The 260,138-nt window shown below is 45.2% G+C and overlaps 8 protein-coding genes across 11 annotated transcripts; 5 read left to right on the forward strand and 3 right to left on the reverse strand.

Annotated features, from left to right (window-relative positions):
- Nucleotides 1-40,852: 40,852 nt before the first annotated feature.
- gjb9b (gap junction protein beta 9b) lies at nt 40,853-48,790 on the forward strand. 3 transcript variants are annotated; one of them, XM_036516247.1, is made up of 3 exons: nt 40,853-40,945; nt 44,938-44,950; nt 46,652-48,790. In XM_036516247.1, exon 3 carries the CDS (start codon nt 46,721-46,723, stop codon nt 47,519-47,521), a length of 801 nt encoding a protein of 266 aa, XP_036372140.1. In that variant the 5' UTR covers nt 40,853-40,945; nt 44,938-44,950; nt 46,652-46,720; the 3' UTR covers nt 47,522-48,790. The 3 variants fall into 3 exon arrangements, with proteins under 3 accessions (XP_036372140.1, XP_036372139.1, XP_036372141.1); XM_036516246.1 differs by lacking the exon at nt 44,938-44,950; XM_036516248.1 differs by lacking the exons at nt 40,853-40,945; nt 44,938-44,950 and adding an exon at nt 42,618-42,712.
- A 1,164-nt stretch (nt 48,791-49,954) lies between these two features.
- LOC118768912 (peflin-like) lies at nt 49,955-55,795 on the forward strand. Its single transcript, XM_036515882.1, has 5 exons — nt 49,955-50,131; nt 50,894-51,161; nt 53,392-53,547; nt 53,906-54,049; nt 55,393-55,795. The coding sequence occupies exons 1-5, from the start codon at nt 50,111-50,113 to the stop codon at nt 55,620-55,622; spliced, it is 819 nt and encodes a 272-aa protein (XP_036371775.1). The 5' UTR covers nt 49,955-50,110; the 3' UTR covers nt 55,623-55,795.
- A 1,310-nt stretch (nt 55,796-57,105) lies between these two features.
- smim12 (small integral membrane protein 12) lies at nt 57,106-59,427 on the forward strand. Of its 2 annotated transcripts, none has more exons than XM_036515843.1 (2): nt 57,106-57,152; nt 58,066-59,427. In XM_036515843.1, exon 2 carries the CDS (start codon nt 58,096-58,098, stop codon nt 58,369-58,371), a length of 276 nt encoding a protein of 91 aa, XP_036371736.1. In that variant the 5' UTR covers nt 57,106-57,152; nt 58,066-58,095; the 3' UTR covers nt 58,372-59,427. The 2 variants fall into 2 exon arrangements, with proteins under 2 accessions (XP_036371736.1, XP_036371735.1); XM_036515842.1 differs by lacking the exon at nt 57,106-57,152 and adding an exon at nt 57,159-57,243.
- An 8,930-nt stretch (nt 59,428-68,357) lies between these two features.
- Nucleotides 68,358-72,224, reverse strand: gja4 (gap junction protein alpha 4). The gene is made up of 2 exons (XM_036555489.1): nt 72,041-72,224; nt 68,358-70,015 (listed from the first exon to the last, which is right to left on the reverse strand). The coding sequence occupies exon 2, from the start codon at nt 70,004-70,006 to the stop codon at nt 68,885-68,887; it is 1,122 nt and encodes a 373-aa protein (XP_036411382.1). The 5' UTR covers nt 70,007-70,015; nt 72,041-72,224; the 3' UTR covers nt 68,358-68,884.
- Nucleotides 72,225-84,608: 12,384 nt separating this feature from the next.
- dlgap3 (discs, large (Drosophila) homolog-associated protein 3) lies at nt 84,609-216,930 on the forward strand. Its single transcript, XM_036555488.1, has 12 exons — nt 84,609-84,741; nt 158,826-158,936; nt 200,540-201,636; nt 207,025-207,245; nt 207,746-207,848; nt 207,999-208,215; nt 211,374-211,885; nt 212,068-212,162; nt 213,172-213,635; nt 214,330-214,421; nt 215,936-216,082; nt 216,617-216,930. The coding sequence occupies exons 3-12, from the start codon at nt 200,611-200,613 to the stop codon at nt 216,914-216,916; spliced, it is 3,177 nt and encodes a 1,058-aa protein (XP_036411381.1). The 5' UTR covers nt 84,609-84,741; nt 158,826-158,936; nt 200,540-200,610; the 3' UTR covers nt 216,917-216,930.
- A 7,720-nt stretch (nt 216,931-224,650) lies between these two features.
- Nucleotides 224,651-230,926, reverse strand: LOC118768955 (tissue alpha-L-fucosidase-like). The gene is made up of 8 exons (XM_036515945.1): nt 230,491-230,926; nt 230,227-230,361; nt 229,583-229,720; nt 228,529-228,634; nt 226,709-226,909; nt 225,953-226,143; nt 225,270-225,369; nt 224,651-224,980 (listed from the first exon to the last, which is right to left on the reverse strand). Exons 1-8 carry the CDS (start codon nt 230,916-230,918, stop codon nt 224,849-224,851), a joined length of 1,431 nt encoding a protein of 476 aa, XP_036371838.1. The 5' UTR covers nt 230,919-230,926; the 3' UTR covers nt 224,651-224,848.
- A 2,339-nt stretch (nt 230,927-233,265) lies between these two features.
- On the reverse strand, nt 233,266-239,443 carry zbtb8b (zinc finger and BTB domain containing 8B). Its single transcript, XM_036516032.1, has 4 exons — nt 239,366-239,443; nt 236,811-237,864; nt 234,873-235,051; nt 233,266-233,622 (listed from the first exon to the last, which is right to left on the reverse strand). The coding sequence occupies exons 2-4, from the start codon at nt 237,862-237,864 to the stop codon at nt 233,317-233,319; spliced, it is 1,539 nt and encodes a 512-aa protein (XP_036371925.1). The 5' UTR covers nt 239,366-239,443; the 3' UTR covers nt 233,266-233,316.
- A 12,096-nt stretch (nt 239,444-251,539) lies between these two features.
- On the forward strand, nt 251,540-257,773 carry heyl (hes related family bHLH transcription factor with YRPW motif like). The gene is made up of 5 exons (XM_036555029.1): nt 251,540-251,815; nt 254,022-254,088; nt 255,214-255,297; nt 256,422-256,503; nt 257,133-257,773. The coding sequence occupies exons 1-5, from the start codon at nt 251,736-251,738 to the stop codon at nt 257,771-257,773; spliced, it is 954 nt and encodes a 317-aa protein (XP_036410922.1). The 5' UTR covers nt 251,540-251,735.
- Nucleotides 257,774-260,138: the final 2,365 nt, after the last annotated feature.

The following is a 260,138-nucleotide window of genomic DNA, read 5'->3' on the forward strand; positions in this document are numbered from 1 at the left end:
AAAAATTCAACGTGAGTGATGCTTTCAGAAATGGACCTGTAATGAGCCCTGACATGTCACACTTTCTGTGAGAACTTTGGAAGAGTCTTCGCTAAGGATCACATGCACAGTTGTTATTCTCAAAGGTGTTCTGTGGACGTGGCTTTACGGACAGAAAGTGAGACGGAGGTGTCTTTGGTTACTTGACCTACACATAACAAAGCAATGCACTGTAATTACGTTCCTCACACATGTTGTCATTAGAAGTGTCTTCAGAAGTTGGAATTAATGACATCATGCTACGCCCATACTTTGATCTGACGTCTCCCAACAAGCCCTGCCAAATGTGGTTGGCTTGATGTGCTTTGCTTATTAATGTAGGCATAGGTGGAGTTTATGCAGGGCACTGTGCCCTGAGAGCAAGGCAGCCATGTGTGGGGAAAAAACTGTTATATCAATGCAAGTGCATCTTTCATAATTTGACTATTGTTCTTTCACTAGATCGCATTCTAAGGCTGGTAAAGATAGCGAAGTCTGTCTCTATACCCCGTAACTAGGCTGTGTGTTAGCTCACAAGCTATTAAGTCACGAAAGAGTTGCCTTTTCAACGGCAAGCAAGAATGGATGAATGAACTTTCTTTAAGAAAGGCGCTGATAAACTGTGAAAATGTGTTCAATCCAGCATCAACAGCAGCAAAGGCCAAAGATTTCAATATTTTGTCACTACAGCAAAAAAAAAAACAAGACAGCACCACCTATCTCCACTACCTCCACTATCTGCCATTTGAAGAGAAATAGGGATTATTTTGCCAAAGTATGTAACTCTGTCAAACTTTAGGATTACCTTTTCATGGCCAAGGTGAGAGGAGGGATTCTGAAAAGAGAGGGAAATTCCTTGAAATTTGTGCTTTCTTCTCCTAGTATGACAAAGAATTTGAAAGAGCACGAGCCAGCTATTTTAATTGCTCCAGCCTTGAGTTTCAGAATGAGAATGTGCAGGTTTATGCAGATATGGTCAGCAAAGAAATTGCACAAGCTGTCGATACGAGGTTGTTTTTTCTGCAGTAATGGCTGAAGATGCAAATTCTTCTTCAACAGAGCAGCTCTCACTGTCTATTGGATACACAGAAAACATGCACACCAAGGAAGGTCTGTTGTGCTTTGCGGACTGTTCATCTTATTGAAATGCTGAGGGCCTTTACACTGAGATAAAGAAAGCCTTGCAGTCAAATGGCTTAGAGAACGTGCCGATAGCCACCCGGTCGTATGATGAGGCAACAGTGGTGTCTGGGAGGGGAACTGGGGTTCAGCAATGCATGAAAGAGGATCAGCCTTGCGCTTTACATGTACACTGCATGCTTCATAGCCTGGATTTGATTCCTGTTGAGTCCTGCAAAGGAAACCAAAGTACAAAATCTTTTCTTTACAGCGTTGACAAGCTCTGCTCCATTTTTCCCAGAGCTGGACAATCACCAGGCATCTATAAACATGCAGATATTACTAGGTCTCAAACAGAGAGAGAGATCACATAGCCGAGTGATATACAGCTGGACCTGCTGCTAGAATGAATCACTCACCAACAGTACAGTGTCTCCATTACCTGAATGAACAAGGCGAAAAATGAACTCTGGAGGCTAGTGGCCTATACTTAAAAAGATTTTAAGGGTGGAATTCATTGTCTGTTTGATTATGTTTGAGAAGATCTTGAGAGTAATTCATGAGGGTGACAAAAGGGCTTCAAAGCATCAACACCATTCTAGCAAAGACAGCCAGTATCATTAATAACATCAAAGCTCGCTTTCACAGCCACAGAGAGGATGGCTGAAATTCAGCACGGGAGGATGTCACAGAGTTCTGCCAACAGAATGGCACTGCAGTGTCAGAGGGGGAGACTGAAGGGTTATCTTCCAAAAGCAGAGCAAAAGTAGCAACTCCTTCAAACTTCATTGTCTCAACAACATTCAGGCAGAGAGGACACAGAAGAGGCGATGTTGAAATGACTGTTCCAAATAAACTACAAAATGCTCTGTACCACCTGCAGTTGTTCATTGCTACCATAGACACTATCTTTCATCCCTCCTATATGTAATTATATATGAAAGTGTACTTCACGGTTTTATGTAATTAGACATGTGGAGGTTTACTTCAGGGCTTGTATAAGCATTGTAGTTTGAATAGACCTTAGGCTGTGCATATTGCATTGGATTGGAACTGATGTTAAATGCCAATAAGGTAATGTAATGTAAATTTCCAGGGAATTGGAGAGACAGTTCTCTGAGGAATCTGTCAATCACAGATGCCTGTGATGCTGTCCTTAAATGTGATAAGCATGGAATTTGTCCACTGTTGACTAAATATGTGAAGGAGAGGACCATTGATAGGTGCAGAAATGGACATATTTGGTGTGGCGTGGGGTATCTGGATGTATCAGTGGATCCTCTTCGCAAGAGCCAGTTACCAGCACTCTATCTGAGCTATTATTAATGTGTTCAGTTGTTGTTCACTTTACCAGTTGGGAAGGCCACATGGGGGTGGAATTTTTCCACAATGAGGACAATAGGGAACTAATTGCACACCACAATGTCAGAGCAAAGAATTTCAGTTGACAGTAAAGTTGGCACCGGAGGACAATGTGGAAGAGACAAAGAGTAGGAAGGAGAGATGCTTGAAGCTACATTAACAAGGTAAACACCTTTTATGGCTGTTTTTTTTCTTTCCTGCTGAACTACATTAGCTAGCTAGCCTGAAGGTTTCCTGTATGTTAACAAGCACTGGAATTTGGAGCCTTACATATGATTGCCTCATCTCCCCACATCCCTCAAAACCAAAACGCTAAACTCCACCTGTAAGTGTAGGTCAGATCTCACCTTGAAACATCTCAACCGATCCAACATGTTCAATGAGCATTGGACAGGCTTTGCTGTAGTTGGGCACTGACTTGGAAATCAATCTATTTCAACAAACTAGCAATGTGTCTATGCTTCCTTACCATTGCCATGGCAGCATAACATTACTGTTGCTGAATATGATAACTTCTATCATCTGAATACTGCCAGAATAAATCTCTGCTCACATACCATTTTTTCCATGAAAGCATATCCCATTTTTTTTCAGGTGGTGACTGGACAGAAGTATATCACAAAACCAAATGTCCACTCCCAAAAAAGGGGCATTTAGGATCCAAGATGGATCTTAGAACAATGTGCAGACAGACATTTGCTTCTTTCTTTCCTATAAAATGAATTACTTGTTGAAGTTACTCCGCTAAAAGATTTATTAAGCTTTCCAAAGGTACATTTGAGTGCACAAAGGTTTGCTGTAGTCTTAACGTATTAGTTAACCAGTCTACTCACTCACCTGTAGCTAAAAGTACACAGTGTTAGCATTTGTCATTCGCCAAATGAAATCTCTGTAGTTGGTATTCCACCTTTGTATCAGGGGAGCAGCCAGCTCCAATAGTCAGTGGAATTGCTTGGGGGCGAAGCAGGCAGAGTTTGCAAAACATTCTACTTGTAATTCTCAGCAGAGGTTTGGGATAAGCTCTCGGGCTCCAATGCTACAATAACCTCTGTGGGCTCAAATCCGTCATAGCGCTTTAAAATAAAAGACACAATAGAGTCATCTCTAATCTGCGGCACATGTCGGGGCGTCAGCCATCATTGCCTTCGTTGTTTGTTTGGAAACTCTCCGAGATGCCTGATGTGAGCTCGTTACAAGACGTGGACTCCAGAAACGGAAAACCCTTTCTGCTGCCCCTGTGCTGCATTGCAGTGTTACTTTATCAGATGTTCAGCCAGGGAGCTTTATCGGGTCGCTGTGTTCCCGAGCGATCGTTCGCACCCTCTGTTTCAGATCGACTGACTGCCGAGGTCTGAACGGTGTAAAGTGGCCTTAAAACAGTGCTGTGGCACAGATGTTCAGAGGTTCAGTTGTACTTTTGTTTTGTTTTAAACTGACACATGGAAGCCTTCAAAGTGAACAGCGTACCCCTATGTTCTCATTCCCTCTTCTGAGTGTCAATAAAGGGAATAGAGACCAGGCTAAACAGCGGATCAGTTTTAGAGATTTCGAGTTATCAGTGACACGGTTTCTCAGGGGCTAAGGTTATTGGAACAGGATGGACAGAATGTGGACCGATATACGAGATTAAATAAAATTTCTCTCCTGCCCAAACTTTACTCAAGTGCTACTGCAAATAAATTGATGTTTACACTTTGGGCTTCCACTTGGTGGGACGGATTCCCTCACTACTAAACCTGGGATACTAGCAGTTTATCGAAAGCATTGCTTTGCTGTTCACCGCTATGTTCCACCCCCAGGGGCATGGGGGCCGTTTCTACATTCCACACAGGAAACTCATACACAGACAAATAAAAGCCAGTCAAACGATACACAATGCAAAAGTAATGCAAATGACCAGAACAGAGATTAATGCAAGCTACAATCATGAAAAGCAGAGTAGAAATGTTTGTTTGCAACTCTCTCACAGTTTCTTCAGTTGTGTCCTCTCCAGTAATTGAATGGTTTTAAAGCAAGTGCATATCCTTCTCTTCATTCAGGTTTCTCTTGCAGTCTCTCTCTCTCTCTCTCTCTCTCTCTCTCTCTCTCTCTCTCTCTCTGTCTCTGTCTTTCTCCCTCTCTCTCTCTCTCTCTCACACACACACACACACACACACACACACAGGGAAAAGTCATGTATTACAGAAATTATGGAAATAATAAATGTGCTGAGCTAGGCAAAGGAAGGCTTTGATAATACCCTTTTCACACTAAATCAATGAAAAATAAAGAGATCCAGGGTACTGTAGCTGTAGGGAATGATATGTACAGTATGTTGGATCTAAAATCCCAATCTCTTATAGTTGGGAAGACCTTTATGTAGATATTATGTACACTGCAGCATCATTAACTGTGCAGTATTAGACACACAGGAATTCAAATTAGTGGTGTAATAACTGTACAGTGATACAACATAGCAGCAGTAATGGATTTTCTAATGTCAACAGCGGGAGAGAGTGGCACTAAAACACACCTCCTGGATCGATCAATGACGGTCTTTCTGTTTTTTGCACTCCTTTGGTGCAGTGAAGTGGGGGTTTGGACTGAAATATTGTGGCACTGCTGAGAAATTTCCTTTCACATCCAAATGAATGAACTATGAGTGCCTCAAAGAATAACTAATAGATGGGAGAGGAACGCAAGCAGTGGCAGCATTAAAAAAATGAATAAAAAATTAATTGTAAATTGTTAAAAACAAACATGGCTAGGTAGAGCAGTTTTTACTTGCTCCTTACATCACATTAGCAAATGTGACCCAGACAGTCAGTGGGTCAGTTCGTTTTGAATCCATCTTGTTATGTGTCCGCAGTAGGAATCATTTAATCAAATACACTTTAGCTTGATAGAAATTCGCTACATCTTTGTCTTGTCGATTATTTTCACAAGATATAGCAAGTATCCTACTTTGTTTGTAGATCCCTTTTACAAGACATCAGCAATTATGTTGTAGTACAATCCCATTACAAACACCCATCTCACAGCACACAGAGTACAAGCAAAGTTTGACCTTTTTCCCAGGGGTAGTAAGGGTGGGACTAGCCAAGCGGTGTCACAGTGACCATCAGTAATGACCAGACAGGAGTCTGTAGATGAGGTACTGGTGACCGTGGCACTGTGTGACGGATTGACACGAGCTCAGATGTGGTCTGTCGTTTTTCTTACATAACATTGCTCATGTGTCCTTACCATAGGCACTGCTGTACCTTTGGCTTTGTAAGCCTCTCTGGGTAAGAGCGTCCTGTACAAGATGTCGGTACAAGATGTGCTTGTCAACATCATAAATGTGCAAAGCAGAGCACAGTACTGAATGTTCAGATTTGAATTTACTAACCCCGGCAAGCTGAAGGAAATTATTTCTGAACGGTGCAGCAGGTCATCGTGATCACCTTAAACCGTCCTAAAAAACTCAAGCGGGAATGAATCGGTGACCTGACATGTCTGAAGACTGAGTGTAACCATGCCGTGACCCCGTGGAACCCTCAGTTGCTCGTTCAGATTTCTGTTCAGGATGGACTGGGGCAGATATGACTAATGGGATGGGGTGGTGTGGGTTGGTGGGGGGGGGTTCGGAGCCGCGCTCCCATGGCAAATGCACCGTCCGTTAGACAGAGCCATGGGGACAGCGGCTGCCTTTCCGCAGACTATTAACCTGCTCATTGGTCCAGCGAGCAGAAGCGTCAAGGTGAGGCAGGAGTCGGAGGTCCCTGGAGCCAGCATCACCCCTCTGGGGAGTCGGGGGGGGGGGGGGGGTGGTTTCACGCGAGAGAGCCAGGCAGCGGAAGTTTTCGGCCGGCCATCAGCAGCTGTCAGAGCCGTCCCCGCTGCGTGATGCATGGGCTCCCTCGCCAGAGACTCTCCAAATCTGACCACAGCGAGGAGTAATAACCCACATATGAATTCCAAGGCCTTTTTCCATTCTCTCCCCTCTCTCTCTCTTTCCCTTTTCAAAAATAAATAAACAGGGAAGATGGAGAAAATGCACCGGAGGTCTCCGCATCTGTTGTACCTCAGGCCTCGCCCATGCGAGGGGCACACAGATCCCCTCTCTGCTTCTGTGGACACCGAATGCAAGTTCCAACCCCACCCCAACCATGTGTCTTCCCCTTTATCTTTCTGCCTCATTAGAATAGGAGTGCTTGATGATTCCCTTGTGTTTTTACCAAATTAACTCTCTTACAATCCTTGTTTCCTTGGTTATCTGAATGAGGGGAAAAAATGAAGTGTGTGAAATTCAATCTAACAGAAATTATTACATATTACATTATTGTCATTTAGCAGACACTCTTATCCAGAGTGACTTGCAAAGGTTACAGTTTTACATATTATCCACTTATACAGCTGGATATTTACTGAGGTAGTTTTTGGGTTAGGTACCTTGCCCAAGGGTACAACAGCAGTGTCCCAGCGGCTTACAAGCCCTACTGATTGCCACTACGCCACACTGTTGCAGCGGACAGCAGTGAAATCAGGATGATTCACATTCATATATGTGTTTAGGGTGCAGATGGTCACACCATTATATAAGTTTTTTACAGTTTTTCGACTGTATTTTCCCTTTCAATGTACTGGCACCACTATTCATCTTGGATGACATTAAACAAAGAGCATAGAATCATATCACCGACTATGATCTCTGATGTTCACCCCTGCCTTATTTGTCTCCGAGATCTAAGCAAAGATCTAACAAATCCTCCCTTAACGGTGTTGCAGCAAGACGCTGACATCTTTGGTGTCTTCGCTATATGTGGGAGGGGGGGGGGGTGGCTAGTTTTACGAGCAGTTTTACACACAACGCATTCTCTGTCCCTGCCACGGTGTCACTCTGTGTGACTTTGACGAACTCTGATGATTAAAAGGCCCCCGGCAAATGCAAAAAAAAAAAAAAAGAGGAGTCTGTGCTGCCAGGGAGGCTCGCTCGGGCCCACTTACAAATGTACAGGATCAAGGGTTATTAATATAGGTGATTTTAACGTGTCCCGGGGCAAGGGAGATATGATGGAGATGGGAGTCGGAGGAGTCGTACATCTTACATACATTAGTGGCTGGGAGGCCGCATCTCCCACGGAGAGACAAGGCCCCTTCAGAGCATCCATCACCAGGTCGCTGTCCGCAGATGGGATTTTGATGGATCTGCGCTCCTCTGCCCGTGTTTGGAACAAGGAGGCACTTTTGGGGTTGACGGATGTCCCGAGCATAATAGCGTTCGGGTTGCGATGACGCCCCTGGGGGAAAAAGGGGGAAGTTCCGAGGCATCAATTAAACGTCACCTGGCTATCAGGACCCAAGGTGGTTCGCCCCGTCGAGACACGGCAGGCAGAGAGTCACCTTTGGGAAAGCGGGGCGAGACACGAAACGAAAGCTGGTCCTCTACCTCAGCCTGTTCCTGGAGCAAGGTGCAAGGAGCTGTTCTCCAAATCCAACAATACCATCCATTTGGACAATTTCCAATTTCCAAATAGATGACTATTCCGCATAGATCGACTGATATCCTTTTGCTCAGGATCCGAGGATGTGAGTCATTTTGAACATACACTTGACACACATACTTTCACGATTCCCGGGGGATCCTTAGGGAGAAAAGGAAAGCCAGCATATTCAACATCTTTACCACTAAGGCTCAAAACCTACCTGCACTCCCACAGCGTTTTGTCCCTCAAATCTTCAGCATGGAGCTGTATTCAGGTTTAAAGTTGATCTCTCTCTCTCTCTCTCCAGCACACCGAACGCAGGCTTCAAAGGCTTCGCTCCCTCTGTCTAACAGATATATCCTGTTTTATGCTGGGCACGGGGAGCCCTGCTGTACGCCCGGGATCAGCCGCCCGGATACAGCACGCTCGATTTGTACCTCACGCGCATTACAGCTCTTTCCATGTCGGCCTCCCAGGGATTTCGCAGCCTGAGCTGACGCGGCTCACTCTGGACACAGCTGAACCGCTCAGGAACTGAATTTGGCAGCGAGAGGAGAGAACGTTGTCAACAAACAAGGTTGCAGAGAGTCCATCCCCAGCCGTACAAGCCTGCCTGCAGGCATAGCCATTATAAACGTGCCCCCTTGATTCTCAAAAAAAAAAAAAAATCACGGCTGGTGCTTCCAGTCATCACATTACATTTGCTTACCAGACACTCTTATTCAGAGTGACTTATAAATAGCTTCCAGTTTTTTTTTTTTTTTTTCCCAAGCGTTATCCATTTATGAAGCTGAATATTCACAGAGGCAATTCAGGTTAAGCACCTTGCCCAAGGGGCCAACAGCAGCAGCCCATATGGGAACTGAACCAGCAACCTCTGGGTTACCAGCTCTGATCATTACTGCTGTGGCTCACTGCTGCCCTGAACAGACATGTGATAATATCGGGTATTGTCTGACACATTTAGCAATTTTTAAGCTGTATCTAGTCATTGACTAGATACAGTAATTATGTCATGTTGTAGCAGAAACAGCAGAAAGGACTGTAAAAATTGAAGGCTGAATTTGTCCACCATGGCCCTAAATAGCCAAGAAGAACTGAATGGCGTTCACTCACACTTTGCTGTTGAGCTAACAAAGAGTACTGAAGCCAGTTGCTGAGCTGGCATTATGACAGCTATAACTTTGGAGTAAATGAGTTGCAGGTCAGATGTCAAATGATACTTCAACAAACCTCTTCCCTCTGTTTTCTTGTGTATTTATGGCTTTCATTCTCTTAAGACTTTTTTTTATTATTTTTTCCCTTTTGAGGTCATGTTTGTTTGATTAATTTTTTCTGCCCCTTTCAGAGATTAATATGTGATACCAAGGTCACCAGAACAATTGCAGAAATTTGTACAGCACAGGACAATTGGTACAGCAGAACAAGCTATTCCTGACCTTCAGCATCAACAATTCTATTGGTCCTGGTAATCATATGACTTGTGCTACAGTCCCAATGAAGGAACTTCATTTTGAAGAGCCCATTCATTTTGGACAAATTTATTTTCTATTCTTTTACTAAATAAAAGATTGCATTCAGCAGTTAAAATGACTTTTTGAGATGATTTTTAATTTTCTCCTGTTTCTTTTTGAATGCTTAATTGAAATCACATTTGGGATGTAGCTGTCCAGAATTTTCTAGAATTTCTTTTTAAGTTATTGCCCTTGTGCAAGCATCACACAAATACTTAGAAATAATATTACGTGTTGTAAGATCACACTGTAATTCATTCTCTTTTGCAAAAATGCAATTAGATAAAATGTTTATGAATAAAGTGATTTCACAGTATCGAGTATGAATGCAGTTTTAGATATGTTGTCAGCAAATGCATACAAAATATCTTAATAAAATCTTGGCAACCAATATAATATGGCTAAATCAACCTCAAAGGGCATATCTCTGATGAGTATTTTAAAACATGTCTCTGTTATACTGCTGTGGGTTGATCAGCAGCAGGGATCATGAAACACATATTAGCCCTTAATCTGTCAACTGAGAAAAAGGATCATACAATTTTTGAGTTTAACCATAAATGTGCAATTCCACTTATATACATACAGCCTCTTTTTGCATCAGAGTTGAGTAAGAATAAAATCTGAGTTGTTGCAGTTCAACTCTTGGCCTAAGATTTCCCCATATTATCAATAAATATTCTGAATAATATATCACCATGTTCCTAAAACTGAGCACAGGTGGGCATGAAATATGGGTACAAGTTGTCAGATCTAGTCCGCAGAGAAATTTATTTTGCTTGCCCTCAAGATCAAGAGAGATTGTCATGTACTTTATGTAGTCAATGAAGCATATAGGGGACAATACCTATTCAGTCATGAAGTCTTTGGAAGCTACTAATTATCTCTCCTGAATGCATTGCATGTCTTTTCCAGGAGAAGTGCCTGAATCTCAGACCCAGACTTCACTGTGCTATCGCTTTGTATAAACTGACAGCGCACATATCATCGTTGTGAATTGGGTTTGGAAAGTGTGCAAGAGTGACTCATATGATAAACATGTGTTTATATAGCCAGCAATAAATGTATGCCATTTATCTATCCATCAAGTCATTTTATTTCTTTATTTATTTAGTTTTGCTGTTGTCACTTAACATTATATGAAATTGAACAAGAAAAATCCTTGAAGGTTTTGTGGGGAAAATGTGCTTAGTTCAAGGTAAATTACACACCACAGAATTTATGGTTACAATGTCTGATTATGTGAAAGTAAATCATCTATACATATTGCACAGTAACACTGCTGCATGTCTCTTGGAAACTGTAAAAAAATTTCTAGGAAAGTATTTGAAAGAGAGCCAATTATTTGTGTCTGGGATGACTAATGGAGTTTATTTGTTAGAATACTTTTTTCAGCCTACAAATGTATAGCTACCACAGCTAACATTCAGCTGTACCATTATTTCCCATTCTTTTGTGACCCCTAAAGAAACATGTAGCTGTTAATGGGGTGTTGCCATTAGCAACAAAAGATTTTTCTTTTTTTTTTTTTGCCCTTTCTACCAAGCAGGCTGAGACTGAAGAATGTAACGTCAAATGACTTGGAAGACTGAATTACTGAGTTGCTGTGTTCTTCTTCTTTTCTTTCTTTACATTACATCACATGCATTTTTACATTTAACATTTTTCTTTATTTCGGTTAAAGTGTATGGAAATAAAATCTGCCTCCTTCTCCTCATTATTGCCTTTTCTTTCTTAAAATCTTAAATGTAAGCACATTTATACATATTCCATCGTGGGAATATGCACAAACTGACATCTCAGAGACCAGATAAAAGAGAAGGGAATATATAAAGTGCATGAGCAAACAGCTTTTCTTTTGAGGGAATGTTTATGATGTTATTCCTGGTGTCCCCCCAGATGCCAGTAAAAATATCCTGCCTGTTAATGAGCTGACCACTCCTTTGCTTTTATTTTAGCCAATCAGCCAGTCAAAAAGATGCTCCAAAAATAATGTGCTGATGAGCACTTCTGTGAAGGGGAGCCTTCACTATCTCTAGAGACTAAATGTTAATTGTCAATCATTGTCAGTTGTGTTCACCTGTTGTGAATGAGATGTGACGTATGAGGACCAGCCTATTGGCTAACAAGCAACACCTTATTAACTGGAGGTAGATTAAATACAGGTTTGGCTAAAGAGCAGGAAGAAAGGTTCATTTTGTCCCTGCTTTTGGTTGGTGTAGGCTGGTTTCTTTGTCTTTGTTGTGTGGTTTTAAAAATACATTTTAACCTTAACCTTTTGTTCTTTTTGGCTCATTTATGGGAGAAGTGTCAGCCTGCTCTACAATTACATCACAAAATCCTGATTGCCATCCAGTGTTCACAACACAGGACATTTGTGGATTTTATGACATGTTGCCCCCCAGAGCCAGCAGCGGGAAATGCACGTTTCTGTCTCATAATCCGCCCCCCCCCGATGGTCCTATTTTGTGCTCCGTCGCCTTGCGCAGTGTTCACAAACAAATCTTGGGTTCTTTTCAGTTCATCACAAATGGAAGACGCCGAGAGCCACAGAGCTCCCCGGCAGTAATAGCCATGGGAAAGCAATGACGCCTCACTTCAGAAATCTTTTGTTGATAAGCGAACTTTACATTCCATGTAACGCTGCAACTTAATGTGCCTCTGGTTGAATTTACAAAGCATGAATTCTAAAAGTCCCTCATCCTCAAGCTCCTTCCAAGCAGAGTCAGAATTATTATATCTAAGTAGGGGTAGGGATTGTTCTGTACAAAGACTAATCTATGTACTGCCTGAAGATACGGAAGAAAATATCTTTTGGATATGGAGCTACATGTTTGGAGCTACAGAAAGCTGCTTAGACAGATGTGAAATCAACCCCAGGTCACAAAATGCAAAGTGATAAAGGTCATGGAAATATCGTAGAAATAATGATCATAGAGCTAATGATCTGGTTCACAGAATGATCAATCCACTCCATACAATGGCATGTTCAGTCATTGTATTTAAAACCTGAATACTGTAAAATCAATGCAACAATCAACCCAAACAATCAACAAGTTGCACACTGACAGGACAAATTATCAGCAACCTTTACACTATTAATCAATTAACTCAGTCATTAGCACATTAATGATAATTTTTAGAAAATGGACCACTAAGAAAAATGACACAAAAACACAACGCACACTCATATAAGTACATTAAGCCTTTTTGTAACGAGTAACGTTTCTGTGCCAAAAAAGCAGAAAATGTGAACGTGAAAGAAATTAAACACAAATTAATTCCCACTTTCAACAGGTGTTTCCATGGTGACCCAAACACCGACGTTCTGCTCCGCACAGTTTGGCCCAACACGACGAAAACAACTCACAAGATAATCTACGTTTATACATCATGCCATGCTGTTATGACAGTTCTGTTTCAGTATGGAGATTACAGCGTTGCACCAGGAGGGGTCAGGATTAGCGGACGCAGCTGCGTTTCATCATCAAAGGCCAAAGACAGCCCTTTTTTACATCCCCCCCGCCTTTTGTGTTAGATTCACCTCCAGCTGTACACAACGTCAGCACTCCACGAGGGCGTACCACAGTAGTTAAACACTGTATTGACAGAGATAGGGGAGGACAGAAAACTCCACCATGAGGCAGAGCCGGGTGTCTGAGCTTTCGCTTTCTTACAGTGAATGAGGCGCGACAGTGGGTATGTACGTGCTTCAGACTGGGAGGAAAAACAATTGTGCAAAAAGTCTTTTTTTTTCCAGTAATTTTAGACATTTTAAAACTTTATGCATTCTGCTCCTTAAAACACACCAAAGTAGTAGAAACAGAACTCGAACTCGTATAAAACGGAAGATCTGTTGGTCGTAAAAAAAAAAAAAAAGCTCTACACTTTCAACCTCCCCCTTTTGTAACTCTAATCACGTATAGACTGGAATTAAATCGAATGTTCCCGCTTAATTTCTAATTACTAATCTTTGTATTATTAGATTTAATTAGGATAAAAGTTTTTTATCTAACCTGGCCATGGTGCAAATATAGATTTTTCTTTTTTTTTTCAGGACTGTTGGTTCCATGAAAAGGAGCATTTCTTTCTTCATTTCAACTTATCCAGCATGCGATCTGCTTTGAGGATCTGAGCCAGTTGTTTAAACGAACTTTTAGTCTTTCTACCTAGATGACAGCTTCTGGCAACGTAAAGAAAAGCCATTATTCCAGACATAAAATCATGATAAATTACTAAATGAAGGACACCTTGACTAGCATCAGTTGACACTGATAAGTAAATGAGAACCACATAACCACAATATACCAAATACTGTTCAGAGATATTCAGAAATCCAGAAATCCATATTCAGAAATGTTAGAATGTTAAAATGGCTAGGACAAAATCACAGTGAACTTTCTGCGCTCACTGAGAACAAGGCTGTGATAACACAGTGACCCTCTTACAAATTCTACAACACTAATAACCACAGAACTTTCTTACCCAAAAGGGGCAAATATTACACACAACAAACTGACTTCCATCTCCAAGGAGATGGGTATTGGTAAATATGTACTGTTCACACCAGGCTTTCTAGAGGGAAATGAGGAAGACATAAATTAGCTATCAGCCTGCATGTGTACCCTGTGGTAGATGCAGTGTCATAGGTGTGCTTAGGTGACGGATTTATTTGATGTTGCTGCTTGAATCTACATTTGTAAAAGAGTGGATGCGCATGCATATGTATTATGCATTGAACAATACCAGCTGCATTCATGAGAATTTTTTTTTCCTCAATTGTCTATATGTGGTTTCTTCAGTCAAGCTTGGGAGGAATTTGTTTTGGATTGTACCCAGAGGTGGAATGAAAGAATTCACAGGTTCAAAGACATTTTTAAAATAAAGAACTGATGTAAAACCTGTCAATTTACTGCTATTGGAATTGCTTTGAGGCTCAGGGATGGGTATCGGGAAAGGAATTTTGATTTTGATGCTCATAAAACAAAGCATGTCTGTGTCATGTCACTTAGTACATGCACATATACTAACACACATGAATACAGTCCACATCAGTCAGTGTGAATTATTCATTTACTGCCTATGAAGACGTTATGTTGTGCTTGTGATGGTTCATGTGGTTTTTATATTATAAATGTTATTAATTTAACAGTTAACAGTTATTGTGTCTCTGGCATGATATTCTTATAGTGAGCAATCATGAAAGTTCTCTAAATGTGGAGTACATCAGAACATCATTGAGAAACAGGGCTTGATTACTACAAGGGATGACTGAATGGTATTCACTAGAGAGATTATTGGAAAAATAGGAGAAGGCCAATTTTTCCACATGTCAATGATTCTAGAAGAGTATATTTTCAGGAGAGACACGAAAGGGACCGAATCTGGCTTAGAACTGTTTGTGGGTCCAAACGACATTGAAATAATCACATGGGGAGTCAAGTGGGGGAATTAGTTGAGACTTTAAAACTGTCACGTTTGGGCTCCTATGCTAGTTGGCCAGAATTGCAGGCCGTGTTAAATAATTTATTGACTGCAATGACTCAGCGCTCATTGCTAATGGGAGTGACATGGGAGAAAACAAACTGTGTATCTCTGTGGATTACAATAAGAGCACTGCGGCACTTTGAAGCGAAATAGCAGGGCAGACCACCCCTCCTCAAGGCACGATCGCTCCAAAAAGTATCTCCCGGAGACATGTTGTCAGCTTTTAGTATCGGTAAAGTAGGGGTTCTTGCACTAGATTTTCTAACCTCTTTATGTTCCAGCAGGCATGAATTGAAGTCCCTTTGGAACTCATTTGGAAAGTTGGAGATTGTTTTTAGGTACTACTCAACAGAAGAAGGGTGTGAGGCAACAACGTCTTACTCTCAAGACGTTGATGAATGGAGAGTGGTTTTGCATATCTTCAGACTCGACATTGGTGTGTGTTTGACTGAAAATTGCAGTCTCAGTAAGGACAGGGTGAAACAGGGGAATGCGCAGGTTACCTTTACGAAGCTTCACCTGAATTTGTTAGGCAGGTAAGAAAGGGAACAAAGAACAATGGTAGACAAAAAAGAAGTACATTGCCGAAATGGATGTTGATCCAATCCTTTGTTGCCTTTTCCACAAAGGCTTAACTGCGCCTTTTCAACTCTCTGGTGTGATGAATGAAGCTAAGCAAGATTGGTCTGGGTTAGTACTTAAATGGGAGCCCATATTGTTGAAGGTAGCATTGGTGGGCCAGTAGGGGACAGTTTTTCCTCTGTATTTGATAGGAAACCAATGCCCCAGTGCAACGACAGACACACTGCCTTTGGATGAGGCATTACAATAAGATCCTGATTCTCTGTGGTCATTAAAAATCCCATGGCACTAATCACAGAGTAGGGGGTTCCCCAGTGTGCTGGCTAAATTCCCAATCAGTCTCTTTCAATCTGGTCATTTAATAATCCCCTGGGCTAATTTCCTCCCTGAGGTCATCAGTGCAAAAGGGCATTGGTTTCAGTTGAACCAGGTGCAGCAGTGTAGTATAGTGGTAAAGTTCAGGGATTATAACCAAAAGGTTGCTGGTTTAATTCCCTCTTGGGGAACTGCTGTTGTACCCTTTAGCAAGATACTTAACCCACAATTGCCACAGTAAATATCTGGCTTTATAAGTGGGTAACATGTAAAAATTGTAACATAAGTAAGTGGTTCTGGAGAAGCTCCTAAATGCCAGTAATGTAACCTAGTAGTAAAAGTGTAAATAAATTCATTTTAAAATCACATTCAGGGTTTCTGTTTGTGAATTTGTCAGGTATGTGATCTTAGGAAATGCAATAAAATTTGTTAAATGTTTTAAGCCGAACTCAACCTTGGATCATTTGTAAGGGGTATTTATTCCCTGCGAAATAATTATATTTCATTTTTGAAGTTTCGCTGCGGCACTGAACCTGCCGACCACAAACCACAAGGCGCCAGCGGTTACCAAACTGGTAGGAACGTACAATGCAGCTTTCAGGGCATTGCAGAGGAGACGTACCTTACCTTACCTTACCTGCCATCAGAGGGATGTTTTTTTTCTTTATATGGAACTGGACCGAAAGCCCTGACACTGATACTTCCCTAATATTCGGCATCAGTTCATCACTGATTAAATGCACTTCTCTGCATTGGTTCCGCTAGGTAGATTCTCACCCAGTGCGAGAGATAATTTCACACTCCTTGCTCTGATAACGTTAGTCTGGGCTGCCGGTGGACGGGCGTGGGTCGGCCCCATCTCTCCCGACCGGTTTAGCAGTCTCCGCTGTGTCCTCAAATTCTCTGCCCTGGTTCCGAATTATAGATTGGTAGAGCCGATTAAATCAAAATGTTACATCACCCGCTAATTAAAAATGGCAGACCCCGGGCAAACAGCGCTGTCAGTCTGTGTTAGAATCAACATCTCCCTAAAGTGAGTTTTTAGTGTTGATTTTTGTTGTCTGTTTGTTTGTTTTTTCTTACCGGTTTCATCTGCTTTTTACCATTTTTATCACTTTTATCTCATTCCTCAGTTTCAATTTCGGCTGTAGAGACCCATTCTGTTTTGGTTCTGAGAAAGAGTATTGGAGAGAAAGAAAAATCAGAGGCATACTTATATCATAATCATTTCATTTTTATACCCTTAAAAAGTAAAAAAAAAAAAATCAATTTGAATTGATTGTTTAGCCCTTCTTCTCCTCTTTGCTTCTCATAAAATCTTTTCCACTGCTTCCAGGCAAGAAGTTCTTCTCTTTGATTGATGTGCTGCAAACTAACATGTAGAATAGAAACAAACAGAAAAAAATGTTGAACATAATGAATGGGCTTCAGAGAAGCTGGGCAACACTGGGCTAAAATACAGATAATGATCTGTAGAAAAATTGCTATTCTATGAGTTATGGATCAATATGCATGGAGGCCCATAAACTGTGCTGGGAGAACATCTGGAGCTTTTAAAGAAGCGGTCTGCACATCATTCACATATCATTCATTGCTTCTCAGACAAGGTGTTTGATGTTTTTACCTCTAAAGTGAAAGATTTTTTACTGCCATATATATACAGTGTAGTACAGACTAGACAGTGTTTTCTTAACAAATAATGCATTTCCTGTTATTGATTTTTGGTATTTTAAGGTGGGTTAACAGGATTTATACAGTGCATTAGTAGTTTTTTTTTTTTAAAGAAAGTGGGGTAAGTGCAATTTTCCGAAGTTGTAAACTACCTGAAAATTTTCCTTGCTGGCGTCCAAGAACTTTGGTAATGAGCTTGCAAATGCGGAGTCCGTTTAATTTCCTTGTGAATCCTACCCCGCTGCTGACAGTGAAAAAGATTCAGATCGATACAGCTTACAGTATATTATATTGCTTTTGTTGTTCCTTCATTAAACTCACTCTGCATTATGTGAGCAGAGAATAAATATGTGGCCAATAAATCCAGGTAATCTTCAGAACAACACATTAAACATTTTAGTATCCATCCTTTGCGTTCTGAAGAAAATACAAGTCATCTTTAGCCTTTAAAATGGTTAATTAAATGTCCCTTTTCCCCTCATAAATGTGATTCAGCAGTATGTAGGAATCTGTAATAGTCACTCCCAAATGGCTCAGTCAGCAAAGGCATTGATATTGAGTACAGCCTGGGGCCTATGGCCTGGGTTCGAAACTGGCTGTGTCATCTGCTGACAATGAGTGGGAGTCTGTGATGGTAGATGGGCATGGGCAGGTTGGTCAGGGTTTTCTGTAATTGTAAGTTTTGTTCCTGTTATTACAGCAGCCTACACAAAGGTCTGATTAAGTGCAGAATGTGTTCAGATCTCTCGTACAAACAATTCCTGCCAGAGAGTACAACTAGCCAGACTACAGTAATTGCAAAAGAAATACAATGCAGAAGTCCAAATTCATTTTCATCTCAGATGATATCTGGTACCATAGTATGTTAAAGAAAACATTGTTCTGTTCTTGTACTTCACTTTTGCAGAATCCTATCCCAGGGCATTTCCTCAAAAGTCTCCAATCATCACAGAGTACGACCAAACTGAGTAAAGTTTAATTCCTCTCTCCCATGTGGTCCCAGTACATGTGTACTTTCACAGTGCTTGAACAATATCCCTAACCCAAAGGCAGTTTCACTTGCCCCCTAAGAACTATGCTGTGGACAAGGCACAATTACACAGCAGTGACTGTCCTTATTATTCAAACTCAGTAAGGCATTGGTGTGAAGTCTGGCATACAGGTAACATGTATTCCTCTCTTTTCCTTAGCTAAAATATATCATACAGGAGTGAAATGTATGCATAGCATTACCTGATTCACATTATTTGTTAGCTTCACAAACTCCATTATCCAGGGAAACGTTCTTCATTTATTTATTTATTTATTTATTTTTTACGTATTATCCATTTATACAGCTTACCGAAGATAAGCTGATACTTAAGATACTTACCGAAGCAACTTAGGGTTTTACAGTACAATGGCTATGGCCCACATGGAAATCAAATCTGAAACATTACTGCCACCAATTTATTGGGTACTTTCACTGCTTTATATAATACCCTCCCACCTCTGAATCTTTAATCAGTTTAATCTAGAAATAAGTTTAGAAGGAATGGGAGGCATCACCACATGGGTGAACCATACATATCGATAATGCATTCATTTTAATGTATATGCATATACATGCATGCATATACATTCAGTCTGTATTAGGCACACCAAGCTTGTGATTTACAAAATAAACATTTGAACCAAACACCCTGTATTTGTACATGGCTACCTTGCAGTCAGAATGTCCCACACAACTAACATATACCTCAGATATATCTATTGTATCATTGAAAAGTGGTGGCACCACAAGCAGCAGACAGCCTCCTTGATGGATGAAAACTAAACATTTTCCAAAAATGTTTCAGTTTCAGTTTGGATTATTGCTTAATGTCGTACATTACAAACACACAGCTGCACGCATACACTCTCACACACACACATACACACGCACACACACATACACACACACACATACACACACACACACACAGCTCTCCAATTCATGTTTACACGGCGCTCTTTCCCCAAAGGGAGTCTGGTCCCTTTGAGAGTTGCGATGAAATCAGATTATATACGAGGGGAGGGGGAATGAAAGCCCGCAAAAGAGGAAGCGATAAAGCTTGTAAGAGGGAAGAAAAGAAATATCAATTTTCCTCGGCCGTTTATTAGGCGGAAAATTGTCGCTAGATGTTGCTCACCACACTTTGGACTCACGGCAATTTCGCGAAGCCGCACACTCCCCTCCGCCCTTCACTGCCACGGCAACGGCTGCCACAGTGAGGCTGTTCCTGCAGATAGTGCCGCCTTTAGGCCCAGTGCAGTGGATTATGGTCTTGGGAATAGCAGATCTAGTTAAGATAATTCTCTTGGCTTGAGATCTGAACGGGACAGAGTGCTGTGAAAATATTTCTTTTTCTTCTATTACAGCAAGGAACCTAAAAAAAGGGGTGTTCAGAGAGATAGGTATTAGATTGGAATAGAACATAAAGGCTTCATTATTGAACAAAGGCCTACCAGGCTAAAAAATATTAAAGTGATTATTATAGGACAATGTTTGCATTATACTGGGTATGGGCTTGACAGATGGTGATTTGCACTTTTAAAACTTGTTGCAAGCATAATACGGTCATTATTTTAATAACTATGTGTTGGAATCATAGCGTGTCTTTTTTATTGTCTTTATCCATTTATTATTATTTTTTGGCTTAACCTATCCAAACTAAAAGTTGTCTTTTCTAAACTTTTGACGGTTAAGGTTTGTACCTCTGATCCCCTTGTCCTAAGGTCTGACCTGCATCCTACCTTAACACTGATGCTTACCTTTGCTAAAACTTTGAAAGTGACATTTGGATGTGCTGGAGTTCGCAAAACTGAATACCTGCCTGGCTGGCTCTCCTCCACTGTTCCAGCAATGCCCCTTTATCCCTGTCCCTTCAGAGAGATCCCTTGACTTTTCCTCATACTGGTGCAGTGGGCACCTCTGAGAAAACAGCAGTGTCAGACCCTGTGGTCCAATCATAAGAGTCACAGCCACACTCTCACCAGCTACTCCTTTCTTCACATGTTTGTAACAAGCTACAATTTTCTAAGAACCCACTTCCATACTCTCAACCACAACACCTCAAAAAGAAGAGCTAAACACTGTTCAGATTGCTTCCAACAGCCTCTTGCTGCTCTTTTTTTAAAAACCTCATCCTATTTCCACTTGTGGCGTCATCACAGGTCATCACAGGCACTCTATCTTTTGGTGAGTGAGGGAAACTACCATTCAAAGGGCTGGCCCCGCCATCTGCAGCAAAAAATAAAGCATGCTAAAAACAGCTATGTCTCAGTCGTGCTTGGCAGCACGTGTTGCTTGGGGAACAGTACAGAACAAGGGTGAAGGGCAGGAGGATTTCAGATATGGGAGCAGGCTGTTTTTTTGGCAAGAAAAGGAAAATGACTGGATGGACTGCCTTTCAGTCTCACAAAGACACATGCCATAGCTTAGTATTCTGAAAGAACAGGTGTTACAGAGAGAGTAAGAAAGCAAAACTTGAAAGCATATCTTTGGCAATGCGCTTGTGATCCAACAAAGACACAGTTGTTCCCTAACTCTCTGTGATTAGCGACAATAGAGAGAACATTTGATTTTTGTCAAATGCTCAAGCTCATTAATCTGCCCGATTCCGTCCTTCGAAAATCGAATAAAAGCTTATCCTTGTTATATTAAAATGCCACCATTGGATCAGTGTGTTACCGTGCTGATGGAAAAAAAGGACTGAAAAGCATATAGCCAGCCAAGGTTTAAAAATAAATGTAGGACTTTTTCAGCAATCAAATGTTCTTTTAAATGAATGTTAATCTAACACAAAAGGAAAAAAAAAACTTCTGACATTTATTATGTGCAAGGAAGTGTATTAGTGAGATGCTGAGTTTTCATTCAAACACCGGTAAGTTGGGGACTGGGGAAAAAAGAGGGTTATTTATCTTTTGTCATGCTTACTCATAGGCCACAGTCACCAGTTATTGCAGACACGGTTTTTAAGCCGCGGTCTTTAAGTTCGCCGTCTCCATTATACGTGTGTGCACCTTTGATAGTGTGTCATGTTGTCTTCCTCCCTGCTTGACTGGCGGACTCGGAATGTTCTCCCTCCGGCGCGGCGGGCCTTTAATAAGAACGCGTTCTATCAATGCTTTTAATGTGAAAACCCAATGAAGTCATTTCACGCTGGATTGAGCAACCTCGGTTCGTTACAGCGGGGGCCCCTCCGCGGTTCGCGGAGGCCTGGCCGCACCCGCTTCCACTGATTATGCTAAACGTCCAATCAGCGGAGGCTTAAAACACAGACAGGCCTCTTTCGGTGCAGGCGTGGGCAACGCCAAACTGAAGAGGGGGTGGGGGGGGGGGGTGGTATCATAAGCTGTGTGCGGACAGATTCCCTCTACATCATGAGGGAGAGACCCACCCTCCCCCCAACAAAAACAGCTCAGCATCTGCATTTGATTGGTCACTAGTGGAGTGATGTCAAAAGAGCTGGTCAACAGGACAGGGCACTGATTATAACACAGAGATATGGTGTTAGAGGAGCTGATTCAATAGTGGGGTTAGATGGCAAACACTGTTTTAATGAGAGATGCACAAAGCTGTTTCCTGAGACATCCCAGAGGCCGGTTTATTATCAGCCAAATGATGGGGGAACTGTAATTAGCCTTGGGAGATTTGAGCACTTATTTTTAGTCACGCATCATGCTCAGATTTGCTGGACAAAAATAAGTGCATCTTACCTAAACAAATCTGGTGAGATATTTTGCTGGGCCAATCCTTAAACTCGAAGTTACACAACTTGTTAATTGATCATTCTCTTGCAGCACAACATTTTCTGTTTGTTCTGCAGGCTGATTGGTGCTTTCAAAGTGTGTCCTTTTCTGGAAAATTACTGTCAATGAAAGCGGAGCTCCTAATTACGGCTCTTCGGGTTAAGTGTATTATTTACAAAATGAAAAGCAAACAAGACCAGCAGAAATTTTCACTGCCATCGAATTTAATGAAATGTTGTCATTTGAATTTTTTTTTCCACAATGGCTAACCCATCTCTCAACTTCACAGAAAAATGACACTGGTGATTTAACCATGTCATGTTTTAGTTTCCCTGTGCAAATTAACAAATTACTGCGTGTCTTAACTGAAAGCATGTTGGTTTGATTTGAGGAAGCAAAGCTGGACAGGACAGCAGTGACATCAGCCAGAGCAGCAGAGCCCAGTGTGGAGCACAGCGGCTCAGATTGGGAACGTTCCTCCCGTGCACCGAGGCATGTGGTCAGCTGATGAGCTAAGATGTTTGTCCGTGTGACTCCCAAAAACTTCACTCCCAAACTTCATGGAATACATGTGTACAGGAGGAGCCCTGGCGTGTGGTATCACCTGCAGTGCGAAGTAGATTTATGTACTTTACAGCAACATGTGTGTGTTTGTGTGTGTGTGTGCATCTGTAGCTCTCTTTTTCTCTCTCACACACACAAACACATACAAACACATACATACATACACACACATACACACACACACACACACACACACACATACACAAATTCACTGTCTCAATGCCTTTCTGTCTGTCTCATTACTCCCACACAGACTTTAGTTTGTTGAAAAGTTTTCCTGTCAAGTGTCGCTTCACATGCATCCCAGTGCCCTCAATGCCAATCAACAGATTGCATCTGGGATATGGCCACTGCTTCCCAGGATAGCCACCAGATGGCCTCATAACTTCCTCTGTTCTATGTCTCATTTAGTTAATTTCTTCCAACTATATTAATTAGTTAATTAGTTTCATCAAAGCCCTGCCCTTTGAACATGTATTTGCTTAGTCTTGACTCGCCTTGCTTAGCATGTGTGAACTCTCGTACCAAGCCTGTTTTGTTTCTCTGGAGTCCCCAGTAAAGGAAACTTGAACCAAACCTCTTGTGTCCTGAATCACCTCTGCACTTGGATTGGCCCTGCTCCCTGTCGCAGACTGTCTCCGCCGGCCTCAAGGAACGTGTGCGAGCTCCTCTCCACAGCTTCGCCTTGCACCACGACTCACGCGACCCGCGTTGAGGGGGGCCCTGCTGAGCGACAGCACGGCCTGCCTTCCATGCTCACCCGCACCCGTTGCCCGGCCGCGTGTCCGCAGTGCCCCCCTACAGAGAGGTGGCGGGCAGCACCCCCCCCCCCCGCCGGCGTCTGTGCCCATGTGAGGCTGACGCGAGTCACTCTGAGACAGCAGGCACTGTGTAAACAACGCAGGGCTACCACGTGCATTGTTCCATTATTGTCACTTTTAGCAGGCGCTAAGAGTGACCTACATAGGTTACTTACATAGGTTCTCCATGTTATCCATTTACACAGCTGGATATTTACAATTCTGGGTTAAGTGCCTCGCCCGAGGGTACAGCAGCAGTGCCCCAGCGGGGAATCGAACCAGCAACCTTTCAGTTATGACACCGCTGCCCCGCACGTGCACGCACCAATCCCACAGCATGCTACGCTGAGCTAAAAAAAAAAATGTTGCTACTTCCAACTGATCACAGAGCAGCCCGACGAGGTCAGATCCAAACGCCAAATGCACACTTTGCCGCCACAGACATTCTCAGAAAAGCAGTTAGGCTGCCGCCTCCAAATGTCCCTGCCGTATGTATTTACTTAGAGCCACTTACCGCTAGCTGCGCTGCACTGTCCTCTCTGCTGCTGTCCCTGCTGCAATGCCCATTACTCGTCATGTGGCAGTATCTACATTTAGAATTGTGTTTTTTAAACGCTTTCTTTAGAGTGGGGCTCCTGACCTCCACAGTGACGGAGAAGAAGGCGGGGGGTGGGGGGGGGGGGGGGGGGGGGCGCTATTGAGGGTGAGAGATCTGAAGGAGCAGGAGATCAGATGGTCGATATATCCTGGCAACAACAGCAGATGGAGACGGAGGAGGAGGTATAGAGTGTTGAACAGGGCGGGCGGCATGGTGAGGGAGTGGGGGTGGGGGGAAGGGGGGGGGGGGAAGCTGGGGGTTGGGTGTTCATGTAATTGCTGTTCTTCATCGGTGGGGATAAAATTTTAGAAGGAATTAGTCAACACAAGCTTTGACATCAAGCTCCCAGGGAGGGCACGGATCGAGATTTGTCATGAAAGGAACGCGCGGCGTGAACAGCTGAGATTGAATTCATCTCGGCTAATTAAGTCCCACGTTCGCTGATGAGTCACCGGCAGGGAGAAAACAAATGGGTACATTTCACAACAAATAAACACTGCTTTGTTAACAGAAACGCGGGCTGAGAACTGTACTTCGCCGTGAGTAATACAAACTACAGAAGCCACTGGCATCGGCGAGACTGACCCGTTGGATGTTTGTTAGGCCTCTCTAATCTTGTTTTCCCGGAACGCAAAATAATAATCCTGATGTATTTTTCCAAGTTAGTAGCGCACTCACCTCCACGACTTGTGCACTCTCTCTGGAGTCTTGAGGGACATTAGACACACACATTTAACATAATTGCAGTTCAGTGTTTTTAAATCTGGGTCCTCGAGGAGCAGAGGTCCTGATCATTATTCCACCAGAACCTTGCAAATCAGACCGTTTTATTAATTGGACCAGGTTCCCCTGGGGGAGGTATCCTGACCTGGAGCTCCTCTGGTCCCTGTGAGTGAAAGCGTGAGGCAGAGGTTATAGTGAATGGTTATTATTTGGAATAATGGGAGAATAGGCCATGACATTAAGTGCACTTATGGACATGCCATAAACAGCTGCCATGTAGAGGAGACATTCTGTGGCTTATGTCTTTGTGGAGAATCCACAGAGCCAAGGGAGGATCAGACTGCTGCTGGTCATAAATGATACTGATCTTTAGTGCTTAACAAACATACAAAACTTTGCTGACCCAGTGTGTTGGATGTATAGTCTCAGACTACATACAGACTACAGAACTCTTAACATGAAAGATTACATAAAACAAAGTGTACTTTACAGCAGTGCATCTTGATTAGTGTGATTTGAGGTAATAAAGTACACTTGATTTAAAAAGGTCAAGTTTCCTTCAACACCATATTGAATGATTGATTTGGTATTTGTGCAAGCCTTACCTGTGTTATTTCACACGTAGTTCACTTATGAACATCTGCGGAATGAATGGGTACATTCAAGCATGCGTTATCTGCTTCGGCAACACGTATGACCCGTGTGACACGTGTTTGCCAAAGGAATCTCCAAATAAAGAAATCATTATCCGTGTGAGTTGGAGGTGAAGATTCCAACAAGAGAAGTAAAATGATGTCTGGTCACTTTTCATAAAAGCATTTGTCTCTGTACGAACCATGCTTTTTTCATGAAAAGATGAGTCATTAACTGATTGTATAATATTTGACTGTAATGCCCTCAGTGTGTGTTGCATAGAGTAATCCAAGAAACGTGCAGTAAGCAGTGGAATATGTCTTAAACATTCATTTAGTGCAAGGTAACTCTAAGCTTACTGTTCATTGGCCCATGCCTGTCTTCAGTGTAGAAGTGCATCGCAAACCCCTTGCAGACACAAGCACAAAGTGGGACAGCTGTCTACTCTTTGTCTATTTAGCATTTTCGGGGCCCCGCCCAGTAGGCATGTCTGTGTCTGTCGCCCTGATGAGGGACCGCGCTGGCGCACGGACGATTAAAGATGGCATGCTCACGTCACTCATTCCGAATTCCGAATCCCGAGCTGCCAGCTCCACTCCCCCGGGACGTGACACAGGCCTCCGGTCAGCTGACCTCCTGCCATTCCCAGGCACAGAGCGCTTGTCTTTCTCAGGCCTCTGAGCCCCACAGCCCGGTTTCAGCTCGAGCGTCAGCTGAAGGCAGCCCGAGAGCTTCGCGCCATTTATTAATAAGTGCCTCAATATGAATCCGCAGAATGTGATTTCTTCAGTTTCTCGGTCTCGCAAATAAATGTAAAAGTAACGCTGATGAGACCTGATAAGAGGCTTTGTATTCAGGGATGCTTACATGCAGAGTAAGTCTGGAAGCCAAGTTACAGTTTTCACTTGACAGGCCTAGTTCACAATTTTGCAGAAAGTGTTTCGAGTACTATTATTATTGAAGAATGGTTCTGTGGTTCTACAGCTCAAACTGTTACGATGCTGTATGTCAATGAGTCAAGCTCTTGTCATGACTCACTCACGTCTGTGTGTGCATGCATACATATGTACGTGTGAGTGTGTGCATATGTGCTGTTTCTGTGTGTGCGCATGTGTGCTTGTGTGAATATGTTGTGTGTGTGTGTGTGTGTGCATGCGCATATGCATTATACCCTATGTGTTTATGTGTTTGTCCTGTGTGCGTGTGTGTGCATATGAGTGTGTGTGTGTGTTTGTCTGTATGTGTGTTTGCGTGTGCTTATGTGCATATGTGCTGTGTTAGTGTATTAGTGTGTGTGTGCATGTGCATATGTATCTGTGTTTGTCGCGTGTGTTTCTGTATGCATGTGCATGTGTGTCAGTGTGTGCATGTGTGCATATGTGCTGTATGTGTCCTTGTGCATGTGCGTGCATGCATGCATTCACTTGCGCATTTGTGTGCATGCGAGTGTGCAGCTCTCCCTCTCTGTCGGTGTGCAGGGCAGTGCTGGCTGGCTTTTAGCTTTCTTTGCAGCTGTGTTGACTGGAGAGCAATCTGGCCCCCAGCATCCCCAGAGGAGCCCTGTCTCTTTGAGAAGACCCCCCTAAGATGCCCTGACAACTTGCTGCGTGCTCAATATTAAAACAGGAAAGCGATACCTCTGCCTCCCTTCTTCACACAGAACTCTCAGCAAAAACTGTCTTTTTTTTGGGTAGTCCATTTCCAGGGGCTCATAAATGTTTCACGCTGTTTAACGATACACACCCCCGTCCCAGATTCTGCCACCCCCTCCCAAAATCCCCCTTATCCCCGAATCATTAAAGATCTGCAGATTTTTTTTTTTTTAATCCAAGAATGCAGGGGATGATTAAAAACGTTTATAGCATAATGAAAACCTTTTTTCATGCCAGTTAATTAAGAGGGCTTTTCTTAACAGAGTAAATGATTAATTTGCTTCTGGAGAGGCAATGGTGGTAATTAAAACAATGACACTTTTTCCCCCTCTCTTGTTGTAAGGATTTTTTTTCCGCATATTGCTTGAGGGATGACAGGGAGGGTGGGGTAGGTGGAGAGGGAAGGTGGGGGGGGTTTGACTCTGTATTGCATCCCTTTGATCACAACATCCCTTTTATTAAAACTGGCTAAAAAGAGTCTTTAGAGAGAGGAAGAACATTTCTTCTTGAAGGGCTTCATTCTTGCAGTGCAGGTCAAAGCAATTTGTGATCTCAATTGGCTGCGTTTCTCTCGGCTGCCCCACCAATGAGAGGGAGATCTGGCACGCAGTGCCCACCCCTTCCTGAGACCCCGCCCACACTCAATGAGCCACAATCCACTCATCTTCCCAGGTTCATTCTCTGTCACCAGTAAAGAAGGGTGCAGGTCTGTCACAGACGGTCAAAGTGATGTCTTACTCTGGAACTTGTGTTCATTTACATTTACGTTTACATTTATTCATTTTGCAGACGCTTTTATCCAAAGCGACTTACAAGTGAGGCAGAGCACAACACAAGCAAAAAACCACATAAGGAGTCAACAGTATTAGAAGCGTTGCATGACCAAGTTTCAACAGTTGGCCAGACAAGGTACAAGCTACCTAGCTAGCTGTGTTCATGCCACTTGTGGCCCAGTGACATGCTACGTTGTAGTTTCTTGTCAGGAGAAAGAAAATTTGCCACCCCAGTCTTCCCTCAGTGATGCTCTTGCCATCTTGTTGTGACCTCAGAGGTTGCTGAGGTCTCTCTGCGCAGTGGTTAAATCCTGCAAACATCACTGGGTATTAGACACAATTAACAAGACTTTAAGGTGTGGTGAGCAGCAATAATTAAGATCAAACACAGACACACACACACACACACACACACACACACAGAGAAAGTCCCAATAAAACATTGCCCTTGTACACCTACATGCTCTGCAGAGCTTAGCAAAGCTGACTGCTGACTGTTCTGCAGTTTCGATTTTTTGCCAGCAGATGTGAAATTAGGGGGAACTCAGAGGGAAAAAATGGCGGCACAGCTTAACAGCTCTGACCGTATTTATCCATGGCTAAAACAAGATGTAAAAGATGTGTGGACAGGCCTCCAGCGAGGCACACAAACTAAGCAGGTCTGACAGAGATTTAACAAAATAATTCACATATTCAACGTTCATGACTATAAAAATTGTGTGTGAATTCTAATGAATATTTCATCTTAATCAGATAGATTATAAAGGCCTTAGAGTGCTGAGGAAACAGAACTCTGGGGACGAAATCCTGGGACTTTATGGCACTCTATGAAGACTGCATCCTTTTGTTTTTGCTTGTTGGGTGAAGAAAACATTCAACGTCAAACTACCATTTGATCTGTAGGGTCTTTAAAGCCTTGATATACGTCGTTATTTAGAGAGGGAAATCAAATGGCTGGAATGGTAACTTTTTTCTCAAAAGACCTCTTCATCTGACCTCTGTTCAGGTGATGCAGGGCAACTGAACACAGAGAAAGGGCCCTACTTCTTTGAAGAGGTAAATTACATCTCGGTTTCGCACATAAACACGGGCAGAATAGTTGAGCAGTATACTTTTGTAAGAGATATAATCACCATGTTGACAAAGTGATGCAGTCTCCTTTTTCCATCCTCCTTATTTTCTCTCCGTTCTTTTTATTCCTCTAACCTGCCAGTACGTGGGAGTTAGTCATCTGAATTTCTCTAACAGCCAAAGAAGCAGTATGGCATTTTCTCTCAAAAGATGAAAACATGGCTTTGCTGCAGGTTTGGATATAATCTAATATTTCATGCAGGTCAGCAATTATGTTTCTTTTTTTAAAAGGAGAAAAATGCACGAATTAGGTTGAGTCACATTCCCTTGCTCATGGTTTGAATATCTCTGTCGCAAATGTCAGAAACAAACGCACACACATATACACACATACACGTGCACACACACATACACACATACACGTGCACACACACACACACACAGGCAGTTGAAAATGAGAGCAGCGTGGAGGATGTGTCCACAGGCTCAATTTAGGACACAGTGTCAAGCCACTGCTCACAGACCTCCACTAGACACTTTCTCCTTGCTGTAGATTTGGGTGACAGAAAGCAGGAAAGACAGAGCTATAGGGAATAAAGACAGAGACAGAGAAAAAGAAAAGGAAGGAGGAAGAGAGATGGCTAGAGGGAGAGGGAGGGTGAGACAAAGAGGGACAAAGAAAGATGGAAAGGGAGACAGAGAAAGGGATACGGAGGGCGAGACAGAGAGAAAGATGGAAATGGAAACAGGGAGAGGGAGCAGGAAGGAGAGACAGAGAGAGAGACGGTTTCTTTCTGAAGGCCCTCATCCCTCATCCTCCTGACAACAGCCTGGGGGTGGCCTGGGAAGATCGTGGAGCTCGTGCTCCAACGAGTTACCTATTGGCTCTGAGAGAGAAAGACAAAAAGAGGGACAGAGAGATTCGCCGGCTGCAGTAACCCTCTGCAGGCACACAGAGCAGCTTTGCATTCTACACTGCGTCTAGTGTTGTTTCAAACACGGAACAAACCTCATTTCACACTCAGAAACAATCTGGGAAAAGGTCAGGAACTTTTTCTCCTCAACAGCCCTCTGAGACAAATGTAGAAAAAAAAAAAAAAGCATGTGAACGCAAGCGACACCACTGCTCTGAGCCGTGGCATAAGCTCCCGAGCGCGGAGGTCAGAGAAAACAACAGCGGCGGGAGAGCGCGGTAACGCACAGAGACAGACGTTGTCTTGTTTGCTAGCTCGCTGCATTCTCATGGCAAACTTTCCCTTTTTTTTTTTTTACTCCCCTCTGCCCACGTGGGTGCTTTTGACATCACACCCCCTCTGAGAGTTGATGCAACGAAGGGGTTTCGGTATCGCCACCGTGATCTCGCCGCCGAGTGTCTGACTCACATGTTCCGGGGGTGAACTTTGCCCACCGGTGCTGGCGCTCCCATCACGAATAATTGCGTCCGCTTTGTCGTCGGAACTTTACATAAAGGTTCTGACTTCCTCTGCCCTCGGGGAAGCTTTGGAACATGCAGATAAGAAAGGGGGGGGGGAGAGACAGTTACAAGAAAAGCTGCTCAGCCTGGTGCTCTCTACCCACTAGCGTTCCTCCTGTCTCCCCACTCAGAAATAATCAGGGATTAGAGCGAACGCAAGACATCGCAAACTTCTGGCACTCACCCCCCAGGGGGACGGACTGAATCCTTCCCCGAAGCCCAGTTCTGTGTTCTGTATCGAAATGCGCTCGGAACAAGGCGATAGCACTTTCTCAGGAAAAGAAAAAAAAACACACACGCACACACACACACACACAAACGATCTTGATCTCTCCAACAGCAGTAATTAGGCCAATTAATTTAAGAGATGTAACACGTTAACAAACATTTGGTGGAGTTCACAAAGAATAATCGCCCGCTAATTGCGAGTCTTTAATGAGAAACTGGAGATAAAGGCTATTCGGGGCCCTCCGACGAAGACTTTCAAATAAGGGCTTATTGTCTTACATTTAAAGAAAGGGAGAAAAACTGCTCTTATTGATAGAAGGGTTTTATTCAGACAGAACATTGACTTGATATTTCAGTTAGTGGAGTTAATCATTCTCATTACAAAAGGAAGAAATATTTATCTTTGAAATAAGCTTATCTAATCTTTTGAATTCACACTTAACTGGATCTGGAAATATACCTTCAAAGCCGTACTTAACTGTACCATTCTCCTTCCAGACAATTTAAGCTAAGCAAGGCTTAGATAGTGTTTGGATGGAAGATATTCTGGGACAGTCACTGGGACACTACTGATGAAAGTCGTGTGGGGTGGCCCCTGGGGGGCAGTGTTCATTTCCCTGAGCCATCAGAAAAGTATTTTTGCACTACAGTGACTACTTTACACTATCTGTGTTTTCAAAGGAGGAACCTGATTTGTTATCATGCTTACAGATGTACAAATTTCAGTCTAGCTGTCTTATCATCCACAATTTTAACAAGCTGGCCTCTCCACCTCAACCGATGTGCTTCAAGCTGTCTGATGCAAAATGGCTGCTGGGCTTCACCCAGGTGCGAGCTACACATTTGCACTGGCTCAGGTGAGTATTCGCACTCTGTAAAGTGGTTTCAACCTTGAATGGAATGGAAGGTGCTATATGAATCCAACCCCTTATCGTTACCATAATTAAATGGTGGCTCTGTATAATCTTCAAATAAAGCTCAAATAGGAGAGCGGACATCTGGACGACAAATGCAGGGCTGGCAGGTTTGAAAACAACAAAATCCTTCCAGCAGGGGCTCGGAGTGTCCAAAAGCACCATGCAGCTGGTCCCCCCGGTGATTCAGTGGTTCTGAAGTGCTTCTTCTCAGCAGTATATATCCCCACACCCCTGTCACACTGATAATGACAACAATGGTGACCAACCATAGCTGTAATGATCAGTTATTTACTGGAAGGCACACTAAAGAATCTTCGCTCTTCCGTGTCAGTTGATGAATTTGAAATGTTGAATTTCAAATGTTCTTTCTCTCTAACAGCCTCTGCTTACCTGAGTAAAACAGCACCAATTGGTTATATCAACCAATCGTTATAACACTGTATGCAGAATGGATACAAAAGTGACCCAGAAGATAATGATCCCAATGATAGCTATTGTTATCATTCAAAAGCATTTTTACAGTTATCACTATAGTGCAACCAACTAATGTCCTTTAAAATGTAGACATTTTTCCTTTAAAATTCTAAATTGAAATGATAGTTACCACAACTATACTTTACATGGCTTAGACTTTAACCTGGGCAACTTTGCATTCAACAAACAACTGGTGGTGGAGGAATGGGTGCTCTAAAAAAGTTTAAAATGTGTTCTAAGAGAAAGGCAGCATGTATATTTCATTAGTTCACAATACCAGACAATGTGTTCAGTCATGGCTTGAAACTTAAAAGAAGCTAAGTCGGCCCTTTGTTGATACATGCACGGTCCTGGATTTCCACTGAAGCCAAGGCCCTAATCGCCACTATGCACGCTGACCCCTTTGATCCCATTCCCTCTCCTACACGGAGCTGTGGGGAGGCAGTCCGGGGGGAGGCAGAACATGGCTCCTGGAGGGGGGTCTGTGCTGCTTTCTGGGATCCATGGGGCTCTGGGACTTCACCGCTGTGCTTTAATTCCCACCGCCCCACAGTCGCAACCCCGCTCCTCTCCCACCCTCCCGGGGCCTAATTCCGCAGCCCCACAGGCCGAGAATAACATGCCATGTTCACTTTATCCGGCTGACAGCGGAAGAGCCCGGCCTTATAGGCACAGTATTTGCTCCTGTCTCGGCTAATTCATCCCCATTGCTCACGCTTTCACCCGCGGTTCCCTCCACATAAAACCCAGGCGTTGCCTTAGCCTTATTCCGTAGGCTAGCACCAGGGCTGTTCAAATGATGAAGAAAACACTGTGTTTTTTTAGTTCTTATGGTTATTTTTGTTGTTTTAGCCCCTATTCACTAGCCTCGATTTAAATGTTTCTGAGCACTGAAGAGGACAGCTTTTTTCTTGCGGCTACAGCACCCCTAGTGGTTCACAGATGTTACTGCAGCAGAGGACAGCCGCAACTGCGAATCTTACGTTTTACAGACCTCAGACTCAACACGCAACACAAGGGAGAGGCTAAAAAGTAAACGGGCGGCTCAGAAAACAAATTAATGACGTTTTCTTTTTCTTTTTTTTTTCCTTGAGCTGTTTTACAAACCTTTGATTTGAGTTGAAATCCCCCTTCCTGGCTTGTCCATACAGGCCTCCGAGCAGCCAGAAAGGCCCTTTATTAGATCCTGGCAGCGCAGGTGGGATCGATACGGCCTCGGCCGGCGACTAAGAGACAGTTCCTGGATCGCAGCCTGCCCTGATCCTTATTCCTATTGATCTTCATTACCTCCGCAGCGGCGAGAGACTGTGCAGCCTCACCCCGGCTGACCAGGACTGTGCCAGACACACACCTACGGGTGTGGACTAATCGCGTCTCTCACGCCGAGTAATCACAGTTCCGATTCACAGCCATCGCCACTGCGTTCTTTCTCTGGCTGGCAGGTGCTCTTATTAAGGAGATGGCCTACCTTTTTGTATGCTGTCAGTTTACCCGGATATTTACCGAAGCAGGCTAAGTGTTAAGTGCCTGTGTCGCACTCAGGAATAAAACCCCCAGCCTTTCGGTCACAGCAACAATTCCTTAACCAGGGTGATTTGGAGTGCCTATAATTATCCAGACAATCAAATACTAGAGGGTTTCAGATGGGCAGTTCAGTTAATTAACCTTGCCTAAGGGTACAATATCTGTTTCTTTTTTTCCCCAAACATAGCCCTCAGGCCCTGTCCACTGATATACAGTAGTAAACAGATACATGGTAATGCACACAGAATGGTAATGGCTCTGAGAGAGTCAGAGGTGTGCAGATCTGAATCCTGCTGCCCTAGCTTTCGAAAGGTGTGTGTCAACATGCGACATAACCTGACTTCTAGTGTTCTGTAGTTTGAGACGTTGATTAGTCCCAATGACATAAAGTTTATTAAAACTAAACCAATAATTTTGGTATAAGAAATAAAGCCTACTACTAATAACAATCCTTCAGAACCTGTATACAGTGCTTTTTTGGTCATTGCTTTATTAAAAAGCCGATATGAATGAAGTTTATTGAATGTCAAATCTCTGGAGCACCACCCCTCTTCAGTGAATAAGGCTAATTCAATATGCTTCCTGTCCTATCAAGTCTGCTTAAAAACAGATGACATCAAAGTCGTGCCGGAAAACACAGAATGATTGGAATTCAATTGCCGCTCCCCTGTCATTGATTACAGCAGGGTGAAAAGGGGCGGGGGGGCTTCTTCTCATGCTGACTCAACATGTGTGTGTGTGTGTGTGTATGTAATTATCTCTCAAAGGCTCATCAAGAATTTTCTAGAGTGTGTGTTTATTCCCTCTCTGACCTAGAGAGGATCAGCAGTGGACCCTGAAGGAATTAACACAGGAAGGAGTCTGAGTTTGCGTGACGCAGTTGGGATGTGAATATGCCCTCCCTGCACCAGATCAATACAAACGGGCCTATCAGCCTGTCTACATGCATGCTGTTATCCCATTACCCCATGCTGTGTCCTGAGATCTAATCGGACAGGGGTATGAACACCATGACTCACTGCAGGATGGCCCGCAGATGGAGATATCGTCTTTTGGATGGGACAGGCTGGAGAAACCTCAGTGAGACTTTGTGCCCCTTACACACAGCTGAATCCCTAACATAGTGAATGCAAGGCTGTCACTAGGTGGTTTCAGGTGCATGTCCTAATACTGTTGTACCCTTGAACACGGAAATGACCCAGGCACTGCCAGAGCATCAAGCTGTATAGATCGGTAAGGTGTAAAATGTAAGCCACTTCAGGATAAGGATAAGGGTCACACCTCGTGTCGATGGTACTGCCATTCACAGCCCCCACCTCTAATCTGCATCAGTCTGAGTGCCATGGCTGTCAGCCGCCGGATCTCCCACCACCATCGCCCCGGCGACGGGGCGAACCTGTGACATCAGACACGCTGAGGGGACTCTAATCATCCGACATCGTTAAGGCGCCGTCACTCTGATCAGCGCTGTAATCGGGGGGTTGGGGGTGTATGTGGGGGGGTCTCATCTTGGAAATGACAGGGCGCTTCGGCAGAATAGGGTGAGTATGGGAGATCAGCATCAGCGGAGATGGCTGCGTCTGAATGCCCCCCCGCACTTCGCCGGCGTTCCCCCCTGCGAATCACCAGGACTCGCGCTCCGTTAGCGGCGTGCCCTGCCCTTTATTGTGCAGCCACAAACACGGCGCACCGGGGGGGCCTCGGCCTGGTGAAGCAGTGAGAACCTAATTACGAATCCTTATTTGTTTGCTTTCATTCACAGACACTCTTTCACATCTTATCCATTCTTCCAGCTGGATATTTACTGAGGCAATGCCGTATGCTCGCTGATAAAAAAAAAAGCGTTATTGTATATTATTATTTATGTGCTTTTATTAGCAGCTGCCTTTATGAAAGGTGTCTTTTCATACTTACTGTTTCAGGTATTTTCCATTTGTACACACGGATGTTTACTGATGCAGTTTAGGGGTACGAGGCGACCGACCAGGCGAACAGCCCCCGCAACCTTTCCTTAACCGCACCATATAGTCTGAAAAATGAGTAATATAACACAGTTAATTTTATTTAAAAGGCATTAAATCATCTAAGGTGAATTTGAATATGAATTTGATTTTTAACAATTAGCACCCCTCTGGCTACATAGTTCTGCAGCCGCTACCCCAATCTCTATATTTATTTATTTTTACTTTGAGTGGCATTGCACATTCTACAGAATCTTATAATTTATCATCATTTTGGAGGCTTCCGATGTATCTGTAGTTTCCCAAGCCTGCAGACTCCCCTGTGACTCTCTGCTAGCCAGACTGAGTGAGGGTCACAACGACCAAAACTCCTGTCAGGCAAACGTAAGATGCCACAGTTTCCCACAATGCCATAGTGTCATAATACTCCCGTGTCGCAACATGAGTACAGCACCGGGAATTGAGCTGACGGGGACAACCTCGGCTCAGAAGCACGGACATCTGCGGAGACACATCCACAAGGTAAGCAGGGAGACGCTGCGGCCATGTCTGTCCCCCGCACAGGCACACCTACCCTTCTCCTCCAGCCGGCAGCCGTGACACTCTGACTCTGTACAAGCAGTGCCAGCACACCCAGCGCTACTGAGGAGGTCATACTTTCATTTTCATGGGAGCAGTGGTAATTTAAACAAAGGAAAATAGTCCCGAAACATTAAGTCCCACGTCAATAAAGCACTGTGGCTGCAGGCAACACGCTTCGACCCCAACCTGCCCCACACTGAAGGCCAGCACAGGGATGTAAGGAAAATGCCACAGATCAAACTGATTGTACTTGAATTGGATGGTGGTCGTGCTTGAACAGCACTAAGTAATAATTAATGCCCTTGTGCTGCCTTTATAATCCGAAGGCGGGCACAGCATTGGACCTGGGAAGGGTCCTTTGGCTTCTCCGTGGCACAAAGGACAGTGAATCGCACGTAGTAGGTGGAGGCATTTTTTTCGGGGACCTGCCGAGACCAAGCACTGATCTCGGAGCTACCCGCCGCTAATTTGCATTCTGCTCATCTTTAAAACCTTGCAGACGCCCCCAGGTACGTGGTTGATTCATCTTTCTGACACGTTCGCACCCCCACGGCGCAGGTGCAGTCTGCCAACACACCCCGGCCCCAGTGGCCGGCCGCGTTTTTCGGGGGGGGGGACCGTGGCCGCCGACGGAAAGGGGGGAGGAGGAGCGCGATGAAGCGGCCATTGTGCCGGAGCACTCAGCGGCCCACGTCTAAAAAAACATTTCAACAAAGACTTCAACTCCATTAGGTTCATGAGATCCCATTTTTCTTCTTCTGGGGATAAAATTAGATTTCCTTTCAACCGGCGGCTGCCACGGGAGTCACAGGGAGGCTAGTTTGTGGAGCGTCAGCACCCTCTAGTGGTCACTCAGTGGCATTGTGCTGGTTGTCTGGTCAGATTTCTATTTCTTTCCTCCTCTCTGCCACTCCCTGTCCACAGCACAGTTTCTCATCATAATGAAATATCTGCAGGTATTTCAAATAATGATATGGCCGTCGCAATCTTGATTTTAGCTATCCCTTTTGTTCGAGTGAAGAGGAGAGCATGGACACAGTGAGGAGAGATCATCATTATCTACAGTCAGAGCTCCCACTGCACAGTCTGGGTTTAGATGCTTATCCTTGCGTTTGATTCCTACATTAGGCATCTATGTCTGTAATACTCACACCATTAAAGAGCTCCTACAAATCGGATCTGAGAGGAGGACATTTCGGCACCTCCTTCGTAGCAGGTAGGCTGAGCGCACCAGCAGCTGAGGGGAGTCACGATGTTGTGGCGGCTGGCCTGACACTCTCATCAAGGGGAGTTCACACACCCCCTCCCCTCTCTCCCTCCGCACCCTCTCTCTGTCTCCCCTCGCCTCATCTCATCTCTGTGACCTGAGTCTTAATGCCTGGGGCGAGGGAGCTCTGGATACCGTGTCGGTTGAACGGGGGGGGTGGGGTTGGGGGTGCACTGTGGACTCTAAGACCCACAAGACATGGAGCGATGCTGTCTATTCTAGGTCAGGGGAGAATGAAAAACGTACCACAGCCGAGCAACATCGCAGCAATAGAGACGCGTCAGAACAACATCAGAGCAACTTCGGAGGCGCGTGAGGGAACCATCTGAGGCGAAGTGTGCCTGGGACGCATATTAGAGCTGGTTATGCAAATACCGGAGACCCTGGAGCCGCTGCCTACGCAAAGGGAACCCGCCGAGCCACTGCGCGCACACACAAGCGCACCGCACACGAATCCAGGCACAGCCGGCAGCACACTTGAAAGTCACAGACACTCAAACACACACTCTGCCTCCCGTACGCACACAATAACAACAGATACAAAAAGTGTAGCTGTGGCATGATTTAACAGTCAAAATTCATTTACCATGCAGGAAGCAGAAGGGACGTTCCCACCCTGTACATCTCTGTCTCCCTCATACTTCTGTCTCCCTCCCTCACAGACATACCTAGCCCATTGTTTTATTTTGCCCACTCTTTTGTTGCAACATCAGTCCCCAGGCTGCCTGACTGCGTGTTATACAACACAATGCCCCAGGCAGGTAAGTTTAGCGTCATTCTATGAGAGTGTTCAGCAGCACACACACATGCACGCACATAGGTATACACACTTGCACACACAGAGAAAAAAAACACAAACTATCAGATGCGCGCACACACACACACACACACACACACACACACACACACACACACACACACTCATGCACACAGAGACATACACATACCATACACAAGCAGACACAGAGACGTACATGCTGACACACACACAGAAACATGCAACCAGGCATACACACAAGCACACAGACGTACACAGACACAGAAACACAGGCATACAGGCACACACACACACAAGCACACACAGAAACATACACGTACTGTGCACAAGCAGACACGCACACAGACACACACACACACACGCACACACAATCCCAGAGCAGCAGCAGGGCAGACAGACCAATAGGACAGCACAGTGTCTGCCTGCACCCTGAAGCCCTGCTGTGTCTGTGCTGAATCCCGCACACCATCCCAGCACCCTTCACACTGTGCGGTGGGCGTGGAGACCAGGAGTGTGCAGTGAGATGCACACAGCTTCCCCGGGCTGTGGGAACCTCCACCTTTTACAGGAATGTGTCTAGACTATGCTATATGCCTTACCTCCTCGGATCAGCCTATGCACAGAGCTTTGACACACACTGACATGTATCCAAACAGGTTTCTGCTGCTATCTTTATATCTTTATTCCTATGCCCTTTATAAGGGGAATATGCCACATATCAAATACAGCACCTCAACATTGTTCATAACAGTGTGCTCATTTCATATGTGTACGTTTTTTTATCAGAAAACTGTATGACTATGAATTTGATGAATTTAATGAATGGAAAAACATACCAAAATAATTTTGATTACAAAATGAGGGAGACAAGACAGAAAACAAGAGGAAAAGGCAAAGAAGAAGACGAAGAATGGTTATCATTTAATTATTTATGCAAAACAGGCATTGGTCTACAGTGTTTTCAATCCCTCTTCCTGGGGGTGTACAAAATTTAAATTAAATCAAATTAAATTAAATTGAATGCAGAGATGTCAAATAAAGATTAAAATTCCATTTACAGCTCAATCAATCTTAATTAACTGAGAGCTCAGCTGGAAGGAGAACCAGTATACATGGTGTGGAAATGGGGATGGGAAAAAAAACTGCTCTACAGGTGTCTGGGCTTTTGGTAAGCCAGAAAGAGAGTGGAGCCTTTAATTAGTGCCTGCACCATTCATTTCCTCTCTGAGTCTTTCATACTGTCATTCTGTCTGTCCCTCGGCTGATTCAGTCTCTCCAGGTCACTGGACTGGAGCTCAAAGCTTGGAACTGCCTGTCGAGCAAAAATGACAATGAATTATAGGGGAGATTTTTTTTGGGGGGGGGGGGGTTTGTAGTTTTTAGTCTAGTATCTAAATGAGGGCACTTGCCAGGATGACTGGGTTATTAATCTGTGATTGATTAGCAGGGTTGACTTGTCCCAGCCTGGCCTTATTAAATGGAGTTTCATGAGCTGGACTGTGACAAGTACTGAAGGGGTCAGGTCCACACACCCAGAGGGCAGTGTGTTTGAATCCTCAAAGAGTACACTGCTTTTGTGCTATGAGGAAGTCACTTATCCACATTTATGTAACCAGGCTTTACCTTTGGGTGTATAGGGAGTGTGAAAGAGGTCACAGTGGCTTTGGAGAGGAGGTGCCAATTCAGGCAATAAAGGGCTCACTGATACACACACATAAACAAGGAAAACCCTCTGTCTGCTTTTACTTTACCTTCATTCAAATTCTACACATTTTTGCATATTTACTTAATGTGTTTCTTTGCCAGCACACCACCCCTGACAACTGAAAGCTCTGTTGTTGCATCATTTTCCCAACAAATAAAAATGAAATCTAATTATTTATTTACCACATGATTCAAAACAGGAATAAGACAAGTTCTGATTCTGATTTTAGGAAAAATTATGCAAACCTCTTTATTTGGTCCTGTTGCGGATCAAACTAGATGTATCATATACAGACGACAACAAACATGTGATATCTCTTTTAATCCCATTTTTAATGTGGCCCCATATCTGGGTATTGACATTGTCTTTTACCATAATATGTACTTGGTAACAGCTATGCAAGTAAATATTGTTGCTTCAGTCCATAAACAGCACATTAGTAAAAAGCACGCTTAGAGTGAAGGTTTGGAGTAGGGTTCAGGGTTGAGTTTACAACAAAAAGAGCGACCGCAACCTAAAGGGCTGGATGAAGAGATGATAAGAGGAGTCTTGCCTCTCACCCCTGGGGGTGTGTGTCAGTTCCCTGCAGGGGCGATGGATGGAGGAAGGAGCATAGGCAGCTTCTTGTCTGTTTGCAGCCGTAGCCAAGGAAGGAAATTCCCCTGATCGCCGTGAAAATGCGGCAGCGCACCCTGACAGCCAGCCAGTAGGCGGAAGCTAAGCCCCGCCCCTCCTCTCACCTGTGACTGCTGCCGTGGTAATTGTTCCGTACTCTCCTGAACCCCACCCCTCTGCCCAAAAGAGGAAGCCTCCCATCAAGACATTCCAGATCGTCAACAAACACGAGAGGTGTTGCCTGGGAGCACTACTGACATGTTTGTTTGACCTTGAATATCTTCTTTCAGTTTTGTAATCTTCAAAAAATCCATTCAGGTAAGACAAATTTCTGCCCTTTTCAGATAACACGAAGCACAATATGTGTCTGTAAATGTGTTTATGTGTGTTTATTAAAATAGCGTTTCGTTCAACAGTTTTGTTTTGTCAAATGGTTGTGAGGAATGAGGTGTGCCTTAATCTCAAAGAACAACACAGCACAGTGCAAACACTGATTCAACTGTAAAAATATTCAAGAAGTGCTACAACAAGGAACCGTGAACAAAAACCAAGATGTTGTTTAGCCCTAGAATTTCTAAATCTGAACAAACTCATTCATCCATTACGGCTATTAAATATGAAAGACGATGTTGGATATGCTTACACATATTTAGTAGTTATGAGTGTTATCGCTGCTGTTAACACCATTGTGCAGGTATAACGAGCAGGTGTGGTATGAAAGCAAGGCTTGTTGTGCTTTGGAGGAGAATTTTGAGTGTACTAAAAGAAATGAAACTGCTCTTGATATTTCCCTTGATGAATAATCTCAGAGTAAGGAAAACTGACACTGTTAAAAGATGGTGGAACTATGGAATGCAGGAGGAAAGCTTCATCTGTAGGCTGCTCCTACAGTCTGTGATTGTTGCCTAAAGACGCACAGTCACGCACTAATACATAAAATATAACGCATCCATTAAAAGTTATAGCATTTTAGTTAAATAATGCTTCTGAAGTGATTTCAGGGACCAATATGTTCATGAGGCCCAATTTTGGTGCCGCAAAGCATGCAGCATAGCTGGCAAATGCTGTCTGAACAGTCGTTTCTGTTCACGTGACATCAGAGCAAAATGAAAAGTTCATAAAATTTCACAAAAGCTAAGGTACGTGACTAGACAAAATACAGTGGCCACTATGGCCCTTTTCTCAGTCACCAGAGAGCTGGTGTAGAGCCTGGTGTAATATACCCAGAGCAAGAGAATGATGTTAGACCAGAAGAGGTGCAAGGAAAGCTTTCTGTTTTGCTAATGGAAAACAATGTTTTATTAACAATACTAATGACTCCAATGGTAGAATATGTTATTCAAAAAAGGTGGAGTTAAAAAAAAAATAATAATACAAAAAATTTTACAAAATAAATGCAATTATTAATCAGATATTATGAAACCAAAAAAATAGGTGAGATTAACTGTCTTGTGTGCCTGGTAACATTATCTAAATAATTTCACTTTCTGTATGATCCACAGCACTCAATCTAGCAAATAGTGTCTATTGTTCCAGGAATCCAGTTTTCCAGTCTATTGTTCCAGTATATCGATAGTCAAACACAAGATGAGTATGATTCAGGCAGGCCCACCCTCCCACCACACTGAGAGACATCACAACAGAGAAAGAAAGAGAAAGAAAAACACTAAGAGAGAAACTCTGCCTATCTGCATGCAATACAAAAGTAAAACCCTGATGTGTTTTACAATAAAGGACAGCAGAATTTATACTACTATACTTTATACTATACTATACTTTATGTACTTTATGTATTAGCTTCCGACTGAATTCCTCTTCAGAGGAACAATGTCAGAAACTTCCCTTTCAAGGATTGTGGTGGCCCAATGTCCCCCTACCTGTTGCTGTAAAGATGGAAGTTGCCTTGACCTTTTATAGTATGTCACTAATTATTTTCAGTAACACATGTCATTGGTTGTCAATATGTCCTGATTGGTTGTCAGTTCTGCTCTGTGTGAGGTCACATGGACTCGTCCACATGCAGATACATTGGCCAACAATGCCATTTATGCCAACCGTCGGGGGGTCCATTCAATCAAAGTCCAGGTAGTTTGCAGTATCGACTGGTAACTATGCTGAATCAGTTCATTACTCCATCATCACCTCATCATTCACAATAGAGGTCATCGAATAGCTGTTTGTCAGACTCATCTTATTGATTGAACATTTGCAACGTTGAAAATGCATTATTGTCCCCTGATATTCTAACAACAGTTTTTCTCGTTCTTGCTAACATGCAGCATACATTACTGCATTCCTAAACTACTAACAGCTAACCAAAATAACAAAACCTTAACTTTATTAGAACTTTTTATTTTTATAGCAAAATAATTAAGGTTCTGAGAAACATACCTGTAAAAAAAAGCATAAAACAAGTCTGGAGTAGATTCTCATTCAAAAGAAACTTTAAAAGAAACTTTGTTGCTTTAAAGTCAACATGTCAATAGCATGATTGGCCAGCACACCTTCCCAGCTGACTTTGCTGTCTGCACTGCATTCTCAACAACACAATAGCACTGGCTTCACTTCCTTTAAAGCTGACTTTGACTTCTGCTTTAACATTAGAGAACCGTTTTGCCCCTGTCAATATCAAACCACTGATCTGTGCCTCAGTAAGTCATTGAAATTGAAAAAAGCACCCCTTTGTTTACAATATACTTGCAGTATTCTGACAGTCTCCACCTGTTTAATGTATAAACTTTCAAATTTCCTGTTGAAATTTTGATTTTTTTGTGAGAATATTATATACTGATCACTTGCTTTAGCCCACATCTACAGGGTGACAGTACAGCAAATGCCATTGTGCGTGATGTTCATGTAATTTTTCTATGTGTGGGTTGCTCTCATCTTTTCAGACTTTTCAGAAAAGCCTGACTTTTTTATCTTCTGCAGACTTTTCAAAGATGGCCTTACCAAATTAATTAGAACTGTTTTCATAGGTACCATTATATAATAAATACCATTCCTGGAATGTAGGTTCTTGGCCTGAACCTCCCTAAAACTCCCTCCTCATTCCTCTGTGTAGACTGACCTTCCCTCTGTCACCTTGCTTTGTGTTGGCTCCGAGACGGTTTCATTGGATTTTAGCCCCATTGTTCTTTCAGTCCTGGTTAATCTATAAATTACTGGATCCATTCCTTCTCCAATGCGCTGATACAATTCCCAAATCTGTCTCCTGCCTGAAAACATTGAACATGGACTGATGAGCCGTAAAAGAAGCATGTCTGCTAACACAGACTAGCCAGCCACATCAATAAGACACTTAACTAGTAATGTGCCTTTTTTGTGAACTTTTTAATCACAAACCTGATAGACTGTTTGGTTTTTTGTATTTCATATTATTTAGGTGACAATTTAAGTGTTGCTAAGTGCATAGAATTAGGTATAATCTTCACAGCTGTGAAAAAAAATTAGCATTAAATCTAAAATTAAGTCATTGGAATTTTTCATCAATCAAGTTTTGCTATTTTCCATTGCAAAGAGATGGTTCCTTTCATCCCGCATCTTGCATTAATCTAATCTGATTATGTTCTTCCTGCTCTCTAAAACTATCATCCTCACTTATATGAAGACTGCAATTGTATGGCGAAATAGAGATCAGCTAAAGGGAACAAGGAAGCAAAAGCTTCTCTTTACATACAAAAAGGGGGGAAAGAGGAAGGTAGAAGCAGACAACCGCGAATAGATAAATGCAGCTTTGAGAGCCTTGACCCAATGAGGGTAGACCGGGCTGAAAATAGATGAAATTGAAAAACAAAGGGAACTTCCACCCAGATTCCCAGAGCACACAGGTCAATGCAAGAATGTTTCTGTGAGGCTTTAGACTACCATTTCCAAAAGCGTCGACAGCAACTGTGGTTTGTCGGCTACGTTCTGTGCATCCATAATTACCTTTGTTGGCATCCCCACAGACAGCATTCTCTAAATGTTTCAAACTATATTTTCCTGAGTCACCTCGAGTGTCACACGGTACAGTAGAAGCCATACATTCTATATCTGAACTATATGAAATAGAGGAGATGAGAACTAGTCAGACCCACCATTTACTGTATGTGTGTATGTTTCCAATAAGACATACCTGGACACAGTTCTGGAAATCCAGCATTTAAAAGAGGAGTTTACAGTCAAATTATATCAGTACATGAAGGATCCTTGGGAACATCTATGTAGTTTTACTTTATCAGTTGAACTTTGTAATTTTATATTGGAAAAGTTCTTTGTTTAATTTAAGGAGCAGACAGTATTTAATTACAATTTTTTCTCTTTTCCAGATGAGGAACTTAGGTGAGGCCACCCCGGCTTACTAGCTCATCTTAAATATTAGTACAGTACTGCTCCACTGGGATCTCATAACACAAGAACGAAGTCTTTTATTTGATTCTAATAATGGTTCCCCTTGCATGCTAAATACATTGTTCAAATGTTTTTAGACAGTATGGCTCTTTAACTCAGTATTATTTCCAAAAGTTCCCTATAATGATCTGAATATCCTAAACACCATTAAAAGGAACTACATTAATGCACAAATAACTAATTTTTTGATAATGAATAACATACTTCTTGACAATACCATGTAAGAACAGGCTTTTGGGGAAAACAGATCAGGCAATAGTGAGGAAATCATCTCACACATTGATTTAATAATCGGAACATACAGTACTGCTGGAGAATGAAGGCAGTCTGCAGTGGATTCGTCATATCAAGAAGTTTAATGATGGAGAAAGTATGCAATAGTCTGCTCACTGCGTTCTGTCAGGGTCCCATTGTTCCCATTTTAGCTCAGTCTTTCCCATTGGTCCAATGCAGCTCCCACTCACTTTAACACACTGATTCTCAATCCTGCTCCTGGGGCCCCCCTGCTCTGCACGTTTTCCATCTTTCCCTGCTCTACCTACCTGATTGAACTCATCAGTGGCACTTTTGATTGGCTGAGCACACCCGATTTAATCAAGAGCATGTTAGTCATTTCAATCAGGTGTGTTTGGAGCAAAGATAGATCAAAGATATGCAGGACAGGGGGGCTCCAGGAGTAGGATTGAGAAACACTGCTACCTTTGTACATATACATATGCACATATACCTTTGTAAGCCTCCAGATAACTGTCAGTCTCTGTTCTGGGCAGGTTGTTGGCTGTCCTTCTATATTTGTACCACCATATCTAACCACACCAGGAATGGGCTTGTAACCAAAAGGTTGCTGGATCAATACAATTGCCTCAGCGCATATCCGGCTGAACAGATGGATACTTTGTAAAAACTGTAACCTATGCAAATGGTACTGGATAGGAGCATCTGCAAAATAATAGTTATAATCCCGCCCTTATTCTGAGATGGCAATCATCTCAAAACATAGCTAAGGGTTTATCCTCATGCTTCCTCCTTCTATAAACCTCTTAGGTCATCATATAAGGAAGCCAAACGGTTTTGCTAGCACCTTACCTCAGGGTTCCATGACTTGGAAGAGGAGAAATAATACCAAAGTCAGCTGGGGAAATAATTTTGAAAACTGACCAGGGATCAGTGTGATTAACTACACTTAGCTGTCTGAGAATGGGGAGGAATAAAGCAGAAATACAACAGCATCTAAGTTACACCCTTACAGTCATTACGACCCAAGAATGGACACAGAGTGATGTGACTAAATTGTGGACATTATATTTTCCTGTAGCAGATGCTCTTATCCAGAGCAACTTATATTAGGTCACAATTTTTATATGTTATCCATTTCTACAGTTATATATTTACTGAGGCAATTCTGGGTTAAGCATCTTGCATACGGGTACAACACCAGCGCCCCAGCAGGGAACTGAACGAGCAACTTCTCGGTTACAAGCCCTGCACCTTACCTCTGTGCTACACTGCCACTGCTGCTGACGGATCTGTTTCAGTTAGCACGTTAAAGGAATGAGTAATATTTTGTGACGAATCAATGAAATCCCACAAGTGGCGTATAAATGGCATTAACACAGTTGTTTCTAATTTCAGGTGCCACTAGCTACCTCTCCTTGACCTCTCAGTGACCCCCCGAGTGGCCCCTCCCCCCGTCCTGCAGAGATGAACTGGTCGGCGTTGGAGGTTCTCATCAGCGGAGTGAATAAGTACTCCACCGTGTTCGGCCGGGTGTGGCTGTCCATGGTGTTCGTGTTCCGCGTGCTGGTGTTCGTTGTGGCGGCGCAGCGCGTGTGGGGGGACGAGAGCAAGGACTTCGACTGCAACACCCGGCAGCCCGGCTGCACCAACGTCTGCTACGACAGCGTCTTCCCCATCTCCCACATCCGCCTGTGGGCCCTGCAGCTCATCTTCGTCACCTGCCCCTCGCTCATGGTGGTGGCGCACGTCAAGTACCACGAGGAGAAGGACAAGAAGTACTCCGCCACCCACCAGGGCCACCACCTGTACGCCAACCCAGGGAAGAAGCGCGGGGGCCTGTGGTGGACCTACCTGCTCAGCCTGGTGTTCAAGGCGGGCATCGACTCGGCCTTCCTCTACATCCTCCACCACATCTACGAGGGCTACGACATGCCCCGCCTCATCAAGTGCTCCCTGGAGCCGTGCCCCAACACCGTGGACTGCTACATCTCCCGCCCCACCGAGAAGAGGATCTTCACCCTCTTCATGGTGGTCTCCTCGGCCATCTGCGTTTTCATGTGCATCTGCGAGATGATCTACCTGGTGGGCAAGCGCTGCCAGAAGGCTCTGAGAGCCCGCCTGCAGAATGAGCTGAAATCACACGGCGAGAATCACGACAGACCGCCCCGGTCCGAGTGCATAAGGATGGATCCCACGGCTACGCCCCTCGTCCAGAATAGCACCAATATGAAGGCCGAGGAGGCGGGCACAAGCAAGATGAGCTGAATCAAGCGCCATGTGCTGCATTTGCTTTAAGACTGCTTCAGGACCTACACAGGGCAAGCGTAAAGAATGTCAGGTGTTTCCTGAGAGACAATGAGATGAGCTGGGACTCATAGCTTTACAGAGGTCACCTTTTTAGTTGTGTGTAAATTATGATGGTTTCCGCTAACTCAGTGCAGTGGACTCTCCCAATTTGTAAGGTCCACTTTGGAACACCTCAGCGCATGGCAGAATATTGGTAAAACAATTTAATCTTATAAATCTATCTTATCAATGTCATTGTTACTAATCAGCACTGAGACGAACACTTGAAAAAACACTACATGGTTTTTTTCTTCTGTGGTTCTTTTTTTCCTAGTGAAAGGTAAATGCTGCCCTCCAGTGTTTAAACAAAGTAAAACAAGTGGGATGGCAGGTGTCCCATCCACTAAGTTACGGGTTGGCGGGGTATACCCATACCTGCACACCATCGGAACCTGGCCTCTTTCTGGGTTTCCTACAGAATAAATTAGAAATAACCGAGAGGTCTGACTCATGACATGTAGTTGGCATCTAACTTCATTTCAACATACAGAATTTGAATAGAATCTCATACAGGCACAGAAAACAGCCAACTTGGACCCTTTTCACTTTCTTCCTTTTCTTTGTTTTTTTTCCATTTTATTTTACTTACCAAATTACATAATAATAATGCTTTGGGCTCTAATACTTGTCTGTCCACCATCTTTATTATGCATTCAGTCTTGGTGGCTGGCTATCTAATAATCTATTTTTTTCTCCTCACACACATAATTTGGAATAATATGGACACTGAATCCAAAAACAGAACACTGTTTTTTTTTTTTCAGAACATGGTGCAAGCAATACATTCTATTATTATTTAATGAGGATGGTCATTTATGTAACTTTTCTGAATTTGGAATGAAGAAAGCTTTTTGCCACAGCATTTGATGCAATCCCTAGAGGTGTTATAAAAGCTGTTTTAAAAATTAAATGGAGAGATTTGCCACACCACAAATTAGAATCTATCATCTACAATTTTACTGGAGGGTGTAAACATATTGGATAAAAATGTAGAAATAGCTATATTAGGAATCTTTGTATGGGAGTAACTATCCCACCCTCTGCTTTGTATTATGTGTCAAAATGTAGGAACACAAATTGGAAAGAAGTTTGGAAAATAACAAACAAGTATCATCTAACTAGTCAGACATATGTGAAATCACCTATAAAATTAAGAAAATTTATCATAAACACCATACAATTTGCAAAATCTACCCTGTTGTATATTCTAACTGGAAATTCAAGACAAATGTACTTTTGTTCACTAGAGAATGAAACAGTAACTAATTGGTTTTATCCATGGATTCAAATTAGACTATTTCAGAATGACGTTAAGCATTTCCTTTTTAAAAATTATGCATCCAAATCTGTATTTCAGGCACTCAGTTGTGGAAAGCAATGTGATGTGGTACATAGGATTAATTTATTAATAAAGTATGGATATCATATTCATAAGATGAGATGAGTAAACAGTTGTGTGGTGGCTATTTAAAATGGAAGATGGAGATCACCTGATTCATAAAGATAAGAAAGCAAAACACTCTTGTTTGTCTTTTGTACGAATGAAACGAAGGTGACATTTTATTGTATTTTTGTATTTTCATTCTTGTTTAAATGTTGTTTCTTTTCTAAAAAATCTAAACAATACAACGATACAAAAATGACTAGTGCATCAACGTCACGGTTTGTAAAAATACATGTGTAAAACACATTTTCATAACTTCATCGCATCATAATTTCACCAACGGCAGCTTACCTGCATTACGATGTATGGTCACCATAGGTGATAAGTTAGCTACCTAGCTATGCTCATCAGGTGGCTCTGTCACTGCCCAATCTGCCAATCGACAAATGTAGACCTAAATACAGTACAAAATTGCTTTTATACGATTGGGAATGGAGCTATCTGGCAGGTTAGCTAGAAAGATGACGTAAACTGCCGAGGATGTAACGTGGCACAGTCGGTGAACTGGCATGTAACAGGTTGCAGTCGGTGAACTGGCATGTAACGAGCGATGAAGGTTATGTTTGCCAGCTAACAAGTTATTGATTGAGAGACACACTTTGCTAATGATTTAAGATGATATTCAAAATATTGCACTTATCTGATATCTAACTGATGCATGGACGACGTTGATACCCAACGTTAAAATGATCTCTACAAGTATGGGGACAGTCGATTCAAAGTATCATTTTCGTGTTGTGATGTTACAGTGGGTATACTCGTTTAGTTTTAGTAATTTTTTTTTCTATTTCCAGTAAACGGACGTTGTGAGTGGTCAGGCGGCGTCACGTTATTGTGGGATTTTAACGTCAGACAGCCTAGCAATCCCGCTGAGCTCATTTCACGCAACGTGACGTACGGGCGGTGTGGCGACGCTGTGACAGTGTAGCTGGCCACCGACCTACATCACGCTATTTTACAAGAGCAATTTTGTCAGCACACAATCCGTTTAGAAGAGGCGGGTCTACATAGACGATTAACCATCTTCAGTGTCAGTAAAGTCAGATAACGGATGTGTTCCTGAAATGAGCTTTCACTACGGACAGGTACTTACGTTACACGCGTATATCAGCGTCCTCCTGAAATAATGTATTTTCTAGCGAGAGCTAAGGAACAAGTGTTTTGTTTTCGTGCCTGGTAGCTGACAAGTGTTTTTATGCGGCCTTCGGTACGTTTGGTATATTTTGCTGGTGAATCATTTGCTCCAGTACGCAGTTAGCTTTATTACCCATTGTCATGCTGACGCTGTTAGCAGGTAACGTGCTGTGAATGGGATTGCATGCGTGGAGAAGTGCTCTTTGGACTCAGGTTGTGCGCAGCTAGCTGGACTAGCTAACTAGCTTGTTTGGATGTTACTACAGTTGCACCAAAATCCTTTATTCTTTTCATTTTAAAAATATGTTATTATAATAACAGTCTAGGATCTGAAACATTGAAACATTACGTGAAACATTAGCTCACTGGTTAGCAGGTGCCATAGAGCTAAGTTATAGCAATCAATGCAATCAAGTCGACTAGTAGCGTTATGGGAATTTGCTGTTTGGCTCATCTTATTCCGATTTCAAGCTCTTATGTTTAAGGGCAGCGATCAGTTAGCAAAATGTGTATTGTAGAGGCACTCAAACTGGTATGCGCGTAAGAATAAAAATGTAGCTGACGGTAGTTACAGTTTATATGAGTGATGGTAACGTAAACTAAGAGAGTCCGCCTGCGATATAACTCTACAGTAGATTAATATTGTGGTTTCAATGGCGCATGCTTTCAGTTATAATAATATCTCAGTAACCTAGCAAACTGTCGTCGTACAGGGTTATCCAGGAGGGGGTCAGTCTCCACCCTTTGGTGCAGGATTACCCCCTGGTGGTCCCGCCTATCAGGGAGGTCACTATGGTGGAACAGCCGTGCCCTCAGCTCCGCCGGGGCCGTATGACAGCTCCACGGCCCCTGACTATGCTCCATACGGGGGTACCCCACCACAACCCGGGGGACAGTATGCAGGGGGGCAGCCACCTGGTAATCCCTACGCTGGGTACGGTCAGTCCCAGGGTGGACCATATGGGGAGCAGACTCCAGCAGGTGAGATATCAAATATGGATACGTGGCTGTTTGTCTGTGTGTCTGTTTATAGTGTGACATAACTCATAAATGTGTATAGGGGTCCCATAGAATGTCCCATGTGGCCTGGACATGATTTTGGCATTCACATGGAATGACACTGAGGCACTGATCCACCATGTCCCTTTTCTAGCACCACATTACATCTCAGCAGAACTGTTTCCTGTATATTAAATATATAAATATAAATTTCCCTCATCCATTTCTCTTGCTTAAGCCAATTATTTCAGGTAGCATATTTGATCTAAGTCAGAGCAGTAAACTACAGGCAGTGGTCTATAATAGTTTCTAAAAAGGCACATATATAAATATGCTTACAGTGTATAAATATGAAAAGTGTTTGAGTGTTTGCCTTTATGAAGCCAGGGTGGGCTGGCTTGATATTCAGTCTATCAATTACTGTGTGTTCCCCACAGTTAGTCAATTACTGTCTGTTGCTGAAACCTGTCGAGAAACAGTGTAACTTACTCCAGGGCCACACACTTCAGTGTTGTGAGGTCTCTCTCATCTATCACTCTCATTTTCCCTACACTTCTTAAATAACTGTATAATGTAGAACAGGCATAGCAGTGTGCTGGCAGCTCCATCTCTTGGCTGTCACAGTAATGTTTCTTGGTCCAGCTGAGCTGTCTGGTGGACATGGCAGAGCTAGCTGAGTGATGATGACTTAACCGTGGTGCTCAGGCAGACAGCAGGGCTGGCGTTTTACAGCCAGCGGTGTGCTGGGAGGGAGCCTTCCATTAAACGCGGCAGGTGTGAGTTATGAGGGAACGGCAGACGAGGTCCTCGGCCCCCCTCTCGCTGGGAACGTGTCACCCGCTCTCGAAGGGTGATTGATGGAGTGAGTCATGTCCAGGAGTTTGGCAGGTGCGGGTTGAACAGATCGGCGCCCGCAGTGGAGCGAGACGATTGGAGCGAGGGCCGCGATATTGCGGAGTGAAAGTGTGTGCGTGCGCACGCGAGTGTGTGTGTGCGTGCGTGCATGCTTGTGTGTGTCTGTCCCCACTCTGATACTGTCCCCCAGGGGGACTGAGTCACAGGGACCGCTTCTTAAACAGAGTAGTTCTCACAGCCCCAGGGACACAGATCCATCTGGGTTCAGCACACAGTGACACTGTGGCCACTGTTCCTCCAGATGGCTCCAGTCAGGATGTCTGCCTGCCAGAATCTCAATCTGACAGGAACACGCTGCCGGTCTAAATCGCAGTAATGGTGTTGTTTATCCCATAAGTGGTACAGTATTTTTACGTGTAAGAAAATGAATACAAATTTACCCTCACGGTTATCCTCCAGACAGTATGAGTATCTAATTGGGCCTTGACAGTTCGAAATTGATTTGATGTTTATTTAGCAAAAAAATGCCTAACAGTCAGCTACATCAAAAAGAACTCTAGGGAAAAGTGTTGAGATGGATTAACTGTATTGTGCCAAGTACACAACCACATGCGTACCTTTACTAGCTTAGAGGGCCAAACAAACACTTTTTATGGATATTATGTTATTATTGGACAAGGCTTTGCGGCCTTGCAGCTATCTGAGAATGGGCTGCAGTAGAGTTTAAAACTGTACTCTTTCAGAGAACTGTAGGACTGCTTTCCCAGAATTCCTGAGAATAGTGCTGTAGTAGAATTGTGCCAATAAAGGTCATGCTGTGTAAATGGCTTCTGGCCTTTTGTAGTCACAGTTACATTTTCCTTTTTAAAAACACCTGCTATGCAGTTTGAATAGAGTGAACTTTATTTGTCTCTTGAGGGGGAAAGAGGTTGCCGCATGAAGCATGTATGGAACTATTGTGACGTGAGAAATACTCGTCTGAATCCAATTTAGCATGCTTGGTGTGATGAATGACGTGCTGTAGTTATTGTGAACAGCATTGTGCTGCAGAGAGGGTATAGTGCACTGGGTATAATGGAGTGTATTTTTCTGTGCATGTATTTTTAGTAGGTCAAAGGCCATAGCAAATGTTGCCACAGCTTTCTTTGTCAAATTGTTAATTTTGTTGCCACAAGTCCTTGTTAGTCTCCTTCCCCAACATGCTAGTGTAGAATAATAACACTGTACTGATACAGCATGCAAACAACTTTGTTTCAGACAGGTTTCTGTTTACTAAGAAGCATTGTAACCAATCGTAGAAAAGGTGTCCACTATGAAACAGATAAAGTGAACTCCAACTACCGCCTTCATCTCCCAGGTAACATCCCACCAGGTGTGAACCCAGAGGCATACCAGTGGTTCCAGTCAGTGGACAATGACCATAGTGGCTTCATCACCCTGAAGGAGCTGAAACAGGCTCTGGTGAACTCCAACTGGTCTGCCTTCAGCGACGAGACCTGTCTCATGATGATCAGTGAGTACTGCCTGGCTGCCTTGCTGGTACAGGCTGCAGTGTGGCATGGTGGTTGTTGGTTCAAATCCCAAGTTGCAGTCTTGAGACAAACCTTTTGAGAATCGCCCCGTTTGAGAACCCCAGCTCTGTTACTAAATCCTACATAGGTTCATCTTCTGTACAGTAAATAATCAAATGGTGAAACCATTGAAACTTGCCTGTACTGAGATGGCCAAGTTCACAAGGCCTGAGGGAATGCCTGTTTCATATTTCACATTTTTGCACAAGTGAGTTTATAGGTTGTTCCTCTACTCACTGTATCACGGGAAGGATGTGGGGAGGTCAGTGTGAACATTGTTTTTCCCCCTATCTCACGCAGACATGTTTGACAACACCAGATCGGGCCGGATGGACGTCTTCGGCTTCTCTGCGCTGTGGGTCTTCATGCAGCAGTGGAGGTCCCTGTTCCAGCAGTTCGACCGCGACGGCTCCGGGTGCATCAGCGGCAGTGAGCTGCACCAGGGTGAGAGGAGGCGGGGGAGAGAAGGAACTGCTGACTGCACCACAGCTCTCTACTCAGCACTGCACCCTGAATGCCTGCATGTTAGAGGTTTATCTACTAGATTTGCAATATACTGTGTAATTATAATACAGCATACAGTGTTATTACTGTTACATATTTATTATGCGGTTATTCATTTTATATATCTAAATGAAGAACCAGGGTGGCAGTGTAGTATAGTGATAAGGAGGCCGGTCATAAATGAAAGGTCAATGGTTCAGTTCCCTGCTGCTGTACCCTTGGGCAAGGTACTCCCACAGCTGCCTCAGTAAATATTCAGCTGTATACATAGATAACATGTGAATACCGTAACCTATGTAAGTCAGTCTGGATAAGAGCATCTGCTAAATGACAATAGTGTAATGTAAATGAAGTTTTAATTAATTAGAACTTGGCTGGGAAAAAGTCTGTATATTTAAAAATTCAATCACAAGAAAACAGAAGGTGTTTAATGGGGAGTATTTTTGCATAGAATAACCAGCTAGATGATTTCCACGGAGAAATCTCAGAGCGCTGCAGAGATTTCAGATGATCCTGGGAGAGTGGAGAAAGGGAGTGAAACGAGGTGTGTGTGTGGCCTCTTTTCAGCCCTTTCTCCCAGGCATACACCTGTTTATTACATACAAATCTCCAGATGCAGCAGTTTTCACTCCCTCACAAAACGCCTCCGCCCCTGTTGTGTGTCTAAATAGGTTTGCTAGCTCATTTAGGTGCGTGTGTCCCTGCTGTTTTTTTAATAGGGGATTGTGGTAGTTTTGTGCTTTATGGGCATGTGTGTCCACCGCTGCCTGGGGGGTTTAAACCAGCATACTAAACATTGTTTAGAACAAGAGATACTTAGCCCACTGCCAAAAATATCCTGACGGGGGGAGGCTAATGCACGCCTCATTAGGCCTCTCGTGCTGACGTCAGCATCCTGCCAGTCCAGCCCCGTTGCCGTGCCATGTGGAATGCAGTCTTGATTAAGCTGGGGGCTCATTTGTTTGTTCTCCTCTCTCCCCCTAACTGAGCCTAAGCGATGTTAGAATTGTGGCGGCAGTGTAGCACAGTGGTTAAGGACCAGGACTCGTAACCGAAAGGTTTGCCAGTTCAATTCCCCACGGGGGCACTGCTGTTGAACACCTTGGGCAAGGTACTTAACTCACAAAGGCCTCAGTAAATATTCAGCTGTATAAATGGATGACATTGTAAAAACATGTAACTCTGTCACTCTGGATAAGCGCGTCTGCTAAATGCCAGTAATGTAATGTGAAAAATGTAATGCTCCTGTTGTTGTCCGCCGCTGTGCATTTTTGCCCTTCTAGCCCTGTCCCAGATGGGCTACAACCTGAGCCCCGAGTTGACGCAGGGCCTGGCGGCGCGGTACTCCCAGCGGGGGACCCAGGGATCCATGCAGCTGGACCGCTTCATCCAGGTGTGCACGCAGCTGCAGAGCATGACCCAGGCCTTCCGCGAGAAGGACGCCGCCATGACGGGAAACGCGCGCATGAGCTACGAGGACTTCCTGACTGGCGCCATCGTGCGGCTCGTGTGACGGCGGGCGGCCCGGGCGAGCTCCATGGCTTCATCCCACCCCCCCTTTCTCCTCACCTTTAAAAAAAAAAAAAAAAGCACTTTAATTGCACCTAACAGGATGTGCTCCGATGTACTAATATATCATTGAAACTGACTGTCTGATAAAAAGGGCTTGAACTGATAATGCCTTGAACTGGCATGAAGTCAGCAGTGCATGATGGATCTTGAAATGTGCCATAACTAACAAAATGTTATTTATTTGCTTAGTGTGATGCGTGCACTCAGAGTGATGTGCAGTGCTGTTTTATATATTGTTCATCTCTATTGGCTGGAGCAATAGATGTAACGTGCCTTGCTAAAGACTATTAACTGTAGTATTCCTCCCAGCACTCAAACTAGGATACTTGAGCACGTAACCCTTACGGCTGCCCCATGCAGTCCTGTTAAACAGTACATTCACTCCCATTTTTGCAAACCTTATTTCAGATTGTTTAAAACAAGCAGCATGCGTATGGTCAGCATATGTGTGATTGCTCATGGAAGTCGGTGCATTGTTGCACTTCATTGCAGATCCCTGTATAGTTCCTCTTGCTTTCAGCATAAATTCTAAGAAAGAAGAAATTGTAAAAATCGACTGAGATGCACTTTGAATGAACTGTATTAGCAGAGGGCAGTAAAACGCTTTTAGTATCTAGAATAATGGAGGGGCACTTGTAGTAAAAAAAAAAACAGAAAAATAATAAAGACAGGGACCAAGGTTATTCCAGGTGATGTTAACATCCAAGACTGCTGGTAACTTTATTCTTATTTTCTCTCATGGGAGCAAGTTAAACAGAACCTAACTAGGGCATTGTGTACATTGTTTGTCTTCAGAATTAATTTCATTTTTTAATTAATTTATTTAATTGTTTTATTCTGTAGCGCATCATTTGTCGTGTACACAAAATTGTTGTGTGGCATTAAAACCAAAACGATCAACAACCATCAGTAGTCTGTGATCTTTCACCTCTTCTTCGCCATACTTTTTAAAGGTTCACTTTTTCCTGTCTCGTGGTTACATTTTAGTAGCTATGCTCTAACTTCATGCTTGATGGCCGAATTCATTTCGCACACCAATTCTGGTATATTCATTTTATATTAAATTGTTTACAATTTTTACATTTTACTTCGTGATATATCCATATTATCAACGGCAGTGCCGCGGGGCGGAATCAAGCCTCCAGCGCCTCGGTTACAAGGGTAAATGCTCAATCATTGCGTCACACCGTGGTCTGACGTCCCGTTTTGTATTTCATTTTCAAGGGCGCCATGGAAAATGCGGCTTAGGCAATCTTGCCAGTTTATCCAGCGAGTGTCGCCTTTGGCTTGGTCGCCGACGTTTGCGTAGGACGTCTGCGCTTTTGGCAAAGTTACATGACGCATGAGCGGGTTAGCCAATGAGAAGTCCGATTGTTCATATACTTCCCGTTGCTAAACCAATCCTTTTGCTATAGAGGCGGATCATCGTGATAAGGAAGTCCGCTGTTTGAGTGCACGTCGTAAGATAGAGGTGAGTTAACCAACTTAGCTAGTGAAATAGTTATGTTGACGTACTTTGACTGGGTGGTGTTTAAATAAAAGTGATCGACAGATTGTCTGCTGTAAGTCATGTTTAATCGTTACTCGAGAAATATATGTATTAGAGGGTTAACGTGAAAACGGGCTTGTACTGGCCCTCCATTCGTCGCTAATTTAGGTTGACTGAAACCTCATGCTGCCCATGGTACAACGAAGGTTACTTGTTAGCTCCTTGATTGGTGTTAGCTAGATAGCTGGGTGTTCACTATTGAGAATGACGCAGACTGATCAAAAATTTAAATGTAGTTAGGAAGCTAGCCCATTTTCTACAGTTTCATTCCAGTGCTGGTGTAATACGTTACTCTACTAGATTCTGGTTATGTAGCTAAATTAACCGGGTTGCTAACTTACATGTTCCATTCAGTTAGTTAGCTATCCGTTAGTTCCGCGTTTACGCTATTTATTTCATTGTGTCTCTGATAGCGCCAAGTCACGGTTGCACCGAAACGGTGCTGAGAATCGGGCCCGTTTGGGGTATCCGTCGTGAATTACCAACTACTCTGAACTCATACAAACGTTTACCTTGCAACTTCGAAAAATGTGTAATGTGGCGCACTGCGGATGACGCAACGTAGGGTCAAGTTAGAACGAAAAGATGAAACGTTTTACTTCGCGACAGCATTCCTAAGGAACAGCATTTGTTGAGTTTGTGTGGGGTGATAACTTAGTACTTATTACACAGATCGATAGTTTTCTGATTGTAGTTACATTGACTAGCTGTGTAGCTAGCACAACAGCCTGGCTTGAGTAGCATGTAACTAGTTTTTTGTTTTCCGGACTTATCTGTCCAGAAACAGACATTATTGGTGTGCTCATACACTGTGTATGTGTGTTTTGATTTCAAGCGGTCACCTCCCCACCACAACTGAGCAGCCATGTGGCCTGTGGTATGGACTGCCATGCGGACCTACGCCCCCTACGTTACCTTCCCAGTGGCCTTTGTGGTGGGGGCGGTGGGCTACCACCTGGAGTGGTTCATCAGGGGCACGCCAGCCCCTCCCCAGGAGGAGAAAGGCATCCTGGAACTCAGGGAGGACAGGAAGCTGGAGGAGCTGGTGGGGCGTGACAGCACGCAGGTCACCAGCCTGAAGGATCGGCTGGAGTTCACCCCCAAGGCGGCGCTAGAGAGGAACCGGCCAGTGAAAAGCTAGAGGACTGAGGCCCCCCCACCGAGTCGAACATAAGAGTGCCTTGGGTCAAACCAAGAAGTCAATGCACCACCATCCCTCCCCTCGAAATACTCACTGGCCATGCATACACAAGGCACGATCACTGAGCCACCTCAGTTCTGTCACACTGTACCTTTCGGGAAGCCAGTTGCTGATGGGAGTAACAGCTCTGTGGAACTTGTGTTCTGATAACTGAAATACGGGTTTCAGTAAAGTTTTATTTTCCAGCTGCTTTCACAAAGATTGAACATTGATGATTCACATGTCAAAAATGCATCCTTGAAATGTCGATGTTCGGGAGACACCCTCTGAGCCGCATGGTTTTATTTGCTCCTTTTCACCCACACTGATCTGGTGAAGATTGTGCAAGGGTTTGACAAGCTTTTCCTCTGCATGTCTCAAGTGAAGAAATATTCTTCTGTCTAACGAGACTAAAGATGGGATGAAGACCCCCTTTTAAAGACAGAACTTCAACAAAGGAGAGTTGTCTGTGGTTGCCAGATATTGGTGCTATGACTTGAAAGAAGGCCTGTAGCCTGTGCGCATGTGTGGTATATACATATAGTGTGTGTATCTATATATGTATACATGTATATAGGCCTGAATGGAATGGAAATGGAAACGTTAACAGCCTTTCAGCCTAAAGAAGAAAGTCAAGTGTTTGCACCTGTCTTGTCATTGTGTGTTATTGCGCACCTGTGTTTCTGTTCCTATCTAGATTGGTGGTATTTTGAAGAAAGGAAAGTGCATTTATGCAGACCAGCTCTTCATGACCACAGTGTATTTATTTAACTGATTTGCTTTCATTTTAAGAAAGTCCATTAAATACACTGGCATGGCATCTGTTCGATTCCAAAGTATGAGAATGTTATCGTTACTGGTAAGCGTTTAATGTCTTCAATCGTGTTCATGGTACTGATTCTCATGAGTCACAAGTTGTGCTTTTCAAAGCTGAATCAGGACTACACCTATGAAATGTGATAATAAAAACGCTATCCATTTTTAGAACCACAGACCCTCTGGACAAGTGTCTTTTCTATCACATGTCAAGTCCTGCAGTGGACTTGGCGTCGCTCGGGACAGCTGGGTTAATCAGACAGCCACCCTGAGTGTGTGCGTCATGAGTCCTGTTTTTGAATGCAAGGGGGGCATCGCAGCCAGCAGGGCCTTGATACGCCACGCCAGGCACAATGAACAGGAAGCACTGAAGAGCTGAGAGCCATTCTGATGAGAGACTGCGCAGAGGAAAGGTGGGGGGTGGGGGGGCATTAGTCTAGGATGAGAGGAAAATTCCCTCCATGGGAAAAACAAAAATCAGTCATGTTTGCCATGTGGCTGGTACATTCTTCATTTGCCCGGAAATCTGTTGTGTCACAGCCATTTTTTTTTACATAGTTTGCCCATTTTGGTCTGTTATTTTCCGGTTTGCCTCGAAATGGGCTGAAGAAATCCACCGCTTTGAAAGCCTGTAAATTTCCACTTTGAGAAAACGAAAGGAAATCAGCACTTACCTGCAAACATCATAACTCAATATGGACTGTTTGATGTGTTCCAATTATACTGCATCCATTTTAAAGATTCCAATACACATCCCTGTGGCTTTACAGATCCCCTTTCTGTCAAATTTTCTATGTCAACATTCTCTGCTTTATTACATATGCCATATACTCCTGTTAGCATCTCACATTATCAAGTCAAAATTTATATGACGGACAATTGAAAATCAACATGAACTATTTGAACAAAAACGCATGTTTCTAGGAGTGCAGCTTGCCAATATTCACTGTCGTATGACTGATTCCACTGCAGCGTTTTCTCCAAGCTATGACTGCTAGCGACGTTTCTGTGAGGCTGTCAACCTTCAGCTGCATTTCACATGTTCTTTACCTTGTGGGCAGAAGTAGATGTTAAAGGTCAGGGATGCTTGACTCCCTGGATAGCAGGCTGATGCTGATTGGTAGCTGTCTCATCCCACCTCTGGCGCCTCTCTCAGGAAGTGCTTATGCTGGTAGGCAGTAGACAAATATGGAGCCTGGAGGACTACTTTAAAAAGCACTGGAAAAAAGGCATTGTGGCTCAACTAAGGGAAGTTTTCCATAATTGATTTCTACCTGCCTATGTGCTGTTGCAGAATCTGAACAGCTTTAATGGTCTCAGACTTCACCTGACAGCATTCACCTGACAGCTTCTCAGTAATACAGAATATCTCTGCAATGGTTTTTGATTGAGCACTTTGAATGATTAATAACAGAAAGAAAGAAAAACATTCTGAAAGGTTGAATGAACAGACCTTAATGGGGCTAACCCATTATAACCCTGCCAAAATAAGCTTTGATCAAGAAAACATTTGAGTGTTCAAGATTTATGTTAGCCTAGTGCTCGAGTGCTGTGTTGTCTGTCTCCATTAGAACTATTTGCAGAGATGTCTATCAGAACCACAGGAAATTACAGCCTTTGACTGTTCCGATTCTGAGCTTGCAAATCATTTCAGGCTGCACAGAATATCAAGGGTAAAAGAGTCTGTAATGGCTCTGCTGTGCACTGTTCTTGGACCCCTTAGCAGTGTAGTCTCCCAGTCTTCTCAATCTCAGACATCCAGGACTAGTTGGTGCAGTTAGACCACTAATGAGAAATATTCCTTATTTTCAAGACAGGTCCTATTGCCATCACCACATCTAATCAGTGCTTCTCATTGAAAGATTGATCTAAGTGCAGTGCCAAACTCAGGCTGTAGTCCAGTTTGTTTTCTAGCTCTCATATACGGTAAAGAGCCTTATACCTGCCATCATTTACAGGTGATTAAATGCCTCTAGGATAAGCGCAGGTTGAGTCCAAACTGACCTTAACCGTAACCCACAGACCAAGGGAAAGGCCGTTATCCATTCCTGCAAGGTAACCAGCAGGTCAAGGTTAGTGAGTGTGTGAGAGAGAGTGTGTGCATGTGTGTGTGTGAGGGTGTGAGGGTGTGTGAGAGAGAGTGTGCATGCGTGTGTGTGTGTGTGAGGGTGTGTGTGTGTGAGAGAGAGTGTGCATGTGTGTGTGTGAGGGTGTGAGGGTGTGTGAGAGAGAGTGTGTGCATGTGTGTGTGTGAGGGTGTGAGGGTGTGTGAGAGAGAGTGTGTGCATGTGTGTGTGTGAGGGTGTGAGGGTGTGTGAGAGAGAGTGTGCATGCGTGTGTGTGTGTGTGAGGGTGTGTGTGTGTGAGAGACGGCCTTGCGGGCAGACGAGCCCATTGTTCCCCGGCAGAGGGCTGCAACTCGCTCCTCCGGTCAGGATGTGAACAGAGCCGGCGCACAATAAACGCATGATTATCAATTCCCACAACTCAGATCATCCCGCAGCAGCGGGAGAGCAGAACAATGGAGCTGTTCCCAAAACGCTCTAGTTTCACACGGTCCACGGCCCCCGGAGCCCACGGCCTGAGAGGGCTCTGCTGTCAGCTATTGATGGAGGGCTGTACTTTGCGTGCTGTACCAGGGGAAAGGTCCCCATCCTTTCACTTTTGGGCGACACTCACTCTCCCACGCTCGAGCATGAACGTAAACACACTCAGAATCTTTACTCAAGGTTTTTAGCACTTTTTTGAATTGATCTATAGGAACAAGAAAAAAGTCATAAGGTCATAAGAACACAAGAATATTCATGATAAGAACATATGAAAATAAATGCCTCCGTACATGAAATGAGAAATTTGTCTTATCCACCCTCTTAGTATTCACCAAGGGCTTCTTAATATCCATCCGTTGTTCTGCTAAAAGAGCTATGCTTGAAATGGCATCTGTTGTCCACTTTTTAAGTTTACCCTTTTAAAATGTAAAGGCAAATCGCTCAGTAAAATCCCCAGAATATTATTTTCCCAAGGCTAGATATGAAGTAGCTTAAGTCTCTCTTCATAACTCAATGCTTTATACCCAGAACTGGTTTTGGTGCCATTCTTTGTACGTTATATAAACGTTTCCATGTCCCTCTCATTGTGTTGTGCCCAGAACTAGTCACAGATCTCTAAATGTGGTATTGTATAACATAATATCACCCCTCTCCCCCATGCACTCTATACTTTTGCTATATATCCTGGCATCCAATTTACCTTATTTACTGTTTTGACACGATATCTACTGTAGATCCAGGTATGTAGATTCAGACTTGGGTCAAAGTCTTTGGGTGACTCAGTACTAAGTCTGCTAAATGAATAAATGTAAATGTAAATGTAAGTAAAGAAGTCTTCTTTATGTATTTCGCACACTGTAATTTTTTCATCAGCTTAAATTGTCACTGCCCACCTGTAGCATAGAACTTTTGCTAATATTAATTTTCATCTGTCTCACTGTCTTAGATAGTTTCAAGGTGGGCACAGTAAGATAGTTTCAACATAAGCACATAAAACGAAACTGGACAAAATGAGGGTCTGTTTCAATGAGCAGAAGCAGTGACTAACATGGCATTGTCTTCAGTTCTCAGAAGGCTTCCTCTCTCTCTCCGGTTCAATGGGTGTATTGTTATGACAAGGAGGGTAAACCTCAGCTGTTACTCACAATGATGTTGAAATGGTCGAGACTTTTTTTACTCTGAGTCAATTACCACCAGAACAAAGTGGAGCGGAGAAGTAGGGGGAAAGGGGGTCACTTCCTCTTCTCCGGAGTTCGCAATGCAGAGTATCCCTCCAGTTGCCTCCGTTATCAAACCCTCTCTGCGGTGACCATGACCACGGGGTAGGGTGCTCTTGGGAATTGTCCGCACATCCAAAACCATATAACAATGCCCACCACCAGTCTATTGTTCTGGGGAACAATCCCCACTGGGTTAGCCCAAGGAACAACAATGGAGGAAGAGGGAAGCAGATACAGACACACTTCCTCCCTGCTGTCTGACTTCAGGACACATCAAAACAGTCCTTGCGCAGATATCTCTGAATAAATACGTGGGCAGAGGTGCACACTGCTGATGTTCCCATACACCGTAACCATATAGAAAGAAACAACAGCACGCTCCCAGTCTGAAATATCGGGCATCGATGCTTCACAGATGCAACACTGATTTACTGTTCTTCGTTTGACCTGCATGGCTCATCCTATTGACTGACTCCTTTCTATGAGCCAAAAAACAACCCCAGGGCCACCCAGTCAAATGAGTGCTATTTATCCAGAGGCAAATACCAAGAGTAAACTACTCCACATTATAGTCATTTAGCAGACAGTCTTATGCAGAGTGGTATACATAGGTTATAGTATTACATGTTATCCATTTACACAGCTGGATATTTAATGAGGCAATTTTTGGGGTAGGCACCTTTCCCAAGGGTACAACAGCAGCGCCCCAGCAGGGCTTTGAACCAGCAACTTTCAGGCATAAGCCCTGTTCCTTCACCACTATGCTACACTGCCACCCCCCTATGCTGTACTTTATACCAAGTGAGGTATTTATACCCACAGTCTCACTGCTAGCAAGGAAGCAAAAATTCAAACAATGAATCTATTGATTGTTCTGCTCTCTTTAAATGTCAGTGTTTATTGTTGGAAATTGCTCCCAATTTCAGATCATTTGAAAAATATAAAATGTCTTCTGTGTCTTTTTCTTTTATTAAGTTTATCTTAAAATGATAACAGTGGACTTTGGTGGTCAATGGTTAGCAGGAGTCAGGGAAACTTTGAGCTGAATCACAAGAGCTGAAACTTTTACTCTTGTCAGCACAAAATGTTCTCACATCCTAACATTATATAATATCTGAAGCTAAACCACAACTGAATCTATGTTTTCAGCTTGGAAACTAAATTCTTAATGGTTATTTATCACATGGGGGATTATTTTGTTGAGTGCAATACCCTGGTTCAGTTAATTGATCTTTCTTAGATACAACACTCCAGGAATCAGTACCCTAACTCCTCTTACTCCAAGTTGCCATAGTAACCAAGCAAATAATTTACAAAAAGGTTGCCGCTAGTTGCCATACGGACTTTTTTTGAGTGGTATTAAACATACGCATAAAGCCAGTAATAGTAACAGCTAATGAGGTCTTATACCGAGCGTTCCATATTCTCCTCTCAAAACCAGAAGTTACACAGAAGAATTTAGGAAACATTGGATAGGTTTGCTTTGGAATTACGCTTGTCCACTATGTATAAGGTGTATAATGTCATCTGTCTAACCTGGCTTTGTTTTGATATCAATAATTTTAATGACAAATTTTTTACTAGCTTAAAGGGAATAAGTATTCACATGTATGCATGCAAGTGATCTGTCATTTTTGTTTGCTGAATGCATTTTTTATGGAGATAAGATTTACGCAATGCAGGTCATTGAGAGAAAGGGCTGCAGCGTGTCTCAGTCCCAGTGTGTGGGATTTTGCCTACGAACAAGCATGCATACGGGCGGCAATGTAGCATAGCGATAAGGAACAGGGCTTGTAACTGAAAGGTTGCTGGTTTGATTCCCCGCTGGGGCACTGCTGTTGTACCCTTGGACAAGGTACACATAAATTGATAACATGTTAAAAAATATATCCTGTGTAAGTCACTCTAGGTAAGAGCACCTGCTAAATGACAACGACATAATATAATGTATGTTTATGTGTGCATGAGAATTTCTGTTTGTGTGACAAGGCACAGTCTCCAAAGAAGACTTTCTTTCCATTTCAGAGCACAGTGAATGGATCAGCTTTAGTAAAAAAAAAAAAAGAGCCCTGAAAACAACAAAATAAGGGATGTGAACAATGCCAGGGAATGCACCAGTGCTTCAGACCCAGGGAGAGGAAATGGAACTAAAATAGCAGCTCGTTACAGTGTTTTTAGCCCGATTTGCTCGTTGTCGCAGGGTCGGACGCCTGTTTCGATGGCCCCAGATTGGGAAACGGTTTTCATCAGTTCAGCTGGCAGGAAGTGCTGGAGCGCTCCGTGCTCTGCAGCTTGGCAAACGCGCTCAGATCACGGCCGTTAGAGCTCTGACTGCGCTAAGGCTGGCACTCGCGCACGGACTTCAGGGGACCGGGGGCGATGCACAGCGCAGACCTGCCAGCCGTCAAGAGGACGACGCACAAGGTACAGGCCCCGGTGGCTGTTATTGTTTCGAAAAGGGGGTGCTGAGGAGGGTGCAGAGCCGCTCTGAACGTTGTCCTGCCTGTTGTCTCCTGTTTTGGGTTCTGTTGTTGATAGTGGGTTCGCAGGGGTGGAGGGAGGAGGAAGTCGGAGCCGCGGTCACGGCAACAATGTCAGGATGCAGGAAGTCGGGCACCGTCCGTCGGCGGAGTTTGTCTAGATCGAGCCACAGAGCAGTTTGTCTGAAGTCAGAGTCAGTGTCTGCCTTGGAGCAAGGCTTCAGGTCAAAGTGGGATGGGGTGAATGTTGATGTCTTTCTGTCTTTCAATGCCACTGTTATTTACTCCCTCGTGGCCTAATATCTCTGTGACAAAGCAGCCTCTGCCTAAGGCCTAAGGCTAAAATGAGTTAGCAGGTGCGTGCAAGGTGGAGGTGTGTGTGGAAGAGATAGCTCCATCAGGCCAACTCTTTCAAATGCTGATTTTTGCACTGATGGTAGACTTTGATTCACAGTTGTGATAAGGCCAGTTTTGTCCCCAAACAAGCCCTTGCTACGTTGCTCCCTGCGAGCGAGACCAGGCCAGATTGTCCCGATGCAAAGACTGCGGCTGTCTGTCTGAGAGAAACCAGGGAAGCTCGTTTGGCAGGGCCGTGTCTCTTTGGCGCTCTCTGGACCGGGCTGATAGCGCCCGCTCCAGCATCGCTGACGCCACCTGACCTGCTCCTCAGTTGGCACACAGGAAGCGGAAGAGTGGCCTCTCACCAGCTGTTCGGTGACCCCCCTGCCACCTTCCCAACCCTGTGCTGCACCCAGATTACGACCACAACAGAATCCATGCCAACATCAGCAGAGCGCACAGGCAGAGTGCAAAAGAGGCCAATTCAGCCCGGCAGGTTCGTAATAACAGAGACCATAAATCCGTCAAGGGAAAGCCCACCTCGAAAAACATCAACCACTCTTAATAAAATAGTTTCCATTAGAGCGCCCTTCTCTGTTGATGAAAGCGCTGCCAAAGACATTTCTGTTCTTTTTTCCCTGCTTGTCTTTTGTTTTCTCTCAGACCCAGAGGTCACAAAATACATTTCATACAAAGCTGTCCCACCGAGCAAATAGCCCCTTCAACGCATTTCCTTCCACAGATAACTGCTTATCATTGGAGGGACAGTCCTGTAAATTGCTGGAAATGATTCTGCAAGAATCTGCAATACAACAGAGGCGCGGAAGGCAAATCTGAGCAATAAACTCTATTTTTTTTTTTTTAAACTCACTGAGAGTGTGTAGCACTAAATTTTGCCCATTGCTTTGGACAATAAAACCAGCAGTGTCAAACAGTAACCACCCACCAGAGAAATGCCACAGTTCTCCACCTTTTATTAATTTTTCACAGCAGCAACTGTTCAAATGCAGCTTCATGTCTCAAGTCACTTTGTTTTCTAGATCGTGGCCACAGATTTTCCCTCCAGATGCAAATATGGCTGCTCTTCCCCAGTAGAGTCTAAGATTGAACCCCATCTCCATAAACAGGCTTTCTTTAGCACAGTTATTCTGCTAATGCAAATTAGCTTCTCAATAATGAAACTGTTCATGACAGGCATTTGATTATAGTGTGAAAATAATGACAGTGTTCAAGAATGAATTGTTCTACTGTTCCAAAATAACACAAAAAAGCCAGGATGGAAGATTAGCTTCTCTTTATCCCCAAGCGGTTGGTTAAAACTTGGTTTATAAATATAAATGAAATGGCAAAGTGAAAAAATATGTCATCATTTCCCTGCAGACTGAATTTAAATACTAATTTAAGACCCAGGTAGAAGGAAAGTTTCTCAACAGCAAATACATATGCAAATTTAATTTCCCCCTAATTTGTCATTAACTTAAAAAAACAACTTTAAATAATGTTTTTTAAATAATCTTTCTTCATTCCTGATACAACATTACAAGTTTGGTGGTTAGTGAAATCAACAAAAAATGTGTATGAAAAAGTAACACTTCCAAAGACACAGTAGTACAGCGAGCAAGAGAGGTTAGTGTATTCATGGCCATGAAGTGCAATGCTGGTGCATGCACAAATCCACAATTTTTGCACATTTTTGTGTTTTGCACAACAACCACATTTTCACGGGAGATTGGAATAACAGCAATATGTTTCCCATACAGCATATTGAAAACTGCAAAATGAAATGAAATTCAAACACAAGAATTTTCCCCTCGGTTGGGAAATGCGCCCCATTTGAAACTGAAACAGCTGCTGCACACGATCCAATGTTTCTGGGTTCTAAGACGCAACTGTGTACGTTCCGTCCTTGTATCCCCAGGGTTCTGATGCTGGGGATCCTTGCCTGTTTGAAACTACAGGATATCCCTCTTCCATTTTTAGCCCCTTTGTGTCCTTGTAACCAGCTGTGTCACTCTGGACCTCTTCTGTTAAACTTGTGTCCCCATTGACCTCTTTTGTATTCTGCTGACGAGGTTACAGTTTCCCTTTTAATTAACTAATTTATTTATTTATTTTGCCATTTAAGACAATGAGCAACACAAACCCCTTGTCGCCTACAGCAGAAATGTAGGTTCAGCATTTGAAACATTTGTTTTGATACAAAATAATATTAGTGTTATGACGATATTAATAAATAAATAAAACGAGACAAAGTATTTTACAGTCATAATACAATCATTATTATTAAAATATTGTTAAAATGTTTAAATTAGTGATGGGACAGCTACAGTAAGTGTCATCCATTTATCTTTCTAACTTTCACAAAATATGGTGAGTACTGCTGTTGTTGTACCATAGCAACTCCATGGTGGTTTGGAACCAGAATGTTGTAGGTTTCAGTCCCTCAGCAGCACATTATTGCTGTGCCTTTGTGCAAGACACTGAACCTGACCTGCATCAGTACACACCCAGCTGTACACATGGATAAAGCTGTGTACGTCAGGCTGGATAAGGGGTGTATGCTGGGCAAAGGAATAACATTATGGAAAGATTCAAATCTCTGCCCAGTTTTTCCCTACATAAATCACATTTAATCTTTGCTTTATGTGCTATGTTTGTAAGGTCCAAAAAAGAGCTGTTTTTAGAAGTATATTTCCATCCAGTGTTTTTTTTTCCATGATGCACTCCTTAACCCTAGTGGCAAGCAGTACCAAGCAGAAGTGCTCCATAGCTTGGCGTGGCTCCACCCTATGTGTAATTATTGGTTCAAGTCGGTTCGTCGCCAAAAATATGCACAGGGTTTGGCCGCTGAGACCATAGAGACTTTAGACTATTCACACGAAAAATGCTCCTAATAGTCCTCCAGCCAAAAAAGGAGAGGGCCTCACTGTTTCCACAATCCCCTAAGGCATGAAAAGTGCATGTTCCCTCATGTTTACGGTCAAGCCCCTGCTCCTCACATGAGGATTCTGCTCGGTACTCTTTTTCCAGTGTACACAGTTTATTTATGGCAGAAGCCCTCTGTGGACCTTCATACATACTGCTTATGCTTCAAGTCCCTGTCCCTGTCCCTTCTCTTGGACTTCCTGCTCTGTCCGCTGTGAGAGGAGTCTTTAGAGGACGGTCTATGTGACGTGGGCTTCATGGCTCTCATACAGGTGGAATAGCTGGGGAGTGGCTGTGAGAGTGAGCCCATGGCGGCAGACCCTCCGTCAGGGACGGCCCAGTTTAACCCGCTCTCCGGCGCCGGTCGGGAAAAGCCAGCGTCATCCATGGGGAGGTACAAGTGTCCCCTCTCGTGGTAGGATAGGGCGGGCTCCTCGGGGACGACCAGCCTGGACGGCATCGTGTCTATCTGCACGGTCACAGGGGTCTTGCCCAGGTACTTCTTCTCCAGGTGGTGGGTGACGGACCGCTGGAGAAGGTGGAGGAGCTCCACGATGTTGAGGAGCACGGAGATGGCGGCGATGGCCTGCATGTAGATGGTGAAAATGGTCTTCTCGGTGGGGCGGGAGACGAAGCAGTCCACCGTGTGCGGGCAGGGCCAGCGCTTGCACTCGTGCCGGGCGTGGATGACGAAGCCGTACAGGTACCACAGGCCCATGATGAAGCCCACTTCCAAGAGGACCTTCAGGACGATGCTGACAGTGTAGGCGCCCAGAAGCTTGCCTTTCAACACGGGTCTCTCCGCTTGGTTCTTCTTGCTGTTCCCACCGCCATCTTTCTTCCCCTCCCCTTGCTCTTTGTCATCTTGTTCTGACTGTACAACGTCATTGGAGGCTCCCCTCTCCACCTCTCCGCCCGTCCGCCCGCCCTCCCCCCCGCCTTCATGCTTCTGCTCCCGCCTGACCCGAACGGCCACGTAGAGGAAGTAGAAGATGGTGGGCGTGGAGACGAAGATCACCTGCAGGACGAAGTAGCGGAAGTGGGAGATGGGGAAAGCCTGGTCGTAGCAGGCCAGCTCACACCCTGGCTGCTGGGTGTTGCAGTCGAAGTCGGACTGCTCGTCGTCCCAGGCGGACTCGGCAGCCGTGCCCAGCACCAGCATGCGGAACAGGAAGAGCACCGTGAGCCAAACCCGCCCCACGCCCGTCGAATACTCCTGCCCCTCCTCCAGTAAGTGCTCCAGGAAGCTCCAGTCAGCTCTGGACATCCTCTGCACCTGCACACACACACACACACACACAGGAAGGTCAGACTAAGAGTGATACTCAGACCTTTCAGACAGCTGTATACAGAGGTACCTGTTACTGAAATGCCCTACAAACACCTGTCTGTACAGGTGATATACACCAGTGTTCTCTGTTGGGCATTTGTCATCATGGTCATGGTAGTACAATATTAGGATTCAGTGCAAAATCTGAGTTCCCGTATTCTACCACTAATCTACATAATGGGACCTACTAAAATTATAAACGATCTTGCAGTCGTTGTCATAAAACTTGTACTTGTAAGATTTTGTAGCAAAATAAAGTGCTTTCTTTCTAGTAGCTATAAATCATATCAATTAAATCTGTCCTGGATTTTATTAGATCTGTAACTTGCTTAATTCGTCACATAGTGCTGTTTTTAGGGTTTACGATCAATGCCACGTCATTCATGGCGTCGATGGAATCTGTGGAAAATTCTGTGGAAAATTCTCATGGTGATAAGGGCAGCAAAATGGTATTTGCCTAATCCCAAGAGATGAATACGTACGATTTTGACATTACCCATGACAGAGTGATCTATGATTGTGTAAACAACCATCTTAGTGCAATGCGCCCTTACAACAGAAGACCTCCGTTTGCTTGTGTATTCACTTCTATCACTTTCGAGTGTTTACATGCTGGAGCTTGCAATACATAATTTAGACTCTCACGCAATACATAATTTAGATTCAGCATTGATGGTTCAGCGTCGACCCCAAAATGGAGTTATGTATATAATAATTTATTTATTATTCTGATATATTTGCCTGCTGATATTCTTCAAAATGTTTTAGTACATCATTTTTACTTCGATATGTAACAAGTTCGCTATAGGCTGCTTTTGGTTTTTAAGACGTCTAAACTCGACATCCTAAGAAACATTACCTTTGTGCCAGGTACATAGGCCTGTTGGAACGCTTTGCTTAACATCTCTCAACGTAACAATATTTTGCTTGCCAGGAAAAAAAAACTGTAACATAAAATCACTAGGCCTATCTGGCTGACGTTCACCATCGCATTCCAAGATCAACCGTCAAGTTTTATCTTATCGTTAGTCAGTTTCTAAGGTAATGCTTCGCTATACAATATGTAAAAGCCGCTTATCCCCGATATTGGTATTTAATCTAAGTTATGTCTGTGAATAAAAGTTCGTAATGTCCTCCAATGATTAGACGTGTTCCATTTTATTTGTAAAACAAAGGGACATGAAATAACTTTAGCAGTAATTATAACAAACAAATATAGCTAGCCTACTTAACTTGCTTAATGTAATTTTGTGTTTTATTTTGTCTAAAAGCACACAAACATGTTCTGTTGTATGTTATTTAAACTGGTAAAAATGTATTAATAGATTTATGTAATTTCGATGTGAATAATACAGTATACTGGATGGAAATTAAATCATTGTTGGTTACTCAGAAATACACTCGTGAGTTGAATCTGAGTTTAAGTTAATAAATTGCTGGTGAAAAGCTTTCCATGGGCCATGTCATAGTAATAGCAAATATGCGGGAAAAAATGAGCAAGTCGTTATGTTGTAAAAAGTAGCTTAAGTTATGTTCTACGTCATGTAAAATTACATACCATCTATCTGTCTACTGTCTATATAGATTTAGAGCGAGTGTTCTGAGCAAAAACCACTGGAATTTTAAACTGCATTTACCGTGTTATTGTGTTAAACTCCTGCTGCCGTTTTTTTTTTTTTTTAAGTAGCTGAATGTAGTGTATGGTGTTGAATAGTGTGTATAATTTACGGATTCGATAAATGTTCGTCTCGCATCGCCTATTGTTTCGAAGTAGATTGACACATTTAAATATATTTACAGTTCTTGACAATGACATCATTCAGTAAGCACCCGGTCTCTTAAACGTATTCATATCAACACCGCGCATACTGTATTATCGATGTCAATCGATATGACAGTCTTTATAAATACAAAGTCACGCCCGCTTAAAGCATCAAACATCGACAGCAGCAACCGAATAAATAGGCCTACCTGGCTCTTTCTTTAAATTGTGTTGGTAACTGCGGTCCTTTCGTTGCTAGCTATTCCAAGTGAGAGGCAGTTTTGTAAAATTCCAATCTGACTGCTGGGTGGTTTGGACTGCCTTCTTAAGGCTACTATAATCGGAAAAGGGGAAAAAAAGAAAAGAAAACTTTCCCATGACTTTTTATTGGAACTCCCACAGGAAATCGGTCCAGGAAAAGGGGTGGACAGGGTCAAAAATAGTTTTCTTTTTCCCGTTCTCTGCCTTCCATGTGGTGATTGTCGTCAGAGTGAGAAATTACTTGTACGACACAGTGGAGTTAGTGTTACGCGTGTCCGGCATGTGGAGCCAATTAAAGACGGATAAACTTGCTTTTGCAGTGAATATTAATTGGAATACGCAGTAGAACCTAAAGCTAAGCTAGCAGCGCTGGTTTCGTGTGTGACTAAAGTTAAAACGATTAAATGATTTGTTCTTGTGTTGAATTCAAGTTTCAGTTTCATTGTTTGTTTTAATGTATGGTGTCACAAAAAGTCACCAGTTACGGTTTGTGTCAGATCCACAACCCTACTTGTGCAATTTTATAAAGTGCCACGGGACGTCGCTAGTGTCCTTATGTCCAACATATAATTATATGCATTGTTGGTATTCACTGCGTTTTACAGATCGATATTTAGCTGCACGTTACCTTGCTTATTGAAGGTGTTTACTTTAATTTGGACTGTAATCTTTTTTCAGAACATCTTTTATTTAACTTTGTAACAACACAAAAAAATCTTAACGTGGTTATCGATAGCTTTGGTGGTCCCAGCTAGAAATCGATGCCAGTGGGTTCACTACCGCTTGCGATAGTGGTTTGCAGAGAGTTGGAACGTAGGAACACATTCACAGGCACCGTTATTTTAAAATTATCAACTAAAATAAGAGGCATAATGAAAAACATTCCCCACAACATTCCCAATCATTTCCAAATTCGTATTGCTTTTAAGATGCTGGTGCAAAGCTATGACATAGTTTCCCATTTTTTCCACGAAAGCATCGTCTCCAGCGTCCCATTCATATTGGACTCGCTCTTGTAGCTGACTGGATGTCATTAAGCTGCGTTAAACCAGTAATTAATACTGTAAAAATGATTGGTGGTACGTTTTACTCGCTGCAGCATGCTTTTTCCACTACACTATGCATGACAGGCCTGGCAACAGATCTCAGTGTGAACAAACCCAGCTTGCATAAGGGTAATTACGAAATGCTCTGTATACGAGTCTGTTTTCACATGACAGAGCACGCGATGCTAAATGAAGAGCTCAGTGATTCATATGCCAAGCCTGTTGTATGGGGGTGTGTCTTGAGACCTGCATAAGAGTTTTTTTTTTTTTTTTAAACTTAACAGTACTGCGATTTGCCGCGTGAATGACAATGTGTGCTGGTCCCAGAGATTTACAAGCGCATCTATCTGCATGGGAGAAAAATAGATGTCAGTACGTGACAGTGGAAGATTGCTATGTAGGCTGCTTGCAGGTGTTACTAAACCAGCTAATGATCTTATGTTGTCCCGTATTTCTAAAGGATTCAGGCAAGTGAATTTATATACACTGGTAAACGTTGCAGGTTGGAATCCTGGACTGGCTACTGCTTCTGTCCCCTTGAGCAAAGCACTTGACTCGAATGCCCTTAGTAAATATTCGGCTGTATCAGTGGATAATATGCTAAATGTCGGCTGTGTAATTCTCCCTGGCTGAGGTCGTGTGTTACGCAGACGTGCGGTGAAAGGTAATACGATGTGTCCACCTTGTGAGAAATCAGTATTGTTCTTCAGCAAATGCCTACAGTCACCATTGCACCATTATGCAGGGCAGTGGAGAAGAAGGGCCTTGCATCTATACAGCGGCTCTTGTTTATAATGATCATAAAATTAGGACAAATTGACTGTGATTACCTCTGTCTCCCTGTGATTTGGCCATTGGTGGACTGTGGAATCCTTCTTAGAAGTCTTTGATTTTGTATCTATGCGCCCATTTGTGTGTGTGTGTGTGTGTGTGTGTGTGTGTGTTTGTGTCCTTGAGAGATTCATAGAGCACAGTCAAAGCCTTCCTTAAGAGATGCACTTTCAGCATTTTTCACTGCAGCTTGCTATTTCTCTGGCACTATGGGATTTTTTTTCCATTCAAGGCCAGACTTACACCTGTCACACTGCATGTTTCAATTAGCACTCCTCACGCGGTCCCGCAGGGCCACTATTGTCTGTGACAGTATCACAGTGCAAAACAGCCACTGACTTTGGCAGGGGACCCAGTCAATCTTTGTGTCTTCGGAGGGACAGAGAGATTGGATTCGGTTACTCTTCATTCTGGTGAAACTCGATGAGTTTGCGGGAGCTCGCCTGCGCGACGAGGTCGTGCAATGGTCATCTGCACGTGAGCATGACTCAGGAGGCTGTGACTAAGCGCTGAATGTGTCATGGGGTCAGAGCTTACCCAAAATGCAATGCTGCCACCTAATGTCCAGTAAGCAATTTAAAAAGAGAGGCAGGGAGTCAAACAGAGGGGCACCAGGTACTGTGTTGTTAAAATGCTGAAGTCCGTTGTATGGCTCACACAGAGGTTGATCGCACAACTTTTCCATGGTCCAGTCAGAGACTGACTGCTGGACCACCGAACAGGCCGGGTCAGCTGGGCGGCATGTCTGTGTTCTGGAGACAGGCTGCCTCATTTGGCGTCCGACTCATTAGGTCTAACAATGGGATAAAACAACGTGTTGAAAACGTAGCTGTGACCCCAAAAAAAGAAAAGGTCAAACAGCAGTATCTACCGCAGTTACAAACTAGAAGAATGCGGTGAATGGTCAAGAAACAGGCTTCCTTGCCATGGTATGACTGCCACATTCAATCACGGTTAACAGCCTATAGGTGAGTACAGCATTATTGAATTTCATGCCTGCACAAACAATTTAGCTCTGAAAGCAATCTGAAGAATCTGATTGGCTTTCGTTCTCTAATAGATTAGATTTAACGAATAACTTTTGACCAGTCTTGTGTAAAGATTTTGTTTGATTAATTTCAAACCATTCCTGCCAGTGATTCATGAGAAGACGTCATGTGAGTGTTACTCATAACATCAATAATAATCAGTGAAATGATTAAAGTTTAATGGCTTGTGGCAGCCATGTTTCCTAATGCATCAGCATCACATTTGGAGGCTTGTTTGGTTGTAATAAAGAAAAAGGGTATGCCAAATACCACACTGATATAACAAATGGATATCACATTAGGCCTCTTCGAAATGTTAGGTAAACATCATACAAGTTCAATGGGATGGTTTATGGTGGCTATTTGGTTCAATGCACAGACTACCCGTGAATACATTTCAGAAAGGTTGTCTGAAGATCAATTTGTGTAATAATTATGTAGTATAATTACATTTACACCTGAATGGGGCAAGGTGTTCAAGAGGGGTTGACATTTCAGGGCATTATGAAAAATCCAGAATGGGGGCCGTCACAAGTATAACTGGCAGAATGTGAAGGGAACCTATGACAAACATTTTGTAACATTTTAATAATTGCTAGGAGATATTTGGTATTTCAAGAGGCGTAAACCCATTTTGGGATGTCTGAGTAACGCTATTTATGTTTAGAATTGATGTCTAGAATCTTTAAGTCTAATATTTTCTCTGCGGAAGTCTCCAACACTGTGTTTTCTGTTGATGTAGATGAAAAGTATCTCCTGGTCTATATTTCAGGGAAACAGTGATTATGCCTCTCCACACTGAGACAGAGAGCATAGCTGCCAAAAAAAAAGAGAAAGTGAAGGCATCAGTCTGTGTGTGTGTGTGTGTGTGTGTGTGTGTGTGTGTGTGTGTGTGTGCACGTGATCATGGCCTTCTCTTGGTATTTTGATACAGCTAACATATGGGACACGCAGGTTATAACCTCTGCTAAATTTGGAGTTTGCCCTTTGTCTGCAATTGGCCACAATACACTCTGAGGGTTTGAAATGGGCTGCTTGATATCTCACTGAAGAGAGAATCTCTGAGAGGCTCCTTCTTACAAGGAAGTGGCCACAATTTCAGTACAATTTCAATAATTTCAAGATTATGCTCTTTTCCCATCTGTTGAGAATTGATACTAATGTGTGTATGCTTATTTGCATGTGTGAGATTATGTGTTAGTATGCATGAATGGTTTAGTGTTTGGATATGTGCATATGTTAGCACAGATATCAGCGCCACTGTGTATGGTATAGTGTGGTTTTCTGTGTGTATGTGTGCGTGTGTTTGTGTTTGTATTGGTATACATATTAGTACAACTGTGTATGGTATGGTGGGGTGCGGTGTGGTGTTAAGAGTGTGTCTGTTTGCACACACACACACACACACACACACACACACACACACACAGAGATGATAACCAAGCCAGTTTGTTTTGGTTTTTTGTTTGGCCGCATGCGTTTTCCTCCGCTGTTTTCTGTCAGTTGGAGGCTCAGTTGTGCTTCTATATGAGCTATAGGCTTCTCAGCCCCTCATCGGATCGTTTGATGAAATATTCATTACGCATCAGCAAAGCTGGGCCTGGGAGCAGGCGAGGATGTACAGTGTGTGAGCATGGGGGTGGGGGGGGGGGGGTTCATCGCTCAGCGCTTCCCAATAACATTAAAGTCAGGGACAATAGATAGTTATTAACCCTCCACGTGATCACTCTCCTGCTTTATAGTATTTCACCCCCAATACACACACACACACACACACACCTATGCCAATGTGTACATGCACTTGCACATTATACATTTGCACAAACACACACGTAGCAACAAACATGCAAAATGGCTTGCATGCGCACACATGCATAGATGCGCAAACAAAGATAGAGGGGGAGGGTCTGTTTTCTTTTTTGTTCATTTTGTACTTGTGAGCTGGGCCAGAGTGATGTTCATATCCTGTTGGAAATGCTGGGCTGTATGGTGTGGTTGGAGATTGAGAACTGTGAAAGGTAGTACCACCCCCCCACTGCCATGCACCTAAGCACACGCACACACACACACACACACACACACCCATGCCACCCCCCCCCCCCACCACGAGGAGGGCAGCTTTGGAGCACTGTCCCTGCTCTGGAAACGCAAGGCCTTATGGGTATCAGCTGATTGCTCATGACATATTGGAGAAGAGCAGATGTGTGCTCTCACTCGATGCCCCTGAGAAAACCCCCCCCCCCCCCCCCCACTGCCCCTAAGGTCACCCCCGCTCGCTGTCGCTTCCAGTGACATTTTGCCGGAGTCGACTGGGGCTATGTGTAACCTTATGGAGCCCTAGAGCACCATTCTCCTTCGGCCTGTTGAGATAGTGCCATGATACGGTCACTGGCTATACAATGGGACTGTTGCAATGAACGGATGCCTTTTATGTGTTATCCCAATATTATCATTTCTACTATTTTCCAGGGGTGTCTCAGTGGCCTTTTCCTGGGGTCAGGGAATAATTTCACAGTTTTTTCTCAATTGGCCCTGGGTTTTCTGTTTTTTTTCCTCATAAAAATCTGTTATGCTATTTGTAGATCACTTTGTGACAATCTCCATTATAGAAATGAACTGTAACAGACAAAATTTGATTGGTTGACTGATACAGATTATGGACCATTTTCTTTCGCGGATTGACAGAGAGCTTCAGTACAGAATGCCACATTTTAAGTGGATGGGCAATGGTTCCCTAGAGAACATCATTAGATCTTTCAGTGAAATTTTAACACAGCATATTTAACATATAACATATTTAATATAACCAGTGACAAGTCACATTTGAGCATAACATACTAGGTTGCAACTCAGCTTGAAAGTGTCATTCAACCATAGTTTTTTGGTGTACCGCTGTTCTTTACCTTTAGTATGGTACAGACCCACAGTGAAAAGCCCTTGTGTTTGATTAACTAGTTTGTTATCTGCGGTGTTATAACCAACTCCACGGCAATCAAAAGATCATACACCTGAGTGAATTTTGCCATTACTCTCTCTCCCTCTTACCACCCACCCCAGAAGACCTGTAGAGCATCATTGGAAAGGTTTATTTGTACAGCTTCAAGCGCAGTGAATTTTATGTACCGTGGAAAAACATTTTCACTTTATAGCATGTTTTTGTTCCTATTCAGTCAATGTTATGAATTAATATGGAGAGAGAGAGAGAGAGAGAGGAGAGAGAGAGAGATAGAGTGTGTGTGTGTGTGTGTGTGTGTGTGTGTGTGTGTGTGTGTGTGTGCGCAAACACAAACGTCACAGCACTTGCACTATTAATGTGTATTAATGTCCATGTAAACTGGCTGTTACGGTTATTATTTTAATAAGAATGACCTTCATTAGGTCAACGTTATAAAACACCTCCACTCACTCACCTTCCGGTCAGCTCCGAGCTCAGACTCGCACTCTATCCCCCTAGCACGTCGGCAGTGTTATGTCTGCGCCGCTTGTAATATTCAAGTGCGAAATACACATTAGCGAGCTTTTGAATTTGCTTGCTCTTGACTTTCAAACAATGTCAAGCAGACAGGATAATAACGTGAGGCAGAGTTTGGACAGAGTACGTTATAATGAGGCTGGAGAGCACAGAAAGCATGAGAGAGTTACATTGAGGGGGTTTTTGGTAATGAAGATGCCAAGTGTTGTGTAAGCTCTCTGCGCAGAAATGGGTTCTTCAGCGCGTGATGGGAGCTTGCATGCTTATTGACCCTTCCAGCTCGGAGCGCGGCAAGCCTTGGTCTCTCATTAGCAGTGTGAAGGGCCAGTGGGCCAGGATGAGAGCATTGCATGTCAGATGCAAGCATGTTAGCATGCCAAGAGACTATAGAGTTTGGATGTAGTGTACATGCAATCTCCTTACATCAATCATTTTACATGTCACATTGGCTATCTTTGTGCATTAAAATTTCCACAGCTAATTGGAGATACATGTGACAGTCAGGAGTGAATGCTTTTATTTTGAAATACATGTGAAGCAGGACTGGCAAGCAAGCACTACAAACATACACCATAGACACAATGTAGTGAATGCACAGGAATCATTTCAAACGCATCTCCTGATGAATTACGATGCCACCCTTCTGGAACATATAATGTTATTGAAATGTATTCATAGGATTGCAAACCATTTGAAACCCCTGAAATCGTAGCACTGAATCAATCATTTCCTGCTCACCTCCTCGGTAGCAGAGTACTTTTCCTTTTCTCCAGGTTTACAGAGACACTCCAGCATGTGGTACTTTGCAGTCCTTGTTTCCTTTTGACAAGCAAATCTTGCTGTGTCTCTGTTTCCTGTGGCGTTCTCTTCAGGAGAGCAATACCAGGGATGACAGAGTCATGGTACTCCTACATACACAATTACAGCTCACGTCAAAAAAGTCAAAAGTATAATGGAAAAGAAAGCAAGTGACAAATGCCATTCTAAATAATTTAAGCCGAATAGAAGGGGTGCTTTATATTTAGCAGACTGGGACTAGGTGAGGATGTTGTTTTTGAACTTTCTAAAATGCAGACAGTTGCGAACCATGCACTGAAGACCTTGTTAAATTTGATGATGTGTGTGCTCTCATAGCAGCTTGTCATTACCCCACCTCTGAGGTACTCATCACGCTATGCTAAATATGTAACACAATCAAAAAGTAAATTCACGACTCGTGCATCTGTTCAGGCAAGCCATGCCTTCTGAGGAAAACTTTCATACTGATGTGCTACAGAATTCTCTGACATTCTTACCATTTGACCTGTGTCATGGCCGAGGCAGTGCTTTTGACTGTCATGCTGTACAAACCGCTTTTCTGCATATCTTGGTCCCTACTGCTGAATAGAGGTACAACACCCAGCATTATAAATCAGTGGCATGTAAAATACAGGCTCTTGTCATCCTTGATAGTTTTTTTCTTGATTAGCAATAAAGAAATTAATAATCCGCATAATCCATACCAGAATGCAGTGAATGTCTTTCCTTTTGAGTATTGTGTGATGTGTGGGGGTTTTTTGTCATAAAATTGTGTGCCATTTGTTTCTATCCACTGATTATTTCGCCACTCAGATTTATCTGTTCAGGCGCTCCACATCTGAAATTCTCCTAAAATGCAGCGATGATCTGTTTCGAGTTTGTTTTCAGTCCATTATTGTGCTTTGCCATCAAAGCATAGACGATATGCAATTACAGTGCGATTTACGTTTTTTTAAGTTAAAATGTTGTCTTTGTTATGAATAAATTGATTTTTCGAAATTGAACTCTCTCATTTAAACGCTCGAACGCGACATTTAAAAAGGAGTGCTTTCGCATTAGACGCAATTAAGATGAAGCGAATTCCCTGCCAATGTGAACGGATTATTAGGCTAATGGACACGTGTTAATTAAGCAAACTAAATGAAAACAGCCTGAGAGCAATGATCAGTTTAAAGGTATGAATTCTGCCTCCTCCGTTTCAAGACCAAGAGCTGCCACTGTTCAAAGCAAATTAGTTATGTAACAACAAAGGGTAGTAAGAAAGAGGCATAATAGACCGTTAACATCACGGCAGTATTCATAAAATAACGAGGCTTGGATGCAGCTGGTTCATGAGCACCCGCAGAAAACGAATACATTAATAATCAAGAAATTGTCAAATACCAGTCGCTAGTGGTGGGAAACTAATTACAAGCTAAGAGCATGGATTATGTGCACTACCTGTGGTACTCTGGTAATACACATATTGGCTATGTTACACGTCGGCTAGGTGGCTAATTAACCAGCCAAACGTGGTGCGTGGCGGTAATTTTAACAGATTAATCAGATGAAGCTTTGTCCGCAGCAAGTGATGGAAATACAACTGGCTAAATAAAGAGGTGAAATAGGCTACTGTAAGGCTGAAAATCGGCATGGTGACGTGCATTGCAATTGACAAATGGTTCTGCCCCCTCCCACTTTTTTGTTATTTCCAGCATGTTTATTGGTGTGTTTTGGGGGCACTTGCGGGTGGGGGTTATATTTATTTGGCCTGTGAAGTGAGTTTGTCGAGGAAAGAGAAGAATCATTGCCCTGCTCGACTCTGACCTCGGATGACGAATCCAATTAGCTATTTAGGTAAGCGGTTTGTGTGCGACAAGAAATTATTAAAATACCTATTTCTTGAATCTGCATTTTGTGACATTAAGGGAAGCAAGCTAAAGGAAAAGTTTGTTATTCATAAATAGCGAACTTTATAATTCATCCGTAAGTCGTTAGGAAAACAGGACTTGCGATCCTGCTGTATAGGTTTTACATAAAACGACAAATAGCGTCGTGTTATCAACATACCTGCTGTAGCTAGAGTAGGTGTGTCTCCCTGATCTCTCTCTTCACTGCAGAATGTGCAAACGCGTTCCAAAGTACATTTTATCGAGTCCATTTCTATCAGAACATAAACACTGGCAAAGGATGGCTGTAATGGCAGACCTACGTTTCGTAACGAAGCCAAGTTACAATAAGCAATTTGGACAACATTACTTCATATTTTATCCAAATGCACCCTCCCACTGTTATTCGCCCTGAGCTCCCTGTAGCTGACCAAGGTACTGAACTGAGAGCGTGCGCCTCGCCAATTCTGAGCTGTTATCGGCAGTCTCACGGAGAGCGTTTCAAACTTTCTGAGTTAATAAGTTTATATGAATATTATATCTAGCATATTATAAAGCACCGGAAGTTACACACTTATGGTATATGGCAGCAAAGAAAAAGAAAATGCATTTGAAATCAAGGCGCGCTCTAAAAAAAACACTGAACAGTTATGACCTAAAACCTTCTTCTAGGTACTGCATCAGTGTCTGTGATGCCTTCATACATTCACGTTAGAGTTACATGCATGCATCCATTACTGTATTATTAGGAATATCGCACTTGGTCACCAGAACAATCTGCGAAATGGGACATATTTCAAAAACATAACTTCCAAGCTGGCGTTTTAGACACTGTGAATGTCTGAAGCGTGGAATCACTGGCATCTAAGTATTATATTTCTGACTGTCGGGGTTGCAACGAATTAATTTGCACAACGTTCAAGAACTTGTCACTGACGGCGTGCGATGTTGCCTGTGAAAGTACACGGTGGCGCCCTGATTCCAGCTCATGCTGTTGAAACGAGCCGTTTCATTCTCACCGAGTAATTAAAGGTGTAGCCATGGTATGTGAAAAGGTGGCGCGAAGGCGTGATTATGCTGAGCTGTAACGGTGAATGCTATCACCCTACCTGCCGGCGCTTTCACCAAGCAACGGTGCATGATGTAATTGTGCATTTGGCGTGGACATTAAAATAACAAGAGGATAGGGCTATAGGAATCAGCACAGGGCTTGGAACTCGCTGACACTGGCCAAACCATGTATAATGTGTCAAAACACTTCTATGTATTTGACTTCACTCTGTCGCTCTGTTTTAAAGACCTGCCTTCCCCACCCACATCAATGTAGAAGCACGTACAGCTTGCACCCATCCAACACGGTGACTAGAAACAGGAGCAGCTGCATCTTACACCGCCTTGCTGTGAAGGGCATCCCCTCTCCCCAGCATCTCTGCGGTGCGCTGTTTACTTCAAAAGACTTGTGAAATGTCACTCACACATCATACGCCCCTGACACACCCATGTTAAAGAAATGGGACAAAATCCCAATAGTAAACCCACGACTGGTAAGTGGTAGGTGAAATAAGTGGGACTTCTGTGCTGTTGTTTATCTTTGCTTTGTCAGGATAGGGTCCGTGTAAACAGCCAAATTAAGCCCGCAGGAATGAACTGTCACTATTAACCTCATTATACCAAAATTTAAAGAGCAGCTGTCGATTTCTGGTACCATTTCAACCAGGCAGATGATAACCAATTCACCTTATCAGCCTTCCCAGGCCAGCGTGATCTAACGCAAAAAAGCCAACTAAGCCAAATACCACCAATACCCAAGTGCACACACACACACACACTTGAAGTATTTGAAATACACAAACAATAAAAAATACAGAGGGCTGGACAACCTGTATATTGCAAATTACAGCCGGTATCTATCAGGCCCTAAACATTGACTGGTATTGAATGGTAAAGAAATAAGAGGAAGCAGAAGAAGACACTCAGCAAAGAGCGCAAGCAGGAAATATGGGCATCCAGTTATACGGCTCAAAATAGAGAGAACTGTTTCCAAAAACTTGATGAGTCGACACTGTCTTAGAAAGGAGGATCAGACAGGAAACCTGAAGCCACATATATAGCCACCAACCACAGTCAGAGAGACAATGTAGTTCACTTATACACCAATATATCTATTAAGAGGAGGGATGAAGGGGGCTTTTCGAAAATTTTCTTCTTTTTTGGTTATTGTACTAATCATTGCTGTTAGACTGATTGTGCCATTGATTTCGCGGCTGTGGGGCTGTTTTGGCAATAATGTGAAACGCGGAGTTGTGTCAATAAAGCATTATTTGAATTTGGTCTGGTTTAATTTACTGAAGGAAATTAAAGCGACAAGGTGCAGTTGGAAAACCGGGTCATCATCGTATAGATCATCTGATGCAGTATTTGTAGTCGATATTAAACAGAGACATGGGACCAGTATAATTGCATTTATATTCCAATACTCTCTCTCTCTCCTCTCTCTCCATCTCTAGCTCTCTCTCTCTCTTCTTAGCTCTCTCGCGCTCTCTGTGTCCGTTTTCCCGTCCCCCACGTGCCTGTGCAATTTTACGCACCAATTGCGCATTCCGATTAATGCAGCAAGCAGCACTTTCAGCATAATGTACTTTGATATGCTTAGCGTAATTCCCCCGAAGACCTTTATCTCTCTCTCTTTTTATTAGTAATTCATCTCACCGATGCTTCATACTTCATAGTCTCCCCCCCCCCCCTCCCCCCCCCCCCCCCCCCAGGGTCTGTAAACCTTGAGAGGGTTACTAATGGTACAGGGTTACTAATTATAAACTGATAAGGCATCTGTTTTGAGTGTTATTGACTGAGTCTGATGCGGAAAATTGAAAAGTTAAAATTTTGAAATGTAAAAATCAGGAAATCATCGTAATGATAATTTCCTTTCCCCCCATTTCCCCTCTGTTTTCGTTTCACTGTTTTTTCATGTTTTCTGTTTGGTCATGAGGTATAAAGGGTTTTTTAAAAAACTTTTTTCTATTGTTTAGTTTTGCTTAGTCATTTCATTTCATCTGTATGTCTTCACGTTTGGATTTATTCGTATTGCGAAAGTGAAGTTGACGTAAAAGTCGAAAGCTGCACCTGTCTCCCCCCTTTCTTTCTGATATTGGCCTACTCAAATAAGTATTTGCTGGAATACATTTCTTTCCCAGCTGAGACCTATCTTGAAATAAAAATGAGTGGTCATGTTGTCTGGCGTTGCATTTACTGCAACGAATCTTCCCATATGCATCCATCAAATATTGCACAGAACAGACCGAAATATGCAGACGCGGGAGAATCCAGCTCCGCGTTTTAGCCCCTCCTTTTGAATCCGGAGCCGAGGTATGGAGAGTGTTCGACAAGTCCCGCGGACCAATAGCACGTCAGCGCTGTCAGAGAGGGGACCCTGGTGTGCAGTCGAAGGGCGAGCAGAAGCCACGAAAGCCGGAGAAAATAACGAACCTGCCAAGACAACGCTGCCGGAATTCCTACCTCCCTTGATGTTGCGAATAGACCCTACATTGTAGAGGAATACTTGGTGTTACGGGGATGCGCGTCTAACCTGCAAGAATTCTAACGAAGGTAAGATTGTGCAACGGAAGAGTACGCGTTCCACTCAGAGTTAATATGCAATTGCTAAAATAGGCATTGTGGATTTGTCTTCGAAGAATATTGCGCTTTCTAAGCGAAGGATTTGTGAGAGCGCAGTGATAAGTGACTTTTGCTGCACGCTCGCTGCTCTGAAAACTACTGTCCGCGCCCTGTCGATGCCCCGGAGCAAGAGCCGCGGCTCGTGTCAGTGTGTTTCAGAAGCTTCCCGGCCGTTTCATCTGACAGGTATTGGAAGTTGTTCCCCCGCAGCTGAACGTTTGCTGAGGGGGGTCGCAGCTGCACTCATGTTTCAATTTAGTTGGATAACAAATTAAGCCGACGCCTTCTGAGCATCGGTGTAACGCAGAGAACGGCTTCAGTTGGTGCGTAATGTTCGACGACCGTGAATGGAAGTCCTAGGGAGAAATTCACTAAGCTGCATAACATTGGCATGGAAAGCATTTTTGCTTGTTTTAATTAATCACGAGAGAGTATAGGGACGTTAGGGACGAAGACATGATGAAGCAATTGAACTGCCAGAGAAGGTAAATCAAGTTTAAACCTCCGGAGGACCTACAGCGAAACGCTTACCTGCCTAATTAACTATGATTTGTTCTCTGTCTTTCTCTCTTTCACACACACACACACACACATATTCGTTCGTTTTCATAACCACACGCGGACAAGTGAGAAAGAGCCTTTGGTATTGACACAAAATTTTATTAGCTGTGCTGCTCCTCGCACCGCGCGAGGAGCTCGATACATATGTATTTGTCCCATTAAACTGCTCTCACCTGAGGGGGGAATCATTCTATCAGAGAAACAATGAGGTAGCTGCAACTGTGGAGCAACATCAATCAGCTGCTGCGACTTGTGTAAGAGATCTGTGGGAAAGACGAGATGTCCCGGCTTTGATTAGTTTTACTAATGATGTTCAGTTCCAGCAACGCTGCAATCAGATACGGAGAGAGTGGGACGAGGCGTCCACAGCTGTCTGTCTCTGTGAGCGTGATTGGTGACATTTGTTCGCTGTGCGTTTGTTGAGATTGATTTACACTCGATCGACAATTGCGCTCTGTGTTTCCGTTGGGTCAGCAACGGGTATAGGCATATCCGTAATGTAGGCTACCAGTTCAGGGTATAATTAATGTCGCTTGCAAACTGAACCCAGGTCGAATCAGGCTTTTTAGAAGGCAGCGCCGTGATGAAGAAACTTGTTATTCACGCCGCACCGGTGAGAGGCAAACCGGTGCCGAAGCAGCAATGCAGCACGCCAAAGAAATCTCAACATCGAAGTGCATCATCATCATCAAAGATAAAGCGAGATTGGTGTCCCTGTTCCGGGCAAGAATGGTCCATGCCGGGTGGGGCCAGTTTGGTGATAATAAGCTACACTGCTTTGATGTTAGAACAGCAACGATTCTGTCTCTCTGGTTATTGGCTATGCACACATAATCTGTCCAGACTACAGCATTCATAGAATCAACGCAAAAAAAAAATCCCAGTTTAAAATTATATTTACGCAACTATCCGTTTCATTTTCAGCTGTTCAGGTATGCTATGCATGTTTTAAATAGATAGTGGCTTGAAACGTTTGAAGCGGAGACAGTGACTTGAAGCGTTTGATTTGCTGGGAGAAAAACGCTTCAGTTGTTTCCCACAGCGCACCGGGACACAGTGCTCCCCAGTCCGTTGTAAAGGATGCAGCCTAATGAAAGGTGCGTGTGATAGGAGGATGGGATTAAAAATGCTAAGGCAGTTACTAAAGGTCAAGATAATGTTTCGCTTTTCGGCTAAATCATAGCTGGCCATAGTCGTAGAGCAGCATGAACTCGAGATAACAAGCGGTAGTCTGTATTGATCTGAGCTGGTTTATTACCCCCGCGCTCCGAGCAAAGCGTTATGTGGTACAGTGTTTGTTTACAACACTTATGTGCGTAGTGTAACGTTGAAAAGGACAATGAAAATCAATGATTTATGCCTTTTAAAATTCCTGACGTGACTTGGCATGGTAAAAAGAAGTAAACTATGATTAATATTAACGATTTAATTAGGACGGTCTACCCCGAGGCTCATACCGTTTTTGTGCAGCACGCAAACCTTACCATTTTTCGCCGTCACGCGAGCAGGCAATGAGAGCGGCGACGCGCGTCTGATTAAGTGCTGTAGCTTGTATTTAAATCTGGCGCGCTCCTTCGGGATACAGCGCAGAAAATCAATACTGCAAGGAAGCTTATCTCTTCAAGTCCCCCACCCCCCACCCTTCCTCCCTTCCGCGATCATTCAGCAGTATTATTTAGGGGTTTATAAGATGCGTCATAAAAATGATGTAACTGCCTCTCAAGTGCTGGCTACGGTGTAAGTATTTTAATCTGAAAATGTGTTGGCAGTAGGACGTTGTAATGTCGTTATCGCTAAGAGGTATGTTGATCTCTCTATTATAAGTTATTACGCATTTTTTGCATACAAAGTTTACTTTCACGGTTAAGAGGTGTAGATAACAATGTGGAATCGCCATATCACACTCTAGCTGTAAATCTACATTAGTGCACCATTTCAGTACGTGTTTTTGCAGTTGGACTGTTCGAAGGCCTGGTCAGGAGGGATTCAACCATAATCAGTGAATGTGAAGAGAGATCCACCACTGATTTTGTCAGATTCCGCTGGGAGATGGTAAACAGTAAACATAACCATTACGCAAGCTAAGCTATGTTGCTGTTTATGTGCGCCCACTGCGATCATTGTTTTTTATATGATAAATAGCCCAGATGGAAGAATTGCTCAGGTGTTTTACCGTTTTCACGTTAGAGCGAGTAAGCGCACTCTTTCATTGAAATACCAGCGGTGTTTCCTTACAATGAACGCATTCTGGAAATTGCGGTGTCCTAAGGGTTGGGGTTCATCACAAAATTACAACTCATAGGGTGGGTGACGTCTTAGACATGAATTTATAATAATGTCATTATTTGTGGGTTTTTTATGTAAGATCCTCGTCAGGACAGTGGTACAGAATGACTACATCTCCCTGACGGACTATACTTTAGCATCTACGAATACAGAGAAGATCTGATTGAGCACAAATCCGGGTTGGCCTTTCACAGCTGCTAGTTTGCACACTAAGCATACAGCTGGATTACTGAAGTGATTCAAGGCAGGTGTCTAGTGGATCTGCGCAACAGTAGTGCCTCACCCCTGATCAGAAACCTCCACCCCCGAATACACATGCCCTCCGGTTGCATTCCTGCCCAGTCCAGAGATTCAGGCCAGTTGAATATTGCAAGATTAACCTGATTGTGAGACACTGTGTTCCCTCTGGCTGTAGGTTCCCCTTGGCCCATTTGCTATGATAGTAAGGTTATGTAAGCCAGAGACTTACCTTACCTTGGGTCCCTCTGCAGACCGAACCTCACCCTTTAGCTCCATCGCGAGGGAGGCAACGCACCCCTGCTCCAGTCTCTGCCCTCAAAGAAAAGTAAATGCCTTGAATCATATCCCAGGCGAGACCTGGACTTGAGACCCGGCTTGTACCTCCACCGTAATATTGCTTCATTTCATGTGAGAAAAATGAATTAATTTCTCCGCTTGGGTTTTTTTTTAAGTGCAGTGCCGTTTTTTTTTCCTTTCCTTATTTTGCAAGGCCTTTAAATTCTAAGGTGAGCCTTTAATTTATGCCTTGATTTCAAAGAGAGATTACACATTAGGCAAATGCAGTCTTTTCTTGACGCTCGATAAATAACACTGAACGCCTTGCAATAAAGCCACCCATTTTACATATTGCATATCAATAAAAGCCAATGCGCACAGCGCAATGTTTTATGGTCCACTCATGCAGAAGGGAAATGCAGACTGTATGTTCAGCCGGAGGGCTTATGGTATGTCCCAGTAGATTCCTCAGTGTGAACGCTTTATTTTTTTTTGCATAGGCTGTTGCTGTGTTGACATTTTTTAGCTGGTCTTGCCAAGAATGCACTCCACAGTCATGGTGCTTGGTGTATACAGCCTGCGGCATTTCGCTAGGTTCCACCTGCATATGGTTCCATCATGTGATCAAGACGGTGTGACATCACAATGCGTTTTATATTCTTAGCTTGGTATAGCCAGTGACATCCAGTGATTGTGGTTTGACTAGTGTTGTGCTATGGATGTTAACACAGTACATACACTTAAAATTTGCCATGTTCTTAAATATGGCAAAAAGGCTTTCAGGTTTGATTCAACCATTGTTTGTCCATGATGTGTTTCCCCTAATCGTTATCTATTGGGGGATGAGGTAGAGGTTGGGTGTGGAGGTTTATTTATATATGAAGCCAGAACCTTTTTTGAAAGTGTGTTTTTTTTAGGCAGGGATTTATTCAGAAACAAAAAAAAACATGGAGTGCATTCACAAATGCAGTCACTGTGACTATTTTCAACATCAGCAATATCTGGTAAACATCAAACAGAATCAGTTGCTGATTTTTCTCTTGGAATTGCATGGGGGTTTTTCTTGCAATCGCTGGTGTTATCGGTGGCTGAATTGAATTTGCTAAAACCTCAGTCGGAATAAAAAAGGGATAAACCTTACAGTGCTCGGGTATCAGCTCTACCTTCCACTTCAATAAGGAGAGGCTCTGTTGGAGTATAGATAAATGACAGCCTATCCCTATATCTGTCTGTACCATGAAGCAACTTCATGTTTAAGCTCACCCCCTCTGCAGATGGAATGCCAGAAAGGCCATTAAACTGATTCATCTTTGGTATGCTGGGTGCAATATCTGGGAGAAAGTAGACTTTAAAATTCTTAGGTTTTACTCAGCTGGGCTGTTGGATTCGCTATAATATGGTGTCAGGGCGCTCTTAACAAAAAGACACAAAACCAGCACATTTTTCTGGTTGCTACTGAGAAATCTTTTGGGGGGAAAAAAAAGAAAAGATTCTCTCTAGTTTCCAGGGGTGTGTGTGCATTTAGTTTAGGTCTCACTGGTGCATGCATCACTCTGACAACTGGTGGTGGTGTAGAAGGTGGAAGCAGAGCTGCATTCTAGAGTTGAAGGAGCGGAGGATAATAATTGATGGTGGCCTGGATTAAATGGATGAATATGACAACTTAACTGTGACAAGCAGCGCTTGCAAATCCAGAAAACAGGGATTCAGCTGACAGCTGCAGCCAGAAAATTTATAATTTGTGAACTGAAGAGACAGAGGGCAGGGGGGGTGGGGGGGTGGGTTGTAATTGTGAAAATGTATCTGTTTGTGCGTGAAAATCAAGTGTGCATCCCTTGTGTTCTGCCCGGGCATGAAATTGGCCCATTCCACCCGGCTGACCACCCCCGTCCATGCAGAGAGACCTGAGGCCTGCGCTGACGGCTCTCTGGCCTGCGTGACCATGTGCTCTGTGCAGAATTTTTGCAGCAGCCCGGGTCCTCTGCAGAACGCAGGAGCTGTCAGAGAAACCCGAGAACAAAGTGAATGGGAAAGGAACATGTTTACGGCGGGAGCTAACAAGCACTTAGCCTCGCTACGCCTGGGAAGCGATGCCAAGGAGCGGGCGAGGGGGAGACATGTGATTGGATGACAGCTGGAACAGGACCAATTAGGGTGAATTAGAATTTGTATTGGGGACATAACATAATTGTGGTGGTGTTTTTTTTTTTTTGCCTCATAGCCAATCAGACTTGCCTTATCTCCTGAGTGCTTTAGGCCTATGGTGACTGGCCATACATTCATCCATATTTTGGTTCAAGATCTCTTTCAACGCCCCGCTGCTCCTGTGAGAAACACTCCAAAAATGAGCCCGTGAAAGGGAGACCATTACAGCGCTGTACTCCGTGAGAGCGTGCTGTGGTCCTGCACGTGTGCGCTCTCTCTCTTTGCGGTAATTGCCCAGCAGGGCTCCCGGACTCCTCCGGCGCGTGTTTGGCGTGTGCGGGAGACCTTTTTCCCGAGCCGTAGACGCGTCGCAGCACCAAGTGGGCCCTTAATTTGAGCAGTTGCTCCTCATTTGTTGCCAAGGCCGTGCCAGGGATGGAAACGGAGAGGAGAGGAGAGAGGAAGGCTTTGAAGGATGAAAGGGTGGGGAAAAAGGGGAGGGGGGGGGGGGGTTAGGGAAGAAAAGTAGAAGTGGGGGAAGGGGGCTGTTTAGATGGGGTTTGAACAGATGTAAAGAACGATTGCGTGGATGACTCAGAAGGAAGGGCAAGGTGCATGTAAGGGAGAGTGTAAAGGCCTTAAGTAATTCCACGGCACTCTCGGCACGCTGTCCTCGTGCTTGTTTGTTTCCGAATTAGACCGCAGTTACATCACGCTGTGGCGTCCCTGTGGGAGGAGTTTCATTTAAATGCACTCGCATTTAAATGAAACTCGTCAGACAATGGTGCCCGGATGAAGGGTAATTAAACAGGAGCTGAAGGCTTTGTTGCATAGGTCTCACCCTCACCCAGCATCTGGCTCACGGGTGAAACTGAGGATGACGTTGATTTGATCAGTGAGAAAAAGTTCTCCAGATCTCCACTGGTTTATTAGAGTAAGTGCAGCGGCGTGGCATAGTAGCAGGGCTTGTGACTGAAACGTTGCTGGTTCGATTTCCCCGCTGGGGCACTGCTGTTGTACCCTTGGCCAAAGTACTTAACCCGGAATTGCCTCAGTAAATATCCAGAAGTATAAATGGATGAAGTTGTAACCTATGTACGTCGCTCTGGACAAGAGCGTCAGCTAAATGACAATAAGGCAAGATAAGGTAATGTGTTCCATTTCAATCAAATACATTAAATATGTTTAAAATATACGTTAAATGCATTACATATTCTAGCTAGTCCCGCCATGTAAAGAACAGTAGTTCTTAATTTTAATTCTGTCAAAATATATGCAGTCCTTTCACCTGCTTGTATTAGTCATCAGGAAGGAGCCGTGACCCAGTCGTAGGTGGGTGGAACAGACTGGCAGCAGGAGCTGTAGCTCGTTTGCGGGAGTCCGCAGGGACAGAGCGCATAGGGTGAGCACCGATGGCTATAATGAAGCCAAGGCAAGCTCGTGCAAAAGGGATCCCACATCAAAGGCGAACCGAAAGAGAGCAGCTTGCATTTCAGCTGACGAGCGGCTCATGACAGTCCCGAGAAGAGGCGACCCAAAATCTGTCACGAGCTGCTGTTCCAGCTTAATAGCTCATTTTAAAACATCCGCTCATTATTATAGCTCACCCACCAAACAAACAGTAGGAAGGCTAAGGCGGCCAAAATAAGCTTAAACAGACCTCCAGAATCTCCACAAAACTGGCTCTGCACTGTCTGAAGTGAACCTGTGCTAATTACATGGTTTCATCCACTAAAACATTTTCATTAACTGACAAATAATCATAGAAGCATATGAATGCAGTAACCGAGCAATTACAAGACTCAAAACGTCACAATATGTGGTTATGCTTAGTCACAAACACATTATTTAACACCCCTGCCAGGGAATACTCTCCTCAAACACCATTAACCAACATGTACATGACTACTGAATGCTCGACAAGGGAAGCGCTTGTATTCCACTGTATGTCTAAAGGCCAAAGTGTATGGTAGAGTTGAGTCACAGCTCTACTGCCGAGCTGTAGCATTTTAAACGGAGAGTGAGAGTGAGAGAGCCCATGCCTTCAGGCGTTTGCCATTCACAGAGGTGAGCATGCCCTGGGCAAAAGTTAGGCCTCCCTAACTCTGGCTGGCAGGGCCCCATCGTCCTGTGTCCACCCGTCCCAGACGGTCGGGCTGACAGATTGATCTGTCGATGAGGCCTGAGAGTGGTCGCTTTCCTTCGTTGTTCGGTGAGCCGTCAGGCAAGGGCGTAGTGCCAGATGGAGAGGTCAGGTGTGTGTGCGTGTTAGCGTGTGCGCGTGTGCGTGTGTGCATGTGTGTGTCAGCGCGCGCACGTGTGTGTGCGTGCATGTGTGAGTGTGTGTATGCGCTTGTGTGTATGTCTTTGTCTATGTGTGTGTGCGCGCATGTGTGTGTTTGTGGTTTGTGTGTGTTTGTGCTCTATTGGCATTCCCTCCCACTTGCTCTTCTGTTTGCTCGGCTCTGACGTCTGGCATTCAGTCATAAGGCCGCCGTGCCATCATCTGTCAGTCTGGGATGCGTCATTCTGGATACTGCATACTAAAGGCAGCGTCAAGATCTGTGGGGTGGAGAAGCTTGTTGTGCATGTACACACTGCCTGGATAGGACCATTACTGTGCACCGCAGGGCAATTATCCGCAAACCTTCTGCTGAGTGTCACACACAGAGGCTGTGAAAACTATTGAAAAACCTGTTTTCATAAATCTGTGGCTTGACATGGCTGAAAAACCTTACTCTGCTGTTATACAAATATGCTCACTCTTGTATGTAGACACAAATTTTACTCTCACCCTGTGTGGATTGTTGTGGGTCTCTTCCTTAGCTAAAAACCCTGCACAACTGACACCAGCAGACCATGCCGTCATTGGGCGTGGTACCGCAAGCTCTGCGCACCTCCCTGCTGGAGGATTCTAGGATTCTTGGGGCACTGGGAAATGGAACTGTCAGAAGCCATCGCTGTGAAGCACTGGGCCATGGGAATGAGAAATCACAGTGCCTGTTCGAAGCACTGCTGCAGCCTCTGAATCCCATTCCACACACACACACACACACACTCACCCACACTCAACCCCCCCTTCTATCACTAACACAAACCGGCGTGGGCCGGTAACAAAACTGCGCGTGACCTCCCCCAGGGCGCACACGCTGTCGATGGCGGTCTGGGCGATTTAGCGCGATGCCGGGGCAGGCTGATTGGAACGGGGCTCCTCACTGGAATAACCAATTCTGACCTCAGTCAGTTCTCACCTTCAGAAGGTTGCAGGGGGGAAAATTTAATCCAGCCGGGAGAATCGCTCGGGTGAAGCTTCTCTCGTTTGGCCTTCTGGGAGAGGCTCTCAGCCAGGGCTCTGGCTCTCACTAGATCCGTAGAGAGCCTTTCAAGTGAAATTACACTGAAAATCCCTTTCGGGGTCCCCAGTTTCCAGAAAATTAGACACAAGGTGCGTTGCCATGCTGCAATCCGCCTCATTTCTGCTGTCCCAAGACTGTTTTCAAGAAAACACACTGAGACAGATTCACCTGAGGCCTTTTCTTGCTGTTTGTGCACTGTTCTTTTCTTCTGTCAGCCAGTCGCTGTGCGGAAAGACAGGAGAACATGAGAGGATTCGGAGTCAGGAGGGGCGCTGTTTTACTCCTCCAGTTGCTGAGTCACTGTGAAAGAGAGAAACGAGATATTTATTTCGCACGACACAGGTGAGCTGACAGGGGCAATGGTTATAAATGGCCCACCCACAAGCACCACCCCCCCCCCCCACGAATACACATCCAAATAAATCACGTATTCTGTGTGTGGAGATGGTCACTCCAGAGTTCTCACTCACAGACTCACAGATTGTCCTGTCTGCGACTCTAATTGAGCTGGGGGCCCTGACCTAACTCGGTTACCTCTTGTCGCACCGGGAGGTGACCCGGGACCAGGTTATCTGAGCCCTCCATTCTGCCTGGTCCCACTCCCATCTGCTGAGAGGGACACACCGTTTGCTGAGTTAATTTGCCTCTGCCTTTTGAAAGGTACACAGAATTCACCTCCTTGCAAGAGGACAGAATGTACTCTTACTAAGTACAGCAGCGTACAAATTGGACTGCAACAGCAGCCCAATTTAGGATCAGAAGATGCCAAAGGTATTTTTTTTTTATTTCTGATACAATTTACCACTGTTTGCAATGTTTTGAGTGCCGCTCAAACGTAGCTACAACATATTAAAATGAACCCTGAATGCAGTGAAGACGCGACAAAAACGTGTCTACAATACAACATCTCCGGAACTAATATAGATCGCGCTAGCCGGAAACAACGCAGCCGTGGATTCCAACCTCTGCTCGTGAAGCAGGGAGAAGTTTAATATAGCATGTCTGCATTACCATCTTAAAGCGATGCACCCTGACTATGCATCTCGCATTCTTAAAATTGACTGAGGAAACAAGCTCAGGAGGAAGGGCGAACCGTAGCACAGCCGTCTGCACAGCCAGTGGTGCTGCACTCTCACAAACGAGCCCGCGGCAGCACAGCGGCGGAAGGAATAATGAGAGAAACGCTGGCTATCGTTGCACTTCATGACCATCCATTTTCTGCTGTAGGGCGATTTGTGTTTCTGTCGCCTTATTGAATGCATGCAACACTGCTGCGCTTTATCTTTGCCTGAGCGGCCGCGGTATGGCCCTCACGCACATACGTCCGCTTGCAGATAGCACTGCAGGGGCGAGCATTACAAAAGACGTTTGGAGCTCCGGCATGTCTCTTTGGGTTATTTAAGCGCACGGTGGATTTCAAATTGCAGAAGGCAGGTTTGCGGGCCCACGAGTTCAGTGGCTTACTTACAGCCTGGGCCGCTTCAGCTGAGCTTATTGGAAATGGGCATGATCCGAACGTTTGAATCAGCTTGGCATATGCAAAGGTTGTTTTTGTTTTGTTTCTTTTTTTTAATGGTAAACACATTAAAATGCTATATTGCAGAGAGAATCTCATAAATATTCTGAAGAACTAATAGAATTATTTGATATGGATCCTGTGTGTTATACAATAAGTACAATATGCACAATATGTTGATTTTGGTCAAAGCGTTATGCTGTTTACATTTAATATACTCTGTGCAGGTTGATCAGATTTAATGAACTCCTTATGTTCTGAGCTTTAGGACTGTACAAATCTGCAAGTATTGTAATTTGAAGTTTAATGGCAGATTTTGTACTCCGTAACATCTTGCATTGGTTTTGTTTGCCACTCTCACCCTGGTTGACTGCATTGCTAGGAAGAATGTACTGGCGGGTATGATTTGGTGCAGACATTGCCTATCATATCAGTATTGATGGTTTTTTAGACTGTACATAATTTATTTGAAATTCCCTGCTGAATTTGGATTAATAGATATTTCAGTAAATTATCTAGTAGTCTGTATTGCTCTGATGAGCCAGAGTGAAAATATTTTTGCTAGCATCTGCTACAAAAAATAAGCAACAGTAATTGCTTCCATATAGATTCGAAAATATAATCAGCCGCTCATAACAGCAATCTTAAAAGTCTTACAGGAGTGTGTGCATGCTCACAGACTACAGATTCAGCAAGGATATCAATCTGGTACAATGAGACGCATGTTGAAAGAGTCTTAATTATTACTTAAGGGGGTATTTGACAATCACGAGCATTGAATAATAAAACAAGCACACTGAAGTGGCAACTGTCAGATTATTAATGAAAGCAACTTCTTTCTGTGGCTAAACGGATTAGCGTCAGAATTCTTCAGACAGATTGCAATTTTATGCTGAAGGGAACGCTTGATTTTAATGTTTTGAATCGTATAACGCGAATAAAAACGGCAAGGAGCTCAAAATTACATTAAAATGTTTATACGCTGCTCAAGCGCTTGTTTCATCATTACACCAGTGCAAGCAGATAAACATGGTAAATTAGAGCTTATCATAAATATGAAATATTTTGATGGCAGTTATGCCAGCCAGACAAGTTAAGTGTTGGTGGCGTACTGCCACACATATAGAGTACAGACAGTACAGTAGAGTAATCTCCATACCTATACAGTCCAGAAAGTACACCACTTATGGGGTTTCTTAAAGAAATAACCAAAACTACCTAGCTTCAAAAGACCACACAATACATTTGCATACTTGGGCGGTTTTGGACTTCCTTCCTTCCTGGTCTCTTTCTTCTTTCCCGTCATAATGTTCTTGCCCATTACTGATCCTGGGGTGCTTTAACATTACTTATTGCCATTGGTCTGTCCTGCCCTACCTCAGCTTAATCACATCCAGCAATGTCAGTAGCAACGTCAATAGCAATGTCTGCTCATTGTGGTCAACTACAAGGCAATGGGAAAATTGTGGAAAAGTTTTGAAAATGTTTGCTTTGCAGTTTTTCTTAAAACATGTTTTGCTTTTTTTCCTCTCCACATAACACAGTAAGAGAAGTGCAGTATGGTAATTGTGGCATTTTGTGTACAGAATTATGTACAAAATTCAATTTAGCTGAATGGTTTTGTTCATGTGAAACACATGAATATGCATTGCTGCAATATCATTCTTTGTCCCATTGAGCAGCAGGGCCAGTGAATAATACAGAAACCCTGTTAGTCACACACCTCTTAAGATCTCTTAATATTAGTTCCATGCAACAGAAGGAATACTAAGCAGGTTATACTATACTCACACGTCCAAAGCATACACTCTATATAGTAGTGAATAAATATCTGCATAAAACATGTTTACAATTAACATTCATCATCAAATGAGACCAAGTTCCTGCATACAACCTAGGCCACGCTATGTCATGCAAATTAAAAAAAAAAAAAAAAATTATATAGCTTGGTTCAAAAACAAGTATGAGCATGTGAGAATTCACCACAGAACGTGAAACCAGCCCCTAGAGCCAGACATCCTTTTAGCTCTGAACATTTATTCAGCTTGGTGATTGTGTGATCATGTTTCCTTTTGCACCACAGATTGCTAGGGGTGCACCTCGAAAACCCACACCTGGCCCTCTCCGTTACAGTACAGCTGATGCTACTGGTGCCTATCAGCCAACTAAGTTCGCAAAGTTTAGAGGAGGGAGGATACAGTGGAGCTTGTAAGCTGGTGAGCAGGTGAACTTGCACTACAGAAGGTGGCATCTCCCCCTAGAGCCAGAATAAGAGTATGTGTAATTCCCATAGTGCTTTGTGTGACAGCTAGATATTGCAGTGCGTGCTAGGCAGAGGTTGTCTGAGATCATGACATTGTGGTAGTACTTTTTAGAGTGGTTTGAACGCTAGCTGATCTTAGTTATTTTTCTCTCATGTGTTCAAAGAGAGAAGCCTCGCAGCACTAATGTGCAAGATAAGGTTATTTCAATCAACAATATGATGCAAGTACCTTTGAATCTAATTGAAATAAATGACTTGCTGAAATGAAAAGGATAAGAATAAATTGAATAATTGATCAGTTTGTGGATTAAAAAGTCCTGATTGGCAAAACACAGAGGAGAATAAATATGCGAGAAAAAATGAGAGAAAAAACAGATCATAATCCTACTTAGAATACTTTTTTTGAGGGTGAGTAACTTTTTGAATAACGTGAATAACATTTTTTGCATGATCTTTTTGCTGGGATTTGATTTGCATAGCTATTGTATGTATGAAAAAAGCAGCCATTTGGCTAACGCGTACACTGTATCATTCAACATACATGCAGTGGCTAACTGGAGCTTGGAATTCATTTTATGCTGTCTGAGAAAAAGTAAATACGTATTCAAAAACAAACCATAGGAGGAAAGCTTACTTTGGTTGTACACCAGCTAAATGACCTGTGTGATACAGATATGTAAATGCTCAGCAGGCCCAAATAAACACTTTCTCTGGGTTTTATTTTCTGGAAAAGACTCCTCAAAATTAACATGCAGTGTTACGCTAATAATCCCTGTTCTTGAAAAGAATGGTGCACTGCTTATCTGAACGCCAAAGCAGTATTGAGAATGGTAAGTAGGCCTTTAGTGTTAATGATGACTGTAGTGGTTGATTTAACCTCGCTGCTACCCAGCAAAGAAAACAACAGCCCACTCACATTATTTTACACTCATGTGATTATCTGGGGCAGTGTGCATGGCTTACAAACTGCAACCCATTTGTACGGCTGTTTATATGTTGTCTGTCTGCTTAACAAGACCAATTTGGGTTTAGTCCTTTGCTCATGGGTAGAACAGCCATATTCCCACCTGGAATTTGAGAGAGGTGTAGGACTGAACTTCAAACTTGTCCCGGAATAACTCATGAAGCATGTGTTTGTCAGAGACTCATCTCCTGGTGTGACGTTAAAAGCGGAACATCCGTGCATCGGTGCAGCAGTGGTGTCATACTGTACAAGACGCATGTGCACCATTCTTTCCATAGCTTTCTGTTGAAAGGCAGTCCTGACACTTCTGTGAGCTTTTAAAGAGGGAGCCACAACAGTTAGCTGAAAGCTCAGCAGCTAACCAGCTATGTAGCAGCAGTGCATCATGGGTAAAAAAAAAATCTTGCAAAGTTGCACCCTGGGTTACATTACATTATTGTTATTGTCATTTAATAAACGCTTTTATCCAGAGCAACTTAACATAGATTTCACTTTTATCCATTTATACAGCAGGCAATTCTGGGTTAAGTACCTCGCCTCGGGGTACAGCAGCAGTGCCCCGGCAGGGAATCGAACCAGCAACCCTTTGGTTACAGGCCCTGCTCCTTACCACTACGCTACACTGCCATCCCCAGGTTAGTAGTCCTGCAGTAGCAGTGCACCATGGGTAACCCCCCCACTGCAATGCCGCGTGAGCAAGCGCACTCCCAGCAGCAGTGAAGCCTGGGTAAAGATCATTGCAGCAGTGTCATGGCACTCCATGCGCAGCATGCGGGTGGGTGAGAAGCTCATTAATGAGGGTTAGGGGCAGGGTGGGGGTTTGCTGTAGCGGCAGGCAGGCAGGCAGGCAGGCACCCCCACCCTGCTTCCCTGTGATGGTGAATTACACTGATTCAGCACACCACCCCAGGCACCACTGCACAATGCATTAGCTACATCACAGAGTCAAGGCCCCGCCCCACCACCTAAACTAATGGAATATTTTTCAGTGTGTAGGCACTGACTGCGTGCAGTCTTGTTGCTGTTTAAACACACACCCGCGCTCGCACACCCCTCGCAATTACATGCATGTAGGCACAATGTTTAGGTTAAATCAAATGCATGTGAACAGACATGGTAATTTGTTGTTTTCTCGTCATCTTGTCGGGTCCATATCTATTAGTGCACTGTGGTTTTTGTAGTCTGTTGTACTTTCTGCACCATAGATCAAACTGTATGTATGTAGTCTTTTCTCTGTCTGTTTCTGCTTTTGTTCTTCATGTGCTAATTCTGTCAGCTTTCTCCTGTCTAATGTGTTCTGCCGCTTGTTATTTGCTGCCACCGTCCTGGTGGCTTTCCATGTGCTTTTGTTGCTTATGATTTGCAACATTTAATGTGCATTTGCTATCCATGCCCCACGTCATGTCATGTTTCATGCTTTTTTTTTTTTTTTTATTTGCTCGTTATGTCTTTTCAGTGCCTTTAACTTTCTGCCCAAGGAACACAGATGAACACTAGCCTTTTTGAGATATTCTGGCACATATACACAAAAGGTTGATTTATGTGCTCTGTCCTTCTAAAATAAGCCCAATAAATAACAGTAACACTTGCATGCACGCACACACACACACATGCACACACAAACACAGTCGATATGGCAGTCTGTATGATTATTTTGATGATGCCAAAGACAGTTGGCAGTGGCTGTTACCAATGCAATAATTTCATTAGCTGGTGAATCCATCTTGGACAGCTCACAGTGCTAACCTTACTTATGAGACTGCTTCACAGCCCACAAACACAGCACTGCACTACCACAGGGACTTGAATCTGAGAGCCCCCTGATCACCTGTACAGAGCCAGTACTTCTGATGTGTGAATGCAGTGTTATTTGCTCCTGGTGAAAGATAAGCCTCAGCTGTGACCATTCTGGTGAAGAGGTCAGTCTTCCCCTGATATTACAAAGTATTTGTAGAGCCATCACAGAACAGCATGTTCAAATCCATTCAGCAAAAGTTAAGTTTGTCATTTTTCTGGATTATCATAATGACACCTGATTGTAGCTATTGAGCAGATGCGACAGGCACGCTCGGTTCTAGTACGGTCACTAATGCAGCGTTTTGGCAGACTATCGGCAGTCATCTCCCACCTCTCATTCACCTCGCATCCGAAACGACGCTGTCAGAGAGGTACAAGGTGAAATCTCCTGTGATGTCGTGGTACCTCTCCCACTGTGGATGAGGAAAACGGGGCCTGAATTATTCATCTCTGGCGGGTCCTGGAGACGGGAGGCCCCGAAAATCTACACGGGCCTAGCGCTTTGCGGCCAGCCCCGCCTGCTCCTGGTGCCTTGTTAAACCGAGTCAAAAGCAACAGCAGTGCCCGTCTTACGTTTTGATCTTTTCACTTTCTGCGCTTTCATTGGGGGGGGGGGGGGGTGGAGGTAATGATCAAACAAACGTGTCAGAGGGAGAGAGAGAGAGAGAGAGAGAGAGAGAGAAAGAGAGAGAGATAGAGATGGGGGATAGATAGAGAGAGAGATGGGGGAGGGAGAGAGAGAGAGAGGGAGAGAGAGAGATGGGGGATAGAGATGGGGGGGGGGAGGGAGAGATGGGGAAGAGGAGAAGCTGAAGCACGGACACTAAAGGTCGAAGTAGACAGCAGAACAGAGAAGCATGTTTAAGTGTAATATATTTAAAGCCAGCCTAGGATAAGGGTAAGGATAAGGGTATCTAAAATTGCAGTGACATTTATCCCTTATGGCCCTCATGGCCGTCCTCCCGAGAGTGCAGGTGACGTTGTTGCTTCATCATAGACACAGGGGGCAAAGGGCTCCCCATGTTACCTTACAATGCACCCCAATAATAAAAAAGAGTCCTCTTTGATCTGTGTCATTGGTTCTCTCATCTCCTGTTTCCTGAACTGTCACATCCTCTGTAGAAATTAATCCATCATATCCAGGGTGGTGACATCGGTGGGGGTGGGGGGGCAAACAGCCACTCTAGCTCTCTAGCTCACCACAAAAACCCCCTGCCCCCCTTCCCCTCACAGTACCATCCTGCCCCACCAAAAAGTCATTCTTCATCTGTCCATTTTCACCTCTCAGTAACTTCATGGGGTCAGCGTTAAAAACATTTGGATATTACATCAGAAAGATTCATTATGCTTATAAGAATCAAGGGTGAATTACTCTTTTTTTTTTCCCCCCCTAGTTTCACTGAAGTCACTCTGTCTATTTACAGTCCCCTCTTACTTCTCAGTCTCCTTCCGCCGAAGCGGCTCCCCATTCTCTGTTTTAATTACGGCCCTAGAATTGGGATTGACATTTCAATTTGACATTTTCCATCCTGAATATCAGCTCCATCAATGAGAGAATTCACCCCAACTCCCAGAATTAATATTAGCATTAGATTTGATACAGTGGCTTCTCTGCCGCAGTGTCAGGGCACAGCTTTCCCTGGGCGATATATCAGTGGAGGAGCCGTTTTTCTCCCGAGGTAAACAGGGAGGTAACGAGGCGCCATGTCTTTATCTCTGTGGTCCGCAGTGCAGGAAGATTAAAGCGGAGCGGGCTTTTGAAGTTGGCAATACGGCTCTCGTAGCATCTTCATAAAGATTGCCTTAAAATGTCAGCGTGTATTAATCATGGTCGGATCCCTTTGATTCCAACTGCCTTTTGTGTGATCCTTTAGAAAGTTGAGATGTTCTTTTTTTTTTAACGAAAATCCGATTTCAGCGTTACGCGCTCGGCCCACGGAAAGTCGAGCGGTGAAATAAAAAAGTAAACTCATTTAATATCCACTTCCTGCCCATTTTAACTTTTTTTTATTCCCCCCATGGCTTAGATTTAACGTGGCTGACCTCAATAATGTAACATCTAAAGTGCCTTGTTAAACTCCCCCTAAAATAACAAAATATAAATATTTCCAGTCATAAATAAGGAGATTAATCATCAAGTGTCATTGACGTTGATTCTTCCTCACACGTAAATTACAGTCTAAACATAGCCCAGTGCGCATTTAGGCGGCCCTAATAAAGAGCTTAACTCGGAAATGTCAAGTGGTAATTACAAAAACTATTAAGAGTGTGGAGAAAAGGTCAGCACTGCCGTCTCTCCAAGATGGAGAATCTGGGCACAGAATCTTATAATGACAGGTTGTCTTGACACTGTGATTGCCCTCGGATGTTGAAAATTCGGCTGAAACACTTCTTGGCTGCATGTCCGGTTACAAAGCAAGTTCATGCACAGCTTACGGGAATGATACAGCACATTATAATCATGATTATGATTATTATAGCTTGTTTTTTGATTTGGTAAGCCTATGACGCATCATACTGGGATAATGCATAAAGTACATGCTGCAAGAAAACAAGAACAATCATACAGGCGCACAAGAGCAACAACACATCAGTGATTAAATGTCAACCGTTAAAGATAAGCCTTCAACAACAGCAGACATATAGTGTTCATACAGTACTTATAAAAGGTCATAACAGCAAGAGTACATTATGACAACTTGGATATTAAGCCTTATATTGATCCATAAGAACCGCATGGCCTTGTGTCACACAAACCTACACACAGTGCCTAACAGTGTTCACGTGCAACATTAACTCTGTCACATTTTAGGATATGAGTTGATCAGATACAGGGTGTTAGGTGAAGGACGCATTGCAGTTGTGGGAACAATGGTGTGGTGTGAGCAAATGGGTTTCGAATAAGTGCTAGATGATAGTGAGTGCTTCTCTCAGGTGGATAAAGACGGAATTTGAGTATGTGCAATCCGCAGGGTAAAAGGCCTGCTGATGGAATTAAGGTAGGGTCTTGAATTTTGGAAAGCTCCTGGGAAGCTACTGAATGATTGCACTTTGAAGGAGGTGAAGAGGTGTGGTGGCACAAGCATGGTGGCTGGTAATGAGGGTAGCTGTAGTGTAGCTAGGATAGTGAAAAGGGCATGGACCAGGAGCTGGGTCAAGCAGGTGGTGAGAAGTGGAGAGATCCACATGCTGGGAGGAAAGATCTGTTTGACCGAATCACTGCCATGATGTTTTCTGTGATTGAGGGTATCCCAGGGCTCTTGGAGATTAGAAAATGGGACAGGGAGGTAGATAGAGAGTTATTGGAAAAGGGAGTGATTGACTTGTAGGTACAGCAGGTCTACCTTGGAGAGACACATCATCCAGATGGAGCATCAAGGCTTATTGTAATGATGTACAAAAGAAGATATGTGAGTCAAGGTGAAAAGAAAATAAGCCAAGGCTCATTAGCATAACAGTGGTAGGAGAGATTTGGCAGACATGATACTTTACGTTCACTCTCGAGCAGGGATGGCAAACTTAATTTTTTTAAGCTCAGACAAATGTTCAAATAGAAACTTTCAGAACACCTCAGTTAATATTCTGTTTCATTTTTATCATTAACTTAACCATAATTGTAATAATTTCACATGCATTTGTATCACTTATTTTAGTATCACGCTATCCTTTTCGTCTGAGACCTTCAACAGCTCCAAGTTTTCTCTTTGGACTTAATCCAAGCACTCATCACATTTTTCTATATCTTTTCATATTTCTAGAAAAAGAGAACATCTTTCTCTTTTTTTGCAAGAGCCTGCCGCAATGTAGAACCAGCCCCTTGACTTCAACTGCCAACAGTTTAATGTAAATAGTTTCATTGCTAAAACTGGTAGATGACATTGATAGGAGTAGGAGATGTTGATGAAACGAAAATCCGATTTCAGCATTACACGCTCGGCCCACCGAAATTTGAGAGGTGAAATGGTAAACTCATTTAATATCCACTTCCTGCCCATTTTAACTTTTTTTTATTCCCCCCCATAGCTTCCCAGCTACTTCTTGTAAAGTAGGGGCATAGTAACGTGTATCGCATCGCCGTTGTTCAGCGTTTTGGTTCTTCTGTGACGATATCCAGATGTTACTGCTTCTGCGGTTGCGATGGCTTCGTGTGGGGTTCCTCCGGTAAAGGCGCTCAGAGGATGCGTTGAAAAACTGTGAACTTTGCATTGTTGCCTTGCATTGGGAGAGAGTGACACAGTGCGAGTTCCACCAGTGTACCTCCTAACCTCACTAACTTAAATAGTGACTGGAATTCATCATTTGACTAGCGTGGAACACAGTGTGTAGCGTATAGTCTCCACTAGTGTGAAATGGGTCTCTTGACTCCGGCCTTGGAAAGGATATAAATTGACTTGTGGAATGCCTGAGGGATTTGGAGGCTGTAACGCGTTGTAGAGCAGTTTCACAGCTTGATTTTGGATGGATTTGGGGCGGACGGGAAGTTAACTCCAGCAGCTTAAGCTCTGCTCTTTCATTAAACCACTTGCTGTAGGATGTTTTTTTTTTCTTTTTCTTTAACTTTCTTGCATTGTTGGGGTTCTTCGTCCTGACCATCAGGTCTCCAGCTCCTCGCCAATGCTTCTTATTGTCATTGCTGATCTCTCCTGAGTGCTCCTCTTCCTCACTGCTTTTATTCCTGCTTGAATTAGACTTTTCCTCTTTCTTTTACTCTTCCTCTCTGAAAGAGTAAAACATCTTCCTCTTTGCATTCGTCACTTGTCATTCCCTTCATTGCTTTTTTTATTTAGTGTCTCCAGTGTATCTTGACTACTCATGAATCTGTTTAAATTGATTTTAGTCACTCATTATTCTGTTCACTGCTCCTCTCCCTCTTTGCTTAAGTTGCTCTTTTTTCTTCTCCTTTTCAATTTTTTATTTAGTAAGTCCTGTTTATCTTCACTACTCATCTTCCTCTTTGGTTTTGGTCAGTAATTATTCTCCTTATTGATCCTCTTCCTCTTTGTTTAAGTTGCTCCTCTTTCCCCAGTTCATCCCCCTCTTTGACTCATTTTCCCGTCAGCGCTGCTCTTCCCATCTGATTCAGTCATTCATCTTTCTCTTTGACGCTCCGCTGCTTCCTCCCGCAGACTCCAGTGCTGCCCCCAAAGCTCTGGGCAGCCAGAGGTCCTTTCAACCAGCTGTGGGTACAAACACACAGCGATTTGTCACCCCGCCGCCCAGCGAGAGAGTGTCCGAAGGCCTGACCCCTTCGCACGGCAGCAGGTGTCCAGAGACCCACAGCGCCGGGTACCGCCTTGTTTCCAAATGACATTAACCTCTCTGATGTGGGACTGTCTGGGCGTACAGGGGAGGGGGGGGGGCTGAATTTGGCAGCATCGCAAAGTTTACAATAGGTATTCACAGAGACGGCTGGAGGACAGCTGGCTAATGAAAGTGAAGCCCTGGATCAGGCTAAACCTGCAGGCCTCGGCTTTGCCCTGGCCAGCAGAAGGGGAGGGGGGGGGGGGGGGCTGGGGAGAGCTGTGAAGCTGAGATAGCAGAAGCAGAGGTTCGGCTTGGCTCTTCCTTTTAGACGCCCGTCTGCCTCTGCATTTTGCAAGCTGTTCCAGCACACCCTTATAAATAAATGAAGTGATCAATCGGTCAGTCTGAGAGGAATACCAATTCCTGCGTACTGGCTCAGACAGTCAGAACACTTCTCAAAGTAGCACCACTCGTCAATATGAATGAGAGAATGCATTTTCCCGGCTCTTATTAGTGAGAGTGAACAAGGGGTTGAGACCACGGAGGAAATGACTGGATTGCGTGATTGCGTGGATTGTATGCCTAGATCGAAACCATTTGCTTGCTTCTTGTCAGTGCAATGTACATCTCTGTTGATAATGAAATGAGAACATTCAATATAACCATGCAGATCCCTTGCCATGATGCAGCTCTGGATTCATATGTTGGTATGACTTGACTCAGTGTGAGTAAAGTTTAAAAAAAACGAGGGATGAATTATTGAATGTAAATAGAAAATGAAAGCATACTAACTATGAGGAAAGAGCGGAGCACTCAGCCTCATGTGTGCCAACCTGGCCCCTTTGGGCTGCTTATTTATTCATATGAAAAGGAAATCATTTACTTAGAAGAATCAACCCCTCCTCCCACCCACCCCCCCACCCCCCCAGAGGTTATTTAACTTGTTGTGTAAAAGTGCGTGGGTCTCAGGGGATGGACGGCGAATGCCTCTCGCTGTGGAAGGACGATGCGAAACCCACAAGATGGAGAGAGGGAGAGCTGGAGCTGTTGGTGGAGGGGGAAACAATGAGCGATGATGATGATGAACAGGCGCCACGCCCCGAGAAAATACAGAGGGGTGCAGCGGTGACTCCAGCCATTGTCTGGCACCTGCGAGGGGGGTGATAAGCTCTCGCTCTCTGGTGGAGGAGAGTGGCCACCTGCATGGGTGACTTAGCACCCCCCCCACCGCCCCGTGCTCAGACCCGGCTCTCCGCGTCCCCGGGACACTGCCAGCCCTGGAAAACATTCGCTAATCCTTCCCGACCGAGCCAAAAGGCAAAGGTGGTCCATCTGTAATCCCCCTCCCAGTTGGGGACGTCGCCCCAATTGCTAAAAATAGAATTTGTCAAGTATAGCGAGGAAGAGGTGGGGCGTGGATACGCCATCCATGTTTTGGGATGAGGGTGGCATTTGGCGTTACGAAACCACACGAGCAAGTAAAGGCTATTTGATGTTGGAGAGGATGCCTCAGCAACGTTTGACATAAATACAACCCCACATTATAGCAAAAGTAATGTCATATCGCTGCTGTGGCTGAAACTTGGCATTGGCGTTGCTGTCATTCGGTGCTGGGAATATCAACTTGATGGTAAGCGGCTCGCTCAAATCCCGCTCGCTACTCGAGGCTGGTTCTCCCAGGCCCTCCTCCTGCCTGGAGGAGGAGGGGGGAGGGCTTGGCTCGGCACGCTCGCAGACCAGCTGTGGCAGTCGGGCAGGCCGTGTGGTATGGCACAGGCCCCCGCCGCCGGCGCCCTTCCAGGGGCGGCCGCGTTCACCCCGGCAACCATGTGCTCTGCAAAACCGGGGCCCCGCTTTAGCGCCGCAACAACAGAGGATTAGCGGCCATCGGGGAGCGCTTTTTCCAGCCGGCTAATGAAGGCGGAGAGGAGAGTGGGGGTGGGGGGGCTTGCGCCGGGGGGGGGCAGCGGCGTACTAGCGGAGGCTGGAACGATGCACAAGAAGGCCCAGAGCAGGAGCATAAGAGAGGCAGAGGAGGATTCCAGCGGTCGCCATGGCAACCACTTAAAGGTCGGTCCCCGGTGCAATTAGAGGTGATTTGGTCCGAGGGTCTGAGGGCCTGAGTATATTAAAAAAAAAAAAAAAAAATGCGGAAGGAGGAAGGATTGTGTCGCAAAGGAACGGGAGGGATAACCTGCGTGCTAAGCTGAGCTAAGCCCCCATCACAGGATCAACCGGTGAGGGAGAGCTGACAGGTGCGTGGCCAAGAGGAAATGGTAGATTATGCAAATAGAAAATGCAAGCAATACTCCGCAAATACCCGAGGAGATCAATATGAAAGGCGGTGGGGGGGGGGGGGGGTTTCATTCAGGGTTCAACAACAAGGGATGAGGGCTAAGCCTCGGTGCTATTAGAATTCAGATGAAGCCCAAAGTGTAAGCCGCTGTGTAAGCACAACGACTCCGGTCTGGTCTTAGTAGGTGTGTTTTGGAGAAAGGCAAGGGTGAGGGTGTGGGAGTGGGCAGCTTCTTTCATATTGGTTTTAAAGAACAATTAGACACAGGGAGGCAAACCAGCATCCCCTCGGTTAATGACAAAGGAAGAAGCAAGCGTAAGCAAATCAGAGAGAGAGAGAGGGAGAGAGAGAGAGACGAGTCATAAAGCTGCGCTGTCCAGTCCCCCAGAGCTCAATTAAGGAACAGCTTTGCTACAGAACGGACCGACTGTAGACATTCCCCCATTACGATACGGAGCTGTTCTTGCAAAAACATAATAATATATGATTGTTTTTCTTCCTCCTTCCATCTTATTAAGGGCCTCTGCTTAGTTCTCTTTTGAGCATCAAGCCCTCATGCTGCCAGGGTTTTACCAGCCAACTCTGTCTGAGCCCATGACTCCCAATGCTTTATCAAAGGTCAAAGGTCAAAGCATCACTTGCACATGTCTCCTACCTTAAATCCCCTACTCTGCTCTCACTTTAATGTGAAATTACTCCTATGGGGCTGTATCTATTAGGCTTCCAGGCCTTCCGATCAAAAACAAGATGAGGCGTCTCTTCCCCACAGGATGCAAGGCTTGCGTTAGAAAAGACTTGTCTTGTTGCTGCTTTGAATGCACCCGGTTGCCTCTCTCGTCGCAGGTCAAACCCATCCCAGTTCCCAGCCCTGACCTCAGGTGACACCTCTACCTCATTATCCTCTCCGCAGTGCTCTCTGTCTTCCTCCGCCCTGGGGAACGGAGAAACTCAGTTCAGTTACTTCACAAGATAAAAGAAAAGGCTGAACTGGTTCCTCCTCAGGGGCCGGCTGAGGTGCAGGGGAACGTTATTGTGGAGATTTTTTTATTTCTTTGAATGCAAACAGAGATGCACTCTGCTGGCAAAACTTTCTTGTCGCTCGGGCGGTTTGAGCCAGAGGTCAGGCCTACTGAGATGTAAGACGTCAGTCCTCTACAAGGTCCTTTTAAAGGAGGAAGATCTGACGAACCCCCCTGAAGAGTGTACTGGCCATGCTTAGATGCACAAACACAACGCTATTAGTTGTATTGAAAAAAGAAATCCACACACACACAGGGTTGGTCTGAGAAAATGCAGAGAGGATATCTGGTTAGCTGTGTCAGACATTTATAAATCATAATTTTAAGGGCTGCTGACCTTGTGTGTGCAGCATGGCTAAGTAAACTTTTTAAATCGGTAAATCCTAACTGACAAATTGATGTTTGTGTTGAAGGAGTTTTTTTTTTTTCCTCAAAAGATAGCCCTTGTTCTCCCACACAGGTACATATGTTTGATGTAATGGCTAGGATGAAAATGGGAGTCTGCAAATATCTCAATAAGGAATTAGTAGAGAAATTCCATCAGAGCTCTGAAGCTTACTTGTCCCTTACATAACAGACAGGAATAAGACACATTTGAGTCTCAGCAGTAAGTAGATCACATTTCAAATACTCGCTGGAACAAACTGCTCATTCAAGTCATTAGCATTTATGTGGGGGAAAAGGGACCCAGTTAATTACCGATGGTGTAACTAAGTCTGCGGAACTTTCAGGCAAATTAATTCTCGGCATTGACAAGCAGCCCTTTAAATATGACTTATTCAACATCAGAGAGAAACTGAGCCTATATTTAGCTCTCTCATTGCTGAGCGGGTCATTCCTTTGACTCTTTTAAAAATTTAGGACTTTGTTTCCCGCTGGAAACATTTCATTGTTTTGTTTTTTTTTTTTTTTTTTTCCTCCGCATCAGCGCGCTATGGATTCAGCTGGGTAAGAGAAGATAGCACATCAAGGGAAAAAGAAGTTTTGATCCAGAAATGATCAGAATGTGAAACAGAATTTCCAACTTCAAATGAAGTTCAGAACACTTTTCCTCTCCATCAAGTGTAACATCCTGGAAAAGTCCTTCTGACACCACTGCAGCGTTTTAGAAACAATGCTGCATGTGTTAGCAGAACTGTTGGCTCTTTCATGCAATACTTTGCACGTACATTAAACATTGCATTACATTTTCTTGGCAAACGACCTTATCCGGAGTGACCTACACAGTTCACAGTTCACAATTTTTTTGTTATCCATTCATAAGAGAGGCTGGGATATTTATGGACGGAGATTGAGTTAAGTGCTTTTCCCAAGGGTACAACAGCAGTGCCCTACCTGGGAATTTTGCCCTATTTAATGCACATAGTGTTATGTGTGGAAACCATTCTGAAACGCAGCAAGAATTGCAGATAAAAACTAAGCAGCACCAGCTCTCCTATGGATTTCTAAATTTATTTTTCTTTTCTATTTCTACCCAGCCACTCACAAACAGCAGTTGAACATGAGGCTTTTCCCAGCTCAGCAACCTGGTTACCTGAGCGAGAGCACAATGCAAGCCCCACGTGATCCTCCAATACACATGCAAGCCAATGCATCTACTTTTCACAGTACAACACCCATGGTGCACCAGGAGACACAGGTTAGATACATTCCCCTGATGCTGTCTGTGCACTCCACAGGTGCCCCGAGTGAGTCGCAAGGTGCCAAGGGTACAACTAGCTAACTCTGACCAGTCTACCTGTCCCTACCCCCACCAGAAGGACACCCATTTGTTCCACCTCTGTAGGCCATTGGTCATCGCGGGCAGATCCCGGTAGTAAGGCTCAGCCTGTGCTAAAAATTTGCGCCTTTACCATCTGAACCTCTCCTATGTGTTCTTACAATGTAAGTCTGCAACTTCGAAGCTTTGGATACATTTCATTGTTGGTTCTGCTTTTAACTGCTCTGTTGTGAAGATGCAGTGTCGGTTTGTTACCATTGTTTTACGCTCTTGGTTGAATTGATGCCATGGTAAGCCTCAGCATATCGTTTTGGGTTGGAACGACCTGTGTTACACAGTGTTTTACAAGGATGAATGGTTTAAAAGACTCCTGCGAGTTTGACTAAATGTCGCCACAACTGGAGCCTGAAACCGACAGAGAGTTTCGGAGGAATCTGTAACGAGCCGTTCCGAAAGAAGTTAAACTTTCATGTGCGCCCACATCACGCTTCAGCTACAGGTATTCCTTCTTTGCTCATCCATATTTTGGCCACGTTAATTGCCTGTGGCTGATAGTTGCTGCGAGTAGGAGTGAAACGAGCTTGCCGGCGCTGCGACGGGGTCTTTGATTTTTTTTTTTTTTGTTTTTTTTTTTTTTTCCTCTCTTCCTCCGTTCTGCCACATCTCATTGAAAACGCATTAGGGGAGAGATCTCATTAGAGGCAGGTATGGTTTATTCAATAGGACTGAGACGTACACTCTGTTCAGTTTTCCCTTTAATTGCTGCGCACATTTACATGCTGAATCCTAATGAGCAGGAACGCTGAGATCAGTACACAAATACTGTATTAATGGCTGGAGTGAGAAGCTAACGCGGAGGCCATTTCCTTCGCCTGTTATCCTGTGATTGTATCATTATGAAATGTTCATACTACATTCTTTATGCAGCCTTCTTAATCTGAACAAATGTGAGAAGTCATTTTAATTGTAATGGTAATGGGACTGCATGGCCATGTGTGTGTTGTGCATGCATATGTATCAGTGTAGGTGTGTGTGTGTAGTGCATTTATGTGAATGTGCGCGCGCGTGCGTGTGTGTGTGTGTTTGTGCATAGGTATGTGTGTGTTTGTGTGTATGCACATGTGTTAGTGTGTATATGTGCATGCCTGTGTGTTTGTGTGCACGTGCCTGTGTGTGTTTGTGTGTGTGTGTGTGTGTGTGTGTGTGTGTGTGTGTGTGTGTGTGTGTGTGTGTGTGTGTGTGTACGCATGAGTGCTTTTTTTCTGTGCACGTGACTTTGCCCATTCATTTACTGGTTGTTTGCCCAGGCCCTTCACAGTGCCATTAGCTGCATGAATGAAGCGGACGGGGGGGGGGGGGGGGGTTATTCTGATAACAGCGAGTCTCTGCATCAGTAATTCCCGGGAAGATGGAGCATTATCTGACTGTGTGTCGAGAAGGCCTTTTTCCCATTTAATCTCTCGTGTCACTTATGCCTGCTGCCTCGGCTTCGGCGAAATGAGAGCGGGGGAAGGATGCATTTTCATTCCGCATTACAGCGGCAGAATCCATCGCCAGAGCTACACCTCCAATAACCGCATTAAAGGTCACGATGTTTGCACTGTTCAGGCCTTTCTCTGTGCGCCTGCCCTGGCTGATCCAAAGCACCATTTCCATGGGTTCTGTGTTGTTCTGCTTGGTTCTCTTTGTCCTAGTGCCCCTTCTAATGAAAAATAAGGGGACGAACAATGCATGTTGGTCTTGCTGTTTATTGTAGTCTTGCAGTGCCGTTGCTTGTATTACTTGCTGCTTATTTTATGTGTAATATTGCACTGTGTGTTGGATTCTGTGATCTAGTGACTGATTTGTGGTAGTATACTTGGCTTCCCTTGTCTGGTCAGGTCAGACCAGTTAACTTGCAATAGGGCTTGTTATGCTCAGACTCACTGGTCTGGGAGTGTTGTTAGCCTGGTCTGACACTGTTGCTCATTCAGCTTGAATGGATACGCTTATGTTCTCTTGTGCTGGAGGTCGCTCTGGATATGAGTGTCTGCTAAATCAATGTCATGCAATGCAATTAATGAAAAATACATTTGATGCTGTGATGATGGAGGCTGATGGTCTTGGCTTGGTCCCAGTTTCTTCCAAACAAAAGAGCTTGTGGATAACATGTGCACTCTTCTTCTTGAGTCAAAGTTGCTAAAATTCCAGAATTTGTTATCGGAATGCTTTAGGATTGGTAGAACTGTGCCTCGTGCCAAATATCCCTAAAAGAGACAAACCGTGACAGTGTTTGTCGAGACAGTATCTTGCTGTCTGATCACTTGCTGCCTTGCGTCTTCATGTCTCTACTTCGTTCGCCCAATTAAAGCGGTGCCAACGGTTTGTTTTGCTCTTCAAATGCAATGGGGGGAGGAAGAAGAAGGGGAAAAAAAGAAAAACTCATGCAAGTGATTTTCAGATCAGCTTTATTAAACCAGCTTTCCACAAGCAAGAGGTCCCGGGGGGAGGGGTTTAATTTAAACCCCGAAAAATCCTCCGAGCTTTCATTAACTCCACATTGTCATGTTAGATTCCTTTAAATGGTACGAGGGAGGTTGAAAAGAATGCTGGGAGATCGGTGAGATGCATATGAAATTGACGGGGCAGTTGTAGCTCAGATATATTATGTCAGTCGACTTGGTCGTGTTTTGGAGAGAGACATTGTAATTATCAGGTGGGAAGAGCGGCTTCTTCTTGAAGCTGGTTTATATTTCCATATCTATGTGTATGATAACAATTTTAGAGGTTTAGAGGTTTACTTTTTCACAGACGAAAATGATGTTACGTGTCAACACTTCTAGCGACATACATGGGTGAAATGTTTTGAGATGAACGAAGAAGACAGAATGGAAGGTGCCAGGGCTGCTGTCTGTATGCTGCCGTTATCCATATTGATTGCTCCGTATTCTGTGCCGCCTCTTTTTGGCTTTGTATCATTGCTCTCTCTGTCTCTACAGTTCTATCCCTACAATATGCACAGTTCAATATCATGGTAATTCCCAGCAGTTTTTATTGAATATGTGAACAAATTGATTGATTGATTGAGGCCCACGCTCCACGTAATTGATATAGCAGCGCTGTAACGGAGACCTCCTCTGTGGGATGTATCGTGGGAGGGCCCGCATCCTCCCTCATGTCCCTCCTGTATGTCTCCAGCTGTCCCCTCTGAGAGAGGCTCCAGATGGAGAGCAGGCACGTGTGCCTAATAAATAAATTCACCCAAAGATTGCCCCCCCCCCCCACATCCCAGCTGGGGTTCAGCTTGCTTTAGCGCTCATGGTTCTGTTTGTCCTGGAAGATGAAGTTTTTATTTATTTATTTATTTATTTATTTATTTACTTATTTCTTACCCCCCATCTCCTCCCATACCCCAAATTCATCCATCATACCTCTCAAATGATGGCCATTTTTTTGTTCATGTGATGTATGATTTATAGTCATATGATTTATCATCGCAGCATTACAAAACGGGGGGCAGAATTGGACACCGCCCTACCCCCCCACGCCCACGAAAATGCAGTAGAAATGGTGCACGCATGATGTGTGCTCCACTCTTCAGGAGCAGATTCTCCACAGTCTATTCTGTTATAAATAAGGGGCAGAGATTTCGCTCTGTATTTAACTTATTATCCTCCAGGACAGCAACAGCACATATCCTCCTGTACTTCACGTATTGTCCCTGTCAGCAGTCCAATCCCAGCAGTCTTGGAGCAATTACCACAGGTTCGTGCCTAATGACACAACTAGTGGCTAATTTTGAGGAGTTCATCAGTGCACAACTATCAGTTGACATGGTTACAGGTGAGGGAGGGAGAAGTGAAACGTGGGGGCAAGAACAACATCAGGAAGCATCTGAGTAAGAGAGTGCAGTGATATCTGCCTGGTGGACTGCATACTGACAGACGTGATTTATTTTATTTATTTTTATTGTATATCATAAAAGCACACTCAAAAGTTACTAACAGGCTAGCATTAAAAATTACAAAATGAAAATGAAAGTCTAATTAATGTGGGAGAGGGGGAAATGTCACATGCAGGAGTCTAGAGAATGAAGAAAGTCGAGAGTGGTGGCAGGATGTTGTTCGTGATTTGACAGATGGAATCGTCTTTGTGAATATTCCCCTGGAGAAAGTGGATCAGCCGAAATTACACACATTTTTAGAAAAGCATATAATTAATTGTGGGGTAATTCCACCAACCAGTCAACCTCGCAAGGTGCATATGCTGAATCAAAAGCATAGAGCTGATCTAAAAACGTCTAACTGCGTGTGTGTAGTCACTTACCATGTTGTTTTGCGAGGACAATGATTTACGGCTGATTTGCAAGTTATAGCTGATACAGTTTATCATTACCATCTGTGCATTTAGCATCTGTGAATTGTCTGGTGAATTGCATTAAATGCATTGAAGTTGATTTTAAAAATGAGACTGAGCTTGTTGGGGACAGGGAGGGCTACATGATCGAGGCTTACGAGAACATCGTTTGAGTTCTGTAGCCAAATTCTGTGAATTTGACATGTAACACCCACATAGTGGTTATAGTGGTCAGTAATATATGAACAAATCCATTTGCCAAAAGTTGGCAAGCTCCTTGCCACTGTGAAAAGTTTTTAAACATTGTCAAGTAGGAAAATACGTTATACAGAACATCTGAAAGCAGCAATTTCACAAAAAGGTTTGTTCTCTGCCAAAACGTCCCCCCTGAGCCGTGTATAACAAGATGGGGCCCTTGGTATTCCGCTGTGGAATACAATTCAAAATGCATCGGTTTTTCATCCAAGATTTGCAGACATGGAGATGGATATTGCACCCAGTGCAGACGCCTTGACGGAGCGATATATTGCTGAAGGATACTCAAGTTTTGCAGGAACAGCTCTCAGTAAATGGCAAGAAGCTGACCAGTCTGATCCAGCAGTTGGAGGGTCATGATGTCAGAATCCACAAAACATACAATAAACGAGAAGCTGACAAATGGCCATTTTTCATCGACACAACAGATGCCCAGCACAGAGTAAACATCCAATGTGTTTAAAATTTAACAAGGTTGTAGAAAAGCTAAGATAAAAGATAAAAGAGATTGGTGTATTGGTGTGTTACAACCCCTATAATTTAAAGAAGAAAATGGGTGCCAGCAATCCAGCTCGCAGGTTTTACTAGGCTGTCATCATATTTACATCTTAATAGATTTGCAGTTTTGATGTGGAAACCCTCCCTTTAGATTATATTCCCAGTTCTGTTGAGGACTGTAAATGCAAAACTTTTAGCAAAAGAGAACAGCAGTGCTCTAGGATGCATTCTGGCATAAATCTGAAAAAAACCCAGTGGGCTAAACAATACTTGCTAGTCACCAATACTGTCAATGCATAGAGAAGGTTGTCTTTGTACGGGCAAGTGTGCATTTAGCATCACCAGTCCATGAAAGGAGACACTGTAAGCCGTCTGAACTGAGCTGAACTCTGAACACTTTTTCATTAAAGTGCTTATGTGGCATTCACATGCTTCTTTTTATTTATTTCAAGGGCTCCTGATGTAAAAAAGTTGTCTTTTTTTGCTTTACAAAACGTTTTATATACTTGTGCAGTTTAAAATGTCACTACACTTATTTTGTAAAGTCAATGTATTTTTTTGCACCCGTTTAAAGAAAGAACTTAAGTATATGCATTCCTAGTGAACATTTTAATTTATGTCTGAGTTGCTAAAGAATAAAAATGAAACCAGCACAATCAGTGACAATGGGAATAAACATCGCTGTCAATCTTCATGCTTATGCATTTAATTTGTGGTAATTTGTGGTGATTGAAGCACAGCGATGGAACAATTGTTTTAACAAGAGAATGAGAAATGAGGTTGTGTTGACCACTTTGTACTAGAGGACTGAAATGCATTCAAGACAAAAAATCAGGAAATCAGGAAAAACTCCAGCCCCTAGTTGTAAACGGTGATCAAGTCAACAGCTAAGCAGCTGAACAAATCGGTTAACAAACAGTTAACCAGTGGATGCTGTTCCAAGAGGTTAAGTAAAGGTGTTCTGCAAAAAAAAGCGTAGTGGGGATCTGGTTGCTAGCTGCATTTCCAGCTAGGGGATAGCACTAATACTACTATCACAACATGTCATTATGCGATTAGCACAGGAGCTTTTGCACAGGATGGATGGCTGTCTCTCACATCCGTTGCGGTATCTTGCCTTATCGGGAACGTATTAGCTGACTCTCAAATGCATTACGGCACCTACACCAAACTCCCTCCCTGAATGGGATCAGATGCTGGTAATGTAAGTCTGACATATGTAAGACAGGAAGATTAAAAATATTGCCCTGTAACATATCAGTGATTTACAGAACAGTTTGGAATCGGGCTTGCAGATGTGCAGATATTATAAGGCTTAAGTCGAAATAGATATGTGTGATGTGTTGCATATCGATATAAATATATTACGGTAAGTTGCAATAAGTCAAAGCAAAGATTTTTACACACACGCATACACACACACACACCCCACAGCCATCCCTAATTGTTCCTATCTGGTCAAACACGTTGGATTGAACACACTTCTCTGGAAAGGACAGCATGAGGCGCAGATCAGGGTAATTGGTGAAATACGTCAAGCGAGTAGGCAAGGCAATCAGCCGCTACACGCACGAAGAGGGGTGTGTGTGTGGGGAGAGGGAGCACGCCTGGCTGCTCTTCACTGCGTGACGAATTTCCCCAAAAATACACAGCAACACGAAACGTCTTAATATCATGGTAAACAAACAGTCGTGCCGCACTGAGCTCTCCACAGGTCTTTAGAATGTGTGGGAGCAGCAAGTGAATTTCTGATTGAATTTTGCATACTAGTCTGGATGTGTAACATGATTCAATGAAGCAATTAATCTGTACAGCTGCACTTGTGACAGAAGCATTTATGCAGTGCATCACATGTAAATAGTCATGACTTCAAAAAAAAAAAAAGAAAAGAAAAAGGTCCTACAAATCAAATAACGAAATTGAGCTAAATTGCGGGAAAAGGGCACAGTTATTGCTGGGGACAGCAAGGCCACCTAATTGATCCGTGCAGTGACGTAAGCAGCGTGCAGAGCAGTGTCATAACCGTGTTAATGCATGCGCATAATATGAGGACGTCTTATGACGCGAGCATGTGAATCCGAACGCAGAGAAAAAATAAATCCTCGTTTGTCAAGCGGCCAATGATGTCGGACTCAGATTGTGATTAGTGAGCGGCGGTTAGGGAGAGCGTGCCGTAAGGTTAAACGCCGCCGACGTAAACACGGGCAGGCGCGGAACAGGCAGCATGCCGCGCTCTGTAATTAACGCGCTGTGCCTTTTAATGGCTCGTCTTGTCAAGGATGGCTAAACGCCACCCTCCCCTGTCCACTTCCCTCCCTCCTCCACCCTCCCCTGTCCACTTCCCTCCCTCCTCCACCCTCCCCTGTCCACTTCCCTCCCTCCTCCACCCCCCCTGCCACTTCCCTCTCACTCTCCCCTTTCTCACTCTCTCTCTATTTTCTCTCGCCACCTTTTTGGAGTGGTGGACCGTCGTGTTTGGGATTCGCGGAGGAAGCTCATTAATCTCAAAGGGAGGCCTGCTGGGTAATTGAAAGGCGTGCGGCTGGCAGGAGTCAAGCGGGCCGCTGGTTTATCCGCTCTGCACAAGAAAGAGCGGCCGCTCGGCTCGACCCCCCGACACACGCCAATTCCTCCCTCTCCTCGCCTAGCACAGCTCTCTCTCTGTCTCTCTCTCTGACTCGTTCTCTCTTTCTCTCTCTCTGTATCTTTCTCTCTCCCTTTCTCTCCCTCTCTCTCTCTCTCTCTCTTTCTCTCTCTCTATCGCTTCTTCCACAGAAAGCTCTGCAGACCCCCCCCCACCCCCCCCCCCCCACTCAATTTTTCTGTCTTCATGTTCAGAAGTGCTGGGGAAATTCCTTGATGCAGGACATTGCAGGCCAAAGTGCAGTTTCGCCCAGGTTTTTCTCACTACTTTGTAGAGGATAGCGGCACTTACAGTGAGAAAGAAGATTGCACCTTCTCTTCAAAAAGAGCATAGAGCTAGATGGGCGTATAGTAGGTCATGGGAGTTTTCACCAAAGCAGAAGGCAGAGACACTATGTTCCTCAATTACATTTCTACAGCGCAGTCTGATAAGGGTATTCGGCTTGTGGAGTATTGAAGTGATTATTTGTCAAGTACCGATTCATGATTTATTTATGCCTTACTTTCTCACCTGTGGTGATATAAATTCCTGCAGAAAGTCTCCAGCTGTTTTAATTCTGTTTTCTTTCACTGGAAGTGTTGCTGCTTTCGTTGAGGGAGATAAAATGCTACTAGGTGAGCCCTTACCATCAGACATTGACCTCAACTAAAGGCCTTTCCCAGCTCTGACATCAGAGTCAGAGTTATGACACCAGCTTGAGAATGGGGGTATTATTATTGCAAAGCAATAATGCTTGAGATGTATGTGTGCATAGCAAATATGGCTAGGCCATAAAACAGTGATTTACACTTTACTTATAATTGCCCAGGAATACTGCATATTGATCATTTGTCTTCCTGCAATGGGGTCAGTGAATCAATTACGTGATCAATGCGCTATCATTCGACAGACACAAACGCTCAGGAGATAAGCATGCGAGAATGTGAAGCCCGGGGAGCTTCCCAGGCAGCTGAGACATGCTTTCTGTCTTTGAAACAGAGAATCACAGCCTGTTCCTTTGACAGTTTTTTTTTTTTTTTTTGCAGTGCCTGAAAGCAAAACACCTGTCAAAGTGCATAGAGAGAGCCTATCTGAATTACTAGCATTGGAGTCTATGGTGGGACCCCTCCAGCTGAAATGGAGACGGAGAGGGGGAGTGGCGCGGGGGGGTGAATAAAAGAGATGGCCTCGTTGATCTGGCTACCGTTCACTGTCACCTTTCCCTTATCCCGCCTGGATCTCGATCCCAGCCTGCCTCGTCCCTTCTGCGAGTCGCATAATGTCCCAGATCATGTTGCTCCGAGATAACGCAGAGGGTACAGACATCACTGGAGGAGGCAGCTTAGAGAGAGCCCGGGACCGACGCTGTCCTTTATCTCAGGAACGTCTGTCCTTTACAGGCTAGCACACGCATGCAGACACACACACACATACACATGTGCGTGTGCATACACACGCACGCACATTCATGCACACGTGCACACACGCACGTTCAGACACACAAAATTAGACTAATCCAGGACTGCCTCTGAATGGGTGATTATCCCAGACAGAAAAAGAACACTCTCGTGTGTGTTCAGTTGTTGAATGTTGAATTTGCACTTTTGATTGAAGGTTATATTCCTGTCTCTGCCATTGATCCTATCCCAATTAAAATGCGCACGGCATATGTCTGCAACAGAGTTTTGCTCTATCCGGCTGCATTCCGTTGATATGATTCCATGAAAATCGGTCTTCAGTCTCTGCAGGGATGATAAAGGAAGTGTTGGAGGGAAGCTTAATGGAAATGAAGGGATGCATAAAGTATAGCCCAGTGTCTGTAGGTCATTAAGAATAACAGTATGGCCATGCAGTGGTGTTTGGCTGAGGCACAACAATAAAGGCAACACTGAAGAGTACCTAAATGCCTAGGCTCTCCACTGTTTGTGAGTCATTAAGAAGGTGGCTGTGGCTATGCAGTGCTGTTTGTCTGAGAAGCAGCCCCCCCCCTTCAGATATTCATGTTGTTCCCTACTAAAGCAGCTTGGCTTGTGTCTCTCTCTCACAGCTTGAGAAGAATAGAGGCCTGATGAAAAATGTATAGCCAGTGCAGACAACCCAGAACATGAAATAATCATACCACTTCATATTTCAAAAAGGATGGGAAGAAGGAAAGGAAACGCAAATGATCCAGTCTGTCAAAACCGCTATGGAAATTCGGAGAGAAAGCCGACTGGACACTGGCAAGGACCCAGTAGGACCCCTTTATGACTGCAGCAGTCTCCTAGATTGGCGCATTGGTGGAGAAAGATCTACACGTATGTGGTTTGCGTTTAAAGTCACTTTTGTGGCATTGGCATTTGTCAGCAGGTGTCGGGAATAACATGGATAGCACTTAATGGAGGGTTGGGGGGTTTGTGGCGTGGAGAGGAGCTGCCTCAATTGGTGAATCCTGCCTACGAACTGGTATCTGTATTGGGGAGAGCGGCAGTGTAGCATCGTGGTTAAGGAGCAGGACTTCTAACCAAAAGGTTTGCCAGTTCGATTCCCTGCAGGGGCACCGCTGCTGTACCTTTGGGCAAGATAATTAACCCACAATTGACTCAGTAAATATCCAGCTGTATAAATGGTTAACATTGTAAAAAAAAAAAAAAAAAAAAACTGATGGAAAAACTGATGAGAAAAAAAAAAAAACCTGATGTAAGTCGCTCTGGATAAGAGCGTCTACTAAGTGCCAATAATGTAATGTAAATAATGTGGAGAGGATAGCACCAGGATTGAGGCCAACACTTGCAGGGATGAAAGAAACAGGCGTAACCTGTAGTGCGAGGGGTCATCCTGTGACATCACACCCCAGTGAGATGCAGCTCGTGGAAGCAGCATCTGCTCCCGGGAGCGGGTGCCCCCCGGGCCGTCGCCCTGTTCCACGGCCCGGCAGCCGATATTGGCGACACAAATCAAGCCCCCGCACCGCTGAGGTGGGCAGGCTTCTCCTGCCTGGTCCCCAGCGCGGAGAGCGCGGCGCCGTCTCCCGCCTCTGAATTACAGCCGCACCAGTGCTGCGGACTCCTCTGTTTTTTCATTAGGCGGCGGGCTTTGTAAAGGCGCCGCTCGCTGATGGACGCCCGCTAATACCGCCGAGCGCACGGCTCGGCCTGCGAGCACACCGCTTCGCATTTCCAGGAATATGACTCAGCCAGAGAGACTTATGAGCAATGTGCCTCCCTCAGATGGTCCTCTTGCCGTTTGGTGGGTTTTTTTTTTTTTTTTTGTTTTTGTTGTTGTCGTTTTGTTTCCCACCAGCAGCCTGCTCAGTGATGTGATAGGAGGAAGGAATGGTGAGTGTGTGTGTGTGTGTGTGTGTGTGTGTGTGTGAGAGAGAGAGCATGAGCGCGCACTCCTGTAGTCAGGTTTGATGAAGTGTCTTAATTAGCTGTAGAGGAGAGGAAGAGAAAGAGAGAGCTCAGTTAAGTGTGCGGGATGGGGAAGAGGCGAGGGAGTCGTTTTGGAATTACTTCGGGAGGCAACGACTCCCCTGCCTGGCTTTGGGAGGCCGTTCGGGCTATGCCTGCGTGGTCAGATTGCTCAGAGAGGAAAACAGATGTTCGTAGATGCGCCTGTTCTCTGACATGAGTGTTGCACTGTGGTGGCAGAGACGAGACAAAACATGTCCACAGCGGGTCACTTCCTTCAGAGCTGCTTCCTCTTTGTGGGGGGTCTGAAGGACATCTGATTTGCTTGGATGCTGGATGCATCATAAAACCACAAGAAGTACAAATTTAACAGCAGTGTTTGGTACATGTCCAGACAAAACAGGCGACTTTGCAATCCATCACATCGTGTTATTCTCCACAGGACGATAGTTTATATTAGTTATCACCTTAACTAAGCCGCTTTATTAAATGGCCTTATAACCGATTCGTCTTTTTTAGAGGCTACATCTATTGAAACCCCAACTTATTAAATAAACTGAATAGGGGCTGATATATGACAACTATTTCAGTTTGAACTGTTTGTTGCCTAAAAATGTAATAAAAATGTAAGAAATGTAATGATAAAATTTGTGAAAATAATTAGCCAAAGAAAGAAGACAGAAAAAAAAAAACTGCAGTGTTGCAGAGCTGGAGGAGACTGAGTTATAGAATCAGCAGTTTCCCTTATAAAACACAGCTGGGGTCTGCATGCTAACGCAAGCCCATGCAATGTTCACCTATGAACAGATAACTCGCTGGAGGGTAGTGTTTTGCGATTCGGCTGCGCTGAAAATGTTCATGGCTGACCTGACACCCAGCCATGACATCCCCGGCTTCGGAGAACCCATCTGCAGCAGAACAGAGCAGCGCTAAGCGCGGACATCCAAAAGCAATCATTTGCAAAAACGGCAGCATTTGATGTGCATAAACCATTCGCTCCAGATTTGGGGAAAAAAAAAAGGAAAATGGGGGGTAGTTTCTCATGAGGCATTTCAGAGCAACTGATGTCTTTAGTAGCTCAGTCGCTGTAGGATTCAAAAGGGATTGAAAAGAGTATCTGGAAGAATTTCAGTGTTATGAGCAGACATGTGACTGTTGGGGTTCTGAAATGGTCGGGCAGAGTCCTTCATTAAAGACAATCATCGTGTTTCTTACCTCTGACCCCTGGCTTTTGATTCTCCTCTGCGATACAGCGATACCGTCAGCTTGTATGTTGCAACGTATAGAGAATCCTGATGTTGCTTAGGAAGAAAAAAAGTTCCTCAAGGAGGGGGAAAGTTGAAATGAAAAACGGAAGTGTGCGTATAAAATATGTTAATGTCAAACAAAAACATGGTAGTGTTAAACTAAAAAGCAATGCTTTCGGACGTGATGAGGACAATATTAAGCATTGTATTATTAGCAGAAAAAATATGATTCAGTTCTAGAACAGCTTAGCATAATTGTGCAGCAGAATGGTCAATGGCTCAAGAAAAAGTGTCTTGAGTGTGTGTCACCGAGATCGTATCTGCTTATCGGTGGAAAGCAGAGAGGGCCAAGTGAGTGGGTGATCCCCCCACCCCTGTTGATGACATTTCCTATACCCAGTCTATACATCGCAGCCCCCACACACACACAGACACCCCCCCGACACACCTCCCTTCCCTTCATCCACTCTCTGAGGTCTCTGCTTTCCACTCCATCCAAATAATTGCATTTGGATGCCTAGGGAGAATCTTAATCGTTGGAATTTGTCTTGGGTTCCTTAGTGGAGGAAGGAGAAGAAATCCAAATAATTAAGGGAGAAAACTGAAATGTGCCTATTGATTTTTTTTTTTTTCCCCTTTCCTTCTCTTCCTCACCGTCTTTTATCTGCACTCCCATGAATCTCTGCAGAGACGAGCCTATCTCACGCAGAGCCCTTTCTGTTACAGCCTGTACCTTACAGAGGCTATAGCTACCGAATCATTTATGATTTATTTCAGGTATTCTCTGAGGTGAAATATAGTAAGAATAGCAAGAAAATATACAAAGCTGAAATATAGTACTAATAATTACAAGAGGTTGGTGTGTGTGTTTGTGTGGATGTGAGAGAGAGAGAGAGGAAGAGAGAGAGAGCATATATTTTTTGTCAGGGTGTATGTGAAAGTGTGTAGATCTGTGTGTGTATGTGTGTGAGATAGGGAGGGAGTGTGGTAATGTGAGTGCTTGTGAGAGAGAGAGTATGTGCTAGAGTGTGTGTGTGTGTGTGTCTGTATGGGGGAGAGAGAGAGAGCGAGTGCTAAGTTGTATGGTGTGTGTGTGTGTGTGTGTGTGTGTGTGTGTGTGTGTGTGTATGGTGTATGTGTGTGTGAACAGATATACACACACACACACACACACACGTGTATATGCGAGAAAGCACATGCCAGGGTATGCACAGCGGGGTGTGTGTCTGTGCCGCTGAAGAGTTCCAGCTGTGGCAGCCTTCCAGCCTTCTTTATTGATGACAGGGAGATTGCTTCTCATGCCCACTCTCATTAGGGGAGAAGAGGGAGCGGAGCATCGCTCTGACATAATCAGTGTTATCAGAACGCATAGCTGTTCACAGGGCTCATTTAATGACCCCCCCTCACCACACACGCTGTCCATTCACACAGAGCAGAGCACCTACAGCGTACACTCAACTCACTGTATGTGCAAGTGTATGTCTGCCTGTGTGTGTGTGCGTGCGTGCGTGCGTGCGTGCGTGCGTGTGTGTGTGTGTGTGTGTGTGCGCGTGTCTGTGTGTGCGTGTACGTGTGTGTGTGCGTGTGAATTCCATTTAGGTGCACATTTAGGTCGTCTTTCGCACAGAAGCGATGCACAGCAAGGTATCCGGGCGCAGCATGCAGTCGGTGCAGTGAATGGAAGCGGACGCAGACCTGGGGGGCGCAGCATGCAGTCGGTGCAGACGCAGACCTGGGGGGCGCAGCATGCAGTCGGTGCAGACGCAGACCTGGGGGGCGCAGCATGCAGTCGGTGCAGACGCAGACCTGGGGGGCGCAGCTTGCAGTCGGTGCAGACGCAGACCTGGGGGGCGCAGCTTGCAGTCGGTGCAGTGAATGGAAGCAGACGCAGACCTGGGGGCGCAGCATGCAGTTGGTGCAGTGAATGGAAGCGGACGCAGACCTGGGGAGACCCCACTGTGGGATGTTCCAGGCTGTGACTGCTGTCCCCCCATTAGCTGCGCTCCTCTTCCCCATGCTAATTACCGCCTTCTTCCCACCAGTCATTACTAAATGGGCCACTTCCGTTCCATTCTTCTCTTCTCGTTTGGAAGATAAGAGGAACGAGGGGAAACTGCAGAGCAACAGGCGTATCACCCTGGCAACCGAGGGAAACGGCCAGAGGCACGAGATGGTCCCGTCACACACATGTACGCACACACACACACACACGCACGCACACACTCATGCACACTCACCCATACAGATGTACAAAAAGGAAGCTTGTGCCCACGCTCACCCATACACATGTACACACACTCAACCATGCACACACACACGCACACACACACACACACACACACACTCAAGCATCCTCATATCACATATCCCTACTCACACACACACTCTTGTCCACTCACAGATATATGCATGAAACACCACAGACACACACACACACACACTCAAGCATCCTCATATCACATATGTGCTCACACCCACCCTTATGTACATACACACACAAACATCCCTACTCACACACACACTCTTGTCCACTCACAGATATATGCATGAAACGCCACAGACACACACACACACACACTCAAGCATCCTCATATCACATATGTGCGCACACCCACCCTTATGTACATACACACACAAACATCCCTACTCACACACACACTCTTGTCAGATATATGCATGAAACACCACAGGCACACACACACACACACACACTGGCAGCACAGCATCTTCGTAAACAGCTATAAGCTGTTTCACTTGCTGTTTCAGCATCCTGTAGTATCATACTAATACTGCCCTTGTCACTGTAATGTACTGTAAGAGCATCATAGCAGGGTGCTGCGGAAGGAGGAAGATTTAAGACAGTTGGTAGTAATTTAGCTCTATGGCCCTGCTGATAATAATTAGCATCAGTGTCACTATTATTGCCATTTTCGCCTATTGTCTGTTGCTGTACTCATTTTCTGAAAACAACCATTTTCTGTTAATTGCTTTGGCAGCACGCTTTCATGTCAGGTCATGCCAATCAAGCACCTTGAAACTGAAAACAAAATTGAAATTTTGGAAGAGAGAGACTGTGTGTGTGTGTGTGTGTGTGTGTGTGTGTGTGTGAGAGAGAGAGAGAGAGAGAGGGAGCGACAGAGAGAGGGAGCGACAGAGAGTGCAGAAATAAAATACTGACAGAGGGAGAAGGAGAGAGGGTGTAAAATAGAGTGTGTTGTACTTACAGCAAAATACAGTATATAGCTGACATACTTATATTCTGCACAAACTGCAAGGCCACCTATTGTTTTTATTAGAATTAGTAGAGAACTGGGTATGTTTTGCATATGTTTTTGACATTGTATAAGTTACCTGAAAATGTTTTCAGTTCTTTCTTCGTGTTGTCTATGGGGCATCCCTCTTTGTCAGGATATCACTACTAACCTAGGGCAAGTGCCTCCCCTTTAGTTTAACATTAAACCCATAGGCATGCACAAACAAACAACAGGTTTCTTAACGTTTGGTATCTGTTAAAATCTTGGGCCATTATTATTCATTTTAAGACATCTTTATTGCAAAAGATCTTTTGAATTTTCTGAATTTAATCGCACCTGGTGCAGTTTTAAGCAACTGTATTTTCCATGAACTTGAATGGTCGTTGTAACAGTGCTAAAAGTCAAAATGCCGTTCTTCTCTCTTCTGTTGTCATGAAATCACAGTTTGAAAGTCCATTCCATTCCTCAATCTGTTGAACCAACAAATTTTGCAAGAAAAGTATTTGAGTTTGTAGAAGTGTTTGAGGGTCAGTATATGGTACATGCTTTATTATTATTATTATTATTATTTTGTTTGCCTTAAGCACAAGCTCTTAAATTCAAACAATGCCTCAAATGTAAAGGTCTTCTTGCAAGCTCAATTTTGCAAGGTACCAAATCCTTTCTGACCTGTCCTTCCTATGTGGTTTAAAATGATCAAATCCTGCCTCAGAATCTGTGACTTCATTGCTTAGTCATGTCTCAGAGAGAGTGTAACAACATTTGCATTCTAATCTGCGACCCAGGATCGAAGATAATCTGTTTTTGGTAGCAGACTTCTCACATTTATATGGAAAACCTTTAAATATTGTTTTGTCTTTTTTTCCCCCTTACGGTTGTCATTTGCAGTCTCTTATAGTCAGGAATTATTTCAGATTTTGACAATGTTCTCTGCTAACATAACTGCTATTTCCCCAGGCTACAGCAGATAAAGCCATGTCATAGGTCACACAGGTCAACAGCCATATTGGATTCTATGCAGTTATCATCCGCTATCCACTCGGTCCCGCTGATCACTGCTGCCTGCAGCTGTATCTTTAACTTGCAAATTTCCTACTGTAGTCTTCTATCTTGCAAAATCCCAGCGCCAGTTGGGTATCTCATCTGTGCCTCCATCTTATTCAGTACCAACTCAACCTTAAAGCGAAAGTTTCTGCTTGGCCTGTTTATTTCCCTCCATCTGCAATGTTCCGTTTGTCAGTTAGGCTAACAGCGGCTGATCACATCTGCAAATGGGTTTGGGGGTTCCTACATGCGCAGTGCAGGCTGCTTGGCTATCTGCAGCTAAATTTACCACGTCAGCGTTTTTCGTAACTGGAGATAATTCCCTTGCAAGATACTCCGCTAACTTTTCAAGGTTTCGTTAAGATAAAAGAGTGTAGTGTAGTGGTTAAGGAGCAGGACTCGTAGCCGAAAGGTTGCCGGTTCAATTCCCAATGGGGGCACTGCTGCTGTACCCTTGGGCAAGGTATCACAATTGCCTCAGTAAATATCCAGCTGTATGAATGGATAACATTGTAAAAACCTGTATTCTTTGGATAACAGCATCTACTGAATGCCAATAATGTAATGTAATGGATTTTCTTCACTTGTGATCACATGAATGTGGAAAAAAAACAACTTCACACTTTAGGTAGCAGGAGGTTGCTTTGGAGACTGACAGCAGGCAGGGTTGGTTGATAGCAATGATGTTTCAAACAAACAATATCCCAGAAGTTATGAAATGTAATTAATCTATATTACATGCATACTACATAGATACAAAATGTAATATGATATCTACAGTAGCAAGTACACTACCCAGAGGGTACAAACAAGGTTGCCAATCATTAGAGAACAGCAGAGAAAACACAACTAGCTGGGTGAATATTCAGTTTGCTGAATGTACAGCATATGCAATGTACTGATTAATTAGATATCGAACAGATTAATCTCACCCAGACGAGACCCCATACTCTCACAAACTAAGTGGCCTTCCAACATAATCTCAAAGGTAACAGCAAGTGAGTAGCTACCTGGGAAAAGGGTGTGTTCTTTTCTGCAAGTACATAAGTGCAGTGAATGGGTACAAGAAACAACACAAGGAATTCTCCTAGAGGCACTCAGACAGCCAGACCCAAACTTCAGGCTCCCCTGAAGGGTCTGGCTCTGTCTCCGTGCCAACTCTCTGTGGCTGGGAACAACTCTGTTATTCTGTCTGCAGCTCAGTTCTGAGTGTGTATATACAGGTAAGGTCACTGAAACCAAAATAAAGCCAAAAGGGCCAGAGAAAAACACAAAATAAGATTTGAGGTCAGAAGACTACCGTAACTGATCATTCCGCAGCTCAAATGCTAGATGGCTTTAGCAGCCGCGGCCATCCAGAGTACTTTACTCAGTGCAGTAAGATAGTGTGGAAAGAGCTCTTCATTGTAACATTTGGCAACACAAATGTTTCTTTGTCATGCCAGCGAAACCACTTGAATCGAATTGGATTGAATTAGAGAGCAAGACAGAGACCGAGAGAGAGAATGAGTTAACGAGAGAGAGAGAGAGACAGAGAGAGAGAATAAGAGTGAACAAGAGAGAGACACAGAGAGGCAGAGAGTGAGTCTCAGTAGACTCCTGACTCCCAAAGTTTACAACCGATGAAGTTAATCTCCCTGCGGGTTAGCATTATCTTCCCTGCAGCGATGTGGCCGAGCTGCCAGCCGGTTCCCTTGGCAGCTGGGCTCTTTCAGGCAATGGCAAAGAGGCACTAAAACCTTAGTCGATACCCAATAAGGAGTTCAGTGATGCTGTTAACCTCACTTAGATTGCACCTCATTTCACCAGCAAGTCAAGTCAAGCACCCCTCATGATCATCTGCTGCTTCTGAATGGCACAGTGGTCAGTCTCATATTTGGTGCCTATGTTCTCTGCTTATGTTCCATAAAAATAAAATATTTTCCATAATAAAATATTTTTATTTTAATGTCAAACCTGTGTAGCCGGCTAGTTTTGTTTTTGTGAAGGATATGCTGTACCTTTAGCTATACAGCTTCAGCTAGCTGGCTACTAGATTACCCTAATGTAGCAGAATGAAGGTCTAGGTATGCTGTTCCTGCTGTTCACACTGACCCCAGGGTTAGCAGACATGTAGCTAGCTTAATTTCCCATCAGATCTTTCACCCGTCTTTGCAAAGGTAAACTGGAGACAGTTTGGACAGTCCCAGTCATACACAACAACACAAAATTCACAAAATAACTCACTGTCAACTGCACCTTCTCTGTCCTTGCTGACCCCACTCCAGAAACCTCACAGATCAGTTCACCTAGGACCTGTGTGGCTTCCTGTACGTGACACATGTGCATGTGTGTGTGTGCGCGTACGTGCATGTATGCGTGTGTGTGTGTCTGTGTGTCTGTGTGTGTAGGGTAGTTAGGTAGTGAGGTTAGTTAACAGATACATGGGGATTGACCAGGATGTCTACAGTCATGCCAAACCCTCAGGGTTAATGCCACGTTACAATATCATACTTGTTTTTTTAACTCAATCAATTTCTAAGAAATTTATTTGTCTACTAATTCTTACATTGATTAATAGGTCCAATCACTGAATGAGTCACTAAAGCCCTACTGAAACATTCTCCAGCTATTATGCAACCTGTGGATAAACTGTACTCCCTGTATGATATCAGCTTGTGGTTGAGATGCCGGTCTGCGTCTCTCAGTCTTGGCTGAGTGGCCATCCGCCTAACACTCATCTCAATGAATGTGCAGGCCGGGAGAAAAAGGCAAACATTTCAAGCGCAAGCTCTTCAAGAGAGAGATGACACAGAGAGAGAGAGAGAGAGAGAGAGAGAGAGAGAGAGAGGGGGGGAAAAGTAAAGGAAAGCCAAGTACACGGTGTGCCCCGGCTATCAATCTTCCCCTCCTGTTATTTGCTCTGCATTTCTTCCCTTTCATTCAGTAATTGAATTTGTAGCGCTCGCATGCGTCCGCCGCATGTGTGCGGAGCGGGAGCTGCACCCTAGTCACGTACTCCCACTCCCCATTAGACGTACAGCGGCTTTATTGAATTAGTCTTGCTCATTTGGAAGTGTATCGTCCTGGAGATATTTGGCTTTTTAATCGCAGCTTGTTCTTCCTTTTTCACAGTTTTTTTTTTTTTTTGGGAGGAAAATATTACGGTGCTGTCGACTGGTTATGCTATGCGGTGTTCGGACACCTGCTTTGAAGAGAGACTTTGAAGGGAACTGAAAATAAGGAAATAGCAACTAAACATGACATTATTTTATGGAACTGTTATTATTAAATATATATGTGTGATTAAAATTTGATTTAAACTTTCAGGAGAGCTGTACCTCAGGGAAAATGTTTCAGTGGGTGTGCCAAATACATGCCGAGTCGATGGGCACTCCTACAAAGCTGGTTTATACATCTCTGGTAACTCCTCTGTAAAACTCGTATTGCTTGTTCCCTATAGACTCACTGTAGGTGCCTTTGACAACCTTTAAAAGAATCTGATTCAGTCAGGGGCAGCACAGCAGGGGAAAATGGAGATAGTCTGTTCTGAATAGAATTACAGCATTTCACAGCGTCCGGTGGTCCAGGGGGAGTAAAGTAACCTCTTCAAACCTCTTCGGCTAAGTGAGTGTTTATCTCGGTTAGCCAATATGCAGTTCAGCTGGACAAAGAACCAGAGGTGCGTGTACCTTAAGAGTGGTGTGCAATGCACTGGCCCAGGATCGGTTTTCTGAAATTTGCTTCCCGAATGGGCTCTGAATAGAGGGAGGATGCATTTGCAGAATAGAGGGTTGAGAGATGTAAATACACTTGAAGATCATTTCACCACCCTCTGCAATGTCAACAGGGATCACCGCCTGATGGCGTGCGAATGTTGCGGGGGCCGTGCATGTCCCCTGAGTAAATATTTCCACGAAGAACAAGGTGAGAGTGGGAAGTGTGAAGGGCGGATGGGGTTGTCATGGCGATTGCAGAGCTGGACGACCGGGACCCACCCGTGCCCTTGCCCCACCCCCAACCCCCCACCTCACCATCACTAGTAACCCCAGAAACCTCCTGGTTGAGAGGCTAGGACCTCTGCTGTTGCCACCCCTACCCCAGGTCCCGCAGCAAATAGGCAGTCTGCGCAGACACCTAAAGGTGCTGGAATTTTCCGAAGTGGTTGCCTGACATTCCACAGACAGTCGGGGGATGAGGGATCAGCCGGCATGCCTCTTCAAAAGAGCCAACACAGACCTCTCAGCATCTGGCTATCCGAGGGCACGGAAGGAAGGCTTTGTGGAGCCTTAACGAACACTAACCTCATCTTTTAAGGGTTCCGCCCTGTTCACGGCCTCTGTGGAGGTTAAACCCAGGCACGATTCCACGATTGTGCTCTCCTCGCTCATATATGTGTCATCTCGTTCTTTATTCCGTTTTGTTAAACCATGCATTTTTAATTGCACCGCTGAAAACATTTCCCGAAGGGTTTGGGGAATATGAACAAGAAAGCAAGACAGCGAGAGAGAGAGGGAGACAAAAAGAGAGAGCGAGAGAGAGACAGAAAGAGAGGGAGGGGGGGAGGGCAAGGAGAGAGAGAGAAAGAGAGAGAGAGAAGTCCAGGTCATATGTCTGAGGAATATGAAAAAGAAAGCAAGACTGTGAGAAAAAGAGGGAGAACCAGAAAGGGTGGGTGAGGAGAGAGAAGTCCAGGTCGTTCTGGCAGTGAAACCAAAGAAGCGCCACGTGGAGAAGGGTCCTGCGGTACCTGCCACGTTGATCAAATCGACCTCCCCTGCCTTGGTCATGCTGAGCTAAATGAGGCGGTAAAATGAAAATAAAGCCTGGGCCCCTGGATCGGGGGGGCGCACAAGGCCGCGGAAGACAAAAAGAGTAAACACGCTGCCCGCTAACAGGCTTCAACTTAACAGCCTGCGCCGAGCAGATGGCTGCGCGGCTCTCGCCCAGAGCGCTCCGCTCTCAGAGAGAGAGAGAGAGAGAGAACAAAAGTTTAAAAAAAGGGGGGAGGGGGACAATACTTTCAATTATTTTTAAGGAGCTGACAGAGGAGCTGGAGTGCAGGCTCGTGGCAGTCTGTCAGGCCAAACAGACAGGATGTGTTTGGGTGTTTGGATGTTTGGGGGGGGTGGGGGGGGTGGGGGGGGGGGGGGGGACAGCGAGAAGGGCTGCTGGACTGATGCTGGAATGGTTGTTAAAGATACACCACCGAGCGTGACTGTCTGTCGTGCAGCTAGAACCTAATGACACAAGAGCACGGGGATCTCCGGGATCTCAGGAACGATGCTGTTACCAAATTACTGTAGCCAACAAGGGCCAGGTCTACTCTTGCCCACTCCTAAGGTCTAGTCAACTGTCATTTAGTTCTATTATATCACATTTTGTATTTGTTGTATTATATGTTTATATATTACACACGCGTGTAAAAATTTTAAGCAGCATGGTGCCAGCCTAATGTGTTTAGCTGGACAGTTCTCTGCTTCTGGTCCAATAAGGCTGTATCTGGATCTGGCTTCCTGGGGAAGATTCAAAGAGCAATAGCAGCAGGGTGCCCTGAACTCCAGCTGTGAGAAATAACAGTAACCTTTCCCCAGACCCCTGCACTAACAGACAGGGAAAGAAGTACAACATGGTGGCATCTCCCCCTCTCTCTCTCTCCCTCCCCCTCTCTCCCCCTCTCTCTCCCTCTCCCTCTCTCCCCCTCTCTCTCCCTCTCTCTCTCTCCCTCCCCCTCTCCCTCTCCCTCTCTTTCTCTCTCTCCAACACAGATTTTCACAGCTGCCTTTGTCTGAACCGCCTCTGTGCACCCGGCTCAGGTAGATTAGGGTAGGAACCATTACAAAATACCCAGCGCCTCATAGCTTCAGAGAGATCTCCCCATTCAGCCAAAATCCCTACTCCTGACATCACCTGGAAGAAGGTTCAGATATATCCCCTGCACTCTGCACAATTGCCCAGTGCTCCCTCTTGCCAGACAGGGGTGGAATCCAGCATTCCAGAGGACTGAGTGGTGATTGAAGGCGGACCACATGCCCCTACTGGGCATGCTTAGTGTTTCATTGTAATACTGTCATTTAGCAGACGCTCTTATCCAGAGAAACTTAGGTTACAAATTTTCCATGTTATCCACTTTATACAGTACAGCTGGATATTTACTGAGACAATTCTGGATTAAGTACTTTGCCCAAGGGTACAGCTGCAGTGCCCCAGCAGGGAATCAATCCAGCAACCTTTCGGTTACGAGCCCTGCACCTTACCACTATGCTGCACTGCCACTCCAATTTTCAGTGCAGGGTCAAACTGCAGGCGCTGCTGGTGCTTTGAAGGCAAGGCAATACAGCCCGCTTCCAGGCCGGCTCAATCCTCTGCCGACTCCGCCGTGGCCTTGGACCGCATTCAGAGCGCCTCTGATCGCTGCGGCCAAGGCTGTGAACGTTGCTTATTGATCGGTTAAGCATCTGACTTGTTCAGTCAAGTGATCGCTGATCCTTCGGGGGGTGGTGGGGGGGAGCGCTGTGCGGTTTGAGTGAGCTAGATGAGGAGGGATGTGTGTTCCACGTGAATGCATCACATGGGTAATGTGCTGTTTTATTTGAAACAGTGGTCGCTGTGCAGCACACCCAGCGCAGCAGTGCTGGGATCTGACAAATCTTCCTACAAGGATCATACATTTGAAACAGACCATGTGAAACAAGTCTCTGTGTACCAGGTGAGGAATTAATTTACTGCGTCTATATAGCACCTACATAACCCTCCCCCACTCCCAGGTGACACAACCCTCACTGCCCACCATACCAGTAGACACATGGTGCTGGTGAATAATGAAATGGCCAGAGAATATGATCATGACACTGAGGAACACCCACTACTCTTTTTGGTAACTGAAATGAGATCTTGATGACTGATCCAGTTAGTCTAGACCCTGGTTTAATGTTTTATTCAAAGGATGGCATCTCCTTCAGCACAGTGTCCCCATCACTGCACCGGGGCATTGGTTCCTGCCTGCCCCAGAGGCAAAACTGCCCCAGACTGGACCACTAGCACACCTTCCAGCGTCCAACCTGGTTTCCCATCCGAATGCTAACCAAGCCTGGCTCCATTCAGCAAATGGTCTGCATAAGGGAGCCTCAGCAAGCCTCCCCACACTCTTGCGGTGGTAACAGCAACACCAGCTGCGTCGTGTTGCGGGAGGACCCCTCCGAGGAGTTTACCGAGAGGCGTCGCCGCTGGCTGAGCCACACGCGTGAGCACCGCGGCCAGATTTACGCTGGCGATAGCGTGCACAGTCTAATTGCCGCTCTCTATTATCGCCTCTTTATTGAATTCCGATGTGGTCCCGGTCGGTGCGCCGGGAACTGCAGGAGAGAAAGAGGGGCCGCAGCAATGGTGACTCACTGGCGAGGTGGGGGGGAGGAGGGGGGGAAGAAGGGAGCGAGAGAGAGGGAGAGGTAAACCAGCTGAGAGAGAGATGGAGAGATAGCGAGAGAGCAAGCTGTCCCTGTAATGACCTGGGGATTAGCGAGAGGGAGGTGCGGGGGGGGGAGTGGGGAGTGGGGGGACGGGGGGTGCTCACTGTCACAGCCAGTTTTCCACGCTGTATCTTGTTTACGGACATATTTCATGTTAATTACGATGTTGGTGCGGCCGGCGTGTCTGCAGGGGTATTGAGATTCCTGTGATTAGAGGATGCGGACCCAACACGGCTCTGCCTCCACCGCTGCTGGCTCTCAAACAAGCAATTAAAATCAATTCGCTCTTCTTTTTGCCAAGACTCCGCGCCTCAGCAGTGCTGTGCTCAACCACCCCTCCCCCCCAGGACGGACGTTAAAACGTGTTATTGCTTCAGTGTGGCCAACCCCCAAACCCCCCCCCCCCTTCTTTTTTCATTACAGTAAAATAGCTTTTATCACACAGCAGAGATTAACGGTCTTGATGCCTCTACCCTCTGGTGCCCTTACACAATGCCCCCCCCCCCCCACCCCCCCCTTTCCATCCCCACCTTTGACTCTCCTGCTTTCTGAAACGGTTATTATCATACGGTCTCTTAGAGGTGCCATTATCATACGCTGTCCTAGAGGTGCCATTATTGCGTAGTCTCTTCAGAGCTGCCCCGGCTTCATTTCACACCTCCTCAGCCCCGTTGCATATGAAGGTTGTCATCACCCCTTATGAAGGTCATTAAAACCCATGTTAAGAGCCAATAATCCACACCCCTCTTCCTCTCTTCACAGCTTCAGTTTCCGTAAGACCGGGTCCACGTGTGCGATATGCTCAGCACAGGGGCAGAACGACAGGCAGGATTGGTTGGAGGTGGAGGGGGGGAGGTGCTGTCACAGGTGCATTGTGGGTCGGGGTCCTGTGGGTTCAGATTTCATGATGATGTCACAGGTATGAGGGGGGTCAGTTAGCAGGTACTGCACTGCTATATTGATTAACAGTGTTAGGGTGATGATCTGATGAATGGGTCAAGACCCTCCCAAGTCCTCGTGATCTCCTGCTCCGCATCATTACATTACATTATATCATTGTCCTTTTTCAGATGTCCTTATTCAGAGAGATAGGTTATAATTTTAGATATTATCCATTTGTACAGCTGGATATTTACTGAGGCAATTCTGGGTTAAGTACCTCGTCCAAGGGTACAGCGGCAGTGCCCCAGTGGGGAATCAAACTGGCAACCTTTCGGTTACCAATCCTGCATCATCTGCATGGTCGTTCTGTGGGTGTCACCAAAAGGGGGGACCCAGAGGCCGTGGCTCACAGCTGACAGGCTGGGGGTCGGACAGGGTCAACACTAAAAGGCGAGAGAGGGGCCCCAAGCCGGACCCGGAGAGGATCCAAAAGCGAGTTGAGAAAGAATCGCCGGGGGAGTCTCAGCTTCACGACCAGTTTCTAGGGGTGTTTTTTTTTTCCCGTTTCTTTACGCCCCGCAGGGGTTATTCAGACCCACCGCACCAATTCCGGTGAGTCATGTCTGAGCGAGGAACATTTCGAATGATTACCCAAAACGCAAGGCGGCACCAGGCAATCAGCGTGTTTAGTCAACGAATCGCTGCACAAAAAAAGACAGCAGACAATTCCGTGGGCGTCGGAGGCGTCCGCACTTTCTGCACTTTGGATTACGGGGATTTCAACAAAGCCCAATTATTTCCCATGCACAATGTGATAACAAAAACGCGGAAACCCCGGGCTAGAGAGAAGGGGGGTTTAGTCATTCGAAAAGACAGAAACAGCGACTGTATACACATCGGTCTGATGCTTGTGTCGTCTTTTCAGATCTGAAGTGGGGGTATGTGGAGGCAGATGATCATGAATTTGTATGTTTTTTTATTTGTCACCAATGGAAGACAATGGAATCCTCAGTGGAAGAGTGAAGTGTTCAGTATCTCCCTGGACTATAGGATGGATTCAAACAGCTCGATATAGGGAATTCTGTGTGTGCGTGTGTGTGTGTGTGTTTTTGTCTGAGTGTGTGTGTGTGTGTGTGTGTGTGTGTGTGTGTGTGTGTTTGTGTGAGTGTATGTGAGTGTGTATGCGTGTGCGCGTGCTTGCCTGCCTGAATTTGTCATCTAGCAGAAGTACAGGCTGTGTGGGACAGTACTGACTGAGACGGGGCAGCAGCATGAAACTGATGCTCTTGTGCAGTTAGGCTGATTTATCTCTGCACTTTACCAATGCAAAGCGGCGTGAGAACACAGCGAGAGAGGACCGCTCAGGAGAAAAAAAATGCCTGTTCCTTTTTCATCTCCACAAAACAAACCCCACATTTATTACACCAGAGAGAAACGTGGGGAGGAGAAGATCACAGATTGGCTTTCCGAGCTCTGCCCATCTCTGGCCGCTTGAGGGGACTCCGTTAAATGCTTTCCCTTTGGTTTTTCCTGTTACTGTATCACTGACATAGTGTGTGTTTTGTAATTGCTGTGGATTTGAATGTTGGTGGGGAGAGGTAATGCGTGAGGGGGGACATCGCTCATTGCACATCGCCGAGCACGCACACACATGCTCATGTCAGCAGGGAAGCGGGCTCCTATGGGACAGTGTGCCCGCCAGGCCGGCCTGTGTCTCTACTCATCACACCACGTTGCGTTTGCTTTGCCGTTTGCCGAATCCGTCCTCTGACAAGCAGCCTGGAAGCCAGCCTTCGCACCCCTGCCCGTGAGGGCTGTGAAGCTGTAGCCTAGCGGTGGTTCAGCACTTACCCCAGTGCATGCGATGGAGTGCAGTACTGCGCGGCACAATGTCAGTCGACTGAGAGCAATGCAGAGTTTGTTTTCTGTAAGGTTAAGGAACGCCAACAGAAAAACTGGCACGTTGCTTTGGAGTCGTCTCTGAACTTAAATCAGACAAATGTGTTGATGCATCAGTTGTTCCACAGCCATTCAGATTCGTCATGACAGTTCAGATTGTGTCCGTGTCGTAAATGTCACATGATCGTGAAATGCGACATCCCTGCTCGCGATATTCCAGCATCCTCAGTCTGCTCACAGAAAATCAGTGGCTTTTTTTGTGGGAGCTTCATGCACGAGAGCACAAGATAATTCAGCATCTCATCACATATCCACGGACTTCACCAGTGCTGATATTTAACTACATTACCCAAATTAGAGTGCATTTTCTCTTATTGTTTTGTCCGTACTAAAGGATATATATATATTTTTTTACTTCTCTGGAGTGTTTATGCCAAGCTGCTTGTGAAAGCTGCCTTTGAACAAAGACAGGCAAGAAAAAATGCAGACAGTGCTTTTTTTTAAGAGCAAAGGATAATTCATTGTTGATTTAGTCACAGTGTGATGGGAAGTGGGGGGGGTGGGGGGGTGGAGTGGAATTGCCATTACATTTGTTCCAATTGTGTCCCATGGAACAGCCATATTTCTCTGTTTTGTGTATCCCCAGCAGGGTCGTGTGAATGCAGGTCTGTGTCTTGTAGAAAGAGACCTCAGGTTGCCTGTCTGGTCAAGCCTCACTCGATCACACACGTGGGAACACAGGAACACAGCAAACAAGGCTGTCTCTCGTCACCTTGGTGATCTGAAGCCAGCTGCTGAGTGGGGGGAGGGGGGGTGTGAGGTGTCCCAGTGTCCCAACACGGAAACGCAGTCTGATGATGAGGGTTCTGTCCCCGCCGTGGGACAGGGAGAGGGTGACAATGGTGATCCATTTACACGCCAGAGTCTTGGGATTCGGCGGCCGTCTCTCTCTGCCGCAATTCAGTTTCCCCTCACGGGGCTTCACTGGCATGCCACTCTGTCGGTACATATCTCCAAATCACATACAGCAGTCCCTGAGAACGAGTCTTCTGAGTGGCTCAGTGGAAAAGGCGCTCACCTCGAGCGTAAGCTGAGCACAACGGCCAGGGTACCAATGGTGACCAGGAGCCCACAGCAGCGAAACTTGGCTGCCTTCCATCAGGGATAGGACTGGTTAGGTCGGGCAGGGGCCCCTCATCTCACCACTCTCAGGCACCCACCCTCTGCAAACAGGTGCCTTTGAGCTGCTCTGAAGAAGACAGCAGAGTTGTGCTTTAGTGTGCTTCGTGACTCGCAGTGTGAAAAATGGCCATTAGCCGCACGCGAGTGTATGAGAACATCGCATTCGTCTCCCCGCAGCATTCCTGCACAACCACAGGGGCTGTTGCTGTGAGGTGAGCCTTATACACAGCTGCCTATTCCAAGCTAGTGATGCATAAGTGGGAAAAAGCAATAGAACCACATCCCTGAGATTACAGAACAAGAAATCAACTGAGTTACTACTCAAGATATCTTAAGCACAACATGCAGTACATCTTAATCACAGTAATAACAATGCCGCCATGAAGGATGATATGTCTCTCTCGCTCGTTCTTTCATCTCTCTCTTGCTCTCTGTGTGACAGTAGGGAAATATTTCATGCGCTGTGGGGTTTTTTCCAGGTGTGAATGCCGTAGGGTGCAAAAATCCTTACCTGCTTTGCCAGGTTCAGTCATTCTCCCTGTGAGAATAACTGTGATTTTTAGACTGTTTCTTCCTCTCCCCTGTGTGTATGCCAGCCCATCCTTCATCCTCCCCCAGCTGGAAGTTTACTTTCAGTTTAGCTCTTACAGGTCCAGCGGCTTGTTATGTTACACAACACACTGTGTTCATCCATCTTTGAAATCTGGGAGGAAAAAAAAGTTGGGTAAAAATCATAAACTAGTAATTACTGTCACTTTTGTTGTCAGCTGTGGCAAATTTGTAAGTCAACAGTCCAGTCCTCCTGTATTTGTCTATTTCATGTGTAAGAAATTGTATATGTAGAATTGAAGCCTGTAGTTCCTGTACTGAAGCCCTTTATTCCTTACTAAAACATTAATTTTCACTACATTTTGAACAATCAATGTGTGTGACAAACATTTGCTCCCCTTTTGTATGGAACTGGCCTTTGGTCTATAATACACTTTTAATTACATAATTCATCCACTCATACAGATTCAGTTTCATATTTTTCAAATTTATGTAAACGGCAAAGTAATTCAGGACGGCTCGTTTTGCTGTATACTTAAATGTGGCGCACCAGTGTAATTTTATGAAATGAATAAATATTTAAGTAATTGGACCAGTTTAAGAAAGGGGAATTGGTTGAAACAAAACAACATTCACAGCAGCTCACCAGAAATTTAGTTTGGCTTTGGCTTCCTTGGAGTCGTGCATCATACTGTAAAAACTGCCGAGATTCAAGTATAATGATCAGTGGTGCTTGCAAGTCTGAGCCAACACTGGTAAGCAATACATCTCACTCAGAAGACAATTCATCACTACCAGTGTCCACATTAAGGAGGGGAGGACAAGCCAGGACCCATTTCTGACAGCTCGGCGTCACTCAAGTCCAAACAAGTGACATTGCAGGCACCTCCTCTAGATTTGATTTTATTTCAATGAGAACACCCCCCTGCCCCCCACCTCCCCGAAAAAAAGAAAACACACACACACACACAAACACAGAAAGAGAGATCTAATCCCTATTAGTCTAACCAGCAAATCCTTCATGTATATGTGCTTGGACACATTCTCACAGTGTGCTCCTAACCAATACATGAGAGAGAGAGAGAGAGAGATGGAGAGAGAGAGAGAGAGAGATCTCACTTTCACCACCTCTGTTAAGCCGTCTCCAAAGCATCAAACTGAATAGCTGTCCAAAATGACAGTACGAGAGAGCATAAGTTGTCACCGGATGTGTAGCCGTTTTTTAATTTGTTTTTACACGGTTCATTTAAGGGTAGAAGTAACTTGTCACTAAAATAATACCTGGTTATCACTCATGGAGTTACAGGAAAGCCCCCCTAGCCTGCAGGCTCATTAGGAAAGGGTTACCCAATGGATACCGCCGCTGCTTTTTGTTGGACAGCGTCAGCCTGCATCACATCAAAGTCACCTGCCAGCGTTGCTCTAATCTGGCCACAGCAGGGGCAGTGTACACAATGTGTTAGACCTGGTGGGCCCGTTCGTTTGTAATCGCTAACAATCTCACCGCCGGGAAACAGCGGTTAAACTCTCCTAAGACTGTAATTTTCCGTATCAAGTGATTAAGCGATCCTGTCAAAAGAAGTGGGGAAAATAAGCGTTATTAAAAACACAGCCCCCTGCTATTAGGCGTTTGTGAATCTGGGTCAGACAAACATCACCACCAACACCTCTGCGCCCCCTTGGATGCCAGCAGAAGGAACTTACTTTTAATGCGTGGGTGCAAGTGACTCCAGTAGACCATTACTGGAAGTAAGGAGTCAGGGAATGGGTAATTCCTTATCTGTGTTACAGGGGGTGACAGGAAGAGGAAATGAGACTCAGATATAGCATAGGCTGAGAGGGCCAGGCCTGATTTGGTGGAGGATATTACTGTACCACAAAATTTGTGTTTGGAGAGTGGGGGATGATGTGCATGGAGGAGAAGATGTGTCAGATATACGTATGTGAGAGAGGGAGAGAGAAGGAGAGAGAGAGAGAGATCGCTGGCACTCGACCTGCAGTTGAATTTCACCATGGTTACACAATCACTCAAATGCTGCTGTTTTCTTGCCCCAGGGCAGGCTTCCGATATTACTACACCCCCCCCCCCCCCCCCCGCCCACACACACACACATACACACATACACACATCAACATGTGCAATTACGGACAAATTGTCCATACCCTCTCAGGTATATCCACAATCAGAATGAACTCATTAAAATATGAATTAGAATCTATGCCTGTATTGTTGCGTAGACCGATACGGCACCAGGTCAATGAAATTCAGTTGAATCCTTTGGTGTGGCTGTCAGACAAGGCAACTTTATCTTTCTCAGTGTTTTAAAGAGATTTTGCTGACCAGCTCCAGCAGTCCTTTCTCCTGTGAGAATAGAAGAGCAAAAAAATGCTTTTTTTTTGCATTTCCATGACATGTAACTCCTCAGGCACTAGCCAAACCACCAAAGGCAGCTAACATCTTGCTTAATGTTTTTTTCTTTTTTTTCAGTCCACTCACAATTAGACATGTATTTCAGGAGAGGACTGCCTCCCTCAGAGATTAGGCCAAGTGAATACTAAATGCACAGACATATCTATCAGACTGACGATCTCCTTCTTTCTCTTGCATGTCATTTCTTTCTTAACATGAGATAGATGTAGCTCTTCCACTGTCCAAATCTGTACCCCTGTCACTGTCCAAATCAGTACCTACCCTCACTGTCCAAGTGTGATTATCACCCTGTGTTTGGAGTGGTACATATGAAGTGAGAATGACTCTCTCCATCCATTTCATCACACAGCCCTGTCCCCCTTGTTTAGGTCACCTTACTGGTATGACAAGCAAATGCCTGGCCACTCAAAAAGCTTGAGTGGCCAGGCATAAACACAGTGTACCAAATCACGAACTACATATTTCTGGAGAACGACAAATGAAAAATTATATAATGATTACAATTTTACACTACCCATTCATATAGCAGGAAAACCTCCTCCCCACAGAGCTCAGCGGAGCACTCTAGGAGTGTTTATAGGGGCGTTTATTCACTGAAGACAACAATCCAAGAGATTAGTTGCATCTTCAGGGTACATCTTGCTATCTCCTCTCCCTGTCTGTTTGACCTGTCTCCCTCTCCTCATGTCCTAAAAACAAGTGAGTCCCTTTCTGTGGTTCAGCTCCGACCCATTCTCTCACTTCCTTTTCCTCGTCCTGTTAAGATGCTTCACCCCCATACCTCCAGGAACGGTGACATGGGCAGGATGGCAGGTGCCCCCCGGCCCCCAATAAGCCTGGCAGCCATTAACCTCCCTCAGCCCCCTGCTTCCGCCTCACGTCAGGCAGCGACGCTTAATGTAATCGGATTTCCATGTCAAGCGTGTTACGCTTAGACCCGTTCTCAGAGGGCCCACCATCATCGGCCCGCGCTACACATTCCCACATCCGCGCTCTGGATCAGATGAAAAATGAAGATGGGGAGCAGGAATGGGGGGGCGGGGGGGGGGGGGTGGGTGTTAGGGCACTCGAAAATGATACGAGCAAGGTGGGGTTGGGGGGGGGGGGGTCCCAGTCGGATCCGTTCCTCCGCAAACACATGTATGTCATTTGCAATATGGAAACGGTGGGGCCCCTCGCAAACGCGGGGCTCATGAAATATGGATGTCATTTGCGCGCCGAATGCTTTCAGCATTTTTGAGCAGAGCCGTGGTATGTGGCAAGGTGCAGGAGCATGCAGACCGCTGCTATCCCATTCAGCGGGCCCCATTCAGCGGGGCCTCCGTTTCAGGCACCGCAACGGAGGGGAACGCGGAGAATGTGCGGCTTCACGCCGTCCGAAATGTGCGGCTTCACGTCGTCCGTGCTCACTTTAATTAACGCTGCTTTCAAATTAAGCCTGGAGATTAGAAGTTATTAGAAGTTGCTTTATACTGATTTTAAACTGCTTTATATTGCTGAAGACCATTGCTCTAATATGATAGAAAAATGGATGAGATTTCTTCCTTTTTTGTATAAAAAATACATTTATCTCTTAGTACAGTAATACATAGAAAAATGAATAATGTTCAGTTCATGTATGAACTCAACACCAGTTATGGCAAATGCATTCATCATCAGCATATAAGAATTAATTTCTGCATTTAATTGCATTCTGCATAAGCATTTATTGGGTGTCTGTTCTTCACGAGTTTGTACTCCAAATGTGAACTCAGGAGGTAATCATAATGAATTAAGGGTTTGTTCGTGAGGAGTTGATGAATATTGTTTCTTCATTGTGTATTTTTTTTGTTTTTACTGTGTGTGATTACCACAGCATTAAAGAAGTTGCGCTGTTTCACTGTGATATGGCCTTTCAGATCTGCCATTTATCTGCCAAGCTAATGAGACAAGAAACATGACAAAGTGCAGAGGAAAACATAGCAGGATAGAGCTTTGTGTGACAGATGGATGTGACACTGAAGTGGCTCTTTTTTTCTATTTTATAATTAGGAGTGACAGGAATTAACAGGGTTTGAAAAGGAGATAATGATGACACTTCAGAGCAGGGCAGAACAAAAGGTGCTAACACAGCAAGATCGCTCTGTACTCACGGCAGGCACACATGCACGTACACACACTCTCAAACTGAAACTTCGAAACAAACAAACACACACTCACACATACACAATCCTGAACAGACAGACACACACACACACACACACATACACACACACACGCTCTAGTAACAATACTTCAAAACAGATGCAAGCACACACACTACTGAACTGATACTTCAAAACACATACAATCACATACTCCTAAATAGGCGTAGTGAAACACACACGCTCACACATGCTCAACTCCCAAACAAACACTTAGAATGCACACACACGCACGCACGCACGCACGCACGCACGCACGCACACACACACACACACTCACTTAACCTTGTGTCCCGCAGCGTTGATCAGAAAATTGGTGCAAGGTTAGGGGCGGGTACGGCTTGAACAGAACAGCAAATTACATTGAAGAACAAAATAAAAAGCCTGCAGTATGGTGGACAAGGGATAACAGACCAACCCCCTTAATCGCATTTGAGGGGGTTATTGAATAGCAGTGTACAGTGCATTTACACCAGTCAACCCACAGATATCTCCAGTGTAGGTTACTGCATTCATTTTCTTTGGAGAAGAGAGTATTCCATGTCCATCTATGAAATTTATGAGGCATGATCCTCACATACATCATATCACGGAAGCAGGGCCATTGAGGTAGAAGTGTTGTTTAAGTAATGGACCTCTCTCGCTCAGAGCTTAACGTGACCGTGGCAATACCATCCAGAACTTGAAGGTTTATTCTCTCCTCATCTCACCAGGGGAAATAACACTGTTGACCCCCCACCTCTGCCCCCAGCCACCCCCCCCCCCCCCCTTTCAAACACACACACACACACACACGCACACACACACACACACACACACACACACACACATCGAAGGGCTCAGGGGATGCGAGCAAGCTGTGGTTTATGACATGAAGATGATATATTAATAACCCCAGGTGCTGCCACAATCCTCTTCTCTCTCTCGCTTTCTCCCTGAGGCTCAGGCAAAGAGTGCTCTCGCTTGTCGGAGAGATGCAGTAATCTTTCCAGTCCCTCACATCCCGGGGGGATGTTACACCACTCTGGGTAGGAGGTGGTGCTCTGTACTTCCATGAGATTGTATTTAGCGAAAGAGAGCCAATGTGAAATCATTTGATGCCACCCTCATATCAGTAACCTGGGTAAAGTTTCTAAAGGCAAACATTGGCCTCAACATACCTGCATGCCTTTGTGAGGTGCAGGGTGCCTGACTGATGGGTCCAACCAATCACAGCACAGCGTGGCGTGGTGAGGTCAGCATCCTTCTTCAGGAGCACCTCGGTGTGTCGGCTCAGCTCAGCAGCCCACTGAGCTCCGGTGACACTCGTCTCCCGCCCCAAACACAGACTCCCCCTCGGCCGAAATCAGCCGAAATGCGCTCAGTCACGGTGCTGCCTGGGGCCTTTGGTTCCTGACCACAAGCGACACAGCGGGCCTGACCAGTGTGTAAACTGGCCGTCTTTCCCTCTGAAAGAAGCAAAACACTCTTCAGGAAGAGGATTCAGCCCTCTATGCCTGAAGACCCAGGACTCCTGTGAGGGGCGCTCTAACCACCTTTCACAGTGGGCTCATGATACCTAAAGGACCCATGTTACATTTGGGACAGTTGGACGTCTGCATACTGTCCGTCATAGGTTCTCTTCTGCAGCCCTCTTTGATTCTGAAGTTTTATGCCTAGACTGGGGTCTACATACCAATGCTGACCACAGGCACCATTACAGCACTATCTACAGAGTCCATAGTTCCTGCTGGGGTCGAAGAAGAGAAAATAATCACCCAGCTTTAATGATGCCCGTTTTCATCTTCCGTTCCGAAACACGTTCGGTTCCAGCCCATTAATGCCGGTGATCACAACGAGACACACACACACACACACGTTGGCTAATTAGCGAGAAGAAAGGCATATTCATCCCAGCAACATTCTCCCCCCTTAGCCACCCAGCTGAAATCTCTTCCTGCGGTCTAATTAGTTCCCGTCCTTCTCTTTCTGTATCCCTCTTTCCTCCCTTTTCTCTCACTCTGCTCAGTTTGTTTGTAGTAATGTTGTGTGTGTCAGTGACCCACCGCTCTACAAGTGACGCTGCAAGAGGTAATTACCAGACATCGTGATCTCAGAATCGGCCCTCTTCGTGACTGTATTGTTCATATTTGTCCGGCCAGTCTCTAAAAGACGCAGAACAGATTTTCAATAGATTCTGCAAATCTGACCAATGATGAATCCGATGCTGTTTTTAGAATTGTATACACATGGAATTTTAATTAGGGGAAACAAAAATTCTATGACCAATGCCCTCTGACACTGACGGTACACTTCCTTGATGATATACAATGCCTTTTTGAAATGCTTCCCCTAGAAGTAAATGGCATTTCGCAACCGTTAGTTGAATCCAGACGTGGAACTGCCATTTTGGCGCTTTATTGCCCATTACCATGTGCTCGGATTCAGCGCCGCATCTGTGGAATGAAATATGTCATGCTCCAGTTAAAATTTCAGCACTCCCGGGGTGAGAGATGCTGCCGCCAGTAGGGCCACAGAGTGAAGCTGTGCAGATAAGCACAATGGGTGAAGGCTTCCCCTCGTCGACTGGCTGGCTGTAATCTCTGTTTTAGGAGCATGGGGGGCCGAGGGGGCGGGGACGTGACTGTGCATTGGGGGGTTATCTGGATCGTGCCCATTGCTGACAGCGAGGCGCGTCTCGGGGGTGTCCACGGTGTCACGCCACGGGGGCGTAATGACATTACCACGACAGGGCCTAATCCATCACTCGGCCACCCACGCGGGCAGTATTGGATGTATATTGATAAGGCTACAGGCCCGGTCCCCTGCCATGCTGACGTTCACTAACCAGAGAGTGGGGCAGTCAATACAGCCCAGCTCTGTCTGAGCTAATGGCTGTGTAGGGTAAAGCACATGGTCTCTGGAGATCAGGGCCGTACAACAGGGTACTCTCTGCTCCGTAACAACAGATCTCAGAACAACTTTCCTGGACCTAATCCTAATACCAACCATTGAATGCAAAAGCATTATTCTGATCCAGAATCAGTTGCTAAGAATGTAATGCGTTGCATCCTCCCTGCCAAAGTAGATCCACACCCATAAGTCTTGTTTACATGTTACCCTTTTGTAAGAGCTTGATTTCATCTTGATCACAAGTTTCTTTAGGACACGCCCCAGTTGTCCCAAACCCCTTCCTCTTCCCTCCAGGGTCTACCTCACTTGCTCTACACACAGTTTCTCTCCTCACGAATTCAGCCTTTGTGTGGAGAGAGCAGTCTGGTCGGTCTTTGGTGAAACCTCGCTGAGATGGAAACCTCATCTTCCTCCCCCTGGGTGATTAGAATCATTGCGTTGGAGGGACAGCGCACTGCTTCCCTTAGAGCAGCACCAAACAGAATCCTACGAGGAGGGGGTGGATTTATTAAAATACATATCCGTCAGCACGGCACACAGTGCTCCTAATTAGATGTCATTGCGCTGGGATCAGAGAGGGAGTCTGGTGCGGAGCTTGCCGCCAGGAATGGGGACACGATCCAGAATGTGTGCGACTCCTGCCACCCCGCTCGTTCACTTTGAGTCACTCAAGACACTGAAGACGCACCTCTTCAAACTACATCTCAGTTCCACCTCAGGCCCCACCCCCTAACACCTGCTACTTGTATCGCAAGTATTATTTGCTGTTTATTTTTCGTGTCGTATCATGATGTGTTTTGCATTCTGTGATCTAGTGACTGTGATTTATGGTAGCATGCTTGACTTCCTTTGTTTAGTCAGGTTGCACAAGTTGGCTTGTGGTCGGGCTTGAATAGCGTTATGCTCACTCTCACTGGTCTGGGAGTGTTGTTAGCCTGGTCTGACACTGTTGCTCATTTAACTTGAATGGATACACTTCTGTTCTTTTGCGCTGGAAGTTACTCTGGATAAGAGTGTCTGCTAAATGAATGTAATGTATTGTAATGAGTCATGGGCACAATGGCTCCAAATGCCACAGGAAAGCCAACTGCCTCACTCCCATGGCCCCCTCCCTGAGCACAGATCCCACAGCCTCTCTAGACAGAGAGCTGCCCTAACCAGTTATCCACGAGCCTGCCTGGCAAACTTCAGCGAGTCGTAATCCAATTACAAAGAGAAGTCGGACAGCTTCAGTTAGGGTTTACAATTGCTAATAACTAACATTGCTAAGTTTGCTAAGTTCCCCCTGCATAGCGATTAGTGAAGTTACACTGATCAAGTTACAGTAAAATTATACCACACCATCTGCAGCAATATGGGTAGTGGAAATGCACCTCTCTCTCTTTAAAATCTGTTTCATGTGCGTGTTTGTAAAGGTGAGAGGCAGTAGGTCACCACCAGATAAAGTCAATTATTCACACAGGATTCTGTAGCTGTTGAAGTGCACAAAACTCCTTTTAACAGCCTTAGGTGCACCTGACACTCCTTTGATTTGGTTTTGCCGTTTCCTGCGGAAGTCAGAGTACACTCTTGGACTTTGTGTTTACACTAAATAACTCCAAACTATTAAACGAAGCGAGCCATTCTTAAGATCCTTAATCTCTAATTAGCCGCGCAAACATATGCAAATGCGCAAATCTGTAAACAACAGGCTCCTTCCTTCCATGGCGCGTGACCGATTTTTCCCGTTGAATGCGTTCAGCGCAGCCGGGGACAGATGGGTTTGGGTGAGGGGGCCAGGCTACGCGCTTTAAGATAAATAAACTCCCCTCTTCGCAGTAATTACCAATTAATTGAATTTAACGGCTTCTCCAGGTGAGGGTGGGAGGTGGGAGACTGCCAAATTTAAAAAAAAAAAAAAAGAGCAACAACTCCAAGTAAAACAAGAGCTTTTCTGTGGATGGTTAAGTGCAGTGCAAGCTTGTCCGGTTAATGCCACATCGTGCATTCTCCAGGCAGGATCTATGGGGGGCATCTAAGGAAATGTCATTACTCCATTCTTCATCTTTCCTTTAAAAGGGCCCCCTCCCCCCACCCAACCCACAGAACAACATTGTGTAACACCGAGCATCAGCAAGTGTGCTCAACTTTAGGGGCAGGAGAACTTTAGGGCCGGTGCAGACAACCTTTATCCTGGAGCGACACAATACTGCGTGTTTTCTGGTCACAAAACAGCAAAATGTTTGTCCCTTGGAGCTGATGGACAGTGCAGTTCAGATCAAGTAGTTCTGCCCTCAGGTGGAGCAAAAACTAGAAGCATCTCCAGAACTCCAGAACCAGGGTTGCCTAGAGACACACAGAGCCTGGGGGGGGGGGGGGGGGGGAATCTCCTGTCTTGACCTTTGACCCCATGGTGGAGTCGGTCAGTGTGACCTCTATGAGATGAAACCAGTGTCTGCCCTCTGTCACAGTCACTCTTTGTCCAGTCGAACAAATACCATTATCTCTCAGAGAATGATAAAAGTTGACTCTGTACCTTAAAGGAAATGAAGAGGCAGGCGGGTTATGGTTGTAAATATGAATAGAATATTGTAAATGTAGCTCATTGTTATGGATGTTAAACCAACCTGTACTGAATTGTGTCACTAGAAGAAAGGTGATTGATGTAAAGATCCTCACCTGGAGCCTTCACCAATCCCTTAATGATACTGTTTATTGGGAGTACAGCAACATAAGGCATCCCATGACCATGGGGAGACAAGATTAGGAGAATAATCTGCGTCAGTCATTTAACTGTAGTCTGGAGGTAAAACGGCGTAAATTGGTCTGAGACCATATGTGCAATTTACGTCTGCTTTACTTTAAAATGGGAGTTGGTTAAACGCTCAGCAAATAAAACAGGTTTCTGTTCTAATAACATACCCCGAGGCTACATTTGATTCAACACGGGAATGGAATTGATAAAACAGGGCTTCGTTATTTCTCAAATTGCTCGCTTGTGACTCTGGAACAACGGGAGGTAATTTAGAGGTGGGGGAAGTGATTTCTGCGAATTTATTTTTCCACTGTTTTTTCTTTTCTGCAATCATCTTAGGAGCGGCAATGTCAAGCAAGAGCTTTTCTTCAAATTATACCATCAAAAATTAGAGGCCATTTTGTTGTTTTTACCTCCGCTCCCCGACTACCACATTCCGACTGTGAGAGAAATTATGGCGAGAAATATCAACGGAAAGCGAAGATTATTAGTAGAAAAACCTGCTGCAAAGGTGACGTGAATATCTAAAACGGGGAAAAAGACCACCATGTCCAGCATTCTTGGGCCCATGGGTATTGTCAAAGCTCTGATTGGCTCTAACCATCTGGCCTGTGATCCAATCACAGCATGCTGCTGGGCCCATTGTTCCATGAAGGGCGGTGTTTACCAGCAGTCCGGCTGTGCACACACAAGGGGCTTAAAGATTTGTTTGCTGGTCTTTCAGCGAGTGGCACTGGCAGAAGTGTCGGTGGGCGCCTCTCCAGTTTGGCATGGTGCCTGAACACTCAGCGCGTGGGTTCATTCTGAAGTGACAAAACCTTTCCCCACGACACTGCTGTCATCACACACCACACCCCTGCCAAGCAGCTGTCAATTAACACTGCTGTCGGTCTCCACTGGCAGGTTACTGAAGTGCGACTCCGGTTCCAGTGACTTCCAGCAGGTATAGAATTTAGGACTCTGACAGTCCTTAGGGTTTGTATTACCAGGTTGGGCACCCCTGTCATACTCTTGAGAAAAGTGCGGCCCCTGCATTTCTCTGGCAAATGCCAGCCATTAGGAGTAGGTTTTCGAACCATTTCTGCACTATTGAAGCAGTTTGAGGTGCCAAGTGGGCTAAGTGCACATTCTTTGCGAAAGAGAGTCATCATGGTTCGCAGGTGCAGTGACGAAGTCACGAAATGTAACATTCAACTCTCGCTCCTCTTAACAGGACACTCAGTTCTGATATACGCTTTAGGAGCCGTTACCAGCACGAGTAGAGTCACAGTCACACTATCAAGCAACGCATTGTGAAGGAATGTGTGTGTGTGTGTGTGTGTGTGTGTGTGTGTGTGTGTGTGTGTGTGTGTGTGTGTGTGTGTGTGTGTTTGTGGGCAGGCCATTGAATGGTAGCAGAGGGGAATCAGTGGGGACTGAAGAGCTGGTGCTGATGGGATTGTCGAGGGGATTAGAGTGTGGTGAGAACATGGTTCTGAGTTAGCACTATATGGTAGCTTTCTGCAGCTGTAGGTTATGTTTTGCTGAGGAGAAAAGGTATTTTTCTGTTGGGTACAGACCTGGTGATAAGAGAAGGTGCAAGAACATTTTAGTGCGTAGTTCACTTATCAAGAGATCAATATTATGTGGGGTGGGGTCAGCTGGAATGCCCTCATTCTTCTAACCACTAAATGTTTCTAAATAGAGAACTGTCATTCCTCCTACACACACACACACACACACACATACACACACACACACACACACACACACATTGTAGGACACCTGAGAAGGTTTAACGAGAGCCCAAGGACTCCCAGAAGGAATTGTGGGTCTAAAGAGAGAGATAGAGAGAGAGAGAGAGAGAGAGGATGAGAGAGCGAAGAGGTGAACTGGCATACCCAACAGCATGGGTATAAATTATTGATGATCCAGGGGTTTGGAGTGTATAGACAGGCCTGCGATGTTTCTCCTTGACTTCAGCATGAGAAGACAAACATTGGTGGCTGTAAGCTAGTGCAGATAATCACAGGGCGGGGAAGATGCCACCAAACTGCACAAGCACACGGTCTCATGCATATGCACACACAAACACACACACACACACACATGTATACACCCACACACACTTACACACATGCACACATAGACATGTATATATACACACACAAAGACACAGAGGCACACAAACACACACACACACACACACACACGCATGTTCTCACCCACACAAGCACATGCTCATTCACACACAACCACACATACACTTAGTCACAGATGTGAAGATTCACACACACCAGTATGCATAAACATATATATGCATTTGCACCCATTGCCCACATTCACCCATGTGAGAAGTAGATGGGTATGCAGCTGTGTATGCATGTTCACATCTGGCTCCAAGCATACAGTAGTTTTGCAAACTAATATATAGTATAATGCATAGCAAATAAGGGTGCACACACTCTCTCATTCAATATATTCAATAGAATAAGTATTCAGTAAAATCTGTATATTTCCCACCAAAAGCAAGAATGAAAGATTATATTATTCATTTCAAATAAATATGTCTTGGCACAATCAGTGTAATTATTATCTATGATCATTGATCAAGACAAAGTTTGTGCAGAAATGTGTGGGTTTTCTTTTCTTCCCCATTCTAAATGAATGTGAAATGGTGTGCAAGAGAGTGTTTGAGTTTCCTCATTCCTCTTTATTATGAGTTAACCAGTCAGTCCACGTCTCATTAGTACAGGGTGTGCATCCTCCATCTCGTCGAACGCACGCACTTCACCCAGCATCCAGACTCATCTCTGGGGTTTACGGTAAAACGTTACTAAACAAGGTCGTCACGAGGCGTGTTACATGAACAGCATAAATTTCTTACATCGCCTCAGGTGTTGAGAGGCGGCTTACACTCATTTGGTCTCAGGTCTCATTTGACAGCCGCCATCAATCAGAACCTTGTCTTGAAAATGTGTCTTTTTATCTCAGCAATTATATTGTTATATCTTACAGACCTACATACAGCCGTGTGATCACATATGGTGGTTGTAGATCACATGATATCAAAGACATTTCCTTACAGAGTCTATAATGGGCTCTCTTTGTACGTCTTGCAGATCCATTCTTAGCTTGTTCTTGGGCACTTTAAAAAAAAAAAAACCCTCTTCCCTCTGTTTGGAATATCATGTACTGAAACGCGGCACAGAAAAACACGGAAAAACGATGCAGCATAGAAAAAAGTGCAGAGGATTCTCAGCGAAGGAGAAAATGACCGTATTAAATATTCAAACGGAGTTTGACAGCGAAAACGTGGAGTGGTCTGGATGCAGTGGGGAGTGGGGAGCGGGGGGGGGTAGTGGTGGTGGTGGTGGGGGGGGGGGGGGGTGTCTGTTTGGGGCGAAATGCTCTGGGACAGCAGCACGGAGGCCAGAGATGCGTCGTGACTGCAGTCAGACACCCCCCTGCCCCCCCTCTTCCCCCCCTCTTGTCGTCCCGGGGCCGTGTCTGAGCAGCAGTGGCACACGCTGAATGAAGATCTTCCCCGTTCTCCTTTTTTTTTTTCACCACTCAATTACGCGCAGCATCGCCTCCCCTGAAAGATGCATGCCCTCTGCACGGCAGAGGAATCCTTCAGCGAGGCCGCCTTCGGTCCGAAACATCATTTATTCGGGGAGCTCGCCCCTTCGCCGGGGGGACGGTGTTACGCTCCGTCTGGCCCGGGAAGCCGTTCGCGGGACGAGGCGTTGCGTTCGTGCACGGCCCTCATAATGATCCTGCGTGCCGCTTTATCACCGTCCCTTGCTCAGAGGGAATAGACTCTGACAGAGGCATGAAGCTTTCGTCCTGAAAATGCATTTCGGCGAGTGCTGTATCTCAGGGTTGCATATAGCTCGGTGTCTTTGCTGGTGGTGGCAGTGTGGAGCAGTAGTTAAGACTCTAAAGCTTTGCCTGTCAAGGAGCTTCTCCCAGGGTTTGAGGGCCCTTAACTTTAAATCAGAGGTCAATTTAACCTTGGTGTTGAAGCCAGCCTTGAAGGGAAAGCGGCGAGCGTACTCCCCCCCACCCACCCCCGCCCCCAATCCTACCACTGTCACATTGAGGAGACACGTTTCTAAAATCAGTGTAATTGAAACGAGTCCTGGGGAAAAACCTTGATCCCAAAGGCGCCCCAGAGCTTGGTGTTCAACCACTCGCACCATTTGCATGGTAATTACCATATCAGGCTTGAAGTTCTGGTCAGAGAACTTGTCATCAGGAGGTTGTGAGTTCAAATCCAGTCAGAGTGCCGCTTTGCCCTTGGACAAGGTGCTTAAACTTCAGCCTGTTCCAGTAAATATCCGGCTGCATCACTGGATAACGTATGCAACGTAAGCCGTGTATGTCACCCTAGATAAAGGGCATCTGGCAGGCAAATGAAGAATGTAATTAAGTACTGGTTCACCGTCAAATAGTGTCAGAAATGTAATCTGCCTTGGATGAGGGCAGCCGCCAAGCAAATTAATTATGGAATGTAATATTGTAATAGTGCATGCAAGTGAATCTGGGCTTTCATTACTGTATTCTCAGCAGATTATTAGCTGAGAAATGAATCAGAGTGAGAGATGACGGTTGTTGGGTATTATAAGCGCAGAGATATTACAAGCACACACGCTTGAGTCTGTCTCTTTATATTAAACATTGCCCCAGTCCGAGGAAACTTTCACCCAGAGCATCCGAGGCGGGCTGCGATGGCCACTGTTCCGCCTGGAGTTTGCGCAGAGAAATTCGCTGTAGGATTTCCCCCTAATTAAAAACCCCTGCAATGTCTTATTAACTGCGAAGATGTGATGAGAAAGGTATTGATCGCATTACCATAAAAAAAAAACCTGCAGTGGTTGTGAGGCAGGCCTGTGACCTCGCTTGCAGATTGCTCCCTAGACGCGTTATGCAAGCAGGCCTGTCTATCAGGCGGAGGGAGGGGCTGAAGCCCACCTGAAGCCCAAACGCACTGCGACAGAGGCATTCGAGTGAAGCCAGGGCTGCCCGGTTGTAATGCCTCGGTTGGCTGGCTGCCAACATCGGGGCAACGTTGGGGTAACATTGAAGAAATGTTATGAGAGACTGGGTTAGCCGGGCTGATGCCAAATAATTCAGGCAGTGCTGTTCTTGTTTCCCCCATGCACAAAATGTACCTGCATTGCTACAAAAAACAAACAAATAAATAATAGGTAAAGTAGCAGAACGTTGTGCAACGCCCTGCAATGTCTTAACTGCCTAAAAAATGGAGCAGCAGTGTGAGGTGGTGGTAAAGAGAATGGTTTGTAACCTAGAGGTTGCAGGTTTGACTCCCAAAGGAGGCACTGCTGTTGGGAATAACTGTACAGTTGGGCAAGGTAGCTAACACTAAATGCCTTTAAAATCCAACTGTATAACAGGGTAACGTAAATATTCCAAGCTAAGCAAGTCACTCTGGATAAGAGCATCTGCTAAGCCAATGAAATGGGAAAATTTTCATACTTTTATGCCTTTATGCGTCTACATGCTGTAGTTTCCTGTCTTCATGTGCATCCATCCCACTAGATACTGTAGTCAGTAAGTCATTTGCGATAAGTACCTTGCTGAAGATCCACAACAGCAGTGGTAACTCGGGATTCGAACCAAAAACATTCTGGTAGCAGAGCGTCCTCACTGCTATTGGACACAGCCAGATAAAACAGCATGATAACATTGCAAGCTTTGCAGAATGGGGTGAGTCTGTTCCCGCGGTACCTGCCACAGCGGGTCACGCCGTGACCGAAGGTGACCTCCAGCCCCGAGGGGGCTCCACCATCAGCTAACATCAGAGTCTGCAGGGACCGGTGTGCTGTCGGGGGCTAAGACCGTCTATGACCTGAGCAGTCACTGCCCAGAGGCTACAGCGTGCTTTCCGCCGCTGATGTCAGGAGATACCTGCTGTAACCTTTTACGGGAAACTAATTTAAACCGAACACAGCGCGCAGAGCGCTCAGAGAGGGCAGTAGAAAAGGGGAAATGGAAAAATGGAAAGGACTAGACTTATTGTGAAAACTTACAAGAAGGAAATGTAATTATTAGAGCTGTCAGAGTATTTTTTTTTTTCAAAAATGATTGCAGGTAATGATGCAAATAAAAAAAAGTTTTACTTTGCATAGTAAGACCTTGCACAGCACCTCACTTACGGTTTTCCAAGAAAGTCAATATGGAACTGTGATTCATTGCCTTATAACAATAATTCGCTATTTATTAATCAATTAATTACCCGCATTAATGCATAAACATTGAAAGCTCTGGTAATTACCATGTTTTGCATGACAGATTGTTCCTGAGGGAAAGTGATCATGATCCACGTTCATTTACTGAGCTGTTTTGTATCTGAGACATTCAGTTTCTGTATCCACGGGGTTGCACCAGCACCCTGCCGGCCTTATGTGTTGTGTTGTGTTGTGTATGTCGCATTCATATTTCTCAATACTGAATGAGTATTTCTCAGCCCCTCAGCCCTCAATGGAGCACGGTGTGTATACTGGTTACTCCAGCTGGTGTCTTATTTATTTCTGACAGGTTTGATTGAAATGTTTGTTTAATACTAACTGGAGTTACTGGACAGTAATTGACCAGTCCTGCTGATTTTCCTCAGCAAAAGCAATGCATACTAAGAAGGGAGAGAAATACAAGGATGCCTTCGACTTTTTTTTCCTCTCATTTTTCTCTCCTAAACAAGGCAATACACATTCATATTCAGCTTAACTGAGCAAGATCAATCAGTTCAAATAGCTTCAGAGACTAGAAGAAGTAGCTGATTGACTAATTAAGGTTCTTTGAGACACCTGTCTCAGGTGTGTTTAAGGGATATATATTTAGTCAAAGTATATGTTAAATGCCTTTACTTGTAAAGTTTAAGTAGGACAAATACGCCACCGATAACACATGGGCTTTCACAGGGGACTTATAGCAGATCGACTGTCAAGATATTCTAAATACAGTCTTCCACAGTATCGATAAAGAGGTCAAACAAATCAAATGGGTCGTAGCCAAGTGAAACGGAATCCAGCATGGTTATCTTGTTTCCAGGACCGGATCTGAGAGAGACCATTTTCAATTAATGCTTAACATTAATGCCCAAAGGCACTGTTGTCATGGTGTAAGTGTGGAGCCAGATGGCCATGCTTGTTGTGGAATCACAGGTCAGACTGGCCTTTTTAAAGTCCATAGATCATTTTCTCACTCCATTCTTTACCACCATGTAGCCATCTCCTTTGTTAACCATTTGAACTTACTGGAAACAGTGTAGGCATAACAAGCGAAACAAGCAAGGTTTAGTATTCAAAAATGACTCCTAGGTTGAATGAAGGCCGAACTGGTTTCCTGTCAGCGGCTTCCTTCCATTACCTTTGAAGGACAGCGATGTTAAGTGAATTTGTGCCGGGTGAAGCCGCATCCTCAGGTCTGGGGCTGGGCTGTTGGTGTCCTCTGCTTCTGCCGGTGAGAAGAAGGTCACTCCCGATGAGCAGCAGAAAAATGAACACGGCAGATAAGCTTTTGAAAAAAAAGCCTTAGAAAAGAGCAATGGGACTTTGTGAAAAGCTGCAGCAAGGTCCAGCGTCCCTGCCAACTCCCTACCCTCTGCCATGAATAATCATCACCCTGGCAAAGACAAATCACAGGAAAGGAATGCAATATTAATGCCGGCCCTCAAGTATACGCACAGGCACCCACGCACGCACACACCACACACACGCGCAGAAACGCAGCGGCACGTGTGCATACACACAAACACACACACACGTGCATACACACACACACACACGCACACAAACACACATGTGCATACACACACACACACACGCACAGAAACACATTCTAAAGGATGTTCATACACTGTCTGACAAGTGCTCTCTCTCTCTCTCTCTTTCTTGCTCTTTCCACAGCCTAGGTTTTCAATGGTCTCTCTCTTTCCACAACACTCATTCACATTTACATGCTCATTTACATTCTTGCCATTTGGCAAATGCTCTTATCCACAGCGACTTTAAGAAGAGAAAGTGCAAAGTGCACCTAACCCAGTTGCATGAAAAGGTAGATGCACTGAGAGATTCTGATCATGGAAGGCATCTCTTCACTGCCCAGCAAACACAGACTCGAGAAAGCACTAAAGCTGGATGACTGACAGTCAGGGATTTAAACAGCTGCGAGTGGTGGCTCTCATTTCGACTAACTCCCACGAGGCCTAATTTGTGTAACAAAAGTAGTATGGTTACCATGGCGTTCTTTACCTTCATGAACAGCTCCAGATTATCAGTTAGATGCTTATTATTCTGAGGATATATGTGTCATTATAGAGGAATTATACAATGTTCAGTGGTGACTGTTGCATGCTGTTTAAAAATTGTATATGTTTCACATTGCAAACCCGATCATAGGATATTATCTTTGTCATCAATGTTTTATATTTTGAATAGCACAAGACAAATTCAATTTTTTGAGGCAAATGATATTCTTGAATGTTTTATATAAGTATAAATACTTAATAAAATTATTTTCGGAATGTCTGGAACGTTGCATTCATCTCAACCCAGAAATATTAAATTATCAACATATTTATTCAGCTACTGGCTTATTCTAATTTTCAAGATCTTCGTTCCTCCAAAAGTATTTGAAAAGAGTGGTATTTAGATAAACTGATAAAGTACACAAATTGAGCTGAAAAAAATTCACTGTATACTGTGTAAGTATGTTCGGGTGTTGGTTTTGAAAAGATGCTTGCTCGTCAGATTGAAATGGTGAATCACCCTATATAAAAATAAAACCACAGCCTGTCAAAATGGCCTACAACAGAACAAAAAACTGAATGGATGGCGGTCATTTTCTTAAGAGACAAAATGCATGAATGCAAACCATGCTGAGATTCAAGTCGTTACCTCACTATGAGCCTCCTCAAACATGTGACTTGGTTTCCAGTAGCTGCTGTGCATAATTTTCCCTTCAAAACCTCAAGGTCATCCATTTTGGCTCTCCCCTGTCCATGCAACCTAAATGATTTCATACATTTTAATATCTTTAGGGGCATGATTGTACGTGGATGTACATACTGTTCATTTGGTTGCTCTCACTGTAGCCATCTCATCTAGAGAGTACCTCCGGTAGCTGATTGCCTCGCAAGAAGGAGCCAAACTGCGGAGCAATTTTAAGGGAGCAAATATGTGTGAACAATGACATGTTTTCTGTTGCTTAGAGCTGTGGTTTTTAGAATAGAATTTACAGGTTCACAATTAATTTACAGGCTTACAGAAATGAGCTGCAGATGCAGTGGTATTTCCTTTGTTCAGGCAGAGAAAAAATAAGCAGTAGCATTGTCTATTAGTAATGGCTTTTTGCTCTTTGATTACCCATTGGAAATTAGCCAACAGCATAGTTTGTTTGGCCGTTTTTCTTTGATTAGGCAGTGGAGGCCAGCCAAAAGCACAGTCAGCTGATGATATCCCTCTTCCCTTTTTCCTTTCAGATTCTGGGCAGCGGCTGTGACAATCTGTGAGCTGGTGGGGGTAACACGTGACCAGAGACGACCCTTTTTTTTAACAGAAGCCATGGAGAACGGTTTCCTGATGGCGAGGCAGTGAGTACCTCTGACGACTGGCAAACAGTAAACATCCATTCCTTAAGTGGCACTTGCCTTCTTTGAAGTGGGACCCTCTCCTGATACGCGGTTCTGGAATAAGACCCCTCAAGTACCGTGCGGGATTATTCTATGTCATTCTTATTCCCTCAAAAAAACAGCTCAAAGCCTTTCTTTTTTCCCCCCACTCTTTGAAGGTGTTTTTTTCTGCTTCTCTTTTTGATCTCTAAATCTAAAGTTGAAACTGCTGAGAGACACATAAAGAGAAATAATTCTCTGCCATTGTGAAACAGGACCCACCGCTCAGCATTCTGGGGAATTTATGGGAACCAAAGCGTCGGGGGTGGGGGATAGGGTTATGATTCACATGTTCATAAATCATAAATGACATGATTCATAGGTTTTTTTTTTTTGGTCTAATCCACCGAGACGTCATGGACACGATAATAGCGAACTGCTAATATTTTATTGATTACCTGTAAATATCCCGTCCCCATGGAGTCCACCGTCTTTTTTGTTGAGTCATACATTAGCATAGGATTATCACAAACAGGTTTTCACTGGCAGTTGCTTCTGTCTACTGGGAGAAAAATGTCCAAAATTCATATTCATATTCTTTTCCTGACTATAGACTGTTTGCAGCCTTTATTGTATTCTATAAAGGAATAACCACACAGAGCTTTACATAATGAATTACACAGAACATGCAAGTTATAACACATACAATATGCAAGAATAGACATACTGTATATCACCAAGGGTGACTCTATTAAAAAAGTCCCATATGTGTTGTTTAAGCATATATCTACAACTTAAACAATTTAATATAAGACCCCTGTGCTGTTGTGTGGAACACAACTGTAGTATTGTGTAGTATTCTTGAAGGCACAGCTTCTCAACAGAAAATAAGGATGTTTTATTGACTTTCCAGGACATGTTGTACATTATCTGTTGTTCAAAAAATTTCAGGTCCATAACAAAAGATGACTTTTTTTGCAGATGACTGTTCATTTGTAACTTTGGTGCATTCGGTGCCTTTGTTCCAGGACTAGACCTAACTATATTATCAGCCCTACAAAAACAGGCTGCATTTACTTCCACTCGTCCTCTGAGAGTAGAGTTAACAGCTGCACAATGAAAATCCCCCCTCGTTCGTTATAAGTCATTGATTAGGCGTCAGCGTGGAGGCAGACTGGCGCGTCCTCGGCAAAATCCTCTCCATCTGCAGAGTCAACAAGCCGCGGAGCACACTTAGCACGCGCCCGGCTTCCTCTTGTCACAGGGCGAGCCTTTGCGCCGCGATATCTGCAGGCTCTGATCCCTCGCCTCCCACATGCTGTTCCGAAGTCAAACACGGCCCGCTCTTCACCGGAGTGGGCTCTTGTTCTCCAAATTATGCCCCCCCCCCCCCCCCCCCCCGTCTCAGGTTCATCTTCACAGCTCTCGCTATGAAATAAATAAATAAATAAACATTTGTGCCGTGGTATCGGTGGATCTCATTCAAGCTGGCGCCGGTTTATAAATATCACAAAGTAGAGCTGTCTTGTTCTAGATGAGGACTACGCACGGTGCAAAAATAAGACGGTGCATCTATTCTCGGCATCATTATCATTCAGTTTTCATTACAACTCTGACGTCAGGGCAGCAGACAGCCGCTGTCGTCTGGAGGCAATCGGGACTTTTCTCTGATGGAGTCTAATTGGTTTAAATATTTTTGCCCTTCGTCTGGCCCTCAGTGGAAGTTGGAGCTCTGAGCTTTACTTTCAAACATCAAAACGTCAAAACAAAGGCACCTAAAAAACTAAGTAAAAAGGTCACATTGTATAGAGTATGTGTACAGCAACTACATTGTGATAGATTGGGCTGCCTGCACTGGCGTCTCCTGAAATTTTTTTGGCTTTTTTTTATCAATGGGATTTGAAAGTCACTTCAGTTCAGAAGCTAGCAAGCCACATGTGATCACGTCACTCCATCGGTTTGCTTGGGCAGCCAACCCTGTTGCAAAATGACACGGGCTCACCTTGGAATTACACAGTGTGGCAGAGGTTAATTACTTTCAATGTCTATAAGAGTGGCCACGGTTTAGTTGTGCTCTGTCATGCATAATGATTCCATTATGGTAACATTGCCCCCTGGAGGAAGGCAGAGTCGTTACAGGCTACTGAGTGATGCTCAGGTCTTTTGCCACTGTTGACTGAGTGCTGTTAGCTAGATGTGTGTGGCATGCAGTCATGGTTCAAGCTGTCTCAGTTGTACATTTCTCTTAGCATCAGTCTTCTAAACCTGTAGCTGTTACAGATGATGCACAAAGCTTGTGTTGCCTCACTTGTAAGTCTAGATAAAAGCATCTGCCAAATTAATAAATGTAAATGTGATGTCAAGGCCAAGCTGCGGTTTCTAAAATGTGCTGGAATCAGAGCATGCCCAGAATTGATTGATCCAGATCCATTGATAGATCAATGAATTGATCCATATTTTGTGGTCCATGAAGGTGCACATGTTCTGTTGGTTCAGACTGGTTCACTTCACAGGACTCTTTCAATGCACGCTGATATGAACCCTTGGACTCAACCCTCAAGTTTAGAGGGTTTCTGAAACAGACATCCCCATCAGACATTCATAACAGCAGGTGCAGGGAGTACGGAGACGTGCCCAGGTTCGGGGACGCTTTGCACTGGATGCAGTTGCAACTGCCGAGTCATTTTTAAGGGAAAATGGTTTTCAAACAATAACAAACTCTCCCAGATTAATCTGGCGCCGTGTTAGAGCAAAGACACCCGGATTCAATCCGCATCACCAAGCCACCATGAAGAAAAAGCCACTCTGTTTGTGAAAAGGTGTTGGATTAATCTAGGAGGGGCATTATTGGATAGCATTTTCCCTTAAGGCAGCTGAGCGGTTTTTTTACTGAATCCAAGGGCCATTGAATTGACCGTTAAAAGCCTTACAAAGTTTTCACGGAGTTGTGGAAAACGACCGGGGGGGAAATCAGATAAGTGTAATTTGGGTGTCCTGCGTGGCTCATTAGGACAGTGATGGATCTCCTCCCTTTTTTTCACTCTGTTTTGCTCAAGTCTGGGCCTGCATACCATCAGATGTTAAAGGAAGGCCTGATGATTTTGACGGGACTTAGTGGATTAGACGTCTACCGAGAGATTTTTTATTACTTCCGAGGGAAAGACCAGGCTGTCAAATCAAAAGGGAGGCTTTATCAGGGGGTAAAGAGAGAGTGAGAAAAAGCTAGATGTAACATAAAGTCTCTCGGTTTGGCTTTTCTATATTCAGTGAAAAAGCCCCCATATGTAGGACCGTGGGCCCCCTCTGGGTTTTTGGTCTGTGTTTTATCTTGAGGCGGCATTGAGGTGAAGCACCAAACCGTGCTTGTGGGAGGGGGGGGGAGTGGGCGGTTGTGGGAATAAAATTAGTTTGATCTCAGTCTAAATTTGATTTCAACAACTGCTGCATAGATTCTACTCTGAGTGTAAGCTGTAGGGAAGGAACTGCAGGGTCAGTTCAGGAAACCCGAAGAGCATGTTTAATGGGGATTTCCCGGGCCTGAATGTCACTGCTATATTCCCATTCTGGTAATATGAATTGCATGGCATAAGCAATGCATGAAGGAATGCATTATAAAAACCACGAGGAAAGGTCTGCCTGTACCCTTAAGTCTCAAAGATCTCAATGTTTGCACCTCAGTATGTTTAACAATAAATAATAATAATAATAATGGTCAAACACTTTTGCTCATTCAATTTGATTGGATACACTTCTGTTCTTTTGTGAAGTTGCTGTGGACAAAAGTGTATGCTAAATGAATGTAATAATAATAATGAATTGGTTGGGACAGAGATTGCCATGGCAACAAAGAGCAAACCAATACAGACCCAAACAAGGGGCCACCCAGTTCCCACAACGGTGAGGGAGCAGAGCTCATAGACTGGGCTTGTGCACGTTGGAGATAGATGGTTGTGTGGTCAAGCCAAATGTACTGTACTACGGCTTCACTGCAGACAAGTGTCTGTGGGCCCCTGTTTCTTCACTAACGATGGCTGCCATGTCTTTGCCACCCCACCAAAGCCACTATCCATCGGGTCAAGAAATCTCATTTCAGAGCCCAGCCCATTTTGATTGTATAGAGGGGGGGAGGGGTGGATTCTCATTTCATTTTGCTAATAAACTCCAGCGCAAGCAATAGCAGAGGGAGGCGACTTTTTGCTGAACTTTCTATGTGCTCTAATAAGAGGATTTAAGAGGATTATGAAAATTTTTTTTTTGTCCAACGCACACGTAACTGTGTCACTTTTGCATGTTTCAGATATTTTCACTCTGCTCGTACTTACATATTTTATTAAATCTGCTGTTACGTGATGGTTGCAAACGGAATCTATTTCTCAGGACCAGCCCTCACAGAAGGAGAAGATGACAGTTGTGTTCATTTCCACTACACGTCCCCGTTGTGGCGGTGCTGTAGATGCCGATATTGCTGAGTAACTGTCTCTTTGGTCGTTGAGTGACGGTTTAATTTAACTCTCCTTTGGCCCTTTCCTCTGCATTCTGTTTGTGATAACTAAGGTTCGTATTTGGATGGATGTGGATTTTTAATGAAATGCTTAAAAATGTTGTGCTGTTTCCTCCTCCTCCTCCTCCTCCTCCTCCTCGTTTTGGAGCACCTGTGCCATGACAAGCGTGCTGTGGGTGAATCAGATCAAAACGGAATTCTCGTTCTTTTACTGCTAAAATGTGCTGTGGCGGCATGGGGTCCGGTGTGCTGAGGAGACGCATTGTGCGGTGTGCCATGTATATTGAGAACACTATGCATCTCCTTCACTATCAAACGAATGCATTAGTGCCCTGGGTGTCCCGCGGCAGCTTTTTAAAATCCTTGCCTCATTTTAGTCAGTGTGGAACTCTCAAACCTGGACACGTCCATCTCATCCAGTTGTCTGCTTAAGGGTTGCTGTATAGTGGCTCTTTGTTTTGTTTTTGGGTGACTTCAAAAGGAAATTACATTTGTGTGTTTGTACGCATGCGTGTGTGTGTGTGTGTGTGTGTGTGTGTGTGTGTGTGTGTGTGTGTGTGTGTGTGTGTGTGTGTGTGTGTGTGCGTGTGTGTGTGTGTGTGCGTGCGTGCGTGCCTGTGCATGCACTTGTGTCTGGTTGTGTATGTGCTTGCGTGCATGTGCGTGTGTGCGTGCCTGTGCATGCACTTGTGTCTGGTTGTGTATGTGGGTATATGTGTATAAAGAATGTCTGTGTCTTCATTTTTTCTTTTTTCTCTGTCTCGGTTCCTTTGCTCCAGAGAATATCGGCTCAGAATTAGCGTAAAAATCATGGAAATTGCTGCATTCTTCTTAAAGGCCAAGTTTTTGCAACACTAATGGACTCATTTGGAACTATAAAACTGTACGGCCAACCAACGCCACACCTGTTACGCAGTAAATAAAGCAGAGAGATTCGCGCCCCCCCCCCAACCCCCGAAACCCCCTGTCTGCAGAACAGAGCAAGGAGAAATCGGAGACTTGACGAGAAGTCTGTTTGAATAGCTGAATAGTGGCCTAAAGGTCCAGCGAGATGAGTATCGATTGCGTTCCTGGGATTATCAACAATGCAGCACTTCTTATCTGCACCAGGCAAAGGAGTCTGTGAAAAGAACCTCTATAACTCTTTCTAACAAGCCCCCCCCCCCCCCCCCCCACCAACAACTAGTGACACCCAGTAAACTCTTGGCTACTTTTTGTTGCTGTGCTCAAGCCTTTTATGTACAAAGCTCTTTGTCAAAATTAAGCAAATCTGGTCACGAGATTATCTGATAACAATAATCCCATTTTTAATCTGGTCTTGGATTTGGTCACGGCCACGTTCGCCGTGAATCTCAAAGGCAATTAGTGGCATGAGTAGTGGCCGTTTGTGCCGTTTCGTTTTGGGCACCGGCGCCGTGGCGGCGGCCGTCTTTGCGCGGGGAAACGTGTGTCAGGGTGCTGTAAACGACAGCCTCACGGCCACCTCCCTCGCAGCGCGTGCGGCAACGGCGCTCACGGCAGGTCCCGCGCTCACGGCGGGTCGCGCTCACGGCGGGTCGCGCTCACGGCAGGTCCCGCGCTCACGGCGGGTCGCGCTCACGGCGGGTCGCGCTCACGGCGGGTCGCGCTCACGGCGGGTCGCGCTCACGGCAGGTCCCGCGCTCGCTGAAAATAAAGACGCCGCCGCTCCTCTTTCAGAACCACGCACACGTGCGGGTTCCGCAGGTGGCACTCTCCCTCAGAAGGCTGTTTTTAATCGCTGAATAACGCAGCCTTTTCTTACCCTCCCAGCTGAGGAGACCTCGCGCTGTGCGCCGCGTATGATGCCAGGGGCTGGAGCGGAGCCCGGTGTGCGCGCTCTGAACGCAGGCCCAGGAGCCCGGCGTGCGCACTCTGAACGCAGGCCCGGGAGCCCGGTGTGCGCGCTTCGAACGCAGGCCTGGGAGCCCGGCGTGTGCGCTCCGAACGCAGGCCTGGGAGTCCGGTGTGCGCGCTTCGAACGCAGGCCTGGGAGCCCGGCATGCGCGCTCCTAACGCAGGCCTGGGAGCCCGGCGTGCACCCGGTGCAGACTCCGCCCTCACTGCTGCTGCTTGCCACTGCTGACTCCCATCATTCAGAGCTTTTTCTGTCTTTATAATGTCTTCAGACGTGGGCTGAAGACACACCTCTTCAGACTCTACCTGGACTGACACCCTTGCCATTTCGACCTTGTAAATCTAAGATTCTTGGCTTGTACTTGTAGCTCTGTCTCTTACCTTGTATCTGTAGCACGTTTTTGCCTAGGTAGTATAGCAGTACTTTATTGTCCCAGTGATTGTATTCGACATATGTAACCTTAGATCAGATTAGCTTTGGCTCGCTACACCGACCTTGTGCTCAGCTTCAGCGCTATCTGTATTGTATGACCTGTACACATCCTGCCCTTGTGCCTGTTGTTTGCCCACTATATGCGCTTTTGTACGTTGCTTTGGATAAAAGCGTCTGCTAAATGAATAAATGTAAATGTCTGTTTAAAAAAAAACAGCCATAAAGGGATCCAGCTGTGCAGTATAATAAAAAGCCATAGAGACTGACACTAACATAGTGTCCGCTTAGTGGTGGTGAAAAATTAAATTATACACCGAGAGTCAACGGGGGGTTATCACAAAATGTAGAGAATTTGGATATTGATGAAATTATTTGTAACTCATCGATCATTTGGGAGTCGAACTGTTGAGGAAGTGCTGCCTGGATAAACGGAGAGCCCCAGGTGATGTGATTGGTGTTCCCGGATCCTTCGAGGCCACACGTCCCAGTTCATTCAGTCACACGCGATTCAGTAATTAAATATTCCCCAGAAAGGTGAAGGCCTCAGTTCAGTCAAAACTGCCAAGTCATCTTGAGGGACAATGCAGCTCAATAAAAACAAACAAAAAAAAAAAATCTGGCACTGAATCATGATAACGTGACTCAGAGGTGCGGAGAGTTACGGACGCTGGAAGATGTCCTTGCAGCCACTGATGTCATTTTGTCGTCAAGCGAATGACACCATAGATCGAGTCCGACAGACACCCCTGCCCCTTCGAACCTGGCAAGAGTTCAGCACTATCCCCATGCACACACCCTCATGGCCGAGCCATGTGTTTGATCTCTTTATGGGAATGCCATTTGCAGTGTCGCCAGCCTCTGCTGCCAGTTGGTACAAACTCTTTTGTATGCAATAAGGAACACCACAAAGACAAGTGCATTGCCTGAAAATACTGGATTATGTCACGAAATCAGAATGCCTAGCTGTGTTTTGCGGTCTTTCTGAGCCATTAGTCTAGCCACACAGAAATGCCTTCGAAACAATGGATGATCAAGAACACAATGCCAGAGAAAATGTCATCTGTTATTTCCCAACGTGCAAGAAGGGTTTCCATTTTTCATATAAATGAAAAATCGCCTTGTCCTTTTTTTATTTTATTGTCTCCTATTTGTAAACTGCTGTGGGTGTCCTATATGAAAACTTTGCATAGTTTATCATCATCATTCAGTCTGGATATCAGTACCTACAGTATGTTATCAGCTTCCATACCTCATAATGAACATCACCTCTACATCCCATACTGTTGTATCAGGATCTTGATGTCGCCCTCCAAACAGATTCTCTCAACCCTTTCTCTGAACAGTCAAAGTTTGCCGGCTGTGCAGGACGTCCCATCATCAGGACAGTTTATTAATTACGAAAAGAGGATTCATTATCCCCCCCCAGCCCCCAGCCCCCAGCCCCCAGCCCCCCCCCCCCCCACCTCTCAGCCGAGAGAGTGATTTATCCCTGTCTTTTATCAGCGTTGAAAGGAGGGCCCGTCCCGTCTCTGCTCCCTGTCGTTCGTCTTCCTTACTGCACCCCAACCCCCCGCCCCCCCCGTTCGCCGCCAGTGAGGGTGCACTCACGGGCGCTTTTTCTTTCAGCTAAATGGAAGTTGTTAGAGGAGCCGCGCGGCGGTATCAATCAGTTCCGCAGGGTTCGGTAATCAAATCCAACGCATCCATCACGTCCCGGTAATTAGACAGCAGGCAGGCTGGCGGAGAGAGCGGCAGCCAGGAGGCTGCGAGGACAGGAGCGTTTATACTGTTAATACTCAACATGAATACCAGTGTGTGTACTTAGCATTTATACATGTTTGCACTTAACGTATATACATGTGCGTACACTTCATCATTTATACTCATTTATACTTAACGTGTGTATACGTGTGTACGATTATCGTTTATACTTGTTTATACTTAATATGCATAAATGCGTGTGTACTTAACATTTATTCACATTTATATTTTATGTGTATATTGTGCTTTGATGCATGACAGTGTCTTGGGGCGAGTGAGTTTTAATGAAGGTGGCATTATAGAATGGTTGCAAGTAGAAGGGTGGGGCCATTCTCGCACTTGAAATGTGGGCGTGGGTATGCCGGCTTAAACATGTATGCGGTATACTGTGATGTAAGGGCTTTGGTACCGTGTGTGTTTGTGTGTGTGTGTGTGGGGCTCACTCCTCTTCAGCACGTTTTTGGGGTCCTGTTCCCTGAAGGAGATGGGTAAGTCCCTAAGTATACCCCACTACACCCTCGGTGCTGTACGCCCTCTCTCTGAGCTGCCGTGGGTTTGCATGACCCTGAGAGCTACAGAAGGTTGTAACATGAGTAGGGACAGTGAGTCTCTCTAAGAGGGAGTCTATTCACGGACTATCCTCTAGGCCTTGACAACAGCATCTCACAGAGCCCCGCATGGTAGAAAAGAGGTTAGATTTGGCAATGAATTCTGGGACATAATTTTTAAAAAAATAAGATCTTTTATATCATTTTGTAGTTTCCATCCTGTTTATATGTCTGGGGGATATTGGCTGTATCTGGGAGGTGTCCTTGCGTGATATCCAAACCCAGGAAATTCCTGGTTGTTCTCGAAGGCCTCCTCGTCCTTCTGAGCAGAAACAGCAGTCAGGTTGTGCCTGACCATCCTGCGTTTTCCCCTGTCGTGGTCGCACATTGTCACCTGATAATGACATGGATTTCTCCGCAGGGGCGCACAGAGGCTCGGTTGTCGTGTGAACAGAGGCGTACTTATTGCGCCTGATTGCGGGCGTCAGTCCGTCCATTAGCCACAGGGCCTGGGGTTTGACTGCACGACACCAGCTAATTATCTGTGTCTCTCACCTCTCCCCACTGCTATGGAAGCAGGGTCCACTTCACACGGGGGGGGCAGAGAGAGAATGCAGGTATCCGCAATCTCTCTTTCCTAAATTTTCACTAAAATCACTGGCAAAGAAGAAGGGAGGGAGAGAGTTCTCAGTGAAGAAGTCTGTTTTTCTCCCCCCTCCTTCCCGAAGCTCTTGTTCATTCAAGGCTATTTAATGATCTTCATTAGTATCCAGGTTATCCCTCCCAGTGAAGTTATGGACGACAGAAGGCCAAAAAAAGGGAATGCTTAACACATGATGCCTCACACCCTGAGACAAGTTAAAGGTTGGAGCCACTGACATGTTCTGTTTCTGATTTCTGCCATTAGTGTGAGACAGAACGCTCTTGTTGTAACGAAAGAGTCAGAAGACCCAAGTGCAGAGCTCCAGTACTTTTAATACAGAGTCCACAAATCCAAAGCAGAATCTTCTAGAATGGTCCAAGCACAAGCCAGGGTCAAGGAACTTGGAGGGCAAAGAGTAGTCCCAAACAAAAAATCCAAATCATCAGACAATAGGCAGGGTCAAAAGACAGGCAAGCAGGTCAAAATAGGAACAGAGCAAAGCACAAACACCAAGAAACCGGTTCAGTGTGCAAGTGCAATACCTCACAAAGAGGTGCCTGAACTGCAGTCCTTAAATCCCCCAGTGGTGATTAACTGAATTTGCTGCAGGTGTGGTTAAAACTCAGGCGACTCAGAGCGTGGGTGTGGCTGAACAGGGAGTTGGCTGAAGGCGGGTCTGACATTTGGGTTGTAACTATACCAACATGGAACCTTTGTTTAGTCTTACCTCAGCATCTTGTTTGTGGATTGGTGACATGAAAGACCTGAAAATGAACTTGTCCGACATTACCGTTTCACAGCTTATGGTTGGTTTGTCATTATGTGGTTTATGGATATTTACATTGGCCTGTGTTTTTCATGAATATGAAACGGAGCGGAATTACATATGAGAGAAATGATGCAAAATGAAGAAATGCAGCGTATTTCTCAAAATAAAACAAAAAAAGATGTAGTTATCAGGCTGTTAAATAATTTAAATATTGTGCCCAGCTTTTTGCTGCTGTTCAGACACGCATGTTTTTCCTCAGCACCTTGGTGCATTGCTTTGGTCAGAATACTAAACTTAAACAGCTCACCTGTTCTTCAAACAGAAATTAAAGCACCAACCAGCATCAGTTATACACCTGGAATGACTGTTCGCTGTGGGATGATCGGCAGTTTACTCTACAGTTGCTATTTTAAATGTATGTGTTGTTGGAATTTGAAATGAATTTGAAAATGAAACTCAGGATAAGGACACTTAAGTCAAGTGGCACACATTAAACCAGCACGTAGAGTGTTAAGTGAGAAAGGTTTGGTGCATTCATCCAAACGCCTTCCCTTTGGCTTGATTCCATAGCAGAACCACCCTGGTTGCTCATTATCTGATGTGAATATCAAAACAGGGCTTGATGCTGCTGCTGCTGCTGTTAGCCTGATAGTGGTTAACGTCACATCATTTTATGATTTTGTTGTTTTGTTACCTTTTCATCCACTTAACCAGTCAATGAAACAACAAACTGTGGATTTAAATAATCATTTCAAGTGAATTATTTGTAATATGTGTGCATTTTTGTGTGCCAGTGAGTGTGTGTGTGTGTGTGTAATAATGTAAACATTATTAGCACTTAAATGCACTGCAGATTGCTTCCGCTGAGATGCTATTTGTTGCAGGGTGCAGCTGTAGCATAGCAGCTAACAGGAGGGTTAACTGCCTTTGGCATCACATTCGAACATGCGAGCTGCTGGCCCAAGGAGACCAGAATACCTTAACTTTATCATAATCATTTGGTTTCATGGTACGGAGGCCATCATGTTTTAGCAATTTGTTATAGATAAACTGTAATCTCTGATTTTTTTCCCTCGGCAAACCGAGTCTCTCAGCGAGTGGGGTAATCTTAAAGCATACTTCTCGAGAGCACTTGAGGTATTGCGCATCATTTTGCAGTTTGCACAGTCCTTGCAAGGCGAGAACAGAATACCTCTCTTCACCAAACACAAGACTTCAGTCGTGATTGCAGTAGTTACAGTGCTTACATTATAGATACATTGTGCTCTGTGTTCAGGTTGCTGCCGCATACTATATGCTTGCATTACATTTGAAGTTTCTAAGTGCAATTTTCTGCTGTTTTCTATGTCAGGTATGCACCGCTTCATTTACGTATGGTGATCAGAAAAGCAATCCTGCAGTCAGGTGCACGTACTTTTTCCATCGCCGTTAAAAAGAAATCAGACAGAAATCAGAGATGAGTTCACTCATTTTCATTTCTGAGAGTAATCATCTGAAGTGGAAAAGTGACTTGTCTGGATTAGCAAGTGACTAGAGTGGACCAGCAAGCAACAGATCTTGATTTTGTCATCAAATGATCAACTTTAACCACAAATCTTTGACCCAGGTACTTTGACGTAGTACACAAGAGTGTTGTTAGAGCAAATGTTTTAATGTTGTCACTACATAGCATGATGTTTCCTGTTTTCCCATACAGCCTTCCTTAATATTGTTATACATTTTTTTTGCACAAAATGCAAGAACATTCTGATATAAGTTAAAGACTTAGAAGTTTATGCGTATGATGCAAAGTTGTTTGATGGGGAAGTGTATGACACTGCTCATTCTTCAGTCCACGCCCTTTCATTGTTTTATTGTTTATAGTGGCATTAGGAACCTTCCAGAGTGGTCAGAAACCCATGCTTTGAATGCTTGTGGTTTACGGTAAAATCAGAAACAAGTACAGTGTTTTGTAAGATTTTTCTGAACTAATGGAAAGATTGCTGCAGCTTTTATGAAAAGCATGAATTAGCCTAAATAAATAACCATTTTTTCAAGACAGAATTACCTTGTTTATCCACAAAAGCCTCATGGGAGTGCTCAATTATGTGTGCATAAATGTTTAATTATTTACTGGAGTTTTTAGTTTGAATGAGATGTTAAAGGGTTTGATGTTGTGTCACTGTTAAGATGTCACAGTGGCCACGATCATATTTTTTTTTCCGCTTTGAGGGGCTGAAATCAAATGTCAAGCTTCCATCAGACTGGTTCATTTCCACATTTGAAAATGAAGTCTTTGGCAGAACAAAAAGAGAAAACCCAGCTCCCCTGGAGAGCTAGGTTTCACAGATCCACATATCCCTATCTGGTATAATCAAAGAAAATTCAAGACCCTTCCTGCTCAGGAGTAGTATTACCTATAATCCACAACATAGATAAGAGGCTCTGCTCATTCACTGTGTTGCTGTTGTTTTTGGTCATGTGGTTTGTTTGACACCTCCTCCCAGTATCTTTTCTGGTGGATTTAATGGTGGGATACAAACCAACTTAAAAGGCCCATGTGCTGGTATCAGAAAACTTACAGATCAAAGCATTTTTTGCTGCCCCATATAGTACAGAAATCAATACCCACTTGCGAATTTCTCTTTAGTGCAGTGTGTGTGTGTGTGTGTGTGTGTGTGTGTGTGTGTTACGTGTGCATGCACAAGTACATAATACATACATCACACACACTGTTTCCATAGTACCATACATGTATCACACAACCTCGATTGATGTTTGAGTTCACCCTGAATGGCTAATTATCATTCTAGTTAGTATAACTGAAACCGATTGACAAATCTGTTGAATTCCATCAAGCATCCTAAGTGCGGGCCCTATCATCGTCACTATAGCAAGGCCTTTGGCTTCTTTCTGCTCTGATGCACCCAGGTATAAGTTCTCGCCAAATGGAGACGCTGTTTAGCCAAACATTCTGTCATTTACTCCCTCTGCCTGGTCCCCTGTCACTTCCCTCCTACCTCATATCTTTTTTCCTTCCTCTTTCTCCTTCTGCTTTACTCCCATTAGCAGGTAAACCTCCTCCCAGCACAATTTCTCTCTCTGTTTAAACAGCCCTGCCTGATCCCCAAATTAGGCACACCTGCGTCAATTGTTTGGAAACCAAACCGCATTTAAATTTATGTGAAGAACCAAAATGGCCGCCCCGGTCCTACTCGCCAGGGTCATGAAAGTCCTTCAATTGCAGTCTGAGTGAAGTACACTCCAATCACAAGGTGTGCCAATCCTCAAAACAACTTCCATTTTTTGTCCTGATATCCGTTACCTTATCTCACACTTTATTTGGCATGAAAATGAAGTGTACTAATTCATCCTAGGAGCTGAGAACCCCACCATTATTTTCTCAATTTTCTACTCGTGAAGCATCAGCACTTAACATTTCACCTCATCAGGAAGTGAGAAGTGAGTGGATACTTGAGTTCTGACTCTCCTGAATGAGTACTTTCTCCATCTCAATATGAGCCCCCAAACCATATGCAGGTGGCTGCCTTGAAATAATTAGTCACTGTATACTTTTATGAAGATGTTATTATTTCTTAAGATTTCACTTTTAAATGACAGCTGTTGGCAAGTATTTCGTTTGTGTAAGAACCAGACATGTATAGTGAAGTGTATATCTATAAAATTACAAATTAATTGTACTTTATGTGTCCTGAATCACTGTGGTCATTAAAGATCCAATGGCCCTATTGTACTGTAGGGTGTCCCCTGCTGACTATCTGAGTCTGACTCATCTAATCATCCCCCAGAGTGGATACATATATTCTGGTCTCAGTTTTTACCACTTTGTATTGAGTTTTCTGGTATATAAATGCCTGCCAAGCTTTACCCAAGTTGGTCTGTGAAGTATAGGGTTCTGGAAGGTTATTTAAGATTATTTAAAGGGATGAAATTGGCTATATAAAGGCAATACCTTATTTTTTTATTAAATTACTTTTAATAACTCTTTATATATGAATAATTCTCTGGGTAAGGGGTACATAATCATAGATAAGGATAAGGAGGAGGCTGTATGTGCGTTAGTGCAAGGGATCTGCAGCCTGGTCTTAACCTTAATGCTGGCGTTGTTTTGTGGATCTCACCAGGAGAATGGATGAAGGAGATCTGTCAGTTTTCTTGCTCTATCAGTACTGATTCATCTGTATTATTCATCTTTGGGCATCTGGGGGAATTATGGCATTCATGATTCACCCTGCGCAAAACTAAATAAAATGTCGCTTGTAAAGGATAATGCGAGATAACATTCAAGGAAAATGAAAAAGCAGGAAGTGCTCTTTTCTCATCTCTGCGACGTACCTTGGAGAGACAGACAGAGAAAGGTTTTATGATAAACCGCACCAATCGGCACAGCAAGCTTGAAATTTCCAATTTTATATGTACCGGTATGTAGCACTTATTCATACATGTGTTTTATAATATAATTCCAAACTCATTTGTTTGATGATACCTGCTAACATTGAAGAGGAAGAGGTAAAATGAAAATGTAGCCCTGTAATATATTGTTTGGTCGAATTGAGGTGCTTTCCATTGGATTCTTAGTACAGAGTGAGTATGACTGAAGATGAGTCTTTATCTGTGTGTCAGTGTGTGTCCGTTTTTCTCTGTGTGTTGTCTATGTGTGTTTTTCTGTGTGTGTATATATGTGTATGTGTGTGTGTGTGTGCATAGGTGGGTGTGTGTGTGTGCATAGGTGGGTGTGTGTGTGTGTGTGGGTGTGTGTGTGTGTATGTGTGATTGTGGGTGTGTGCGTGTGTGGGTGGGGAGGTGTCTGCTGGAGCATACAGATACAGGAGAGAGAAGGTCAGCTCTGGTCACTCTGCACATTGATTATCCCACCCTGTCTGGCACTGACAGCTGATGCTATACAGATCGCATTCAGACAGGAACCCACGCACACACAGAACACACACACACACACACGCGCACACAGAGACACACACACGCAGACACACACCTCATTCCTCCCCTCTCTGTCCTTTGTGTACCTCAGCGTGCATTGACCCCGTTGTGTATCTCAGTGCGCTTCGACTGAGATGAAAGCATTAAGGCATAAAAGAGCTCTGTTACAGTTAAAGTCACGCGGGGGGACGATCTGACCAGTTCTGTCTTGGAGACGTGCTGAGGTAAGTGGGTGAGAGGGCGTTCGTCACACCACGACGGAGTGGCAGTGAGTGATGGGCCCCGCTGCGGAGCTCAGCGTAGCCACAGGTGCCGTCACGTGGAGTGACCTGCTGTTCCGTCCCACCCGGAGCCGCATTAACGCGGTGTGTGGAGGAAGCGCTGTCATGTTCCCCTTCTCCGCCGTCCGAAAAGTCTCTCAGAATAGACTTAATTATGTATTGCCTCCTCCTCGTCAGGCCCTCCATCAAACACCTCCCACCCCACCATCCCTGACCCCCCCCATCCCCTGAGGCAGTACGCCTCACGTGCCACTGGATCTTGGATCTGACAGAAAGTCTCAACTCGGGAAAGACTTTCAGCTTCTGTTGTACCCCATCAAGGCCCGGTTCTGATGAAGGGGCGTACTTGTATCACAGGGGATAGGGCTGTGTTTACTTTTTAGGAGTAGCCCTGAGGGCCCATGGCTTTCGATCCTATGACCATATGATTATAGATATGTTTTGTCCAAGGAACCCACAACTATTAAATGCACCTTGGCCAGGATGTCACCCCATTACAGTCACCTTTCTGGTCCCAGAGGAAGAGCAGGTGGGTGGAGCGGAGGTACCAGGTTTCTGTGGCCCACGCTTGCTGAATCCTGACATTCTCAGCATCCGTAACGATGGTTTACGGCAGTGATCCAATTAAGGCAACAATCGGGCAACAACACAACGACTCGGGTCAGGAATGAGGAGACCCTTCTGGGGGTGAGACACACCCGTTACCGCACCTGTTTGTTTCTCCACGTTACCTCGTGCCCTAAAGCAAAGGGGCACCAAGGCAACGACACAGCGAAGGTTCTAACAGCCGCCGTTTCCATGGCGAGAATCACCCGGAGACCTGCGATAATGGTCGGATGAAAGAGGCGACGTCGGTGAAATTTGCTGTTCGGCTGCAGAGCCAGGCGTCACGGTGGGGTGCCGGGGGCGCCTCTCGAGGGGGGGGGGGGGGCGGTGAAGTACGGGCCGAGCGTGTATTACACCGCATGTCATCAGGGCTACTCCGCCCGCCGCAAAGCGACAACGAAATTACCGCTTTCCCTCTGTATTACCATCAACACCTGATCTCCCTCTGCCACTCTCTTTCCTTCCTCACCCCCCTCCCTCCCTCTCTCACCTGTCCTTATCATCGCTGTCTCATCTTTCTGATTTCCAAGCAGGGGAGACATCGCTGCGGTCTCATATGTGCCGCCGAATGAAAAACGATGTGGGGTGTGGGAAGTGCTGTATCCACGCTTATAAAAATGAGAGGCGAGGTATGGCGTGCACTGAGGATGTAATGGGGTGACAGCCTGGCCAAGGTGAATACAGTAGCTGTTGGGTCTTTGAAAAACATTTCCTTAACCATATGGTCATAGGATCCAACCCCATGGGCCCTCCCAAAAAGTAAATAAAACTCTATCCCCTGTGATAAGAGTATGGCCCTTTACCCAGAGGTCAGATAGCATCTAATTCACCACAGTCCCGCTATGTAGGTTTTGGGCTCAAGAGGATGATCCTCCTGTCCTTATTCCTAATCCTCCCCATTCCTGCTTTTTTCTTTTTTTTCATTTCCCTTTCTCTTTTCCTTTTCCCTTTTCTCTTTCTTCTCTTCTTTCATTTCCTCTTTCTCTCTCTCTTTCTCTCTCTTCACAGCAACTGTGGGCCCCCTAAACAGTGAAAGTTCTGCCTTCTCTCATTAAGTCCTTTTGTGAAGCTGGAGTTGACATTAATTGGTTTAAAAACAGGAGACAATGGGGGCTACAAGGATTACGCGGGGCTTATGTCCCGGCACGTGGCTGCAAGCTCCTCTCCCTCTCTCCTCCATTGAACTGCCCGCGCCCCAATGGGCTCTGAGAACACTGAGATCCCATCCCTGGCTTATCGTCAGAGTTCTGTCCCAGCATGCACCTGTATGTAAGGAATATTAATGCGCGTGGGAACACCACAGGTGCAGACATCACCTCCGATGACCCAGGTGGACATGCAGATTGGCAGAGGGGCGAGAGGAACATGTGGAGGGAGAAGATGTTATCGCTGCACGATTCGTAGATGAGCGCAATGCTATTAACTCCCTCCTTCTCCTTAGCCGTGATAATCTGTTTAAGAATGAATAACTCCATAGCCATTACGTTCTGCTCACGTGGAGTGACACTGTACTTGTGGTAATGCATCATTTACAAAACTACAATGTAATTGCATAAATAAATGCCCTTTTTATATAGAGTACAACTGAGTTAAAGCACCACATCTCACTAGGTCACTCTCTACAACAGAATAGAACAAAGTGCTTAAGGTCACATCGTCACAGCATTTCAGTTATAAGGAAGATTCCTCTGCTCAAGGCATGGGTGCGTTTTAAAATGCAACCACAACACTAAAGACAGGTATCTTCTGGAGCCGAGATTGCTTGACTGACCTGCCATTTAAAAGATTACCTTTGGCCTCCATATCAACCTGTTCTGATGTGACTTGCACTTTCATTGAAACACTAAAAAAAAAGATAAAAAAGACGAAGCTAAAAGTATGTGTTACTCTTGCAGGTTTGGTTTGCAGTCCCAGGGCTTTGACAGCTGACACATGAACATATGAGGCAGATGAAACAGGTTTTTGGACAGTTCTGACATTCACTGGAACAGGAGCCTTCCCGGAAGACTCAAAATGTCCTCCTTTGAGCCTGTGTCTGAGTGTCTCCCATTTTATCTGTCTACATCATGGGACAGGCGATCTGGAAGTCCTTCAGTTCATTCTCCCAGACCTATGATTGCACAAATCATAGGCCCACCCAGCACAGACCCATCAACTCCAGGACCAATGGATGGATTTGCTTGCTTTCTTATTACCAGCGCAAGGGACTTAATCTCAGGCCCAGTTGACTGGAACCAGTCAGAGCCGTAGCCTCATGCCATGCGGACAGTTTTTCATTAACAGTCTCTCACAGAGCATGTCGATCTGAGCGTAGCAGCCGGCTTACCAGAATAAATAACACAAGCGCTACACTGCTCACCTTGCGCCAGTCTTACTCACCCTGAACCCTGCTGGCTGTATCAACAATATTTGTACACCATTTTCTCATTTTTAACAGGTTTCTACTGGTATTTTTGTTCCTTTTTTCCCCCTTCCAATTACAACTAGAATTGAATGCTTGAGAAATACACTGTGCCAAATTCCCAGCAACGCTTTATGAAAATAGAGACCAGAATGTAGAACGCTATGAGCCTTGCATGAATAATGAACAGATCCCATATGTCTTCTCTCGTAAATTAGATCACCAACTGTGGGCATTGTGTCAAGTGATACCAGGGGCTGCCCCAGGGCCCCATGGGCTCTGCTGAGATGAGAGTGAAGATGGGGAACAGTGTGTTACCCTATAGGCAATGTGTGTGTGTGTGTGTGTGTGTGTGTGTATGTGTGTGCGTGTGTGTGTGTGTGTATATGTGTGTGTGTCTGTGTGTATGTGTGCCTGTGTGTGTGCCTGTGTGTGTGTGTGCGTGCGCGCACATGTGTGTCTGTGTGTGTGTGTGTGTGTGTGTGTGTGTGTGTGTGTGTGTGTGTGTGTGTGTGTGTGTGTGCGCGTGGGCACTTGTGAGCATATGCATACTGTATGTGTATGTTCATGTGAATGCCAGAGCTGGTCTGCCTATGCTAATTTGCCAGTGTGCAACAAGGTCCGCATCCACGCACACCACTTCGCTCACCGCAGTTTGTTCTTATGATTGGCATCATCCATCAGACTAGACGGACTTGATCAGCAACATGGTAGTAGTCAAATTTTGGCAGTCAAAGTTAGCAATGGTTGGCGTGTGTGTAGTGTGTGCACGTGTGCGAGTGTGTGAGTGTGCCTGTATATGTTGTATGTGTGCCTGTATGTGTGCCTGTATGTGCATGTGCAGTCACAGTAGCAGGAACAGCAGGAGGCCAGCTTTAGCCTTGCTGGTGAGGAAGAATAAGATGCATGTTGCCAGTGTGTCTGGAACAGTGTGCAGGGGGGTGACACACATTTCCCCTGAGCAGAATGACCCTGTGGCAGAGGAGGAGGGGGGATGACTGAGACACAGCAAGTCTGAGACCCGCTGTGCGCGGTTTAGTAGATCAAGACTTTAGAGAACACTGCAACCACGTGTTGGATCCTAACCCCCAATCGTATAATGAATTAGTCATACACCCTCTTACCAAGCCACTGTGCACACACACATATACACACGCAGGCGCGCACACACACACACACATACACACAGACATCATCTCTCACTCAGACATGATCAAATTTTCTTGGACCTTGGCAAAAAAATTCTCCACAAAACCAAATTCATCTTTGCAGGCTATTTCTAAGGCCTGGTCAATTCCATTTTTTTTCCCAGACAGTCACCGTTTTCCCCTGTATTCATATAAAAGTATAGTTTCAGCCAGGTGCTTGAATGAAAAAATAAAGTGGATGCCGTTTCCTCTTGGTCTGCTCTGTTTTAAGGGAGAGGGGGAATGCATTGGCCTTGTGATAGCCTGCCCATGTGAGTCCTCAGCCCTGAAGCTGGCCGTTTCCATGCTCCGGGGCTTCTATTTTAGAACCCAGGCTCAATGAGCCTTTGTGAAACTGTGTGCTAAGATATTATCCTCTAATCACCCTCTGATCTAGATCGCAATCGCGCAGATGACTCGCAGTTGTCTGAAAAATTGAAATTCCTCTGAAATATTTCTCTCCCATCAGGGCCTAAATTTAGCATGGGAAAAAGAATCGCTGTGCTGTTGAAGTCTTTGGAATGCTGAACTCTGCAGTTGTTTTAAACTGATTTGTCCCTTTCATGGAATATAAAACAGGCTGTCCAAACTGTACATGGTGTAAAACACTATGAGGTACAGTTACACTGTGATTTTTCTCACTGTTATCTTACATAGTTTATTTACGCTAACCCCCCAAAACACATACACACAGAAAAACACAAACATGTACACATACACACACACACACATACACACTCTCTCACACCAACACATCCACTGAAGCATTGCTATCCCTACTCTTACCTATCAAATCCCTTATTGTTACTTGTTGGTTTTGTAAAAGAATGAATCACCGGCAGCAGATTCAAGGGTGTTGGATGTTCAGAGCAGATGTGTTTTGTTGTGCGTATTTATATTGATTCATCCAACTGTTCAATTCCACAGGCCTCTATCTGATGAAAGGCACAAGATGCTCAGAGAGCACAAGCTCCACCAAGGCCAATCCTGCCCCTATGTGCTGGTTTATCTGTGCTTAGTTACACTGGGCTGGGGGCTGAGACAGGGAATGGTTTGGTTCAGCATAGGGAACAGCAAGGTGGTGGAATCAGCGGGGTCCACTCTCTCATTTCTGATTTTCTATAAATCAGAAGTTCTCTAAAATGCAACAGGATCTCACAAGCCCCTGGCATTGACCAAAGACTTTCATACATTCTGTTTGGAATTTTTGGCATCGTATGTTGAATAACATGTTGCGAGAGTCTGTGTGTCTGTGTGCGTGTGTGTATACATGCATGTGTGTGTGCGTGTGTGTGTGCATGCATGTGTGTATGTATACATGCATGTGTGTGTACGCGCATGTGTGCGTGTGTGTATGTGCATGTGTGCACGTGTGTGCGTGTGTGTGTGTGTGTGTGTGTGTGTGTGTGCGTGTACGTGTTTGTGTGTGCCTGTGAGTGTTCGTGCGTGCGTGCGTGCGTGCGTGCGTGCGTGCGTGCGTGCGTGCGTGTGTGTGTGGGGCGGGGTGGGGTTGGTTGGGCATACAGATGCAGGAGAAATGTGGAGGAAATGGGGGAGTTCAGTTATACTTGTATTGTTTAAAGGACTGGCACTTTAATTTGTAGTACTTGCTCAGACTGGGTACCTGGACTTTTCATAGCAATAGAATGGCTTTTATTGTCAGTACAGCTGCTTCCAATTTATGTTATAGTCCTGTGCATGACTTTACAGGGTGGATCGTGATCTCCAACAAAATGACTGAGGTTCATATTGGAGAACTGTAGGCATAATTCTTTTTATAGAATGGCGGACAAAATTATATCAAATTGTATTGTATTTCAGGGTATTGTATTCAGGAACTCATTTCTGGATGTGTTTTACTCGGGTTATTGAGGTGAATGGTTAAACTGAAGAACAGCAGCCACATCTGAAGCAGGATTCAAAGCAAAAGCCATTTTTTAAACTCTGACGAAGCACAGCTCAACGGAATTTCCCTGACAAAGGCACGACAGAGAACCTCGTTCTGTCTGGCCTTTATGAGGGCGAAGAGCTACCATGGGGTGGAATATTAAAAATGTCCCATCAGAACAGCGACATTTCCACTTCAGTGAGTTTTTTTTCATGTCTTGCATGCTGCACAGGGCAGAATGTTGGCAAAGCAGTAATTGCCTCTTTGATTCATTGCTACATTGATGAGACGGTGTGTTGAACAATACCTGTCACAGGCTAATTACCCAATCATGAGGTGATGGTGCATGTCCCAGGGACCTCCTACTACTCAATGTGTCAGGTGTTCCAAGGTGCACTGATTCGAGCTGCTTCAGATTTCAGTGCATGAACTGCAGATGTCACTATGATTGACTGACCTCACTTGTGGTCCATTGGATAAAACTGATATGACTTTCAATTTTCTTGTTTTTGAGGGCAAGGACTTGGAGATTTAATGCAGACAGTTCTGTTCAAAGCCCCAGCGCACACACACACACACACACACACCAACCTGCTTGCTTTGACTGCCAAAATTAGACTACTATCAGGTCGCTAATCAAATCCATCTAGTTTGATGGATGATGCCAATCGTGAGAGCAGACTGCGGTGAGTGAAGCAGTGTGCATAGACCCTGTCGCACACCGGCAAATTAGCAGGCGCAGAACCACTCTGATCCTCTTCAGTCTCAGAGCCGCGGCTAAAGCCCGCTTCTTTGAGGGAGACACAGGTGGCAGCTGCAAGGGCCCATGCGCCAAATTACGCCGCTTTCAGCTTTCAGCTCGCCTCCGGTCCAACCCGAGGTCACGCGGACACTTTTTCGGATTTGCGAAACGGACCCACGGCCGTCATCTCCAATAAGGCGACGGGCGCGAGACGGGTGTGACGGCAGGGCACTCGCTTCGGCGGGATATTTATGCTGGTGCAATCAGCAGAGCTAATGTCATTATTATTTTGATTGCGATTAATTAGATTATTTGGAGGGTGCGGTGACGAGCTGTTCTGTCTGATTAGAAATCACTTATCCATGAAAGGCATATCTAACAGCCTCTGATCCAAGACGGAAGTGCTCAAAAATAACTCCCCTCCCCACCCTGCCAAAACATGCAGACCTGTATCACTGTTCTAAAAGTACTCTTGTCATCACTGCAGAGAGCTTAGCAGATCAGGAAGGGTGAGATTTCTTGGCCACCACCACCATTCTTTTGGGTCAGAGTACATCTTGTACATCTCGGAGAGGACTCTGTATGCTGTAACCGCAATATCAAAGGTGATACAATTGTACATTGTGTATGATATTTTGTGAGATAGCAGTTGCGTGTCGAGTAGGCCTTAAGCCGCAGCTGGGTGCTGCTTGCTTTATAGCCAGAGGGACTCCATTTCCAGCAAAATTGATATGGGTCTGTCGTTTTTATGAGTTTTCTGAGTGGATGAATGTATTTCCCTCAAAGAAAGTGTTTAATTTGCGTGTAATTTCCGCACAATTATGATTATCTGCAAGGGCATGTTTTTCCCTCTCCAAACATTTTTTTTTTTGGTATAATTTTTGAATGAATCTCTGAGCTTTCAAATATGAGTTTTTTTTTTTATTATTACTTATAATGCTGGAAGATTATGCTTCTGCCTGAAATAAAATAACAATGCATAAAATGGAAATATATTGCACACAATCCAGTTAGGAATAATTCTAATATGCAGACATAATGAAGAAATTATTACACATTAGTTAAACATGCAAAACTTTGTCTTAACTTTGTTTCTGCCCATTGAACATTCTTAGCATTCTGACATTCTGACATATTAAAATATTTGTTGAAAGCTTTTACATTCATTTCTATCTTTTTCTCAATGTTTTGATTTATGTTCTTTCTGTCTTTTAAAATAAGCTAGCACAGCCCCCTTCACACTACCTGCTTCGACTGCTTGTGCATTTACACTGTACCTACAGCTTGAATATACAGGTATAGGGGACAAAATGGAAAATGATGATGCTTGTACATGTTTAAAAGCTTAAGGTGATGCTAATGCTGGTGGAAGTGTTACATGATTCCCATGCACCTGACCCTCGCAAATATATAAATACAACCAATCAGAGACATCCTTTGTTGTTCAGCTTGTTGTGCAAAGAGTGCTTCCTCTTAGTTCCCTGTTTCTCTCGTGCTCACTCGCAGTATTGACTTGCCTTGAGCTGACCTGCAGTACCCTGCGGTGAGATGAAGTCTCATGTCAGCTTAAGTGAAAACACCTCAGGAGGTTATGTTTCATTTTAGACGTCAGGTTGATCTGTGACGTCGTGCCTTAATTCCTTGGTTACGACCCCCCGCTCTCTCTGTCTCTCTCTCTCTCTCTCTGTCTCTCCCTCTCTCCCGCTCTCTCCCTGTATTCTCCGTGTAATGCATGGTGGAGCAGTGAAAGGCCCCCCCTGGTGTGTCCGTGGTGACAGGTGACTGACAGGTTCCGGCTGCCTGAGCACACAGATCTATACGGGGGTGACGTGCGGTGTGGGGGTGACATTAAACACAGGAGGGCCACGTGGCTCCGCCGCGGGGTCTCTCCTCAGTCCCCCGACACCTGGCCAGTGCTCTGCATTAATGGTGGAAAAGGCTAGTGCAGCCTCAGCCAGGAGAACCACCTGTCTTGTTTCCTGTCACAGTATAACAATACAGGGGCAGACAGGGTAATCTGAAGAATAACAAACACACACACACACACACACACACACACACACACACACTGCATATAACATCTGTACAATGTTTCATATTCACAACACAGCAAGTGTCAGTAATGTATATGTATATCCTGCTGACACCAGTGTATGTGAGAAAATGCCATACTGTGAGTGAGGGAAAGTAAATGAGTGTATGAATGAGTAAGATCAGAAAGGCTCAGATTCTTCCAGACAAAACAAATAAGTCATCTTCACATTGACAGTTTTATGTTTTATTACTACTCTGATGAAATATCCCTAGAACATCAAGAACTGAACGCAGGTCGCGGAATGATCTACTGGAATTGAGCGAGCCGAGAGTTCAAATGAAAAACTTCAGGTGTGCATTTTTTTTTTAATGGGTAATTGCATGCAGTGGTTTTCAAGTGAGTCGCAGGTCTCTGTGAATAAATCTCTCGTTCACACTGATTCCCAGTCGGTCTGGATTAAGGGTTTGGCACTCCTTTTCATTTCCAACTTTTTCTCTCCCTTGAACAAAGGAGGGTGAGTGAGAGCAAGTGACTTCCTTTCACAAAGGTAACCCCCCCACCCCTCCCTAAATAGGCTGTTCTGTGCTTTCGGAATTGTTTCGTTCCAATATCTTTTTACTGTCTCTGTGTGCTTGATGTACCACAATAATGAAAAAGCAAAATGGAATCTTTATAGTGGATCTAAGCCTATCTATCGGTGGGGGGGGGGGGGGGGGATGAATTTAGAGAGGAAAATGAATGGGTACAGAAACAGAAAGACATTATGTTTTTTCTGTGTGTGTGTGTGTGTGTGAGTGTGTGTGTGTGCGCACATGTCTGTGTGTGTCCATGTCTGTCTATGTCTGTGTGTGTGTCTGCATCTGTGCATGTGTGCGTGTGTGTGTCTGCATGCGCACGTGTGTGCGTGTCTGTCTGTCTGTGTCTGTGTCTGTGTCTGTGTCTGCGTCTGCGTCTGTGTCTGTGTGTGTGTGAGTGTGTGTGTGTGTGTGTGTGTGTGTGTGTTTGGGTTCCACAAAGTGTACTCTCAAGCGTGACAAATAAAAATGCCTTGACCCAGTTCTGTTAGGACGGGATGGGTGCCTTTCGCGACGTCAGCGCCATCGCTCCGCGCTGTGCATCGTGGCTGGAAATGGAGCCGGTTCCAGCCCACATTCACACAGGTCTGGCAGAGGAGGTCAGGCCGAGCGCTTCCACTCGCTAATGAGACGCTGTCAAGCAATTCGGTCCGTGCGGCCATTAGAGATGTCAGCACCTCTGAGAGATTTTTAACGATCAGCTTTTTTTTTTTTTTTTTTTTTTAATACCGTCGGCCCATCGCACAATGTTGAATTGCTGTGTCAAGACTGTGCTGCTGGTGAGATTTTTTGTTTATGGGGTCGCTGTAGTTTAACTCCTGGACGCATTTTATATTGGGTCTGTAATTACACTCATTAAACAGCAAGCTCTGAGCATGTGCAGTGTAATTATAGCTTGTTACACAACCTGTGTAATTGCATAAATGGTTCATGCTGAGCTTTTGTGTTTGACAAAGGTCGGGGGTTAGTATCAAGAGTAGAGTAGAACAGTGGTTGGGGTCAGTTTAAGTAACTTCATCACAAGCACAGAAGTTTCCCTAAAAGAACAGGACCCCTTGTGGACTAAAGGAGGTTGCAGTTGCAGTTCAGGGCCGTGGTAAGTGTTTCATAAATCATTTGTATAATTTTTCTAATTATGTATGCTGCAAACTCCTTTCACATTTCCTTAAGATGTCAATACATAGTAGTTTATACGTTACTCAGCACTGTGGTTGCATTGTAATTATTACAGTAAAACCCTACTAAACATGCTGTCATGTTTGTACTGTCTGTTCATAGCATAAGGACACAAAGCTTAACAGAGTGAACCGTTGTCAGGGATCCTCTGTGTAATTGTACTATTTTCCGTGTCCATACTGTGCTTTGTACACACTGAAGTGCGTTAAAAGCCTGTTTCCATCCACTTATCCAGCGTGATGAAAATCTGTTATTGCCTATATTACCATCAATAAAATTACCTTCCTCTCATCTGCTACCATCATTTTGCAGTCTCCGGTTGTAATGGGATACAGAAGTGACCCTTACGAGCTCCATTTCCGCTCAGAAGCGCATCCTCGTGTCTCTCCGTCCACCTTATCACATATCATCACTCTCAGGTGGTGCGTCTTCTGTTCCAGTGATGCAAAGCGCAAGAAATTATATTTGCCTAGCAGATGCCTTCATCCAGGCCGATTCACATAGCTTACAGGGTGTTTACCCGTAACTTACATGTTATCCGTTGATTCAGCTGGATGTGTGCGTAAGCGAGTCAGGCTGGGAGCATTGCTGAAGGCCGGTGTGGGTGTGTCCCATCGGGGACCTGCTCCTTTCTTCTTCACCTGTCAGGTTCCATAACCTCTCCACCGCATTGCCATCCAGGTGTGCATTCCAGAGTTTTACCAAAGACGGCGGGAGATTGATGGCTTGATGCGGAGGTGAGTGGCAGGAGTTGAGCGTTTTCCCTTGCAGATGCAGAAGCAACTTTCAGCAGTGGCTGAGAGACAGATCAGATTTTTATGATTGCGCCGGGATCATTCAAAGGCCACACACCTCAAGGTGCTTGAGGAGCCCATTCAAAACCGAATCGTGCTGATCCCACAATGGAGCAGGGCCCGCGTGAGACGTAACAGGTGCGTTTGAGACGTGGTGTTCGGGGCTTAATTGGGCCGCTTCAGTCTCTGTACCCGGCTTGATCGTCATGCTGGTAAGCGTCGGTAAGAGCAGGGGGATGAGCAGGATCTGGTTCCTCTGGCTTTCATCCTCGTGAGAAAGGGGAGAGAGGGGCTGAGTGAGTGAGTCATCACGGTGCTGCGTTTGTTTCCCCATGAGAAAAACAATGCTGAGGAGTACATTACATTACCGGCATTCAGCAGGCGCTCGTATCCAGAGCAACTTACATGGGCTGCAATTAAATGTATCCATTTAAACAGCTGGATTTGTACTGAGGCGATTTTTGCCTCGTCCAAGGGTACGGTGGCAGCGCCCCAGCAGGAACTCGAACCAGCAACCAATCGGTTACAGTGGACTGGTGAAAACGCGCTCCTGGCCCCATCAAATGTACCGTCGTCACAGAGTAGGGCGGTAATGGAGTTAGGCACACAGCTTGTGTGTCTCTGTGTGACTGTGTGAGTCCCTGAGTGAAATCGTTCGGATGCTTGTGTCCGGTTTCAGTCGGCGTTTGAAAGCCGGATATGCGGAGAACGCATCCTCTCAAGGCAAGAGGAGCGACGCAGAGGCTTCTGCGGGGTTGCCATGCCGACATGCCCCTGCGGGAGCGCGGCACAGGATTGCTCATGCGGCCCGATCTCGTGCGGCTCTTGTTCGGTCAACGGTGAACATGGCCGTGGCTGTTCTTAGGTCACGAGCTTAATTAGCACGGGTGACTGCAGCGTCAACTAACCCCCCCCCCGGGTCAGACACAGCGTTAAGTCCGCATGACCGCTCTGCTTCGCACACACAATTTAGCACAATTTGGCACGGCGTGTCCTTGTCCCCCCAGTCTGGAGGACCTTTAGCTCCAGGGTTACGAGAGAACATGAGATCATAAGGGAAAATTGCTGTGACGCCAACAATGCTCGGAGCCTGTCTGGGGACCATCTATTTTAAAACAGAGGAGTCCTTTCCCGCTCACAGTGGATAATACAAAAAAAAAGGACAAGAAAGAGGCCATGTGACTTTGTCAACGGGCAATGGCTATAAAGGCTTTTCCACTAGCTACTGCAGTTCATAGAACGACATCCACAAACCACAAACCCTGAACCCAAAATCTGTTGGTGATATTCTTCATGGATCCATTACATTTCCTTTCAAAGAGCTGCACTTGGCCCACTGCCAGGCCAGCTGTTCAGGGGAGATGGACATTTATCAACTGTCTTTTACAAGATGGCGGACAGTCTGCATAAAACTAAATAGTTATTCTGTAAAGATATGGTCTTAGGTTGATGGTGTCTTATTTTTTATTCATGCCATACTCAGAGCCTGCTGTAATTATAAACTAGCCATGCATCTGAAAGTTCCTTCTGTTGATGTTTAAACTCTAGACTTGCTGAAGTGATTACTGACTATTGAGATAAATGCTTTTGCCATTCTGGCAAGCAGAAATGAACTTTCCAGTAAACAGCTGTTTTTAGATTCTGGCAAACTATGACCACATAATCTGATCTGTGTAATTAATTGAATAAATCAAAGATGAAGTACTCCATGCTTTAGTCACCCTTAAAGCAGATAGGTCTCAAAGAACAATTATTTGGTCCTCAGACTTTTATCATTAGGTCTCTCTTCATCTTTTCTTAATGAAATTGGGTAACTGTCATTCTCACCTCATTGTCTGTGACTGACTGTGTGAGGAAGAGCTCTCTGGTTAGTTATGTGTCTGAAGCAGCACAGCTCCACATCACACCCAACAGAAAATACCTTAGAGGAGCGTGCAGAACCAGAACTCCATTAGTGGAAAAGCTGACAGTGGAAAAAGCCCATTATGACTGTCAATATGCATGAGACACACGCATAATCGGATCATATCAGGTGCTAGCTTATTGCGGAGACCCTTGTGAAATGGAGGGGGGCCATAAAAATGAATGGCAGTGGAGCAGCTGAAGGTGAGTGAGTTTTATAATTAACACAAAAATAGACAGGTCGGCAATGTAGCATAGTGGTTAAGGAGCAGGACTCGAAAGGTTGCCGATTCAATTCCCCACAGGAGCACTGCTGCTGTGGGCAAGATACTTTATCCACAATTTCCTCATAAATGGATGACTTTGTAAAAACCTGGAATTGATGTAAGTCGCTCTGGACAAGAGAGTCTGCTAAATGCCAATAAAGGGATGCCAAGATGATTTGGATCTGTGTCCAAAGACCATTTGAGCATGTGAGGATGATAAGAGGTGGGGTTAGAACCCTGATTCATCCTGGTCCTGGAGGAGCACATGCCAGTTGCCCCGCCCCACCCTGCCACACCACAGCACTCAGTATTAGAGGTAACTGAGGTGCTCCATCAAGCCCAAACCACCATAGAATCTCTGCAATCTCTTCAGCTAACCGACAAACAGCACCATGTGATCTCTCTCCCATCATCACAGTGTGGCTATCACCGCGGGCAACAGGGGAATTTCAGAAAGCTTACTTTTGTGTTGTTTTGTTTTCCTTTCAGCAGTCAACTGGCAAATGGAGATTGTTTTTTTGGTGTCTTTTTTTTCAGAGAGAGAGAGAGAGAGAGAGAGACAAAGAGACAGCCACTGGTATAATGAGGAATTAAAAATTCTCCAAGGAGAGTGACAGGAGATTCCTGCTGTGCTGTTGATTCGCTCTGTACCTCGGAGTGTTTCCGACTTGTTTGTGTCTGTTTTTTACAGCTCTGTGTACTGTAACAATGGGATTTTGGGCCTGTAGCTCCCTATCGGTGATGCCTGGGAAGCCGCTCTGTGGCTCTCGATTCAAAAAGAGCAAATCCAAGCCCTCCTCTCAGGGCTACACGAGGAGCAGGGTGCGCTGATCTGGTTTTGGTCTCATTTATTCGCCAGAAGGTTGTGGGTTCAGATCCTGGACAGGCCCGACCGTACCCATGAATTCGACATTCTGTATCTACAGCTCCTGTGGGGCCTCAACCATCTGTGATGGTAGTGTATGATGTACGACACAATGTTCCACAGGAAATGACTGCCTCCCGCTGCTGTTTTTTGAGTAGATGGAGCTGAAATAAATGGCAACGTTCCCTAATAACGTTCCCTAATTACGTAACCAGTCCCTTATTTTCAGCTGTGATTCAACAGTAATGATTTTCCACAGAAGTGCAGAGCTGTGTTTGCTAGTTAGGCTGAATACGATGCTTTTTAGGTTTCTACATCTGTTATCTGAAGCACAGACAATCACCGCAATTGTTCCTGCCGCAGATATTACAATCAAAGGGGCCCCTTTTTCAGGAGCAAGACTATCCGGTAGGATAATCCTCACGCATCTCAGTATTCAAATCAATTCCTTTTTGTCTCAAGCACAACATGCGACTCACTCTCAAGACACCAGCTGTAGCATTTGCTACCCCTGTGAATTAAGGGTACCCAACGCTAACAGCGCTAATATCACAGCCTAAAGTTTACCCCACTGGGAAAATTTAAGACATGTTTCTTTTTCATGAATAATACAGGTTTATAATAAACAGCACTTCTCAGGGGGTATGTGTGTTGGGGGGAGGCGAGGGGGGGGCTCTTTCAAGTGAAATAGCAGTCACATTGGACCATAACCGTAACTGGAACCGTGATTATAAAATCGTTTAGCTTGCGGTCACACCAGAGCGACAATTTCTCGCTCAGTTGATTTCAACTCAACTTGTGTGGGGAGCAGGCATTGTGCATTAATCCCATGATTTATGTGGCACTTAATGGCCCTACTTATTTGAAAACCTTATAATAAACGAATCATAGTCTTGTCTACTTTAAACAGAAAAGTAATTGAAACACATTTGCTGTAACTTGTTTATTTTGACAGTCGCAGAAGGTTATATGACAGGTGAGTAAACGAGACACATTTTCCTTTGCTTGTAAGTGCTACTGAAGTGAAAGACTCACGCAGGCCATTAAAAAGAACATAAACAAGATTTTGTGTTCTTCTTGCAGAAATATCACCTGCCATAGGAAAAGCACTGTGCAGCAGGTGCAACCGAGGCACTGCAGTGAATAGTACTGATCTGATTATTGAGTCTGCATGACACTCCCCAACTTACCCACCCACATACACAGGCTGGTGCGTGTGTGTGTGTGTGTGTGTGTGTGCGCGTGTGTGCACGTGTGCGTGTGCACGTGTGCACGTGTGCATATGTGCGTGCATGCGTGTGCACGTGTGTGTGCACATGTATGTGTGTGCATATGTATGTGTGTAAGAGTGAATGTATGTTGTATGTGTGAGTGTGTGTGCACGAGCAGGTGTGTGTGTGTGTAAGTGTAAATGTATTTTTGTGTATGTGTGAGTGTGTGTGTGCGATACGTGTTAAAATGTGTATTCGAACTTAGCATTGCTCCCTTGGTGATGTACCTTTATGGTTTGGCTTGTTACAATGTAGCTTTCCTAGCATTTCCTGCTTAGCCTTGTTGACTTTCCAAGACAGAGGTAACAAAATGTAACACTGAACATCAGATGAGATGAGATGAGACCACTAGAGCTGAAACACACCCACAGAGAAATACACACTCACTCCAGTGTCCTCTCAGGCAATGTTTTTCCCTGTGAGGAGCAGGAGTAGTAGTAGGCGGAGTCTATTTCATATTCCTTGGCCAACCTTCTCCACCCCCAATACCCACAGTGCCTTTGATCAATCAAAATCCCAACTTACATACCAGCCCCCTGTGTGAGATACCTATACAGTACACAGTGTATATAGTGCAGCTGTTTTGTGTGGTAACCTAGCAACACTGGGCAAGGTTCCGTGCACCTGCCATGGCCTCTGAACATTACTGTGTTCTGATATGCTGCCCCTGGGAGTGAGGCAGTGGAACGGGAGCCAGGATGCTGCTGTTTGAGTGCCGCCATTTGTCTCACGTACTTCCGCATGGGGCCTCGCCAGGGAGAGAGGAAACTTTCCCTGCTTGACCACGCCTGTACATTTAAAGATCTTAATAGGGGAAAACCGAAACAGCGCTGGTGTGCGTGATTCAGTCCATTAACAAACAAGACACCTGGGCTTTCCCTCCTACTGTCCAGAAAGGCCTGCTGGGTAATGCCTTGTGTTGCCCTATGAATATGCAGGGTTGTTTTATTAAAGTCCAGATAGAAAGAAAGGAGATCAAAGGGAGAAAGGGAGGTGAAGAGGGAGGGCCCAGGAGTGTATTCTTCCAGAAGGTATGTTTAGCAGGCCTCAGCCATAATCAAAGCCATCCCTGTCTATTCTCTGTCCATTCCCCTCTCCCTCTCTGGGAGTACAAAGCGCAACAGCAGTTAGCAAACAGCCAGGAGATGCTCTTATTACTTGATGTTTGAATCCTTCAACAGGAGAGACAGAAATCACAGGACAAACCGCCAGCGAGAGCATAATTCAATTTCTAATATTATGTTCAATGGAATTTAATCAAAAAAATCCACTGATTTCATTAAGCCGTTATATGATTTGGATACACAGTGCTTCGGTCTGGTTTTGAAGAGCTTGTTGCTTTTATGACTTATGTGACTGTGAGAGACAATCTGCAGATGTTAAAAGCCCTCTTTTAATTTTGTATCTGGCCGTACGATTTCAAGTCTAATATGAAATCTGTTGTGTTGCACTCCATGTCCCTATTCAGTTTAGCATAGCCAGTTCTACTGATAAGACATCAGGGAGATCTCAAGGTTACACAGATGCCCGGCACGGGCCTACTACAGTTCAGCTGTAATGCAGAAGAGTTCTGGGAAGGTTTCAGGCTCTGAAGACTGTGATGTCATAGCCAGAAGCATTCTATGAGGTGATTGGTGGGTCTTTGGAGCCAGTCTGCCTCTATCCCCAAAGGATTAGCATGCCATTTTCTTTCATATAAAAAAAACTGTCCCACGTGTGCTTCTGAATTTTTTATTTTTATTTTTGAGGTACTCAGATTCCCCACAACACAGAGGGAGAATAGAGGGAAGACAGAGAACAATGGCTCTTTCCGTTTAGATGATTTGGAAGAATTAATTGCATCGGGGGGGGGGGGGGTGACTCTCTCTTCTGCTGCAGCTGCATGGATTAGAGGGTCAAAGTTCAACACTGCAGACGTCCTTCAGGGTCGCTCACATCAAGCCGATTCGTCAGTGCCTGAATGGCTGGTGTAAGAGAGTGGTTGGAAGGGAATGAGAAACTGCAGATCCCATTGTGCCAGGATGGGCCGTGCAGAATCCTGAGCCGTCATTGGGCAAGCTGTAGCCAATCTAATGTGCAAGCAACACTTAGGGTGCCAATTGCTTGTGTACTGTAGGTGGGGGTAACGTCCGAACTTCCACACAATGAACTAAATAGAAGAGAATGGGAGTAAATTGAATCACTGCACAACAGAGCCAAACTTGGGAATTCATTTCACCAAGTCCTTAGTTTGACTTTGCACTTGTTTTGTGGGAAAAAAAAAGAAAATTTTGGGCAGATGAGAAGGAAGAGGAGCTGGATGATCTGGTCAGGGAAAACCACAGAGCAATACTTTAAGGCAAACGTATTCCCAACAGAACCGGTATCGCCCAAGATACTTGGCAAGCATTTAAACATCTTTGAATGAGTGGCAATTACATTCATCTGTTAACAGAAGCACCCATGAACTCATTCTAAAAATAAATCCTACAGGTCCGGAGCCCTTTTCTCTCATAGTATGAGTGGAGAATCTGTCAGGCCAGGTAGTGCATCATATTTGGATGCAACAGACATTATCCCAAGTATTAAAGGAATGATAAATCATTTCGTTTCCCCTTGGTAATTCCTGAGCCACCCTCTTCCTGTTTATTCTTTGGATTCTGGACAGTGTTCATGGACATTAATGGATATGTGACATAAACCTATACACTATAAAACTATAAAAATATATGCCATATTAGCTCTCATTTGCTTTCTGCAAATGTGAGCTAAAAACTCTTCCTCCTCTAAGTAATTCTGCATGAAGTTGTGTAGGTGAACAGCCAATCTTGAGCCTACATGTGAGAACAGCCAACTCTACTGTGAGTTGTGGATACGCTGGCAGCGTAGGAATGGAATATTATTATGTGGCAGGGGGCTTTTTAAGAACAATGCAACCTCAGCCGATAGGTTATCTCTGCTAAGTCATTTATAACAGTATTGGATTGATGCTATCAACTCTTCATATTGTTAAAATGAATAGAGCAATCCATCATCTGTATTATAATATAAACACCAGCTTTAGGTTATGGGATCTTATCCTTTAAAAGAGCACAGGCTATTTCCTGCCCAAAATGCACTTTGTTTGCAAATCTAGGTCATCAGGCTAGCAAAGGGAGGCCTCTCACATTAGTTATATTATTCCTTTACTGAACACAAACTGAGACACTATAGATTACATTACATTGTTGTCATTTAGCAGTTGCTCTTATCCAGAGGGTCTCACAGGGTTACAATTTTTACATGTTATCCACCTATACAGCTGGATATTTACTGAGGCAGTTGTGGGTTAAGTACTTTGCCCAAGGGTACAGCAGCAGTGCGCCAGCGGGGAATTGAACTGGCAACCTTTTGGTTGCAAGCCCTACTCCTTACCACTATGCTACTCTGCCATCCCTGTGGTTACTGTGATTACTGTGGTTATTTGTGAAAGCACACTTGACTTGCTGTATTATACTCCAGAAAAACCTGGTAGGGAAATGTTCTTTACCTTGCTGCTTTTAATTTTTCACTAGTAGGCCCTATGTTTTAGACCAGAAGGTTATTGGTTTCATTCCTGGCTGACTTTTATTTGCTCCAATAATAACTGTTTCACAACAGAGCCTGATTCATTGTTAATTATTTTCCCCATAAATGAATGCCACAGGATACCACATCTCTTTCAGGGAACAGAGTGTATCGTGTTTGGAGTTTATTCACAGAACTACTGCCAATGGCTACTCCTGATTATAAAGAGATAATTCTACTACTTAAGTCTAATGCAGTTACATAAAACTGATGTCCAACACTATGGAAAATACTTGTTAGCCAGTACTATCTAGTACTATTTTGTAAAATAAAATTCTTCATTTACCGCAGCATTTCAGTCACTGGGGTATTTTTACAATGGCCTTCTGGATTTAAAGGCACTTGGCTGAGTCTCATCCTCCTTGATGCTGAGCAATTATGCCACCTAATACAGACAGAGTAGGGATCTGGTACTGATTGGTTTCATCAGATGTGGACAGTATGAAGACAGAGAGCAAACAGAGGGAGATAGGGCCAATAATGGGATGTACAATGGACAGAACATGGTATCGATTGTCTGAGAAGCTAGCGATATGTCCTCCCTCCCTCTCTCTCTCTTCCTCTTTTTCTGTTTGCCTTCGAGAGAAAGGGAGGATATGTATCATCCACTTTCCTTTTCTGTCTCCCTCTTTCTCTCTGTCCATTTCTTTTGATCTCTCTCTCTCTGTCTCTGTCTCTATCTATCTATCTACCTTTCCTTTTCTCACAGTTAAGGATAAACCAATAGGAAAACAACCATAAATTAAAATGATTACGTAACTGGCTCACATGTTAAGTCCCAATGAGACTGTCTGAGTAAAGGTAAAGATGTGTTAATAAATGGAACAGGCAGAACCTTGAGTCTTTTTTGTAGGTCAGGGGCCAGTGCTCACCATGGAGGCCTGTATCTTCTCCTTTTGATTTTCCATCACACGTGGATGATAAATCTCCCCTATCTGTCCTCCATGGGAGCAGAGAAAGAGAAATAAAGAGTGCCAGAGACAGGGGGAGATGCTTCCATTTCAAACAGGCAAAAAGCTACAATAGATTGCTTTTGTGACGAAAAAACGAGATCATGTTGTTTGGGTGGGTTTTTTTTTTCCTTCTTTTTTTTTCCCCCAAGCTTCTTTTCTGACGTCTTTTTTTTTTTTTTTTTTGTTCTCCCATATTCTGTCGTGTTTTCTTTGTGGGGACACAGCCTGGAGCCTACGCAGAGTCTGATTGCAGAGCTGAGCGCTGTCGTTAGTTAACCCGCCGTTGGAAACGCGTTGTGAAAAAGCACAATTAGACAACGTCCTCGCGGGCCGGAGGTGCCGCTGGGACAGGGGGGGGGTGCGTGTTTGTCTGCTCCTGCTACTGCTGCGTTAAACGGCCGCTCCTTCTCACCGGTGTTGTGAGTTTGGGCCTTTCTGTGTGTAGCAGGCTTCCTGTTTAATTTGGCTCAAACTGTCATTGCTAAGCAGAACAGCCCGAGTTCTCATCTCGTAATTACGGCTCCAATCCACCTTCATCCACCAGACGGGATGTAGGTCTTTAGGCCCTGACGTCGATATATCTTTTCTTAACTTTTTTCCCCATTATTAGTATTATTTATCTGACCCTGCATGGTCATATCTCCCTGCTCTTCAATTAGAGGCACAAGATACCAGAAGCCTCAGATCAGGCTTATCTCCAAGTGCTGAGAGTGGAGTGTTAAATAGGAACCTCTGGAAAACTCTGATTGTATCAGGCACTAATGTGTACGAGCAGGTTCAACATGGCTTTCCAACTGGAAGGCAGCTGCTCCTACCGTCCCCTTCCTCTGTAAGTGGGCGTTCAGTGGTTGTGCTCGGTCATATGGGACTGCTGCTGGTCCTGTCACCTTTAGATTGCTTTCAGCCCCCCACCGGTGTCCCCTGAGGTGTGTGAGAGAGAGGAGGACATCAGGGCAGGTATATACATGCGCGTTGACGTGATCAACCCAGGAGTCCCGGTTGTTTCCTGCAGAAATCTTGCACGTCCAGCCACCTGGCTGTCCGTGCAGCTGAGACGGTGTTTAGGAATTCCGGGCCGGCACAGTGAGGCACGAGGTGAGGTTTTTGGGCAGTGTGTGGAGTGAAGGCCAGAGTACTGAAGATGTGACCAAGATAACTGTTCAGGGGAGCTGAGTTGAGGGTGCTGGTGTCAATATATGGGCAGCGGTTAGTTTGTTTCCAAGAAATATTTAAAAGCTGTACTTTTTCTAGCATAGTATTCCAGTGGAATGACAACCTCTCAGTAGGTGCACAGACTCCATTAGCTTCAGTGACATCATCCCATTCTGACATCATCAGATATCAGATATGGACATCTCCATAGCCTATATTGTCCCAGGCACTTCCCTGCCTCCTGGGAGATTCAGTTATGCTCCTCAGGGAGTGTTATCTGAGGCAGTCGAGGTTTGTGGCTGGATCATAAATTTCATTTTTTAATGGAACGTTCATTGCATGGAATTTGCATTTTTCATAGAAGACCTCAGTGCAAAGTGTTCACGTGCACACCGCTCCTCCACAGCAACACGTGATGAGCTCAGCTCATCCAAAATAGATGTGGAAAGCATACATTCGATCTGCGATAGGGCACCCCTTGCATTTTTTAAACCAGAAACCAGTATGTAGTTTTCTCATTTTGAGGACATATTCCCTGCCTGTGTAATCGGGCCAGCTCTCAGAGAAAACACAGAAACCCACAGCTGAATAGGTTTGTGTTCTCTGAGGATCTCCACATGGAGATACCTCATTGCAAAGACTTTTTTCCACCCCTTTTTTTCCCTCCTCTCTTCCTTTAAATCTCGAAATGGAGCTGTTGGGCCTCCACGCAGTGCCACGATCTGACAGTCTCAACACACGCGATAAACAGAGACAGCCCAATTTAAAAAAACGAAAAACCGCACTCCCATCTGTCTTCGCAGTCAAAGCCGGGGCCTCTGTCGTTCCCGCGCCCCGCCAAAGTCGCTGCGTATTTCGGAGGGAGGGGAAGGCGATAACGGCAGGGCCTTGAAGGGCGTTTAGCGCAGCCAGACAAAGAGAGCAAATCTGATGCCAGCTGGCTCGGCGGGCCGCGATTCATCTCCGCTTCCTCTCTGTGGCTTTTTTCCTCCGCCGCCGCCTTCTCTCTCCGTTTGCCGTCTGCGCGGGAGGCAGGGTAGCGACTCTTCTCACAAAGAGAGGGCCACGAGCGAGCCGTCCCTGCATCCTTCAGAAACAATCCCCACCGACAAGGTGGAGCTGAAGTTTCCCTATTCAACATTCTCTCCGTGGTCGTGAAAAAAAAACACACCCTCACCTAAGAAGTTAATTACGTCCTTATGAATTTCCTGTTTTATGGGGCGTCTGTGAATGGCGCCTTTATTGGGCGAAGAACGTATGGGGTCATGCGAGAGCGAGATAACATTCTCGTGTTTTACAAGCGGGGTATATCTGCTCATTGTCAGCGAGTATGCTCGTTTTGTTCGGCTCGCTCAATGCCGCCACGTGGGCACAATTGTTGCGTGGCTTTCAACGCTCACTTCCTAATCTTGGCCCCCATTATATTTCTCCAAATGATGTCGCCCATTGTCCCTTCCCATTGTCCGATGGAGAATGAGCTTAATTACGCGATGATCCGGAAGGTTCTCGGTGCCACCGTTCAGGGCTTGGGTGACATTGTGTTTGCCTGTTTCGGAAAGGCCTCCCATTTTTCAATGAAGTGAGGGGGCGGTTGCTGTCTGTTATTAGTCCTGACAGGGCATGACAGCTAGCTGTCAATCAGCCATCATACCCAAAAGTATGAAAAATGCATAGTGAAAAGGGGAGCAGTGCAGCACAGTGGATAAGGAGCAGGGCTTGTAACCGAAAGGTTCCCGATCCTGTTCCCCACTGGGGCAATGCTGCTATACACTATCAGCTGTATAAATGGATTAACAGAATTAATACAGTAGTAAACACAGGTAAATATAAACGTAACTAGACATAACTGAATAGAGGACACCCAGCTGATGCTTTGGGAAGCGAAGGTATTAATTAACAGTTAAGCCTTAAACTTTCACCTTGGCTTTGCACAGGACCAGTTGCAGACTACTGCCACATCAGCGAGCTGTCAGCTCACATTTAGCAGCTTGCCGTCAGCGGCGAACAGCAGCCGATGTTCGTTACCGAGCCTCGAACACGCCCGTCCCCGCCCGAAGAGGGCTCCATATGGGCCGGGGCGCTCAGGTGTGAACGGAGGGTGCGGTGCGGGACCGTGCAAGCGTGGTGGGGGGGGTCCGTACAGGAGCAGAGCAGGCAGGCAGGCAGGCAGGCGCTTAAACCGAAAAAAGAAGTAGGTCAAGCGCAGGGGCCTGTCTGTGCCGGCTCAGAGATCACGGCGGAGACGTGCGGGGAATCGATGATGTCTCCGCCCCCCTCCCTAACAACCCCCCCCCCCCAAATCTCTGCAGACGGAGAGACCGGGGAGCGAGTTTGCCAAAACCAGGCCCCCTCTCCTTTTTTTCTTCCCTTCCCTTCCCTCCCCTCCTCCTCTTTTTATTTGTCTGTGTTTCTGTCCGCAAACCTTCAGCTCCAGCATTCCCCCAGCCTCTGCATCATCAGGAGGTAGAGGGTGACTGCACACAGTGTTCAAGGAGGATCTCAAGATCAGAAAATGGCTGACAGTGATTGGCACAGGGCTACAGGGGTCGTGGACTGTTTCTAATGCTGACGCTTTGCTTTTTTGTACTCGCTTCCCACAGTGTTTTGCCAATTAATGGTAATTGGACAAGGTGCCTTTATGCAGTTTTTAAGGGTCTGTATCAATTTCTGTACACACTCGCTCCCGAAAACAGAACTGAATGTTTAAATATTCAGAGTCTATTCAGTGAGCTCATAAAGCAGCCCATTTTTTTTTTTTTTTTTTTTTTTTTCCTGGTACAAGCCAGGCGATGATATCATAGAATCACAGAACAATGGAGGTGGAAAACGGCCCCTCTCGCCTTCAGGATGTCTCTGCTATTCTCTGCAGCAGTAGTCTGTGCTCAATGACTTCATTAATCACCCGTTCTGTGCCTGCAGTAGAGTGGACTGCAGTAGCTTAATGGGCCCGTTTAAGCGATTGTTTGTGTGTCTTCTAAAAAAAGAAAAAACAGTTCAGTTGGGTGGATTCAATGACAAGCTGGTCTGGTTTCCCAGAACTGGCGATTAAAAGAAGTTGTGCGGTCTTCTTGTAAATGAGTAACACTTGGGCTTCTAAGCCAGTGTGTGCGTCTGTATTGTGAGTGTTAAGGGAATGTGTGTTTCGTAAAGCAGACAACTTGCTCTAGGGCTAGGTATCGATATCAACTATTTGACTGGCAACTTCTTGATGTTAATGTTTAAGACTTTTGGAGCATTATGTCCTTTATTTGACCATGAAGTCCCTTGATGGCTAAAACAGAATCTTGGTGAGGTTTCCCTTGAAAAATGGAAAAAAAAGGAAAAAAAATCATACATTTTAAGAATATGAATTTGTCTGTTAATTAATATATTTCAGGAAACAATGTATTTTAGGAATATATCTATGTATATTTATAAATTCATATAATGTATGGGAAAATATTTTACTTAAAGTGGCATTTTCTTAATTCAAGTTTAAATTTAATTTTAAATACGTAAATAAAATAAATAAATAAATAAATAATACTTAAATAACATTTTGCTGATTTAAGACAATGAATGGTCACAGAAGTGGTCTCGAGATCACTGTCAAGGTAGCACTGAACGCAGCTTTATTAAAACAGAGAGCCAAGTCGCCGAAAATTATCCACACAAATGCACTCTCAGTTTCTCCTGAAAATCTTCCATGACATCATGCTCAGCAGAGAAAACCTTTCAGGTTTTAGTTAATTTTGGTCTAATGACTGAACGCTGCCTCAGCTGCTGTGAGCATTAAAGCATATGCAGCGTTGATGAAAGCATCTGGTGTGATAACACCCATTCTTTATATAGAGCATATGTGAGTGCGGCTCCTTTCGGGCTGTCTGCTTCTCTCATGACATCTCAAGACTATCTCTGTGTGCTTAGAGTTGGCAAACGGTGCTCAAAATAGATATTTGTTTTCGTGTGAAAAAGTAAAAGCAACAGAGAGGAAGTGGCCTTTTTGTATGGTTTTGATAATTCCAGGGAGACAGTGAGGGAAGTTAGGAATGCATTACATTACATTACATTCATTTAGCAGATGCTATTATCCAGAGCAACTTCCAGTGCAAAAGAACAGTCATATATCCAAGTTTACATGAGCAACAGTGACAGACCAGGCTAACAAACTCCCAGACCAGTGAGTGTGAGTACACCAACATTCAAGCACTATCACAAGTTAACATGTGCTAACCTGGAACTAGACATTCTGCAAAACTAAGGGAAGTCAAGTACATACACTACCATGTACATCCCCGGCGCTATGGTGGTGCTCCTTATATCCCAATGTCTACACTGGGATTGCAATTGTACCCCTCTGCATTTTCTCCTGGTGCCCCGCCCTGACCACGTATCACACATTTCAGTGTTTCACGTTATGCTCACCTGTGCTTTCCCTGCCCCCCCCCCCCTCCTCCAGGTGACTTCGGCTGAGCCCTGTCCCGCTCACAGCGCCCCCTCTCGGCCCGGGCGGCCCACCATGCCCCGGCCATGAAGGGATACCATGTGAGCCGCAGCCTATCCCAGCATTCCTCGGGGCCGTGCCACTGCATGCCCGAGGACTGTGACGTGCCGCGCGAGTACATGCCCCACCCGGCGGACCACTACCAGGGCCACGGCGAACACTCTTACTACCCACCGGGGGCGCCGCCCGACCCCCTGCCGCTGCCTGCGTCTGGAGGGGGCACCTTCCCCCGGGCGCACCCCAGCCAGCAGCCCTACGACTCCTGCGAGGAATGCCTCTCGTCAGGGCCGGCCGGGCACCCGCCGGGAGGGGGCAAGATGCACCGCATCCCGCCCAACCTGCTGGACCAGTTCGAGAAGCAGCTGCCCTTCCACCCGGACGGCTTCCACACGCTGCAGTACCAGCGGACGGCCAGCGGGGAGCAGCGCAGCGAGAGCCCCAGCCGGATCCGCCACCTGGTGCACTCGGTCCAGCGGCTCTTCGCCAAGTCGCACTCGCTGGAGGCGCCGTCCAAGCGGGAGTACAACGGCGCCCGGTCCGAGTACCGGGAGAGGGGCGGGGGCCACCGGGGCGGGGGCGGGGAGGAGCCATCTCACCACTATGCCTCCCAGCACGTCTCCCGCTCCGCCCGCCGGAGCAAGAGCCGCGAGCGCAGCAAGAGCGGCGACTACCGGCACGAGTCCCGCCATGAGTCCCGCCACCGGAGCCGGACCGCCGGCTGGTGGAGCTCCGATGACAACCTGGACAGCGACAGCGGCTACCTGGGGGGCCGCAGGGGCCGGGGTGGGATCCCCATGCACGAGAGCCTGGACGGGGCCATCCAGGACCTGACCATGAAGACGCTCAAGGCCAAGGGCCCCCCGGGGGAGTGCCTGGCCTGCACCACCATGGCCCTCGCCGGGGAGGCCGGACACTCCCTCAAGAGGAGCACCTGGTCCACCATGACGGTCAGCCAGGCGCGGGAGGTGTACCCCGCCCACAGGGCAGGGTACGACAAGGCCCTGGTGCCCCTGGAGTCCAAGGTCAAGGAGCGCAGCTACCACTACCTCCAGGTGAGGCCCTCGTACGCGGCTAGACGAGACCTGGCGAACAGGCAGTCCCAGGGAGAGTGAGCTATGTTATGAATATGCATGCTCGGCGACAGGCAGATTGTAGAATCACACAACCGCAGAGTGGGGCCTCATTGACTTGTAGATTGGGTCCCGCGAGAGTGAATCGTGGAGAAGTGCTGCAGCGACCTCGCCGAACGGCACGTCTCTGACAGCTGTGCCCTCTCACTTTTACTGTAACAGTAAGCCCTCATGGGAACAGGTAGCCCCCTATTTCCTATACTTCTTTGGCGTTGCAGCAGAACAAGGGTTAATACACCAGACTGGGCCAACGCTGGTATCATCATCGCACTGACGAAACACAGACATACTACAGTTCTGTCAGTAGTGCTCAACCCATAGCCTTTACAATAATACGTGACATATTTGCGCACTAACACCCAGCATACCAAAGGTCTAACGCTCCTCATCTGATGGGAGTAATCCACTGAGCTTTCTAGAGCTCTCTAGATCACTTATCACTTTGACCTTTTTGACCTGCAGGCACTGATGCCCTTAGCACACAGGACACTGAATCTTGTGTGATGTGAGATATGTCTGATCGAGTCTTCCCTACCTAAACAGCACCAGTAACACTTATTACCAAAATGGATGGATAATAAGTGAACAAATGAAAATAAAAAAATGTGTTACAGAATGTAAGGCATAAATAGCACGAACCATATGTCAGTCTTGATAAGGGAAATCAACAGTATAATCTCAGTGGAAGCATTGAGATGGTGATAATCCTTATCTAGGGTCAATTGCAAAACTGTACAGCAAATTGTATTCATTTTTTACAGCTGATATATTTACAAATTCAAGCTAAGCACCTCGCTCAAGGGTATATCAGCAGCGACCCACCTGGGATTCTGATCTACAGCCTCCCGGCAGCTCATCCAGCCAATATGTAATCTTGTTAATTAATGATAACAATTCTCCCTGATTAAGTAAGGGTTAGTGCTTTGGATGAAGATTTGGATGAAGGGTTACTGGCGCAGCAGTTTAGCATAGTGGTACGGAGCAGGGCGTGTAACCCAAAGGTCGCTGATTCCCCACTGGGGCTCTGCTGCTGTACCCTTGGGCAAGGTACTTAACCCAGAACTGCCTCAGTTAATATCAGTTATTATCCAGCTGTATAAATGGATAGCATGTACAAAAAAAAACTGTAGCCTATGTAAGTCGCTCTGGATAACAGCATCTGTAGCAAGTAGCAGTAATGTAATATAATGTAATTATTGTACAATATGTACAATATGTAAATAATAATTAATGTACAGACCACCTCCATGATTTCCCAAAAAAACCTTGCAGGTGATGACAATGCTTGCCAATTTCTCCTGCTGGGCTGAAAGGTTGAACGCAGGGCTGTAGATGGCCTCGGAAACAGATGATAGATGAGTTAGATAGATGATAGATGAGTTAGATAGCAGTAGTTAGCCGGGATGCTGCAATCCCGCGGGTTGCAGACGGGTCTGAAATTGCCGGCTTCCTCTTCGGCGTATGGAGCCTCTCGCCGGGGTCGCTGTTCCGTTCAGCCCCCCTGCCTGCCGCGCCGGAGGGAAGCGCACTTTATCCGCCATGACAACCAGTTAAACGAGGGCCCGTTACCTCAGGGAAACTGGCACCCCGCCCACCCACCTTCCGCTTCCTTACCTCACTCCCCCCCGCTACGGCAACGCTCGGGTCGGTCCCCCCTGCCGGTGTTACTACGGTAACAGCAGGTAACCACAGGTAATGGTGTTCTTTTTGAAGTTCGCTGATGATGTGCCGTTGCCAGCGGTGGCCCAAGGATGTCAGGGGAGGTGGAGAGAGATGAGGAGAGAGAGAGGAAGTGGGGACTTTTTTTTTCTTTTAGATAGAAAAGAGAAAAATGCAACAGAGAGACATCTTGTACATTTCACTTCAGCCCCCTAAATAGAACAGTGCAAACCATAAAACGTTATGTAGAACATAATTTCTGTTTTTTGGCCATCAGTACCAAATAAAAAAAAAAAACAGCCCTTAACTGGCAGATGAGGGAAGACCAAAAAAGGTGGAAAACAAGTGCGCTCACTTCGTGGAACCTGGAAGGACAGTTGTGTGTAATAAACAGGCCCTTTGGTGGAAGAGTTACCATCAGTACCTACATGTGTGAAAGTAGTGTGTGTAGCAGTGTAGCATGGTGATAAAGAGTAGGGCTTGTAACCAAAAGGTTGCTGGTTTGATTCCCCACTGGGGTACTGCTCTTGTACCCTTGGGCAAGGTACTTAACCCAGAATTGGGTTGCCCTCAGTAAAATATCCAGCTGCATAAATGGATAACATGTAAAAACTGTAACCTATGTAAGTCGCTCTGGAAGAGAGCATCTGCTAAATGCCTATAATGTAATGTCATTCAGACCTGATAAAGGGTTGAGGTTCCTAATGTTCAGCTTTAGCATGGACACCAACCTCATCACCATCTACCAGTCATAGCCATTCAGGCTTATGCTCACTGTTTTTAAGATTCTGAGAAAAAGATAAATTCCTTATCCTTTTTTCATGCCACACAAACAGAGCTCAAATCCCGAAGGCCTGGGTGACGATATTCATGAGTGACGCTTTCCGGCAGAACACCGTTCCCAGATGTACTGCAGTCAGCAAAAATTTCCCACAATGCTGAGGGGCGCCGCTGCTTGTCGCGGGCTGATCAAAGGAGACGTCAGAGCGGATGGTGTTGGGGGAAGTGTGTGTCTCGTGTCGCGGGGTGGTGGAAGTGGTTGTTAGTTCGTTGTGTGAGCTGACAGGATCGAGGTGTCCTCCCACCAAACGAAACAGCAGTGTTAGCGCTTACCTCGGCTGCCAGCATGTAGTAATTAACAAAGCCTCTTAATTACTGAGGAAACGAACGGAAAGAAAGAGAGAGTGAGAGAGACAAAAGGAGGGAGTGATTGAGACACTGAAAGAAAAAGAGAGGCAATGAGAGATGAATAAGAAAGGTACAATAGGAGGAGAAAAGGAGAACATCCAGGATGCAAGTCCTTCTTTATTCAATAGTAGCTTTGGAGGGGCTCTGGGGTGGCTCAGTGATGGCAATGACCAGGCACCCTCAGGAAGCAAATGACCAGGAAGCAAACTGACTTTGTCATGCCAATGTTGCGGTGGGTTTGTTGGCAGAGTTTCCTTGTCTCACTGCTCTGAGGCACCCTGCAATTCATCAAGTACCTTCAAGTTGCTGGTGTGACGTTAGTGGAATGGTTTCCTAATCTCCCATCGCCACCCACTTCACTGTGGTGCACTGTGGGATGTGTAGGTATGAAAAATAGCCATTGGCTAGTGCAAGCGTACCAGAGGGCTTCAGCGCTTCTGTACGGTTATCATGCTGAGATGGACCTAATGTGTAATTGGCAGTTCCTAAAAGGATTATAATGAGGTGAAAAAAAATAGAAAATGGTTGCCTTGGAGAACCTTTGCTAGACACTTTGTTCCTCTCCACTGCTTTACAGCAAGGCCAACCTTAGGCCTGACCACATCTCTCACTAAATTTTGTGTGTGTGTGTGTGTGTGTGTGTGTGTGTGTGTGTGTGTGTGTGTGGAAAATAAGTGGGAGACTAGGGGGGCCTCTGAACACTCAGTCACCTTTAAAAACACAATCACAGAGTCAAATCTTAGCCAATAACCCTGCCTCATAAACTGCTGTGTGTGTGTTTTATGATTGCTTGCCTGCCTGCGTGCGTGCGTACGCGTGTGCATGCGTGCGTGCGTACGCGTGTGCTAGCAAGCGTGTGTGTGTGTGTGTGTGTGTGTGTGTGTGTGTGTGTGTGCGTGTGTGTGTGTGCGTCTGTGTGTGTGTGTGTGTGTGTGTGTGTGTGTGCGTGTGTGTTTTATGAATGCTTGCCTGTGTGTGTGCGCGCGTGTGCATTTTTTCCCCAGCCGTTTCATGTGTAAGAGGAAGGATGAGCCATCACACAGATCACATCCTGTGCTTTGGTGTTCCTGTGACATCTGATGAAAAGCAGTCATGCCTCTGTGAAGAAGTGCTTACGCTGCACTGTGCTTATCCGCATCCGCATGCCAGCGCATGGCTCAGTGGCAGCCAGATTAAGCTTACTGGGGCAGCGGCACAGTGTCGTGGTTAAGGAGGATTGCCAGTTTTATTCCATGGTGGGACACTGCTGTTGTACCCTTAGCAAAGGTGCCTAAACAAGGCTGGCTTTAGTACATATTTAGCTGTTTAAATAGATAACATAAACGCAAAAAAAACACAACAATGCATGATAGACAAGCTGCGTGGGATGATAAATACATGAAGTTACATGCAATGGTAATAATAAGAATAATTGGATTCTGGTGGTACTGACAACACTGATTAATGGACCAGTTCCACACATGCAGCTGCATGGAAGCCCTGGACCTTGGGTGGGAGTGGCATACAGGCTGCTGAACAGCTGTGTCGCCATGGTGATGAGGATGGGGGGTTGGGGGAATAGCGTTCTCTTTCCAGCCCTTCCTCCATCCAGCTCCTGATGTGCCAGTCCTGCTGGTTTTCCCCAGTTTAGTTCAAGGAAGCGGAACGGTGTCTTTCCTTACCTCGTCTGGCCAGCTATCGAAACCTGGTCATGCAGCACTTCTAATGTTGACTTCTTTCTCGCTTTTGTTGTACTCCACCTCACTTGTGAGTCGCTTTGGATAAAAGCAGCTGTCAAATGAATAAATGTAAATGTAAATGTTCCGCACGTAGTAAGGATCTTTCCTCCAGTATTAGCGCTACCACAGCAGCCAGGCTCCTTTCTCATCCCCCCCAGACTGCAAGTGCTGGCAGCCAGCTGATGGCACTGCCCTTGCCCCCATGTGCCTGGCTCGCTTGCTCCCGCTCAGATGACTGCCTGCTTTAGCTGCTGTGCGTCTTCCGTGTCTCTGTATTCACAAAAGGGGATATTAAACACGCATCAGTGCGTGACCCTGCATATGGTAGCACATATGTGCATACGTGCATTTTTGCTTTTTGCCTGTCCGATCGGGTTAAATTTGATCCATGATGTTAGCAATCGTTGTGATGCTTAGGAGGCTAAGCAGTGATGATTTGATTCAGGCTCAGCCCCAGGGGAAAATTCAGAGGGGTGCAGTTGTAATCCATGGGGGTGCACAAAAAGTCAAAAATGCTATGTAGACATCAGGATAAACAGAGACAACTGGAGGTGCACTGAGGGTCCGTCTGGGGGTGCAATGCACCCCTAAGCACCCCCATAGCGCTGGGCCTGATTTGATTTGGATTTATATACTGAAACGGTGAGGGAAACATTGCACTAACTCTTGGGATAATTGAGGTTGTGTCCTCGTGTTCGGGGGTTCGGATGGCTGACCTTTTGGAGCGTCCCCATGTTTTCGGCAGGTGCCGTCGGATGACTGGGGTGGCGGGTACCCGGGGGGGGACATCGGGGGGGAGATCCCCTGTAGGAGGATGCGCAGCGGCAGCTACATCAAGGCCATGGGGGACGATGACAGCGCCGAGTCGGACGCCAGCCCCAAAGCCTCGCCCAAGACCGCCATTATCGCCCAGAGAGAGGCCTTCCGCCGCTCCGTCAGCATGGATCACCGCTCCTCCAGCTCCAAGTGAGAGCTTCATCATCATCATCATCATCTTCTTCACCGTAATCATCAATCAGTCATTGCCATCTTGATCATTGTCTCACATTAACTCTTATCAAGCACTTTTCACTTAACAATATTCATTGCCATAGCTTCATTTTCTATTAAGGTCATTATTGTTGTCATAATCATCACAATCATCATCATCGTCATCTTCATCTTCACCATAATAATCATCATCATCATTGTCTTGACCATCTTGATCATGGTCTTACATTCATCCTTGTCAAGTGCTCTTCACTTAACAATATTGATTGCCACAGCCTTAGTTCCAATTAAGGTCAACATTGTCGTCATCTTTATTGGGATGAGCATACCTCTCTCCCCTAAGTTCCCATATGTCTTAGTGCCATGAGGTCTTGTTTGTAGCTGTGTTGGTGCAGCTGTGTTGGAGTATTGGAGTGTTGGGTCTTATTTTGAAGCTGTATTGGAATATTAAAGTGCTGGGTTTTGTTCCCACCCAGATACTCCTGTACACAGTGCACTGACGCCTACACCAACAGCCGTACCACGCCCAAGGGACACACGCGTTCCCGTAGTTACACACGCTCTCTGACCAGCGCACAGGTAAGATGAAGGGGACATGTCAGTCATGTCCAATATCAGTTGTTTCTATTGGATCCTGCTAGTGAGAATGTGATTGACCTAGTTGGAGGTGTTGGTTGTGGGATTCCATAGCTCAGGGGTCAGGGGTCATAGGTTGTGTGTCTCTTCCAGCTGGGCGACACGCTGAACCGGCAGTTCGAGGCGGTGTGCGAGACCGTGTTCGGGGAGATGGAGTCCCAGGCCGTGGAGGCGCTGGACCTGCCAGGATGCTTTCGAACCCGCAGCCACAGCTACGTCCGCGCCATCCAGGCCGGCTGCTCACAGGACGACGACTGTCTGTCCGTCTTCTCCCTGTCCGGCCCCCAGGGCGGGGGCAAGGGCGCAGCTGGTATGTCACAGCAAGCCATCTGTCTCGCTCTCTTCCCCTCTCTGTGTCTCTCTTCGCCTCTCTCCCTCCCTCTCTCTCTCAGCCTCTCCCCCTTTCTCTCTTCCTACTCCTCTCTCTCTCTCTCTCTCTGCCTGTCCCTCTCTCTCTCAGCCTCTCCCCCTTTCTCTCTTCCTACTCCTCTCTCTCTCTCTTTCTTCTCTACTGAAATATCAGTCTCTGTTCCATCTCCTCCATTCCCCTTTTCCCCTCCAACTCATTTTCTTAGTTCATTTCACATATGCCTTACTGGCATGACTATCCATTGTAAGATACTGCCAAAGCCAAATAAGCGATTGGAATAACAACACTGCAGAAAATAATTCATTAATTTCAATGGCAAGAGTCATAACAACAATAATTATTGCGATAACAAAAGGCTGCTGAATGACAGCCATAAATTGTAATTTATAATTATAAAAGGAGGGTCGCCTCCAACTGAGGGAGAGGGGCAGAGCCGATATGGGCCAAGCACAACAGTTCTGCTGAATTTTATGACGTCTGTTTAAGGGCACACTCTGTCTTTGTAGTGTAGAAGTTGTTGAAGAGTGCCGAGAGAGTTAGAGTTGCTAGCAGCGCTGGACTGCAGGGGGTGTGGTAGCGGGACTTACTGAATGGAGCTTCAAGAGCAGCCGACTCCAGGGTTTAGCTTGCTAGTATGAAGTGCTTTAAACTGTAGCACATCATCTACTGGAAGCATATAGACCCCAGTCTACAATCTTGATTGTCTGGATGGTGATCGTTTTACATTTTTTTAATATTATTTGATAATTGTCTTTCATTTTCTTAATGTTTTTTATAAGTATAAGGCCATTTATTATTATATACACCTTCTCACTACATATATATATGTATATATATATATATATATATATATATATATATATATATATATATATATATATATATATAGTAGAAATCCTCACGAGACACCAAATAATGGAGTTACTATAATTCCTCTTATGAATGTAAACTGTAAATCATGAATTATCAGGACTTTATTCAAATTAGAAATTATTCTGAAGGGAGAGGATATTACATTTGCAGAGTCAATTTAATGAGAATTAATCAGACGACATGTTTCATAAACAATGTTTATCAACAAAAAGTGGTTGTGTGCTTATTAACACAAGGTGGTGGTGCAGTGAATAGGTGTTATTAAAGATAAAGAGAAGCTACAGACATTGAGAATCCTTCAGATTGAACTGTTATGCCCAGTCTTTGTCCGGCTCCCTCCTTTTACATTACATTATATTGCATTATTGGCATTTAGCACACGCTCTTATCCAGAGGGACTTACTTCAGTTACAGTTTTTATCCATTTATACAGCTGGATATTTACTGAAGCAGCTGCGGGTTAAGTACCTTGCCCAAGGGTACAGCAGCAGTGCCCCAGCAGGGAATCGAACTGGCAACCTTTCAGTTATGAGTCCTGCTCCTTAACCACTATGCTACACTCCCACCCCTCCTTGACTGGGCACAGCAGGAAGTGGCATGTGGCTTGTCCCTCTCTGCGTGCTGGGCAGGGCTGGAACACTGGCCTGGCTGCCAGCTGGAGCCGGACACGGCTGGGTCCCTCTCTGAACAGGAGGCCTGGTTCTTCTCCCGTTGTTGTTTGTGATCCCTTTTGGTCAGACACAGAGGCAGCACTCTGGGTCTGGTTTAGCTCCTCCACTCTAGCTAAGATTCCTTAAAAGTCTCTCTAACTTAGTTTCTTAATGACACTAGAATGCTGAACAGAGGTTGGCACAATCTCACTCGGAGTCTTCCATCATAAGCTTCCAAGCCTTGAAATCTAGTCACTTCATTCACCACATGCCAGCATTTTGTTCAGGACATAAAAGAAACACTCACCATGTGCTGAGGGCGGAGTAGACCAGGTAAAAGGAGCGGCAGTCTTCACTAAAACCTGCAAATCTCTCCTGGAGACGTCTTATATAGGTTGTAAGATAAAGCCAGCATGGATTGGGTGTCAAACATTCATCAGATATCACACCTCAGGCAGTGAGAGGTATAAGAAAAGGTTTCTAGTTTTATGACCCTTTGTTGAGCACACACAGAAAATGGAGAGAGAATTCCTCTATCTCTCTGACATGGGTGCGGAGAGGGAAATGATGAAGCTCAGACAAAGACATCACAGACGTCACCTCTCTCAATTCCCTCCGTCTCACCCCTCTCTTCTCTCTGTCTCCCACTCTCTTTGTCCCTAATGTTCCTGCTTTATAGTTTCTGTCTGCACCTCCATGATTGTTACCATCGTGGTCCTGATTATGTCACTATTGGTGCTTCTGTCTGTCATCTCTGAGTTCTCATTCAGCTTTTTTGATTTCTCTGTGTCACCGTCTCTTTATGGGAGTCTGTAGGCTGTGTTCTCCCCCATCTCCCTCTCTCTGCACAGAGAAGGTATTTGAGTGAAGGAAGCTCTTACAGTATTTCGGCATTCAATCCCCGGCTCAGTCTCACATCTCTTCTGTCTGTTGCAAGTGTCTGGAAGTGTCTGAAAGGATCCCCCCCCCTTCACCTCTTGGCTCAGAACTGCAGAATACGTATGACTTTGTTGGGAGGGGGGGGTTTAAAAAGCCCCCTTGTATCAGAGAGGGAGATGAGCTGCAGAAGCCGGAACAGTTCTCCCCTCCGACAGCTCCCGCAGTCTCTGCAGTGGGCAGGAACAGAGAGGCAGGAAGCGTGGAAGTCTGCTGGAGTGGCCGCATGGTGTCTTCCTGAGACTCACCGCTCAGCGTGACTGAGGCAGGCAGATGCAGCACCGGTCTCAGATGCCCCCGTCAGACAACCAGAGCTCTGTGATGTGCGCCGTCTTGACAGTCTGTAAAAAAAAAAAAAAAAAAACACCCATTAAATCGGCCGATATGGTTGCATCATCCTGTTCCCCTGTGACAGCTGAAGGAACTCCATTGTGGGTCCATCCTTGCTTTTTGTTTTTTGTTTCTGTTTTTTTTTTCTGTTAGGAAAACGCTGACAAAAATTCACACTCTGCCTCACTGGCACACTCACACTTTTGAAAGTGCAAGGACACATTCGCTATCCTATGCGTGCTCTGACATTCAGATTCAAGCTGACACTCTCCCTCCTAAACTGAGGTTCTTTCTCTTTGTTCCTGTCAGTGTTCCCCCACAGAAAGGCACCCCCGCCCCTCCCGCCCCGGATGTCTAAGCCCATGATTTCGGTGACGGCGCAGAGCAGCACAGAGTCGACCCAGGATGCCTACTTCCAGAGCACTGGGCAGCCCGCCCCGGGACGTCCCAAACAGCACAGTAACTCACTGGACGGCCTGGAGAGCGGAGGGGGGCGATCCTCCAGGGCCGAATACTACCAGGGGGCGAGCGCCGGGCGCGTCAAGCAGCACAGCAATTCGGCGGAGAGCCTGGACGGGACCAGGGCGGGGCGGGACGCCTCGTACCAAGGCGGGCCGATGCGGGCCAAGCACAGCAGCTCCGCGGAAAACCTGCTGGAGACGGGAGGAAGGGCGCCCCGGGAGAGGGTGGGGGGCAGCCTGGGGAAGTCCACCTCCCTCCCTCAGAACAGCATGTCCCTCAGCAAGGGGGGCCCGGGGGCGGCGGACGAGCACAAGCAGGATGTGCGTACGCGCAAGTGGAGACCTTCCATCGCAGTGCAGGTGGGTGGGGCTAAATGGAGGGAGGGGTGGGGCTAAAGGGGCAGAGGAGGGGCTAAAATGTGAGGGGGGTGGCTAAATGAGGGAGGGTGGAGTTAACTGGTGGTGGGTTGGACTAGAGGGTGCAGGGGTGTGGCTTCACTTCTGACATGCACTGGGGGGGTGTCTGTCTCTGAACCTGACAGGTGGACAGCTCAGAGACGCTGTCAGACTCAGACACTGAGAGCAAAGGGCTACGGGAGGTGCACTCCATCGGCGTCCAGGTGGAAGAGGATAAGAGGTACATGCCATCCTCCCTGTCTCCATGACGTCCCATGATGTCATTGTGTCAGCTTTTTCCCTGCCCCCAATCCATTGTGCATGATATCACTGTGTCAGCTGTTACCAAAAGTCAGGAGGTGACGGGTTTCTCTGAGCTCTGAGGGGGCTACACAGTTGTAAGCCTCCCTCTGTTTCTCTCTCTCCATTCCTCTCTGTGGCCCTCTCTTGGGTCTACAGTGTAACTTTTAATTTGTTTCTGTGTAAAGATGACTTGAGACCAGCTATGGCTTTTTATAAAAAAAAAAAAAAAAACATGAAATTAATTTTCTTTCCTCTCTGTTACTGAAGTGATAATGATGATCAAAGCCTCTCTCTGTTTGGAGGGGAGGGTGTGAATCTGTGACTCAGGCCCCATCCCCCTCCCACTTCCCTCCCGTCTCTGAGCCAATCACATCGTTAGCCTTGCTGGTTTTTTGCAGGGGGTGTAGGAGGAGAAGGGGGGTGGGGGGTGGGGGTGCCACGTGCGTGGCAGTTTGGGAGGGTTCTGGGTAAGAGGCGTGAGGCCCCTGTGATGCTAGGTGAAAGAGTATAATTAGGCTGTGAGTCGCAGGGTGGAGTGTGCCTCGTGTGTGATGTGTCGTCTGTGTCATGTCAGCCCCTCACACAGTCCCAACTGGCCACGTTTGTGCCATAAATTACAGTAACTATCTAATAGATTATATTACATTACATTGTTGGCATTTAGCAGATGCTCTTATCCAGAGTGACTAACATAGGTTACAGTTTTTTACATGTTACCCAATTATACAGCTGGGTATTTACTGAGGCAATTCTGGGTTAGGTACCTTGCCCAAGGGTACAGCAGTAGTGCCCCAGCAGGGAATCGAACTGGCAACACCCCCGACAGATTTGAGGTTGATGCGCCTCAAATCTGTCACCTAATAAGTATCTGTAAAAATGTTAGCTGGAAACAGCCAGTCATGTCTGAGGACCTTTCCTTGTGCTACCACCCCCCGCTCCTGACGCAGACGGGCACGCTTCAAGCGCTCCAACAGCGTGACGGCGAGCGTGCAGGCAGACCTGGAGCTGGAGGGCTTCCCGGGGATGGGCGTGTCCACACAGGACAAGGCGCTGCAGTTCGGCTGCTCCTTCCAGAGGCACTCGTCGGAGCCGGAGTCGGCCAGCCAGTACGCCGAGTACCGCACCGTCCACACGCAGGGCCAGTGGGCGTACCGGGAGGACTACCACAGCGGCTACGCCACCGAGCCCTGCCCGCCGGACCCCCGCGCCCGCACCCACTCCCCGCTGCCCCTCGGCCCCGAGCGCAGCTGGTCCGAGGGCCCCCGCAGCCTGCCGGACTCTGGCCGCGCCTCCCCCTGCCACCGTGACGGGGAGTTCTTCCTGCGCCTCCTGCAGACGGAGGTGGAGAGGATGGAGGGCTGGTGCCAAAACATGGAGAGGGAGGCGGAGGTCAACGACCTGCCGGAGGAGAGTGAGTCTCGGGTTTCGGGGTGGGGGGGGGGGATTAGGAGAAGCGGAGGGTGCCGGCAGTGGGTTGAAGCCCTCGTGGAGCCCCTCTCCTCCGTTCTTCATTGGGGTACTCCTACTGGCTAAGCTGCATAAAGAGCTTACAGACAGGGCGTTACAGGCAGGGTTCAGAGACTGGGGCCATGCAGTGAGTTACTGGGGTAATTGGGGGGGGGGGGGAGCACTGTCAGCAACACGTGTGAGCTGTGTTTCCAATATTGCACTCTGAAAGTGCACCCTCTTAAAGGCACTTCTTACCGTGCAGTAAATACCCAGTCATATAGCAATGTGATAGTGTGGGTGATCAGTTGTACTGTCCCCTTTATTTGATTGTATAGGGATCAAGTCTCTAATAAATGATACCACCTTATTTGCAGACATATTCAGCATTGGGATATGACCTGGTTAATTAACCAGAGTAAAAACTACAGGACCGCTGTTTTGTCAGCGTGTGGACTACAGTGTGAGTGATGCATGAATATGAGTTGTGTGTTAATGGTCAAGGGTCACGCAGTGTTACTTTTGCAAAACAGAACGCTGCTCATTGCCTAGTAACAGACTCCAGCAGCAGCAGGCAGGGGAGCAGGCGGGAGCCCCCCGCTGTGCTCCCTCGTTCCGTGTTCTCACGCCTCTCTGTCACCCGACCTCTCGCCCCTCAGTTCTGGAGCTGATCCGAAGCGCTGTAGGCAGTGCCCAGCTGCTGATGTCCCAGAAGGTCCAGCAGTTCTTCCGGCTCTGCCAGCAGAGTGTGGTGAGTGATTTGATCTCAACCCCGTCCCACAGCCCAGGAAATGACACGGTAAAGGGGGAGGGGCTTATTAAAGCTCAATCTAATGAGCGAAATTCCTTGTTTCCAAGGGGCTTGTTCTGTGGTTCGGCCATATCTTTGACTGGCAAGTCCTTGCTGTTGTTAATGCTACAGTAATGCTATGTTAACGATGTTGACTGTAATGTCTCTTTAATGTCTCTGTTGAAAAAGAGATTTTTAATCTCCTTGAGACTGATTTAGTAAAATAAAGGTTAAATAAAATAAATTTTAAAAATGCTACTCACGGAACACTTTTGTTTAACTGAGCTTGAAGCAAGAGGAAAGTGTTGAGCTGGTCAAGAAGAAAAAGAATGGCTTCGTTTGAATTTAATTTGTTGATCAAAGTTAAGGCCAAGCCCCAAACTAAGGGAGCTGAATCCCAATATCCCCCTGTAAGCTGCTGGTTCTTTACCGAAGATCCGTGCTATCGTCTGTGTCAACACAGCCCAACGCCTTGGATTCTGCGCGCTGCCTCACTCTGTCCTCCGTGCCCGCTGGTTATTTATCATGGCATCCAACAATAGAATATAAATGACTTTGGGGCATTTGGGTGACTTTAAGGGCCTCGGTGTGCCAGCTGTGTAGGTTTTTTGGTCATGGCAGCGGACCAGGGGGTTTTTGGTTCAAATGCTGCATGGTACGCGTCTGTTGTTGCCCTGAGAGAGGTACTTAACCTAGATTGCTTTGCGCCGTGTTTAAGAATTGATAGGATGCAGTGCAAAGTGAATATGGTTGCTGTAGTGCTCTTTCGTTATGGTTTCCGAAGGACTTTACAGAGAATGGGAAGCCTAACCCGCGGTGGAGGCTTAGCGGCTGGTTACTATATGCCCAATGCACTAGGGGTGCATGTACAGCACCAGTCGAAAGTTTGGACACACCTGATTAAGGCAACACGCATTCAAAGACATTTTGATCAAAAGACTTATGCTTTAAATGCTTGAGATTAGTTTCATAGGCATCAGTTTCGTTGTTAATATTTGTCTATGTAAGAATTTCTTTCCAAAAAACTTATATTTAAAAAGAGTATATTTGGCTATTTTGAAGAATCTAAAAGATAAGAATAAGAGTTTTCATTTATTTAACACTTTGTCACTGCATAATTCCATTTCTGTTATTTCATAGTTTTTATTCTAAAATATGGAAAATAGTAAATAATACAGGAGTGTCCAAACCTTTGACTGGTACTGTATCAGAAAACTCAGGGATCCTGCCAGACAGAGGGGGTCTGTTGTGTGAATAACTGATGGAAACCATCCCCCTGCCCCCCTTCCCCAACCTGGCAAATTTTAATTTTATTTTGTTGTCGATACTGTTGCTACTGACCGAATACTTTTTGCTCGATTACACTGGAAGCGAAGGGAGAGTGTTGAATGAGTCGCAAAAGCAATCAGTTCCTTCGAATGCTTTCATCTGATGGTCACAATTCCTCCACCACCCCCCCCCCCCCACCCCCTCAGGACCCCACGGCGTACCCCCAGCCCACCTCCCAGGACCTGGCCGGGTTCTGGGACCTGCTGCAGCTGGCCGTGGAGGACGTGCGGGTGAAGTTCCAGGACCTGCAGCGGCTCAAGGACTCGGGCTGGAGGCTGCCGCCGGAAAACAAGGTGAGGGGAGCCTGGGGCCAGGGACGGCGCTCTCAGTCAGCCCCTAAAGCCGGAGAAGCAGCGCGTAGAGCGGTCGCGCACACAGCGCCGCCCGGCAGCGCTGCGGAAACAGAGCAGCAGCAGCATGGACTGAAACGGACACCCTAGAGCCAAAATGGCAGCGTGTGTAAGAGACGTGCAAAGAATGTCTCCCCACCCCAGCCCGCTCCCGTCAGGGGAGATCAGTGCAGGACCGCAGCGGCTATACTAACCCTGCTTTTCTCTTTCTGCTCTCTGCTTTCTTCCTCCCTCCCTCTTTCCTTCCTCCTTGTATCCTGTCTCGCCCTCCGCATATCGATTCATTGTCCTCGCTTGCGCACGGCCGTCCTGTCCATGACCCGCCTGTATTTTTTTTCCTTCTTTCTCTCCTTTGACGTGTATTCTGTTTGCAATTACTACATCAAACTCATCTGTCCAATGACATTGTCTGCCCCTCCCACATGATACGTGGCAACGCCCCCCTCCCCCCTGTTGACCCCCCCCCACCCCACCCAGGAGGAAAAGAAGCTTCCTCCCCCTTTACCAAAGAAGCCGACCGGAGGCGTGAGCGGGGTCGGGGTTGACGGAGGGGGTGGGGGCAGCATCGGGGGGGGCGGTGGGCTGCTGCTGGTGTCCCGCGGCGGTCGCGCCCTCCCAGTGCGGGAGAAGTCCCTGGACCTGGGAGACCGCCAGAGGCAGGAGGCACGGAGGAGGCTCCTCCAGGCCAAGCGGACCGCCTCCTTCCGGCAGAACTCCGCCACCGAGAGCGCGGACAGCATCGAGATCTACATCCCCGAGGCCCAGACCCGGCTGTGAGCCACAACCTGACACCCCCCCCCCCCCCCCCCCCCCCGCCCCCACCACCACTATTACTTAGCAGGACAGGCGACGATGCCGACTTCACCACCTCTGACACTTGGAATTGTACACAGCGAGAGGGTGGCACAGAAAATCACAAGGGGGCTCACATTTACTTTACAGCTCAAATCAACAACAAGCTAATTGCTTTTTCATGCGGGAAAATGTTCAGAGTTTTGTTTCTGTGAATTTGTACACTGCATTTAAAGCCACATTGTAGCATCCCTGTGCGTTAATATGTCATTTGAGTCACCAGAGAAAACGGAGCTGCCCACATCTTCTTAATTTCAGTACAAGTTGGTGGGGAGTGGCAGTTTCCGGGGCACAGGCAATCACTTACCAGTTTACCAACCATCTGAACAGTGATTTCCTTTCTGATGTGTGATCACATGTTCAAAGACAACTAGGCAAGTTAAAGTTTCCCAATCAATTATTATTTTTTTTTTTTTAGTTTGATGGTTAAATCAGTATCGGGAATTTCACATCTTGATGTGACTTTCGGAACAGTCCCTCTCACTGTGATATGATTGCGCCCTCCAGTGGCCAAACCATGCCACGACTACCAGACTCATCACTGATGCTCAGGCCTGCCTCATCTGAAAATGCACCGGTCCAACCGCTATGAGACGGGGTGAAGCTGTAGGATTCCCTGTGATTACTGATACAGTGTAGATGTTCAGTAGATATTCACTTGTAGCATTGCCCCTCTGGTTTTGGACGCTTCTTATTTTATGTAGCAGGAAAAAAAAAAAAAAACAGAAAATTTCTCTGACCAAGGAAGGAACTTCAGAAAGAGCCTTTACTTTTCTTCTGTTCCTTTCTCTCATTTTACTGTGGGGTTATTCATGCCATGGTGCGGATAAAACAGGCAGAACAAGCTCAAGAATGTTTAAAATAATACATTAAAACCTGTTTTAATGTACAAAGTTCCCTCTGCATTTCCACTGCCCAGAGGTGGAGTGCACCAAGCAGGATTAAGTCTGACATTTGCGTCAACATCAGTATTATGCTTCTGGTGAGGTGACAGGGATAACCTAAGCACTCCTTGCCCAAAAGTGCCCTCTGGTTCGTCTTTGCTGTAAGAGAGCTCTATGTATTTCACGGGACCCATCAGTAACTTTTTAAATCATGGCACTGATCCAGTTTGTAAGAGGTGTTTGTTTCTCTTGACACTCTCTTCAGGGGACTCACCTGAGGCTCAGAGGAGCCAGGTGAGGCCTTAGGCCAGAGATCAGCCATCCCCCACCTAATGATAGTGTAGGCAGAGTGACATGGATGTCAACACCTTTTGGTCCACTGTGTGAGGAAAGGTGAAAGTGTGGGAGGATTGTGGGTAGCAGTAAAGTGTGTAGACCGCCCTCTGTATCTATGAAATGGTATGTCTCAGGTGTTACTTCACCTGGGAGCATTGTACGTTGGTGCACTCGGTGTAGCTTCTACCTCTGACACCAGGGTCAAGTTGGCAGTACGAGAGTGAAAACTACGCCCGCTTGGTGCACTCGTTGTCCCCTGTCCGCCGGTATTACCCCCGTGAAAAAGGACAAATTTGAAGCTCCATCAGACATTCACTGCAAGCGCACAACCCCCAGCGAGGAGTGAGCTAAAGCAGAACATTCAGAACTCACCTCTTTCTTTTCCAGTGTGTTGTTCACACTGTCATAAAGACAACGCGGCTGAGTGCAACCAAACAGCGGGATGTAACGTAACCCCATAAGCAGGGCTGTGTTTTGACTCCGAAATACTGATATATGCTATTCAGCATATATTCAGCATATATCAGCATATACGCTGATATAATGCTATTCAGCTAGCAAACTTGCCAAAAAAGGTTTGAGTCTGTATGTGTTCCTGGAGGTCTTCCCATGTTCTCCTGGTCATAATTTTGACCAGTTGCAATTTCCTTTGTCCACAACAAGCAGAAGTTTGAGGAAAAAAAGTTGTGCTGCAGTGTGGAGATGAGGAAATGGCTGCATGTTTTGCTGTGAAGATAATGTTGGTATATCTGCTTTTTGTCAAGATCGCTAGGGAAACCCAATTGTAAATATAATGCCATGTTGATAATGAAAAAAAAAGAAAACTCTGGAAACCCTATTGTTTATATCACTGTGGGGTGTGCACTGTAACTATTGGGAATATATATACCAAAAAGAATCGCACCATCTTTTTTGAAATCCAGTGCCGTGATTTCAAGGGGCTTTCATTGCAACAGTGCTATTTGGCATTGCCCTCTTGTGGACAGAGTAGGATAGGATGCCAGAATTTTGGTTTTATTTTTTGTTTGTTTTTTCCAAACCATCCAATATGAAAAATGTTAACTACTAGCACGAACAAACTGGGATGTCTTTTATAAAAATTTGAAACTCAAACTCAAATGGAGTATTTTAATGGGAGATGTATATTTTATAATGTTACCTACATTTTTTAGATTAGTATACAATATATGAATATGTATGTATAAATATATAAAATGGATATTAAACAATACAAGAATATATGTAATATAACATTAGCCAAGTGAAGCAGTCCTTATTCTATGGCATATCCTGAGTTGGACATGCAAGAGAGAAGCTTGGCTTACCCTTTTGGATGGGCAGGTATATTTCAGTTGTGCAGTTGTCCAGGTTCACAGGGTTGAACTGTACCAATCACAGTTGCCAAGCGTTTGTGCTATATGCCTCTGTCCCTCAGTCTAACCCAGTGTTTCTCAGTTCACTGGGTTGCAGTGTGGCATGTCCTACAAAGAAGAGCTAAGCGAATAGGGAGGCTATCACCCCTGTGACTTACTACCTGTAGCTTGTACTGGGTTAAAAAAAATTTTCTACTCAACAACACGTGCCTGAGGACAGCAATGTGTGTGGCTTATTTCATATTAAAATAATAACTATAATATTGTGGCAGAATAAATGTGTATATAGACCTACAATATTTAGAGCAATTTTTAATAGAAAAAGAGATATTTTATTGTATTGAAATCCTTGATGTGAGACTTGAAACACACACACACAGACAAACACACACACACACAAACACACACACACACAGAGAAAACCCTTGTCAGCTTGGCTTTGTGGCGAGGCTTGTTAATAGTTAGCTTTTACTTTGCCATGAACCTCTCAAATCTAGCTGTTTTATTGTGCATGCTTTCTGTATGATGACCACTAGAATGCTCTGTTTCCCATGACACCATCCTTCTCTGAATTTCTCCAACTTCTCACGAACTGAAAGAGGTCTATAAGTCCTCTGTCGTCTATTACGACAGCAAGAGGTTGTCCTGTTTGGCTGGTTGTATAAAACATTTTGTTCATCAGGCCAACAAGATTTGTAAGACGAAAACCTTTCCACTTACCGATCTTTGGACATCCCAATTCTCCTCTCCCGTCTTATAAGTTTGTTCAGGACAGAAGAGAAGCCTCTCCTTTCCATCGAATGGGTGAAAGTTGGGAATGAACTGCAAACTCCTGCATCGTAATCTCTTGATGGACTTAAGTCCCTCAAGGACCAGTTCACGGACCGATAGCAGAGCTACAGCAGCAGCATGCTGGAGCACACCCCCGTGAACTTGGCCTCGTATCTGTGTATTCTATTCTGCTGAGTCTCTTTTCCAAAGATTCTTTCCAATCTGGGCTTTCCTAGCTGAGACGTTTTCTATTTCTAAAGCGTTTATGTACTTTTACCTGTGTCAAAAGTGTATGACAATAACTGATGCTGCAGTTGTACAAGCACAATGATACTTTGCCAGTACTGTTCCTCCATTGAAAAAGACTTCTTGCCATCAGAGCTGCCATTGCCATGGAAAGGACCCACTCTAAGACATCATTTCCCCAAAAGGACCCTTTTTTCATATGCTAGGGCAAAAAAAGGTGGTAGAGGTTTGTGAAAGAAAAAATCTGTTATCCATTTCAGTTTTCAGTCACTTGTAGTATGAGCAACCATGCTGCTTTGTTATTATTTGGGTCCTTTGTCCTTCTCTCTCATGTTCAGTAATTCACTTGTATTTTTTAGGTTGGGTGGGGGTGGAGGGGGCGGGGGCTCATTTGAAGTGTATAATTAAGGTTGGGTGGATTTCTGTGTTTACTGACATAAGCACTACTTCAGCAAGACCCCCTCACCAAAACACAGAGTCAGTTCAAAATACATTGGCTTAAAAAAAAAAAAAATAGCTAGTGGAAGACTGATTACTCCAAAATAACAGAAATCAGCCAAATCTGCCTCCTGTAGCCTCAGCACTTGATAACCTTTGATGGCTCTTGCATAACAGGTATTTACACAGCTATTATGCTTCAAGTGCTTTCTGATTGGGGACACTTGAGGCAACATGGCTCCTCAGGCTTTGCTGCCTGCTTTTATGTTTTCCCGGCAAGGTATTCGGAGCAGGGGGAACGCAGGAAGCTGCAAAAAAAAAAAAAAAAAAAAAAGAACCAGGAGGACAGTTTGTTCCTCTGGCTGCAATGATCTCACAATCCTAGCACCATCTCTCACACTAGAAATGTACATTGGCTGCTGGCCCCTGAACCTAGAGGGAAGAGCCGGGCAGCCCTGGAGCAAGGTGTTACCGAGCGCATCGGCCCAGTGTGAGGTTATGATCGCGCTCGGCGTGCATTAGGTAATGGCTGTCGGGCAACACGGTGTCTGTGAGAAACAGCGCTGTAAGTGGCCCGTAATTATGCTCCGGCGGTGGAGAGGTTTAAGTCATGAATAATCGCTGCACTGTGATGCTGACCTCTGTGGTGACAAACTGCAGAAATACCCAGTCACTGGGAATTACATAGGCCACACACGGCAAATTACTGTGCAATTACATTTAACTCACCCCCACCTCTCCCCCCACACACACGCACACATAACGCACACACACACACATTCTCACTTTTATCATGTAAATATCTCTGTTGCAATGTGAGTTACTATTATTAAAATTAATCTGTATTGTTACTATGATTATTATTACTGCTATCACTGTCATTATGAGATGTGTTGTTATTTCAATGATCACTATTGATAACCTTATTCGGCATTCAAAGGGCGAGTTTGTAATGTTAAAATTATAAGAACCCTGTGTGTGAAGATCACTTTTTTTCTATTGCTGCTAAGAAAAAGGACAGGAAGTGGCCATTGTACGGAGAAAGGACACAAGCTGTCTGCTCAGCACCCAAACAGCTAAGAGACTGGATTCAGAGGACGTTTATACCTGTTTGAACTGAAACACTCACGCAAGAGGAGGGCTGTCAGAGATGCCATTTTAGACCGTCATTGGTCAAACAGAACAAAGATTTACTAGTTAATATTTCCTTCCTCCCCCTCCAGTGAAGAGACTTTTTATATGAGTGATTGGCTAATGTAGCAACACACTTCCCTTTTTTCTCGTTCTTACTGATCAACCTCAATCGGACACTGTGATTGGCTCCCCTGAGAACTCTCAACAGCGGACGGACCAATCCGGGAGGTTTTTTCCCCCTCGACCTCATGCTGATTTTGATCCATTTGATTCATCTTGATTTAATTTATTTTTGAACATTTACTTGCTGTTTGTTAAACGTGCCAACCTGACGACTGAAAATGGTCTTCTCTTGCTTACCGGGTGAACAGAGACCGAATTGCTCAAACTCATAGCAATAGTGACATCACAGAGCAGAACATTTCCATGGAAGGTCTGCCACAGGAAATAACAGTGTGAAGGCCTAATATGATTGGATGGGAGAAAGATGGGTATCTAGACAAGTGTCAGTGAATGAAGGCCGTAAAGCAATCCAAGTGTAAATCAATCCTGTCAGTTGATTCTGTTCCAGTCATCGTTTTTCTTGTCCATGAACGTGTACAGGTCAATGTCTATTAGCGCAAACCCAGAGAGATGGCACACTGTGATGTGGTTTACCTAACACAGAATGTAACACTGTTGACGTTGTTAACATTTTCTAATTATTATTATTATTATGATTATTACTATTATTATTATAAAGCTATTTTTAGCGAGAAAAAGCGCCCCTGAGTATCTGTTGTCTGCTCTCCCACTTTATTTTCTTCAAATGACAGGTAGATAAGAGGTGGGTTTCATTCAAAATAATAGTGAAACTATTATTATAATTACTTCATAGATGCCTTAATCATTAGTGAGCTCTAGATTGCAGGTTATTAGGGCAGTTGTGTAACCACTACACCACACTGGTGACAGTTATCCGTTTGACCTACACGGCTCACACACAGTGCGCGGTCTATTGCAGCATGTTACTGAGAAGTCAAGCACTTTCCCTCAGTGGCACAAACGCAGGCAGTGTGTTTGTGAAAACACGTCATTTAACTGGTTGAGTCCCTCCCATCACAAGCAATTCTGAGAATTGACTCCCACAGCAAGCCCACACCTGAGACAGGCAGCTTGACATTATGCGAGTTTTTAATGGACGCTCCTTACTGGGTCTCAGTCTTCCCTTCTCAAACCTGGCCTATAAGAGTCAAAACTAATCCAGGGAAAGGATGTGATTGGGTATATGCAGCACTGATAAATTAGGCCAAATGCCTTTCCTTGGTTTGTGCATCAAACTAAACACTTTTTGTTTAGAAAGCATCAGACTCAACTGAGAGATACGCATCCAAAATTACAACATTTCAAAAAAACAGCCCCACTTTCACCTGGCTCAGGAAGTTGATCGAACTGATAAACGGTAAAGTTTTATCTGGGATCCCCCTTGCGGTGTCCTTGCCTCTATTAACTCCCCTTCAGTTTGTTTCCGGTATAAATGCTTTAAGTGCTAACGAGACACAGGAGTAATGTATTCTAAATAACAGCTGCTGCATCGGAGTATCTGAGCAGGAGAAATAGCTGCAAAGGACACCAGGTGTATCCATCAGAAAAGCCTTTTCCTGAGGGGATGGTCTGATCATGAATACCTTCCAAGCAGCTTCTTCAATACTATTGCCTTTGACAGTCCCTCGCTAAGAAAAAAAAAAAAAACAGCACTTCAGACGTTATTTAAAATGCGTTTAGGCACAAAAGCGGCCGCAATCTGGTGCTACGAAGGCGATTAAGAATATGATGAAAACCAGGCCATCTGCCATCTTTGCAGTGAAACAGTCAGTGTTTAAGTTTACACAGATCATCGCCGTAATCGCCTGGAGGGAAATGAATTCAAATTCTGCAGAGGCAGAGGACTTTTTAGATAATCAAAAGGGTTTGAAAGCAATTAATTCTTCCTCCTTTATATGTCCACACACCCTCTAAGCGAACAGCATCTTTTCTGGGCCAAACGGAGAATACACAGTGACACAATAGAGCTCCCGTTCGTTTCATCAGTGGAAATAATAGCTGCTTTTCATATTTCATCTAGAGCAGTGGATGTGCCCCTTAAAAACGATGACAACTGCAAAACAAGATTATGAACGTATGGTGATTTCAGAGCTTTGACTTCTTTGAAAATTGCTCTTGGTTTTTACATTTGTCACTTCTACTTGTTATTTCTATGTTTGTCCATAAGACAATGTCAAGACACAAATCACATACATAGATGTGGCCTTAACTAGACAAGGAGCTAACACACTTAGTTAATTCATTTTTCTTTCTTTTTGTGTGACACACTGAAAGACATTCAAGAGAATTTATGCATCTTATACCCCGTGTTAAAAATAATGATACTTCCTTAATGAATATTTTATTTCTTAATTTTTAAAAAAATATACATTGATACAAACTTACAGCTCTCAACTGTTACATCTGTTAGTCTGTTTATGCATGAAAATCTGCATAAAAGTGAAGGCATTAACCTCAATCATTGTCTGACATTGATGGTGTTTTCAGTGGTGAGAATAAGCGGTGAGCTCAGCTTTGGCAGAATGTACTTTCATTAAAATTCCACGAAAAAGTAAAAAAAAAAAAAAATCTTTTGATCGAAAGGCACTGCCTCACAAGACGTTGTCCAGTCTCAGTGTCCACACATGGCTGTCAAAAAAAGACTCGAGGGGCAGCATGACCGTCAGTCCAGCTGGCTGGATGGGGGACCACTTGAGGGGTGCTGGGTACCCCAATAATGTCACCTGTATGCAATGGCAGAGACAGAGGAAAAAATTCAGGGAAAAAAAAAATTAAAAAAAAGAGTGCACATGGAGCCATGTCTCAGTCAACACACGATTGGCACTAGTATGCCTAGCGTTATTGCCATTGTACACCAGAAGAATTCCCAATGAACTCAGTGAACACAATGCAGGCAATGCTATTCCCCTGCTAACACACTACATGGCTGAGAGCAGTGCAGCAGGGTGAATTATTCATATATCAAGACCGGCACACTGACACTGAGATCAGTTACGGCATACGTGTGCTTACGGTTGTGAGTGGTGACGTTATGGGCGCAAGCATCTCCAGGGTGGGTTTCGGCGGCCGGGTGAGAAGGAAGGTGTACACTCGGGAGCCCTTTGAGGTGTACCTGAGGGAGAACACACACACAATCTCACTCTCCAGATCTGAAATCCTGTGCTCAAGGGCTTCAGTGGGGTGAGAGCTACAGCTGCACAGAAAGCCTCCCCTTGTCTGTTGAGACAGTTACTTAGAGATGAGAAGCAAACTCAAGAATTGACAATGTGACAAGGTGCAGCTGAACAGCATGTGCCTTGTCTTGGTTCATGAACTTTTTAAGCAGAGACATTCCAATGTGTTCCACCCCTTGAATCACAAACCACACACACACACATACACACAGCTTAAAATTAACATGACAGTATAAACCTGTTTACATGTAGATTGAAAATGACCAACACACACACACATTTCATTCAAAGAATCTGTTGAATTTGTCTTTGGAACAAATACTTTGTGAAATATGCTGATCAAAACCCTCAATTTTGTTTTTTTTTCTGATTCTCATAAGAGGTTTAGAACCTCGTTGCCTATGCTTTCAGCCACACATAATCGCCACTGTTGGTGTGTGTGTGTGCGTGTGTGCGTGCGTGCGTGCGAGCTGTGTGCTGATTGTGATTGGCCGTTGCAGAGCTGGCGCCAGGGCTTCTCACCACACAGGCACGGTGCCGTTCTCCGTCTGCACCCTCCACGGCCTGGAGGCGTACACCGCCTCCCCGTTCACCCGCAGCCAGTCGCCCACGCCCCGCAGTCGTTCCTCGAACACCACTGGAATGGTCCCCTCCGCTGTGGGCCCCACGTTCAGCAGGTAGTTCCCCCCGAGGGCCACGGTGACCACCAGGTCCTGGCCACAACGAGAGAGTGGGTGATGACACCGAAATTTACTGCTCTGGTTTACTGCAAAAACAGTTTCCTATTCCTATTGTGTACCTGGCTTCCCATAGTTTCTAGACTGCCTATTTAGGTTGCACAAGTTAACTAGTGGTAGGGCTAGAATACTGTTATGCTCACACTCACTGGTCTGGAAATGATGTTATTCATGTTATTGCTCATTCAACTTGAATAGATACACTTCTGTTCTTCTGTGCCGGAAGTTGCTCTGGATAAGCACATCTGCTAAATGAATGTAATGTAATTAACATGTTTAAAAGGCACACGGGGTTCCTCCAGAAAACAGTACCCAGGGAAATTCTGTGTGGACGAAGCATTTATAAGTCAGTTTTTGTAAGGGTTGACTGAGCCCACATGTGCTTGGTAGGTCCAAATAAGCACTACCGTGTACGTGTAATATAGACTGACATTGGTGAACATTATAAAACTCCTCCGAAGAAGTGTATGGTAAAAAGAATACCCTCCGTCATTCTGTCACTGAACGTAAGTGGTTATGTACCTTGCCCATCAGTTCCCACCTTTATAATACTGGGCAGGTCCAGCAGCTCCGTCAGATGCATTGTCCTCCGATATCCCCAGGAGAAGATGTCCACAGAGGTGCACTTCTCCCACTTGTGTTTGGGCAGGTGTCCCGGGGTGTACTTGTCCTCACAGTTGAAGTAGCCCCCATGCTTGCAGCTGCAGCCCGCCCCCCAGCGGTCATTGGTCACCACCGAGTCCTGTGGGAGGAGCTACTCGGTAACACCTCATCACTGTACTCTGAGGGAACGAGCAGCCTAGCCTCTTGTGCTGCATTCTCATTGGCCACAGACTAGCCTACGTGACACCCTTACCATGCAAAGCTGTTCATAATGGTCTTTATTTTTAATTAATGAATGGTTTCCTGTTAACTTCCATGCCATTGAAATGTAATATAAATGCTAATAAAACTACAGCCAAGTAGAGTGTAGCTGAAGTCAGGCTAGTGTAAACAAGGCATTATATGACATTGTGACCTGGAGTTCTTAATAAAGAGGATTTGAACTCTGGATGACCCATGACTAATACACAGTACAAACACAGGGATGTAGTCATAGTGCGATGACTTGAGGGCAGTGGGGGTTTGTTGGTTTCATTCAGTCCCAGGGCTCAGGAACTGCTAGCTGGGTGTGGTCTTTTTGGTTTGAATCCCAAATGAGGAGCTGCACTGACGGACATGCTTACAATTATTGGCCTCAGTGTAGCATGGGGTAAGTAGCAGGACATGTAACCGAAATGTTGCTGGTTCGATTCCCCACTGGGGAATCCTTAGGCAAGGAACTTAACCTACAACTGCCTCAGTAAATATCCAGCTATATAAATGGATACAATTGTAAGCTATATTAGGCACTCTGATAAAGAGCATCTGCTACATGACAAAAATGTAACATAATGTAAATATCCAGAAGGGCATGCATATACTCCAGCATGCAAGAATAGATTAATATATGAAAATGTCAGCTACTGAAGTCACCCTGGGTAAGGTGAAAAATGTACTGTAAAACTGTCTGGGGGAAAAAAACATAAGTGGACTGAAGGTTTTGGTAGTAAATTAACAATAATCAACATTATATTACTAAATGACTGATAACAGCGAACAGGATGTAAAATAAAAGTTGTGAGGTTTCCCAGCAGCTCAGTTGGCAACACGCTCGTCTTGACTGTAGGCTCAGCACTAGAGCCCAGTTTCAAAACTTGTCAGGTCAACAATAACCAGGAGCCCACAGCGGCAGAACAAACTTCATTCCACCGGGAACAGGGGTGGGTAAATCAACCAGGATTAGCTTGTCACACTGCTCTGTCTACGCCCTGCGTCTCAACAGGCACCCGTCACCTGTCTTTCATTCAGCCAGCAGTGTAGCGTCGTGGAAAGGAACAGGGCTTTCAACTGAAAGGTTGCCGGTTTGATTCTCCGCTGGGGGACTGCCATTGTATCCCTGGGCAAGGTACTTAACCCCCCAAAAAATGCCTCAGTAAATACATACTATCCATTTATACAGTAGGTAACAATTGTAACCTATGTATGTCACTCTGGACAAGAGCATCTCCTAAATGACAAATGTAATGTAATGTAATGTAGCATGAGCCCCCATTCCACTGCACTGCACTGTGTTACTAGTAGTGTGAAGAATACCTGCACTAGCATGCAAATATATGGGAGGATTGCATTTATCTCACCCAGTACCCATGCATGAGCGCAGCTATCACAGAGGTAAGATGGGTTTTTAGTGCAATTGACAAATAAAGGGGGAAAATGCCCCCCAAAAATATATATATATATTAAAAGTTTGTTTTTCTGTTGTGTTCCATTAGTACACACCTTGACAGGGCTGTCATTGTACAGCCAGGCCAGAAATTCGGTGGAGTTCCAGTAGGAGTCAGGAGCTTCCCAGTCCCCGTCTGACCAGATCAGGTCTGGCTTGTACCTGCAAGAAAGGTAACCATCTCAGTTCAGAGGAGCCGATTACCACCTCCTCGCTCGAAATCATAAACAGCTCATGTGTGGTCACATGCTCACTGCTCAGCTCTAGCACTGATAATAACCTTTGGTCATTATATGCAGCCAGTCAAGATAAAGTGTTTTTGAAACTGATGAACACAGAAAGTATGAAGGTAGAATCGTGCCTTAAATACGAAGAAGCGCAGAGTATGATTTGCGCTTGTAAACGGCGAACTGTAAAAGCGAAACACTGATCGCAGTTGTAATTCACAATTTACGAAACCGTATTTTGGAGTTTGCAACTGTAACTTCCGATCTGCAAAACTGCAGAAAAACAAATAGCAATCGCAATGCCATACTTTGCATTTAAATGCTGCGGGTATATGACGCTTGCGAGGTTCCTAGCCAATCAGTCGTGTACACTGCCACCTACTGGATGCTTGTGTTAGGATAGCCACAGCTCACGGTTTCTTAAACTGTCAATTTCAAATCATGAGTCGCGCTTCTTTCGTTTTTGGCACACAGACTTGTGAGAAAAAGCGGCCAAAATCACGTGATAAGATTACGATCCTGAGCGCTCAGACCGGAAGTTACAAACGCAGATCGTGTGGTACAGTTTTGCGAGTGTGAAATTGCGATTGCAATTTTTTGCAGTTTTGTAGATCGGAAGTTACAACTGCAAAGTCTAAAATGCGGTTTCGCAAGTTGTGAATTACAATTGCGATTAGTGTTTCGCTTTTACAGTTCGCCGTTCACAAGCGCAAATCATACTCTGCCCTTCTATTCAAGGCACGATTCTACCTTCATAAAAAGGCCTTGCTATCAAACGCACCTGACAGTGTCATATGACAAGCTATTCAGTCACTTCAGTGACTTGACCTGCATTTACTTTGACTCATTAATTTTCAGATAGTTCTTGGCATGCATGAGTTACCTGGTGACAAGGTCGTGAAGTTCGGGCATCAGCTTAGTGGATACAAACTCCTGGGTTTTGAAGCCTGTCTTTTTATCAGCCAGGTAGAGAGGGTGGAACCACTCATAGAGGGAATTATACAGTCCATAGTGCAGGGACCTGGGAGATTACAGAACGTTATTTGGTTAGCACATTGTTCATGGCAAATTATACAGCTTACATTTTGCATAGTGTACGGCCATACAGGTGGATACTTAGTGCATCAGTTCTGTTTCAGGGATAGAAAACTGTGGGTTTATAGATTTCTGTAAAGTTCAAATCGCTTTGGCAACTGCCTATAAAGTTAACAAGAAGATGCGATATATTTAGGCATATTTAAGAAACACTGGTTTATTTAAAGAGATTTTTTCCAAATTTTAGTTAGATTTACTCAAAATGGGCAACTTGGCAACACCAAACGGCTGCCAAAACCTCTAGATCAGTGTAATCGTTTTGCACTAGACAACTTGCACTGATCAGGTGTGCAACAAAGAAACAAAACCACAACTTTTTGCACCTTTGCACTGCTCTATCAGGTGATAACATATCATACATAGTATGCATTACAAGTGCATACCATTATTTTCGAGGAAAGACAATCAACTACGGAAAACAAATCCCTGCACCTTTTTCGCACCGCTACACCTAGGTCTCCCACGAGGTCCCGGTGCGGCCCCGTGTCCACAGAGTTCCAGTTCCAGCTGTGTGGGGATCCCCAAGTCGTGAAGCCCTCGTGGTGCTTGGAAGTGAGAACCACGTACCTGAGCGTCACAGTGGAAACACCGACCATTAGCGGCGAACGTTTCAAAATGAGATCCCAAAGAACTACGCTGAAGTACAGCAGAGCCAGAGTACAAGCTTAGAGTATAAAAAGAAGTACCCAAACTTACTTGGCACCCGAAGCCTCGAAAACCTCGGCCCATTGATCCGGATCAAAAAACTGGGCACGGAAGTCGGGCGCAAACTCCGGGTAACTGAATCCTGGAGGGTAATTTTTCTTCATGAATTCCACGCAAGTCTTTATCGGTTCACCCTGCCAATGCCACCAGAACCACTCGCTGGCAAATCCGGGGACTGCAAACACTCCCCAGTGAACGAAAATCCCGAATTTGGCTTCATCGTACCAGCTTGGCAGTGGTCTAGAATCCAGACTGTCCCAGTCCGGAGTGTACCGAGCTGCGACTCCTGATAATGAGGTGAGTGCAACTAGGAAGAGCATGCATTTTGTAGAAAATCCGGACATTTTGCATCGACGACTGAGTGAAATAAACCTACCGTCGTATAAATCTCTAGAACTCTGACATGCTTCCCGTTTCATATTCCACAATAACGTTGTACCCGTCATATGACCCGTGCTTCCATTCACGTGACTTAGTGGAACATCACGTGAGCGGGCGTATCGATTTCTGGTTTTTTTGAAACGGTTATGAACTGAACCGTGAATGAGCTTTAGTATCTCCCTAGTAAGTACATCAGAATTGTAGCCTGCAAGCTTTATTATTTCAGTATAAAAAGTCGCCGGGTGTGTTTTCTCCCAGCCTAATGTATTTGTTCACAGGTATCAATTTGGGTCAGCCCCGGCGCAGATGCTCCGATCTGTAACTAACATCACGTACATCAGTCCGTGTACATCAGTGAGTGTACGCCGATGATTATAGGAATTCATCTATGCAAGGCAAATGGCTTTTATTTTATCAACCCTACATGTGCAGAACTCTGATTCGGTTGTATGGTGCACTGCATTCACTGAGTCCATATCAGTGATTCTACACATGCTTGCGGATAGTGAATCTGCGCAGCATCTAGGCAGCAAAAGTAAAAGCGGAGGTAACAGGATCTGGACAGCGCTTGCTTTGCGACTAAATGATGTCAATAACTAAATGATACAAAAATAATAAAAGATAAGAATTCGCCCTCGCGGCTGGAGTGGAAAATAGAAGCGTCTGGACGCGTTACTGTATAGTTTCACGTGGACGGAGCAAAGCGCCCAGCACGCGATAAATGTATGGCTCATTCTTGTTTAGATGCGACTTTGTGAGAATACACGCGAGCTGTGAATAACTAAATAGCTGAAATTTAGTTCCCAACGCTAAACAGATCAGCAAAAGCGCATGTTGACGCGCAGTTTGACCATGACCACTCACCTTGCTGTAGTTAGAAATTCCGTCTCACGCAAATTCATCGCTAAGGCAGGACGGTTACAGGCCGGTATACAAAGCACAACACCCGAATGCCAATGCATAATAATAGAAGACGAAAAGTACTGCACAATACTCGGTTAACGAATACAAAGTGTGAGTGGGACTGCACGCAAATCAGCTTGTTAAACTGCAAGTACAAAACAGTTTCAGCTACCCAACAGCATAAATGAATTTAGACAACAATCAACGATTACTTGTGTTTATTTTAGATTCAACAGAGGACGGTATTTACAGTAAACACTTCTTTATAACCAGTAACAATTATAGAACAGGGGAAAAAAAAACTTGGCGAAAATATTAATCATGACCTGCACATCACAATAAATACGTATCGGGTAGAAATTATACAGTACTTTTATTTAAGGCTATATTATATACAAAGGGAAAATCTGACAAATCTCCACAATCAGAATAAATGTAGATTCATATACATACAATTTGTCCCAATTGAAAATATTTGGCCATTTGCTGTGCTCAGTGTGGTTAGAGCATATTAATCCTTCTGCATTCACACCTGTGAGACAAAGGAGGAACCTGTACTGAACATGTGAAGCAGTGTGTGTTCAGTACAGCCTCTGTATCCACTCAACTCACATCTCCGTTTACAGTTATTCTCTGAAAGCAGAAGTTGGTCCACTTAAACAAAGATCCCCTCTCAACACAAAGAACTGGGGGGTGAGTTCAATAAAGCAATTTAGCAGCAATTGCTATAACTACAGCACCGATGAGTACCACAAAAACCATTTCAGTGCTGTGAGATAGCCGTGCAAGTAGAAGCAATGAATTTGTTTAGAGGGTGGCTTGCCCCCCCCCCAAAACCATAGACCCAACATTCCACAGTACCCTTCTCATTTTGAACAGTGTTCTTTTTACATTGGGGACTGCACATTGGGGTCTCTGTTGTTGTAAAGGAAAGAGTAGAGATCTGTTAATATACAATTTCGCTGGATGCAGATATTTCTTGTTCTTTGGGCCTTGTGCAACTCTGCTTTCAGGTTATGACAGAGTGAACAATTCTACCCGTTGCAAATTCGGAGCAGTGGCACAAGGTTCTGTAAGGTGCTTAATACATTTGAAAGAACAGCCTTGCTCAATAACTCACCGTGGCTACAGAGCTACTGGTGTGCCCACGCCTGGGCAGTTACTGAGGGCTGAAGGAGCCAGTTATACTGCACATAGTCCAGATGTCTCCATACTCTCACAGAGAATAGTATGCATGCAGTATGTACTCCACACAAGCCTCTTCACTCTCAGAAATACGGAAGCAAGGGCCTTCACTCTGTAGGAATCTAGGACGGACCCAGCATTTCCCTTAACAATATGGAGGAAAATGGTCATGCAATACAGCATCAGGGAGTCACATAACACGTTAGTTTATCCTCCAAAACTGACAGACCTCTCCCTGTGGACGTGCTCCCCCCCACACCACCACCCCCCTCCCCTCCCCTACTGCCGATGCTGCCATTTTGCTTCCCATGATTGCATGGGTGGGGGTGTGAGATTGTTTTTGCCACCCTACAATAGACCCTCATTCTCCGAGAGCTGCCTCTGAAGTTCCTGCTTGTCCTCCAGGTCGTCGTCGCCACCGCTGGGCTCCGCCTCCTCCGCGTCGTCCATGTAAATCGGCCAATCGCTGTCCCCGTCGCTGCGCTCGGCGCCCTCCGACTGGCTGCTGAGGTTGATGGGGGCGGAGTCGTCCTGGGTGGTGGTGACGCAGGTGCAGCCGTCGCAGAGGCCGAACCGCTTCAGTCCGTGGGACACCGCCCCTGTGAAGGTGCGGCGACACCCCTTACAGACGATGGGCCAGTTTGAGCGGTGCACCTGAGGGATGAACAAGGACCGAAACCGTGTCGTTTTAAGGTCGGAAAGCGCGCACACTTACAGACACAGGCTCTAATGCAACACGTTTGAGAGTTGCACACACCTAGATTCGTGGAGACTAAAGCCTTCCGTATTCACGGTCCAACTCTAAGGCAAACATGGTCTGAGGTTTGTGATGCAGTTCTCTCGCCTTCTTGCCCCTTTAGAGCACCGCACAGCTCGGTGCTGCTTGTTGCTTCTCTGGATTGGCTATGCACGATTACAGTCACACCAATTTGGAAAGGATCCCAAGGTAGTCCTGGAGGGCAATCCAGAGGCAGCACACATTTTTACACTGCCTTACAGGACCTCCCGCTGAGCCGGCTGGGCCCAGGGGTACCATTACTGCAGCAACAACAGGACCGGGGCATAAATGTGGGAATATGTCTCTGTTTGTTTTCTGTTTGACTGCGTTGCAGAATTGAAGCGTTAAATGGACAGAAAAGATCCCACAATCAGGGGAGCAACTTGGGACAGTAAAGAAGAAGAACCGTACACAGTAATACAGCCAGCCAGCAGCAATGAATCGAAATTGGATGCTAAAGGCATTTTTAGCCTGAAAGGCTTGTTAGCTAACCTCAAGCTAACTAAATACAGCGCAGCAAGTAGAACATCTGTTTACATAAAAAGACTGCATCAGGTGTCTCTTGTGACACAAACAAACAAAGCCTTTACAGCCCTTTTCCTGGGAGCGGCATGCAGTACAGGTAATGATATACCTTATGCAAAAGAATGATCCAACAAGCAATCAGTGAGTCAAACAAAAGCTAAAACAATGACGGGCTCAACAGAGCTGACACAACTATCAATGCAGCTGAACCAGAGCGGCAGACAGACACATGCACATAAAGAACCATTCGCAAAAAACTATATGTAGACGGGTGTTTGTGGATGCAGAAACACGTACACACACAACACACACACTCACTCACTCACGCACACTCTCACACACACACGCGCACACAGAATCACTCACACTAAACTGGATACAGACAGGTGTTCATGGATATAGACATCCAAACACACACACAAGGCGCACACACTCACATGCACACACAAAGCACCATTCTCACTAAACTGGATATAGACAGGTGCATGTTGATTCAGATGTGTGTACACGCACACACACTGACACACACACTGACACACACGCCGACACACACGCCGACACACACGCCGACACACGCGCACGCTCGCACGCACACACTCACGCTGAGGGAGTGGCTGCGCAGGTGCTCCTGCCGGGTGAAGCGCTTGCCACAGGTCTCGCAGGGGTACGGCCGCTCCCCGGTGTGGCAGCGGATGTGCCGCTTCATGATGCCCTTCTGCTTGGCCGTGTAGGGGCAGAAGGGGCACTTGTGCAGCTTCACCGGCACCACCAGCCCATCCCCTGGGGGGTGAGAAACACCAACGGGGCATCAGTACAACAGAGAGGCAATAAGCAAGACTCCTCGCCTTTCTGGTTATTAATACACGCTGTCATGACTGGCATCTGCTATCATGACTGGTGCCTGCCATCATGACTACCTGCTATGGCTGGCACCGTCCTGCCTTGGTACAATGCAGTGGACTTGTGTGAGGTGGGTGCGTGAATTTCTGACTACAGCAAGATGAATGGTCATGGTCAAATTGTGTGCCAACATGCGTTTTCGCTAATCTGTTTACATCCATTTACACATGTAAATTTTCACAGAAGGGAATTCCTCTCCCTTTTCAGCTAGCTTATAACGGCAGTGTCTCATCCGGTATTCAAACCCCAAACCTAGCCTGGTTAAGAGCAATGCACTTGGCGATTCTGCAACAGGTTGCGATTGGCTATCTAGATAAGCATTTTCTTAACCTGTCATATCGGACAAGTAGACAATTTCACCATTCAACTTTTATTTTCAACTTTCACAGTGAAGCACTGGAAAGCTTGCTTCCATCTGCCAATCTCACGTTCTGGTTTAGCCTACCCTGTTGGTCACTGCGTTGTATGAATGATATCTGTCTGTACTTGTTACAGGTTTCAGTTTACAAGCACACCTACTGTAAATAGCTGTACATTTCCATTTCAGTCCTGGCAAGGCTTTCCATTGTATTTACTGACTCAGAAGCACTTAATGACACTGGAGTTAATGACAATCAGTCTGAATGCATTCCAAATAAACACTCCACTTGAAAAAGAACTATATTGAGACTTGCCTGTTCAACATGAAAGACTTTAACTGTACTCTACATTTTTAAAAAAACAGAATGACAACCAAACACACAAACAAGCCACTGAGCTATTTTGTATCTTATTTTGCATTTGTCTTTCAGGTAGTTGAGTTCTAATAGAAGTAACATGGTAACAACTTGCACTTATGGACAAATAAGAAACACAATTCCTTCGCACAAGGACAAGTTCTTCAAAAAGCTTTTCGAGATTTCGAACCCTGGCCAGCACCCCTCACCCTAACCGTAGCCCCCAGCCCCAAGCTAATTCAGCTAAATCCCTGCCAGAATGCAACCTAATCCAACACCACAAACATGCAGGTCAGTGTGAGCACATCTCACATCAGGACTAAAAATACACCTGCCCGTGAAATAACAGCAGAGCAGCAGTGAATTCCTCAATGCAATCCACACTCATCTCCTAACCGACAGGGCTGGAACATACAGAGAATGAAATCTGGGATAGCCCTTCTCTTCCTGTAACTGCAGCCATAACTGCAGTACCAAGGCATACCGGACTCAGACAGAAGTAGTGTAGCATTGTGGTCAGGAGCAGGACTCATAGCTGAAAGGTTGCCGGTTCGATTCTCCACTGGAACACTGCTGCTGTTCCCTTGAGAAAGGTGCCTAACCCAGAACTGCTTCTGTAAATATCCAGCTGTCTAAATGGATAACGTGGGAAAACTGTAACCTATGTAAGTCGCTCTGGATAAGTGTCTGCTAAATGCCAATAATGTAATGTAATGTAATGTACACTCAGCCCCTAACCAAAAGTGCTGGAACATACAGAGAATGTAATTAGGGACAGCCCTACTCTTCCTCTAACATTACACTTTCAGGTAACTGCAGCCATAACTGCAGCCCCAAAGCATATAGGACTTATGCAGGGAAATAACTCCTTCACTAATGGAGCTGTCTTCTAGTGAGGTCATCAAAATGAGACAAGTGTTTACCTGTGTCCTCGCCGTACCACTCGCTCTGTATCTCCATGATGGAGGATCCTCCGAGCCCCAGCCCCTCCTCCATACGGCTGCCCCCGTCCCCGCCGCCCAGACTCTGGGCAAAGTGCTGGACCAGCTCCTCCCGGCGCGGGTCCGACCCGCCTCTGAGGAACACCTCCAGGAACTGCTTCATGTGGTAGTTGTCGTAAGGCAGTGAGGAGGGCTCGTTGCCGGGGGTCTGGCTGGAAGGGTGGGGCCTGTCGTCGTCGTGGGGTGGGGCATGGAAGAGGGGCATGTCCTTGCGCTCTGGGGAGGCCTCCCCTTCTTCGTCGGGGTCGAACTCCGTCTTGGGGTGCACCAGCCCCAGGAGGAAGCGGGAGGAGTTGGCCTTGTCCCCCTGGCTGCTCCGGATGGCTAGGTCCATGGGGTGGAAGCTGGGAAACTCCCCCCTGGAGCTCTCGCTCTCTGAGTCCCTGCTGGCGGCGAGCGGGGTGGAGGGGGCAAGTGGGAGAGCGGAGGCCAGGCCAGGCGCGGCCGAGCTGGGCACGTCCGAACCCGAGTGCTCCCCTCCGTCAGTCTGGGAGGTGGAGGCGTGGGAGGCCTGGGCAGGAGAGCCGCTGTCCGCCAGCCCCTCCTTCTCCTTCTCCCTCTCCTTCTCCCGCTCTCGCTCCCTCTCCTTCTCCCTGTTGCAAATCTCCAGCGACGAGCGGATGTAGGCCTTGCAGAAGCTGACCACGTCGGTCATCTGCAGGTAGCTGGCAGCCGACATCACCTCAATGACATTGTCGCTGCGCAGGTCCAGCCGGCCCGAGTAGAGGAAGTCCAGGATGAGGGAGAAGGCCTCGGAGGTGACGATGTCCAGCGAGGCCGTGCTGTGCCGCTGACCGCTGTCCTGCAGGAAGTGAACCAGCAGCGCCCGGAAGTAGCCGCTGCCGGCGAACAGCACGTTGCGGTGCGCCTTGAAGACCCGCCCCTCCACGATGATGCTGCAGTCGCAGAAGAAGTCACGTTTTCTCTGCTCGTTCAGCTCGCACAGCAGCTTCGACTGGTAGGACGGCACCTCCATCTGAGCGAGAAAAACCGCAACGAGGCGCGGGACAGGAGAGAGGAAGAGGATTAGGTAATGATGCATTATATTATGTTCTATTGTGATGGAAGTCCCTCTGGATAAGAACGTCTGCTAAATGCATGTAATGTAATGTAATGAGGGGAGAAAATAATCAGTGTACATTAGCACAATAAATAAAAGTTGTCTTTCCACCGAACCATTACAGTTCGCCTCTAAACATGTTCCAGGTTGAGCAGCACTTCAAAACTGGCTGAGACTACCCTCAGTTGAAATTCATAACACATTCCATACACTGTAGAAATACACATTTACAGCTAAGAGGGGCGAACAGAGGCCTTGCTAAATACTTGAGGCTATAGCAACATGGTGATTAATCCCTCCAACACAGACACGCACACGCACACAAAGAACCATTCAACACTAAACTAGATATACAGATATTCATGGATGCAGACATGCATTCTCACACACACGCACACACACACACACACACACACACAGCAGCAGCAGCATACTTGGCCAATGTCCTTTCCCCTTCTCCTCTAAACCTGTGTCTCCCCACAGTAAAAAAAAAAATAAGGACCCAACCAAACTCTGTAGCCCTTACGCCCCACAAACACACACACCGTGCATACAAAGCCAGAATAGTAAACCTACAGCACACCTCACAGTAAAGCAACGGTGCCCTAACGATGCACACAACAACTGACAGCAAAGGTCATATCAGGTGAGTCTACCACATGTGCTAGCGTTGCTCTAACTGGACCTTCCTCCCACAGAGGGCTGAATGGAATTTAATGGGGAGGAATTTACTGGCTAGCCAAGTACCAATCGGTGTCAGGCCACTGTCTATGTGCAAAATGTTAGAAAGGTCAGCTATGCTGAACTGGCTTTCTGTTGAGAACGCGTTCACAGTTAAACACTGCTGGATTAGGGGACTTCGCTGGCGTACCGCGTACTGTTCACATTGTTGCGTGCCCATACTGTTGTATCTTTGATTTCAGTGTTATATTGTGGCAAACTGGTGATGGTTTGTAAGGTTAGGTTGTTTAGAAGATCATAACATGCCTGTGCAGTATTGCATTACTGGGAAGAAACACGGACGAAAGAACGCAGTTAGACTGGCAGCGATTTTCTTCAAAACACGTTCTTATCTCCCGTCTCAAACATGCTTAGACGAGCCCGTTATTTGTGTTTGTACGGCTTTGATGAGTCTATCTAAGCTTGTAACTAGCTTGTAACTACTCTCCCTGCGTGAAAACTATGCACATCCAAATTCTGTGCTCACGAATGAGGAAAAACACTGCCTGGTAGCTAACTAAAACAGTCGTTCAGACAGCCAATTTCCAACAAAAGCGGAGCTTGTAGCCACTCTCAAGCACAAGAAAGAAGGCGACAGTCGCAATCTTTATCACTTATATAGCTATTTATCAGCTTCGCTGCATTTTTTGCAAACAGCGTCAATTATAAAAGGAATGAAAAGGTTGACATATCTTACCTTCGAGGCGAGACTGGTGGCTTTATATATTTGTCGTCGTTAGCTAGCTAGCTATCAAGCTAGCTACTTCCTTTATCTCTCAAATGCAACGCTATGGTTGACATATGACACCGTTCTCTGCTGGACCCGGTTACAGCAGAACCGTCCAATGAGAGAAGAGAGAGCGTGTGGGGGGCAGGAACCGAGATAAGGAAGACCCCTGTGAGGGCATCTGTGAATTGTAGTTTATTATTTTCAAGGGTTTTTTATTTAATTTATTTTCAATGGATTTATTTAGTTAGTTAGTTTTATTACTTACTGGGCTGGCAGGTATGAGGTTACAGGATGGCGGGATATACTTCATCCCATGCACCGTATCAGCACTTATTATTTTTAAATGGGTGTTTGCAATGATAAAAATAAGTATTTCCAAAGCATTACCTGTTGTTATGTGTCGTAGTAAACAGTTAATCAACAAAAATTCAAACGTGAGAAACACGACAAATAACAATGATACCGGACAACATTTAAGTATACATGTAGTATATTGCCTTCAATCACATCACTGTCAAATTCTACATTATTGTTGCTACCTTGATTACTACAGCCAGCACTAAAATAAAAGACACATTAGCAACAAAAGTAAAATAAAAAAAAAAAAACAATTTAATGAAATAATATTTGACGTGTTATTTTTTAAGGTAGTTATTATTATGATCGTGGCATTCTTCCTCTTCAACATCCTCACGCTGAAATTCTCTGCTGTGCCGTTAAATGTTATGATTGAAAATACTCTACGTAACGTGCGTTTCAAACTATCAACAGAAGAGGGCGCCACATCTCTGAAAAGCTCTGAATTTGACTCCTTCGGGTGCATGTGGGAGCAGTTTATAGGGATGCTTTATGTTGGCATTCCACCTTTTATCTCCCGCAGGCAGACAGAAAAGCTTAGCATTTATCACATGAAGGGAAGGAATGGGAATGATCAATAGTTTCAGTACACAAAGTAAAATATTAAGATACCACTTTAAAAGCAGAGGAAAAGTGGAAAAAACTTTGAACTTATCTTGAACTTCATAGGCCTACGACAGCAAGCTATATAGACAACCAAATAATTTTTTTTTGTATAGTGTATCTTACAATTGCCAAAAAAATTGAAATACAAAAAAAAAACAGATCATCGGCTCGAAAACGCAAACCATGAAGTATTTGCGTTGAAGAGAAACTCGGAGACGCGAAACGGGGGCTTGTGCGCCAGCCGTGCGGTGCCAGCGTGTGTTCCCGAACGCGGAGCCCTCCCTCATTGTGCGGGCGCAGATTGATGTGCCCCCGACAATGGCCCGGCATCGCGAGCCCCATTCACAGCGCCCGTCAGGCCGTCAGACCGCTCGCCTTTGCCCGCATTGTCTACGGCGGATGTGTGTTTATTTGCTTTCGCTCTGAAAGAAAATAGGCCCCTTTATTGTCGGGCCGAGAAAGTAAACGCGCAGTTCCTGCGCGCCGCGCCCATGGCCGCACAATCCGTCACTCTCAGAAGTTTTACTTAGAGGTCACAGGGTTACGTATTTGTTTGAAGAAATTTTTTTCCCATGGTAAACTGGCCGAATACGAGTGTTGTGTGGCGATGTACAGACTGCAGGGTAGATGCACTTCGACTGCCATAATCTGCCCTTTGTGAGTGAAATGTATTGAGCTGTTTTAAATCCCGTTCATAACTGTGACCACAAATGTAAATCAGTTGCCTCCGATCTCTTCCAACACTTCTGAGTAAGTATAACAGTGCTAAATATCAACCATGCCAAACACCATTACATCTTGCATGTCCCCAAAGGAAATTAAACATAACATCCTTGATCTCTGTACACAGGCGATCTTTTTAATGCAGCCCTGAATTTGAGCTTACTTCATACTGAATGGTAGCATGACACTTAGAGAAAAATATTTATCTCAAGGGAGGGGCTTCATATCTCAAGGGAATGACATCATGTCCATTGGTTATGACTCAATGCAAACAGAGAGAAGGATTTCATATCTGGGGGAGAACAACTTAATATCTCGAGTGAATAAGAACCAGGACACAAGTCCTTCCATTGAGATATGGATGTCTTTGCCTTGAGCTATTAAATCATTTGCTTGAGATATCTTTTTTAGTCTCCCTGTGTCGCCTGTAGGGCTCTGCATGAGCTCCCTGTTATTACAAAGCTTAATTTAGTCATTAGTTCCTTTGCCACTCTGTCCACTGGGGTGGCTTCTGAATTCCCTGAAACAGCACAAATGCTGTTGTTGAAATCAGTCACACACCTCAGATCTGCCCCTTTCTGAGGACGGATTCTCAGCAGTGAAATCAGAAGTCCGCAACCAAGGGAGGCTTCAGGGTCAAAAGCATGTGCTGTGTATGGTTTCTGCCTCAGTTATCTCTCACTGAACTGTAACAGTGCCCTGCCAAAGTGTGGTTGTCCCTCTGTCTAATTCGAGACTTCCCAAAGGTATAACAGAAAGCCTACTGTTGAAAGACACAAGGTGTTTCAGGATGACTCTCTCTAGCGTGAGCGCTCAAGTATGTTATAGATCATAACCAATATTCTTCCCAGGCAGAAAAATGGGAGTGAAAATGATTTAAGAGACAAATGATGGTGAGATGTTGCGCGTTGAATCCTCAGAGCCATGTTTGGTTTCTGGCGTCCCCACCCCGATTTCAGAGGCTAAAATCACAACTTCAGCAATAATAATTACCATATGAAAGATATTCTTTGTCCCCAGCACTGTCCAATTTTCAGTGGATCTAATAGATTGTGACTCAGTTTGTGCGTGTGTGTGTGCCTGGACTTAAAGGACAGGGACTGACGGAGAGTTGGGAAAGGGATATGCATATGTGTGCGTGTCTATGTGTGTGTGTGTGTGTGTGTGTGTGTGTATGTGTGTGTGGGTCTGTGTTTTGGGGGGGGGGGGGGGGGTTGGGGATGGAACAGAAGGATAGTGGGCAATGGGACAGTTGGAAGGGGGCTGGTTTTGGGGTGTGGGGTAGGGTGGGGGGTGGGTGCTGGTATGGTCCCACCATTGGGAAGTTAATACACCAGGCGCCCAGTGACAGACCGAAGACGGCACTTCCCTCTGTGGTTGAAGAAGAGAAGGGAAATCTCTGCTCTCTCTCTGTAATTACCACTTAATGTACTTTTGCAATTTGGAAACAGCTTCTCCCCCCCCCCCCGTCTTCTCTTTCTCTCCAAAGCTGACGTCTGCCAGAAATAAACAAGTCAGCCTTTTTATTATCTTATATTTAGAATGAGAGAAGAATAATGATTTGAGCTGTCGTGGCCACAAGCTTCCGACAGGATCGGAGGAAAAAAGAGCAGGGCATTATTGTCTGGATTTCCTGCGCCTCAGGGATCATTAGATTCCAGACCCCCCTCCCCCCCGCCCTCCAACCACATACACTCACACACTAATGTCACCCAGCTCTACACAACTGAGTACACTGACCTTTATACAGTAGGTTCTTAGCATTTGCAGCAAGGTTCTTTGATTTGTTTAATACAACAGATTACTAATAATGATAACTGTTATATTATGTACTCTTAACTAATGAGATATATCAGATAAATTTTTTAACTGTACCAAGGCTGTACCAAGGCTGAATTCCTCATTACCTCAGAGTTTGAGGTCAGGGGTAAGAACAGCTCATATATTTGCGTGGAGATATAGGCCCTTTTTAATCCACACCATAACCCGTTTGATGTTCACAGAATCAGCCAGGCTCTGTTCCAGCGGTGAGCCCGAAATTCTTATATATGGAACTTCCACGGCTTTAAAATGGTATCAAAGCGGATCCTGTTAAGCTTGTAAATTTAAATTTGCTCAATTTTACAGCTCTAACAGACAGCCAAGACACAGCTTGCTGCACCCCCCTCTCCCACACCCCCCCCCCCTCCCAAAGACAGAGCAGGAGTGCCCTTTGTGTATCGCTGCTGTTTTTTTTTTTTCCGTGTTTTCTATCGGCCTCCCGCTGCCAACGCCGTCCCCTACCTACAGCCCGGCCGCTGCTGTGCCATGCTCTAATTACAAGGCCGGGATTCGCTGTAATTAAGTTCAAACATAGCAGCGCGGTGGCATGGGCCGGACGCCGCACTCCCTCCCCATCATGCAGGCTTGCCGCAGACTGTCAACCCTCCAACACTCGCCAAGCCGCCTTGTTCCCTCGTCCACTTCTCACCCGCCAGCTCTCCCCACTCACGCAACACGCCGCCTTCCGGGGCCAGAGCCTGAGACGGAAAAGATATCGTTTTTTTTTTTTAACGCCCGCCGTGGCTCTCACGCACACGGGCGGCAGGCCCTGGTGCGCGTTCCCTCCCTCGGGGCAACCCGCCGGCGACCGCGAACGAGGCCCACGCCGGCGCTCGGGCCTGGCGCGACCCAAACAGCGACCGGCTTCACTTTTTTTTTTTTTTACATGCGCGTGTTTTTGTCGAGTTTCTTTTCCTGACTAAAACGGTTTCCCTCGCGCGGTCAAATCGTTCAATCGACACCCAGCGGCCTCTCTTCCGCTCCTCCCGCACACCCTTCCTAATCCCGGTTCCAGGAACTCTAAAATTATCTCCCCTTTGGTATGCCGCTACACGTTTTATGACCGTAACGAGCGTATTTCTTCTCTCTTAAAATTCCACGGGACCCAAGTGTCAGGTCGACGGGGTTCTGATTGGCGCAGCTTTGTAGCGCGCAACGAAAATGAAGGTAGCGTTCGGAGCGGGCCACACATGCCTGCCATAGCAGCATCATAGTTGAATGGCTTTCTGTTTTTGGCTGAGTCACTCAAGAGGCCTTTCATAAACACCGCGTGTGTGGAGTAAGGATTCCAGTGAAGTTCTTCAGAAACAATCTCCGCTCCCACAACATCTCTGTGGAGCACAGTCATACAGCAGGTTGGGTCCATGGAACGTGACTGGCTCCCGTGGAATCCCTTTAATGCAATGTGACTAATAGGCCTAAAACATGTTCTGTGCATGTTCTTTCTCTGCAGATGTTTAATGCGGTGAATTAAACGTCATTTGCACAGTGCAACTTTACATCTTCATGGCTCCGTCTTTCACTGGACCAGTTCGAGTACTTTCGGTGAAACGCACACTGCTAATGTCACATCCCAGATCCGAACCCACAAATGTCAGTTCTACGGTCTGCTAATGCCGCGCCGCCGTTCATAGGCTACTCTGGCTTTATAATGGTGGGAAATAAGTGAAACCTTTATGGGGTGGTTCAACAGAGACTGTGATTTACATCAGATTTCCTCGCACTCGTACCGCTGCACTTAAAATAACTCTGGTAAAATACCACACAAAAGCATAGCTGTCGAAGTTCACCTACTCGTACACAAGACGCGGCCCATTCTTGTGACAAATATTAGAGCGATTTCTAAACAAACTAGCCAGAGCGGCGCTGTGGCGTGAGCTAAAAAGACGGACAGAATTATTTTCACTCTTTCATATTTTTTTGCCTTTTTTTCATTTTCCTATTTGGCCAATAAAAGATTCTGTCCCGTCTGTGATGTGGTCAGGGACTTTAGTCAGAATGAACTGATTACCACTGCAGAGCAAATCCTTTGAGTCATGGCACAGAGCAACATTCTTTAGAATCTTAAAAATAGTAACAGTTTTCTGTTTTGTTTTTCTCATTCACTGTCTGTGGGGCATCCTTTCTTGGTTTGGAGACCAGAATCATAACCAGATCTTTCTCTCTCCCGTTCTCTCTCTCCCTCCTGCTCGTCCCTTCTTGCCATTGGAGCTTGTTTAATCTTGAGATGAAAATTGGCTTAGCGTGGGAAAGGCAGAATTCTTTGAGGATAGGTTTTGTTGTTTTAGAGTCGCATGTTTTTTTTTCATCCCTGAAAAAGGGGCAGTTTGTGCCAAAACCTCATAAAGTCAGTTTAAAAAAAAAATGAACAAGAGAAAAAAAAAGAGAGAAGCCACAACACCACGACAAAGATAGGGCCTGTCTGCAACTAAAGAGCTTTACAAATGACAGTCTTCAAAAAAAAAAAGAGTTAAGGGGGGAAAAAAGAAAGAAATGTGGATGGGTTGGGGGAAGAGGGGGAGGAAACATTCCCTGAGCCACATTAAAGACATAAAAAAGAAAACAAACAGAAAAACATGTCTGACATGAAGACGCTGGTTTCTGTGGCGACGGACAATGCCTGCTTGTGGCCTGGTGAGGCCTACCCTTCGCGTCTGGGCCTCGGCACCAGCGAAAGTTACCGCAGTCGGGCCTGTGTTCAGGGGGTCTGCTCTGTGGGAACAGGCTTGAAAGGGACCTCACCCGGGGCCACAAAGAGCCATTCTGCCTCCTCTCATTGGCTTTTACCCCCTTTATTTATCTTTGGGGAGCTGGATGAGGCCGCCCTCAGTGGCTGGGTAAACAACAGCATTTTCTCTCTCTCTTTTTCTCTGTCCGTCTCTCTCTCTCTCTCTCTCTCTCTCTCTCTCTCTCTCTCCTGTCTTTTTTCTCCCTGTCTCTGACACCTAGTCAGAATTGGTCCGTAAACTGCTTGCCTTTTTGCCTGGGCCCGCTCCAGTACTGGAAACTGCACTAACCCACTTTCAGAGTTCCTTTCTCATATAATAACCATCTATAATGCAGGACTACAACAATGAAGCACCCAGCAATGCATTATTTTTCCATTAGAAACGATTCTAGGCGGATTCCCATTCAACAGAACCTCTATAACCACAGCGTTCACTTACAACCCAAACAATAGCTTAGCCTCATAAACACTAACCATGTACTTTTACTTCAAGTGTGAGTGAAGTTGCCGCATGTATTCTGTGAGTTCTGCGTGGCTGCAGGTAAAAATGATATTTTGGGTTGGTAGTACCTGCACAGTCACTGCCTCTTATCTTTGTGGATCTCTCCTAGTATGAGTAAGTCGGGGTCAAAGCCTAAAATTATTGTCACTTTTTCTCTTTCTTATCTTTCTCAACAACCGATGCAGAACTGTACAAGGAAAAGGGGTTCCACATTCTTCTGTGATACTGTTACTGTTATGTTTCAAAAGCATAACATCGTGGATAAATTATTGTTCTTATGTAAGAGGCTGATTCAACCTAGGTGCAAAATGTGAAGCCGTAGTCATGCACAAAAAATGAAATCATTTTGAACCTGAACCAAGTGTCTTGTGTTCTGCCACAATCTGAATAATATTTGTGCAACATTGAACAGTTTGTTTCATTTTGATATCAAAGGTGATGTTAAGACGTAATGATGGTTCCATGGAGATGTTTATGTTGTCTTTGCACTGACTAAAATCTTTGCAGTTGATTTGCATGGGTCCCTGCGGCTGAACCCCAGACATGGACCACAACATGACCTGGTCATCAGGGCTTTAACGCTGCCCCAATCAAGCTATGTGTTTATTGTAAGACCACATGCTGACCCCTTCACTCCACGCAGACATGTATTACGAATTGTATACCTTCCTTGCTTGGAAGTTTCTGCTGTAGTGTAGGAGAAAGCTTGTTTCTGTCTGTTTTCCCATTGCAGTGTCAAGGCTGCGGTCACACTGAGCCTGTCTCATTCCCTCTTCTCTTTCTCTGTGTTGCTTTGTCGTTGTCTGTGTTTGTTTTATGTCTGTCTCTCTGCCTCGCTCTGTCTGTCTACCTGTCACAGTCTCCGCACATCTGTATATTTCTTGCTCAGTATCTCTTTCTTGCTGTCCCTGCCTGTCTCTTCCTGTTTCCAGCTTTCTGTCTGTCTGTCTCTGTTGGTCTTTTTCTTGTCTTTCTGTGTGTCTCACTGTCTGTCAGAGACCGAACATCTCTGTGGGAATGATTAGGCTCTGGTGACACGGTGACCAGAGATTTGCTGTGTGGACAGCTGTGTACTTTGTGGTTTGCACTGGAGGTACTGTGTGTGCACATGTGTGTGTGTGTGTGTGTGTGTGTGCGTGCACGTGTGTTTGTGTGTGTGTGTGTGTGTGTGTGTGTACACTTGTACATGTGTGTGTGTGCATGTGTGCGCGGGCGTGTGTGTGTGCGCATATGTGTGTGTGAGAGAGCGTGTGTATGGGGGGTTATAATGTCAGGGGAGTGTGTGTGAAGTAAGGGCGGGTGAGATAAGGCCTGGCAGCCCCTCTCTGTAGCAATCAGCACCATCACCGTGTGTATGCTGTGACAACACTTCATCATTCGGAAGCCCTCCCCATCTAAGACCGCTCCCAAATTAACTAAGGTTTCGGAAGCCATAAGTGTTGCCTCATGAGATACAACCCGGACACAAGGAAAGAGGAAAGCCAAATTCTCAAACATCCTACCCAACAAAAAGCAAATACATTTCAGCTTGCTTTTTATATTATTAATGAACCATGGCTGTATTCACAGAATGTTCAGCTGTAGCTGTTGATTCTCAAATCTTCTCTGCATTAAGTGACATTCATGGCAAAAGAACTCATGGCAAATCAGTGGGTATGACTCCTGTTGCAGTCACTCATTGCCTTTGTCACTAATTTAAAGTCAGCACCATCACTACACTGTACACTGTGACACAGTGAGAGCACACATCCACCAGTACTTAGAAGCAGCATTCAGGTTAAAAGGCGCCTGGGTCAGCCCTGTGAGAAAAAAGAATTCAATGAGGCACAAGAATTTAATTCAAGAATTTATTTTAAGTCCATGTCAATTTTTTCTTTTCTTTTTTCTTTTTCTCCTGTTGCTTTCTTGGATTTTAAGTACTTATTTTTTTTATTCTTTCCATTTCATTTTTTCTCTTTTTATTCCTTTATCTCTACTTCCCCCTCTAAATGTTTCTTAATTATTTTATGTGGGCAGGGTGGGTGGTAGTATGGGTTTACACATGTTCTCGTTAACAACATTTGTACATTATCTATTATTCTCAGTTTGAAAAAAAAAACAGATATTAAAACAACCTTGTACTCTCTCTGATGCTCATTTCCAAATATGATCTCTGTTTCCAGAAGGCTGCAATTGTAAGGTACTACTGTTCATGTCTGGGAGGAGCACCTTAGGTGCCCTGTAAGGATCAGGACTAGGGTGGGATCTGCCAGACTCTGCTTTCTTTATCTGTGAGGCTGTTACCTTGACGAAGCCGCGCGGTGACAGTGACACCTCAATTGACAGGAAAACGATTCCGTTCCAAACACCCGCGGCTTTGAGGGAACCGTTGCAACTCCTCACGCGACACCAATGGCAAATCCAAACCCTAATCCCTTTCTCTGCCCTCCTAATCTCCTCCACAACTCAGCTCCAGAACCTCAAGGCCAGATTTGGAACACGGGGCATCTTCTGGGGGCAAAGGGGGGTGGACGCACAAAGCCTTTTACATAGGGAAAGGGGAACAATACACAAAATAAAGCTCACAGATAGTTGGAAATCCAAGGGCAGGAGAGAGGGAGAGAGAGAGAAGAGAAGACTCCAGCAGCCTCAGTTATTCCTGGAAGGTTTAAAGTGGATAGATCCAAAATCTGTCACCCTGCATTCCTGGAATAGAAGGAGAGATAATTTCTTCTGGAATAAAGGGAGCATTCCCAGTGCGGGCTGAGTGCCTAAGGCTTTAGGAGTCTTTGATATTAAAAAAAAAAAAACTATGAAATTGAAACAACACTTTGTTCCTCTGTCTTTTGTATTTAAACCCAAGAAGAACTAGATGAATATATAAAGGACAGTAATTAGAACTGTGTGTTTGTGTGTGTGTGTGTGTGTGTGTGTGTGTGTGTGTGTGTGTGTGTGTATGTGTGTGTGTGTGTTTCTCAATAGTAAAAATATGAGCTTGTTAATTTCAGTTGCGCAGGCCTCCTTGTTGTGGTGGAGAAGGAGGGAGGGCAATATTAAAGGACTGAAGTGGCTAGCAACGGCGAAAGAAATCTCCCAGAATTCCTCCTTTATTCATCGCCAGCCTTCTGTTTGTTTCCCCCTCTCTATTTCTTCCCTTTCATACTATTTTTAAAATTTGCTTATTTATTTACCTCATTTCCCCCCACCATTTTTTTTTCATGTTCTAAGTGTTTTTTTTTTTTTTCTTTCTTTCTATTTGTTGTCAGGAAAGGATGCATGCCACGACGGAGATCAAAAAACCGAAGGAGGGAAAAAAAACCTTGCGAAAGAAAAATAAGCAGAGAGAGGAGAAGAAGAAAGCAGGCCTTTGAAGTTGGGAACGATACTGTAAAAATAACAACAGAGACATGATGAAGCCCTGACTTCATAGATTGGTTGTTTCTTTCTGTTCTTTTTCCTCTTTTCTGATGGAGGGTGAGGGTGGGGGGTGGGGGGGGAGAAAAATGAAATCCAGACCCAAATTAAAGAAAAGGACTGGTAATGAAAGGAGCTAGAGTTGGGAGGATGGAGTGGGGAGGAAGGGGGTTGTTGTGCGGGGGGGGGGGGTCTCTCTTACACTCATCTTGACTCACACACCACACTGAGAACGCTGGCGACGGTCAAACGCCACCCTGCCATCTCGCGTGTGCGCTTACAGGCAAGCGAACAGAGGAGTGCCCCACACAAATCAATAAACAAGCATGCTGACACACGCACGCACACGCATGCACACGCACGCACACGCATGCACACGCACACAACCCTGCTCAGTTTTATGCGCTTCCATTTGCCATCCCGGAGTCTGGCTGGTAGCTCTGCAGTGATTTGGCATCTCTAGTACAAACCCGTGCTCTGAGGAGATGAGGGAGTCCCACAGAGACAGCCCTGTCCCCCTGTCACCCTTCCACGCCTGGCCGGAACAGTGTGGGCGCATAGCCGGGCACTGCCGGGGGGGGGGGGGGGGGGGCGTGCTGCTCGGTCTGTTGGCCACCGGTCCCGACAGCAACCCATCGGCAGGCGCCTGGGGCTCCTGTCGCCATGGAAACCCGCAACAGGGAGCTTCCCACGGTAGCGGCGGAACCAGGCGCTGAGTGTCGTGGCGGCGGTGGCGAGGGCAAAGTGTGTGAGTGTGTGTGTGTGTGTGTGTGTGGGTGGACGGGTGCTGAGGGATGGGTTGGAGGTGTGGGGGGGTTGGGATATCATATCTACTGAAGAGACCCTCTGTTCAGACACTCACCGTGTGATTCATCTCTTGACCTGCTAGCATCTCCATCTGACCCGACAGGTCTGGATTTTTAAAATCAAGACCGATATATCAACAAAGCTCAGATTTGGATCAGATCGGAGGATCTGGCTACTTGTTCCATGTTACTTTAACATTTGACCCACTGAGTGGCAAAAGGATAACATTCTTCATAACATTCTTTAAATGATATTGTACGTCTCTTTAGCCCAGAGATAAACAGACAGAGAATGCCCAGAGAGAACAGGATCTGTTGCGAAACAGCTGTGAATTCCCCTTGAGGAAGCAGTCGTTGTTGGCCGGAGCTGTTCTGGGAGGGCAGTGATACCTGTTTTCACACACTCTGAAGCGCATAGCCTGCCCCTGGGTTTCAATTCTCCACTCCATTCCCACAGTTCCCTCTCTTCATTATTGCGGGAGGGAGGGAGGGAGGAAGATTGGAAAAGAGAGAAAAAACTAATTAAAAGAACAGAGAGAGGGAGGAGAGAGAGAGAGAGAGAGAGAGAGAGAGAGCAGGATGGGACAGTGTGAACGAGGGAGAAGAGGCTAATTGAAAGGAGAGCAATGACAGGGAAGGAGGGAAGGGGGGGGAGGAGGAGGTGGGTGGGAAAGGAGAAGGAGAGGGAGGGAGTGTGGGAGGGCGGGAGGAGGGAGAGAGAGAGAGAGAGAGAGAGAGAGCCAAAAGTGGCAACCCTGCCAAAGTGCCCAAGTGTAGCATTGTGAGAATGCGGCTGCTAAATAGTCGGTCACAGAGCCAACCAACGACAGAGTGGTCCCCCCCCACCACCCCCCCCAGGAAGTGAGAGAGAGGGAGGGAGACACAGAGAGGTAGAGAGGCAGGAGCCCGGGGCGAAAAGTTGGTTGAGTGCCAGTGGAAGGCAAAGGAGCTGGGGGAAGCCTATGTCAGGCTGAGCATTTAGCAGCCGGGGGGTAGTGGGTGAACAGCTAGGCTGAGGGTCTCCTGGATCACAGAGACGCGAGTGTGGAAGAGGGACGGGGAGGGAGAGAGAGAAAGGGACTGTCACACTGAGGAGCGCAGAGGGAAGGAAAGAGGAGGGACGCAGGGATTGTCAACAGGAGGCAGGGAGAGAGAGAGAGAGAGAGAGAGAGAGAGAGGGAGAGAGGGAGAGAGAGAGAGAGAGAGGCACATAGGGTGGGCAGTGGCACCAGAGAGTGCCCGCTTTCCAGAGAGCTCTGTTCGGAGGGCGCAAGAAGGGAGGAACCGCCGACGCCGTCCCACTAATCTCCGCGCCTTGCGGTGAGACAGCCCAGCACTGCCTGCCTGTCCCTCTGTCCGTCCGTCCGTCCATCATTGAAGGAACAGGACTCCGGCCTAGCGATGAAGAGACCCCACGACTACAGCTCTCCAGATACCGACGCGGAGGAGCTGATCGACGTGGGACAGGAGGATGGCTACTGGTGAGGAGGGCAACCCCAAAGCCACACGCTACCCCACCTGCCTTACCTCACACATGCTAAACTTCTGACACGAGGGTAAACAGAGGCAGGGTGACACTGGCACATTACTTTGTGATGGCTTGCTTCTAAACAAATTTGTTAAATGATTTGTTTTAATTGGTGAAGGGTTGGCTATGGAGAGCTGGCAATGAAAAAAAATGAAGAAATGTGTGTATCCTGGTTTAGGTGACAGCATTTCTGATGCAATTACATTTTTTTTCACAAAGGAGAAGTAGTTGATTTGCACGAGCTATCCATCTAGCTAGGCAGCAAGCAAAGATACATGCAACAAACAGGTGCCAAGGTAGCACAGTATGGACCAAGTAGGTTTTTTCAAATCTCTCTCCAGTCTATATTTCTCGTTCTAGAGGTCTTTATCCTCTGACAAAATTCTGGATGGCAAGACAATTAAAGATGCAATAGAGTACAATGTGACTTTCAAACTCTCAGTTTGATGATAATTGAATATCACAAGTCAGTCTACTCAAAGCAAAGCTACAGAAGTGTTGTATGAATGAGATGTCTGTCTTTAACATGCAAGAGCAGTCCAGCAAAATATTAATGTATATAATTATAGAGTGGCACAGATTGGCTGCCCAGTTGATTTTTTAAAGGGACATGTTTGATGATTAGTGTGGAATTGTATTTCCCAGTCTTGACAAACAAATTGCACATGTCCTATAATTTCCTCAGAGTTTCCATCCCTGTCTGTTTTCCATTGTGTCTCATTCAGTCAGTTCTCAGCTCTATGAAGTCCTGAAGCAGCTCTCTGAAAATCAGGAGCAGGCTTGTATTCTGAGCTTTAAAACGCCTTCCAAAACTTGCTGTGTTACTGGTAATCACTTTGCTTTGCTTTTCAAACAAGAGCAAGAATTGTTAACCAGGGACTTCATCGCCGTAGAGGTTTAAAGGTCTCTCTGAAAGAAAGTGTGATGCAAAAGTGTGATGTCTCTTATTAACCAAAAAATCTCAATATAACTAAATGTATACTTAGAGACACTGAGGAACAAATACAATAAATTTTTCCAGATTAAAAAAATTCAGCACTGTGTAATGACAACTTCTGCCGCTACTGTGCACATATTAGACTGATTTAATGTCTTTACTTTGATAACAAAGCTGGCCAATGAACCAGTCATAAAACAAACAGACAGAGAACGTATTACATTACATGAAAACATTACATTACTAAAATTCACTCCAGAGCTCTTGCCATTGACATTCACAACCTTGAGTGATCACTGAAAGATTGAGACTTTTGGAAGCAATATTCTTACTAATCATCTAATGAACAGAGGCTCCTTCTTCTTTAAGTTACTATTATTTTTATTTCTTTATTTGATGGCTAGATGAAATGTTGGCATTGGAAAAGGCTAAAAGATTTTTAAAAATTTAATAGACACTTTTAAAATATGTATTAAATGTTTTAGATGTAAAATTTAAAATCATCTAATAAACATAGGTTCCTTCTTAAGTTACTTTAAACATATATGTTTTTCATAAATGAAATGACATTTTGATTAAACTGAGATATTGAAAATGGCTAGAATTTGAAAAGATAAAACGTAATAAATATTTTAAGTTCAGCTTTTTTTTAAAACAAAGATTAGGATAGAAATGTGAAGTAATGAAGATTTTGTAAGTCAACAGTAATCAAAATCATGCGATTTTATTCAACGAATACCCAAACTTACCTCTGTACTTCCAGAGGCAAAATAAATCTACGCTCATCCATTCCTCAGCATCTTTGTAAATTGAACACATTTGTCACGATTATTCATCCTGCAGAGAAGTTTCAAGAAGAAGACTACTAAGTGCCTCAGAGCCTCACTGCAGTCCTGGGGGTCTGTGACGGTTAACCACCAGCAGCTTTTGTCTTAGCTTTCAAAAGGCAGCATCGTTTAGCACAGACAAGGAGCGTAACATGTCACTCAGCTCAAACCAGCGTCCATAATGTGTGTAATCGGAAAAAAAAAAAAAAAAACATTTTTCAATAACTTCTGTATCTAACACTGAGTGAAGACGAATCAAACAGTGCCTGGAGATGCACAGCAGGAGGGAGGTTATGCATCATATTAAGAAAGTAACGATGACAGCATGTAAGAATGCGCTAATTAAAATGTCCTCTGTCCCCCCCCCCTTTCTCTCTCTCTCTCTCGCTTGCTAGTCCTGTCACTGGTTCCCTGTCCCCAGGTAACACCTCACAAATTCTGGCCCGCAAGAAGCGCAGAGGGGTGAGTCTTACTACCTCAGTTGTTCTGTCTCTCCCACTTTTTTTTTTTTTTGAATACTTCAAGCCACAACTCTATTGTGGCTTGAAGTACCACCTGACTATTTTTTGGTCTCTCAAGTATTTATACATCAGCTAGTCAGCTGCAGATCAACCAAGAAAGGCCAGGTAACATCACCTACAATAACAGATATTAAGCATAATAAAGTGAAAACCTGGAAGTATGATAGATCATATTTTTTTACAGTGGCCATATACCTGTGTGTACAAGTATTATTATGTAGGTACATGTGTGCAATTGTATGAAGTGCTGAGGGTTTTCCACAGGGTTAGCACTCTACAACAAGATGAGTTTATGTAGTAATTACATATATAATTACACAGGTACAATTTTTATGTAATATAAAATGTGTCTGAGCAATGTGACAGCTTGATATTCCATGCTCGAGAGGTTGACAATGTTGTGATGGTCACTCTAAAAATTATTCTATGCTATGGTTCCAGGCATTTAGCATAGGTCTGTGAGCACCTCATCACATTTAAAGCAGCTTTGAAAACATCACATGTCTTTAGGTTTATAATTTAGCATGTGTATTTACTTTTGTAACTTTCTGGAGAATTTTATTATTACTATTATTGGAAAATTATTGGAAAAAGAACCAGAAAGCACTCCAAGACAAAGAGCATTGCAGGGCTGTAAGTGTTTGGAATGTCCACCCAACCACTTTCATTGCACGGCAGTGTGGCATTGTGGTAAGGAGTAGAACTCATAACCAAAAGGTTGCCAGTTCGATTCCCCGCTGGGACACTGCTGTACCCTTAGGCAACGTACTTCACCCAGACTTGCCTTGGTAAATGTCCAGCTGTATAAATGGATAACTTTCTAAAAATTGTAACCAATGGAAGTTGCTCTGGATAAGAAATTGGCTAAATGCCAATTATGTAAAGTAATATTGAGTTTAACGTGATTATGATACCAATCTAGGTGCCTTTTAAAAACAGTCACTCACAGAGTTTGACAGAGCTGTTAAATCATGAGGAGAAGTGGAGCAGACCCTCACAGGGCATTGGACAAGATGATTGGTTCCTCCAGGATACTCTGACATGTCCTCATTCTCTCATTCGTCAGATAATTGAGAAGAGGCGGAGAGACCGGATCAATCACAGTCTGTCAGAACTGAGACGTCTTGTTCCCAGTGCCTTTGAGAAACAGGTAACAGTGTTAGTGCAGTTTTTAACTTGTACTTGCCCATGTATTAGGCATGCAGGTTTTTTTTAATTCCCAGTCATGAGTGCTTTGAAAATAATAATTTCACAGGAGGTCTACATATCTATGAAAAATTACCTTCATGTGATTTCTGTCCAGTAGTCACCTTTTTCTAAATAGCAGTGTTTTAGGTGTACTGTAGATTGTAGAAGAACTTCAGATATATTTTCTTATAACAATTAATTTTTGTTTGTAATCCGCACTGCATGTTACAATCAATCAGTAAAGCAATGAATCCATCAGTCGATCAAAAATAATCGAATGAATAAAAAGTCCCGTTTCCCACACAGTCAGCTCACTGTAGTTTTATATCAGAAGGGCGCGAGCGCGTATTCTGTGTTATGGAGAAGGACTCGGCTGATGTGCTTCCAGTGCCGTTCATTTCACATACTCTCGAGCATACTCCAAGTATTCATGCCACATGTTGCAGACTCAGTCAGTTAACCGGGAGTTAACTGTACCTCCATTTGTATCGCTCGTACTTGTAACACCATCTCGTATGTTGTATTTGCAGCATGTTTTTAGGTAGGTAGTGTGGCAGCACTTTATTGTCACAGTGACTGCATTTGATATATGTATCCTTAGATCAGATTAGCTGTCTCGCTACACTGGCCTTGCGCTCAGCTTCAGCGCTATCTGCATTGTATGACCTGTACACATCCTGCCCTTGTGCCTGTTGTTTGCCCACTATATGCGCTTTTGTACGTCGCTTTGGATGAAAGCGTCTGCTAAATGAATAAATGTATATGTAAATGTAAACGTGAGTGCCGCAGAGCACTTTGAAATATAGAGCAAACTGCATTCAAACAAACGTCTTAAGACCTTTCTGTCAATCATCTGTACTTATGAATGAGCCTCCAGTCCATTCAGTGAGAAGGATGGTGTCAACGGAGACAAGGACTCACTCCGATCGCCTGTCCTTTACTGACAAGAGGCATTTCAGGCAAAATGTGAAGGACAGCATGGAGTCCAGTGCTCCTCAGCATGTTATTTGCGTGTTCACATGCATTTTTCATGCATGCAACATGTGCCTCTCGCTGTGTTGTCATGATGTTTCCTGATTGGCCCAGGGGTCCTCCAAGCTGGAGAAGGCGGAGATCCTGCAGATGACTGTGGACCACCTGAAACTGCTCCACGCCATGGGCGGGAAAGGTAGGGAACACCCCTCAGTCCTCAAACAGAATGAGCAAGGAGAGAACTTAATAGCTTTTTAAACTTTTCATTAAATTAGAAGTTAAAGTGAAATGTAACATTTTTTATTTTTAAAAATGTTTCTTTCTTGTAATACCCCCAATGGCCGTGTGGATACACCACACTTTAAGACAGCTCTATTGTATGTTTATGTGTGCATGTGCATTCGCCTGTGTGTGTGTGTGTGTGTGCTTGCATGTGCTTGTGTGTCAGTGTTTTTGTGTGTACGTGCATGGCTGGGTGTTTTGGAGCTCAAATTATATAATATTTAAATGTTTTTGTCCTCCCTTGAATGGGCTTGTTCCTGAGAAAGCAGCACGGAGCACCTTCTCAGGCTGAGAGAGAACACACAACAGAGGGAGGAGGAAAGGAGAGCAGGAGAGAGAGAAAAAGAAACAGAGACAGACAAGGGAGGACTGAAGTGATACTTTAGTTTAAAATGTAAATAGTTTAGGGAGAGGACAGAGATACTGTAGTAGAAAAACATCTCTCACTATGCCACACTGCTTGTGTAATGGCACCTACCTAGATAAAGATTTAAATCCTCTACCACCTCCCCCCCCTTCTGTTTTTCTGTCTCTCCCTGCCAGGGTACTTTGATGCCCGTGCTCTGGCGGTGGACTACAGGACGCTGGGATTTCGGGAGTGTGTGGGGGAGGTGGTTCGGTACCTGAGCTCCCTGGAGGGTTTGGAGACGCCTGACCCGATTGGAGCCCGGCTGGTGTCCCACTTGAGCCACTGCGCCAGCGAGCTGGACCCCCTGATGCAGAGCCCAGCTGCCCTGCCGTTTGCCCCCTGGCCCTGGGCCTCCTTCCCCCACATCCCCACCCCGCCCCCTTCCTCCTCCTCCGCCTCCGGCCCGTTCCCGGGGGTTTCTCGCAGGGACCTCCCACCCCACACCGCCGCCCTCCTGGCCACTTACCCAACGTCAGCCCTGCGCGTAGCTCCTATTGGCTGCCTGCCAGCCACTCAGCAGACGGCAGTGCTGAGCCCCGCCCTGGCTGCCGTGCGCAGGGTACCATCCCTGCCCTCCCCCGCCCACAGACTCTCGCAGCCCTCCCCTGAAGCCCATGGTGCTCCGCCCCTCCTGGCTGCCCCGCCCTCCTCGGCCGCCTCTCAGGTCTCGTTCCGGCCCTTCGCGCCCCCAGGCTCCACCCCTGCCCAGCGAGGGGGCGCCGGGACCCCCAGCAAGGCAGCACAATCCTGGGGCACAGAGGTAGGAGCATTCTGACCCTCCCCTACCCATCCGCACCCCCCCCCCAAAGTCTGGACATGTAAACCAACAGCAGCAAGTCAGAGGACATCAAGGGAAGAAGAATTTGTGGAGCACAGCAAAGCAGGGACTCCTCCACCCACCAGGTTATAATCCCCTAAAGTCAATATAGCTGAAGACAGTTTACGCAGAAGTGATATGACCTGTTGAGACCGAGATCACAGCCAGCCGTCAGCCTCCCATCTCTTACAAATCAGATCTGACCCCCCTTCCCCATTTCTGTGAGCTGAGAAGCACTGGAGGGCCTCGGTGAGAAATGGATTGACTTTTCTGCAGCACATCTCTGAGACCTCACCAGAGACAGATGCATGTCTTTACCCGGGACAGCGGGAGCGAGAACCACGCGGACATCAGACACGCGTCTCCCTCGCCGACCCCTACATTACATTACTTTACATTATTGGCATTTAGCAGACTCTCTTATCCAGAGCGCCATACATTGGTGACAGTTTTTTTTACAATGTTATCCATTTATACAGCTGGATCCATTTATACTGAGGCAATTCCGGGTTAAGTACCTTGCCCAAGGGTACAGCAGCAGTGGAGAATCAAACCGGCAACCTTTCACGTCCGAGTCCTGCTCCTTAACCACTATGCTACACTGCTGCCCATAAATGGACACTGGGCCGAAAGGGGGGGGGGGGTGGCAGGCACCCCCGCCGGCGTGGAGGACATGTTTGGGATTCTCGGAATGCAGCTGGAACGCGGGCGGGGAGGCGGTGTACCTGTACATTTCACAGACTCCCCTTCCTGGGTATCACTAGGGGAAAGGACAGTCTGATTTTTCACACTGTGTGGGAAGAACAACTATCCCACAAGCAAAAAAAGATATCTCCGAAAACAACCGTGTAACGTGAAGCATCGCTCGCTGCATTTTTTTCCTCTTTCATGTTTTCCTTTTTTCCCTTTTGTTGTGTCTTGTGGTGTCGCTTTGCTTTTAATTTCGCCAGAGCATTTAAACCCAATTTATCACGGTGAATGATCCTTTTATACTTTTCATCGGTCAAGGGCTGTTTTTCATGTTGTAGCATTGCTTATGATGGTATTAAAAAAGGATTCTTGAAAAGATGACATTGAAAAGATTTGGGTGTAATTACTGTGTGTGTGTGTGTGTGTGTGTGTGTGTGTGTGTGTGTGTGTGTGCTTGTACATGTCCATCTGTGTGTGTGTCTGTGTATGTGTATGTGTATGTGTGTGTGGGTGAGTTTACTTTGGCTATTGGTGTGTGTACTGTGTTTTTGTATTTGAGAGGGAGAGAAGGACACAGGGACAGGGAAAGATTAGACTGACAAAATCTTCATTTGTCTTTTCTATTTCTCTTCTAAGGTGCAAACCTTCCAGTTACCAAACTACTGACCAGATTATCGCCACTAGGGGGTGCTTCAGCTTTTATTGCACACCACCAGGGGTAACTCATGAGTCATGACTTGAGTGCATGCCCACCACCATTGTGTTGTTTATAACAAAAAATATAAGAGAGAGAAAAAGCTGTACAGCCAAACCATTTTCAATTCCTGTTTCCTTTGTGAAAGTCATATTTAAAATCAGTGTGACTGATTCGTTTACTCTAACTATGCAGTTATGTACCACCACATAAAACACCCTCCACTCACCCTGGTAAATAAAGACTCTTAGAAATGATTGGGAATACATATTAACACATTAAAAATGTAGGCGATCAATATTTTTGAGTGTCAACATATTTTAAAAAGAAGAGTCTACAAGGGGCAATCAGACAGGAAGTGGAGCAGGAAGTAAGGGCAAGACCACAGCTTTTGTAACTCTCGGCAAAGGCCGTTCCTCCACAGTAGCAGTCCGTCAGACACTGCGCCGCCTCCCTGAGTCTCTCGGGGGGTTCGAGTGGGGTCTGGACACAAGCATGGGAATGGCCTTGCTTGCCAGCCACAGGGTGAGCTGGCTGAGCCTCTCTTTATGAGTCAGTCAGAGCAGAGGAGCTGCTGTGAACTCTCTCATTGGCGGCGCCGTGTAATTAGGTTAACCTCAGTGTCCTTTTTCTCGGTGAGAACCCATCACAAAGGCAGACTGTCACATCCCCACGCCACTGTTTGTTTGTTTGCCTTATTTGAACGCTCCCATTTTGAGATAAGTAGAGGTCCCGGGATGCTGTGTGCAGGAACACCAGAGCTGATTATATGTTACCCCAAGTGAGGAATGACTTTCTGTCAGCTCACGGAAAGTTACGCAGACTACACAGTGCTCTCTCTCTCTCACACACACAGACACATACACACATATGAACACACACACACTCACACATGCACACACACATACAGACAGACATGTACAAACACACACAAGCCAC

This window comes from Megalops cyprinoides, chromosome 21, assembly GCF_013368585.1.
Source record: "Megalops cyprinoides isolate fMegCyp1 chromosome 21, fMegCyp1.pri, whole genome shotgun sequence".
NCBI classification, from domain to species: domain Eukaryota; kingdom Metazoa; phylum Chordata; class Actinopteri; order Elopiformes; family Megalopidae; genus Megalops; species Megalops cyprinoides.

What these genes read in the sequence shown, in the direction of transcription:
- gjb9b (XM_036516247.1), top strand. Translation starts at nt 46,721, where the DNA reads ATGAACTGGTCGGCGTTGGAGGTTCTCATCAGCGGAGTGAATAAGTAC.
- LOC118768912 (XM_036515882.1), top strand. Translation starts at nt 50,111, where the DNA reads ATGAGCTTTCACTACGGACAG. An exon ending in GACCTGTCTCATGATGATCA is followed by an intron (nt 53,548 to 53,905) that starts GTGAGTACTGCC and finishes TATCTCACGCAG; the next exon opens with ACATGTTTGACAACACCAGA. An exon ending in CGGCAGTGAGCTGCACCAGG is followed by an intron (nt 54,050 to 55,392) that starts GTGAGAGGAGGC and finishes TTGCCCTTCTAG; the next exon opens with CCCTGTCCCAGATGGGCTAC.
- smim12 (XM_036515843.1), top strand. Translation starts at nt 58,096, where the DNA reads ATGTGGCCTGTGGTATGGACTGCCATGCGGACCTACGCCCCCTACGTT.
- gja4 (XM_036555489.1), bottom strand. Translation starts at nt 70,006, where the DNA reads ATGTCCAGAGCTGACTGGAGCTTCCTGGAGCACTTACTGGAGGAGGGG.
- dlgap3 (XM_036555488.1), top strand. Translation starts at nt 200,611, where the DNA reads ATGAAGGGATACCATGTGAGCCGCAGCCTATCCCAGCATTCCTCGGGG. An exon ending in GCAGCTACCACTACCTCCAG is followed by an intron (nt 201,637 to 207,024) that starts GTGAGGCCCTCG and finishes TGTTTTCGGCAG; the next exon opens with GTGCCGTCGGATGACTGGGG. An exon ending in CGGGGGCAAGGGCGCAGCTG is followed by an intron (nt 208,216 to 211,373) that starts GTATGTCACAGC and finishes TGTTCCTGTCAG; the next exon opens with TGTTCCCCCACAGAAAGGCA.
- LOC118768955 (XM_036515945.1), bottom strand. Translation starts at nt 230,918, where the DNA reads ATGAAACGGGAAGCATGTCAGAGTTCTAGAGATTTATACGACGGTAGG. An exon ending in GGTGTAGCGGTGCGAAAAAG is followed by an intron (nt 229,721 to 230,226) that starts GTGCAGGGATTT and finishes GTAATCTCCCAG; the next exon opens with GTCCCTGCACTATGGACTGT. An exon ending in AACGGCACCGTGCCTGTGTG is followed by an intron (nt 225,370 to 225,952) that starts GTGAGAAGCCCT and finishes GTTCTCCCTCAG; the next exon opens with GTACACCTCAAAGGGCTCCC.
- zbtb8b (XM_036516032.1), bottom strand. Translation starts at nt 237,864, where the DNA reads ATGGAGGTGCCGTCCTACCAGTCGAAGCTGCTGTGCGAGCTGAACGAG. An exon ending in GTGGTACGGCGAGGACACAG is followed by an intron (nt 235,052 to 236,810) that starts GTAAACACTTGT and finishes CTCACCCCCCAG; the next exon opens with GGGATGGGCTGGTGGTGCCG. An exon ending in TGCGCAGCCACTCCCTCAGC is followed by an intron (nt 233,623 to 234,872) that starts GTGAGTGTGTGC and finishes TTCATCCCTCAG; the next exon opens with GTGCACCGCTCAAACTGGCC.
- heyl (XM_036555029.1), top strand. Translation starts at nt 251,736, where the DNA reads ATGAAGAGACCCCACGACTACAGCTCTCCAGATACCGACGCGGAGGAG. An exon ending in CCCGCAAGAAGCGCAGAGGG is followed by an intron (nt 254,089 to 255,213) that starts GTGAGTCTTACT and finishes CTCATTCGTCAG; the next exon opens with ATAATTGAGAAGAGGCGGAG. An exon ending in CCAGTGCCTTTGAGAAACAG is followed by an intron (nt 255,298 to 256,421) that starts GTAACAGTGTTA and finishes TGATTGGCCCAG; the next exon opens with GGGTCCTCCAAGCTGGAGAA.